The sequence below is a fragment of the Xenopus laevis genome, chromosome 2S (genome assembly GCF_017654675.1).
Source record: "Xenopus laevis strain J_2021 chromosome 2S, Xenopus_laevis_v10.1, whole genome shotgun sequence".
NCBI classification, from domain to species: domain Eukaryota; kingdom Metazoa; phylum Chordata; class Amphibia; order Anura; family Pipidae; genus Xenopus; species Xenopus laevis.
Window position 1 is genome coordinate 154,195,293 of NC_054374.1, and position 288,358 is coordinate 154,483,650.

Below are 288,358 nucleotides of genomic sequence, written 5' to 3' on the forward strand. Positions count from 1 at the left end.
GTAAGTGACAGCAGCACAGAGCATGTGCAGTGAATCAGCAGAAAAGAAGATGGGGAGCTACTGGGGCATCTTTGGAGACACAGATCTTTACTGCTAAAGGACTGTGGTTGCCTTGGGCTGGTACAGAAGCACAAAACATAATGTAAAACATTTCTAGCTACTTCTTTAGTTTCACTTTCCTTGTGCTTTAAACACTACTAGGAAAAATGCTGCAGTAGCAAATATAAAGGGGAAGAAAAGATGGAGCAGAACAAGAGACTGGGGAGTGAAATTTGGAAAGAAGTGGAGCACATGGAGAAAGAGTGAATAGCAAAGGGTAGAGACAGGCGGTTTGCAATGTGAGTGATTAGTGTGTGTGGGGAGGGGAGGGTTGCGCAGGGAGAAGTGGAGCACACAACAGATGAAGGGAAGAAAGTGGAGCAGAGACTGAGTGCGCATCAGCGGAGAGGAGCATAAAGAACCTGCATGTCAGTGGGAAGGAGAAGCGCACAGTCTGTGAGAGTCGCTAGAGTGGAGAGAGCGCTGTTTGCTCCCTGTAACGCTCACTGACCTCGTCTAGAATCCGGGGCAGCGCCGTCTGACAGTCGCACAGCGCAACTAGAGGAGACCAGTCACAGACCAATAAGGACGGGGTTCCAACTCCCCAAGAGCTTTAGGGGGAGCACAGGACAAGGAGAAGAGCTGCTGCGACTTGTTGCGCCTACTGACATTAGAGCCAGAGGGCGCAGTGCTATGACCTGCAAACTTCCTTGCGCCGCCTGCTAGAAACCTCTATAAGAACCGCCGGCGCTATGGAGGAGATAAGTCAGAGACCTGCGACTTGTTCAGGAGATGAGCCTGAGAGAAGTCCTCCTGGGACCAAGGTACAAGGGCTTCTCCCCCAGCAGAACCCAGAGCCCGAGGACGTCTCATTGGACAGCCTTGTGTACCAGAGAGCCGGACATGAGATCTCCTATCCGAAAGGGGAAGAAGGACCTTCATCTCCTGAAAACTTGGGGAATGTGCTGGACTCTATCCTGGATTCCTCCTCTCACCTCCACTCATGGACTCATTCTGCACCCCCTGGTATTCCAATATCTCCTCCTCACATGTGTCCCAAAGCTCTCAGTATCAACCCTACTCCTTCCCAGGAGGAAACCAGTCTTTGGGCTGGACCCACACTTGTAGATTCTATTCCCCTGAAAGGCAAAAACTCTTTGGAAGAGACCAAAGAACCCAACTCATCAGTGACCATGGATAGTCATGAAACTGTCACATCTATCCTTCCCATATTGCCACCAGACCTGAACCTGGACAATATGCCCATCCTGCCATTGAACCCAGCATACCTAGCAGCGAGGGCTCGCCAGATTCTGGGCATGGAAGAAGGTGGACAAAGGTCTTCTCCTGACACTTCCCAGACTTCAGTTCCATTTACAAACTTGCAGCCCAACGTGAAACAAATTTCTTATTTTAATCCTGAAATACAGCCAGATCCCAGAATTAAAAAGGAAAGTTCTATAGTCTCTCTGTATAAAGTTGCAGCCAAAGAAAGCACATTGTGTCAGGATTATGGATCGTCTCCCCGGAATCCTTCAACTCCCGATACAGATCCTTCCTTGGATTTCATTCTGTACAAAAATGAGGACTATGATTGCTTTAAGATTTCTCATGGGAACACAAATGAGGACTCAGGCTGTATTCTGCCTTCAACCTCAGCTCAAACCATCTACCAGCCCTTGAGCCTCAATGGTCACCAGTATGTTACTTTCCAACCGACACCAATGAAAGAGACCTATTTACCCCAAATCCAGCTCCCTTATGTGACATATATCAGGTAAGTTCCATCTTACTAACAATGCTTTACTTACTTGACTGATTTACTGCACAATATTTTAATAAATGTGCAATACACCACAATTGTAAGACAATATGAATGGATGAGTTCCTGTAAAGGAAAGGAAGGTCCTTCTTGGGCATAAAAAAACTTTTGATAGAAGAAGTACATGGGAATTGTATCCCTTATCTAGAAACAAGTGATGGGCGAATTTCTCCCGTTTCGCTGAAAAATGGGAGAATTTCCCGCAAAATTCGCAAAACTGCAAAAAATGCAGAAAAAATAGTGAAATCGGAAAGTTCACCAATATATCGTGAAATTCGAAAGTTTTCACACAAAAATCTTGAAATTCAAACGTTTTCCCAAAAATATTGTGCAATACGAACGCTTTCACAAAAAATCGAGCAATTTGAACGTTTTCACAAAAAATTCTAGCAATTCGAACGTTTTCAAGGAAAAATAGAGCTATCCGAACGATTTAAAAAAAAAATCTTGAAAATCGCCGCAAATTTGTGCCAGGCAAATTTATTCACCCATCTCTACTAGAAACCCTTTATCCAGAAAGCTCACAATTACAGGAAGGCTAACTCCAATTGAGTACTATGTACTTGATGGTAACTAAGCTGCATGAAACCTTATTGGTGAAAACAATACTAGTGGTCTTTTTTAATGGTTAAAGATTTTTAGTAGTCTTAAAGGAGATTTATAGGAGAAATGAAAAAATCCTAATATTGTAGACAGTTATGAATAATACATGGTGTTGGTTTCACTTTGTGCTAAAAATTTATATTATCTTTAAAAATAGCCCCTTCATTGGAGCTCCCTATAGATGTTCACTGGTCCCTGTCCATGTTCCAAATGAGGGGTGGGTGTGTCCTAACGATCCCTGCCAGAAGCACAGTAGGAGGGGACAGCCAATCACAGCCCAGCAGCCGCACAACCAAAGACAGGCTTCAGTTCCCTATCAGGTCAGCTTAGCTGCTGATTGGTTCCTGTCCTACAGTGCAGTGAGCCTCTGCCTACCCCCCACCCCCGCACAACCAGACCATTCAGGGAGCAGGAAGTGGAAGAGAAGGGAGGTGAGTCATCTATAAAAAACAAATGCTCTGTAAGGCTACAAATGTATTGTTATTGTTACTTACTCATTTTTCTATTCAGGCCTCTCCTATTCATATTCCAGTCTCTTATTCAAATGAGTGCATGGTTGTTAGGGGAATTTGGACCCTAGCAACCAGATGGCTGAAATCACAAACTGGAGATCCGCCGAATAAAAAGCTAAATAACTCAAAAACAACTAATAATATAAAATTAAAAGCAATTGCAAATTATCTCAGAATATCCCTCTCTACATCATACTAAAAGTTAACTCAAAGGTAGACAACCCCTTTAATTTGGGGCCTCTGCATTATTTTCGGCCTGCATGTTCTTGCAGTTGCAATAGAATGGAGAACCCGCAGTTTGTCATATAAAGACGTCTTATCATGTGACATCCGACCAGTTTGATTGTGATTCCCCTGGCAGTAAAGAACTTCATGCGGTTCTGGAAAGTCTACAGCTCAGGGTTCAGTAAAGTATTCCAAAGGTTGCTCATGATGAAAACTTTGAGAGTTTGTAACTAATTATTGACATTATTAGCAGTCACCTGGAATTATTAGCGATGAACAGAAACCAGGATTCGTTTCGGGATTCAGACATGATTCGGCTTTTTTCAGCAGGATTCAGCCAAATCCTTCTGCCTGGCTGAACTGAATCCGAATCCTAATTTGCATATTCAGATTAGGGATGGGGAGGGAAATCACGTGACTTTTTGTCACAAAACAAGGAAGTAAAAAATGTTTTCCCCTTCCCAACCCTAATTTGCATATGCAAATTAGGATTGGGTTGCGGTTTGGTATTTGGCCGAAACTTTCGCAGAGGATTCGGGGATTCGGCCGAATCCAAAATAGCGGATTCGGTGCATCCCTAGAAATTATACAATGTAGTTGGGTGTAGCATACCTCCCAACATTTTGGAAATAGAATGGGGACAAAAAAGATTTGGGAGCAGAACGCGGCAAAATTGGATTGACCATGCCCATTTTGTGACCACACTCCTTAATCATCATGTCCATTTTACAAAATTTGCCAGGTCATGAAAGTTTGAACACATTTCTGTGGTTTTTATAGTTTTGCTAATGACGGTGAATTGCCCTTTAAACTGCAAGTCTAAAGTTCTCCCAAGAGACCTGCTTATCTTAGATTGTTACAAAAGTATCTAAGTATCTATTCTGGGCTTTCTGCCAAAAACCAAGTTGTATCTTTTTCTGGCTTTTCAGTGCAGGAGATCAAAGAGAAAGTCGGGATGTTTCAGTCCCGATTTTGATCTGACAAAATAGGGACTGTCCCGAGTATAAACGGGACAGTTGGGAGGTATGAGTAGGACATGGATAAAATTCTGATGTTTGAGCCAAAAAGGTCCCAGAAGACCCTGGTCTACTTCTGTTAATAAGTCATTGGGCCGCCAAGTAGTATCGGCGAATCTGTAATTCCACAGAAACATCAGTGCGACACAGTTATACCATGTGATCTGCTTTGTTGAAAGGAGCGATGGGGACCCAGAGCGAGGCATCCCCTTTAGTTTTGAGATGTTGCCCCAGAAGATCTGTTTGATCTGCGGCGATGAAGCTTCGGGGTGTCACTATGGAGTCCTGACTTGTGGCAGCTGCAAGGTCTTCTTTAAAAGAGCCATAGAAGGTAAGGGGATCCTTATACAGTCCTTGTATTTCCAATGCATTGACATATATTGTCTCATGCTTCACTCATACAGAAAATACTTCATATTAAATCCAAGTTTTGCATGCATCACATTTCATACAGTCTGATCATTGAATCAAGTTATTCAAATAATTCAAATGTATATATATATATATATATATATATATATATATATATATATATATTTTATATATAAAAAGCTCTCTCTGTTTGTTTAGGATAGCAGTTGCAGTATTAGCTTGGCGTGACATCACTTCCTGCCTGAGTCTTTCCCTGTTCACTTATGGGCTCAGATTACAGCAGAGAAGGGAGGGGGAGAGAGGAGTAAACTGAGCATGCTCACGCTCGGGGCAAGGAGGTTTAAGATGAAAACAGGAAGTATGATACAGAAGCCCATGTGTACACAATAGAAGGAAAGAAATGCTGTGTTTCTTTTGAGGGTTTACTGGTTTATTTAGGTGGACCTTTCTGATAAGGCTTACTTAGTTTTAAACTTTCCTTCTCCTTTATCACGGAGTGCAGACTTGTATTGTTTTGCTGTAATCCTGTGAGAAGTGTATTCTCCCAATCTATTGTTTTACCTGTTCACCCTTATATAATGTAGTCTTCTTTACATTCAAAGTGTTACAGAAATTGGCAAAGATATTCATGCTAATATTGCCTGACCCCTTATTCTCATGGGATAAAAGGGGTCACTGACCCCATTAACCTCCTGCAGGGTCGGACTGGTGGGTGCAGGGCCACCACACCCTCTACAGGGGCTGCCGCCACCCCCTCCCCCGATCGCTCGTAAATTAAACCGTTCGGGGAAGGAGATCACAGGCTTGAGGGAGTGCTAGGAGTGATTGGTTCTGCTCTGGAGGGGCCCACTGGGTTTTTTCCCAGTGTCCCACTGACCCCGTCCGACCCTGCCCTCCTTGCTGACATTACCTACATCACTGCTTTCTCCAGGTAGATGCATCTGCTAGTGACATCACTTTAGTACTATTCTTTCGACTGGCTGGAGGTGGCACAACCATGCACGCATGTGACCTGCTTCTCCAGAGAACCGAAGCTCCTCCGCTCCCTTCAGTTTTTGAGTTAACGCACTTCATCAACATTTTCGTCAAGCATAGAATAGTAAGACCTATTAATATAGATAGTGGGTTAGCATTGCTGAAATAGAATGTACATATTTGGCTAGCAATATACTTTTTAAAATCAAGTATTTCTATAACAAGGTGAACATCCCCTTTAAAAGCCTTAAATCCTAAATAAAAGGTGTTTTTCTTTGAAGAACGGTATAAACCCTGTAAAATGACAGATCTGAAAAGCTCTTTATTCTGTAAAATGCCGTGCGTGCCAAAACCATTTCATGCACATTAGTTACCAGCGGGAGAGCTCTCCCTTCTGCCAGTTCTTTATTGATTTTATAAGAAGGTGAAAATGTTTTACAAGTGCAGTTTTATGTGCCTTTTTTACTCTTAATAACTGAGTGACATGGATTATTTAGTCAAGGCTAAGGTGCTCGTTTGTATAGGCATAGGCCCCGTTATCTGGAAATCTATTATCCAGAAAGCTCCGAATTACAGGAAGGCCATCTCCTATAATCTCCATTTTAATGAAATAATTGTTTAAATGATCAATATAATAATAATAATAATATTAGTAGTATTGTTATTATTAATAATAACAATAATAATAATAATAATGATTATGATGATAATAATCATTAACCAGTAGCTTGTACTTGATCCCAACTAAGATGCAATTGATCCTAATTGGAGGCAAACAATACTGGGTTTATTTCACGTTTAGATTATTATTTAGCAGACTTATAGGGTTATGTAATAAAAGGCACTAAGTTTGCCCAGGAGCAGTAACCCATAGCAACCAATCAGCAGGAAGCATTTACTGGTCATCTGTTTAAAAGCAACCATCTCATTGGTTGCTATGGGTTATTGCTCCTGTGCAAACTTAGTGACCTTTATTACATATAGGGGTTAAGGTATAAAGATTAAGGATCTTCGGAAAACAAAGAGCTCTGAGTGCCATCCCACCACCGATTTAGATTCTAGCCGTTGGGAAGCCAGTTCCCCGAATCTCCACGTGTTTCTCTTCCCTAAGGGATATAATAAAGCATACTTTAGAATAGGAAGAGCTGAAAAATGTCAGGCAGAATATGGGGGGAGGGGGTAGAAAAGTTGGAAGGGTTACAAAAGGGGGCGCTAGTAGACCAGTTAGATAAGGGGTGCCAGAGGCCAACATAAAAAGAAGGCAAGTAGAAGTTAATAGAAACTTCCATGAGAATAAAAGAATGGAGAAAGGAGCAAACAATGGGGAAGGAAGGAAAGACCAGCATAGGAGAGTGAGAAAATGGGTTAAAGGAGAACTAAACCCCACCCTACCATAAGCCCCCCCCCAAGTTTTCAGGCATTGCCCCCTCCCCTCTACCTCCTCACAATGTGCTTTATTGTAAAAAAAAAAAAACCCTTTTATAAAATTCTCACCTTTAAATGCAGAGAAGCGCAGCGGAGCTCCTGGTCACCATCTTCCACATCTTCATGTCATCTTTGGGTCGGGTCGTTTTTCAGTTTAATCCCCAACTGAAGGTCCAATCTTTGGCCAGGACAAGAGGTGAATGTTAAAAAGATGGGAGGGAGAGGTATGGGGAAAAATATGGTCCAACCTTTGGTCAGTCAAATATTGGCGTATAACTTATTCAGGCATATTTATAAGTTGATATAGTACAGCAAATACATATACACCCCAATTTTTACTCATTTACTCATTAACATTCCAACTGGGCTTTCAGGTGCAAATTGTCATACTTTTTACCCTATCTCCTTCATGTTGTGTCCACCTTCCATTGGTCCAAAACGTCCTGGGGGCCAGACTCACAATTTGGGAAGAACACCATGGAGGGGTGTGTGTATGGATGCTGGGTTTTTATTTGGAGCGGTTTAACTTGATGGACTTTGTCTTGTTTCAACCTGATTTAAATATGTAACTATGTAACCAGAATAGAGGGCAATGTATTTGGAATGGCATTATTTACAGTATAAGTACAGGAGTCACTGTGGTGTATGTAACAAATCAGTTGTTACTTCAAAAAGGTTTTTAATAATTTCAGAGTTGAATTTCTCAGACTCCCTAGAGAGTAGTGGATACATGACGAGCACAATGTTAATATTAAGTGATGTAAGAGGCGCGAGTCCTTGACCTTTATTCCATTCATTGAGTGTTTCTCTTCACTCCATTACTTGAAGTTAAACGTGGATTCGTTATAATCAACACCCTGAGTTCTGCAGAAAGAGAACTCTCTGTTATTTTCAAGGATAGAACCTTAGGAAAACAAATTCCTTTGAAAAAAAAAAAAATGTTTGGCCAGACTGTAATATCCCAAATGGCTGGAGGAAAAGTGTCATTCTTTAGAAGCCTCTATCACAGAGATAACTGGGCTCACAGCTTGACGGTTCCAAATGGGGTCCCACAACTTGGTCAAACCAATTATGAGGCTTATTAATGAGGACCTTTAAATGCTTTTTCAAGGTAGGGTTGTCATAACTTTGGGTGCAGATCACAAGAGGTGGTTGACTGAGCTTTTATTGTTGGTTCAAGGTGCTGGAGTGATTCCAGAAGATTCAGAAAAATGCATATGTCATCAGAGGGCAAATACAGAGGAAGCAGACCCTGGGGTTGCAGGGGGATCCAGGGGTGTAGAGGGTGCAGTAAGGTGCTGATTAATGAGAAATGGTTTGGGGCCCTAAACTTAATTTGCTGGTTGGTCTGGTAACACCTAGTTACGCCGTATGAGTTATTCCAGCTTTTATAGTACAGTTATGGGACCTGTTATCCAGAAACCCATCTACCAGAAAGCTCTAATTTACTTAAAGGTCATATCCCATAGACTGCATTTTAAGCAAATAATTGAGATTTTTGAAATAATTTTTTTTCTGTAGTGATAATACTGAAAAAATAATTATATCTTTGTTAGGTACAGGGTGCAATGTTATATGATGATAAGATTGCACCCTGTACCTAACAAAGATATAATTAATTCTTATTGAAGGCAAACCAATCCTATAGGGTTTAAGTAATGTTTAAAATATTTGGATATCCCAATTACTGAAAGTTCCCTTATCTGGAAAACACCAGGTCCCGAACCTTCTGCATAACAGGTCCTATGCCTGTAGGAATAGAAGTAGAGGTATATGGAATCATATGAATGAATACCTTGTACACATGGGGGCAGATTTATCAAGGGTCAAATTTCGAGGTGATGGGAGTTTTTTCAAACACCCATAACCTCGAAATTCTAATAAAAAAAAGACCAACTGAAATTTATTAAAAAAAATCTAATTTTGTAACTTCCGGTGAATAGGCTGTATTCGATCGAATTTGAATCAAAGTATTTTCCAAAAATGACTCCACCAAATGACTCCAAATGGGTTCTAGGAGGTGTCCCATAGACTAAAACAGCAATTCGGCAGGTTTAAGATGGCGAATAGTCGAGTCGAATTTTTAAAGAGGCAGGGCATGATAAATTTCGATTTACATTTTCGATTTCTTTTCAAATTCAAATCGAATTTGGACTATTGCCTAGGCGAAGTACACTAAAATTACCTCAAAATTCAAAGTTAAAAATTCAAATTTTCACTTTGACCCTTGATAAATCTGCCCCATGAAGTAACTATACTGCTTCCACCTACGTTTACTAGATTTTTACCCATTGACTGATTACTGTTGGAGATGCCATTGCCTTAATGTTTGAAGTTGTGTTGCATAATACTCCTATTGTTGCATTTCTCTGAATCAGAGAGGCACCGAGTTCTTTCCACTTAAATGCCGCTGGCACAGTGTTCCTGGCGCTTGGTCTCCAGCTACATTATTATAATATACAGTTGAGGGGTTCTTGCTTTGACTGAGCTTTCTCTCTAAATGTTTCATTTAATCGAATTGTTAGGGACCCACTGGAAACTCTAGTGCAGACTGTGGAGCTGAATTCCAGGGCAGGTGTGCGGGTACAGGAGACCTCTTCATGCCCTTATACTACTCCTTGTTCCACCCAGTAGCACAAACCTGAACCTAAAAATAATTTATTTGCTTTGCCTGTTCCTGTCTACAGTTATACTCTTTTCTCTCCCTCTGATTGAGCTTCTTGGATTTCTTATAAGCATTTTCTCTGTGCTTTTATCTATACTTCACTTGTTGCTTCTCCTGTACTGATCTCCCTGCATTTATCATTAATAGCAATGTCAAACTCAGTGGCACTCCAACTTGCCTGTCTGAGATCATTTGAATTACAGATAAGCCTTGGCTCTGCTCCAAACTCTGCTCTTCAGGCTGTGTGTTTATCTACTGTATGTACAGTATGTTGGTATTATCATGACCCGATACTATGTCAGACATGGTCTGGAATCGAACTCTGTCTTGTACTGTACTGCCATTAATCCACTGAGCAACCTGGGGGCTTTTGGCGTTCATGTGGGTTAGTCTTCTTGATACTTTTGTTACCTCTCCCTGCTCCACCTATTTTATTGACCTCCAGTGTTTCCAATTAATGAATTAATGAAGGGACTTTATAAACCTGCTTCCTGCAACCATGGGAGCTCGATCATTGAAGCTCTGGCCTGTTACCTTGATGAAGAGACCTGCACGGGTCTGTTTTTTAAAACCTGCACCAAATCCCTACCCACTTTCCCCAAGCCTGACCCACCTTTGCAACTCCACGAATTTTCACCCGACCTGCTCCCTGCAACGTTCGTCGCGCCGTCACTTGTCTGGAAGTGGCGTCATAGCGATGGTTTTTAACCATTAGGACACTTGGATTTTTAGCTATTTCCCCTGCATTGGCCACCTGACCCCCCCCCCCACTGCAGAGGATCGGGTACCTGTAGGGCACTCACTCATTCATAAAAATGAAAAAGGAAAGTCCCAATAATGTTGCAGGTATTTTCTCCGTGTTGCCTCTTATTTTCTATTAAAAAAATGAACATGCACTCCTGGAGCCAGCCGATGAGTTAAAAACTACGTTTATTCCATATTGCTAAAAGCTACACGTCTAGCTAGGATGCGCAGCTTTTAGCAATATGGAAGAAACTTTGTTGTTACCTCATCGGCTGGCTCCAGGAGTGCGTGTTTATTTTTCTGGTTGTGAATTTACCTCAAGCTAGGGGTTCCGGGCACGGCACCCAAACCAATCGCCAAATTTGGTGAGTGCGATACAGAGCTGATTTAATTTACGTTGCATATTTTCCATGGATTGTGTCCGAAGGTGATGGACCTGGGGTCTCTACACCCAGGTCACTACCCCCATCGGGTGAGCTGCAGTTCTACTTTATTTAGCAGCTTAAATTGCAATGCTCGGGGATTTATGGTTCCGGGCTAATATTTATTCATTGAGTTGTATGTAGTTTGGGGATTAGAGCCGGCTATACATATTTCTTAATTTGTATTAAACTGTAGGCAGTTCTACGGTGCTGAGCTGACAATAAAGTGTTCAATCACAACATTTTTCTTGCTTTTGATGTCCAAACGAATGAATTGTGGTAACATCAATAACAAATGAGCTGGGGCCTGAGTTATTCAGGGATATAGCCAATATCCTTGTAGATGGTCCTTGAGTAGTTTAGTTGCATTTGTTCATAACATGCCCCAACGCATAAAATAAAACCAAAACAAAGAAACTAACATAGTTCTTTTTATATGAGATTGTAATTTTGTTATAGTGAATATAAAGTGCAGGTTTCATTTTAAGTCACTTGGAAACACAGCAGGAAGCTTCTCCAAGTGTCTATCAACTGACCCATAAGCTCCCGAGCCACTCTAGGCAAATGCTGGTGATATAAATGGTGAGACCTTTGCAAGTGTTTGGTCACCCCACCCGTGTTTCATTGCCCTTTAATTTTTGAGTCAGTGACACCTTTGCAGAAGCTAAAGGGAAAATCATAAAAGAAAGCATAAGTCAGTATTTACCACTTGGGTATTTCAGTTGGGTTTGGGAAAAAACATAGGGAAAAATAAAAATGAAGGTACAATGGCACTTTATTTATCTTCTATAGAGCAGCTCCTGTACCGGGTAGAATATACTATATAAAATGCATGTTGGCAGTGAAACATAGTAAGTAAGGTTGAAAAAAGACACATGTCCATCGAGTTCAACCTTTGAACTTAATATAATATTTCTTCCATTTTCTAGGGCACCAAAATTATCTGTGTGCGGGTAGGAATGACTGCATTGTGGATAAGATCAGGAGGAAGAACTGTCCTTCCTGCCGTCTGAGAAAGTGTTGCCAAGCAGGAATGGCACTTGGAGGTAAGAACCTTGGGAAGAGCCAGCATTTAACAAGAGGGAGCTCAGGGCAAAGCTATAGGTTCAGGCTTGGAACTTGCAAGGAGTAAAGAGAGCAGCAATGCCACAATTGGTTGGACATATCTAGCATCAATTCTAGACTACTACCAAGTATTCTTATCTAAAGTAACATGAAATATTACTGTGGTCATTTTTATGGTTTCTTGAGGCTAAGAACTTCCTGCCGTCCGATAAAACTGACCCTATGTTGTGATCATATCAGTTTAAGCATCGTTACCGAATCTCTCTCTTGGAAATGGGAAAATACAGAGTCTACCGCCATGTTGATTTCAGAGAGGTGCCAAAAAAGGCCTTATTAGAATAATATCTGGATGTCTCAAAAAGCGGCCCTTGTGTGGATAAATCACCATGTCCCCCCTTTTACCCTGTAGAACTAATTAGTAAGGTTAATATCTAGTCATTTATAGGTGTCTGTATTGTTTCCTTTTTGTTTCCTACTTCAAATTTTATACTTCAATGGGCTTTTTGAGCTAGATTTTGTTAGTGATAGACATGTGTCTCTGCTCAGCCTGAGAAAGATGATTTGGATGGGAGCTCACTCTGGTTTGTATCAAATAGCAGATACCTTGACAAGGAAAAACGATGGCCTTGCCCAAACAATTTCAACAAACCCACTAAGTATGTCAAACATGCAGACTAAAGTTTGGTGGCCTACTGAAGATTGTCTTCATTTTCCGGTGCTATGAATTTAAATGTTGGCCTCAGACTACTAGACTTTGGCACTAGCGCTCTTTTAAAGTTTGTCTTTCACTAAACTGCTAAACATACTGTCTAAATTTCTTTTTTTTTTTATAATTTTTATTGGGTTTTAAAAAGCATAAAACATTAACATTTTAAAAGATCATGTAAAGCATGATAAGAATACATAAATGCATAAGTCATGCAGCTAACATCACAAGTAGCGATGGGCGAATTTATTCGCCAGGCGCAAATTCACCACCGGCTAATAAATTCTCAAATCGGGCACGAAAATTCACTGGCGAAAATTCACCAGCGTCAAAAAAATTGTCACCGGCGTCTAAAACGAGACGTCGGCTCCGTTACCCGTAAATTCGCCCATCACTAATCACAAGAATATGTAATCATTATATAAATATAAACCAAAATAAAACCAGATCTCTCATGGTGGAATTACCAAAACAAAATTGTTTATGATAATACAGAGCCATTAAGCTGCCCAATCAATAAAATGGTTAGACCTTTAACAACTCCAAAATTTTAGATTGATGTCTAGGGTCTATGTGATCAAAATAAAGAGACCAATCATTAGTAAACCTGAGTTTAAGTGGGTTATTTATCAAGCCCTGAATATCGGAACCTTGAATAATTTGTAGTTTTCGAAAAAATATGAATTATTCGAGATTTTAGTCCGATGGTCTAAAAACTCGGAATCCAAAACCCCGGCATCTAAAAGCTCTCGAGGTCCTGTATAAGTCAATGGGGAAGGTTCCGGTGTCTGCGCTGATGTCCTTACTGATTTCTGATGATTTCGGAGTTCGGAGCAAAAAACTTGGAGTTTTCAAAGTTTTTCCCGACCCTATTTTTTCTGTTTTTTTTCTTTATAAATAAGGTCCATTCGGGGATTTAGAATTGCTAGAAATTGGATATTAGAAATGCTGAGATAAATTTGGACCTTGATAAATAACCCCCTAAAATTAGGTTCTTTTGATCTAGTTTTTATGGCCTTTTGCCAGTAAAGTTGGTTTAATTGTGTTAAAATATCTTTCATGGAGGGGGGAAACTCTGAAATACAAAACAGAAACAGGGCCTTTTTGTTAGCCGCCATGAAGCAGAAAATTACATTTGAAATCATATTGGGGTTTACCCAATGAAAAAGAAGGCGAACCAATGTTTAAAAAGGCATAAAGAAAGGAAAGAGCTACGTTTTATTTTAAACTTAAAGCAAATAGAGTCTCTTAAATTGTGCCAAACTTTGGTAATGTGGGGACAGTTCCAGCGATAATGGAAAAGGTTAAAATGTTCCTGTTTGCATTTGGGACAATACGATAACTGCCCCAAGCCCTTATATGAATGATAAAGCTTCCCGTATCCAAGATGAATTATTGAGCTCTCCAGACCTCCGAAGGAAAACATTTATTAAATTTAACAACTGACGAAGTTAACTGGGTAGGGGCAATTTCACATAAAAGTAGTTTGACCATTTCAAAGCCGTATCTGAAAGGGGATGTTTATGGTCAGAGACAGGACCCCAAAATTTACAAGTTAAATAGTTAATATTTAAGAGCTCCAAGTTGTCACCCAAATCAGATATCCCCTATGTTTCTGAAGAGCAAACAGACACTTGAGGTCTTCATCATTACAGAGCATAGCCAGAGCTTCATCATGTGAACTCTCTTGAGCAGCCTTAACGTTAACAGTGCTTTGCAATTCCATGACCCAGTGCCAGAGATAATCATATGAAACTCTTGAATATGACTGAGGAGGCTATTTTATTACATGCAATTCAATGTGTTGTGAGTTCAGGAAAGGGAAGTTCTGCTTGGCCCTTGATTGCATTAATTACCCTGGCACTTGTTGGTGCCAAAGCAGAAGTTGGAGATCAGTAAAGTGCCTTTGATAGCAGCAGCACAAAGGGATTGGAGCCACGAAATTCTTCTGCTCGGCTTTGCAATTCACATGTGAAATATGAAGTTGCCAGTCTGTCCACGATAACGATCAAATCAAACTCCCTCTCTAAACAAACTCTATACATGGCACAGGCTGGCTGATGACCTCTAGCCACTCCCTTCCTTGGGAAGAGAACACATAAAAGTGGAATATTCCCTGGATTGTTTAATTTTCTGTGAAAAAGAGACTAATTTCTGCTCCCCCCCAGATTAAATTTTTCTAGTTTGTGCAGAAAATGTGGAATCCTCTTCCCTGTTATTCTGATATTTGCAGGAGAAATACAATAGAGGTATGGGTCCTATTATCAAGAATGCTGGGGACATGGGGTTTTCTCGATAAGATATATTTTCATATTTTGCAACTCCATACATCAAGGGGGTTCTTTACTAAACTCCTGTTGGGTTTTTCGGCGCAAAACTCAATTTTTTTTTAAACTCAAATTTTTCAAGATTTATTAAAGTTCGATGCAGCAAAAAGCCCGAATTCGAAAATCCGCCATCTCAGACGTGACGAGGCTGTGTATAAGTCAGTGGCAGAGGTCCCTATCCTATTTTGAAGTTTATATGGTCTGCGTTCGAATTAGCCTGAAAATCCGGGGTTTTCAGGGCAAAAATCCCAGGTTTTCAGGAAAAAGCCCCAAAAAATGGAGCAATTCTGGAAAAAAACAATTGTATGATTCAGGTTTTTGATGGATTTCATTGAGTTTTTACCGAACCAATTAAATTGAACTTTTTTAATAATAAATAAGGTCGAATTGTGGGGTTTTTTAGTTAAAAAATCAGAAAAATTTGGATTTTGATAATCCCTAAGTCTACTAAAAATTAATTTAAACATTTCTTAAAATTAAAACTTAAAATCAATTTAAACAGGATTATTTTGCCTCCAATAAGGATTCATTATATCTAGGTAGGATCAAGTATGCAATATAGGCAATCATTTCACCGAATAAATTCTGTTACAATTAATATTGTTAGAAGAAAATAGAGAACTAATTAGCATTCATCCCATCCCATACCAACTGGTATTCAGGCTGCACCCCACATACTACCTAATGCCCTTTGGGGGGGACCCTCAGTATGGGAACCACTACCCATGGGGCACCAACCCAGGGACACACATATAGATGCTCTTTCGCCACCGTCTTATACAAGCAAATTTCTGTGACTGTTTCAGCAGAGTTGGGAGCAGAGCCATAGCATCGCTAATTCTGCCTCTGTGTCCAACTCTAATTTATGTCTTCAATACATCTACATTCTACATAAAATATGTGGCAAAAGTGTAATTTATCATCTACCCTACAGAGCAGTGTAACCTGGAATTTAAATCATTGCACTTTTATTAAAAGTAACTGCTTGGCACCGAGTGACCATTGGCTAAGAGCCACTAATAGAGCCCATTATACAGAGAATACGTTATATAAAGGGAGAGGTTGAATGTGTTTGTATGGCACAACTGCAGGGAGGAAATCTGGAGGTAATATCTTTATTTTCCCACTGGAGCATCAAATTTTTGTTTTTTTCTCTTGGAGTCAGAGCCATCCTGAAACTCTTTGAGCTACTAGAGTTCAGCAGCCAAAGAGGCACAATCGTATGTAACATGAAGGTCCAGTATAGCATAATTTATTTTATTTTGTATTTATATCATGTGAACACATAATGACTTCTTATATTATGTTCCCCTAGAATGTGTGACGGTGTTGTCTAAGTTTGACTGGTCATAAGCCACCTATTGTTTAAAGTCTCATACCAAGAAAGCAGAAGGGGTATGGGGGGGCAGGAAAGTATGTTCCAGATCAGTGGCTCAGAAGTAACATGTTGCTCACCAACCCATTGGATGTTGCTCCCATCGGCCTAAAATCAGGTGCTTATTTTTTAATTCAAGGCTTGGAGACAAATTTAGTTGCATAAAAACCTGGTGTACTTCCAAACAGATTCTCTTGTAAGCTGCCAGTCCATATTTGGGCTGGCAATAACAAGTCACAGCCCTTATTTGGTACCACCGGGAGCTATTTGCATGCTTATGTTGCTCTCCAACTTTTTTAACATTTGAAAGTGGTTCATGGGTAAAAAGCTTGGGGACCCATGTTCTAGATTAGTGATCCCCAACTAGTGGCTCGTGAGCTACATATTGCTCTCTGACATCTTGGATGTTGCTCCCAGTGGCCTCAAAGCAGATGCTTATTTTTGAATTCCTGGCTTGAAGATAAGCTTTAGTTGCATAAAAACCATTTGTACTGCCAGATAGAGCCTCCTGGAGGCTGCCAGTCCACAGAGGGGCTAACTGATGTGGCACCCCCAGGAACTTTTTTTAATTCTTCTGTTGCTCTCCAACTTTTTTTTCCATTTGAATGTGGCTCACAGGCAAAAAAGGTGGGGACCTCTGTTCTAGATACAACATCCCTATACCTATTTGTCATTAATTATTTGTTCATAGAGCTCATAATAATAACCAATATCTTTACCCATAACGCATTCCTTTTCGGAAGTCCACTTTATTTGCAGCTGGTACTTCTCAGCTTGTAATCTTCTGCCAGATACAAAGGTAAATTCCATGCAACATGTGAGGTTAGGTAGGAGGCACACAAACTGCGCAAAGTCTTGAGATAACCTTACATTTTGTGAGATTCTACAGGCATAACCAGTGGATATAGGTAAACTAGGCTTACAGTGCTAGTGTAGATGGGCTCACCTAGACAAAAATACTTAATGGGTGGATGTCACTTTTCCACCTATCATTAGTTTCTTGGTGGTGGCCCCTCTGAAGTGGAGAACAAAGTTAAATACCCATTCCTACCTTAATTCTCTAAAGAAAGAATGTGAACATGACTGTAACTGTAACACATGAAAAACATGGAAACTATAAACGTAGACATGTGAATACTGAGCCATGTATGTATGTGTGCTATGCTCTCTATACCATGCTCTGTAAAAAAGGTAGAAGGGTTATCAAACAGCAGGTTTATGATAATAGCCATGGTCATACTCAAAATGCAGCAGGGAGTTTAGTAATTCATATCCTTTAGTTCTGGTTCATCAGTCATCATCCATATTGGGTCTTGGCAGTTAGGAAATGCTTCTCCTTTGATGAATTCCAGCCGAGGATCCATTCTGATGCATTTGCCAAATTGCCTCTGACTTGAGAGAATTGGCTCAGGACATTTCTCAGAAAGTAAAAAGAAAAAAACCCTGATGATTTTTCATCCTGAATAATGTGTTTTTGCTATACTTTATAGACAAGCTGTGGTCAGGCAGCATGATTTAGAGAAGATAACATGTTAGGGTTTCTTCTACCAGGTCAATAAGACCATTCTTCAGGATTAGATGACACATTAGAGAAGACAAGCAGCTGAATTAAGAATGCAGCCTGATTTGACTCATGTTAGAATAAATACATATCTACATCTGTCACAGTGTCTTACCTGCTAGCCATGTTGTGACCACTGGAAGAAAGGGCTAATTTATTATGTAGGTATCGTCTGACTAGATGAACTAGTACCTGAGCCCGTGCTGGAAGTGTCTGGAGGAAAAGTGTCATTGCTGAACTGTAACTAAGGGTTTATTCAATAGAAAAGGCACTTCCTTGGTACAAACATCACTGAGGCAATAGATCTGGCAATACAGTATCAGTCACGATTAAGTATTTACAAGCCCAGTAAGGTTGGATACAGGTGGGGATCCACAGTGCTTTAGGGTCATTTGCAGTGGAAGCCAAGTCCCTTTCCAGCTGTGATCCCTACACTAGGCTGTGTCTCCTGGGGGAACAGTGGAGCATGGGACTGGGCTTGCTTGTTTGCTTTAATTATGTTACCCCTCTGGGTTGTTCTATCACTTATTCTATTTTAGACTTTACATGCCACATCATCTCACAGAAGGCCACCGAGTTTTTCAATTGTTGGTCACTTTACTGTCTGCTAATTGCACTGGTTACTGTGCTGCCATGTAGTAATTATCTGTATTAATTACTAATCAGCCTTATATTGTGACATTTCTATTCTATGTGTACTGTATATTGTGAGTGGGTCCCTAAGCTCAGTAAGTGACAGCAGCACAGAGCATGTGCAGTGAATCAGCAGAAAAGGAGATGGGGAGCTACTGGGGCATCTTTGGAGACACAGATCTTTACTGCTAAAGGGCTGTGGTTGCCTGGGGCTGGTACAGAAGCCCAAAACATAATGTACAACATTTCTAGCTACTTCTTTAGTTTAAGTTTCCTTGTCCTTTAAGCCTAATGATAGAACAAGCCATTACTTCTTCTGCATACTCAGGACTGCTTGTCTGCTGGTAGTTGTCATTGCTGGTGCATGGGGGGTTCTGGGTGTGCTGACCACTGTTGGCCATGTTGTAACTACTCACAGAGGCAAGGAGGCACTTTGCACATTGCCCATATACCACTAAGCATAACATGACTCAAACCATGGGCTGTGACACCCAGAGCACGGGCTTTTGGGTGCATAGTAAAGGTCAGTACAAAGATTTGGTGTGAATGTTATTTTTATTCCAGTAAATACTCTAGAAAGCCCAGTTTGATGGTCAATAAGAGTTGTGGTGCCCTTTCAATTTCATTCTACTGGCAGGTAGTTTTTACTTTTTACCTAGTTATTTTTTGAATCAGTGTTATAAAATATATCTCTAAATATGTTATCAGGTATGAAGACTATGCCCAATTATTGGACGTCAAATCAAAACCAAAATACTCCAAATATTGATTTCCCTTACTTTAAAGGAGAACTAAAGATTAAGGAAAGAAGTAGGTAGAAATGTTGTACATTATGTTTTGTGCTTCTGTACCAGCCCAAGGCAACCACAGCCCTTTAGCAGTAAAGATCTGTGTCTCCAAAGATGCCCCAGTAGCTCCCCATCTTCTTTTCTGCTGATTCACTGCACATGCTCTGTGCTGCTGTCACTTACTGAGCTTAGGGACCCACTCACAATATACAGTACACATAGAATAGAAATGTCACAATATAAGGCTGATTAGTAATTAATACAGATAATTACTACATGGCAGCACAGAAACCAGTGCAATTAGCATCAGAATTTAATAATCAGCCCTGTAGCATCATCTTATATTACAGCCAGGGAAGCTCATTTTCTGCTGGATAATTAGTGACGAGCCCTAAGCTTAGCTTCTCAACAGCCAATCAGAGCCCACTGAGCATGTGAGTGTCACAGACACTTTCCAAGATGGTGACCCCCTGTGACAAGTTTGAAGTCCTGGATCATTGCTGCTATTGACAAGCTGAAACTTTAGCCTCATGCAATAAGTTCAGTATATAAAATATGGCATTTTAGCCATATTCATTTTTAGGGTTTAGTTCTCCTTTAACAGTTCATTATTTGGACAACTGCTAATGATGAGTTTTTTTGCTTGCTGAGTAACAGCAGTGCAGGTGAATGTTAAATGAAACATTGTATTTTGGGGAGTTGAGTCATAGCTCAGTGTTTTTCAGTTTGAATGAGAGGTGTTTATGAGTTGCTTTTAGCACAATCAGAGTTGCAGGGCAGCACGACCTCGAAGTCTTGGCTGGAATCAGAGCAGTTGCATCATTTCTTCATCGGGGCGGAGGGAGGAATGCAGATTGTGGCCAGATTGTGGGGGAAGTTATAACTGCAAAATATATCCTGGACTCTTGGCACAGGTACACCCTCGATATCATTCCAGTCCCAATGGTTTCTGATGGTAAATCGTTCCACGGTGGTTGAAGAAAAGTACATAAAGTTCAGCCTATGCACAACTTCTTCATCATGATGGTTCAGAGGAAGGATAATATAACTTAGACAGCACGGTAGCCGTCAGTGGGAGAATCACTCTTACCCCCAAAAGGCAGCTGTTTAATTCCACCAGATCAGATATAAATCAGTGGGGGTCATTTTTGATCCTGGATATTGATTTTGTTCTACAATAGTCAGCCTTTATCTGCTGTTTAAAAACCAACAACCCCAAATGGAAGGTTACAAAATAAATATTTGTGTTTTGTGAACGTGCATGGCTCAAATGCATTTGGGGCATTTCTTTTTTTTCTCTTCTATTACTTACCATTTAAGTGTTAATTAAAAATATAATTGTTTACAATTTCTTTTTTTTTTTTAAATGCTTATATTGTATATATAACTTAGGCAATCTACTGTATATAGAGTTTATATACTGTATATTCCATGCAGTAACAAAGGGTTTAATAGCTACATTTCCAAATTTATGGCAACAGTAACTGCCTATAAAGTCTGACATGTGATGTTTGTGCTGTTTTAACCTGATTTTGGGAACCTTGTATCCATATTCATTTCTGCGGAAGATTACGAGAGCAGCATTACATGTAACTGTTTCTATTTAATCTTTCTTCTTGTATCAGCTTTATTATGTGGCAGAGAGTGCTTGAAAAGCTAATCATGCTCAGGGACATTTATCTCTGCCTTTTGGAACTGGAATTGGGTCTCTAACTCAATGTTTAAGTTCAAGAACACGGGGCATATCCTTCTGGAATGTCCAACATGCGGCACCCAAGCTCTCATGCTGGGTGATGTATCTCAACTAGGGATGGGCGAATTTTTTCGCCTCGTTTTGCCAAAAAAATGACACCCATAGACTTTTATGGAGACGTGCGTCAAAAAAAAAAGACACGCGACAAAATAATTTCGCTGCGCGACAAATTTTTTTTGACGCCCATAGACTTTAATGGGCGTCTGCGACATTTTTTGGCGAAACGAAACGGGTCAAATTCGCCCATCCCTGATCTCAACAACAGTTTGAGGGTAGCAGGTTGGAGTTATATAGTAATGTAGTATTCTAGCTTGAAAAAAAGACATTTCCATCAAGTTCAAACCTGCCCAATAGCTAGTTGATCCAGAATAGGGGAACCCCCTCCATATCTCAAGTCTCTCAAATCTCTCAAATTTGGTTTGGACAGGGATTCTTTCCTGACTCCCAGAGACCAATTGGACCAGACTCTAGATCAACTTCTACTAAATGTGAATTTTAGGTGTTTTTATGTACAGGTATGGGATGCCTTATCCGGAAACCCATTATCCAGAAAGGTTTCAATTACGGAATGGCCGTCTCTCATAGACTCATATACACACACACACACACATATAGAAACTCATAGAAATTTTAACCAAATTCTCAATATTTTTAAAAAAGATTTCCTTTATAATAATAAAACAGTATCTTGTACTTGATCCCAACTAAGATATAATTAATCCTTATTGGAGAAAAAAAACAGTCTATTGGGTTTATTTAATGTTTACATGATTTTCTAGTAGACTTTAGGTATGAAGATCCAAATTATGGAAGATCCAAAACCCAGGTCCAGAGCATTCTGGATAACAGGTCCAATACCTATATCATTTATTTTCTCCCTTGTTAGAGGTTTATAACCTTCAATTAAAGCTGTCTAATATATTTACCAGTACAGACACTTCAGGGAGAAAATTCTACAAAGTCACATCTCTCTCTGTATTAAACATGAGAGAACTCTTCTAAGCACATTAGCAACGCAAATTGATTATTTGTTTTGTAGCTCAAGATATTGGCAGTTGTTAAACTGACACAATAATGAATTTAAAAAAACACCGCCACCTGCTGTTCATTCCAGCTGAGATTAAAAGTCTTGAGGTTGCTCTGCTTACAAAATCAAGCTAATGATCAGTTATTTGATGATTCCGTGGCCAGTTGTAGGCAGAGCAATATCACAATAAATAATTGGCCAGTCTGTGAAAATACATTTCTGCATTTTTCGATATTCGAAGTCGAAGGATTTTAATTCCTAGTCGAATATCGAGGGTTAATTAATAACCCTCGATATTCGACCCTTAGTGAATCAGCCCCTAAGTGTTAATTAAAAATATAATTTTTTACAATTTCTTTTTTTTTTTTTTTTTAATGCTTATATTGTATATATAACTTAGGCAATCTACTGTATATATAATATATATACTCTATATTCCATGCAGTAACAAAGGGTTTAATAGCTACATTTCCAAATTTATGGCAACAGTAACTGCCTTTAAAGTCTGACATGTGATGTTTGTGCTGTTTTAACCTGATTTTGGGAACCTTGTATCCATATTAATTTCTGCGGAAGATTACGAGATCAGCGTTACAAGTAACTGTTTCTATTTCATCTTTCTTCTTGTATCAGCTTTATTATGTGGCAGAGAGTGCTTGAAAAGCTAATCATGCTCAGGGACATTTATCTCTGCCTTTTGGAACTGGAATTGGGTCTCTAACTCAATGTTTAAGTTCAAGAACACGGGGCATATCCTTCTGGAATGTCCAACATGCGGCACCCAAGCTCTCATGCTGGGTGATGTATCTCAACTAGGGATGGGCGAATTTTTTCGCCTTGTTTCGCCGAAAAAATGACACCCATAGACTTGTATGGAGACGTGCGTCAAAAAAAAAAAGACACGCGACAAAATAATTTCGCTGCGCGACAAATTTTTTTTGATGCCCATAGACTTTAATGGGCGTCTGCTACATTTCGCCGGCGGCAAATTTTTAACGAAACGGGTCAAATTCGCCCATCCCTGATCTCAACAACAGTTTGAGGGTAGCAGGTTGGAGTTATATAGTAATGTAGTATTCTAGCTTGAAAAAAAGACATTTCCATCAAGTTCAAACCTGCCCAATAGCTAGTTGATCCAGAATAGGGGAAACCCCTCCATATCTCAAGTCTCTCAAATCTCTCAAATTTGGTTTGGACAGGGATTCTTTCCTGACTCCCAGAGACCAATTGGACCAGACTCTAGATCAACTTCTACTAAATGTGAATTTTAGGTGTTTTTATGTACAGGTATGGGATGCCTTATCCGGAAACCCGTTATCCAGAAAGGTTTCAATTACGGAATGGCCGTCTCTCATAGACTCATATACACACACACACACACATATATAGAAACTCATAGAGATTTTAACCAAATTCTCCATATTTTTAAAAAAGATTTCCTTTATAATAATAAAACAGTATCTTGTACTTGATCCCAACTAAGATATAATTAATCCTTATTGGAGAAAAAAACCAGTCTATTGGGTTTATTTAATGTTTACATGATTTTCTAGTAGACTTTAGGTATGAAGATCCAAATTATGGAAGATCCAAAACCCAGGTCCAGAGCATTCTGGATAACAGGTCCAATACCTATATCATTTATTTTCTCCCTTGTTAGAGGTTTATAACCTTCAATTAAAGCTGTCTAATATATTTACCAGTACAGACACTTCAGGGAGAAAATTCTACAAAGTCACATCTCTCTCTGTATTAAACATGAGAGAACTCTTCTAAGCACATTAGCAACGCAAATTGATTATTTGTTTTGTAGCTCAAGATATTGGCAGTTGTTAAACTGACACAATAATGAATTTAAAGAAACACCGCCACCTGCTGTTCATTCCAGCTGAGATTAAAAGTCTTGAGGTTGCTCTGCTTACAAAACCAAGCTAATGATCAGTTATTTGATGATTCCGTGGCCAGTTGTAGGCAGAGCAATATCACAATAAATACTTGGCCAGTCTGTGAAAATACATTTCTGATGTTGCTCTAAAAATCAGAAAAAGTGCCCTTGCTAAAGCTGAACTGAGCTTTAAGTTCCAGAGGATTTATTCCACCAGGACCAGTCTCTTGTGCACATTAATTTGCTTAAACATTTATGTAGCCTATCCTCTGTCACCAACTGACTTGTCCAAGCTAAGAAATTTGTGCCACTAGAAAAAGGATCCTGAAATTCTTTAAGTCCTATATCGCATTTCAAAAATAATAATTCAACATATTTGCTTTTTCAGCGTTCCCTGTAACCAGAATATTTCCATTTTTTGAATTGAGCCTCACTTTCAGACTGCAACCCATTACTAATGATACCCTTAAAACAACTTTTTTCAGATTAGTCTTTGAACATGAACCAATGACGTCCTCATTTTCTATTTTTCCTTTTTGTTTACTGCTTTACAACACGTGTAGTAATTCTCTACTAGTGTGCTCTAAAAGAAGTGCCTGTTCCTACTGATATATTTTATATATATATATATATATATATATATATATATATATATATATATATATATATATATATTATATATATATAAATATATACTGTATATAAAATAAATACATAGTTTTAAATGACAACAATTTCTGTTTGATGTTTTTAGCTGAAAATATAATGTCCCGTACACTGCAGTGCCCCATGTCAACTATAAATATGTAGACAATTATTATGATTTATCAACATCTGCCATCTTTTGAATTTCTTGCCAACAAGTATTCAGATATTTTGTTCAGTACTGGTGTAATCAAACAGTAACTTATTTCATTTCTCACTGTCAAGATATAATACATAATTAACTCCCAAGATCTGCCCAGTGGAGTATTGAGATGTACACAGAATTTTAATAGCACTTTATTTTGTGTTTCATTGTGAGATGGAGTCTTTAAAACATAGAAAAAAAGAATAATTATCTAGAAGTGATCCATTAATCAAAGCAAGAAAACATATTCATAATAATGAAAACCCAAAGAGCAACATCATAATAAGAAGTGACAAGTACCAGGTTTTATCTAATCTAAGGATTGCGCTAACAGTATACAAGTATGGGACCTGTTATCCAGAATGTTCGGGACCTGGGGTTTTCCAGATAACGGATCTTTCTGTAATTTGGATCTTTATACCTTAAATCTACTAGAAAAGCAGTTAAACATTAATTAAACCCAATACGTTGGTTCTGTTTACAATAAAGATTAATTACATCTTTGTTTGGATTAAGTACAAGGTACTGTTTTATTATTACACAGAAAAAGGAAATCATTTTAAATATTATTTGGATAAAGTGGAGTCTACGGGAGATGGCCATTCCGTAATTCGGAGCTTTCTGGATAACGGGTTTCCAGATAACGGATTCCATATCTGTAGTTTATTTTCTACATTGGTTTTTAACAATTAACCTGTGTCTTTTTATTAATGTTCCGTAAAACCCCAACCCTAAACATCATCAAATGGTTCCAAAACTGGGGATCCGTCACTTGATTTTATTATATACACTTTACCACCTGTGCAATTTGCCATGATATGTGTTGTCAGTGACAGTGGAAAATACTGCCTGATCCATTTTGATTTATAGGCAAAGGTTAAAAATGCATTAAGTACAAGTGGAGTCCAGGAAGTTTAATTACTAGAACAGAACCTTATCCGGTTTCAGCCACTAACTTGTCTGAGTTGAGCCATATGTGCCACATTTCTAACTCTTATTCAAGTACTGATTTGCTTTTTCAGAGTTCCTTGGAACCAGAATATTTACATTTCTCAAAATCGATTTCTTGTAATCAGAATATTTATATTATATTTTTAAACTGTGGATTAGTCTTGGCAAATGAAGCAATTAGTTCCCCATTTTCTATTTTCCCTTTTTATTACTGCTTTAACACACTTAGGGGCTGATTCACTAAGGGTCGAATATCGAGGGTTAATTAACCCTCGATATTCGACTGGGAATTAAAATCCTTCGACTTCGAATATCGAAGTCGAAGGATTTAGCGCAGATAGTACGATCGAAGGATTATTCCTTCGATCGAACGATTAAATCCTTCGAATCGTTCGATTCGAAGGATTTTAATCCAACGATCGAAGGAATATCCTTTGATCAAAAAAACTTAGGAAAGCCTATGGGGACCTTCCCCATAGGCTAACATTGAGTTCGGTAGGTTTTAGATGGCGAACTAGGGGGTCGAAGTTTTTTTTAAAGAGACAGTACTTCGATTATCGAATGGTCGAATAGTCGAACGATTTTTAGTTCGAATCCTTCGATTCGAAGTCAAAGTCGTAGTCGAAGGTCGAAGTAGTCCATTCGATGGTCGAAGTAGCCCAAAAAACACTTCGAAATTCGAAGTTTTTTTTACTTCGAATCCTTCACTCGAAGTTAGTGAATCGGCCCCTTAGTAGTATTTCTGTTACTAGGTTACTGCCTGCTCTGTATTCATTACCCATAAGAAAATTTGGTACAGTACCATTAGTTAGGTGCTTAATATATAGGATCAAGTGTGAAAGGGAGACTGGAAAGGGGAAATGTGAAGGGTCACTACATGCTCTGCTTTCATTTAATCTACAGAAAACTGGGCTACTAAAAAGTGCTGCATTCATAAAATTCATCAAATCATGAAAAAAATGTTTGGAACTGAATCTTGGATTTTATCTGCACTTCAATAGATGAATCTGGTGCATAGAGTCCCACCTTAATTCCCTGTTGAAATTAACCAGATGCATCAACATAAATATTAATCTTTCACCTGTATTAGATTCAATGACATTTCAAGGGGATTCAGAAATAAGAAATCTCAACCATAACCATCTTTTATATTTCTTTCCACTTTTAGGTCGCAAATTTAAAAAGTTTGGTCGCATTAAAACTGGGAGAGAAATCGATACAGTTGTTCTTCAGTCGCCACCCACTCTCTCGGTGGAATGTCAGCAGATTCTAATGAGGAGAATATCCAACCGTTCTGCTCAGGAAATCCAGTTGACCCCAGAGTTGCTCCAGATCTTGCAGAGTATCGAGCCTGAGGTTGTATACGCTGGTTATGATAATACGCAACCCGAGACCCCTAGTGCGTTGTTGAGTAGCCTCAATCAGCTTTGTGAACGACAACTCGTTTGTGTAGTAAAATGGTCCAAGTCCCTTCCTGGTAAGATATTGTTTCACCCAATAAGTAACCAATGCCTCCTTGTTGTACAATCATATTGAAACACCTCACACGTTCGTGGTGTTAGTAACTGATCTATATGTAGTAAAGATAATGCTTTTTCTTGTAGGGTTTAGAAACTTACACATTGATGACCAGATTACCCTTTTGCAATATTCTTGGATGAGCCTGATGGTATTTGCCTTGGGATGGAGGTCGTATCAACATGTCAGTGGTCAAATGCTGTATTTTGCACCAGATTTGATATTAAACGAGTAAGTACAACCCCTGTGTCCTATTACTATCCTTTCTGATCCTTGTATCTATGGCACATAAAATAGTATGTAACTGACTCTACAGCGCACCATGCATTTGTTCAACAATCATAGATCTAATGTTACATGCAGAACTTTCCATTTCCATCATAGCATAGTCCTAATGCTTAGTAATGGGCTTCTTTCCTAAAAAGCATCCAACCCATTATGAACTATTAGGGGCAGATTTATCAAAGGTCGAGGTGTATTTTCGAATGAAAGGAATTCGAATTCCGCACTATTTTTTGTGTACTTCGACTAGGGAATAGTCCAAATTCGATTCGAATTTGAAAAAAAATAGAAAATTCCAATATCCAAATTTATCATGTACTGTCTCTTTAAAAATTCAACTTCCACCATTTGCCATCTAAAACCTGTCGCATTGCTGTTTTAGCCTATGGGGGACCTCCGAGAACCTATTTGGAGTTAATTGGTGGACAAGGTTTTTTTTCGAATTTTATTCGTATGATTCGAATTCAGCCGTATACGGACCTATTCGATCAAAAACGGACCTATTCGACCAAAAAAAACTTCGACCAAAAATACTTTATCATGTACTGTCTCTTTAAAAATTTGACTTCGACCATTTGCCATCTAAAACCTGTCGAATTGCTGTTTTAGCCTATGGGGGACCTCCGAGAACCTATTTGAGTCAATTGGTGGACAAAGTTTTTTTTCTAATTTTATTCCTTCAATTCATATGATTCGAATTCAGCCGAATACGGACCTATTCGATCAAAAACGGACCTATTCGACCAAAAAAAACTTCGACTTAATTTTGGTTGGTCTTTTTGAATTCGAATTTCGAAGTTTTTTCAATTCGAAATGCGACCCTTAATATATATATGCCCCTTAGTAAGGGATCACATCCTCTAGTGGTTGACAACGTCACTTTTCGTACGATAAAGAAATCTCTCCTATGCTACTGATATAACCTTATCTTTATGGGGCATATATATTAGGGGTTGAATTTCAAATTGAAAAAACTTTGAAATTCTAAAAGACCAACGAAAATTAAGTCAAAGTTTTTTTTTTGGTCGAATAGGTCAGTTTTTGATCGAATAGGTCCGTATTCAGCTGAATTTGAATGGTACGAATCGAAGGAATAGCGCATTCGATCGAACTAGTTTCAGAGTTTTTCCCAGAAAAAACGTTGAATTTTCAAAGTTCACCAATTGACTCCAAATTCTAGGAGGTCCCCCATAGGCTATTTTTAAAGAGACAGTACATGCTAAATTTCGATATTAGAATTTTCAAATTTGAATCGAATTTAGACTGTTCCCTAGTCGAAGTACACAAAAAATAGCTCAAAATTTGAATTCTTTTCATTCGAAAGTTCACCTCGACCTTTGATAAATCGTCCCCTATGTGTCAGTGGGTGTCCTCGTCTTCCCCATTTTGTCCTTGTAAAGAGGTATTTGTTATGTCATTCATAATTGGAGGAAAGGTTCTCTCCGGAAGAATTCAGGGATGGCATTCCAAATCTAAGAAACCACACGCAAGACAAGGAAGAGATATAGTGAGGTTAGTGAGGTACAGAGGTTTGAGGAGGAATTTATAAGTTATTATGTATTGTTTTATGGAAAGCCACAGTAAGGACTTCAGCAGGGAGGGGGCTGTTCCATCTTGGATCAGAGGGGGAGAATTCTGGCAGCTAGTGATGAGCTAATCTGTCCCGTTTTGCTTTGGCGAAAAATTCACCCAGTCAATGGGCGTCAAAATTTCTTTATACGTGTAACAATTTATACACGCGCAACAAATTTTTTCTCACTCCAAATGCATTAAAGTCAATGGGCATTTTTTCTTTAGGCAACTTTTTTGTCTCAGCGACAATTTTGTCTTGGTGACTTTTTTTTACCCCATATGCATTAAAGTCAATGGGCGTCTAAAAAAATTTTTACAAATGTTTACACGTTTGACTTTTTTGTTGCGGCAAATTTTTCCGTCACCAAATGTTTTGCTGTTTTTCGCGAAAAAAATTGCAGGTAGCAAAGTATGGAATTTTGTCACAAAGCCATGCCTGATGAATAAATTTGCTCATCACTAAAGGCAGCAGAATTTAATACAGACTATAGTGGGGAGAGATGGGGGTTAGGGAGGCCAGTTAGTAGCAAGTTGCAGTAGTCTAGTCAGGATAGGATGAGAGCATGAATATCTTAGCTGTTGCTTGAGAAACAAAGGGACATATTTTGGCAATATTGCTTAAAGGAGAACTAAACCCTAAAAATAAATATGGCTAAAAATGCCATATTTTATACATTGAACTTATTGCACCAGCCTAAAGTTTCAGCTTGTCAATAGCAGCAATGATCCAGGACTTACAACTTGTCACAGGGGGTCACCATCTTGGAAAGTGTCTGTGACACTCACATGCTCAGTGGGCTCTGATTGGCTGTTGAGAAGCTAAGCTTAGGGCTCGTCACTAATTATCCAGCAGAGAATGAGCTTCCCCTGTAATATAAGCTGATGCTACAGGGCTGATTATTAAATTCTAATGCTAATTGCACTGGTTTCTGTGCTGCCATGTAGTAATTATCTGTATTAATTACTAATCAGCCTTATATTGTGACATTTCTATTCTATGTGTACTGTATATTGTGAGTGGATCCCTAAGCTCAGTAAGTGACAGCAGCACAGAGCATGTGCAGTGAATCAGCAGAAAAGAAGATGGGGAGCTACTGGGGCATCTTTGGAGACACAGATCTTTACTGCTAAAGAGCTGTGGTTGCCTTGGGCTGGTACAAAGCCCAAAGCATAATGTACAACATTTCTAGCTACTTATTTAGTTAGGCTTTAGTTCTCCTTTAAGAAGTGACGGGTATTGACAATGATGTTGACATGATTAGAGAAGAAGAGAGAGAAGTCCAAGATTCTCCCCAGACAAAGTGCCGAGTTGATCGAGGTAATGAGCATCCCATCAGATGAAGACAGTTTTGTTGTTGAAAATGTACATTTACAAATTAGATATCCGGATATGCTTAGATGTTTGGCCAGATCTTTTGAGATGGATTTCATGTCAAGTCAGAATTTAAAGAATTATGGATTCAGTGCATTCCCTATGTGTGTCCCTGTCTTAGTCAGAGATCCCTTCAAGCTCCCTTAAGGTGGCCATACATGGATAGATCCGTTCGTTTGGCGATGTCGCCAAACGAGCGGATCTCCCTCCGATATGCCCACCTTGAGGTCGGCAATATCGGATCCTAGCATTCGGTAAACGGGCGGTCGGATCGCGGGACCGCATCAACGAACAGATGCGGCCGCGATCCGACGGGATTTTCTGTCCCATCCGATTGAGATCTGGCCGACTTTCGGCCAGATCTCGATCGGGGATGCCAGTCGGGGCCCCCATACACGGGCCAATCAGCTGCCGACACAGTCTGTCAGCAGCTTTTATCGGCCTGTGTATGGCCACCTATAGTCAGAGCACCTTCTTCTTACTCCTTTATACAACGTCTATGAAATTGACCCGGGTAGTATGGTTTTCCATTGTATTCCCTTAGGCATTCATTTATTTCAGACACGGAATTGTTATAAGGAACGGTATTTAAAGCTTTAGAGAAACCTAAATGAATCCCTGTTGCAGCACAGTATCAGGTTTACAGCCAGTTCATAAATACTGGAGCAACTACGTGCCTCCTTACTGAATAATAATACCATATGAGGGCTTTTATGTGCAGTCAAATGCTGCTATTTTTACAACAGCCACAATTTTCAGGTCAACATGACCATGATTAAAAGAAACATATCACTGAAATACGAGTTGCCCTTGAACACAATTACTTCTTGTAACTTGTAACCCTGCGTGTGTAATAGTTTCCCACTTTCGCTGAAATGATGCTGTAGAACTGGGAAATATCTGCCTGTTAATGGGACGAGAAAATAAACAAAACCCATTAGGGCTCATTCATGCAAGCTGTGCAAAAGGGAATGTTTCAAATGGTTTGGACACACATTAATTTTTTTTTTCATGAAAATGACAGCATCATTGCATGTACTCACTACGCAGAATGTGGGTGGATTTTAATAGGAGCCCCCCTATAAGATATATTGGCTCTAACTGTCAATGATTATCTGACACCCAACTGCTGCATGAAGAGAGAATGAAGAGAAACAGATAATGAGAGGAATAGTGAACATAAACTTGATCATTTCAGAAAGAATGATGAATTTTTAATTGATTGTGTTTAGAAAGTTTCTTATTTCAGTATGATGAAGCTTATATTACATTTTCATTTTCGAAATAGTTCCCCTTTAAGGAATGTTCCATCCCAGTAGGGATACAGTAAATAGGGATACAGTGATCGGCCAAATACTGCACAGCTTATGAGCATTTTTTTTTCCCATTAACACAAAATTGACGAAGTCTCACCATAAATAAATATCATCTGTAGCTGTACAGCACTCTAAAGGCAAATGGTCTTAAAGGGCACCTATCACAGCCAAAATCAAACACATATTAACAATCTGACCAGTACAACTTAAACACGTTTAATCAAACTACATATATAGTTTTTTGAAAAAAACTGCAGGTTTTAAAAAATCCCTTACTTTATCAAATGGGTTCTTTCACTGAGGGAGGCCATACTGAGACTATAACAGACTATAATATGCAAATTTCAGGAGCATGCTCAGATTGTAACACTGCTTTGAGTATTCTACCCAGAATGCCTTGTTTTAGTAAACTCCTCCACTAGAAGTATCAGGAGATTACCAGCAGGGGACAAGATAGGGAAAAGTCATTATGCAAATGAAGGACACACAGTAACTTCCAGCAGGTGGCAGCACTACTGAACAGCAGCTAACACACAGGTTTGGCTGATTTGAAAATAGCTTAGAAGGGTTGATAAGCAACAAGGAATTTCAACTGAGCATGTGCAAGATTTCAGAGCTACAGTTGGCTGGGAAGATATAGGTAGGAGGAGCCAGTGAAATCCAAGATGGCTGCCTCAGCTAGAACTGCAGGGGAGATAGGGGAGATCTTGCAGAAGGAATAGTGAGCTGATCATTTACATTATACAAACAATTCTAACTGTTTGAAAAATCGGATTCCTTGAACTTTCACATAGTGTATTTACTTAGGAAATGATTTCAGTTATGATTGGTGCCCTTTAAAGGAAATACAAAGCCTAAAAACAAATTGGTGTGCCATTGCTCTTCTAGGCACCTTTGCAATTTTTTTTTCGAGTTTTCAAGATATGAGCGGCTTATAACCCGCAAATGAATTAATGAATTTAAAACAACAGCGCCACCTGCTGTTTATTTAATCTGACTGGTTTCAGCCAACGGAACATTCATTTTATGTGATAGCAACACTTATATAACGTAAATAAAGTAACAGCACTGCCTGAAGATGATTGTATCTGAAGTTGTATCTGAATTTCAGTTTGACGGTCCTGAGCTTGATGTCCTTGCTGCAGAGGCTGTTTAGGGGTTTCATGTGTTTTTGTTTGTGTCCTTTAGACAAAGAATGAAAGATTCGTCGTTCTATACCCTTTGCCTCTCCATGTGGCAGCTGCCGCAAGAGTTTATGAAGTTACAAGTTACCCACGAGGAGTTCCTGTGCATGAAGGCTTTGCTGCTGCTCAACACAAGTGAGTGAGATACGTCTGGGCATATTCACTAAAGGGCAAAAATGTGAAATTTGGTGTATTATCTCTAGAGATGAGCGAATCTGTCCCATTTTGCATTGCCTAAAAATCTGCAACTGTGAAAAAATTCATGAAACAACGAAAAATTTGCGAAAGCATTGAAATCAATAGGCATCAAATGTTTTTTAAGCGTGCGACAATTTTTCTGGCTCCAAATGCTTTAAAGTCAATGGGCATTTTATCTTATGGCGGCTTTTTTGTCCAAATGCTTTAAAGTCAATGGGCGTTTTATCCCATGGCGACTTTTTTGTCCAAATGCATTAAAGGAGAAGGAAACCCTTTCGGCGCAAAACCCCTCCCCCCCATTGGACCCCCTCCCTCCACCCCCCCCCCCGGTCTACCTCCCCCTCGGGCAAATGCCTCTAAGTTGCTACTTACCCCTCGGCGCAGGTCCTCTCCCGTGGAATTCGCAGTCGCCATCTTCTCCCTTACGGTTTCTGCAGCGGTTTGTGCAGCGCACATTTATTCGCCAGTGGTTGTATTGCCCATGTTTTTTCCTGAATGCTGAACTATTGCATTGCTGTGCCTGTCTTTCTTATGTTTGCGAATTCGCATTGCGCACAAATATTCGCAAATGGCTCACAAATGAGATGGGTGTTTGTGATTGTGCAAGTTCATTTTGCGGGAAAATAGCGTTGCCAGTAATTTAAATTCGCAATTTGTAAAAACTGTTTTGCAAATACTGTATTTTCTCTTTCTAAAACGCAGAGTATGTGCATACATATTTGCAATTTGCAATTAAAAATCGAAAAAACCCTTATGGACATTTGCCGTGCGAATAAAAATTTTCAATTCTGTTTGCCCATACTTTATAAATATAACGATGCGCAGGGCAAATAGGTTAACTGTGTGAATCATTCTGCGCTGCGTGAAGTTTATAAATGATATCCCTTGACTTCTTCTAGAACCAGTGTCGGACTGGCCCACCGGGATACCAGGAAAAGTCCCGGGGGGCCCAGGTATCAGTGGGCCCTAATGCTGCTAAACATTTGGCCTATTTCATGGCCTTTCCCTATTCTATGAGAACAAAGAGGCTAAATAGATGTAATAATAGATTATAGTATGTAAAGAAAACAAACTAGCAGAATAGAGGTTGATTGAGGAGATTAAGAATATTAGTACTGAGAGTGGGCCCCTGGTCTAAGGATTTTGGGTGGGCTCCTGGTGTCCCAGTCTGACACTGTCTAGAACAATTATAAGATTGACAGGAGGGCTCTAGGAAAGAGTTTCAATAGAAATAGAAATAATAGCAAAATACAGTGCATTATGATGTTCCTTTTAAGCATTAAGGAGCTACAAAAACTGACTGGGTATTTGACTCACAAAAGAGCAGCAGACGAAGGAGTAATAAGGACTGCGGCAGAGGTATCTACAACATAGAGAAATGGTGTAATTGGGGCACAACATGAGAACAAATAGGCCTTGTGTTATGTTTTGGTAGCAAAGTAAAGCACGCTTTCTAGCAGCAGAAATCTCCCCTTGGTCAGCAGCAATAATGTAATTTTCAAACATACGGATCCAAGCAGTAAAAGGTATGATAGGCTCACCAGGGTTTGGAAGAAAAGCTGCAGGCTGCTGCAGAGGTAGAAGAGACATCTCGTCGCCAATATGTTATGTTTTGGGTAGCAGAAGATGAGTAGAGTATAACAGTGTTTTATTAGCAGTTTCATGCAGCCATTACACAACAGTAACTTCTAACTCTATCACTCTTAAGCGAAAGTACTATGTATACACAGTATAATTCATGTGCACAGTGATACCTGCAGGCCATTTGTATAAACACCACACCTTGCAAGAAAATTGAAGCACAATTGTAGCTGTGAAATTCAGATGCAAAGCACTATCCTATGATCTGTGACAAATGGGATTCTTTTTTCTCCACTGCATATCGTAATTGATACAGTACAATAATGGGACTTGTTATACATAATGCTCGGGACCTGGGGTTTTCCAGATAAGGGGTCTTTCTGTAAAATTGATGTCCATACCTTGTCTGCTAAAAAAAAATAATTAAGCATTAATTAAAATAAAAAGTATTGTTTTGGCTCCAATATGAATGAATTATATCTTAGTTGGAATCAATTATAAGCCACTGTTTTATTATTACAAAGAAAAAGCAGGTTTTAAAATTGTAGTAATCTGATTAAAATGAAATTTATGGGAGATGGCCTTCCTGTAATTTTGAGCTTTCTGGATAACTGGTTTCCAAAGATTTGACACCTTTATAGACAAAATTTAAGGAAATTGACCATATTTCTTAACATAAATGTTCTTCTCCCCAAACTATAAATCATGTTTTTCTTCTAGTTCCTTTGGAAGGACTTAAAAGTCAGACACATTTTGATGAGATGAGGTCAAATTACATTCAAGAGCTGGCCAAGGCTATTGGCTTAAGACATAAAGGTGTGATTGCCAACTCCCAGCGTTTCTATCAACTAACCAAACTCATGGACTCCATGCATGAAGTAAGTCTAATCTCTCTTTCTTACAATCATTCCTGAAATTAGTAATGAGTTCTTCCCTTCTGTTTAACTTAGCATTGCTTTATATGTCAGTGTTAGAAATGGATGATACTATACAACACCATACTGTACTTCTCACCAGCTTTGATTAAAGACAGCAGTAAAGTTTAAAATGACTTATTTTTATTACAAAGGGACACATCATCATATAATGGCAGAGGTTGAAAAGTCAAGTCCAAACCTTTCCTCAAATTAGTTCCTTTATTAGGGGAACTCCGGGTTTCCAAACCAAAATTTGATAAAGAGGCCCACATAACACAGAAACCCCTAATATACCCATCACAGTTACCTGTTTCTTTAAAAAGTATGAATAAATGCCATTTTCTATGCTGAAATCCAGCTGTGTAACAGTTCTTCTCTTTCTGTATCATTTGAAATCCTGGCAGGGAAGAAGGGACTAAACACTGATGTTACAAATTGTAACAACTACTCCACAGCTTACAGACAGCATGCATGAACTACATAACCCACAATGCATTGCACTGTGATGTTCCTTTCCTTATTGAAATCACGTGTGCAGGGAATTGTGGGGTTTGGAGGATGCAGGCTGAGGACAGATGGCTGTGGATACAAAGTAACAGTAGTCAGCCAGCTCAGCAAAGTAGTCAGAGAGATCAGCAGGAGAGCAGGGGGCTAGGCTTAGGGAACTGTTCCAAACCATTAAAAATCATGAAAAGTCTGCATATTTTTCAATTGATGTATATTGCAAAGTTGCTTGAAATTATGTTTACTTTTCAAAAAGCTAAAGTCATGTTTTTGTGGAGTTCCTCTTTAAAGAAGAGACCAATATGGTACCCAATGACCAAGGACTAGCTAAATGTGAGTTATATCCCATGTATAGGTGCTCTAGGGACACAACCTAAATGAGAACCTTTGGCCACCAAGGTGTGAAAGGGATTTAAACACCAGGTGAGTGGAAGAGATGAAGGGAACCAGGTACATACACAAATGGTAGAGGTGTTTTCTGAAAGTTCTCTAAAGAGGTAGCCTGTAATTGTTGCTATTGAAAGTCAAGGGTGAACAGTGGACCCCAAGAGCCTCTCATGTATAACTATTGCAGAGAAATCCTTCGATCGATCTCTAAAAATCATTCGTATCGTTCAATTCGAACGATTTAATCATTTGATCTAACGATTTTTATTCGACCGCAGGATTGCCAAATTTTGTGAAATTTCGAATTCGAAGTTTTTTAATTCGAATGTTGAAATTCGAAGTTTTTTGTACTTCGAAATTCGACCCGTAGTAAATCTGCCCCTAAGTATTTTATTATATATTACTTTATATTTCACCATTACATGAAACACTACTTTAAGGGGGTTATTTATCAAAATCTAAAAAGTTCTCAATATTTTCTGAAAATTACTCTGACCAAATCCGCACTGACTTCCCCCCACACTATTTATGAATATACTTTTATGAGAATTTCTTGAGCCGGAAAAAACTTCGAAAAATCGTGAAAAAATCCAAATTGTACAAATTTTTTGAAATTGTCACCGAAAACTGCAACTTTTTTGGATTTGCCGCCCGAAAACTCCAAAATCTTTGTATGATTGAAAGAAACCCAGCACAGATCAGGATATCAATGGGATATCTGCCATTGACTTGAACTCGGCAGGTCTGAGTTGGAGTACTTTTTTATTCAATAATCCCTCAATAGTCTTGTCATGCCATGTTTTGTGTGTTTGTCATTAACATGCCTTTCATTTCTTTGAATCCACCAGCTGGTAAAGAAGCTTCACCTTTATTGTCTCAACACATTCCTGCAGTCTCGATCGCTTAGCGTGGAATTTCCTGAAATGATGTCGGAAGTGATTTCTGCCCAGTTACCCAAGATCCTAGCTGGGATGGTGAAGCCACTCGTGTTTCACAAAAAGTGAACATCATATTTCTTTCATCACCCTAAAATTATTTAATTAATATCTGTCTTGTGATAAAAATTTTCTAATGGCCATTTTTTTTGTTTTGGGCTGCAAACTGCATGTGAGAAGATGGATTTCCTATCGGCTATAATGGCTTTGGTTCCTCATTTTGATTAGCAGAAGAATTTCATTTTGTCCAAGGAATATGTGAGCCATAGACTGGTGCTCCATGAATGTGTGGGTTGCTATCATTCAAAATCTCTAAGCTAAATTATTAGGGTTCAAGCACACGGGCATATTCGGGAGATTTAGTCGCCTGGCAACTAATTGCCTCCTCTTCGGGGCCAATGCACTGGCAGTGCTTCGCTTTCTGAAGTTTCCTTGTGAGGGAACTTTGGGAGACTTCGGAAATTGAAGCGCCATGAGTGCATTGGCGCTGGCGTTTTCTCATTATAGCAGGCGGCAGGCAGTTCGGGGAGATTGTCGCCCCGAAGAAGAGGCGATAAGTCGACAGGCTACTAAATCTCCCCGAATCTGCCCGTGTGCTTGAACCCTTAGGGGGTTATTTATCAAGGTCGGAATTTATCTCAATATTTTCTGAAAAAAACTCTAGACCAAATCTGTACAGGTTTTTGGGGCTTGTTTATTAATACACTTTCCCGAACATTTTATTTGTGGGAAAAAATCGTGAAAAATCAAATTTTCACGTTTTTCAAGATTTTTTCAGATTTTTCACCCGAAAACTCAGAATTTTGCCCAAAAACTTCGGGGTATTGCCAAAAACCCAGCGCACATCACAAAATCATTGAGACTTCTCCCATTGACTTATATGCAACCTTGACTGGTCTGAGATGCCGGATTTTCTGATTCGGACTTTTCCATCCTCGGGTTATAAAAAAATTCCGAAAAATTCTTGATTTTTTAAAAGTCCAATTTTATACAACAGAAATCACAAATTTTTCGTGATTTTTGCATTCGGAGTTTAGTAAAGAACCCCCTTAGTGTTTGAGAAGTTGGAACTAATTTTTAGCTAGGCAACTTAACTAAGTAAAAAGGATATCACAGTCTACCAATATTTTTCAATTTTTGAATCTGTCTTTATCTCTTAGTAAATTTGTCTGTCAGCCATCAAATTTGGAATTTCTGGGGAAGGGGATTTATTTTACCTGGGAAAATTGTACATCATTTTTTTTCTAAAATATGTTTGTGCAATTCCAATTCTTCCTAACAAGATATAAGGGTCTAACTACAAAAAATGCTATTTTGCATAATATAGGGATTTGTATCAGAAATGTCTATTAACTTTCTTTCTTTCACTAAAATATGAAAAGTGGCGGTTGAGTCGGAATTTAGGCAGATTCCTGTTTGTGAATATGGGGAAAGTATTTTATTCCAGTTGACCACCACTTTTACTCCAAAAATGGCCTCTCACCACTTTTATGACTTCCCCCCCATAGACTTATTTTGTGGACAGTTGATGGAGCTACTTATTAAGTGCAGTTGAACTTCAGCACACTTTTTTCTTTACACTCAATCACTCATAGATATTGAAGGGTAGAGCACATTGATGTCTCTTGTGTGGGTGATAGATTTCCAAGTGTGGGTGATAGAAGTTCATGTGCTCTTCTCTTCAATTTATGAACTATGTCAACAATAGTGTTCTTCATACATTTCTGGACTGTTGATATACAATATTTTCTAAGCTTGTGTTTGAGGAGATGGAACTACTAAGCACAATTGACCTTCAGCACACCATTTAGTTCACACGTTGGTGCTGCTCAATATCAGGTTGCTCCTCGCTAATGTTAGACTATAGACATGGAAGGGAAAGGCACATGAATCCTTTGGTGATAGAAGTCCATGTTTCTTTCCCCTTCTAGGTGTGGGCAATAAAAGTCTACATCCCCTGCTCTTCAGAGTCTGAAATATGTGAATGCTATATCAATGCTTGGATAAATTGTGATTGTTTGAGATGATGGACCTTGTTGACCATCAGCACACCATTGACATACACATACTGATGTTCATCAATCCCAGGACTATAGACTATAGCCATTGAAGCCATGTTAAGGAAAGACTTAACCAAAGAACCTATTCTGAAGTTAACTCTTAGCTTACTGCTACCTTTCATACAGCAGCTAAAGGCTCAGCTCAAGATAGACTAAAAAATGTCAGAGATCTCAACATACATAGGAATGGTAGTGTTCAGAGTTCTCTAGTAGTTGTCTTGGTTTTTTGTACTGTGGCTGTATTATATTATATGACCCGTCACTGCTGTTTTATATAACCGCTCATAGAAAAGATACAATATGGCTACCTTCACGTTCACCAAAGCATTGCAGTCGTACATTAGATATGGACATTGAGCTCACAAACATAAAGCCCTAGAAAGCACTTTTCGCTCTACTGTTTTTTTTGTCGTGCAATTAAAATGATTCATTTATTTTTTTTTCCATGTATTAATTAAATAACCATGTAAATATGTCTGGAGGATTGAAGAAGATTTTATTTTTCTGTACACGGTTTCTGAGATGAAATGTTTTTCTTTGCATTTCCCAGGATGTTCTTTTTAAGTCAACAAATGTTGAAGGAGTGAAATAAATGCCGGAAAAGATTATGCTTTGATTTTGTTTCATTAATATGGTTATCATTTAGCCTTTTGCGGTTTCCTTAAAGGAAAAACAAACCCTTAATAAAAAAAACCCCTTACTCCCTACCCCTACATAGACCCCCCTCCCCCCCCAGCCTAACTGCTACACCGGCAAATGACCCTAACTCTTTACTTACCCCTCCGTGCTGATATTGTCTAGCGGAGTTCACTGGCGCTATCTTCAGCCGCTTCTGTAATCTTTGGAATGAGACCAGAGCTTCGGCAATTTTCGTGAGTTTCGGCGCATTCGCAGTTATCGCGAAACAGAAAATTGCTCCAACAGCGCATGCGCCGATTCGCGGTCTCATTCCGAAGATTACTGAAGAGAAGAAGATGGCTGCCGTGAACTCTGCTGGAAAGAATCTGCACCGAGGGGTAAGTAAAGAGTTAGGGGTAGCAGCTAGGCTGGGGGAGGAGGGAGGGGGTCTATGTAGGGTAGGATTTTTTTTTATTAAGGGTTTGTTTCTTCTTTAAGCTTTCTCCTTTTGTCATTCCTTACCCATGCTTCTCTTGTCTCTGCCCTTTTCCATCTGTTCTGTCCTTCTATCTCCAATCTTGATCTTTTTTTATCTGTACTTTTTTTTTCTTTCCTTACCTTCCACATTTTACTCCGATCAATCCCCTAATCAATCCCTCTAACTGCTTAGTTATATGGTCTCCACCTGTCTGAGGCAATGCAGTCTATTTCTCACCTATTGTATTCATAACAACTGCTTTTTGACCTCCTGCCAAATCCAAATACTTTTGGCACAACAGATCACATTCTTGTTTGTTTGATATGCAGGACACTGGTCTCACCCAATTAGGTCCAGTCTCACCTTTTCTATGTGAAGCCACCAAACCCCTGAACTGTTGAAGCCTCTCAGGGCTCAGTCCAGTAACTTTTTATGCTCATGACACACAAAACTACTTCTTTTCCTTGACCTTTGGCAGTCCATGATGTATGATTTGTCCAACTACGTCTCTGATACACCCTCTTACATACTCTCTTACTACTCTCTTAAACTGGTTAGAGGGACGGAAGACTTAAATTATGAGGGGAGACTGTCAAGGTTGGGGCTGTTTTCTCTGGAAAAAAGGCGCTTGCGAGGGGACATGATTACACTTTACAAGTACATTAGAGGACATTATAGACAAATAGCAGGGGACCTTTTTACCCATAAAGTGGATCACCGTACCAGAGGCCTCCCCTTCAGACTAGAAGAAAAGAACTTTCATTTGAAGCAACGTAGGGGGTTCTTCACAGTCAGGACAGTGAGGTTGTGGAATGCACTGCCGGGTGATGTTGTGATGCTGATTCAGTTAATGACTATAAGAGGGATTTGGATGATTTCTTGGACAGACATAATATCAAAGGCTATTGTGATACTAAACTCTATAGTAAGTATAGATATGGGTATATAGAATTTATGTGAGAGTAGGGAGGGGTGTGTGTATGGATGCTGGGTTTTCATTTGGAGGGGTTGAACTTGATGGACTTTGTCTTTTTTCAACCTGATTTAACTATGTAACTATGTAACTATGTAACTATGTTGCTATCTTACATGTAACTTGGTTCATTGGGGCAGATTTACTGAAAGACGAAGTGGCCGTCACTAGAGAAAATTCGGCAGAAATCCAATCCGCAGGGGGATCGTCAATTTACCAACAGGCATTGAGGACAATTCGCTAGCTTACAAAATTTGGCACCCTTTTGCCAGCCAATTTTTGCTGAGGCGAACGATCGTTAGTCCGCAAATTCACTAAAGTGCGAATTTTCCATTACGTTACCCCTTTCTCCAGAGTTTCCTTCTCCAGCTTACACCTGGCAAACTGATAAGATGAAGCCACATCCTCCTCGATCTTATGTCAGCGACATCATATCCTGTATGCCGATAAGATATAAAACAAAGAAAAAACACTGTTTTTTTCTTCATATTTTATAGTGGGAATATGGTTTAAAAGTTGTAACTGTTAAATATATTTTTTTAAATATTTTTTTTAACCATTTGAGGGGCATGTCACATTTGTTTTAGGGTGGGCTCATGTCTAGGACATTAGGGCTGGGACACACTGGGCGATTTGGGGAGATTTAGTCGCCTGGTGACTTTCCACGACCAATCTTCCCCGAATGCCTCCCCTCGCTCTGCACCTGGCTAAAATGAAAAATCGCCTGCGCTAATCACACGCGGTGATTCGTTTTCCGAAGTCGCCCGAAGTTTCCTCGTGAGGCAACTTCGGGCGACTTCGGAAAACGAATCGCCGTGTGTGATTAGCGCCGGCGACTTTTCATTTTATCCAGGCGCAGAGTGAGGGGAGGCATTCAGGGAGTATAGTCGCTGCGATTAGTCGCCAGGCGACTAAATCTCCCCAAATCGCCCAGTGTGTCCCTACCCTTAGAGGATCTCTTTTGTCTTTATTTTGCTTCCTTGACGTGTAATAAATGTGGCCACTTCAAGCATTTGCACCAACATCTCTAATAAAGACAAATATATGACCTATATGTACCCGCCCTATTGAAATTGACCTAAGCATAAGAGTACTAACAGTTTCGCTACGCAGAAATGAACTAGCGAAAGTTCGCTATGAAATGCTTGCGCTGCCGAAATTTACGCTAGCGAAACTTAACCAGCGATTGCCTGCTGAGATGCAACTTCACATTTTAGTGAGTTAGCGTAGTGGTAGCGAATTTGCACCTGACAAAGTGGCATATAGTGATGGGCGAATAAATTCGCCTGCCACTAATTCGCGGTGAATCTCCCACGAAAATTCACTGGCAAAAATTTGCCTGCGTCCAAAAAGTCGCTTGCGTCATAATCATTGTGCGTCAACACGATTTGGACGTCCATTAACTTTAACGCCAGCGTCGGAATTGACGCACGGGCGCGCCTCCAAAATTGGATGCTGTTGTCAATTTCAATTTTCACTATTTTTTTGCCATTTCGGCAATTTTGAGGGAAATTCACAAATCACTGGTCGCGTTGCCTTTGCAGGCATACAATTTGTCCTTTAGTGAATTTGCCCTGTATGTCTATCAACGGATGGAGCCCATTCTCTGCAACCCTCATCTTGTCTGGCTTTCCCTTTTATGTTTATCCACTGTTCAGTCAATTCAGACTCAGGTGAAAAACCTCTTGCCTTTTTCTACTCCTCTCTACTGACCTTACAGTGGCTCCCTAAACATTCTTGGATTAAGGGAATTCTGTCACACATATTTGACAATCACAAATTCTGTAAACACAAAAAGCATTCTGTAGTTACAAAAATGAATTAATCCACACAATTTATTCTGTAAATGTAAAAAAATATTTTGCAGTTGCAAAATTGATATTTTTTCACAACAACATTCCTTTTCATATTTTTAAAATACATTTTGTAATCTGTGATTGGCTGAATATAAAAGAGAACAGTGTGAAGTGGACATTGTATGAATTCATGGAGCGTGCTGACTAAACTACTTGCTGGGTCATGTCTACCACTAGGTGGGGCTAGGGTGCACTTTTAGCAATGCAAACAAATCCTTCAGCAGAGGTGTCAGGGAGCTGCTACCTGGTTAGCTACTGTTCTGTTGATAGGCTGCTGGGCTGCAGGTTGACAGGGGGAGGGAGGGGATGATATCACTCCAACTTGCAGTATAGCACAAGTCACATGGTTTTGGGGCAGCTGGGAAATGGACACCATGTCTAGCCCCATGCCAAATTTGAAAATTAAAGGGCATGTAAAGTCTAAAATAGAATAAGGCTAGAAATGCTGTATTTTGTATACTAAATATAAACATGAACTTACTGCACCACAAGCCTAATCAAACAAATAATTTACGCTTTCAAAGTTGGCTACAGGGGGTCACCATCTTGTAACTTTGTTAAACATCTTTGCAAGACTAAGACTGTGCACATGCTCAGTGAGGTCTGGGCTGCTTAGGGATCATCATAAACAAAGCTGCTTGAGTTCTGCATGGTTGGGAAGTAAGTCGGGGGCTCCCCCTGCTGTTCATAAGTATGATTGTTTCCCTGCTCAGCAGTTAGGGACCGTCTGACAATTCCTATCCACAGCAGTAAATGAAGGGAGAATTTCACTGCATACAGTCAGGTTTCTTATAAAAACAGTACACATTTTTTAATTAAAGTATATTGGAGATAGGTTTCTTTTTCATTAAAGAAAGTAAAAATTGGATTTTATTTTTTTTGCCTTTACATGCCCTTTAAATATAAAAAAAATCTATTTGCTCTTTTAAAAAACTCTGCTGGAGTAGAAAACATGTTTTCCTGGTGGGTTCAGGGCCGACCTTGAACTCCTCTTTGCGGTTGGCAGACGGCTTCCGACTTCCGGGTTCTTCTTTTACAGACGCTGCACCTCCCTTTTGTGATGTCATAGGCTGGGCGGGTCAGCGCGGGTCTATAAAAGGAACCCAGAAGTTGGGCGCGGTTGGAGGGACGGTGGGTGGTCGGCGGGCGCGGGAAATCCCGAACTGCACATCACTATTATGTTGTACACCTGTAGGATGAATGTTGGTGACAATGCTCTTCTTTGTGCTATACAGCCAGCAAAACAGGTGGAAAATGGTACTGCAACTGACAAATGCAAATGATAATGTAATCTATAGTGAAGGCAAAACAAAAGGAGACCGCATCTCAGAAACAGCTGATTTCATTTTCTTCTGATTTTTTTCCCAGAATCGCTCAATTTTTTTCGTCCATTTTCCCAATAAGCCTGAATTTTTCAGATTTTCTGGCTGATTCCAATGCAGACCACAAAAACTTCCAAATAGGATAGGGACCTCTTCCATTGACTTAAGATGCCGGATTTTCGGATTCCGACTTTTTGCAGCCTTAAGGTATAATAAATCTCCAAAAATGTAAGTTTTTTCCACTAAAAATTCATATTTTATATTAATATAACCTTGAATTTTTCGAGATTTTATCATTTGGACTTAAATAAAAAAACCCCTAAAAGTAGCGTGATGGTTTGTAGCCACATTCTCAGAGATTTTAGTCGACCTTTGCAGTTTCCTGTTCTGTGCACAAAATAAACCACTTCATGTGAAATTGCATCAAGTTGCTGCAGAACCTGTAGGCTGTGACCCTCCTGAGATGTTTTTGTGCCAAATTAAATTTTTTTAAAGAATTCACTTGGAAAACAAATGCTTTAACTCTCAATTGGAAATAAGGGCCGGATAGTGACGTTGGGGGGCAGATCGGGTGACATCAGGGGCGGGATTGATGATGTGGTGATCAGCCTCCAGTAATTCTGAGCTTTCTGGATATTGGGTTTCTGAATAACGGATCCCATACATTGTATAATACAGAATAGTAACAGCCATTGGATAATAAATACAAAATAAAATTCACAATATACAATTTTGATGATTTCCAATGACCCCTAAGCTTAGCTACTAACTAGCTGTCCAGAGCACACTGAGCATGTGCAGTGCCACTGACTCACAAAAGATGCCTAAAGAGATCTGAGATGGGGAACTGTTGTAGACAACATTGGTGGCCTGGATTATTACTGCTACCTCTGGTTAAGAACAGTACAGGTATGGGACCTGTTATCAAGAATGCTTGGGAGCTGGATTTTTTCAGATAAGGGATCTTTCTGTAATTAGAATCTCCATACATTGTCTACTAAAAAAATATTTAAACATTATATGAACCCAATAGGCTGGTTTTACCTCCAATAAAGATTAATTATATCTTACTTTGGATCAAGTACAGGTATGAGATCTATTATCCAGAAAGCTCCAAGTTACAAAATGGCCATCTCACATAGACTCCATTTTATCCAAATAATCCATTTAAAAAAAAAAAAAATATTTCCAACCAAGATATAATGATATAATGAATCCTTATTGGAAGCAGGACCAAAGTATTGAGTTTAATTAATGGTTAAGTACTTTTCTAGTAGATTTAAGGCATGAAGATCCAAATTACAGAAAGATCTGTTATCGGGAAACCCCCAGGTCCCGAGCATTCTGGATAACAGGTTTCATACCTGTACAAGGTACTGTTTTATTATTACAGAAAAAGGAAATCATTTTTAAACATTTGAATTATTTGAATAAAATGGAGTGGGAAAGCCTTCCTATAGTTCAGAGCTTTCTGGATAACGGGACACCTAGAATATGCAACTAGCCAATCTGGGCAGGAGTTTGGGCTGCTCAGTATATGGGATGACTCTGACGTGCAACTAGACATTCAGGTTTCACCTTTACTAAATAACATTCCAGTAGCAATAAAAACACGACTCCATTTTCGTATTTCTTTTGGACACTTTATTATAAGTATATTCCTTCAATCCTTGTCAAATACAGTGTCACAGCCCTCGTATGCTGCAATGAACTCTATCAATGGTGTATATACAGAGTGCAGATAAATATTCAGACAATATATACTAGCATACGTCAGATGTACCCACGCGTTTCCAGCCATCTCATGGGTTCTTTCTGTGCGTTAGTACCGATGAGGTGTTTTTGCTCATGTCCATGGGAAGATAAATAGCAAAAAGAAGAAAACCTTATCCGGTAGTTAAAGGAGAACTAGAGCCTAACTAAAGAAGTAGGTAGAAATGTTGTACATGATGTTTTGTGCTTCTGTACCAGCCCAAGGCAACCACAGCCCTTTAGCAGTAAAGATCTGTGTCTCCAAAGATGCCCCAGTAGCTCCCCATCTTCTTTTCTGCTGATTCACTGCACATGCTCTGTGCTGCTGTCACTTACTGAGCTTAGGGACCCACTCACAATATACAGTACACACAGAATAGAAATGTCACAATATAAGGCTGATTAGTAATTAATACAGATAATTACTACATGGCAGCACAGAAACCAGTGCAATTAGCATCAGAATTTAATAATCAGCAAACCTGTAGCATCAGCTTATATTACAGCCAGGGAAGCTCATTTTCTGCTGGATAATTAGTGACGAGCCCTAAGCTTAGCTTCTCAACAGCCAATCAGAGCCCACTGAGCATGTGAGTGTCACAGACACTTTCCAAGATGGTGACCCCCTGTGACAAGTTTGAAGTCCTGGATCATTGCTGCTATTGACAAGCTGAAACTTTAGCCTCGTGCAATAAATTCACTATATAAAATATGCCATTTTGAGCCACATTCATTTTTAGGGTTTAGTTGTCCTTTAAGGGGGATAGAAACCGAAAAGTCAACTATTGCCTAATGAAACAAAACGACAACTTTCCAATTAATGATTTTCAAAGTTATTCGTAAATGTAATTGTTACTGAAAGCAATATCTCTTTCCTGCATTAGGCTTTATTTTATGTTTGGGTTAACTTATCCTTTAATGCATCAGAAGATTTGATGCGCTTTCAAAGAACTAAACTTGGAGTTAAGTAACACCAAGTTTGAAATGAAATGACAGTTAATTTCGCCGTTCGCAAATTTCGTGGAAAATTCGCGAATTTTTAGGCGAAACGGGACTGTACACTACTGGACAACACACTGACCCTAGTGTGTATGAAAGTTATGGGGGCGTTAGATTGTAAGCACCACTGGGGCAGGGACTGATGGATCATCTCTGATCTATGGAATCTTTGTTGGAACCATATAAATAAAGGAGAATAAATGGCAAGTGCTGAAAATATGATGTATCTCCAGTCAGGTTGAAGATTTCTGGATAATGTGTGTGTGTGTGTCAGGCTTGAGATAGAGACTTTATTAAATAAATCATGATTCTTTTGTCTTAGAAGCTCACGGATAACTCCCAGGGATGGATACACGACTGCAATTGGCAATTAGACTTTGCACAATCCATTACTTCTTGCTGCTAATGAACTCAATTGAAAAGTGCAAGCCTTCAAAATTCCCATACAAGTCTATAATGGTCATTGTCATGTATACAGGAATGGGACCTCTTATCCAGAATGCTGGGGTTTTCCAGGTAAAGGATCTTCATACCTTAAGTCTACTAGAAAATCATATAAACATTAAATAAACCCAATAGGCTGGTTTTGCTTCCAATAAGGATTAATTATATCTTAGTTGGGATCAAGTACAAGCTACTGTTTTATTATTACAGGTATTGGACCGATTATCCGGAATCATCGGGACCTGAGGCTCTATGGATAACGGGTCTTTCCGTAATTTGGATCTTGACACCTTAATTCTACTAGAAAATCATGTAAACATTAAATAAACCCAATAGGCTGGTTTTGCTTCCAATAAGGATTAATTATATCTCAGTTGGGATCAAGTACAAGCGACGGTTTTATTGATACAAGGGAAATAATTTTTAAAAATTTGGATTATTTGGATAAAATGGCCTTTCCGTAATTCAGAGCTTTTTGGATAATGGGTTTCTGGATAATCGTGACAATGACACATGGTAGGTTCCTATGTAGCAACATTAAAGGGGACATATGCCCACCCAAACAAAGTAAAATTGCACATCGTTTCTTTCCAAGAACTTCTGCAATTTACACCAATCAGTTTATTTATTTATTTTTTTACTTTCATTCTAATTGCAGTTTTCCAGTGCCGATTCGGCACTGATTACTGATTTCGGAAACGTCCTGATGCTTCTCTGCTCGGTTCCATCGCTCCAATCTGGGCCAGAAAAGCAGCAGGGGGAGCTCCTGTTTTAAATTCATCATATTAGAAGCGTAAAACTGCTAATATCCTGAAACCTAAAAGACAGGGAGCAGGGGGGTTGTTCCTGTTACAAATCCATGATATCGGCACTGAAAAACTGCAATTAGAATGAAAGTTACTGATTTCGGAAACGTCCTGATGCTTCTCTGCTCGGTTCCATCGCTCCAATCTGGGCCAGAAAAGCAGCAGGGGGAGCTCTTGTTTTAAATTCATCATATTAGAAGCGTAAAACTGCTAATATCCTGAAACCTAAAAGATGCAACAAATGAAGAGGTATTTATTAGCTCCGCCAAGTTTTTTTTTCAAACAAACTCTATGTGCTGTTATACCTCCCAGGGAGCAGGAGGCCGACTCATTTTGAGAGCAGGTTTTGTTTCCGCCGCCCCTCTTATTATCAATCTCAAATGAAATAATTTAAACTACAAAGTGAAGGTTTTCTAACAAATTCTTGCAGCTAGAAGCTGCAATAAGCATCAACCAATCAGAAGGAGGCATTTCTAGGTCTGCTGGTTGCTATGTGTTACTGTAGATGGAGTATATTAATTAGCGCCATGGCACATTTTATTCAATGTATCGAGAAAGAGTTTTATTGACATGTATTTTCCCATCTAGTCTTGAGTCTAGAGTGAAGTCATATTTATATCTATGTACACAGTCACCAGGGCACATTTATTGACATAGGTGCAAATTTACCCAAGAGCGGTAACTAATATTTGCAATTATACTATCAAAATCAAACTAAGCTGCTGATTGGACATAAAGATCTCTTGGTGGGCCACATCCAGCCTGATGGATTCCAGTTGGGACAGCCCTGCAATGGGCTAATGCACTGGGGCAAATTTTAGCCTTGGGTAGTCCATGCGAGCCAGTATTTAAGCACCAGTATTTAGGCATACAAATTCAAGTGAGGGGATACAGGTATTAGCACTGGCCTAGCCACACGCCAGTAGTGAATCTGTCTGTGTGCCCTGACCCTTAGGGGGTTATTTATCAAAGTCCGAATTTATCTAAATTTTTTCTGCTACACAATCCGATCAAATCCGCTCAGGTTTTTTACGCTTATTTATTATTACATTTTCCTGAAAATTTGCTTTCCGGGTAAAATCCAATTTTTTCGTCCGATTTTCACGAATTTTTCCGATTTTTTCGGAATTTTCAAACGGAAACTTCGGGGTATTGCACGAAACTCAGCGCACATCATTGAGACTTCTCCCATTGACTTATATGCAACCCCGACAGGTCTGAGATGCCGGATCTTCAGATTCGGACTTTCACATCCTCAGCGTTTAATAAAGTCCGAACAATTTGTGATTTTTTAAAAGTCCGATTTTATTAAAAAAAAAACAAAATTTTTTCGTGATTTTTACAGTCGGAGTTTAGTAAATAACCCCCTTAGGGTCTTGCTAGATGAAGTTGGGGAGGGGCCTGTTCAGGGTTCTATGGTTATTCTGTAATTTCATTTAAATAGACAGGTAAAACAGAACTGCCTTAGCCAAGAGTTCTAAGTGGTGTAGTCGTCGTGCCTACAGTATATAAATCGTACCTGTGAATACCGTGCAACTCTTCCTAAGTGCCGCTCATCCAAACCCAACCGATTCTCTCCTGTTCTTTATACCATTGCCTGTTTATTAATAGCATGATTACATTCCATCGTGAGCAGAGAAGTATCTTCTGTGTCTGTATCTTTATACATTTATATATAATATGAGTCAATTAGTAGTAATATTTATATAAAACTTACAATCTGTACCACTTTATACAAGTCATGGGCTATTATACAGGCCACACCACGGTGCCCATATCTACATGTAACTGCTGCCCATACGTCTCAGTCTTTCACTTGCACAAAGTGTCCCAATGGAAGCCATAAGTCGCCGTCGGAGCTCTGCGGTTGGGTTGATCGCTATATCTGTGTCAGATAAAAATGTCGTTTTTCATAAGTCACCATGGATACCATGAAAATATGGATGCCTCGGGCATTGTTACAGGTAGACGACATAGTTTTCTGGAATTAATCCCGTTTTGCCTTCATAGGTGGCTTTCAGCCAGCCCGGCTCCACAGATCGATGAACTACAGGGAACAGGAGACAATGGATCAGAACCAATAAGCTCACATTTTCATTCATAGGAATGGGACCTGAGAAGTCTATGATTAAGTGGCTATTGGCACGAAACGCGTAAGGATATGTGTTGATCTACTTTGTGGCCTGAATAAAGTTCTCAGTGCCGTTTTCTCTTTTGATGGGACCTAAGAGGACCTGCTTGGGACCTGGGGTTTTCTGGATAATGGACCTTTATACCTCAGATCCAGTAACTATAGAGGAAACAGGCCCATGAGGTATAGGGGCCCCATGTGGCCCTAATTCATATACAGTTTCAAAAAATATTGGTAAACATAAAACATTTTGGGGCCTGAAAATGTATTTGCTGTGGGGCCCAGTATTATCTAATGATGCAACTGCTCAGATCTACTAGAAAATCGTGGAAACATGAAATAAACCCAATAGGCTGGTTTTGCTTCCAATAAGGATCAATTATATCTTAGTTGGGATCAAGTACAATCTACTGTTTTATTATTACAGAGAAAAAGGAAATCATCTTTAAAAACTTGGATTATTTGTATAACATGGAGTCTATGGGAGACAGCCTTTCCGTAATTTGGAGATTTCTGGTTAGTGGACTACATTAATGTGCCAATGTAGTTCTTGCCCAATACAAATTTTAAACCTGCCAGATAAATTTCTGATTCTCAGTCAGATTCGGCAGGCTACCAACTTGGTCTGGAGTCGCTAGTTTATATCAGCCCATGTATGGGCAGCTTTAATGCTGTATGGTTGCTAGGGTAAGTAAGCCCTAGTGACAGGGTAGCAGTTGAAGCTCCCTATCTGAGAGCTGCAAAAAGTAGGGATGCACCGAATCCACTTTTTTTGGATTTGGCCAAACCCCCGAATCCTTCTAAAAAGATTCGGCAAATACCGAACCAAAAGCTAATTTGCATATGCAAATTAGGGGTGGGAAGGGGAAAACATTTTTTTACTTGTTTTGTGACAAAAAAAATCGCGTGATTTCCCTCCCCGCCCCTAAATTGCATATGCAGATTCGGATTTGGTTTGGCTGGGCAGCAGGATTCGGTTAAATCCGACTCCTGCTGAAAAAGCCTGAATCCTGGCCGAATCCCGAACCGAATCCTGGATTCGAGTGCATCCCTAGTAGAACGAAATTTTTTTTAATAATTTAAGAACCACAATAAAAAAAAAAGACTAATTGCAAACTGTCTTAGAATACTAATGTATATGTTATACTAAAACTTGATTTTATGGTGGGCTTCCCCTTTAAGAGCTGGAGTTCAATAAGAGCCAATAGGGCGCAAGTCAGACAGACAACGGATAAAAGGACAGACTAAATTTGTCAAAGTTCCCAAAACTACCCATTTGTAAGTAGAAGAAAATGTATTTGTGGGTATTTGGGTAGACTCACCATTAGTAAACAGCGCCCCCTGGGGGAAGGAAAGCTCATGGCTGTGCTCTGCTTTGCAGGAATACATGGCTTTAGCTTGGCTGAAACAGAGACAAAACGAATGATTGCTGACTCGCAAGAACGCAAGGTTCATAAAAATAAATGCACAGTGACACATTATAGATCAATATAAGTTTATATATGTCCAGTTTTTATACCACTTACATCATAAACGTGTAACTGGAGTGTCCCCAACTGTTCAGTGCAGGAAAAACCAGCAACATCTCAATTTGCTGAAGCAGTACTGCTCATGTGACAGGAGTGATATAAAACTGAACAGGGAAGCTTCATACCCCGTCTGGGCAAAACAACAGGGCCACTCTTAGAAGAGCACAGTTACATAATCATTTGCTGTTTAGACTCCGTGATTGCATTTACTATCATGAAGCCAAAAAAAAGTTAAATTGCTCCAGGTGCTCCTCTTTATGTTTAATATAAAATGTGGTTTATTAACAAGTACACATTATTTTCCCGTTGCTGCTAAGGAATTAAAAAACCTTCCCACTTTGAGTTTAATAACAGTCACTAATAAACCCTCAGGGATAATTATGGAAATGAACGGTTAGTTCTATATTCTAGATTAGTCATTCTCTTTGATATTACTTTCCATGGGCTTTGTAAATTTGGGGCGCTTTCAGCAGAATAAAAATAATTTACTTATATATACATAAAGAAATAAAATATATATATATATATATGCCCCTGTGCATGGAGAAGCAGTGCATATTTAGAGAAAGGAAACACAAGCACCCGGGGTATTTTTGCATCAAAAAAGCAGTATATTGTGTTGCATGTAAAACCGACCTTTTTCCAAGAGGGAGCGAAACGGTGGTTTTACATGCAACACAATATACTGCTTTTTTGATGCAAAAATACCCTGGGTGCTTGTGTTTTCTTTCCTCTACATATATATATATATATATATATATATATATATATATATATATAGTCGCAGGGGGGCCCAGGGAAAAGGGGGGACCGGACTGCTTCCTCTATGGCTAACAAGAACCCCCATTCCCCAGTCACTCTCTTACCTGCGACAGGTGAAGCAGAGCATGTCGGCATGGGGCAGATAGTGGGCGGAGTCTGGGTGGGGAGTGGGTGGAGTCTGGGCAGGAAGTGGGTGGGAGGATGGGGATCGGAGTGCGCTGGGCCCCTTTGAAGATATTTTTGCAGGGGAGCCTGGCACACTCTACTTATGCCACTTTACCAGTGATCCCCAAACATCTTGGATGTTGATCCCAGTGGCCTCAAAAAAGGTGCTTATTTTTTAATTTTGTGGCTTGGAAACAAGTTTTGGTTGTATAAAAACCAGATGAACTGCTAAACAGAACCTCCTGTAGGCTGCCAGTCCACATAGGGACCTTCAAATAGCCAATCACAGCCCATAGGAATTTGTTTCATGCTTGTGTTGCTCCCCAACTCTCTTACCATTTGAATGTGGCTCACAGGTATAAAAGGTTAGGGACCCCTGGTACATACCATAGTGATGGAGGGCACCAACGGCTTGGGTGCCAAGTGGTAGTTCAGCAAGCACATCCACAGCAATAATTCAGCACTCACAAGACTTATAAATATATAAATATATATATATATATATATAGCTCCATTCTCTAAAGGAATGCTCGATGCTGATGCTGCTTTTGTAAGGTGAAGATTACTTGAGAGATTTCTTAAAGAAGAGGGGCCCATGGCAATGCAGAAAGGCTGCCCCCACTCAATAGCTTGAGTTTATTTACTTTTCTTCCCCCCATAGGGCCCCTCGGATGCTGATGACAAATGCCCTTAGCTGTCCCTGTGTCTTTAAACTTACCGGCCAGGAGCTGATTGGTTTAGGGATCCGGCGTTTTCAAACAGTTGAGCCCTTGCTGCCACTCTGTGAAACACAAATGAGCAGAATATAGATGAGAGATCACTACGACTTCATAGAACTGTACATAAAGGACCAGTAAAATCACTTTTTTTTTTAAAAAAAAATGAGTTAGTATACATGAAAGAGAAGCGCAAAGTCACCAGTCGAGCAGCAGCCAAATGTGTTTTCTGTTTTGAATCAATGTCATAAAATTGTTTTCATTTCATAAATAGGGCTCAGGGGTCTGGCACCATGTGGAATACATGTCGGCAACAGGATAAAGTGACTTTGTCTCAGGAACATTAGCATTTATTTTATTGTTCCAGCTATTCCACATCTCCTACAACAACAACATCATCATAATTCCTACTGAAATGATGCAATGCTGCCCTCTAGCTTTGCCTCAGCAGTCACTACACCTCTCTAGCAGCCCTTCTTATCACATCCCATAGGCTCCCCATTGTGTTATAATGTCACAGAGGGATCTGAAGAACTAAAAGTCTAGAGATATGTCATGATGGCAATGGGGTGACCAGGAAACACTTGTGCCGCCTTTCTCCTTCTTCCTAGAAGAACATGATGTGGGCCATAAGGTTATAGATTTATTAACTGTATTCCCTTCACTATTGTATCAACTATGGATATCATCATTTTGGAACCTGATCCTAGTGACTATGGAGTGTCCAGATGGGGGTCCTCAGTGCTACCAACTAACAACTGTTCAGTTAAGAGCAAACAGTCTAGGGATATTCTTTATGAATCGCTGGCGAGATGGCACTCTGAACAATTCATTTTCGAAGTTGCCCAAAGTTGCCTCACAAGGAAACTTTGGGCGACTTCGGAAAGCCGAAGTGATCCGAATGCCATCCTGCCATCGATTTACATTGTAGCTGACGGAGAGGCATTTATGGAAGATTAGTCGCCCGAAGAAGAGGCGATTTGTCAATGGGCGACTAATCTCCCCCAGTAGCCTTGTGTGTCACTGCCCTTAAAATTGTGTTTAACTATATGGTCTTTTTATAAAATTTCAATGTTTTTAGGCTCCCTCATAGACTAGATATAAGTTGCACATTGGAGTTGAAGGTAAAGGTGGATCATTAGGGATGGGTTTGTTTAGATTGCACATACTATGGGTTATGCACAATTTATTATTGTTTGAGAGAGGAGGTAACAGATATGCACTTTATTGCACAACATAGTGATGGAAATAAAAAAGAAATAATGTGAATTAAGGTTATAGGAACAAAAATAGTACCTGTCTATTAGGTACAATCAGGCACAAATATTGCCCTTTATAGTATGGTTGGTACTGGATTTTCGATAAAGTGTGAGTACAAACAATTGGCACAAAAATAAAGATATACTCTGGTGTTAAAAATGTGTGGGAGTTGGAAAAATAGGTTTTCTTCTTTTTTTTGTATTTTATTTATATATTCTTGTCTTGCAAGTGTATGTTTTGAAAATATGTTTTGGATTTTTTAACACAGTATAAATTTGTTTGGGAGTAGGTGTAATATGTATGTGGTCTGGGGTGGGATTTGTCTTATTATGTATGCATTTCTTTTTTTGTATGCAGAAGGGATGACAATAAATATGACTATGATAATGGGTGCTGCACCACTGCACCAAACAGGCGGGGTGTCTATCTATTATACCTGATCATGAGGCTGAAAGAAATAACTGTCAGTCTTACACTGATCCTGGCCTTTGGTAGCCATTGCTTGAACCAGTGTCCAGTCGTCTTCTCATGATTTTTGGAGGCAGCTCTGGATGAACCTTCGGAACATCCTGCAGGTCCAGGGAGGTCAAACTCTGTGATGATGGACTTCGACTTTTTATGCCAATAGCTGTAGGAAAGAGAAACACGTCATTCAAAACAATTACCAAGTTGGGTTGGGTAAGGACTGGCTTCTCTTTGGCATGTGACCTCAGCTCTAATCAGGGTCTCACTGTCCCAGCGGGAGAAATCCAGGGTGGGCCCCAGGCACCCCAGTCCAAAGCTAGCTCTAATAAATATATAAGTGCACTTCAGAAATACTGCTGCTAGCGAAGGGCTTGCAAGTGTAGGGATGTGATAATTTAGACACCCTCACATAATATTGGCAGGCAAATCCTCAGTATTATAGATGCCTAAATGGGTCCTAATGGGGACTTGTGTTTTTGCTCTGTCTATGTAAGCTCCTGTAGTTCTCATAGTGTACACTAGATGGCACTGTGCTATAGTATAAAGGTCTAGGAAACCATGTGGTCTGGGTCCATTTCTTAAGCCATTACCTAGCAGGCAGGAAGGGTATGGGTAGTGGAACCTAGGAGCTTCGGTCCTAGTAAAGTGGTTAGCTATACTCTTTCATAGATCACTCTAGGAGTGATAGACAGGTTATATAGTTGAGTAGCTCAAGGCTCCAACGAGGAGAGTAATAGGGATTAAGGGTACTAATCACCCAGAAGTAGGGACTAAGTGCATAGACTTAGGGATGGTAGAATTTCCCATAGGTTCCACTTAGGGCACAGGCTGAAAGCTGGGGTACCTTCTCAATTGCTGCTTAACTACTGCTGTAACTGTTCCCTTGCCTGCAGGGATCAAGCTGTGTTCTTTGGTGCTGTGAGTATATTGCTATCCTTTATGCTATATGTCCTATGTACTCCATTATGTTTCATCTTGTAAACAAAACTAGTTGCTGGTTAATTATAAATAACCACTGGTGCCTAGTTCTTGTGCATAAGCACATTGTCACAGTTGCACTACACCCTGCCTCCACACCGTTGCGAGGGCTTGCACTTGAGAGAAAGGTCTCATCTGTGGCACAATTATATTTGAAAGTAAGCTCATAATAGAGACGGTGCCACTCAATTTATTATTGTGCTACACCAGCAATGTAGAAAATATCTGAGAATGACTTCAAGCAATTACCAGATACATCTGGTGATACAAAATGTGATGCGTTCGTATTTCATTTTATTTCAGTCATTAATATGATTTGCTCGGAATTTTATTACAATAAAAGAGCAGAAGACTCCTTCTTTGATTGTGGGTAGTAAGGAATAAAGTAGCTGCTGAGAAACCAGCATTGGTGCCGAAAACCCTCAAGAACCCTGCCTCTCCTCCATTAAGAGTATTTGATCTCTTGTGTATAAGCAGAATGCAAATGCTGCCCAAACTCAGATAATTATTTTGTATATGAAGAACCAGATATAAAATATAAAATAAGGAGCAGAAAACAAGGTGCAGCCTTTTGTACAGTGTGTGATAAATACAGTTATTTGTTCTCTTTATTCTCCAGAAATGTGCTGACAGGTTCTCTCCTGGATTACCTCTAACTGGGGGTCATATAGGTTTAGGGTATCTCCTCTAAAGCAATTATAATCAAGAAAACATCAGCTTCCAATTCTAAATAAAATGTCATAAACAGCTTATCTACTCACATCCTATAAACCATCCGCCACCAAGCAGTGGTAAAATAGTAATATAGTTTGGACTTGTCACTCAGCATCCTTGTGTCTCTTGGTCTCTATGAACCTGTGGTGGATTAACTGCAGTTCATTGCAGCTCAATCTCATCTGATGTTCAACTCCAAGAGGCATATTAGTGCCAGACTGCAGTCACTACTCACTTTGCACGGGCAGGAGGCACTTCAATGTGCAGGTCCATCTGAGCAAGTGCAGGAGACTCCTGGTCTACAAATGACTGTATTACCCTGATTGTTCATATAAAAGTAGAATGAAAATCACACAATCTGCCACTTCTAGAACTTGCTGCCTACCCTTGCAGAATTAGCTTGGACCAACAGACTAATCTGAATAGCAGTTCACTACTTGTGCATATTTCATACCTTCAATAGAAGATAAGGATCGAAGGGAGGGTGCTGTGGAACGTTTAAGCCCCGACACTCCATAAAGATTTTTCTTGGTCAGGTCAATGGGAGGAGAGACATTTCCAGGGCTGGTGACAGAAGAAACACTCTGACAATCTGACTCAACATCTGTTTTTGTATCTTCTTTGGAACTTGACTCAGGGCTTGTAGTCCAAAGGCTAGAACCTTTCTGGCCATTCGATGAGGGTGTAGAGGTCACCCATGGAATCCCGCCGCCCTTCTTGTCCCTTTGTGGCAATGATACTGATTTTGTTGTGCTGTTTTGCTCTGAAGAATGGGAGGAAAGGGATTCAATGCTTCCCATGGGTGTGCTGGATGGGCTGCTGCTGTAGGAATCACCTGCCATAAGGAAAAACTCTCATCTTAAGACAAGAAGCAACTGTATCTAAACTCATTTATAACTTTAGGCTATTACGTATAGGGTAAGGTTTGTTTTAAACACTTATATGCTCTCCTAGATATTACCAATACTATGGCTGAATGGATCCTACACCAATATGTTTCTATATCTCTAACCTTATTATGAGCCAGAGGAGCCATGAAAAAATGTTGAACCACCAAAGACGGACAGAACCAAAAAATGTCATGGAAGGATCATCTTGACACCATGGCTGTATTTACGTCCGATGCCGCACTAGGCATCGGACCTAAACACGCCCCTACATCGTGCGCGCTGAGGTCAATTCCGCATTCTTCATCTCCCCCCCCTACCCCTCAGCTCCCACAGAGGGTGGGGACGGTTTAAAAAAATGAAAAAAATAGGAACCCCCAAAACCCGTGCCGCCCTAGGCACAGGCCTATATATAAATACACAATGGAGTCCTGTTTTGCCCAGAAGCAGTTACAGCTACTAGCAACCAATAAGGTGTTTTCTTTTAAATAGGAGACCAGTAAATTCTACCTGTTGATTGGTTGTTACAGGTTACTGCTCCTGGGCAAACATAGTGCCTTTTCATTGCATAACCCCTATGAATACTGACAGACTCAAATGTTTACACCACTACAGCAATAATAAGTATTTATGCTACTGCCCGATGTAGCGTTTCTCTTCCTTTCTCTTGCTCCGACATAAAAAATAAAATAAAATCCTAAATGTCACAAATGAGCATTTTCTGTCCAGCAAACACCAGTCATGAGAGGTTTCTACTAATGGCAATCACTGGAGTCATAAGACAAACGTTACTAATGGCATTAACTTAACACTTCAATATAATCATTAAGAAAGGTTAAGAAAAGCTGAGAAACCAATGCCACTGTATAATAAGTGCAGCCACCATAAGATAACCCCCCTCACTTACTGTCATGATCGGCCAAGCAAGGTCTATATCTTCCCTTGGGTTTTTTTGGTCCAGTCGAGAGGCAGATCGCTCTAGATCTTCTGGAACTAGATCGTGGCTGTGCCTGTGGAAGTGGGACATTGGGATCTGGTGCAGTGTGAAATATCTAATAAAGAAAAAGTAAAGAAAACGAATCTAAAGGAGAACAAATCCATTCAATCTCTAAATAATCCCCTACAAAAAGTCCTACTGGAGTGTATCTGGCTATATTGGCAGTTAGATAACAAACTGAGCATTTCCATTGCTTTCTGGAGATGTTTCTGCTTGAATTGTTAACCTTTATCTCATCTTTTAGCATCTGAAAATCTTTCCATATTGTTTGACATGAACAAGATCTGCAACAACATGACGCAACATAGAAGTATATGGGACCACTGGTGTCTCCTGTACTGGACGTACATGGAAGCAATACACTAAATAGATATTTATACATTTATTCCTTAGACTGTATGTATATAACTGTCTAACAATTATTGGGATTTTACATTATTACAAACGTTTCTATGCAATTTATCCTTATTAAGGTTATTTTTTTTGGAAGATCAAAGTATTGTTTCAGTTGACTGAAAAATAATGCCCATTTTTCACTTTAGACTAAGAATCGATGATAATGAATAGTTGGTGCTCTGGTTCCGTATTGGAAGCAATGCACAATAGGAAAGCAAATTCATTTTTCATTTCCAAATCTGTTGACAGAAAGCGAATAATCCCAATGTGCCGTTGGCCCTGTGCTAAATGCTCCCAAACCATATTTGCTGACTTGCAATTACGTTCTATTAAAGGAGCTCAAAATGCCCTTTTTTTATGTAGAGTGTCATCGTTAAGTTTGATAAATTCAACTTGCACTTGAACTTTGTTTGAAAAAGAATGTTCCTCTGATATTCGGCTAATAACTGGGTTTCCCATATGACCCATGCATCATCTGTGAAGGGCCCACCAGTTACTGGCCAACTCCCAAGTGCAAGCCAACTGCATGGAGCTGTGCATATGCCTTATGTTGAGCATCTGGTGGACCTTCTCTGTCCTGAGCAGGAGTTGATGTCATTCATCAGGAAGGATAAAGCCATCAACCTTCAATGATCCTTTTCAGAACTAAAGCTTTTTAGAGGTGGAAATGTACAGCTATGCTGTGACTAATGTATATTTGCCTTTCTTTGTCCTTTAATAGGTAAGAAGCTGTAGCATGGGATGGACATCTTTATTATCCTTGTCAAGAAACCACCAAATGTTCCTGTGGTTATGGAATAGGTACCTTTTCATAGTGCTCAATTAGAATTTCCACCACTATATTCTGGAATTTGATGTTCATCATTGCTGCTACGGTTTCTTCTTGTGCTCTCATCAAAGTTGGCCCAAAGATGACTCCAAGATTAGAGATGGTCATCAGGTTTTGTTGGCTGTGCATCGATACACTGCAGAGGAACACAAGCCCCATGTTACCTCTACCTAATACATATCACTCACAGTCAGAAATAGAAACCTGCACTAGCCCACACTAGCCCACACTCCCAAATAGGGACCCTGACCAGCTTAGCTGAGGCAATGTCAAAAGGGAATAGGGTGATGAACACAAAGGAGGCAAATATAAAGGGTAGGGTAGGAGTGTGTGAGCAATCTGCTTTGTTCAAGCCATAGGTAATAGAAGCTGCTCTTTACTTGACAAGGTGCTTGATTAAGATGTCCAGCATCTCACGGCTTTTTTCAGGCAATTTGTGGACAAGGGCATGGACGGCTTGTACCCTGTAGTTCTGATCATCTGATTCTGAAGAGAAAAACAAAAACACCTTCAACCTGTTTCTCTCCAGCTGCCATTGGGATAAAGGGATCTGTAGACCTAGAACATTTATACACAACTGGTACACTCTGATCAAGGCACACATTCATTCGTACTGGCGCAAGGGCAATATTTTCCATCACATACCAGCTCTGGCCCAATAATTTCAAATTCAAGGCCGTTTTTTCAGAATTCCATGCCTGACAGTTGCAGAACAAAAAAAATGCAAATATTCCAGGAATGCTTCTATCTACATCTTTACGTTACATTTAAGCATGTTAAATACAAACCCTAATTTTTGGGATAATGTTGCCCATCTAAATAAATAGCATTGTGACAAAGTCATGTAGAGTCAGGTTACTTTGGATCAGCTGCACTGCGGATGGTCTGCTAGTTCCACTGCCTGCTGTTGGTTGGACAGTGCTATGCCAATCCTGCTGCCCCCTCTGATATTACCATAGAGTGAGGATAAGGTGTAAGGTGGTCATAGATGCACCAATATTATCGTACGAAAGATCTTTCATATGATAATTTGTGCGTGTGTGGTGGAAGACGTGACGACCGATACATCGTAAAATTAATGCTGAACCATGAGATAGAGCTAAACAATTCTTTTTGTTTTCACCTGCATACCTGCATATCAAAAGCCTGATTTGGCTTTTAACGTTAGTAGACAAAAGATCTCTCTTACGACCAATGGGAGTGGGAATGATTGTAATTGTAACATGTATGGCCACCTTTAGGTAGTAGTTTCTTCTCAACCTTGGACAGGGTTGGGCTCAGGTTGAGAAGGAGCATGTTAGGGCAGGTGAGGGGATTAGAGATGACAGCACTTAGCTATGTTGCATAATGGGTGGGCAGCATGTGGACAGGAGTTATATATATATATATATGGGGCACATCAACACTTTGATATTAGTATAGGTTCTGATGGATGCAGCTAGCTCTCCAACACTTGAACCTCTGTTCATAACAAAATATCCTTCAAATCATTTCGTAGTGCAGCTGCAAGTTCATCCAGTTGGCAATCATTGGATCTGTCCACATACAACATACTGCAAGGTTCTCAGGAGAATGCACATGTCAAAGAACGGTCATATGGATGGTGGACCATGAAAACAATGATATGGGGTAGTAGACCACACAAAGTATGATCAGGACTATCTGATCATAAACTATCCAGCCAATCACGCAGTGCCTGGTAATATAGATCTCAAAAGATAAAGCTGCCCTGAGATGTGGGTTTTGGGTAAATAAAAGAAAGCCTTAATGTAGGAATCAATATTTACTCACTGACTGCAAGTATAAAGTCCTTGTGCAACTTGTAGGTCATCAGAGGTTCAGAAAGACATCTGGGTAAACACAAACACAGTTCATAGATTGGATTTAGCCATTTAAGGAATGGAATCTCACTGATTGCACAAAGGAAAACAGGAAAGGAACAGCAACTATGGAGAGCACCACCCACTTGCCATAACGAGGGGGTTGCATCCTATATCAGACTTGATCTTCTGCTATGAGACAAGGCAAGAACATTACACTCCTGCAATGACGGCAAATTGTTGTTCCCTTGGAGCACCAGATGTGCAACTTCAATACTGAATCTTTTCATCATGGGTAAGGCCAGTGGTGGATTAATGAGATGTTCTAGGCTACTGCTGGGTCTCTAGCATCGCCCAGGCTTTCCCGTGGCAGCCGGACAAAGGAGCTCAGGATGTGTGGGTGCCCGGCCTACAACCCCCCCCCCCTGCTATAACTGAGCCCTGAGCCTGGTGTAGGTAGGGGGATACAGAGAAAGAGAGAGAGGGGCTTCACTGACACCATAGGACAGGGACACACACACAAAAGAGAGAGAGACAGCTAAAGCAGGGGAGAGACAGACCCAGCAATAGAGAGAGAGACCCAGGCATAGAGAATAGAGAGGCTTAGGCGTAGAGAGAGAGAGAGAGAGAGAGAGAGAGAGAGAGACAAGCGTAGAGAAGAGAGAGAGACCCAGGGTTAGAGAGAAGAGAGAGACCCAGGCGTAGAGAGAGAGAGAGAGTTGGTCATTCTGTGCCTATTCAATATGGTGGTCGTGGGTATGTGGGGTATGCGGGGGTCGGCCAGGCCCCTGTGGAAAGTGTAGCCTAGGGGCCTCATGTAGAGTTAATCCGCCACTGCCTTAAAGTATGGATTTAAAAAATCTTGACAGATCCCACCTGCCCATTTCTGTTCCACGTGGATAAATCGCATCTCTGCTTTGGCCATACTCGTGAGCCACACAAATTGTACCAGTAACACACCCTGCTCACCTGAGGTAGTTCTTTAGTGCACTCGTTATGGTTTTATTATCCCACAGGTCCAAGTCAATATCCATATCTAGAGGGGCTCTTGGCGCTTAAAATGCAAAATAGAAGCAAATTATATCCCATTCAAGTATTAAAAACCTGAAATTCTTTTGTTCCTACAGGGAGGACCTTGTTATGATTCATACCAGTCCCCGCCCCAGAGGAACTTACAAGTTCTGTATCTCTCAAACACACCCAGCAGGGTCATTGTTATCTGGTGCAACATGTTCCCAAACTTTGCCCACAAGCCCATAATCTTAGCAATTAGCCCTCCCGTATTGCACCCCAAAATTTATAACTATGTTTTTAGCAGGTACAGCATGTATGTAACCAATGGCTGCCATAGTAGAATAGGAGCGAGGGAGGTTAGAGTACAACAGGTAAATGAACAAAGGAAGTTTGTTTGGGTCAAAAGCAATTAGAGGCCAAACATTTCTTAATTATACCTTTGTATTGAAATCATTTGCCTCGTTATATACTTTTAATCTGCAGCTACGAATAGACTTGTGTAGAATCTGATAAACAGAATTCAGAGGGTGACAGCTGTGAAATTACTGCGCGAATGAATGAAACAGCATTGCTGAGTAAATCAATAATGTAGAACAACATTCTATTTTCTTCTTTAAAGGAGAAGTATAATGTGGGAATGTTGGTTATGATTGGTACTTGACACATGGGTCAGGTTGTCACTCTGCTCCTTTCAAACCAGGGCTGCACCGAATCCAGGAGTTGGTTTGGGATTTGGAAGAAACCAACAACTTTTGCATCCAGATTCAAACTGATCTATATCCACGGGAGATACCTTTTGGTTGGGATTGTCCACCTGGCATATATGTACCAAATGGATTTTAATGGTACAGGTACGAGAGCCATTATCTGGAAACCCGTTATCCAGAAAGCTCCAAAGTACGGAAAGGCTGTCTCCTATAGACCCCATTTTATCTAAATAATCCAAATTTTTAAAAATGATTTAATAATTCTCTGTAATAATAAAACAGTAGCTTGTACTTGATCCCAACTAAGATATAATTAATCCTTATTGGAAGCAAAAACAGCCTATTGGGTTTATTTAATGTTTTCATGATTTTCTAGTAGACTTAAGGAATGAAGATCCCAAAAATGAAAGATACATTATCCGGAAAGCTCCAGGTCCCGAGCATTCTGGATAACAGGTCCCATACCTGTGCATATATGGCCATCTTTAATCCTGAGTGCTCTATTGTTTTATATTATATTGCTTATCAATTCACACAAATTGTATGAAATTATTAAAGGACAAGGAAAGACTTTTTTATTCAGCAGCTCCCCAGTTTACAGTTTCAGAAATCAGGTTGCTAGCATCCAAATTGCCGTAGCAACCGTGCATTGGTTTAAATAAGAGACTGGAATATGAATAGAAAGATGAGAAATAAAAAGTAACAATAACAATACATTTGTAGCCTTACAGATCATTCGTTTTTATATGGGGTCAGTGACCCCCATATGAAGGCTGAAAAGAGTCAGAAGAAGAAGGCAAATAATTACAAAACTATAATAAGTAAATAATGTAGACCAATTAAAATACTGCTTATAATCAGCCATTCTATAACATACTAAAAGTTAATTTAAAGGTGAACCGGACATGACCAGTTTCATAGGGCTGAAATGGAACCCGCCATAGAAGGGGTGACTCCCTAGGTTTTTCTGTTACTCTCTTACACAGTGATCCCCAACCAGTAGCTCATGAGTAAACATGTTGCTCTCCAACCCCTTGGATGTTGCTCCCAGTGGCCTCAAAGCAGGTGCTTATATTTTGAATTCCTGGTTTGGATAAAACCAGTTGTACTGCCAAAGAGTCTCCTATAGGCTGCAAGTCCTCATAGGGTCTACCAAATAGCCAATCACAGTCCTTATTTGGCTCCCCATGAACTATTTTCATGCTAGTGTTGCTCCCCACCTCCTTTTACTTCTGAATGTTGCTCACGGGTTCAAAAGGTTGGGGATCCCTGCACTAACATGTAAATACCGGTACAGGTCAATTTGGAAGTGAACATGCCCTCGAAGGAGACAAACGCACTTACAGAACACTGAGTTCATGAACTTCTGCACTTTCGAGTTAACACCTCCAATTCTGTAAAGTCCCAAAATAGTGATACCTGTATGGAAACAGTGTCAAAATGAAACATTTTATGTTGAAATATTGCAGCCGGGTGACAGTGACACAACAAGGTGTAAATGGGAAATAGAATGAATCAATGACTACATTTACCCCAGACCACACCAACATAAATATATACTGGACATGTGTGAATATATAGTATATCAGATGTAGAATGAAGGCAGACTGTAAAAGCTTTTACCTGTGCTATGTATTGCAGATGCATTTGTTTTTATCCACAATTTCAGGCACAATGATAGACGGATAGTTAAGGGAATTACCTACACACCATGACTTCTAAAACTCAGTTGGCCAAAGTTGACATAAAAGAGTGATTTGCATAATGCCTTATGTGAGAGCAGGGTCGGATTAGACCATTGGGGGCCCATTTGGCTCCAAACTTCCGGGGCCTGCGCATGCAAGAATGCCTGGGCGTGGGCTGCATATTTTGTTGGTGGGGGGCCAGCCGATCGGGGAGTGTGACTGGGCTGGCAGGGATCCACGAGGGCCAGGGCCCACCAGGTTTTTTCCCGGTGTCCCTCCGGCCCAGTCCGACCATGTGTGAGAGTTAAACTATCATTTTCGGTATGAAAGCAGTGCTCTGTATATGGCATGAGGCAAGTAAATACCTTCTGGTTGCAGAAGGCCATATGTTACGTGTCTTGTACGTGAAGGAATTTTTTGGCTCCTTTTAGTTCATGTCACCCTAACCAGGCTAGGTTCTCTGCTCCAAAGACAGCCCCACTTATCTCCACATATTTAAGAACCACAATGGTTATATTAAAACAACAGGATCTCTGAGAGCTCTCTGAATGTTTTTCTACCTTCATTGAATCATTCCCTCGTTTTTGTATTACATCTATGCCTTTTCATGCTTGTAATATGAGTATTTTAGCATTGAACTGGATTAAAGGAGAACTAAAGCTTAACTAAAGACATAGAGAAGAAATGTACATTATGCTTGGGCTTCTGTACCAGCCCAAGGCAACCACAGCCCTTTAGCAGTAAAGATCTGTGTCTCCAAAGATGCCCCAGTAGCTCCCCATCTTCTTTTCTGCTGATTCACTGCACATGCTCTGTGCTGTTGTCACTTACTGAGCTTAGGGACCCACTCACAATATACAGAACACATAGAATAGAAATGTCACAATATAAGGCTGATTAGTAATTAATACAGATAATTACTACATGGCAGCACAGAAACCACTGCAATTAGCATCAGAATTTAATAATCAGCCCTGTAGCATCAGCTTATATTACAGGGGAAGCTCATTTTCTGCTGGATAATTAGTGACGAGCCCTAAGCTTAGCTTCTCAACAGCTGCTCAGAGCCCACTGAGCATGTCAGTGTCACAGACACTTTCCAAGATGGTGACCCCCTGTGACAAGTTTGACATGGTTCCCTGTGATGACAAGTGAGCTTTGCTGGGAAATGACTAACATGCCAGATAAGGAATGATTTGATAACGATAATAATAAAACCCCTATGTGGCATCTTTATGGATATAATGGTCTGTTTTTCCCCCAGGCACATGTGATGTTTTACCTCGAGTCTCCACGGAGTGGATACATTTCCTCACAAAGTTGAATCCAGCTTCATTCAGAAACACTGGAATAACAAATACAATTAAATTGGTTTAATATTTGGCACTGCTCCTCATTCTGGCACAACCATTTATTAATATCCAGAACGAGCAGAGGGTTCAGTCGTGCTCCTCTGGAAACAAAACATGAATATGCTCCTGCCATCAAAATGCGGTGGTTTCTTCTATCCAGAATTAATTGCAGAAGAGAAATTCAGTGGTTATGGTGGTTGAACCCAATGAATTGCCTTCAGTCAGAGACACAATCTTTACATATACAACACAGAGAGAATGGAGAATACTTACTTTCTTCTTTCTTGCCGATTATTGCCGGAAGTGTATAAATCTGAGTGTGGAAAGCAAAACAAAGCCAGAAATTAGCTTAGAAAAAATCAAAAGAAAAATCCAAGTAAAATGAATAAAGCTATAAAGTTCTACCACTGTGTATAATATAGTAGGGATACACCGAATCCACTATTTTAGATTTGGGCAAACCCCCAATTCCTTTGCGAAAGATTTGGCCGAAAACCGAACCGAATCCATATGCAAATTAAGGGTGGGAAGGGGAAAAATTTACTTTCTTGTTTTGTGACAAAAATTCACACGATTTCCCTCCCGGCCCCTTATTTGCATCTGCAAATTAGATTTCGGATTGGCCGGGCAGAAGGATATGGCCAAAACCAAATCCTGCTGAAAAAGGCCAAATCCTGGCAGAGTCCCGAACTTAATTCTGGATTCAGGGCGTCCCTATAAAATAGTAAATAAAGTACCCCTTATTGTAAAATATAAGGATATTATAAGTCACAGAGGAGTTCCATGACTATATAAAAACACAAGGCCAAAGGCTGAACAGAGACCCAAACAAATGTTGTCCTAATACCAAGAGGCCTGAAGACTTTTACCAAAGTAAGGGTAACAGTAAAGGTAATATAGTAGGTATATCAGTAACATTAGGGCTGATCTGATGCACAAGCCCCCAAATACAGGGGATAATGCAGCAAGGCGCTAGCTCCCCCATTGTGTTGCCTAGGAAACAGCAATATAGTCATGCAGACCAAGAGTGTGGGCTCCAGGTTTATATCTGTACTTAAAGTGGACCTGTCACCTAGACATAAAAAACTGCATAATGAACGTCCTTTCCAAATTAAATATGGAACCCCAAAAAATGTTTTCATTAAAACATCCATACCTGTTATAAAGGTGTTTAAATATCTAAACTGTCAATCAAATATTACCTGCCCCGCCTCTATGCCCGTGGCATAGAGGAGGGGCAGTCAATTACTTTCACTTTCCATTCAGCACTTCCTACATGTCACAGCTCTCCTCACATTCCCCCTTCCTTTCTCAGGCTCTATAATTGTGTAGGGCACTGCACATGGACATTAGGTCCCTCATTCTGGTTCATACACAAGATTTTGGGGTGATCCACAATTTCCCTTAATAACCGTGTCCACAAAATGGCTGCTGCCTGCTTGCTGTGATTGTATAATTCCAAAACAGAAGGAAACAAAATTGAAATAATAAATACAGTGTAAGTAAAGTTTATTTTGCACAACTAACATGATAGAAAAGAATTTGAAATTATTTCTTAGGGTGACAGGTCCCCTTTAATACATGGAAGCCTAGACGTTCTAAAGAGGGAATTGGGCTATTCAACCTTTCACAATAAGGCTAATGTCCCATTTACAGGGCAAGTTGTAGACAATAGGACTTGTCATAGGTAACAAACACCTACTGGTTCTTTTCCGTCCATTGCTTCCAGCCATTGCTTGCGATTGACCTCAGACAAAGCTTGAAGAGTAATGATCCCTTGCCTGCAAAGTAGGAACAGCACAGTGTTAAGAAGAGCTGACTCATTAGGGTGTCGTTTTCTAGGGAGGGTCTGAGTCCAAATGACTGAAAATGAAAAGACCATCAGTTGTCACTTAAAAGTGCAGTTTTAATTCACTGGTCTTTTTTGATCAACGTTGGGGAGGCCAACTGATTGTGTTTATAATATAATACTTTTATATCATCGTATATCTGACTAAAATCAAGATGTGCATGTGATTTAATGTAAAGTTTGTGACCTAGAACTATTTGGACTCTATCAACTCTGTACCAATTGAAAATGTGCAAAACAACTTATTGCACGAGGCTAAAGTTTCAGCTTGTCAATAGCAGCAATGATCCAGGACTTCAAACTTGTCACAGGGGGTCACCATCTTGGAAAGTGTCTGTGACACTCACATGCTCAGTGGGCTCTAATTGGCTGTTGAGAAGCTAAACTTAGGGGTCGTCACTAATTATCCAGCAGAAAATGAACTTCCCCTGTAATATAAGCTGATGCTACAGGGCTGATTATTAAATTCTGATGCTAATTGCACTGGTTTCTGTGCTGCCATGTAGTAATTATCTGTATTAATTACTAATCAGCCTTATATTGTGACATTTCTATTCTATGTGTACTGTATATTGTGAGTGGGTCCCTAAGCTCAGTAAGTGACAGCAGCACAGAGCATGTGCAGTGAATCAGCAGAAAAGAAGATGGGGAGCTACTGGGGCATCTTTGGAGACACAGATCTTTACTGCTAAAGGGCTGTGGGTGCCTTGGGCTGGTACAGAAGCCCAAAACACAATGTACAACATTTCTAGCTACTTCTTTAGTTAAGCTTTAGTTCTCCTTTAAGGGCAGAAGTACAATCTGTTCTTGGACAAACCTCTCAATGACTTCAATGTCAAAACAGAACCGCTTGTCTATGGAATCCGTTTTCCTACGAATGCAGGTTTTCAGTTTAAACATTTCTGCAGAGTTAGAAATCAGTCCGTTCTGTTCAACAAAAGAGAGTGACAAACACATTTAGATGTAGTAATGACACTTACCCCTTGCAAATTCACAAATTCATGCTCAGAAAGGAAACAACACCACGAGTAATGAGATGGTTCCTCTGTAAAAATTAAACAATTCCTTGCCAGCCATCATTTAGACTAAACAAAATACAAATGGCATGGCAAGTTGGAGGGCAATTTGTGGACATGACTTGCTCCTGCTTGGTTTAGGGCAGGGGTCCCCAACCTTTTTTACTTGTGAGCCACATTTTTTTATCAAAGTCCGAATTTATCTCAATATTTTCTGAAAAAAAATCCAACCAAATCTGCACAGGTTTTTTGGGCTTATTTATAAATACACTTTCCCAAAACTTTTGTTTGCGGTAAAAATTTCAAAAAAATCATGATTATTTTGGATTTTTCATCCGATTTTCACGATTTTTTTTGGATTTTTCACCTGAAAACTCAGAATTTTGCCCGAAAACTTCGGGGTATTGCCAAAAACTCAGCGCACATCAAAAAATCATTGGGACTTCTCCCATTGATTTATATGCAACCTCAACAGGTCTGAGATGATGGATTTTCAGATTCAAATTCCGAAAAATTCTTGATTTTTTTTAAAAGTCCGATTTTATAAAAAAGAAATCAAGAATTTTTTGTGATTTTTGCATTCGGAGTTTAGTAAATAACTCCCTTAAATGTAAAAAAGAGTTGGAGAGCAACACAAGCATGACCATGGGGATGTCAAATAAGGGCTGTGATTGGCTATATGGACTGGTAGCCTACAGGAGGTTCTGTTTGGCAGTACACCTGGTTTTTATGCAACCAAAACTTACCTCTAAGCCTGGAATTCAAAAATAAACATCTGCTTTGAGGCCACTGGGAGCAACATCCAAGGCATTGGTGAGTGACATGTTGTTCTCAAGCTACTGGTTGGGGACCACTGGTTAAGGGGCTAAGCTGACAATCATCATAGCCTTACACTGAGCCTAAACATGTGACTTGTTCTCAGTAAGGTCAGAAAAACCTTCCCTTGAATAACAACGTGACTGTAATCAGGATAATAATTTAGTTGCGGCAAATTTTTGGCAAAGCAAATGGGTCAGATTCACTCATCCCTACTATGGGGTGATGTCTATGATCTCTTAACGGTAGTAACTCCCTTTTTACAAGTCTCTTTGCCCAAGGTTCTGACTCTGAATCCAGAGAGTTTGTGTCAAATAAACTTTGCCTTTCATACCAAGTGGTCTCCAGTTCCTGAAATTCCCCAATAGTTCCTCCAAGTGTTTTCCAGACCCTAATTACTGTATGTGTGATTATAATGTGGCTTCAATCTAAAAGGTGACAGTCAACTAAAAGGTGACAGTTTTTTTCGTATGCCAAAGGTGAAATTGCTAATTTACATATGTACATTAGAGTTTGGATTGAGTATTCATCTGACTCTTATACTGTAGTAATCATAACATTGTAAATGTGGTGCATCCTCTGGGGAAAGTTGAATAAGAAATAAATGTACTCACCACCTTTCCTCCAGATTTGGTTTCAGAGACGCTCATAGTAAATGTTTTGCTGCCTTTGTCATACGTGCAGTAGTGCCGAATCCACGTGAACCCAAGGGGCCCTAATTGAACACAGGAAAATGGAAAGATTGTTGGATTGTTAGGATGTTTGATCTTTTTGTTGAATTCTGCCCTTGAGTATTTGAGTTTTTCATTTTCTACCTATCAAGAAATGCCTCATTATCCTCATTACCCATGTATTGAACAATGAATTGCATTGATATCTTTAGCCACAATATTTCATGACAAGGGTCAACTCACTGTATGATCACTACAATTCTAAGGTCTAGACACAGCTCGTTTCCAATGGACAACCAAAGGTCTGTGTTGGCCTTCTCCTGACATGGGGTGTGGTCATTCTGGTCTCCTGACTTGGTTTATTACAGCCTCACATAGTAATTCACAAAATAAATATGTTTTTAGGTGAAGGTCTCAAACAATAAAGGGGACAGGAGAGTTTCTTTGAAATATATCAGCAATTAGGGCAAGAGAATAAGATGCTGCTATGATATGGCTTTTAAGCAAGAATGCAAAGAAAAGGTACTGGGCAAAGAAAGTGAAAGCAGCACAGGGAGGGCTACCCAAGTGTTCAGCTCCATTTATTTATTTACCCCATGATAATTGCCTGGTTTATGGAATTAGCTGCAAAACATCTGGTTCACCTTCCAGAATAAAATAAAGTATTTCACTTCCTGATACATGTCCAAACTAATGTAGGAAAACATTTCTACAGGCAAAATTGATCAGAATGGACTACCTGACCGGCTTATTAACAACAGAAATGCTTCCAGTTAGTCTCTTTGTGCCAAGATTTTTGTTTAAAACATAAACATAGAGCAACAACTGGATCCAGCTTCACACTGATTTATAGGGTCCCCACCGCCAAAAGCTGAAGACCAGAAAGATCAGGCAGAGAAAGTGCCATAATGTACAGTTTATTGTGCTCAGTCTATAGCATTTGCCATTCTGATTGGGATGTTTGGTGGAGAATGGAATTGGCAGAAGCCAGTCTTATTTAGGGAAAGGTTCTTATAAAGTGAGCAAGCAGAATACTTGTAAATGTGTACAAGTAAATGTGAACAGATGGAGAGCCGGAAAACTGGGTTTTTTATGCTATAGGATTAATGTAAATGCATGTAAATTATGTGAAAAAGATGCCAGTTCTAATCATGTAATTAAGATGTTGAAGCCTAATGAATAATTTAAAAGTTAACCATAAAAAAAAGCTTGACTTGTACATTAAAGGAGAACCAAAGCTTAACTAAAGACAGAATGATGTACATTATACTTCTATACCAGCCCAAGGCAACCATCGCCCTTTAGCATTACTGCACATGCTCTGTGCTGCTGAGCTTAGGGACCCACTCACAATATACAGTACTCATAGAATAGAAATGTCACAATATAAGGCTGATTAGTCATTAATACAGATAATTACTACATGGCAGCACAGGAACTAGTGCAATTAGCATCAGAATTTAATAATCAGCCCTGTAGCATCAGATTATATTACAGATCAAACTCATTTTCTGCTGGATAATTAGTGACGAGCCCTAAGCTTAGCTTCTCAACAGCCAATCAGAGCCCACTGAGCATGTGAGACAGACACTCCTAACAAAATCCAAGATGGGAAGCTCCTGTGACAACAGTGAAGGCCTGGATCATTACTGCTATAGAGATGATGAACTTTCAAGCGTAATATATATATCAAATATGTCTAGCCATCTTCATTTCAAGGGTTTAGTTCTCCTTTAAAGCAGTTTGATGCAGAGAGAGAGCTTATAATAGAGAAGTGTCCACATAACTATTATAGGATTCATTTATGACATCAAGTGCAGTAAAGGAGGTTACAGATAGGTTCACTGGCTCCTGATGCAATTGACCCCAGCATGTTACATAGTGAATATTGTAAAATATAAGGATGTCACCAAAGAGTTCCATGATCATATAACAGCTTGAGGCCGAGGCCTGAACCCTAAGATTTAGAAGGCAACATTGGTGGCTCTACACAAGCTGTTTGAACATTGGTGGTGAAATTTGCTTCCATTAACCTGGCTATACATGGGCTGGTAAAGGATGGCAACGCTGCAGCTTATCAACATTAGTATGGGGCAATTGGCATTACCTGCCTTTGTCCAGGTGTCTATTAGTATAACTATAACAAATACCAGCATGGAAGGGTCTTTCTTACAGTGAGATCTGTGAAAATGTGGAATTGTCTCCCTGAATCAGTGGTACAGGCTGATACATTAGATAGCTTTAAGAAGGGGGTGGATGGTGTTTAGCAAGTGAGGGAATACAGGGTTATGGGAGATAGCTCATAGTACAAGTTGATCCAGGGACTGGTCCCGTTGCCATTTTGGAGTCAGGAAGGAATTTTTCCCCCTCTGAGGCAAATGGGAGAGCCTTCAGATGGGTTTTTTGCCTTCCTCTGGATCAACTGTCAGTTAGGCAGGTTATATATAGATTTAAAAGGTTGAACTTGATGGACGTGCGTTTTTTTTTTCAACCTAACTTACTATGTAAATAGCCTCAGACTGTATTCATCTCCAGCCAACATTACACCTTTGGGCATCTAGTGCTCTCCCAGCATCTACCGAAACAAGAGCCACAGAACATGTTGGGTAAGGTGCCTTTTTTTCATCCCAAATTAACTATGTAAAAAATTATGTCTCTGACAAGGGTTACAAAATGGGCTTCCACTGGACAAACCCAAAATATGAAATGAAAATGAAGGGTAATTCAAGAAAATCTAATAGTTACATTTTGCTGTCAAGTGGAATAAACCTCCTATTTAAGTAAAACTGTTCCCTGGGTTTGACTGATGGAAAATTGCATAGAGGTAATAGAATAAAACTGGAAGGAATACAAATGGAGGAGGATAGAGTTTTGGGTCAGGAATCTCTGACCTTTCTCTAAGCAGATCCACCAGCCGTTTAGCGGAAGGAATAAACAGACACAAATCAAACTCCATTCAACCTCCAGACAATATGATGTGCAAATTCGCTAGACGTGTGCTCATCGAAAAGGAACAAGGTAACGGTCCCAGGCATGACTGTAATTGTTCTCATGCCTTGCAGGGATATTTATTCCAAGTATTATTTATCAGAAGTCTGGGGGGGAGCATTTTATTTCTTGGAATTCATTTTCTGGGTCACAAGCGACATGACCGCATCAATCAGATCATGAAAAGAATATTTTGAGATTGAGAGTAAATATCTACATACAATAGATCTAGAATTAAATAAAGATAACAGTTATATTAAACAGCAATTGTATTCATTATTTTAACCAAGGGGATCAAAGTGCCACCCCCAAGGGTCAGGTCGTCACAGACCCATGGAGTTCCTTTCCCAAACTTAGAACCTTCAGAACCTGAAACAGCTGGACAGAACAGTATGAAGGATACAATCCATAAAACAGCAACAGCTGGGATAATGGCCCTAAGAACTGGTGCGTCTTTATGTGTGTTCAATTTTTTATTTACCTGCTGTGGTTATGATAGAGGATAAATAGCCGTATTCACCTTTTTTATTCCTTGTGTGCTAATTGCCTGAGGCCATGAGATACCATGGGAGAAAGACACTTTTGGAAACCCAATGGGGATTAATTTAATTTGAGTTACTACAGCGCTTTCTAGAAGGTAGTCACGCAGGAGAGGGAGTGATGACTTTATAATGATCATTTAAGGGCTACATCCATGAGTAAGTTATATCGACCCAGGCTTGAAAACATATAAGCAGCATTTTTAAATGATATATATAGAAAGATAATCCAAATATTGGGCAGATAAATAGAAATTGTGAGTAATTCCAACATGAATAAGGCTCCTTACTTCTAGTTTTCTAACTTCCTGCATTCCTTCCATATACAACACCAGTGTTTCCAATGGAACAGCAGATGGAGAAATCTTACCTAGACATTTAGCTCGCATGCCTTTCCATGTCCCACCAAGTTGCTCCATTTAACTGACCATTATCTCACTTATTTGCATGGATTTGAAGGTTCTAACTTAAGGTGGCCATACACGGATAGATCCGCTCGTTTGGCGATGTCGCCAAACGAGCGGATCTCCCTCCGATATGCCCACCTTGAGGTGGGCAATATCGGGCTGATCCGATCGTGGGCCCTAGGGCCCAACGATCGGATCCTAGCGTTCGCCAAACGGGCGGTCGGATCGCGGGACCGCATCAACTAACAGATGCGGCTGCGATCCGACGGGATTTTTAATCCCATCCGATCGAGATCTGGCCGACTTTCGGCCAGATCTCGATCGGGGAAGCCCGTCGGGGGCCCCCATACACGGGCCAATAAGCTGCCGACACGGTCTGTCGGCAGCTTTTATCGGCCCGTGTATGGCCACCTTTACTCTGCTGTCTCTTTGTCAATGTAACTGAATGTGTCTCAGTGAGACATGGGTTTTTACTATTGAGTGTTGTTCTTAGATCTACCAGGCAGTTGTTATCTTGTGTTAGGGAGCTGCTATCTGGTTACCTTCCCATTGTTCTTTTGAAAAGGGAAAAGGGAGGGGGGTGATATCACTCCAACTTGCAGTACAGCAGTAAAGATTGATTGAGGTTTATCAGAGCACAAGTCACATGACTTGGGGCAGCTGGGAAATTGACAATATGTCTAGCCCCATGTCAGATTTCAAAATTGAATATAAAAAAATCTGTCTGAAATTAAATGGATTTCAGTGCAGAATTCTGCTGGAGCAGCACTATTAACTGATTCATTTTGAAATTTTTTTTTTTCCCATGACAGTATCCCTTTAATAATTTTTAAATGATTTTTTTTTAGTAGCCTAGGTATGGAGATCCAAATTATGGAATGATCCCTTATCCGGAAAACCCCAGGTCTGGAGCATTCTAGATAACTTGTCCCATACCTGTATCAATGGTCGGAAGTCATGTTACTGAGTACAGGTATAGGACCTGTTATCCAGAATGCTTGAGACCTGGGGTTTCCGGATAACAGATCTTACCGTTATTTGGATCTTCCTACCTTAAGTCTACTAGAAATCATGTAAACATTAAATAAACTCAAAAGGCTGGTTTTGTTTCCAATAAGGATTAATTATATCTTAGTTGGGATCAAGTACAAGCTACTGTTTTATTATTACAGAGAAAAAGGAAATTATTTAAAAAAAAATAGGATTATTTATTTATAATGGAGTCTACGGGAGATGGCCTTTCCATAATTTGGGGCATTATGGATAACGGGTTTCCAGATAAAGGATCACATACCTGTACTAGTCCAGTTTTTATTGTTCTAGACCTCACCTATCAATCCTTCAGAGTCCTGGCCGTCATGTTCCTGCTTCAATCTAAACTAAAAACTTTGTTCTGTTGCTGCCCAACCCCTCACTTACCACAGGCCCCTGTACTATTTTGATCATTTGTAAAGAACATCAATCCTCTACGCTGTAAAACGAAGAATCTCACCAATAATAATAATCTATTATAATCTCAATAGTTTTAAAACAGAACAACGTCTTGGCCAGCGCATGGGCAGAGCAAAGGAGACGTTCTTTTCTCCAGTCTGGTGGGACAGATAATATTCTCTTGGGATTAGACAGTTCTCCGAGTATATTTATAAACTATAGATGATAATCTGTTATTAAATGATGAGTTCTACATAAGATTTAGTGCTGCTTTATACTGCAGAGGTTAAATCTGGTGACAACAGACTCAGACTAATAATATCTAAGACACTGTATGGAGGACCAAAAATTTTATTATAAAGACAAAAAGAACAATGAGGAGAAACAGAATGCAGAAAGCTGAGGGACAAAAGAACAGAGAACATAAAAAGACATCAAATAAAAGAAAACATAGCATAATACTTGCAAGACTCACTTTTCTCCTGTACGTACAGATAACCTTCCATTGTCCATTGACTCGGTGGTCTGTAATCTTGGTCTGCAGATTTCATCCTCTGCATTAACTGCTCCATCTCCTGCCGAGTGCTTTCAAAGTTATTCCGCGTCTAAGAAAGAAATGTATTATCTCGTCATAGCAGAACTCTGCTGGTTTCATTACGTATAGAGCTCTGAGCAAGAGACCATCCACGCAAGGTGGCTGGATTCCGAGATAATTATATAGAGTAGAAAGAACATCGCATCTCAGGTACTTTCCCTGCTTGTTTCATAAGAGGCCTCTCTTATTCTTAAAGGGGAACTAATACGGAAATGAAAATTTAATATAAGCTTCATCATACTGAAATAGATAACTTTCTAAATACAATCAATTAAAAATTCGGTACTGTTTCTAAAATAATCAAGTTTATGTTCACTATCCCTCTCTCAGCATCTGTTTCTCTTCATTCTGTCTTCATTCAGCAGTTGGGTGTCAGATATTCATTGACAATTAGATCCAATATATCTTATAAGGGGGGTCCTTTTGCCTAGAAGATGTATTAGAGCTCACTATATAAAATCACCAAACATCATGTCTCTCTACATGCAGAATTTGTGCAAAAGGCAGTTATTTTGTAGATTGTGTTTGTACTGAAATCAGTTATTTGAGTGAGCTCTAATACATCTGCTAGGAAAAGAAGCCCCCCTATAAGATATATTGGATCTGTCAATCCAGTAGTGGACAGTTAATGCAAGTGGACTGAACAATCTCGATAATGTTTCACCATTAATCTGAGTGGCTCTTCTTCAGTGTAATGTTGGAGAAGACTTAAACATGTTTCACCACTCATTCATAAGGTTTCTTCAGAATATTCTTGAAGAAGTCTTGCCAGTGAAGGTTTTCAGTCATCCAGGTTTGATATACACTTATCCAGTAGGGGGCAGTCTTAGGCAAGTGGACTGAACAATCTCAATAATGTTTCACCACTCATTTGAGTGGCTTCTTTAGCGTAATATTGAAGAAGCCTTGAAGAAGAAATGTGTCACCAGTCATTCATACAGTTTCTTCAGAATATTTTTGAAGAAGTCTAGAAAACACACAACTTAACTATGGCTTCTTCAGAGTATTCTTGAATAAGTATTGAAGATACTTCAATACTCAACCAAGAGCCTTGTTCAGAGAATCCTTGAAGAAGTTTTAAAAACATTTCACCACTCAAGAGGTTTTTTTTCAGACTTCCCCACTCGTCCAAGCGGCTTCTCCAAGGTGATCTTAAAATATTTTACCACTTTCTCCAGTGGCTTCATCAAAGAAGGCTTGAAGAAGGCATAAACTTTCACCATTTACCCAAGTGATTTCTTCAAAGTACTCTTTAGTGTAAGCTTTAAGGAGTCTTAAAAATATTTCACCACCATTTAAAATGGGTTGTTTTGGCATATTGTTGATTTCATTTCTCTGAGTGCCTCTTTAAGAAGCAAAAAAAAACCCACTCAAGCAGTATCTTCAGTGTAATACTGAAAGAGTATTGATAACATTCCCCTACTCAGTACTTCTTTAGAGTATTCTTGAAGAAGTCTCGAAAATTCTTTGTCACTCAGTTTTTCCAGATATATCCTGAGGCTCCTTCATGGTTTTCTTGAAATGGCTTCAGCACTCATCCAAGTGACAACCCAGAGCATTCTTGAGGTCTTGAAAATGTGGAACCACTCACCTGCGTGCCTTCTTTAGGGTTTTCTTAAAGATTAGTGATGGGCGAATTTTTTCACCAGCCATGGATTTTTTTTGCGCAACTGCGCCCAAACACAGCAGAAACAGCATCTTCAGCATAATCATGATGAAGTCTTGAAAAAAATATATCCACTGAACTGAGAGTATTCTTGGAGAAGTCTTGAGAACATGTCTCCAATCTTTTTCATAATATTTTTGTCATGAAAACGTTTCACCACTCATTCAAGCATGTTCTCCAAAGTTCTCTTTTCTTGTTTAACTACACACTAGAGCAGCATCTTCAGGTTAATCTTGAAGAAATCCTGAAACCATTTCACCACTCAATACTTCTTCAAAGCATTGTTAAAGAAGTTTTACCAGTTGTCCGAGTAGTTTTTTTTTTTTTTTAATGTTTTCTTGAAAATGCTTCTCCACTCATCCAAGCAGCTGTGTATTCTTGAAGACATCTTGAAAATGCTACACCACTCATCGGAGAGGCTTCATTAGATGCTTGGATGAGAGGTGAAACATCTTAAGACATGCTGAGTAATCTTGAAAACACTGGTGCCGCACTGGTGAGTGGTACTTTGTGAGTGGTACTTGAGTGGTACTTCATGATCGCTCAGCAAATCTCACCTCTGATGAAGCCGCTTGGACAAATGGTGAAATATTTTTAAGATTATTCAGCAAGTCCACATGCTTTTTTCACTTGGCCCTTCTAGATACCTGTAGGCTCATTTTGCAGAAAAAAGAAAATTCTATCAAGGCTCATGGGTCGATGATCACCTTGAGTTGAGCACATAGATGGATACATTAGTCAGAGATCTGTTCATTTCCCAAGGTTGAAAAGGATGTTAAGATGTATAGCCAGCCTTGCAGGTTCAATATTTAATACAACACTGCAACTTTACACTTTATCTATGACCGACCTTGGTGCTATGATCCCCTGCCAAATAGCCGCAAAGATTGTTGCCAAAGAGGCCTCATGAATTATCAAGGGGCCTAAAAATGGCAACTAGGGATGCACCAAATCCAGGATTCGGCCAGGATTCAGCCTTTTTCAGCAGGACTCAGATTCGGCTGAATCCTTCTGCCAGGCTGAACCGAATCCAAATCCTAATCTGCATATGCAAATTAAGGGTGGGATGGGAAATCGCGTGACTTTTTATCCCAAAACAAGGAAGTAAAATATGCTTTCCCCTTCCCACCCCTAATTTGCATATGCAAATTAGGATTCAGTTCAGTATTCGGCCGCATCTTTCCTGAAGGATTCGGGAGTTCGGCCGAATCCAAAATAGAGGATTCAATACATTCCTGATGGCAACTAATTAAAAGTATGTCACAAAGCACAATTATAATATACAGTTGATCTTTAAAAGGCTGCTTTCATTAATCTAAGAACCAGTAATGAATATCTCACCAGCTTTCAGGTTCGGTGGCTGCTGGATGCCTATTACCAATGCCCACAGAATAAAACCTTCTCTAAATCACTGCCTGCAAAGTTAAAAAAACCCTCCTATAAGCCCCCAGGAAGATCTGGAGATTTTATTTACGTCTGACATTTATTTCCTTAAGAAGCATTAAACTGCATCTGTTTGATTCAAAGGAGGAATTCTGGAGCGTCAGTTTATCATACTAAAAATCAATTATTCATGAGGCCCCAGTAATAAGCAGGGATTGGGCTTACGTTCTGTAAATTGAACTGCAGCTGCTCCTTGTACGGCGTAAATTCTCGAGCCAGCTCGTATCCCTCATGGTAAAAGGTAAAGAGGCCTTGGAGGAACGCCAGGAGCTGCAAAGGTAATACAGAAAGAGCCGTGAATATTAAAATCCATAAATATTGTACCGTATCCCAAAGATTTAGCACTGGTAAGCGGCTGCTGCCAATTAGATTAGAGGCTGCTGCGGGGGTTCTATATTAAAGGAGAAGATAAGTCTGCTTGCACCCAAGTGATTGTATTGACTCCTATCAGCAGAAAACTGCACCGGACAGTAGTTTTTCTATCGAGCACCATGGAGAGATCTTCTTCCGGCTTCTTCTTTCTTCAAATTTCCGGGGGCAAGTGCATGCGAAGTAGAACGAAATAGCCGACTTTTTAGTTAAAGTTCGGCTTTTCATTCTACTGCGCATGAGCAGCCGCGCACAGAAAAGTGGTGCTCACTGGAATAACCCCGGGCCGGTTATGCCGATAGGAGCACCAGTCTGGGGTTTCAGGTAAGTCAATACAATTACTTGGGGGTGCCTAACATTTGGCACCCCCCAAATGCAAACAGACTTTTCTTCTCCTTTAAGGAAAAGTAACATTAAATAGATATTTAACATTACAACAGGCTAGGGGTCTTTTGATTCCAAATCTCCCTATTCCATACATTAAGCTGGAAAGGTTGGTTCAGCATTTTAGCACCTTTCTCAGCCTGGCTGGGCAGATAGGGACCCAACTGAGCACAGGGTGATACACCTATAAATAGTTGACTATGGAAGGATTGCTAGGAAGGAATAAATACATATTTGAGAACAGGTTAAGACTACTGAAACAATTTAATTTGCCTTAGCTTTTGCAGAAGCGGGAACCTATCCCTTTCCCTGTTTCCCAAACAAACACTGTAGCAATCAGTCCTGGGATCTAAAAAAACAACATAAGTTAACCAGAATGCTCGGGGGCCTGGGGTTTTCTGGATAAGGGATCTTTCCGTAATTTGGATCTTCATACGGATCTACTAGAAAATCATGTAAACATGAAATAAACCCAATCAGCTGGTTGTGCTTCCAATAAGGATTAATTATATCTTAGTTGGGATCAAGTACAAGTTACTGTTTTATTATTACAGAGGAAAAGGAAATCATTTTTGAAAATGTCAATTATTTGTTAAAAATGGAGTCTGTGGATAACGGCTTCGCGGATAACGGACCCCATACCTGGAATCTTGTTAACTGTAGGATAAAGCCTATCGACTTACATGTAAAGATAAACTTGCAAAACGGGCAACTTTCTACTGTTAAAAGGGGATCATGGAATCCAATTCTAAACAGAGACACAGACCCATTTTTCGGTTTCTGATCCCTGTTCTGGACCTTCACATTTTTTCCCTGAATAAAAAGGAATTGGTATGTAATATAACAGACAGCCACAAGATGGCAGAAAACTGCAACACAAAGAGTTGGCTCTCAAATGAGAAGATAAATCCAGTTCGATCATTCAAATAAAGCAAATGTTATTATCCTTTACTGTTTCCCAATAGAAAAGATAAAGCAGGGGGGTCTTAACTTCTCGTCTACTCTGAGTTAAACTGAGTCTACTAATAGGACTAGCAATTGGGTGACAGTTGATCTATTAAGGCAACTCCATTCAATGTCCCTGTTGAACACTCTGAGTGTCTCACACTGACTAATGTGACAAATGCAGAAAAGATCTAGTTATCCCCTGAAAGTTCTCACCAAGATTGAATTTATCCACCGAGGTTAATCTGAGTCCCATGGCTGGAGAAAGCATGAGGTCTCCTTAGCCCAAAGAAACTCAAACAAGTTTTGAGCCTTTTAGGCAAATAAACCCTTATGAGTCCAGCAGGGAAAATTATGGAGATGAGTGGGACCCCATAGCACATATAATAAAACAGCTCCTCTAGCGGCTGTATACTAACATTAATACTGCAGTTCAGGTACAATATTCTGATATTACATGTGATTGGCTGTTACTTATCCCTTGGGGCAAATTCACTAACCTCCGAAAATTCTAATCGAAGGTTTCGCTCACATCAACGCACTTCGCCAGGCGAAAATTCGCCAGGACAACGCTAATTCACTAAAATCCAAAGTTGCGTCCAGGGTGCCGAACGATGGCGAAGTTGCGCTAGCGTTCATTCGTCAAGCAAAGCGAAGTTGCGCTAGCGTTGGCTAATTTGCATATGGCGGGAAGTTACATTTCAATGGACGTATATGTTGCAGCAAATACATTTCATTACACAAGCCTGGGAAACCTTAATAAAAGAAAATAGAGTTGTTATATTGCCCTACACATGAGCCCAGTGTATAGTTTATGTGCCATATGTAAGGAAATGTAGGGGGGAAGCCGGTTACCCAAAAAAAAATTTACGATCTTTTGCAGCAAATTTTTTTGGAGGAACTCCTATCTACTCTATTGCACTTCACCTGGTCTGAGGTGGCAAAGGCAAGTCTGGTGCAAGAGGTAACGTTCAGTAAAATCCGCATCTTAGTGAGTTTGTGTAGTTACGTCCATACGCCAGAGCGCAAATTCGCCTGGCGTTAGAGTGTGAAGTAGCGCTAGAGTCTATCTCCCTCGCTAGCAAAGTTACACCAGCGCCCTTTAGTAATTCGGCGAAATCCTGAAATGACATCACGCTGGTGAATTTTTACCAGCGTTAGTCACTTCGCCCTTTAGTAAATTTGCCCCTAAGTCTCTGTTCCTAAGCACCTAGAGCAGGCAGTAACCCTTCCAACACTTTCCCATGTTCTCTGCCCTTATATATTAGGCAACTCTCTAGCCCTGTCAGTCTCTTCTTCTGTACCGGAAATAAACGGATACAAATCAGGAACTATCTAGCACTGCCTGTTTCTGAGAGCAGGTGGTAACCCTTCTAACACTTTCCTCTTGCCTTGAAGGTGATCAAAACCTTCAAGAATGAGCTGATGTGACCCTCCCAGTGGATCCGATAAGGAAAGTAAATAGTAGACTTCTCCTGTATCCACTTACAGCCCAGGTAGTTACACAATGACTAATGGCTTTGGCAGTTCTATTTGGAATCGGAAAAGCTGGGTGCCTCACTGGGTTTCTACCACTAGCGGGTGCTGCATGACTATTTTGAAGAGCGTCTCCCTCTAATATTCATGGTTTGTACCAGTTCAGACACTTATTAAAGGGAATACACATTGCAGGGCCATCACTTTCATAAATTCCATGTAGACAATTAAGACCAGAAACCAGAGCTCATGTTCTAGTGTCCCAAACACACGTGCACAAGGGTGAGCCCTAAAACGACAGCGTAAAGGGGAACTCTGCCTAAATGTTTTTTTTTTTGCATAACGAAAGAAAATATCATTCTAATCAAATTCATAAATTTTTTTTCACTGATTTTCATGTTAAATTCTTACAATTGTCTCCTCTGCTTTCCCTGACACATGCCACTAAAACATCGTATCGGTAAGTCATAGCTCCTCCACCAGGAAAGACTCCAATTCCCACAATGCCTTGCATGTTCTGTAGTCAGGACCAGGTTAGCCAATAACCAATAAGAGCACTAGAACCTTTTAAGGGTCAGGACAACCTGTAGCCAATCAGAGTATTAGAACATGCTTTGACCAGCCTATGAACAAACATCAAATAGCTCCCTTATCCATTACCTGGAGCAACCCATTAGCACCCAATAAAGTAATTGTTGCTCCCATGCTATAATCCTAATCCCCTTTAGAGTCACCCCCCAGGTGCTGCACATATGGATAGAGTTCATACAGTGGCTAGAGAAGAATGTACCAAATCCAGGGTGAACTGCTACTCTGACTCCTGAATCTGTGACTGGGAAAGACCCAGCAATGGAATATCTCTGGGGCAACAGACTGGCAGATACTAATGATGTGTGTTACTCCTGGATGGGGTGTGAAGGATGAAATGACAATAAACTGAGCATATTAAATACAGAACAGAACCATCATGTGGGAAATGGGGTGCTTGACATCCTGCAGTGTCACATATATACTTCATATGACCCAACATGCTACACGCCTTACTATAAGGAGGTGGTCATGGCTGTTAAAGGAGAACTAAAGCCTAACTAAAGAAGTAACAAACACATCAACTTCATCTCCCACCCAAACACATCTGCTCCATTTCACCAGCTAATTTCACCCCACGCTTGCCAAATAAATCATCCTCTGGATCTGTCTCCACTTCAGACACCACTGTCTCTACATAACCCCCAGTACATGCATAACATATTTTCAGTGCTGTATTGTGGAGTATCATAGTGACTCCTGTATTGTGGAGTATCATAGTGACTCCTGTATTGTGGAGTATCATAGTGACTCCTGTATTGTGGAGTATCATAGTGACTCCTGTATTGTGGAGTATCATAGTGACTCCTGTATTGTGGAGTATCATAGTGACTCCCATAGGAGATCCTGTTCCTGAGTTTCACCTCAACTGGCCTTCTGGTGTTTGATTTTGGCCCATTGTCCCCCCCTCTCTGTCTCTCCTGAAGTCCCTCTGGCCCTACCCATGTCTCGACATTGACCATGTACACTTTATTAACCCCTTTGTAACATTTTTTCTCAGTTCTTCTCTGTCTAGTCAGTCCTAGTCATGTGATCAGAGCCAGGGTTCTGGCGGTTCATCCTCACCATAACATTAGCCGTCAATGTTGCGGTGCTCCAGCTGTTGCTGAGTAATGAATCCCAGCACCCCCCCATCCTCCCTTTCCAATCAACAGCTGGAGAGACGCTGCTCAGAGGTCCCAGCTCTGTAGTCTTGTGATGTTACTCATCTTTATAGGAGAAGCCACGAGACATAATAGAGCAGAATATTAAGTATGAGCATCATCATCACGGTGGTGAGTCAGCACAGCTTGTAGCTCAGATACTTCCCATCACTAACCGTAAATCATTGGAGACCAGGGCAGCCTGTCAGCCAAGGTTCCATCCCATCATCTCAATGAGCCACTTCACATGAGGTTTAACCTCATAAACAATACAACCAGCCATCACTTCTACAGAATCAGCTGAAAGAGGTTCATGGAAGGATACAGAGATACTTTTACTGCTGTAAGGCTGGGGGTAAGCCGGGTCATTTCAAGCCTATAGTGTGAACTCTATTATCTGCTTGGAACACAGGTCATTTAGCCTTGGGAAACAATAAAGTTCATTCCGTAGGCTGCTCTATGTCTGACCTGCACCCGCAGAACTCTGAGTAAATAACAGAAATAGACTTCTTCTGCCCATGGTGTTAAATGATTTATTCCCTTTTGCTTATTTGATTGACTGGCTAACTTTGCTTATTTGCCTGAAAATTGGAGGTTACTATGGCAACTGCAATTTTGACCCTTGCATTGCCCGGTTACGTGCCCAGCGCCCGGTAGTATAAGTAACTACTGAAATCCACACACAGACAAAAGCTGCTAAAAGTCGGAATAAGCAGGACTGCTTTACATTGAAGACAAATGATTCACCCTATTAAAGGACAAGGAAAGTTAAACTAAAGAAGTAGCTAGAAATGTTGTACATTATTTTGTGCTTCTGTACCAGCCCAAGGCAACCACAGCCATTTAGCAGTAAAGATCTGTGTCTCCAAAGATGCCCCAGTAGCTCCCCATCTTCTTTTCTGCTGATTCACTGCACATGCTCTGTGCTGCTGTCACTTACTGAGCTCAGGGACCCACTCACAATATACAGTACACATAGAATAGAAATGTCACAATATAAGACTGATTAGTAATTAATACAGATAATTACTACATGGCAGCACAGAAACCAGTGCAATTAGCACCAGAATTTAATAATCAGCCCTGTAGCATCAGCTTATATTACAGGGGAAGCTCATTTTCTGCTGGATAATTAGTGACAAGCCCTAAGCAAATAATGCAAAAAAAAAAAAAAATGTATGTAAACTTGTTCAGGAGTGATCCTCTGTGTACTATTGCAATTTACTTTAATTATGAATCATTAGTGATGCGAGATATAGCACTTTTAGACTGCTATTACCAGACTCCTGTCTCACCAGCTCACCTGGAGTGTCAGCTCTTCTATGTATTTCCTGTATAGTCAGTTAAATCTGACTTTCAGGGAGAGCTGTTGAGCCAAAGGTTTGGTATTAGCAGTCAAAAACTGCTGTCTCAGACACCACAAAAATTGAAAAGCAATGTAAACTGCTCCGGGTCTAGTTTATTTGGGTTTAGGTGCTCTTTAATGCTATATACCAGGGATGTACATACAACCAGCCACTTTCCCTTTTCCTATACAGGTTGAGGGTTACAGTTCAGCAAAGCGATAGGCATAGGAATAAAACTTTGCTGCATGCTGTTATTTTCTAACTCAATTACAAGCAAAATCCATGTTTCAGTTAAATGATGTATTAGTAGTTAGCCAGTGCCATAAGGCTAATTGCCAGAATGTTCGCTTGTGCGTCCAATTACACCACTTAATACCTTCTTGCATAAAATACAAACATAACACAATTTCCCTGAAAGAAAGTCGTTTATCGGTGCAGACTTGACTCATAAAAGATCTCTGGAAAAAGCCGAGATGCATATTAATATACAATGTGGCAAGATTACAATCTGTCGGTAGGACACAGGATTAAGAAAAGCTAATGGAGTCCCAACTGCCATCTAATTAAATGCCATTCAATGGACGGTGCAACATACGTGATACCGAAACGGATCCCTTACAATTAGGTACAATTAATGTCATTATTATACAGCTCTGCTGGATGACAGAACGGGATAATGGAATTTAATTGACTATTCTTGTGTAAAAATACATGTGCAGGAATGGGACCTGTTATCCAGACCCCTTATCCAAATAAGGGGTCTTTTCTGTAATTTGGATCTCCATACTTTAAGTCTACTAGAAAAACATATAAACATGAAATAATCCCAATGAGATGTTTTTGCTTCCAATAAGGATTAATTCTATCTAAGTTGGGATCAAGTACAAGTTACTGTTTTATTATTACAGAGAAAAAGGAAAACTATTTTAACAATTTGGATGATTTGGATAAAATGGAGTCTATGGGAGATGGCCTTTCCATAATTTGGAACTTTCTGGATAACGTATTTCCGGATAATGTATCCTATACATTTGGGGATAAATTGCAATGAAAACAAAATTTTAAAATATAAAAGTATGTAGTAGAGTCCTGCCCCGGGCAGAATACCTGCTGCGTGGCTGGAAAAGTCCCCAATTCCCTGATTGTGCGGGTAAGATGCAGTGATCCCTCCTACCCACCCCTGTGGTTATTGGCAAGTTTTTCCCTTACCCCACTGGCTCCAGAGTGACATCACTTCCTGTGCACAATGATGTCACTTCTGGTTTTGTTGGAAAGAGGAAAGAGTCAGAAATGGAAGGCAAATAACTCAGAAACTACAAAAGATAAAAAATGAAGACCAAATGAAAAGTTGCTAAAAATAGGTCAGTCTATAGCATACTAAAAGTTAACCAAAAGGTGAAGCATCCCTTTCACTAGTTGTGGTTCGGGTTAGGGTTGCCACCTGTTTGGTTTTTACCCGAGGCCTGTTCGGGTCTGAACCTTTTGTTCGAGTTACAACCTTATGAAACCTGAACAATAATCTGGCCAATACTGTACATGAAAAGCAATTAAGTACTTAGATACTCACCTTTCTTATTACAGATACAAAAAAAAAAAGCAAATCAATTAAAAATAAGAATGTTTTTTTTCTAAATTAGCATTGCTGTATTTCAGAGCTTTCTGGATAACTGATTTCTGTATACATACATGCAATTAAAGGATTGGGCTTAATCATCAAGCAGAGTATAGATAGAGATAGGGTTGCCACCTGTGTGGTTTTGAACTGGCCATCAACACTTTAAAACATTGCGAAAACTGGATAAAAATCCAGCCAGTAGCATCTAAGTGATGCAATATCCTTGTCCTGGTGTCATAGCTCCACCAACATAATTGTGGCCACCTATGATGTCATCATGCCTGTTCCTTCATCATTGCCTCACCCCCAATGTTATCTGCCCCGCCCCCGTGTTCGGGTTTAGCCATCAGCAAAGGTGGCAACCCTATTTGGGTTTCTGGTTCTCGGTAGGAGGTAGTGATGTGCTGGTCGGGATTTCCCAGACGCGCACCCGACCCTAACCCGCCCTCCCTTGGCCCACGCCCGTTCCTTTTATAGACCTGCACCGACCCGCCCATGGCGTCACAAAAGGGGCGGGGCAAGCAGGCGCAGCGTCTATAAAAGACGAACCTGGAACTTGGAAGCTGGCATTTGACGGTGGCGGGCGGGGGAGCAGGAGAAGAGCTCAACCCACACCCGCCACCTACAAGGAAGAGTGTGAGGCCGGAGTGAGAGGGGGTTGACTAACATGGAGGAATCAGCAATCAAGAATGGAAAACTGGCAGTATTTATCCATAATAAGGTTAGGGGCTGCTTACAACCACAGAGACAGACATAAGTGAGAATGGTATGTTTATGTAAAGCATCACCTGGGGTCTAGTTCATACTTACAGGCTCAACAAACTCAAACTTCTTCTTTTCCTGAACCTCTTGAACTTTGAATATATATTCCAGCGACGCATCTGAGAAGTTCTGATGATCCCTGTCTATCAGCGTATCGGCCTGTATAGAAATGTGCAGTAGAACCTTCAATAAACATATCATTATACTCTGTATAAAGACACACCTTCAGTCAAGAGAGGCATTGATATACATATATGGGACCTGTTATCCAGAATACTCAGGACCTGGGGTTTTCTGGATAAGAGGTTTTTCGCTAATTTGGATCTCCGTATCTTAATTCCACTAACAGATCATCTAAACATTATTTAAACCCAATAGGATTGTTTTGCCTTAGGAAAAGGAAATCGTTAAAAAAAAAAAATTATTGCCTTAATTATTATTTGGATTATTAATGGATTATTTGGATAAACTAGAGTCTATCAGAGTAAATTGGCGCTTTCTGGATAATGGGTTTCCGGATAATGAATCCCATAGCTATATAAGGCCAGTTGCTGCCAAGCCTTTTGTATAAATGATAAGTATAAGACTTACTGGTTTGAAACGCGTTAAACTGTATTCTGCTTCAAATGAAAAAAAAAAAACACTGATATTTTAAATTTAGATGTACTTTATATTCTTATAATAACCCACATTAAAACAACCAAATGTAATTCCTCTGTATTTATTCACGGCGGTGGTATATTTATTATATCACATGGTGCAGGCAGTCTACAAGCTGTATCATAAACACGTCAGAGACTGAGAAACATCTGCCATGTGATTTATATCTAATGGAACACCGAGTGGACTGCGGTGTATTTTATAGGTTCCATTTCCAGCGAATCTTCACATTATCTAAACAAAGCTTTACAAGGTGTCACTTCAAAAGCGGCTGCACTGAAAAGCAGGTCCCCCCCCCCAGATCTGGACTGCACTTGGCTCTCTCTCTCTCTAAAGCAAATGCCTGATTTGCATCAAGGGGAGGGCAGCTATAGGTTTGTTCAGTCGGTGGCTGCTATATACAATGATAAGGAGAAGCAGCTGAAAAATGAGAAAGAGATTGGAAAAATTCATATACGTGTTTTCAGTGTAACTGGATGTGTTAAAATGTGGTACTTTTTCAGCTGTATCAGGGGGTGGGGATATGCCAATAAAGGGGTTTCTATACATGCCATACTGATTATTGTGTATATACTGTATATATTGAGCTGTGCTAGGGGTCGACTTTATATCGGGAAGTCTACACAAAGTCGACATGATAATCTGGTAATAATGTGTGAAGATTTCACCTTAAACACATTTGAAAAGTGGGCTTTGTGTTAGCAGTTGCCTTTTGAGCCATCTCTTAGAAGTGTGGTGTGGTGAAGGCTGATATATTTGGGTAGGAGGTATTTGGAGGCCAATGTATTTGGGTAGGAGGGATTTGGAGGCCAATGTATTTGGGGAGGAGGGATTTGGAGGCCAATGTATTTGGGGAGGAGGGATTCGGAGGCCAATGTATTTGGGTAGGAGGGATTTGGAGGCCAATGTAGTTGGGTAGGAGGGATTTGGAGGCCAATGTATTTGGGGAGGAGGAATTTGGAGGTGGATGTATTTGGGTAGGAGGGATTTGGAGGCCAATGTATTTGAGTAGGAGGGATTTGGAGGCCAATGTATTTGGGTAGGAGGGATTTGGAGGTCAATTTATTTGGGGTGGAGGTATTCAGAGGTGGATGTATTTGGGTAGGAGGGATTTGGAGGCCAATGTATTTGGGTAGGAGGGATTTGGAGGCCAATGTATTTGGGTAGGAGAAATGTGAAGGCTGATGTATTTGGGTAGGAGGGATTTGGAGGTGGATGCATTTGGTTAGGAGGGATTTGGAGATCAATGTATTTGGGAAGGAGGGATTTGGAGGTGGATGTATATGGGTAGGAGGGATTTGGAGGCCAATGTATTTGGGAAGAGGGATTTGGAGGCCAATGTATTTCGGTAGGAGGGATTTGGAATCCAATATATCTGTGTAGGAAAGATTTGGAGGCCAATGTATCTGGGTAGGAGGGATTAGGAGGCCAATGTATTTGATTGGGAGGGATTTGGAAGCCAATGTATTTGTGTAGGAGAAATGTGAAGGCTGATGTATTTGGGTAGGAGGAATTTGGAGGCCAATGTATTTAGGTAGGAGGGATTTGGAAGCCAGTGTATCTGTGTAGGAAAGATTTGGAAGTCAATTTACTTGGGTAGGAGGGATTTTACACAGCTGTATCTGTGTAGGAAATATTTGTAGGTCAATGTATTTGGGTAGGAGGGATTAGGAGAACAATGTATTTGGGTAGGAGGGATTTAGAGGCCAATGTATTTGGGTAGGAGGGATTTGGAGGCCAATGTATTTGGGTAGGAAGGATTTGGGAGTTTGAAAAGAGACTCCTCAATGAACTTTTAACTAGAAATTCCTTATTCTGACTACTATCCCATTTTTCCTATGAAAGACAGAGATAATGATGGTCTAGGAAGGCAGTACCATAAGATAGACATGGACAGGCCCGGATTTGTGAAAAGACCAAAAAAGGCCCGGGCCTAGGGCGGCAGAATTTTATTGGGGCCGCCCAACCACACCTGCATTGGTTTGGAAGCACTGGGGATTTGCAGGATATACAACACTTTTTAAAATTTCCTGTGCACCAATCCCCAGTACTCTGGGCTCCATGCTAAAAATTTGCACAAGTGCACATAGGGAGTGTATGGGAAAATGTACAACGGTGGGCCTAGGGGCACCTGCTATATAAGTACGGCCAGGCCCAGACTGGCAATCTGTGGGTTCTGGCAAATGCCAGAGGGGCTTGCTGTAAGTTGCCATAGACAGTCACTATTTATTGGGCTGGTGGAGGGCTGCTTGTGCCTCTGTGTACTTGGAATGCCAGGGCCTATTGTGAATCCCAGTCTGGACCTGAATCCGGCCCTGGACATGGGCACTGTCCCTTGATCATGTTGTCTAAGAAGTCGGCTGCATCTACTTTGGCCTTTTTATATCGGCTGAGAGAAAGAAGTAGCAGCATCTGTTAGGTAGAAGCTTCAGGCAACCCTATGGTCGACTTGTTTCAGATACATCGTGGAGGATTTCTTTATTACCCTTTGTTGCGGTTGTGCATGTGGGTGCTGATCCTACTAGCCATGAGCAAACTGAACATTGATACAAACACTGGTGACTACCGACCTTTCTACAACTCAGAAGGCAGCAATCAATCCATACACCGGCAAGTCTGACCTTTTCTACACGACACCGGAAGCAGCACACCAAATGTTAATCAATTGTACATTGTATGGTTTAGAGGCAAGTCTGTATGTGAGCAGATCTCTTATCTTAAGGGGATCTCAGGCTGGAACAAAGCCTGTTCTTGCTCTATGGAGCTTTCCTTGTCAGACATAATATATTGTAGCTCTTAACAGTATCAGGAATGGATATACACTACACTGTACATGTTACATGTTTTTCAGAAGGCAGCTTGATCAAGACATGCTAATAGTAACAGTATTTGAATTATTTAACATTTTGTTCCGCATATTTCCAGTCTTGCGTGTAAACTTTTATCCGGTCATTAGGGAACCAATTACCCTTACTGTCGGCCAGTGGTCTGAATCACTGTGCAAGATGAATAGGAAAGAGGCTGAGTAGAAAGTAGATATTAAATACTACTACATATACAGTAGCCACATGAGTCATTTTCTTTCTGGATGCTGCAGGGGTCAGTGACCCAAGGAACAAGATATATATTTTTTTAACATTTCAAGCTGGAGGGAGACAGAATAGATAAAAAACAATGATGACCAACTGCAAACTGTTTCAAAATTTCACCATCTACATCACAATGCATGGGGCTGCTGCAATAACCTATTCTCTAGATCAGGGATCCCCATGTTTTTTTTAACCTAGAGCCACATTCAGATGTAAAAAGAGATGGGGAGCAGCACAAGCATCAAAAAATATTCTTGGGGTGCAAAATCTGTGCTATTTGGTAGTCCCTATGTGGACTGGAAGCATACAGGAGGCTCTGTTTAGCAGTACACCTGGTTTTTATGCAACCAAAACTTTCCCCCAAACCAGAAATTAAAAAATAAGCACCTGCTTTGAGGCCACTGGGAGCAACATCCAAGAGGTTGGGGAGCAACATTGGATGTTGTCCATGAACCACTGGTTGGAGACCACTGCTCTAGTGGAATAGTGTAGTCAACCACCACAGTGAACATGCATTTTTTTTAAGCAATGGTGAAAGTTGGGCATGTCCACATGGCTTTGCTAAAGTGAAAGTCCTATATCCAATATTCAGAAACTGCACTGATTAATGTCGGATATTACAGTCATTCTCAAAGGACACTATTATGGAACACAGGACCTTTGGCGTAATTGTTCATCCATCACAACGCTATACAAAGCACCTATCATTTACAAGCTCATCGCCAGAAGCAGAAAGGAAAGATTTTAAAAACTCACCTCCTGTAGAAGAGATTCTTTCTTCTTTGAAGACAAGTTCAAGTGCTTCTCAAGAATAGAGTAATATTTCTCGCTCTCCTTATCAAACTTCTTCTTTCCTTCCTAGGGGGGCAAAACAGAACCATCTAAATCTTTTATGCCACCGTATTCTGGCAGAAACAAGACAGCGCAATATGCAAAAAATTTCAGTTTGCCCAGTTTTGGCTTTACAATATCTTTGTGTTTTTATTACATTCTCCCTATCAGGATGCTTAGCAGTTGCTATAAGTGACTGTAGCGTCTTCTTTGGTGACCTTGGTCAAGCAGAGTGCCCAATAAATGCTGCATTATCAGTAAAAACACCTTGGCTCTATAAATAAATGAGGCCCATAATCTCTGATATGCTGACCTGTATAACAGCACTTGGTCTGCCGCCACAGCACTACTTTGTAACTTCATATATATATATTTCAGAGTAAGGGGGTACATTATGACTCATTCTGTATCTTTGGTGTCCAGAAGAGTCCAGGAGAGCCCCAAGATGGACATCCCTGCTTAGGTACACAGTCCTTTAGTCACCCTCATATAAACCTGTATTTAATGTGGCTTCCTTCATCCTATTAAGCTAATACATTTTTCATTCAGAGAGTAAAGTTGGGCCCCGTAAGCCTTTAGTTTGCATATGGTTGTAGCATATAACAACAAATCCAAATAGGTAAATAAATAAGGCTATTGGTCAGAAATGGATGGGAAAAAGGGAAAGTAAACCTGACATTAAATGGATATGTGTGACTTAGATAACAGTACCAGTAGAACAGTCATTGGCTTCAAACAGTGGCTGCCACCTGGAAAAAGGCAATGGATGACTTCATTCCATGGTGCTTCCTATTAGGAAAATGTGCTATCATGCAGAACATTCCTGAAATCCTTTGTCTTTTAATATGTAATAACCAACTGGAGGCCTCCCTTCCTTCTTGTGTAGGCTGAGCACAGACCAAGGGGCACTTCCAGGGTACATTACTTCTAGTTTAGGTCATTCAAATTTACTTGTTGTTTAAACTTCCCCTTTCTCCTATTTTAGTTTGTGTCAGGGTGAAGCCTCCCCATTGGCTTTTATGAAAATGCAGGGTATAATTGCTTACACATTTGAATGCTGGGGGTTGCTGGGAGTTCTATTCCAAAAGCATCTGGAATGCTGCAGGCAGAGCTGTCTTTAGTTGTAGCAAGGCCAGGCAAAAAAAAAACCCCAACAACTCCTATCATCCCAAGACTCTAGTTTTACCATCTTGACCTGCTCTTGATATCTTGCTCTACTGTTGCCATCTAGCCCTGCTGTGGCCATATTTCACTGCTGCTTTCATCTTGCCCTACAGTCACCAACATTGTCTACTATTGCCATCTTGCCCTGATTTTGCCATCTTACACCACTGCTTTCATCTTGCCCTAGCCTATTGTCACAATCTAGCCATTTTACACTACTGCTGTCACCTTGCCCTACTGTCACCAACTTACCCTACTGTGCCCATCTTGCCTTGGTCTTGCCTTTTGTAAGAAGGGCAGGAAGGTGTACCATAAGTCACCAGACAGTAGACAATAAATTTTTTATTCCAACTGTTTATTGTTCCATAGCACACTGGGCATACCAAAATCCAATCATACGTTTATGTTTAAAGGGCATGTAAAGGCAAAAAAAAATAATCGAATTTTTACTTTCTTTAATGAAAAATAAACCTATCTTCAATATACTTCAATTAAAAAATGTATACCGTTTTTATAAGAAACCTGACTGTATGCAGTGAAATTCTCCCTTCATTTACTGCTGTGGATAGGAATTGTCAGACGGTCCCTAACTGCTGAGCAGGGAAACAATCATACTTATGAACAGCAGGGGGAGCCCCCGCCTTACTTCCCAACCATGCAGAACTCAAGCAGCTTTGTTTGTTTCCCTGTAGAGCAGTCGGCGACTGTGTAGAGATTTGTATTGGATATTAGTTTTGCCTTTACATCCCCTTTCCAGTTTCCAACTCCAGCTGCAGGGATAAAGATCATGGAGCCAGATTTAAACAGATAAACTGGGATTCTATTTGGAGGATTATTTTGCTGCAGCCACTTGTTAAGCAGCCCAGACCACACTGAGCATGTGCGCAGTCTTGGTCTTGCAGATGTTTAACAAAGTTACAAGATGGTGACCCCCTGTGGCGAACTTTGAAAGCATAAATCATTTGTTTGATTAGGCTTGTGGTCCAGTAAGTGTTTATGTTTAGTATACAAAATACAGCATTACTAGCCTTATTCTATTTTAGACTTTATTTCCCATTAAAGGCCTTGAATGAGGTTACAATTTATAGTAACACTTTCACACCTACAGTAGCTTCCATGCTGTCAGGTCACACATTTTCTCGTTTCCAACTCACCAATTGGGATCACCATCCCTACCTGTTCTCAGCAAATTGACACTCCAAATTGTTATCTCTACACGTATGGTGGGCTGACAATCCAGACTGATATCCATGTATTTTAATATTTCCAAGTGGAAAATCAAAAGATTTTACACCACATCCCGAATCCACTTTGGCACACCCACTTACTCCCATACTCTTCCATCTAAATCCCCACTCTTTTGGGACATGTGAATTTTAACTGAGTTAATAGGTACTAATAACAGGTATATCATTTGAACACATGGATCTCCAGGTTTTACAGCACAGCTTTGTACATATTAGTCAGCAGTGATTGGTGGGGAATTCAGGGTAGTTTGTGATATTGCACTGGAAATTGCTAGTGAGAAGTTTGATCACAAGTGGAATTATTATCGGTTGTATCCAAGTGCACAAGCTGTACAGAATGGCTTCTCAAAAACAAAATATTCAGAATATAGACAAGCTGCACAAACTGATGGTACAACACACTGAATTTCTGTATATAGTTTCCAGAAAGGCTCCGGCACCTGCTCTTTCAATTTCAACCATAAAATCTGTTTACTATTAGAAGAAGTAGGCAAGTTGCGGCCCTTGTGCATTCCTTTGCACAGATCTGCTCTGTTCATCATATTGAAAGCTTAGGCTTTTCTTTCTTCTCCCTTGAAATCCAATCTCTGCTAAACCTTCTGAGACTTTCCATGTCGCATATTAATCATCACAAAGGCACTTGGAGGAAACCATTTAAGCACTTGGTTACTTGTCTCTGAAAATGTGGATCTTCTATTATTTCTGGCATATTTGTCACAGCTCTAAATACATTGTGACAATACCTGGAAATAGTAAGAGGATTTCAAAGAGAGAGTCTGCTGTAAGCCTTGGGGCAGACCTGTACCTACACACGCTTATTAATCAGACAGCAGCCATACAAAGGAGGCATTTAGTGTTTATAGCCAAGACTGTGAACATGGCTCAGCAGCAGAGCAAAGAGGGAATTTACTCTGGGTCCCAATGGTAAAGTTGTCTATGCACGTCTGTTGTCTATTCATATGCAAATATTCAGTATTCTTACCCAAACTGGCAGCCTTTCAAAGCATGGACAACTGGACTAAAACAATTGACTTGCTCTCTGTCTAATTAGGGCCCTGTGCAACATCTGATTGGTTGCTATGGGTTACTAAATCCAGGCAAATTCTGCTCATTTTATCATATAACCCTATGGATACCCGTGTTCCAACTGCCACTCTGAAACTGTCACATTTGCTAAGAAGGACATGAGCTTCCTTCCTTCTCCCAAGTCTAGAAAGATGTCTAGTCACTGACTCCAAAAATAAAGGGTCATGGTCAATTTAGACCTTTATGAGTTCATGAAAGAAGCTCAGACTGTTAGCTCACTGGGGCAGAGATTATGTATAATATCTCTATAATATCTCTAAATTGACAGGGAGTGAGGCTATTTTTCCAAGTATTGCAGCCTTTTCGTTTAACCTTTACTTTTAATTAACATGCTGCCCTTCCTTTAACTTCTCATTTACTCATGTACAAACTGATTAATTACTGTTTATTTTGTGATTAGCATTGGCATTTCCTTGACGTTTTGCTTTGCACTTTGTAAAGATATCCAGTTACCTAAAATTACAAAGCAGAAGACATTAAAGTAAAAATAAACCTTAAATATGATTAAGAACCCAAAATGGACTAATTCCATTAGAAATCTCAAATGGTTAAGTCAGAACTAGTGGGCTGTAATACTTATTCATATTTTCCTTCTGTATGCTATTATTTCCTGCTTGGGGGCTGACCCCAGCTAATGTTCATAAATGGAGCCATATTGGCTGGCACAGATAGGGACATCCATGCTACTAACAGAAAGACTACCAGTCATGGGAAGGGCTTCCATCTACTGGAGAAAGAATAAAGATTGCAACAACTGAGAATTTTTGTTCTGTGGAAATAATGTGGGCCGGCACATTTTATCTGAAAGGCTTCCAATTTTTGAAAGCATTATTAATGGAAATTTAGAAAGTAGAAAAAGTCCCTGTACTGTAAATACAGTAAGTGTTTGCCATACATTTCTTCATAACTAGCTACTAGGCAAACATTCGTGTAATAATAAGGACAGGAAATTAGCATCTACCCCATATCACAACATTCAGGTTGGGGACCCATTCCCAGGAGCAGTGGCTAGGGTGGCCAAGCTTGAAGGACATTTAGGCTGATTTTTGTGGAGAATGTCTATTTGCTCTTCTAGATCCAGCTGGAAGCTAAATGATCATTGAGGGTGATATTTGTAGGTCACCACTTATTCTTGGAACTTTGCCTGAATTACTGATAAAGTAGAATTTTATATGTCTGTAACCTTGAGATGACTGATGGGGGTTGGCCATAATTCTCCATACTGTGGATGGGAACAAAACACATCACATAGTTACTGAGAGGGGCATCATCCCAGTTTCATATAATTAAACAAATCTGAGTCCTAAACTCCTGGCATAGTTACATTAAGGTCCACTGTAAAAGATACAACAGTAGGCTGACCATAGGTTGAAACAACCCAATATGTAAAACATTGAATTATTAAAGTATGGACAAAAAGGTCAAAGTAGATTAAGCCCACTTGATTTGATTTGAACTTCACCTCTGTTTCCCTTTCATCTACTGTAAATGGTTACCAGGGTTAAGGGGCACATGGAAAAAAAATCCTTAAGAGCCTTGATGGAGCAAGAGTAACATGGGATTGTGGCCTACGCAGAGATGAGCTCATCCATGTTACCAACTGTGGGCCAGACACTGTGCTGACCAAATAAGGCAACTTCTGCTCATTCCTGAAATCCTTTTTACCATTCCACTCACTTAATAGTTTCTGGTATTTGAGCAATAATTGCAGCATTCACTCGGTTCGCTTCAAACCGGAATATCAGGAATCACAACAGCAAAATAAATATTTAGAAGACATGGACAGATCTCTGATTTTTATTTGTTTTCTTTAAGAACCATGTAACCTTCAAACGAGCATTATGGATGGAGGCAACTTTATTGCTGCATCTGGCACACATGTGCACAACTAAAATTTCACAGGGTGGTGTAAAATATGCAAACTTTCCACTGTTGTGAGATGCCTTCAACAGTTATTAGCAGAGAAACTTATCACCTAAAAACATTCTCATAAGCTATAAGTCCTGTTTTCTATCTGAGTCATAGAAGTTCCTTGTACATTGTACGAGGAGCAACAGTCTTATATTGTTCTTCCTGGCAGTTTTACCAATGCTGGAAGCAAGCATGAACTTTAGGGAAGGGAGGTGAACTAAAGTACGGTCAATTAGTGAACATGTCCTATCGGAAGTGGACACCAACATCCACCACTTCTGTAGTCCAAAGATTGGGCCTGTCATGGCAAAATTTGGAGAAATAATTGGACTTTAGTTATAAATAGCGGATAGTTTTCCTTAACTTGAAACATTTTATGGAATGGCGATGGGAACGTACAAACTCCACTACTACTGACAAACTTGTGGGATAAGCTTAAAGAAGATAACTGGAGATTCCTTGGTCACTTTTTGAACATGTCCTATCAGAAGTGGACACCTAACATACGCTACTTTTGTAGTCCAAAGATTGGGCCTGTCATGGCAAAATTTGGAGATATGATTGGACTTTAGTTATAAATAGAGGATAGTTTTCCTTAACTTGATTTTATAAAACGGCCATGGGAACGTACTAACTCCACTACTACGGACAAGCTTGTGGGATAAGCTTAAAGAAGATAACTGGAGATTCCGTGGTCACTTGGTGAACATGTCCTATCAGAAGTGGACACCTAACATCCGCTACTTTTGCAGTCCAAAGATTGGGCCTGTCATGGCAAGATTTGGAGATATGATTGGACTTTAGTTATAAATAGAGGATAATTTGTCACTTTGTGAACATGTCCTACTAGAGGAGAACAGACTCACTTATGCTCAAAAGCATGGTGTATCAGAACTACAAGTTTTGTAGTCCACTAATTGAGCCTGTAATGGCAACATTTGGATATATGATTGCCTTTAGTTATAACTAGAGTATAGTTGTCTTTACCTAGATGAACTGTTTTATGGAACATCCATGGAGATGTACTAACTCCACTTCTTCTGACAAGCGCATGTGATAAGCTAAAAGATGATACCTGGGAAAGTGACTAGGCCAAGCAAGCATGACAATAATCAAAGTACTCTTTAGAGCTCTTTCACTTTGTGATTACAAGAGCAGCCAGGCACAAAAAATAAACACTTTATTCTGAAAAGAACGTCCCATTATAAGCTGAATTATTTATGAGCTTTTGTTTGCTTGTACCAGATATTAATTTATTGAGAACAAATAATTCCTCATAAGATTATTTACAGAAGGAAAGTGATGTGTAATTCTCAGGGCATCATGATGTGACAATTTAGGGGGGACTCTTTTTGGCACTAAGCTGCCTTAGCTTGGTTTTAAGACGGTAAACCTCTAAGGCATTTTAAATGAAAAATAAACATGAGGCAAGAGAAAAAAATATTCAACATTGTTTTGTGATGCCACATTGGTTATCTGATATATTTCCATGAACCAGGAACAACACAACTTGTAAAATATTATAATACCTATAAGCCCCCTTGATTCTATGATTTCTGGTTTCACTTTGATCTATGTCATGTCACGTGAAATTCAACCCTTTAAAGGAATTGTTCAGTGTAAAAATAAAAACTGGGTAAATAGATACGTATAAAGGCTGGAGTAACTGGATGTCTAACATAATAGCCAGAACATTACTTCCTGCTTTGAAGCTCTCTTGGTTTCTATTGATTGGTTTCCAGGCAGTAACCAATCAGAGACTTGAGAGGGGCCACATGGGTCATAACTGTTTGCTTTTGAATATGACCTGCAGGCTAAGGATCAATTGCAAACTCACTGAACAGTTATGTTCCATGTGGGTTCCCTTTAGGGTTGCTAACTTTTCAGGAAAAAAAATACTGGCCTTCCTATATAATCACAAACAAGGTAAGGAAGCACCACCCATCAATTGAGAAAACCAGTAGATGGTGTGCACGGTTAAAGAGATAAGTAAATAAAGAAAAGAAAAAGTTGACCCTTGAAGTTGCACCACCCCATCATAGAGCCCGATGACTATGGGAACAATATTAAAACCCAACTTTTACTAATAACAAATAAAATCATGAGTCCAGAAGAACATTTAAAATAAAGTTAGGAACAGGGAGACAAGGAACCTAGATTAGATAAAGCGATAAATGCAAACCATGGGTTGAATATAAGGCTGATACGTCAAGTCTGTAGTGAGCCAGTACAGTCTGTAGTAAACAACTACAATAATAACGTGGTATAGGGCAAAAGGACAAATATCATGTGGCCTATAAAAGGTATAGGTAACCTATTCAATTGCCACCCATTGTCTCCCTGTTCCTAACTTTATTTTAAATGTTCTCCTGGACTCATGATTTTATTTAAAGGGATCCTGTCATCGGAAAACATGTTTTTTTCAAAACGCATCAGTTAATAGTGCTACTCCAACAGAATTCTGTACTGAAATCCATTTCTCAAAAGAGCAAACAGATTTTATTTATATTCAATTTTGAAATCTGACATGGGGCTAGACATTTTGTCAATTTCCCAGCTGCCCCCAATCATGTGAGTTGTGCCTGTACTTAAGGAGAGAAATGCTTTCTGGCAGGCTGCTGTTTTTCCTTCTCAATGTAACTGAATGTGTCTCAGTGAGACATGGGTTTTTACTATTGAGTGTTTTTTCTTAGATCTACCAGGCAGCTGTTATCTTGTGTTAGGGAGCCCTTATCTGGTTACCTTCCCATTGTTCTTTTGTTTGGCTGCTGGGGGGGGGAAGGGAGGGGGGTGATATCACTCCAACTTGCAGTACAGCAGTAAAGAGTGATTGAAGTTTATCAGAGCACAAGTCACATGACATGGGGCAGCTGGGAAATTGACAAAATGTCTAGTCCCATGTCAGATTTCAAAATTGAATATAAAAAAATCTGTTTGCTCTTTTGAGAAATGGATTTCAGTGCAGAATTCTGCTTGAGCAGCACTATTAACTGATTCATTTTGAAAAAAATTTTTTTCCCATGACAGTATCCCTTTAAGTTATTAGTAAAAGTTAAGTTTTAATATTGTTCCCTGAGTCATCGGGCTCTATGATGGGGTAGTGCAACTTCAAGGGTTAAGTTTTTCTTTTCTTTATTTACTTCCTATATATTTTCTTTTTTCCCTGTTAATAACATTGTGATCCACCATCATTTTTACCGGCAAGGCGGTAAAATACCAGCCAGGTGGCAACCCTAGTTCCCTTAAAGTCGCTGAATAACTCAGAGTTAGAGAGCTGAAAAGCAGGAAGTTGTGTTCTGTTCTGTTACACATCCAGTCATTCCAGCCTTTATAGATTACATTTTTGGCTAACTAACTATATTGAAAACATTTTTTATTTTGCACAGCCTATCTATTCACCCAGTTTTATTTTTATGCTGAACTGTTCCTTTAAAAAAAAAATCCCAAAATAACGCCAAATTTACCAAAGGAGCCTTATAAAACAAGAGAATATGAGTGGACTAAATGAGCAGACCATTCCTTCTCCTTCTTATCTTCTGCCTCCTGTATTATCTCCTTTATATACACAATTTGCCTCTTCGTAGAAACTAATAGGCTCCTTTATCAAAACCACCTTCCCTGTGGGTATCTGATACAAGCTGTCTGGAGATGATAAATGTCCATTTAATTAGTTTTACACGGTCTGAAAAGCAGGGTATGTGTGGTCTTGATAATAGGCCATAGGAAAACACAGGATACCGTGCAGTGTTTAAGGAATACTGTCATTTATATTACAAATAAACCAATGTTATTGCCTGCTATTAGCATGGGACTGTATAGTAATGTGCATGAAACATTCAAACTTAGGTATTGAAGTTACATGAACTTTCCTATGGGTGGTAATCCACAGCAACTAATCAACAGTTTGCTTTTACTGGTCTACAATAACAATACATATAAATGTATAATTATAGTTAATATTTTATTTATACTTAATTATAAGTATAAATATTTGGTTATTATTTGGAAAATCCATATAATCTTTTATCACCAGGATTTTTGTTTTGCTTTCTCCTTTACTACCTTCACTTTTATCATGCAAGTGTTGTAAAAAAAGAAACAATTAGCTCAATATAAACAAGCCCCTCCCTTTTTTTAAGATGTTGGCTGGGTCTCAGGCTTACAGATAAGGGGGAGTTCATTATACTGTAGGGATTTGCACTTCTTTGCCCAGGCTAATTGCTTAAGCACTACCTTCTAAAATACAACCACACAAGTAACAACCCAATTCAGTCAGTGCAGCCCTGCATTCATTTAGCAAATGAAATGTGAAATATAGATCCCTGTAATTAAATTATTTTCCTCTGAGATTAACAGGAAAACAGGTTATACAGCAAAGTGTAGTATGGCAACGTGATAACGGAGATTAACTTTTCATAAAACACTTTACTTTAGTGAGATGAGAAAAGACTTCCATTATCAATTAAATCTAGGGCCCATAATAACTGCATTATAATAATGAGTGATATAGCCCAATAGAGATTTAACCAACTAAACGAGAGTCTACTAAACCAAGGCCAGTGATAGGTTAAAGGGGTTACTCACTTTTAAATTAACTTCTAGTATGATGTTGAGAGCAATATTCTACGACAATCTGCAGTCGCAATTTTATTTTGTATTACTAGTGGTTTTTAAGTTTTATAGCTTTTTATTCAGCAGCTCTCCATTTTGAGGAATCTGGTTGCTAGAGTCACAATTACCCTAGCAACCATGCATTGATTTGAATAAGAAACTGCAATATCAATAGGAGAAGGCTTGAATAGAAATATGAGTAATAATAAGTAGCAATAACAATTTTTGAGCCTTACAGAGCATTTGTTTTTTTTTAGATGGGGGTCAGTGACCCCCATCCCCATTTGAAAATTGGAAAGAATCAGAATAAGAAGGCAAATAATTCAAAAAACTATAAAAAATAAATAAAAAATAAAGACCAATTGAAAAGTTGCTTAAAAGGTAAAAGGTAACCTGAAGGTGAACCCACACCTTTAATCTTTCTTTAGAAATATTTATATAGGTATTAATTATCTAACACCATTGCAAATGTCAGTGGCTGCTCAGAGAATAGTCATACATTATTCATTATTTAATAGTGTTTCTGAATCACTCACACACCCACTTCTCTGTGCACCAATAGCACACACCTCCAAAAAAGTAAAAGCAATAACCATTACTAACCAATCAGCAAATAGCTTTTATTGGTATAGAGCAGCTAGAATAATGAAATCAAAATTCTTATTTGTTGGGTAATTGTACCTTTGACAGTTAATGAGTTCAACTGATTAGTTTCCTTTGTATATAGGGTTGGTTTAGGGCAGGCGTCAAGGGCCTAGAACTTTAGAGGGGGTTTTATATCTCAGTATCACCAGTTATATACATTAGAGTTTGTGTACCCTTTAAATGACTTACTTTGGCTGCACCTATCTGTTCCTTCCGAAACTTTTCAAGTGGCAATATTAGAACATCGTTGGCATTCTGGATCTGAAAAAGTATAAAAGAAAATTGGATTAACGGAGGCATTTTGTAAGACATTAGGAATGACAAACCGTCATCTTTGGTGCTGCCACCAACAGTAAAACAGTAAAAAGGCTACTTGATGTCAATGTTATTAACAGCAAAGAAGATAAAATTGATATGAAATATTTGATATTTGAAATATTTGATAAATGATATTTATTGGTTCATTTTTGATGGACACTGAGGAGCAGTCTATACAGGGTCTGACTGGGCCGTTGGGAAACTGGGAAAAACAATGGCGTAACTATAGAGGAAGCAGACCCCACAGTCACAGGGGGGGGGGCAGGGAACAGGAAGGCCTAGACTGTGAGGTCTGCTTCCTCTATAGCTAATAAAAAAAAAACCACCTCCCCAGCCGCTCCCTTACCTGCGGAGAGGAAGGTGGAGGCAAGTTGGGGCGGGAGTGGGCAGAGTTGGGGCGGGGAATGGGTAGGACAGGATGTGGGCAGGAGTATGGGGATCAGAGTGCGCCGGACCCCTCTGAAGATTTTTTTTCAGGGGGACCAGACTGTGGGGTCTACTTCCTCTATAGCTAATAGAAACCCCCCTCCTCCACAGCAACTCTCTTACCTGCGTCGAGGGAGGGGGATGCAAGTCGGGGTGGAGTTGGCCAGGGAGGGGGCGGGAAGTGGGAGGGAGGATGGGGATTGGAGTACAATGTGCCCCTCTGAAGATTTATTTCCTGGGGGGCCTGGCGCATTCTAGTTACACCACTGGGGAAAAATGTTCAGACTCAGGCCCACACTCCTGCACAGCCCCATGGCAAATTTGGACTAAGGAGGCCATACTGACGCTTTGTGGTCTGCACATGCTCACTGGGGGGTTGCGTAAAATAAGGGGTGCCCTGGAGATTGTGAGACCCCCGGTAGGCCTATGCTGCCCCAGTCTGATGCTGACGCTATGAATACTCATCCCTTTAGAAAAGGCAGTCCATCCAGGATTTGAGACTGGGCTGAAATCCACCACTTTTAGCAGGATTTGGCTAAATCCTCAAAAATGTATACTAAATATAACTTTAAAACTCTAAATACCTTTTTGTTCACATATAATTACAGTTTTACATACTTCTCTGCAAATTAGGTTTTGGCTTAGGCCCATGGGACCCATAAGATTTTTTCCCACCCATGATGCCTGCCTTTGGCCGTTGGTAACCATGACAGGCAGCTCAGTTGGTGACATTCTTTTATACACTAGCAGAAATACACCAGTGGAGAAAATTCTATGCGTGCCGTGAGTCTTACGTACTGTATTTGGCTAAATCTTTTATGAAGGATAGTATGTTTTGGGTGAATCTAAAAATTATGGATTTATTGTATGGCATTTATAAAGCTCATACTCCAAAAAGTTGTCAAGTTAATGTAGTATGAACAGAACAAATACAAAAAAAATTACCGTTGAGCTCCGATTTTAATTAGAATTAACAATTGCTTAAATTGCAGCTTCGGCAGCTACTTAGCTAAAGCCAGAATCCCTTGACAGCCATTTTTTAAGCTCAGTATGCGGTTCTATTGATAAGTGAGAGTAAAATACACTAGAAGCGCTTCTGGATGTCTCATGGTATTCTCCACAGACAATGCCTGGACACATATTATTTTTTTCTGTTGGACCCGATACTAATGAACTTGAAAAAGGGGCACCGACCTTTATCTTCCCCTACTTGAACTAGAAAGCAAAGACAATTTCCATGGGAAATGTGAGGAGAAAAGGCAAATAGATTAAGTAAAGGGCAGGAGGATAGTGAGTGGCCTCCCGTTCTGTTTATATTGTTTAGAGCTGTAAATCCAGCACTGGAATCCTCAGTAGAAGCAAAGACAAGAGCTCACAGGAAATCACATCTGGAACTGAAAAACAGAGCCACTTATGTATGGATGTCAGGGAATGGAGCCAATCATACATAGATGGCAGCTAATGTCGGGGAATGGAGTCAACTATACATAAATGGCAGATTATGTTGGGGAACATACACAGATGGCAGCTAATGTTGGGGGATGAAGTCAACGATACATAGATGGCAGCTTATGTTGGGGGAATGGGGCCAATCATACATATCTGGCAGCTAATGTCGGGGAATGGAGTCAACTATACACAGATGGCAGCAAATTTTGGGGATTGGAGTCAATCATACACAGATGACATCTTATGTTGGGGAATGGAGTCAATCATACACAGATGACAGCTTATGTTGGGGAATGGAGCCAATCATACATAGATGGCAGCTTATGTTGGGGGATGAAGTCAACTATACATAGATGGCAGCTTATGTTGGGGGAATGGAGCCAATCATACATAGATGGAAGCTAATGTTGAGAAATGGAGTCAACTATACACAGATTGCAGCTATTGTTGGGGAATGGAATCAATCATACATAGATGGTAGCTAATGTTGGGGAATGGAGCTAATCATACATAGATGGCAGCTAATGTTGGGGGATGAAGTCAACTATACATAGATGGCAGCTTATGTTGGGGGAATGGAGCCAATCATACATAGATGGAAACTAATGTTGAGAAATGGAGTCAACTATACACAGATTGCAGCTATTGTTGGGGAATGGAATCAATCATACATAGATGGTAGCTAATGTTGGGGAATGGAGCTAATCATACATAGATGGCAGCTAATGTTGGGGGATGAAGTCAACTATACATAGATGGCAGCTTATGTTGGGGGAATGGAGCCGATCATACATAGATGGAAACTAATGTTGAGAAATGGAGTCAACTATACACAGATTGCAGCTATTGTTGGGGAATGGAATCAATCATACATAGATGGTAGCTAATGTTGGGGAATGGAGCTAATCATACATAGATGGCAGCTAATGTTGGAGAATGGAGCTAATCATACATAGATGGTAGCTATGTTGGGGAATACAGTCAAGTATACACAGATAGCAGCTAATGTTAGGGAATAGAGTCAATTATACAAACAGTAGAAGGCAGCTAATGTTGGGGAATGGAGCCAATCATACATAGATGGCAGCTAATTTCGGGGAATAGACCCAATCATACTTAGATGGCAACTAATGTCAGAGAGAGGAACCAATCTTACATAAAGAGCAGCTAATGACAGTTAATAGATCCAATTATAAATGTATAAAAGCTAATGACAGGGAACAAATACATACTTCCTAGATGGCAGCTAACGAGATGGAGGGGAGCTAGTTATATACAGATGGCAGTTAATATATGAAGTTTATCCAACTAAACATAGAGTGGAGCCAATCCTATATACATATCAGCTAACTGATGGCAGCTAATGCCAGGGAGAACAACTAATCATACATAAATAGCAGCTTATGTCAGGGACCCATTCATACATTGATGACAGCTAACAGAATTCAGCTGAGATGGTCATACAAAGATGGCATCGAATGGCAGGGAGCAGAGCCAATCATACAAGGTAGCTAATATTAAGGAATGGAGCCTACATACAAACAGGGCAAGTAACTGCAGGCAGCTAAGCGAATCGTGTATAGATGGAAGCTACTGGAAGGGAATGGAGCCATCCATATACAGATGGCAGTTAATGACAGGAAGTGGAGCCAGTCATACACAGATGGCAGTTAATGACAGGAAGTGGAGCCACTCATACAGAGATGGCAGTAAATGGCAGGGAGAAACACTCACAGTTGATGGCAGTTAATGCAGGCAGTAGAGACAATCATTCCCATAAAAGTTTGCAGAATCCAAACCCAGTGGTTCCCATACTATCCCCCCATACTTTTCTGCTGCTTCTTTCTAAAAAGATACAGCTTCTTCTAAGCACTGAGATCTACAGAACCAGGCCAGTGCCTCATTCAGCCCATGAAAGCAATTGTTGGGGATATTTTGCAATAGGCCACACATTCTCTCATTGGGAAGCGCACTTTAGATAACAGTCACGCATAAAGAGAGTTAAAGAGACGACCTTTCAAGGCAACACTTGTGTGGGAAAGATCAGCTCAGGGAACAAGATGTTCTAATGTTTATAACATCTACAAATCACAGTGTTTAGATTTGGATCCAATCGCTGCCCATTGGAACACGTTAAGCCTTCATCTTTTCCTTAAAGGCCCTACTCTAAAATAAAACTTTTTATACTCTCACAAATATATCACCTGGAGAGGTATATCATATCTTCTGGTCAGCGAAACCAAAATAATAAAAGGGCCACAAGCCTCTCACTGACAAGGGCACGTGCCAACTCTCCAGCTGGGAAAAATATTTCCAATGTTCCAGGTTATATTTAACTTTGCAATAAACAGATTTTCATCTGAACTCAATCAAGCGCAATGGGAGAAGACACAAATGCCGCAAAAGTCACATGGAATAAAAAGATATAAATAAGAGAGGGGACTTTTTTTTTATCTTTTACTGAAAAAAATCCTTAAAGGGATACTGTCATGGGAAAAAAAATTTTTTTCAACATGAATCAGTTAATAGTGCTGCTCCAGCAGAATTCTGCACTGAAATCCATTTCTCAAAAGAGCAAACAGATTTTTTTATATTCAATTTTGAAATCTGACATGGGGCTAGACATTTTGTCAATTTCCCAGCAGCCCCCAGTCATGTGACTTGTCCTCTGATACACTTCAATCACTCTTTACTGCTGTACTGCAAGTCAGAGTGATATCACCCCCCCTCCCTTTTCCCTTCCAGCAGCCAAACAAAAGAACAATGGGAAGGTAACCAGATAGCAGCTCCCTAACACAAGATAACAGCTGCCTGGTAGATCTAAGAACAGCACTCAATAGTAAAAACCCATGTCCCACTGAGACACATTCAGTTACATTGAGAAGGAAAAACAGCAGCCTGCCAGAAAGCATTTCTCTCCTAAAGTGCAGGCACAAGTCACATGACCAGGGGCAGCTGGGAAATTGACAAAATGTCTAGCCCCATGTCAGATTTCAAAATTGAATATAAAAAAATCTGTTTGGTCTTTTGAGAAATGGATTTCAGTGCAGAATTCTGCTGGAGCTGCACTATTAACTGATTCATTTTGGGAAAAAATTTTTTTCCCGTGACAGTATCCCTTTAATTTACTGGCCAAAGCACCACAATAACAATATTGCATGTTGTATGAAATGTAGTATTCATAATATTATAGTTGTTCCCATTATGGATGATGGTTTTAAAAATAATAGGGTTTTTTTCATCTGTTTTAAGTCATTTGCTTCTTTGAAGCTTGTCCTACAAGCATGGCAGGCTCAATTATTTAGTAGTCGGTCATAGAAGAGAAGGAGAAAACCCCCTCCGTCCTGAGACTCCAGCCAATGGAAACCACAGGTAATATGACAAGGAACAGAGCCTGAAACAATGATACTAATGGACCACGTTAAATCAAACTTAAGTCTAAAGTGAGCCTGTCCAAGGGTTTCCCAAAGAAAAGACAATACTAATTAATAACTACTGTCTTGACTGTTGGCGTTTTAGATCCATAGTGATTATGGGCATTTTGGCCATTCCCTAACCCTACCTTTTGCTCCACTGATATGGGAATATTGGAATCTTTGCATTTTAAAATGAGGTTGGTAAATAAGGGATTCAGGTGCAAATTACTGCCGGAGACAAGACATTTTACTGCTGGAAACAGGGTTAGTCCAAGCCAACGGGTGCCATAGGCAAACCTGCCAGAGGAGAGGAAGAGTAGCAGAGGGGAGCGAACACAGATTAGGGTTAAGACCCTTAAACAAGTACCTGCCCAGCATCCCCCTATCATTGCACCCTGGGCAGGTACCTCTTCTGGCCCTGGCTGGAAACTGGGGGATAGGGGCTTATATTAGGGAAACTACATAAAATACAGGGTTGACATGTCTTTAGTATAGGTTTCAGAACACAACAATGGAGTCACACTCTCAAATCAAGGAGCTGATTTAATAACATAGGTGCTAAATGGCACCAGTGCAAGTTACCCATAACAATGTACCACCTACGTAACGGTGGCCATTGACGTTTCAATTACAATCTTTCCTGGAAAAGATCTTTCTAAGAAAGATTGTTTGTTTCAATACACGCGCATAGAGCTGAATTGTCAGATATATAGATAGAAACAATAGAATTCTACTTGTATCTGATGATTCGGCACTAACAGTGGCCGATGTTCAGGTGCCTTCAAAAACTGGCTGATAAAAATTTTCCAGCCAGCCTGATAGACAAGCTGATCGATAGCCAAGTCTTCTGCCGATATCGTACGTCCATTTTTTTTTTAAGCCGGCGAATTTTTGCGGCGATTTCGTTAGGGATGCACCGAATCCACTATTTTGTATTCGGCCGAACCCCTGAACCCTTCATGAAGAATTCGGCCGAATACCGAACCGAATCCGAATTTGCATATGCAAATTAGGGGTGGGAAGGGGAAACATTTACTTCCTTGTTTTGTGACAAAAAGTCCTGTGATTTCCCTCCCCGCCTCTAATTTGCATATGCAAATTAAGATTTGGATTCGGTTCTGCCGGACAGAAGGATTCGGCTGAATCCTGCTGAAAAAGGCCGAATCCTGGCCGAATCCCGAACCGAATCCTGGATTCGGTGCATCCCTAGATTTTGTGAATTTATTCACAGGCGGCGAATCTCGGGAATTCGCCGCAAATTCGCACCTGGTGAATGAATTCACCCATCACTAATGTTTAGTGCTGCTCGCTATTTGAAATCATTCACTTATATTACATCGCTAAGCAAAGGTTAGCGTTAACACCTGTTCTGGAGTTTCGTTAAATATTTTACCTGAAATTTTATTGCATCCGCTGCAAACGTTTGCAAAAGTTATTTGGTTACAAACTTTGGAAGGAAGTCGATGAGGTCTGTAATCAGTCAAAAAGAACACAAACAAGGTAGCTAATATCCACAATGGTCTTTGTGAACATATTACATTCCCCCTTAAAAGTCACTCGGCTTACGAATAACATGAATGAAGCAGGATATATGATCTTGCATTTTCTCCAGCTCCAAATAAATCACATATTGGGCACAACTCCACCCAAACATTGGGACAGTGCCATATTTTCCACATTGCAATGTTCCAATAATCCAACTAACAGGAGTTCGATTTATTGCAATATATGTTTTGGTCATTTGGGGGATTTTTTTTTTTTTGGCATGTGGAATTGTTTGGGGGCATAAAACAAAGAATCTATTTTTATAAAGATTTCCTAATGGAATGAGTGAGAAAGTCAGAATCAACATCCCTGCCTGTGGTTTTAATAAGTAACAAGGGGAATTTCTGAATGTGCCAATAGACCCCAGTTGCCAAGCTGTGAATTCTCTGCCCCCGTCAACTCAGAGAGATGCCTTATGCCCCTCAAATCAACGAGCTTTGTTAGCAAATAATCCAGCATAGAAGGCCCAGGTGCCATTTTTATGTTTTCAAGATTATTTCACCACTTGTGCATATTAAGATATTTTTCAGGCTTCTTCTTCAAAATTGGGCTTAAGGCTAAAGATCCCAGAGTAGCTTTTATTTACACAATTCATAAAAACCCATACGAATTGTCCAAATTCACTAAAACAGCAGCCCAGACTTAAATGATTTTACTATCATGCCTATTACTTGAAGTGCTTGAAATGCCTACCATCATTTTTTATATTCAATCAATTTCAGCTAATTCTTTGTGTGCCACTCACAGTCATCTCTGTGTGGGCAGGATACACTCTTAGTTACTTATTCTATAGGTATATAAGTCTCATTACTAATGGAATCTGTCTGGACAAGATACATCATTGGTTACTTCTATAGGTCTAGAATGGTGATGTGTGATCTAGGCCCATAAACCACAGGTTAGGGGCCCCTAACAACAATTTCCAAATGCTAACAAACACCCGAACAAATCTTACCAGACTCATGTCCCCCAGGGTACAGAGTAGGGCAGGCAGAGTATTCCACAAACACAAGGAGCACAGGGCAGGCAGAGTATGACACACACAGGGAGCATAGGGCAGGCTGAATATGACACACACAGGACGCATAGGGCAGGCAGAGTATGGCATACATAGGGAACATAGGGCAGGCAGAGTATGGCACACACATGGAACATAGGGCAGGCAGAGTATGACACACACAGGGAACATAGGGCAGGCAGAGTATGGCACACCCCCTAATTACCATGTTTGTTTTACAAAATTTGGCAGGTTATGAAAGTTTGAAAATATTTCTCCTTATCTAAACTTGTGTTTTTTTGTCTCAAAATTGTTACAAAGTATCGTATTTGCACCTGTTAGCTGTTCTGGGCTCTCTGCTAAAAGCCAATTAAGTGAGAAACTTTGTTTCTTTTTCTGGCTGTTCAGTGCAGAGAAAAGAGAGACTTTCCAGTACAAATGAGCTGTCAAAAGAGGGACTGTCCCTCCGAAAAAGGGACAGGTGGGAGGTATGCACACAGGGAACATAGGGCAGGCAGAGTATGACACACACACAGGGAGTATAGGGCAGGTAGACTAGGGCACACACAGGGAGCATAGGGTAAGCAGAGTATGGCATACTCAAGGAGCATAGGGCAGGCAGCGTATGGCACACAAACACCCCTACCTCTGTCTCCACCCACCTAGAGGCCCCCCACCCCAGCCAGAACCCCCGTCCAGGACCCCACTTTTACCTAGTCTTTATTGTTGAACATAAGGGATTTGCACAAAACCTCCCTTTCTGTCCAATACACCTGTAATCTATCCCAGTGCTATTACCGATAATTATTAAATGTAGTCAGTACTCATGCCAGGTCCCCACATACATTAAACTCTGCTTGAATTTTAGCTAAATATTGGCGACAATCACATGATTTCTTAATGTCTTCTCGAACCACAATTACGCAGCTGCTGAGGGGATCCCAATAAAGTGCCTGAGATTTCACAAGAGGAGGAAATGGGTTCCAAAATCTCTGTCTTGTGATATAAAAGCATTCCTGCCTGTGAATGATTTATGGGAAATACTCAATGGCACTTTATTTGAACCACTTAAAAAATATCAAAAGGCCAAAGACATGGGCTATAGAATACAGTAGTCAGATAACAGAACAGTCCAATTGTGGGATATCGGAAGATCTCTTGCAAAAACTTGTCAGGGCTGCCTAATTCTCAGTCCTGTTATCTTAGTGCTGTTTGACTTTCAGGTGTTATAAAGTGACTTAATCTGAAAAGATTAACTCTAAAGGCTATAGACGTTACAATTACAATCTTTCCTGGAATGGATGTTTCCAAGAAAGATCATTTGTTTCCATACACAGGTGTAGAGCTGCATAGCATATACAGATATACAATTAGAAACAATAGGATTCTACCTGTATCTGAAGATAGTTTGAATGCCTTCAAAGGCCCCTGATCGATGAGCCAACCGATAACCAATAAGCTGATGCTACAGGGCTGATTATTAAATTCTGATGCTAATTGCACTGGTTTCTGTGCTGCCATGTAGTAATTATCTGTATTAATTACTAATCAGCCTTATATTGTGACATTTCTATTCTATGTGTACTGTATATTGTCAGTGGGTCCCTAAGCTCAGTAAGTGACAGCAGCACAGAGCATGTGCAGTGAATCAGCAGAAAAAAGATGGGGAGCTACTGGGGCATCTTTGGAGACACAGATCTTTACTGCTAAAGGGCTGTAGTTGCCTTGGGCTGGTACAGAAGCACAAAACATAATGTACAGCATTTCTATCCTACGTCTTTATTTAAGCTTTAGTTCTCCTTTAAAGGGATTGTTCACCTTCCAACACTTTTTTTCAGTTCAGCTTGTTTCAGATAGTTTACCAGAATTAAATACTTTTTCCAATTACTTTCTATTTTGTATGTGTCACTGTTTTTCTTTTATTGAAGTGTAAAGTGTAATTTTTCACCTTCTGAAGCATTTCTGGGGGGGTCGCCGACCCTGTAAAATGTTCTAAATTATTTTTGTCCATGCTGAGCAAAATCCCTGAGTTTCATTAAAGGCAGCTGTTAGAATTGATACAGTTGCTAATACTCCAGAGATGATGCTGAAAAATGTATGAAGTAAATGTTGCAAAATTGTAACAGTGTAGAGTCTGCACTAGTGATGTGCGGTTTACCCGCGGGTCAGGCGGGTTCGGGCCGACTCCTGCACCAAATCTTCTAGTCACGGGCGGGTCCGAGTTGACCTCTTCTCCTGCTCTCCCCACCCGCGATCTAGCACTTCCGGCTTCTAAATTCATAGACTCATGCCGCCCCTGGGCATGATTCTATGAATAGGGGGGCAATGTCGAGCCGGGATGGATGCGCATTGGGGCGGGTTAGGGTCGGGTGCGGGTCGAGAATTTCTCGACCCGCACATCATTAGTCTGCACCTGAATTACTGAGCTGCCAGACTGAAACACCAGAGGCAGGGACATTAAACGTTAAAGGGGAACTCCAGGTTCCAAAACAAAATTTGATAAAGAGGCCCACATAACACAGAAACCCTGATATACCCATCACAGTTACCTGTTTCTTCAAAAAGTATGAATAAATTACATTTCTTTGCTGAAATCCAGCTGTTTAACAGTTCTTCTCTTTCTGTATCATTTGAAATCCTGGCAGGGAAGGAGGGACTAAACACTGATGTTACAAATTGTAACAACTTCTCCACAGCTTACAGACAACATGCAGGAACTACATAACCCACAATGCATTGCACTTTGATGTTCCTTTCCTTATTGAAATCACGTGTGCAGGGAATTGTGGGGTTTGGAGGATGCAGGCTGAGGACAGATGGCTGTTGATACATAGTAACAGTAGTCAGCCAGCTCAGCAAAGTAGTCAGAGAGATCAGCAGGAGAGCAGGGGGCTAGGCTTAGGGAACTGTCAGAAACCATTAAAATCATGAAAAGTCTGTATATTTTTTAATTGATGTATATTTCAAAGTTGCTTGAAATTAGGTTTACTTTTTAAAAAGCTAAAGTTATGTTTCTGTGGAGTTTCCCTTTAAACTTGGATTTTAATTGGAAAAAGTCTTTATTTCTGGTAAACCATCTAAAGCCAACTGAACTCAAAAAAGGAACCCCTTTAAGATTTTCCATTCAATTAAACTGTATCATCTGTAGCTTATATATTACATACACCAGGTACAATAAAATCAACCTTTTAAGTCATACAGTTTTTACGGCAGGGGATTCGTTCCAACACTGATAAATTAAAATATTATCTTTGGTGTCCAGTGGACGGAACTGCCATGACTCTCCCAGCTTATTCTGCTCAGTAGCGTAACTAGAGTGAGCCCTGCAAAAAAAATCTTCAGAGGGGCCCAGCGCACTCTGATCCCCATCCTCCCGCCCACTTCCCGTCACAACTCCACCCCACCAATACCCAGCCCCACCCACGCCCTGTCCCCACCCAACTCCACCCACTCCCGCCCGACTTGTGTCCCCTTCATAGCCACAGGTAAGAGAGCAGCTGGAGAGGAGGGTTTTTTTATTTATTAGCTATAGAGGCCCCCTGCGATTGCGGAGTCTGCTTCCTCTATATTCCGCCACTGATTCTGCTACTTTGCAGTATGAGATAATTGTTGTTACTTTGCCAATGGCCAAATGAGCTGTGAGTCTTGCAGGAAGGAAGCAGGAAATATTAATTCAGGGGGAACTTGAATGAGAGCGGAGCATTATATACCCCGTTCTATTCCCTTCCTGTCATGCTAAAAGATGTATGTGTTTAATAGATGCCGGCTGACTGTACGGGAGCCCATTTAGGCAACGAGACAGCCTATACGTGTGCCACAGTATCTTCAGAAAGTCACGCTCCTTAGAGACTTCCCTGCAATAAATGTTTCAGATGCTTTTTATTTCATTTGTAATTTTAGAGGGGAAAAGAAGCCATTCTCAGGTTCAGTTAAACGTCCCGAGAGGGGCCGTGTAATGCAGGGCTGCAAGTAGACACAAATCTAGCGGCTGTCAAGTTAGGCTTGGAGAGCCGCCATTCACACAGGCTTTTTGTACTTATCCAACGAGGAAGCACAGATGGAAGTTGTGCCACGACGCAGAATTCATACTTAGCGGTAAATGTATTATGCAGTGCATAAAAACGTCAGAATAATCCATCCGGGCATCGCCATGTAAAAAAAACAAAACGGCGTAAAAATTGTTTAATGTTTTTACGTGCTTTTTCTTTGAGCAACTTCCGCCGGAACGTACTTAACAAAGGTTGTAAAATAACGGCTGAAAATCTGCGTTCACATGGCGTAAAATAAAACACACCTTAAATAATTCACCATTCATTTTACACAGCTTTCTACATTGTTTTTTTTTTTAGTAAAATTTCGTTTTATACAGAATAATCAATAGGCCCCTTAAATGCGTTCTTCTTCTGACTCTTTCCAGTTTTCAAATGGGGGTCACTGACCCCATCTAAAAAAAACAAATGATCTGTAAAGCTGTCCATAGACGTGCAGCTTTAGCTTCATATCGGACGAACGATCGTTCTGTGCCTGACTGACACTAACCATTCCGATCAAATAAAGTAGTAAAAGAACAGATCAGACGATGTTCTGCCCCTGACACCAATCGTATGAAAGTTACATGCAGACATATTATCGGTAGCCAACAGAAATTTTCTAACCTGTCAACTGAACGACCGATCACCATCTCACGAAAAATGTCGGAAACATCGTATGAAACGGAAATTCGTACGGTCGAATCGTTGCGTCTATGGCCAGCTTAAGGCGTCTGTTATACTTTTTATTAATCGTCTTTCTATTTAGGCCTTTCCTATTCATATTCCAGTCTCGTATTCTAATCAGTGCATGGTTGCTAGGGTAATTTGTGCCCTAGCAACCAGATATTGCCTCAGAATATCACTCTCTGCATCATACTAAAAGTTAATTTAAAGGTGACCAACCACTTTGAAGGTTTATTTTAATAACAAAAATGCATATTGGCCAGTGATGGGCGAATTTGTCCCACTGCACTTCACCAAATAATTAGCGAATTTCCTGCAAAATTCACGAAGCAGTGAAAAATTACCGAAACGAAAATTTTGACACTTACGTCAATTTTGACACTGGCGTTAAAGTCACTTGGGCATCCGAATAATGTTGATATGCGACTTTTTTGACGCAAGCGACATTTTCAATGCGAGTCCAAAATATTTTGAAGCAAATTTTCGCGAATTTATTTGCTGGTGGCAAATCACGGAAAATTCACTTCGAATTTGCGTCTGCCGAATTAATTGCCCATCACTAATATTGGCCATAATACCTACCAATGTGAAAACTTCCTTGGCAGAATAGTCAAGACCATTTACTTTGCCTTGGGTATTGTTGCCCAAAATAATATCTAAGCATTTCATTGGTGGGCACAGGCCTACCTGCCATTAGGCAAAGAGCATTCAGGATACCCTTATCCCCAGAACTGTGGGACACAAACCTAGGGACACACAATATAGATAAGGCTTACATTATAAATACTAAGACAAACAATAAATGGCAGTTATATATTACTTATTACACATTAATATGGAGGCACCCTGTATATAACCTTTATATTTGCTCCTTGTCCTATATAAACGTGTTGCCACCCAATAAATACAATATATATATATATATATATATATATATCTTCAATCCAGACCTTGCTGGCCCCCCAACACGTAGGCTTTAAATCAGCTCACACCATGAATAAAATGCTGCCTAAATCCACCGCCCCATATGACAAATCAGCAGCACTTTTGTGGCCTTTAATCCATAAATAATTGCTCAATAGATTTCACATATCGGCCTTTCAGCCAGCGGAGCAGCATTTGCAATTGATTTCTCCCCATCACCTTTTTTTAAAAAAACAGTTCCCATGGTTTTTACATCTGGCTCCGACTCGCTGCCTGCGAAATTAGGCAAAATAAGTTCCATATGCTGCTCCTCGCTATCTGTCTTCCTGTCCAAGCCGAGCCGGGGTAAAAAAGCACCGGGGCCAGATTTCCACGCTGTGCAGATGTCAGCGGCGTATTATACAGCAAACTGCTGCCTAGGAACAAGATCATCCAGGCCTGTTTAAAGGAAAACTTTACCCCCAAATTGAATATTTTAATAGTTAAAAAAATTTGAATTTTTCTATTTTTGCCAATCGGACTTTAATTAATATCCCCCAAAGTAGAATCCTGTGTGGGTTCATTTTTTGGAACCCATACCCGACCTGCAAAGTGCTGTCATTGTAAACCGGAAGTGACATCATCGGAAGTAGTTGTGATCAGAAAAAAGGAGTAAAAATTGATACTGAGAAGACCCGCGGCCCGACCCATGACCCGCAAATCTACAGAACCGCTGACCCATGTCTATACTCACACCCGGAAATTCTACCCGCAACCCGCATTGTACCGCAGGTTTTTGCGGGTAACCCGCGGGGTACCCGACCCGCTGCAGGAGCCTACCCCAAAGTGTTACATCACCATAAAAACCCATTGCTAGAGATAAGATGAGGCGCTTCCATCTCTGTGCTGCTGAAAGCTGAACATCTGGAATATACAACGGCTCTTTGAGTTCCTCTGCACCAGACACTGGGGCTCATTTATAAACACTGGGCAAATTTGGACCTGGGCAGTAACCCATAGCAACCAATCAGTGATTAGCTTTTTTTTAAACCATATACAGGTTGAGCACTGAAAGCAATCATCGGATAGGTTGCCGTGGGTTACTGCCTAGGTCCAAATTTGCCCACTGTTCATAAATGAGCCCCAATATCTCTTAGTGCAGCAGCAGTGACATCAACTCAGCTTGGGTGATCACCCAGTGTTAGAGCCCACCCAAAATGAAATGTATAAAACTAGACAAAAAAAGACAAAAAAATCAAATATAGCCACTGAAGGGACCAGTGCAGGCTCAGCATCTGACCTTGGAAACAAGTCATGCAGTCAGGGACCTTTCATCCTCTTCATTAGACAAGAACTAAAGGATTAGGATCGGCACGGGGAGCAGACACCCCATTGTAGCGTCATGCATCGCACAGATGGCCATGTAAACACCATAGGGAACAATTAATATAACGGGTTAGTCCCAATCACTTGTTTCATTTGTTTATTCGCAAACCAACAACTTCTTTGAGAAGGTTTACTAGTTCAGCAGTTCTCAGCACTCCACACTGTCCAGTGACATCACTATGCAATGATGACATCACCATTACATTAACTTTTAGTATGATGTAGAGAGTCATATTCGAAGACAATTTGCAATTGATTTTCATTTTTTTATTAGTTGTGTTTTTTTAGTTATTTAGCTTTTTATTTGGTAGCTCTCCAGTTTGCAATTTCAGCAAGCTGGTTGCTAAGCTTCAAACTACCATAGCAACCACACATTGATCTGAATAAGAGACTGAAATATGAATAGGACAGGGGCTTGAACAAAAAGAGAAGTAATAAAAGTAGAATAACTATAAGTTTGTAGCCTTATAGAGATTTTGTTTATTTAGATGGGGTCAGTGACCCCATTTGAAAGCTGGAAAGAGTCAGAAGAAGATGGCAAATAATTAAAAAACTATTTTTATAAAATGAAGGCCAAATGAAAAGTTGCTTTAAATTAGCCATTCTCTAACATACTAAAAGCTAACTTAAAGGTGAAGCACCAGTAATGCAAACATGACCACTATGCAGGGGCGCTCCACCAATGAGGCGAGTTGAGACACTCGCCTCAGGCGGCAGCGCCCCCATGGTTGCCAGGGGCGGCAAAAATGCTGCTCCTGGTAACTAAGAGCCGAATCTCCGGTTTTCAAACCGGAAATTTGGCTCTTCTTGTGCAGAGAGCGCTATTGCGCTCTCTGCACTATGCATCGCGGACCGCCCCTGCCCTCTCCGGCGCTGTAAAGGTTAGTGCCGTGGGGAGGGGGGGCGAAAGAAGGCCGCTTCAGGTGGCAAAATAGCAAGAATCGCCCCTGCCACTATGGGTGCTATCATTATAACTGTCCTGTTTGTCATGGAACAGTCCCGATTTTGACAGCTCAACCCGCAGTCCCGGATTGTTATTGAAAAATCCCGATTTTTTTCTCTCCTGCACTGAACGGCCAGAAAAAGATATAAAGTTCCTAAAACTTAATTGGCTTTTGACAGAGAGCTCAGAATAGTGGCAGGTGCACTCAGATACATTTGTAGCAATTTAAGATAAGCAAAGAAACAATTGTAACTATTTAAGATAAACGGGTCACTTGGGGAAACTGTGACTTGCAGCTTAATGGGGTTGTTCACCTTTGAATTAACTTTTAGTATGATGTAGAGAGTCATATTCTGAGACAATTTGCCTTTGGCTTTCATTTTTTATTATTTATGGTTTTTGAGTTATTTAGCTTTTTGAGTTATTTATTTTGCTTTGGCCCAAATGACCCTAGCAACCATGCATTGATTTGAACAAGAGACTGGAATATGAATAGGAGAGGCCTGAATAAAAAGATGAGGAATAAAAAGTAGTAATAACAATACATTTGTAGCCTTACAGAGCATTTGTTGTTTAAATGGGGTCAGTGACCCCCATTTGAAAGCTGGACATTGTCAGAAGAAGGCAATTAATTCAAAAACTATAAAAAATGAAGACCAACTGAAAAGTTGCTTTGAACTGGCCATTTTATAACATACTAAAAGTCAGTGTCGGACTGGCCCGGCACCTCGTGGGCCCCCCTGGGCTAGACCCCCTCTCCCGATATCTAAATTTTGGGGGAAAAACAAGTTTTCGGTGCTGCGCATGCGCACTGAGCGGCGCCCTCACACAGTAACGCCAAGCTTGGAGCATCACAGTAGGGGGTCGGAGGGGGGCCTGGACCAGAAGTCCCGGTGGGCCCCGGGCCCCCAGCCCGACCCTGCTAAAAGTTAACTTGAAGGTAAACCCATCCCTTAAAAAGGCAATTCCCCTTCATAAGCAAAACTGTAATAACACATAAAAAACACAGAAATGTGCTTAAACAGTGCTTCCAGTGCTCAGCCTGTATATGGTATAAGAAAGCTAATCACTGATTGGTTGCTATGGGTTACTGCCCAGGTCCAAATTTGCCCACTGTTCAGAAATGAGCCCCACTGTCTGGTGCAGAGATAATTAGCAGGTGTGGCCATAAAATGTTTTTGTCCCTCTTAAACGGTTCCGTAGGAATTGAAAACGAGTCGATTGAACAGCAGCCAATAAAAACAGGAGAAAGCGGAAGCCTTGCCATCATCATTGTACGTTCCAGCATGTGCGGCTGCACAGAATTACACAGAGATTCAGGCCATTTCTCTCCCGTGTGTCTGGGGGATCAGAAAGCTCTGCATCGCTGTTTAATATCTGTTCATTCCAGGGTCGGACTGGAGCCTTGGGGGACCACGGCGGATACAAAACAAAGGGCCCTTGCGGCAGTCCCCAGGGGCCCTGTCACGATCTCTAAACTCCAGGCTCGCATGCGCGGAAAATGCTGGGGGAACAGGTCTGGAGTAGCGGAGGCCCTTGAGGGCCGGGGCCCTCCGGATATTTTCCCAATATCCCACCGGCCCAGTCCAACCCTGGTTCAGTCTGATCTCCAACAAACACATCAGCACTGGGCCCTGGCAACACCCAGCCTGTGGCCCCACATCTGTTTTGTACGTTTGATGTGGTTTAAAAACAGCAGGGTTGCTGGCGTGATGCAGTTATCTATAGTGTTCAGGGGCCTAACTACTGAGGAAGCAGACCCTGCGGCAGCAGGGGGGCCCAGGTGATATAGGGGGCTCCATGAGGCCCTAAATAATGAGCAATTTCAACATATATTGGTAAAACAGGACAACCTTTGGCTATGCTGGGGCCCCTAAAATTAATTAGCTGTGGGGCCCAGTAACATCTAGTTACGCCACTGATAGCGTTACTGTAGAGGGGATCTCCGTCCAAAAACTTTTTTTTGCATAATGAAAGAAAATATCATTCTTCCCATTGTACACAAATTCAACATTAAGGGGCATATTTATCAAGGGTCGAATTTCGAATTGAAAAAATTTGAAATTCGAATTCAAAAAGACCAACTGAAATCTAATAGGTCCGTATTCGGGCGAATTTGAATCGTACGAATCGAAGTAATAGCGCATTCGATCGAATTCGATCGATCCCAAGAAAGACTTTGATTTTTCAAAGTCCACCAATTGACTCCAAATAGGTTCTATGAGGTCCCCCATAGTCTAAAACAGCAATACGGCAGGTTTTAGATGGCGATTGGTCGAAGTTGAATTTTTAAAGAGACAGTACATGATAAATTTCGATATTCTCATTTTTTAATTTTTTACAAATTCTAATCGAATTTGGACTATTCCCTAGTCGAAGTACACAAAAAATAGCTCAAAATTCACATTTTTTTCGCGTCTGTTTATCCCAATCCTTTTTTTCTGCTTCTGAATCTTGATAAGATGTAGCAGAATCAATTTTTCTACCAGGACTTCGATCAGCTGGCATCTGCTACATTGTTTCGGGAGTCTGAACCAGATTTGTTCATACTAGACACAGTGGGGGTCATTTAGCAACACTGGGCAGCAAGTTTGGACGTGCCGGCGTCCAATTCGGCGCGCCTCGTTTTTGCGCACTGGGTTCGGCGGCCCAATGCGGGAGTGTCCGCGGCCCGGAGGTTGGGGACCCCTGCACCAACAGATATAAATAATGAATCATGTAAACAGTATCCTATCAGGGCCACCCTGCAGGGCTGGGGGGTTGGTTTCTTCCAAAGGTTTAGGGTTAAAATTAAAGGGGGTTAGGGGGTCTGTGAGTGCAGCAGTAAATAATTTAAATGGTTAAATTGTTCACACGTCCAGTTACATCCTGAGGGTCTGTAACAATCACCCTATGGATTCCTGCTGGTATGAAACACACAGGGCAAGTCTTGTAAGAATATTATAACACACTAGGGGGGCTATGGGTGTGTATAGGGAAGGTTATAGCCAGACAATGGAATCTTATTCAAGACTGAAGCTGAGCTGTTATCAGGAGATAGGCAGGGAGATCATTCTACCACTGCTTCTTAACCTTGGGCCACCAGATGTTGCTGAACTACAACACTCAGAATTCTTCAGACAAGGACCTCTGAAATAAGCAAAAGGATAGAGCCGCTCCAAAATCACCCCTCGCAGGTGTTCCTCCCCCACTTGATGCCACTCCAGAACCGGGTGCTCAGCCACCAGCGCCTCAGCTGTGCCTTGGTAATAGAGAAACAAACAGGCGGCACTCCGGATGAAATAAATAAGAAATTTATTCCAGCATGAGGTGGATCCACATTGCCTTACACGTTTTGGGAAAGAGCTTAAGGGAACACTTTCCCGAAACGCGTAAGGCAATGTGGATCCACCTCATGTTGGAATAAACTCCTTATTTATTTCATCCGGAGTGCCGCCTGTTTGTTTCTCTATGACCTCTGAAACAAGGCTGAAAGACTAAATTATCAATGCAAGTCTTCAATCCTGTTTTCCTCTAAACAACAGCGAAAGGAAGCAGAGAAGCAGACCACACAGGAAGCTGCCATAGCGCAGCACTGCTGGAGGAAATGTGAAGTCTCATTTATGTACAAAGGACAAGTGGGGAGGAACTGACACCTTTGTGCCCTGTCAGCACAATCACTGATCAGCGGATAAGAGGTGAAGCTTATTGTTCTGTTGTAAGTGTCTTTAACTAAAGCCTAACTTAGGCTAGGGCCACACGGCGCGATTTTGCCGCGATTCTGCGCTGGGCGAGTTGCGAGTTGCGAGTCGCTGCGGTTTTTAAGCCGAAATAGCTTTGTTAACTTTGGCGCTGGCGTCAATGCAAATCGCGGCGAAATCGCTGCGCTAATTCACACGCGGCGATTCGTTTTCTATTGTCGCCCGAAGTTGCCTCGCTGGGCGTTTCCGGGCGACAGTAGAAAAAGAATCGCCGCGTGTGAATTAGCGCAGCGATTTCGCCGCGATTTGCATTGACGCCAGCGCCAAAGTTAACAAAGCTATTTCGGCTTAAAAACCGCAGCGACTCGTAACTCGCAACTCGCCCAGCGCAGAATCGCGGCAAAATCGCGCCGTGTGGCCCTAGCCTAAAGAAGTAGCTAGAAATCTTGTACATTATGTTTTGTGCTTCTGTACCAGCCCAAGGCAACCACAGCCCTTTAGCAGTAAAGATCTGTGTCTCCAAAGATGCCCCAGTAGCTCCCCATCTTCTTTTCTGCTGATTCACTGCACATGCTCTGAGCTGCTGTCACTTACTGAGCTTAGAGACCCACTCACAATATACAGTACACATAGAATAGAAATATCACAATATAAGGCTGATTAGTAATTAATACAGATAATTACTACATGGCAGCACAGAAACCAGTGCAATTAGCATCAGAATTTAATAATCAGCAAACCTGTAGCATCAGCTTATATTACAGGGGAAGCTCATTTTCTGCTGGATAATTAGTGACGAGCCCTAAGCTTAGCTTCTCAACAGCCAATCAGAGCCCACTGAGCATGTGAGTGTCACAGACACTTTCCAAGATGGTGACCCCCTGTGACAAGTTTGAAGTCCTGGATCATTGCTGCTATTGACAAGCTCAAACTTTAGCCTCGTGCAATAAGTTCATTATAGGAAATATGACATTTTTAGCCACATTCATTTTTATGGTTTAAGCATCCGGACAAAGCATCCGGACAAAGAGTTAAAGGGGAAACTAAAATACAAACTGTGTGAATACTAAAATAGTAATTTGTAACAAAAGTTAAGTGCCCATAAATCAACAGTACCAAAAAATCAGATAAATTCACTTACCAGCCTCCTTCTTTCTTCTTCCACTGTTATCAGCAGGCGGGCAAATTCCTTCAGTGACTGAGCTACAGGGAGCAAACACAGGGCTGTCAGTATTCTCTTTCAAAGAAAATGAACAGTGTTTTGTATCGGCAGCTTTGTCACCTGCAGTTCCGCTTCTCACCGGCGTTGACAGGAGACAAAAACGGTTTAAAAAGGGAACGACAGAACAGGCTGTGATACGTGAAGCTTTCCAGACAAAACAAAGGGAATCATTTGTGAACAAAGCATCTCCCCAAAAATAACTGCCCCCCGTTAAAAGAACAGTAACACCAAAAAATAAAAGCGTTTTAAAGTAATTCAATAATAATGTACTGTTGCTATGCATTGGTAAAAATTATGTGTTTGCTTTAGAAAGACTACTATAGTTTATGTAAATAGGCTGTTGTCTAGCCATGGGGGCAGCCATTGAAGCACAGGATACACAGTAGATAACAGATAAGTACTACTATAGTTTATATAAACAAGCTGCTGTGTAGCCACGGGGGCAGCCATTCAAGCACAGGATACACAGTAGATAACAGATAAGTACTACTATAGTTTATATAAACAAGCTGCTGTGTAGTCATGGGGACAGCCATTCAAGCACAGGATACACAGTAGATAACAGATAAGTACTACTATAGTTTATAATAACAAGCTGCTGCGTAGCCATGGGGGCAGCCATTCAAGCTGGAAAAGGAAAAAAGGCACAGGCTACGTAGCAGATAACGGATAAGCTCTGTAATAGAATACATTGGGATTCTACAGATTGCATCTGTTAGGTAAATGGTGCTTTGAATGGCTGCCTTCATCGCTTGTTTATTTAAACTATAGTAGTGTTTCTGAAGCAAAAACACCAGTTCTACCACAGCAGGGAAACTGTACAATATATGTACAATACATGTTAATTACTTTAAAGCACTTTCATTTTTTTGGTGTTACTATTCCTTTAAGGAACTAGTCCCAATAAGCTTAAAAGGGGTTGTTCACTTTAAAATTATATGTAGAGAGTTGTATTCTAATACAATATGCAATTGCCGTTTTTTTTTCTTATTCAAAACGTGTTTATTGAAATAGAATTGTTGACATAAAAGCATTTGTTACATGTATCACATTGCACCAATAAACATTATTTCAATAATTGCAATAATTCTTGACGTTATACACTTCAAGATAAAGAAATAAAATGCAAGAAAAATAAAAAATAAGGCAAGGCAATATGTCCATATAAAATAACTTAAAATATACATACAGTTAAACTCTCAGGCTGCAGCATGTCAATGGGCACTTGTATCTCCTTTATTTTCTATAAATTGCATCCACAATAACAATGTGGCCGCAAATTTCTCATGAGTATTATTTATATATGCTTTCAACTAGTGATGGGCGAATTTGCGGCATTTCGCTGAAAATTTGCGAATTTGCGTTTTTGGCGACAATTTTTTTTGACGCCGGTGAACTTTCGCCAGCGAATTTTCACGCCTGTTTCGCGAATTTATTCGCCGGCGCTGAATCGCGCAAATTCGCCCATCACTACTTTCAACTCTTCCATTCGGTAAATCTCACTCACCACTTTATACTACTCCTCTCTAGTAGGTGGCTTTGGGCTCCTCCAATGTATTGGGATTAGTGACTTTGCTGCCATCAGTAGCTGTACCAATAATTTTGTCCTTGAAGTGTAAGACCCAATCTGATGCAGCTGCAGTAGGGCCGACGGGGATTTGGGTAGTTGAACTCCAGTTATACTTTTACAATCTGACAATATATGTAACCAAAAGGAGTTCAACACCGAACAATTAAGCCAAATATGTGATAGAGTTCCCCTTTCCATCCTACACCTCCAGCATAAATTGTCTGGAACCAGACCCATTTGTTTCAGCCTCACAGGATGGAGTTTTTTTTATTTGTGTTATTTTTAAGTATTCGGATTATTGTTCAACTCTCCAATTTTAGCACCTATCAGGTTGCTGGGGTCCATATTATCCTAGCAACCAGGCAGTGGTTTGAATGAGAGACTGGAATATGAATAGGAGTGGGCCTGACTTGAAAGAGAAGTAATAAAAAAACAATATTTTTTTTTTTTTACCCCAATTTGAAAGCTGGAATGGGTTGGAAGAAGAAGAAAGAAAATGTTTTTTCTTTTTTAAAAAAAAAAAGTAAAGATCAATTGAAAAGTTGGGTCAGAAAAAGGATATTTTTTTTTCAAAAACTAAAGACCAATTGAAAAGGTGCTAAGAATTGGCCATTCTATAACATACTAAAAGGTGAACTACCCCTTTAACTATCATAGCTAAATATCAGGCACCTATCCGCCTCCCCCCACTCAAGCATGACCATATCTTTTAAGGAAAACGATACCCCAAAATAAATACTTCAGCAACAGATAAGATTAAGTGTCATATTAAAGAATCTTATCAAACTGGAATATATATTTAAGTAAATATTGCCCTTTTACATCTCTTGCCTTGAGCCACCATTTTGTGACGGTCTGTGTGCTGCCTCAGAGATCACCTGATCAGAAATACTACAACTCTAACTGTAACAGGAAGAGATCACCTGACCAGAAATACTGCAGCTCTATCTGTAACAAGAACAGATCACCTGACCAGAAATACTGCAGCTCTATCTGTAACAAGAAGAGATCACCTGACCAGAAATACTGCATCTCTAACTGTAACAGGAAGAGATCAGCTGACCAGAAATACTGCAGCTCTATCTGTAACAAGAACAGATCACCTGACCAGAAATACTGCAGCTCTATATGTAACAAGAAGAGATCACCTGACCAGAAATACTGCATCTCTAACTGTAACAGGAAGAGATCAGCTGACCAGAAATACTGCATCTCTAACTGTAACAGGAAGAGATCAGCTGACCAGAAATACTGCAGCTCTATCAGTAACAGGAAGAAGCGTGGAAGCAAAAGACACAACTCTGTCTGTTAATTGGCTCATGTGACCTAACTTGTATAGTTTGTTTCATATGTTTGTGTGCACCGTGAATCATACGATCCCAGGGGGCGGCCCTTATTTTTTAAAATGGCAGTTTTCTGTTTATGATTACCCAATGGCACATACTACTAAAAAAGTATATTATTATGAAAATGGTTTATTTACATGAATCAGGGTTTTACACATGAGCTGTTTTATGTAATATCTTACATTGTTTCAGGGGTATAGTTTTCCTTTAAATGTTTCTTGCAGATGAAATGCCCAGGAAACCTGCATGAAATTAAATAGTTTCCACCTTCCATTTTAATTTTTTTCTGGAATTTCTTGGGATCCTGTTCTGCTGCCCTCCCGACCCAACTGCTAACTGGTGACCTAAACAAAATATAGGTGCAGCCCATAGATAAGCCAATAAGAGCATGAAGGGACATGGGGGAGAGAGCTGGCACTGGTATTGAATGGACTTGGCACAGAAACGTTCCACATTACATGTGTAGAACAATACAGGCTTATGGGTGGGGGTGACTGACTGGTTCCAGTTATACTTTACCGAGCTGAAGTTTGGAATATTTGATGGAGAACAAAGCAAGATCGAATCCGAGCCAATTTGATTAGGCTCCAGGACTAATTTGCCTGGCTAAATGTAAAACAAATGTAAAAATGTTAAACTGCAGAAGAAAAACAAAGATGTGATTTATTCTCCAATATCAAAGTATTCTGTAACCTTTTAAAAAAAAGTCTTAAAAAAAAACAAAGCTGGCAAAATTACTTTCCCCAACACATTTACTAAAGGGGGAATAGTGGGGTTTTTTTTGGCAAAAATTTCTCAAAACCAAAATTTACAACATCGCCTAGTTACTAAATGGCTTCGCTAGTGAAAAACCTCAGCGTTAGAGATCTTTCGTGTCGTTTCACTTGCGCGAAAAATCGTTAATCTGCTTAACTGATTAAAAGTGTAGACTTTCCAATACGTTACTCTTTCGCCAAAGTCTACTGCGTCTGGTTCTACCTGGCGAATTGTTAAGATGACACGACATCCTCAACATTACTATGTCAGTGACATCATATCCTGTATTCAAAAAAAAAGTAAAAAAAAGATGGTGTTTTTAAATATTTTAATGAGGGATTATAACAAGTTAAATATATGTTATTTATATTTTTTTTTAACCATTTGAAGCTCATGCCAAATTTGTTTTATGGTGGGCTCATGTCTAGGACAATAGAGGATCTCTTTTGTCTTTATTTTGCTTCCTTGGACATTTACAATAATAAGGGGCAGATTTATCGGTCGAGATGAATTTTCGAATTCAAAAAATTAGAATTTTGAGTAAATTTTTTCGATTAGGAAATAGTCCAAATTTGATTTGAATTTGAAAAAACATTAGAAAATTTGAATATCGAAATGTATCATGTACTATCTCTTTGAAAATTCAACTACGACCATTCGCCATCTAAAACCTGCCGAATTGCTGTTTTAGCCTATGGGGGGACCTCCTAGAACCTATTTGGAGTCAATTGGTGAAAAATCAAAGTTTTTTTTGGGAATCATACGATTCGAATTCAGCCGAATACGGACCTATTAGATCGAAAAGGGACCTATTCGACCAAAAAAAAACTTTGCCTTGAATATGCGTAGTCGTAGCAAAAAAGTTTTTTTACCATACAATCCAAATTTTTAGTGGGGAAAAAAAAAACATGTGATTCGGGATTTATTATACCCCAATGATGGAAAAAGTCAGAATCTGAAAATCTGGCATCTCAGACCTGCCGAGGTTGTATATAAGTCAATGGGAGAAGTCCCAAAGATAAACCCGATCTCTGCAGGGTTTCGTGCAATAATCCAGAGATTTTGTGTGTTTTTTAGGTAAAAATCCAAAAAAAACCTTAGTTTTCAGGCATCAAATCTGAATTATAATGTTTCATGAAGTCTTTTCCTGTACAGGAACTTTTCAGGAAAATGTACTGATAAATAAGGGGAAATAACCCATGCGGATTTGGTCGGAGTAGATGTCAATAATGACATATTTTCGGATTTTGAGAAATAACCCCCCAAGTGTCTATGGGCAAAACACCATGTAAATAAGGGTCATTTACAACTGATAGTGAACTACTGAGGGTGCGGGAGGTGCGCCTGCACCCCCACTGAGCCTGCAGGGATGATACAATGGAAAGGTCTTTTTCCACACAGGCCAGCTCAGTGCAAGTCAGAAGGGGGTGCAGGGAAACAGTTGAACTGCACCAGTCCCCCCAAGATTAGGTACATAACTAGCAGCCACAGACTTTTTCCCGCAGTCAGTTGGACATAAACCCCATTCATTAAAGGTATAAATGTAAGGGTATGAAGCCATGATCTACAATATATTTGTATTTAATTACCTGTACTAGTCACTTCAGTCAGTAGGTGGCAGCAAAGGAAATGGAATAAGTACAATGCTGTGTATAGTAATGAAAGTTTATATTCATTCACCTCTCAAAACGTGAATAAGGCTAATTTAGGGGAGTGATCCGAACCCCACAAGTGTGCTAGTAAACTGTAATTACAGGTTTGGGGTTGTATGAACAAGTTCGATTAATGCATCACAGATTATCTAAGGAGGTGGAGTCCTGAGAGGAACAGGAAGTGATGTGAGACTCCCTTCTGCAGCACCTAAGGACAGTTTTGCAGTGAATGATCCAGGGTTTCCTGTCTGTGTGGTTTTGGCCGTGGAAAGACCTGTGGATCCAGAAGGAAGCATGGAAAGCTTGCTTAAAGCACCCAAGGAACTGTAAGCGCAGCCTTGCTGCATCATAGTGCATACCAGTGACATTTTGTATATTTCAGTACATTGCTAGAGACATACTTCGCTGGGCTTGGAACTGCATACAGGGAAGCCTCGTGTAAAGAGAAGGACACATTACCTGTGGATTACAAATAGTATTGCGCAATACTTAAGGGTGCACCCCAAAGACAAAGACCTGGAAGGAACATTTAGGGGCAGCCAGGCTGCTTCGCGGACTGTGGGGGAATATTTAGCAGGAGCTAGTTTTAGGTTAGGCAGTATTACTGTTATTGTGTGATTTATACCTTGTTATCTGACTGTTTATACATGCCCAGCTATTTATCGTTTAATATTGTTCAGTAAACTTCACTGTTGGGTAAGAACCGTTGTCTGTGTCTGTGTGGCATCGTGTACCCTCTGAATCTGTGAGCCCACCCCTCGCTCCCGCTTTCAGTTGGCGCTGCGAGCAGGGTACATTGATCGCCATGCAGAACCCAGCCGGTCATGAGGCCGCTCCTGCCATAGCCCCCATTGCCCCTCCTGCCGTGGGAGTAGCTCAGACCATGTGTTTGCCCGCAGGAGCAATACTGAACCAGCTAGTACGGTTTGACGGCCAGAACATGCTGCTAGAAGACTGGGCCACTTACCTTAAAAGTACCCTTAGGTTGTACAATTTGACTCCTGATCTGCAATCCGATGTGGCGCTGAACGCCCTGGAAGGGGATGCGAGACGCACTGTAATGCTACGCCCAGAGGAGGAGAGGAAGACTCTGGAGGCCATACTCTCAATTCTTGAGCCTATCTACGGAGAAACGGCCGGTACTGGCAGCCTTAGGTCTCGCTTATTCACTCGCTTCCAGCTTGAAGATGAGACTATCCCCCAGTTTGCGAATGCTCTTCAAGAAATATGGGCACACATACAGAGAAGAGAGGGCAATGGCGCTAATGTTCTTGGAACTGGAGACCAAATCCTTCGGGACCAGTTTGTTCTGGGATTGCGCAGTCCCCCCCTCCGCCAGATCCTCAGGGAACGTATCCTGGTGGATGCTACGCTGCAATTTCACAAGGTACAGGCTGAAGCGGTGGCCAGAGACAAGGAGGAGGCCTATGGGGCTTACACCGTGAGGATGCAGGCTGTAAGAAGTCCAAGAACTCTTTCTGAGGAAGGGGAGCTGCAAGAGACTGTGAAGGCACTCAGTGCATCCCTGGGAGAAATCCAGAAGCAGTTGGCACAGTTGCAAGTTTCAGCAATGGCCCCAGTCCAGCCGGATTACTGGCAGAGGAGTGCCGCCCCAATGGGTCCCCCTCGATATCCCGTGGCTACAGAGGCCAGAGTGAGAAGTTCCCCCAGGCACTGGGCTGACCGGACACCACCTGAAGAGGCGCAGTCGTGGGGCCCTCCCAGGAACCGGAGAACTATGGGCCCACAGTGTTGGGTTTGTCAAGAAAGAGGACATACCTCCCATCAATGCCCGCAAAGGGGCCTACATCCAGAACAGCCGCCGTTAAACGGGAATCCCTCGCGGTAGTGGGGCACACCGCGGGGGAAGCCAGGTGCCAAGCTATTCCTAATGACCCCCGGGACCTGGTTGCCGAAAGCCCCTACCTAACAGTGCAAATTGAAGAACAGATGGTGGGATGTCTTATAGACACAGGGTCAGAAGTTACCACCATGCCAGTGGAGTTCTTCGAAAGCACTTCGGACACATGTTGAAACCTGACAAGGGTACTGTGATTAAGCTGACGGCGGTAAATCAGACTGCTATACCAGTGTTCGGAGTGGCTTGGATGCGGATGAAGCTATGTGGACAGGATGTCGGCAGGAAGGGAGTGGTACTGGTAGAAAATCCGGCTCGGTGTGGAGCTCCCGTGGTATTGGGGATGAATGTCCTGAGAGGGCTAGATCAGCTCCTGTTTACAAAGGAGGGACCGGGCTACTGGAAGAAAACGACTTCCCACAAGCCTACCCAGAGGGTATTCCAGAGGCTGATCCGGACCTGCGGTATCTGCAAAAGCACCCCTGAAGATAAGCCAGTGGGAGCAGTGTATGCCCCATATGGAAGAGCCTGTATCGTACCCCCACGACAGGAAAAGATTATACGAATGCCTGTCGGAGGCTGGCGGAAATTGAATGGGATAGGAGTGCTAGTAGAGCCACTGGGTGTGTCAGAAGCTGGACGGAGCCCAGTGATTGCCAGAACCATTGTGACAGTAATGGACGGTCATGTGGTAGTCCGGTGTGTCAACATACACGACCATGAAGTTACCTTTCATGCTGGAGAGAAAGTGGCTGAGCTACATGTTCTGCAAGGAGTACCACTCACAGGAAGACAATTCGCCCTACGGTCAGTTGAAAATGATATCTGGACCCTGGCAGTGGACCAGAACTCAGTGGAAGAGCCCACGCCTGAATGGAATGGCAGGCGGATCTTGGAGAAAATGAAGATCGACGCCGACCAATTCACCGCCAACCAGTTGGAGAAGATCGAAGCTGTAGTATGGGAGTTTCAATCCACTTTTTCCCGGTGTGAAGAGGACTTTGGCTGTACCACAGTTATAGAACATGAAATACTGACTGGGGATACTCCTCCAATTCGAGAAAGGTACCGGCAGATTCCGCCCACTCTCTACCAAGAGGTGAAGACAATGCTGTCTCAGATGTTAGATAGTGGAGTAGTCAAAGAGAGCCAGAGTCCATGGGCGGCGCCAGTGGTCTTGGTGCGGAAGAAGGATGGGTCCTTGAGGTTTTGCGTGGACTATAGAAAGTTAAACGCTGCCACAGTAAAGGACGCTTTCCCCCTGCCAAGGATTGAAGAGTCCCTGACGGCACTACAGAGGGCCAAGTATTTCTCAACCTTGGACTTGGCAAGTGGCTACTGGCAAGTACCTATGGCAGAAAAGGATAGACAGAAGACAGCCTTTATCTTACCTATGGGGTTGTATGAGTTCAACAGAATGCCTTTTGGACTAACAAATGCTCCGGGTACATTTCAACGCCTAATGGAACACTGCCTGGGTGAACTGAACTTTGAGTCAATTCTGATCTACCTGGATGACATAATAGTCCATGCTCCGACGTTTGAAGAACATTTGAGAAGATTGCGGCAAGTGTTAAGTAGACTCCGTGCCCATGGTCTCAAGATCAAACCGAGGAAGTGTCATCTCTTTCAAACAAGATTAGAGTATCTGGGACACGTTGTATCAGCTGAGGGAGTTTGTCCTGCAGAGAGCAAGATAGAGGCAGTGAGTAAGTGGCCACAGCCTAAGACACTTCGAGAAGTGAAGGCGTTTCTTGGACTGGCTGGATATTATCGAAGATTTATAAAAGGCTTCGCAAAGATCGCCGGACCACTACACGAGCTCTTGAGAGGGACCGCCCAGGGTCCGAAGACACGACCCATATCGTGGGGGTTGTCGCAGCAGCAGGCTTTTGATGAGTTGAAGAGAGCCCTGATCAGTGCCCCCATCCTGGCATATGCTCAGTATGACAAACCATTTATGCTCTACACAGATGGAAGTCTGCATGGATTAGGAGCGGTGCTGGCCCAAGAACAAGACGGGCAAGAACGAGTCATTGCATATGCTAGTCGCTCCCTACGGGACTCTGAGCGCAATCCGGAAAATTACAGCTCCTTCAAACTCGAGCTGTTGGCGTTGGTCTGGGCAATGACTGAAAAGTTCTCGGGGTATCTCACTGGAGCAAAGGTCCTAGTAAGGACAGACAATAACCCCTTGGCTCACCTGCAGAATGCAAAGCTGGGCGCCTTAGAACAGAGATGGGTGGCAAGGCTGGCAAAGTTTGATTATACCATCAAGTACCGTGCCGGTAAGGAGAACGCAAATGCAGATGCCCTGTCCAGAGTCACCTGGGAAGCCCCAACAGATGAGGTGGATGAAGAAGATGAAGGGACTGAGACACCCGATCTGGGCCGAGTGCCACGGCAGCCACCCCTAGCAAGCTCAAGTGGGGTGGCTACCCATAACACGGTGTTGCTGGGAAAGACAGAGGAAGAATGGGCTCAGGTGCAAGATGATGATCTTGAATTAAAGAAGATCAAACATTGGGTGAAGACAGGGATATGGCCCAAAATGGAAGAGCGAAGTCGCTTGTCCTCAGATGGATGGAAGCTGTTGCAACAGTGGGATCGGCTGCAAATCCGAAATAGAATAATGTACCGGAAAGTGTTTCTACCTACTGATCTTGAGGAAAGGTGGCAGATGGTGATACCCAGTAACCTGGCTCATAAAGTGGCCCTCGAAGGACATGAGAAGGGTGCCCACTTTGGCGTGGAGAAGACATACAAGTGGGTACAGAGATTAGTGTACTGTCCACAGTTGGAGCAGATTGTCCGTGAAGTATGTCAGAAGTGCCGAGCATGTGAGCTGGCGAAACCTCCTGAACAGAGGGCACCAAGTCAAGTTATTAAGACATCGGCTCCACTGGAAATCTTAATGATTGATTATATCTTGATTGGTCAGTCAGTGAGTGGACACCAATATTGCCTTGTGATGACTGATCACTTTACAAAGTTCGCTGTGGCGGTACCCACCCTTGACCAGACGGCAGGGTCAGCTGCCCGTGCAGTGTGTCAACACTTCATACAGGTGTATGGATGTCCGAAGCGGATTCATTCCGACCAAGGAGCTTGCTTCCAAGGGAAGTTAATGGAGCAGCTATGCCGGTTGTATGGGATGGAGAAGTCAAGGACGACGCCATATCACCCACAGGGAAATGGAGCCTGTGAAAGGTTCAACAGAACGCTTCTACAGATGCTTCGCACTCTGGAGAAAGAAAAGAAGCTGCGCTGGCCCGAGTATTTGCCTGAACTACTATGGGCATACAATAATCGTGTTCATAACACTACCGGCTATACTCCACATATGCTACTGTTTGGTCGCCCAGGACAGGAAGTTGCCGAAATGAATCTGGGTCCACTGTCGGAAGAGTCCCCTAGGACAGTTGACTCATGGGTGCAGGAGCACCAGGACAAACTGAGAACTGTATATCGGCTGGTCAATGAGAAGTTGCAACAACTAACCCTAGGGATCACCAACCTGTGCAGACTGCACCCTTGACGCCGGGTGACCGAGTATTGGTGCGTGCTAAACGGCCCACAGATAAATTGGATGACCGCTGGGAAGCACAACCATATATTGTAAAGAGGCAGGTGTATCCGGAAGGCCCAGTCAACGACTTGCAAAAGGAAAACTCTAATGGACCGATTCGAAGATTACATCGCAACATGCTCAGGCCCTGTCTCTCAGAGAGTTGCCCCACGACAGACAATTCTGGAGATGTTCAGCAGCGACCTTCGAAACCTCCAAGAGATGTAGGATGGTGTGTAATTACTACATTTCCTTCACAAACTAGTGAATCACCCGCTCCCAATGGGGCGGCAGCGGAGGTTACCCCTGAGAATGCTCTACCACCCCGGGAGGAGCCGGGCCTTATTCCTACACCAAGTACAGAAAACTTAGGCTTACGCAGGTCGGAGCGCTCCACGTCAGGTATTCCCCCTCAGCGCTATGCAGCAGATGAGTTTATTTGGTGAAGCTGTCGGGACGCCAATGTTTTAGTGGGGTGGCATGTAAGGGTATGAAGCCATGTTCTACAATATATTTGTATTTAATTACCTGTACTAGTCACTTCAGTCAGTAGGTGGCAGCAAAGGAAATGGAATAAGTACAATGCTGTGTATAGTAATGAAAGTTTATATTCATTCACCTCTCAAAACGTGAATAAGGCTAATTTAGGGGAGTGATCCGAACCCCACAAGTGTGCTAGTAAACTGTAATTACAGGTTTGGGGTTGTATGAACAAGTTCGATTAATGCATCACAGATTATCTAAGGAGGTGGAGTCCTGAGAGGAACAGGAAGTGATGTGAGACTCCCTTCTGCAGCACCTAAGGACAGTTTTGCAGTGAATGATCCAGGGTTTCCTGTCTGTGTGGTTTTGGCCGTGGAAAGACCTGTGGATCCAGAAGGAAGCATGGAAAGCTTGCTTAAAGCACCCAAGGAACTGTAAGCGCAGCCTTGCTGCATCATAGTGCATACCAGTGACATTTTGTATATTTCAGTACATTGCTAGAGACATACTTCGCTGGGCTTGGAACTGCATACAGGGAAGCCTCGTGTAAAGAGAAGGACACATTACCTGTGGATTACAAATAGTATTGCGCAATACTTAAGGGTGCACCCCAAAGACAAAGACCGGGAAGGAACATTTAGGGGCAGCCAGGCTGCTTCGCGGACTGTGGGGGAATATTTAGCAGGAGCTAGTTTTAGGTTAGGCAGTATTACTGTTATTGTGTGATTTATACCTTGTTATCTGACTGTTTATACATGCCCAGCTATTTATCGTTTATTATTGTTCAGTAAACTTCACTGTTGGGTAAGAACCGTTGTCTGTGTCTGTGTGGCATCGTGTACCCTCTGAATCTGTGAGCCCACCCCTCGCTCCCGCTTTCATAAACACGCCTGAGATTGCACGTGGCCCCCTTTGGTATTCCCTGCCTCCTACTCCGTATTGAGAAAAGTTGCAAAAATCAACCTGCCTGCCCCAATTGCTGCGTCACAGTTATGCCAATCGAATAGGGTAAACATATCACTTAAATGGTGGAAGCGGAAGCGGGAGTGCAATTACCGTCATTTTAATGCAGCAGCCTCAATTACACCAGGTGCAATCTCCCGGTGATTGCAACAGTGCTGGAATTCTGGGGGAAATACTGCATTATAGGAAAAAACCTGCTCTTAAATTGCTCTTCAGGGCTCTTACAGACGAGCGTTTGAAGCTGCATTCCGTTTTTATGCGTTCAACCGCAAGGCAGCGCAGGAGTAGACGCATTCAGTTTTTTTCAATGGGGCTGTACTCACACAGGCGCATGTAGGCGCCGAACGCAGGAAATATACAGCATGTTGCGGCTCAACCTGCGTTCGTCGCCTACATGCGCCTGTGTGAGTACAGCCCCATTGAAAAAAACTGCGCTCCCCTGCGGCTGAACGCATAAAAACGGAATGCAGCTTCAAACGCTCGTCTGTAAGAGCCCTAAAATTGACCACTATAGTGTATCTTGGGCATATGTTGTTTGGGCCGCAGTATTATTGCAAGTAGAGAAAATGTTATTCTAAGCAACTTTCACATAAAGAAATGAACAGTCGCACACCCTTGATCAGATTAGCCTGGTGCACAATATTAGAGGATCCGGCAACCTCACAATCAGTATACGAAGAAGATATCGGCACACAAGGCATTCGAGTTGCAGGGAGTACCCAACTTGTTTATTGTGCGGAATGCAATATTTCGGGGACACACCCCTTGGTAAAGCATGCTTGACCAAGGGGTGTGTTCTGAAACATTGATTTCCGCAAAATAAACAAGAAGGTACTCCCTGCAACTTGATGCCTTGTGTGCCGATATCCATACCTCCCAACATTTTGAAAATAAAAAGAGGGACAAAAAAGTTGCTGAGCTATGCACCACGCCCATTTATGTAACCACACCCCCTAATTACCATGTTCATTTGTCAGGTTATGAAAGTTTGAGCATATTTCGGTGTTTTTTTTTCCGTTATTACAGTTTTGCTAATGATGGTGAATTGCCCTTTAAACGACAAGTAACATCAAATCTTTTTATAAAAAAATTTGTTAGTGTAGAACGAAAAAAAAAAAAACCACAAAGACATATTAAACTTTTAAATCGCTAAGTCTTTATTAAGAAATAAATTACCGAAACTCTGCTTGTGCTCCCCTTCAGAAAAGGTGATCAGCTGATCCATTGTGCGGCGCTTGATTTCTCCTCCCTGCTTTCCTTATAGGAGATACCCAGGGAGGAGAAATCAAGCGCCGCATGATGGATCGTCACCGTTTCTCCTTTTCTGAAGAGGAGCGGAAGTGGAGTTTCAGTAAGTTATTTCTTAATAAAGACTTAGCGATTTAAAAGTTTAAAATGTCTTCGTGGTTTTTTTTTTCGTTCTACACTAACAAATATTTTAATTAAAAAAATTGATGTTACTGGTCTTTTAAGCTGTGAGTCTATCATTTCCCAATGGACCTGTTATCTTATATTGTTACAATTACTTATTTCCTTATCTCAAAATTGTTACAAAAGTATCTTATCTTCTGCTGTGGCTGTTCTAGGCTCTCTGTCAAAAGCAAATTAAGTTAGAAACTTTGTTTCTTTTTCTTGCTGTTCAGAGAAGAGAAAAATTTGACTTTCCAGTAGAGTCCTGTGCGGGTCCATTTTTTGGGACCCGAACCCGACCCGTACCCGCAAACTGCAATCCGCATTCTTACCCGCTTGGACCCGCTACCCGACCCTACCCACAAGTACCTTATCCGCAACCCGGACCCGCAACTCGCTGACCATCAAGAATCAGGAAGTGCTGTCATTGTAAACCGGAAGTGACATCATTGGAAGTAGACGTGATCAGGAAAAAAAGGAGTAAAACAGGAAGTGCTGTCATTGTAAACCGGAAACGACGTCATCGGAAGTAGACGTGACCAGAAGAAAGGAGTGAATATCGATATTGAGAAGCCCCGCGGCCCGACCTGCAACCCGCAAACCCGCAGAACCGCAGGTATACCCGCACCTGGAACTTCTAAACGCAGGGTACCGCGTGTTTTTGCGGGTAACCCGTGGGTACCCGACCCGCTGCAGGACTCTACTTTCCAGTACAAATGAGGGACTGCGGGTTGAGCTGTCAAAAGAGGGACTGTCCCTCTAAAAGCGGGACAGTTGGGAGGTATGCGATATCTTCTTCGAATTCTAAGCAACTTTCCCATATGAACATTTCCAAGTATTAAAGTGGTTTTAAAGTTGTTTGTAAATTGCAACGGAAAACAGTGTTTGTAAGTCCATTTCTGCACTGCTGCTTCCGACTTTTGGAAACGGTGTAGCAGAAGCCAGTTGTCCTGTAGCCAAGGCTTCAAATAACTGTCAGGGAAAATGTTTAACAAACCGGGAAACAACGTTAGTCTTCCACAAACCTGTTGAAAAGTTGGTTGACATCACCTAAAATCTCTCAAGATCTCGGAGCTTTCGGAAGCACTTCTCTCCCATGTTATAGCACCAAGAGTATAATTGGAGGGTGGTGCTATTTGGGGACACATATTAGCCCTTGTCTAACCACATCACAGCCAGTATTTTATGCTGACACTGAGCAAGTGAGACGGGGAGTCTGAGGTTCAGGAAGAGAAACACATGAAACATTTCTTGCGGTTGAACATAGAATGTTGGTATAGGAAGCGGGAGGCCCGATACTCGCAGCTAATTAAATGCGACAATGGCATTTATCATGGTTACCCAGGAATGCAGGTCTCAAGTGTAGCGTCAATGCTAAATGGAGGCGAGTCTCTATTCCAAGGGGTGGTTCCGCCTTTAAGTATGTTATAGAAGGGCCATTCTAAGCAACTCATCAATTTTCATTATTTATATATATATATATATATATATATATATATATATATATATATATATATATATATATATATATATATATATATATATATATTTTAATTATTTGGCTTTTTCTTCTGACTTTTTCCAGCTTTCAAATGGGGGTCACTGACCCCATCTATAAAACAAATGCGCTGTAAGGCTACAAATGTATTGTTATTGCTGCTTTTTTAGTAGGGATGCACCGAATCTGCTCTTTTGGATTCGGCCGAACCCCCAAATTCTTTGCGAAAGATTCTAACCGAATCCAAATTTGAATATGCAAATTAGGGGTGGAAACATGTTTTTACTTCCCTGATTTCCCTCCCTGCTCCTAATTTGCATATGCAAATTAAGATACAGATTTGGTTCGGCCGTATCTGAATCCTGCTGAAAAAGGCGGAATCCTGGATTCGGTGCCTACCTACTTTTTTTTTTGTAAACTCTTTTTATTATTTTCAAGGAACAGGGGGTAGGGTACAGAAAAAAGAAGGGGAGGTTGAGGATCTTTCCATTTACCTGGAATAACGGCTTTTGCCGCTTGTAATAGATGCAGGGTAAGGGGGTCAAGAGCTGCCTTTTTATTGTCATTTGAAATATTCAACATGATTAAAGCAGGGTCATCTATTGAAATCTTTGTTCCTGACACTCTATAAATATTGCTTAGAACCTCCTTCCAATAGATTTTTGTTATGGGGCACGTCAGCCGTATGTGAGTATGCGAACCTGCCTCACTACTTTTTAGTAATCATCTCTTTATTCAGGCCTCTCCTATTCATAGTCAAATCAGTGCATGGTTGCTATGAACATTTGGACCCTAGCAACAGGATTACTGAAACTGCAAACTGGGGAGCTGCTGAATAAAAAGCTAAATAACTCAAAAACCACAAATAATAAAACATTAAAATCCATTTCAAATTATCTTAGAATATCACTCTCTATGCCATTCTAAAAATAATTACTAACTTTCAGTATGTTAGACAATGGCCAATTCTAAGCAACTTTTCAATAGTTTGTCTTTATTTATTTTTTATCGTTTTTAAAACATTTACCTTTTTCCTGTGACTCTTTCCAGCTTTCAATTGGGGGTCACTGACCACATCTAAAAACAAATGCTCTGTAATGCTACATACATATTGTTATTGCTACCTTTTATTACTCATCTTTCTATTCAGGCCTCTCCTAGTCATATTCAGGTCTCTTATTCAAATCAGTGCATTGTTGCTAGGGTATTTTGGACCCTGGCAATCACATGGCTGAAATTGAAAAACTGGAGAGCTGCTGAATAAAAAGCTAAATAACTCAAAAAACGCAAATAATTAAAAATGAAAACCAATTGCAAATTGTCTCTACATCATGCTAAAAGTAATAAAAAAATAGGGATGGGCGAATTTGACCCATTTAGTTTCGGCAAAAATTTGCCGCAGGCAAAATGTCGCCGACGCCCGTTAAAGTATATGGCTGTCAAAAAATTTTAGTCGTGTGGCAAATTTTTTTTTTAGGACAACGCCATACACGTCTATGGACGTCATTTCTGCGGCGAAACAAGGTGAAAAAATTCGCCCATCCCTACTTAAAAAAGAAAAAAAAGTGACGAAATGTATGAAGAATGCCTGGCCCATATGGTTTAATACTAAACTATACATTCAAAAGGATTAATCGCCATTCTGTAAAGCAGCCAACTGCTGGCTGGGAGCAGAACCAGAGTGTATACCTGTTATGTAACAGAGTTTTATATACAGCCATTAGTTTCTCTTTAAATACAGTCAATGTTGTGTGAATTCCCTCTAGTTGTGTAAGATTTATGGCTAAACCGGCTCCAGCAATGGGAATCTGACCACACACACATACAAATTACTGAGCGATACACAGGGCCCATGGGCTCTTGTTAGAGAAACAAATTTGCTGCTATTTTAATACTCATATTCCGAGCAGAACCCTGTAGTACATGTTGCTGTAGATACAGGGAAGACGATGAGCCTTCAGCAACTCTAGGCGCTGGATTGGTTTTTGGGACAGTGGAAAGGCTGTTGGGGGTCCCTCCTACCAGGGTCGGACTGAGGTCCAGGGCCCCCTCTGGCCCCCCTACTGTGAAGGGCATACTTGCCCAGGCCGCACATCACGCATGCTCAAACATCGCTCAGTGCAAATGGCGCTGCAATGTGCTGAAAAAATGGTTTTTTTTTGGAAAAACTGAATGTCAGGAGAGGGGGTCTGGCCCACTAGGGTCGGGGCAAACCGGGTTTTTTTCCGGTGGCTCGCCGGACCAGTCCGACACTGCCTTCTACTCAGGGCCTCCATTAGAAATCACGGAGCCTCATGCAACAAAATGTGGCTACACAGTGTGTAATGTGCAATAAAGGCTGAAATCATCCAATTTTTTTGCACTTTGCACACCGTGTTCTGCTCTAGCACAATGGCTGCAGGTGCCTGCACACTATTTCGGAATACAAACACCTGTGACTTGAAAAGGCTGCTGCACTATGGGCTGGATGGGGAGATCCAGTAGCTGGACTGCAACTCCCAGCAGACTTTGTTACTGTAGATCAGAGGTCCCCAAGCAGAGGCTCGTGAGTAACATGTTGCTCTCCAACCCCTTGGATGTTGCTCCCCATGGCCACAAAGCAGGTGCTTATTTTTAAATTCCTGGCTTGGAGGCAAGTTTTGGTGCATAAAAACCAGGTGTACTGCCAAAATGAGCCTCTTGTATGCTGCCAGTCCACATAGGGGCTACCAAATGGCCAATTGCAGCCCCTATTTAGCATCTGCAGGCAGGCCTGGATTTGTGGCAAGGCCACAAAGACCTGAATACAGGGCGGCAAACTTTTAGGGGTGGCATGCCGTCCGTCCGATTGCTGAGGAGCACCAGTGCTCCGGCATGCCCCAGCACCAGTTCGGCGGCGGGCCCCAGGACCGTGTAATCGCGCCGCCGACAGGCACTAGGACCGCATGGCCTAGGGGAGCCCGCAATACAAATCCGGCCCAGCCCGCAGGAACAATTTTCATGCTTGCGTTGCTCCCCAACTCCTTTTACATCTGAATGTTGCTCACTGGTAAAAAAAGGTTGGGGATCCCTGCTGTAGATGATGGAGGAGAAGAGGCCAGAAAGTTGCGGAGAGGGGATAAAACCCCTTAAAACTAAGACAGATTGATGGAAATAATGGGAATGTAATGGAACAGAAATAAGGACAGCCCTGGCTTTGTAAATGGAATATAATAGCCCCTTTGTTATTAACGGCTGCCTTCTTCTCATGGGGTCTGGTCCCGCAGCCTCATTTGAACCGGTCTGTCACTTCTAGTACAAGTTGGGCTTTCTGAGCCGGCACATCATTTCCCCGAGCTGAGAGATAATGTCACGCTTATTAGCTCTGCCTGTCTCCAGTCTTTGTCTGCAATGAAATAAATGGCAATGTGGGTCCCTTCAGCTGAATTCTCTGCTGGGGGCTGGGAGTTGTAGTTTTAAAAAAAACCTCAAGTTGCACAACCCTGCTCAGCCTAATACATAAATGGCACTATTATATTTCCCCTTTTTACATATTACCACTTTGTGCTGGGGAGTAAGGGCAGAGACACACAGATTTGGGGAGATTAGTCGCCCGGCGACAAATCTCCTCTTCTTCGGGGTGACAAATCTCCCCAAACTGCCTTCCCTGCACTCCCGCCGGCTAGAATAATAATTGCAGGCGGGATGGCACTCGGAGAACTCCGTTTTCCGAAGTCGTCTGAAGTGGCGCTCTGAATGCCATCCTGACAGCGATTTTCATTCTAGCCAGCGGGAAGGCAGTTAGGGGAGATTAGTCGCCCCCAAGAAGAGATTTGTCACCGGGCGACTGTTACTGAATACGTTGATAACAAAATAACGTATATCTTCTATCCCGTACTGAATTTCCATACATCCATGACTTTGCTAGCTAATCATGTTTAGGCCTCCAAGTGATACAGGTATGATGCCTATTATCTAGAATGCTTAGGACCTGGGGTTTTCCGGATAATGGATCTTTCTGTAATTTGGATCTTCGTAGCTTAAGTCTACTAAAAAATCATATAAACATAAAATAAACCCAATAGGCTGGTTTTGCCTCCAACAAGGATTAATTATATCTTAGTTGGGATCAAGTACAAGCTACTGTTTTATTATTACACAGAAAAAGGAATCATTTTTATATGAGGGATCCATTATCTGGAAACCCGTTATCCAGAAAGTGCCAAATTGCGGAAAAGCCATCTCCTATAGAGTTTTTATATAAGGGATCCATTATCTGGAAACCTGTTATCCAAAGAGCTCCAAATTACGGAAAGCCCATCTCCTATAGACCCCATTATAATCAAATAAGCCAAATTTTCATAAATCATTTTATTTGTAATAATAAAACAGTACCTTGCACTTGATCCAAACTAATCTTTATTGGAAGCAAAACCAGCCTATTGGGTTTATTTACTGTTTACATGGTTTCCTAGTTAAATTAAGGCACGGAGATCCAAATTACAGAAAGATCTGTTATCTGGAAAACCCCAGCATTCAGGTCCAATACCTGTATTTGAATTATTTGATTAAAAGCGAGTCTATAGGGAGATGGCTTTTCTGTAATTTCTGGGGGGGGGGGGAAAGGGTTTCCGGATAACAGATTTCATACCTCTATAAACAAATACAGTTTGTGACCACTGTGAAGATGAACTAGAATTTCACCCATAAAGCTGATCGGTGATAATACGTCTACTTCTCCTTTAAAAACAGGCAAAGACCACTTAATAATTTTACATTTCCCCCCCTATCTTGAGGAAGTGGAAAGACGATGTAAACTCATTAATTCATCAAGCTCCAGAGAAATGTCTGACTATCTGTTACATTATTTTATGTTAGAAGAAAGGAACATGATCTGTCAGGATCTATCTATCAAGTCACTGTCTGTATTAAGACTCACCTAACGCAGATATTACACTGACTCTACTCATATTCTGCCCAATGTAATAAGGGGAGCACATGGAAATTGCAGAATGGATCTCATTATTCAGCGGCATTTTAATGTTTTGCACAGGTAATAACAGGGCTAACGGGAGGTTTTTGCAGGGATGATCCCTAATGTGATTTACTGCGTGGTATGTTCCTTTGGTGAAGCAGTTAATGGATTCAGCCTTTTATTCATTTGGGCTTATAGGAACAGTAACACCGAAAAATAAAAGTGTTTCAAAAGAATGACACTATAATGTAGTGTTGCCCTGCACTGGTACAGGTATGGGACCTGATATCCAGAATGCTCGGGACCTGTGGTTTTTCCAGATAACAGATCTTTCTGTAATTTGGATCTTCACACTTTGGGGCAAATTTACTAAAGGGCGAAGTGACTAACGTTAGCGAAAATTCGCCAGCGTGACGTAATTTTGGTACTACGCCGATTTACTAACGGACGCTGGAGTAACTTCGCTATCGAAGGAGATAGACTCTAGCTCTACTTCGCAATCTTACGCCAGGCGAAGTTTCGCTCTGGCGATTGGACGTTACTTCGCAAATTCACTAAGATGCGGATTTTCCTGAACGTTACCTGTTCCGTCAGACTTGCCTCCGCCAGTTCAGACCAGGCAAAGTGCAATGGAATGTATAGGGCTTCTTCAATTTTTTCAAGTCCCAAAAAACGCTGGTGTATTTTGTTTTTTTCAGGGTGATACACTGCAAAAGTCCGTAAAATTGGGTACCCGGGCTCCCCCCTACATTTCCTACCATATGGCACATAAACTGTACACTGGGCTCATGTGTAGGGCAATATAACAACTTTATTTTATTTTATTAAGGTTCCCTGGGCTTGTGTAGTGTAATGTATTTGCTGCAACATATACGTCCATTCAACTTCCCGCCGTATGCAAATTAGCCAATGCTAGCGCAACTTCGCTTCACTTGGCGCAGTAACGCTAGCACAACTTCGCCGGACTTCGGCGCCCTGGACACAACTTCGGATTTTATTGAATTAGTGTTATCCTGGCAAAGTATTGTGATGTGAGCGAAGCCGTCGTTGGCGAATTTACAGAGGTTAGTTTGCCCCTTTAAGTCTACTAGAAAATCATTTAAACATTAAATAAACCCAAAAACCTGGTTTTGCTTCCAATAAGGATTAATTATATCTTAAATTGGGATTAAGTACAAGATTGTGTTTTATTACTACAGGGAAAAAGGAAATAGTTTTAAAAAATTTGGATTATTTGGATAAAATGGAGTCTATGGGAGAAGGCCATTCCATAATTTGGAGCTTTCTGGATAACAGGTTTCCGGATAACAGATCCAATACCTGTACAACTGGTGTGTTTGCTTCAGAAACGAAACACAAATATAGTTTATATAAACAAGCTGCTGTGTAGCCATGGGGGCAGCCATTCAAGCACAGGATTCACGGTAGATAACAGATAAGTACTACTATAGTTTATATAAACAAGCTGCTGTGTAGCCATGGGGGCAGCCATTCAAGCACAGGATACACAGTAGTTATAAAAGATAAGTTCTGAAGAATCCCATTGTATACTACAGAGCTTATCTGTTTTGTATCCTGTGCCTTTTCTCCTTTATCAGCTTTTAGTATGTTATAAAATTAATAATTCTAAGCAACCTTTCAATTGGCCTTCATTTTTTCTTAGTTATAGCTTTTGAATTATTTGCCTTCTTCTTCTGACACTTTCCCTCATTCAAATGGGAAGGGGGGGGGGGGTCACTGACCCCATCTAAAAAAACAAATGCTTGGAAAGGCTACAAATGTATTGTTACTGCTGCTTTTTATTTTGTAATTGCAGCAATCTGGTTGCTAGGGTCCAAATCACCCTGGCAACTATGCAGTGATTTGAAAAGAGATTGAAATATGAATATGAAAACAGGTAATAAAAAGCAGTAATAATACGTTTGTAGCCTTACAGAGAGTTTTTTAGATGGCGTCAGTGACCCCAATTTGAAAGCTGGAAATAGTCAGAAGAAAAAGGCAAATAATTAATAAAACTATTAAAATAAATAATTGAGTCCAATTGAAAATTTACTTAGAATTTTATAATATTAAAAGTTAATTTAAAGATGAATCCCCTTCACTGCTAAACAGACCCATAACCCACCCCATTGCTATGAATCAGCTGCAGATGACTGAGCCTTTTTTAACCTGTGCAAAATGCAATCATTTAGCAAATGGCCAAAAATATTTACTGTGCCTCGTACCCTCAAAATCTGATGAGCTCAGAAAAGCCCTAAAGAGGCAAAACACTTCTGAGTCAGTCCTTGAACTGCCACATCTTGCGTCATTTATTATTATTATTATTATTTCCCATGGCCTCAGTCTTGATTGATTTGGATCTTATTAACCAAGTTGCAGCCAATCACAGTTGAACCTTGGTCTTTATGTCATCACTGGAAGGGGCAAATAATAAAAAAGGGAGGCATTTCATTTCTAGGGGTCAAGTAAGTGAATTGGACACACAAGGGGGGGGCAATATTAAGGGAAATAATGCTAAATATCAGTTGAGGTGTGTAGGTTTGTTAGCCTTAGTTTTACCTCTTATTTCAATGTAAAAATATATAAATGTGACTATAAGGTACAAATAGCATTTATATAAAAAAAACACCTTTATCAATAATAGATGGTGCCTGTGTTTAAAGGGGCTCTTAACTCTACAAATGCCACTGTTATTGCATTTACTCCTGTTTATTAACAGCTGCCCCTGCTGCAAGTGCCGAGTGCTAAGGGTGCAAATTACACCTTATAGTGATCACTGAGGTTGTATTTACAGGAGGGGCAACTTAAGCTGATCTCAGAGGCTGCAGCCCTCTCCTTACTCGCCTGCCACATACACAGGGCTGCCACCCTATTGAATACAGTGCTACCAAATGCAGGCATCACTGTATTCATGGGGGCGGATCAGGGCTGGAACTATGGATTGGCAGAAGAGTTACATGCCTCGGGCGCAGCAGTGGGGAGGCACCAGCCACGTACCCCTATTCCGGTCCTTCGTCCCACCACTGCATGATCCTAAAAGGGATACTGTCATGGGAAAACAATTTTTTTTCAAAATGAATCAGTTAATAGTGCTGCTTCAGCAGAATTCTGCACTGAAATCCATTTCTCAAAAGAGCAAACAGATATTTTTTATATTCAATTTTTAAATCTGACATGGGACTAGACATATTGTCAATTTCCCAGCTGCCCCAAGTCATGTGACTTGTGCTCTGATAAACTTCAATTACTCTTTACTGCTGTACTGCAAGTTGGAGTGATAACACCCCCTCCCTCCCCCCCCCAGCAGCCTAACAAAAGAACAATGGGAAGGTAACCAGATAACAGCTCCCTAACACAAGATAACAGCTGCCTGGTAGATCTAAGAACAACACTCAATAGTAAAAACCCATGTCCCACTGAGACACATTCAGTTACATTGAGAAGGAAAAACAGCAGCCTGCCAGAAAGCATTTCTCTCCTAAAGAGCAGGCACAAGTCACATGACCAGGGGCAGCTGGGAAATTGACAATATGTCTAGCCCCATGTCAGATTTCAAAATTGAATATAAAAAAATCTGTTTGCTTTTTTGAGAAATGTCAGATTTCAGTGCAGAAGTCTGCTGGAGCAGCACTATTAACTGATGCGTTTTGGGAAAAAAAACATGTTTTCCGATGACAGGATCCCTTTAAAGGAATTGTTCAATGTAAAAATAAAAACTTGGTAAATACATAGTAACATAGTAAGTTAGGTTGAAAAAAGACACACGTCCATCAAGTTCAAATAAATAGTACCGAATATACTCGAGTATAAGCCGAGTTTTTCAGCCCCCAAAATATGCTGAAAAACTCTACCTCGGCTTATACTCGGGTCAAGCGCAAAAACGGTCACCAGCATCTAAGAATAGTCGCCGGCGCCTAAGAATAGTCGCCGGCGCCTAAGAATAGTCTCCAAGAATATTTGCCCGCGTCTAAGAATGGTCGCCGGCATCCAAAAAACGAGACGCCGGCACCTCCAATGGGAGCAGAAACCCTCAATTTTTTGATTGAAACTTACCAGAAGCTGCTGCATTTCTCACCCTAGGCTTATACTCGAGTCAATAAGCTTTCCCAGTTTTTGGAGGTAAAATTAGGTACCTCGGCTTATACTCGGGACGGCTTATACTCGAGTATATACGGTAGATCAAAATTGTTTCTAATATAGTTAGTTATACATCCAGTCACTCCAGCCTTTATACATTACATTTTTGGCTAACTAACTATTTTAGAAACATTTTTTTATTTTGCACATCTATTTACCCAGTTTTTATTTTCACACTGAACTGTTCCTTTAATTCAGCGCACACATATCGACCACTTGTGAGTATGTTCATGCACAATCCCATGTGGGGGAGTGGTTGGGTGAAGAGGCAGGCCAGGTCACCTGGCAGATTGGGGTCTCATTTTTCACAGATTCCATAAAATCAGAAGCTCATTACTTACCAATATTGATTTCATCATCCGTTTCTGCATCCCCAATACATTCAAACTGGAAGTCTTGCAGCGAATGGGAGAACTTCTGCACGGCCATAGACAAATCTAAGAGAGATACAAATAAGGGTCCTGATTAGTGCATGTCAGTCATTGGGGCAAATTTTCTAAAAGGCAAAGTGACTAACGCGGGTGAAACTTCGCCAGCGTGACATCATTTTGGTACTTTGCGGATTTACTGACGGTCACCGCCGTAACTTCGCTAGCGAAGAAGACAGACTCTAGCTCTACTTCGCTCCCTAACGCCTGCCAAATTTTCGCTTTGGTGAACGGACGTAATTACGAAAATTCACTAAGATGCAGATTTTACTGAACGTTACCTCTTGCGTCAGACTTGCCTTCGCCACCTCAGACAAGGTGAAGTGCAATAGAGTAGATAGGACTTCCTCAAAATTTGGTTAAAAATTTTTCTAAGTCCCAAAAAATGTTGGCATCTTTTCATTTTTCAGGGTGATGGGCTAAAAAATAGCGTAACTTTTTTTGGGGTACCCAGCTTCCCCCCTACATTTCCTAACATATGGCACATAAACTATATACTGGGCTCATGTGTAGGGCAATATAACAACTTTATTTTATTTAGGTTTCCTGGGCTTGTGTAATGTAATGTATTTGCTGCAACATATATGTCCATTGAAATGTAACTTTCCGCCGTACGCAAATTAGCCAACGCTAGCGCAACTTCGCTTTGCTTGGCACAGAAACGCTAGCGCATCTTTGCTAAGGTTCGGTGCCCTGGACTCAACTTCGGATTTTAGTGAATTAGCGTTGTCCTGGCAAATCTACGCCTGACGAAGTATTGCGATGTGAGCGAAGCCGTCGCTGGCGAATTTTCGGAGATTAGTGAATTTGCCTCATAGAGACATCTCAAGCTTTCTGCCACTGCTTTATGTAGGGGGGGTCATAATAGGGGTGACTGCGTTGATCTTAGAACGTGGTGGGGGTCTGGAAAGCAGCAGCTGTAGGTATAGCAGCCAATGGTGATAACAGATACAACAAGGTGGCATTTCTGGCTTGTAGCTTAGCGGTCCTCAGTTCAATTCCAGGCAGGACACTATCTGAAAAGAGTGTTTACAACAAGGGTGTCCTCTGGGTAATCCAGTTTCCACCCACCCTATAAAATTTATAAGCCTTACCAAGCAACAAAAGATTTCTAAATGTATTTTAGTGCTTGTTCAGAAGCTCGTCTTCTTTTTTAAGCCTCGATCTTGGACTGGGAGTTTAATCAAATGCAGTTACGGCTGAGAGGCACATGGAGTTTAGCAGCAACAGGGGGGATTTCTCAGGGTGGGTTCCCTGCAGTTTCCTAGCTTGAAACTCGTAATTAACAGGAATCCATATAACATTTATTTAAAGGAAATATCGGTGAAAGTGTATTGTTTCTCAGCGAGACAGCAAACTTCATACACCCACGTGCCGAGTAAGAACAAGCTTATTTTCCACTGGTAGCCTCAAGAGCTCACAGAATGAATCCCTGTGTTTCCTTATATTAGCTGCTTGCGAGTTCCCCATCGTTTACCATCAACCGAGAGGTAACAAACGGTGAAATGTTTTGTTCATTTATTTGGCAATATTTTATTCTGCTGTGTCTAGAGCAGAAAATATACTAATGGCCCATGTACAACTCACTTATTGGTTTTCTTTTTTCATTATTTGTCCATTCATATTCTTCTTATTCATATTGCTTTTAGAGGATCCAAATGTAAGAAGACTATGGGGGTTATTTATCAAGGTCCAAATTTATCTCAGTATTTCTAAGTTAGAAATCCGAGCAACTCCAAATTCCCGAATGGACCTTATTTACAAAGAAAAAAGCCCGGAAAAATAGGGTCGGGCAAACTTTGGAGCTTTCCCCGGAGATTTTTTCGGAGTTATTTGAGCAGAAACCCCGAAATCATCGGATATCAGTACGGACATCGGCGCAGACGCTGGGACCTTCCCCATTGACTTATACAGGACCTCGAGAGCATTTCGATGCCGAGGTTTCGGATTCGGAGTTTTTAGACCATCGCATAAATCTCAAAAAATTCATAGTTTTTTTCTCTCAGAAAACTACGAAGTATTCGAGGTTCGGATGTTCGGATCGTGATAAATAACCCCCTATATGTCGCCCTGAAGAGGTAAATATATATTTCTTCATTACTAATTGACTGCTATTAAATAAGGTCACATTTTGCCCATGTATCTCCCTCCCACGGGCCTGCCTGCTTATACATCTATAATACACAAAAGCCATGAATATCTTGTAAATTATATCCTTATAAGCGGTGAGTTCTGATGTCATCAGTTATAAACGGTGAGTTCTGATGTCATTTCAGTCACATGACTCATGAATTCATGAATTTGTGTATTATAATAAATAAAGTACTCCCTGTTGCAAAATATGAGGATATTAGAAGTTACCTCAGAGTTCCATGACCTGTATAAAAACACTCGACCTTCGGCCTCGTGTTTTTATATGGTCATGAAACTCCTCGGTAACTTATAATATCCTTATATTTTACAAGAGGGGGTACTTTATTCACTATATAAATTGAATCTGGATGGGGACTGGTTAGTTCAACAGGCTTTGGGAGAGTAATTTTATTTATGGAAAACACTGGGAACAATCAGGGGCATAATAGGTGTGGCTGTTGTATCGGGGGCATAAATGGATGGGAGGGTTGACTGGCGGATCAGGGGTGTAACCAGTAGGGATGGGCGAATTTTTTTCTTGTTTCGCCGCAAAAATGGCGCCCATAGATTTGTATGGCATCATGCTTCAAAACGAAAAAAGAAAAGACGCGTGTCCAAAAAATTTCTCCGTGCGTCAAATTTTTTTGGATGCCCCATAGACTTTAATGGGCGTCGGCGACATTTTGTCGGTGTCGAATTTTTGGCGAAACTAAACGGGTCAAATTCGCCCATCCCTAGTAACCAGGAGAACCAGGGGTGAATGAAAGGGGTTGACTAAATCTACTTTTATGTACAATGCTGGTATATTAAAGTAGGCCAGTAAAATAGCAGCTAGGAGGCAAACCTACCCCCAACTCTTCCATATTTTTCAGCTTGTCATTGGATTTAAGGACTATTCTGCAAAAAGGAACAGCAAGGAATGGTAAATCTTGTGTGCAGGGGCGCTTCGCCAATGAGGCGAGTTGAGGCTCTCGTCTCAGGCGGCAGCGCCCCACTTAGTACCAGGGGCGGCAAAAATGCCGCCCCTGGTACTTAAAGAGGCGGATTTCTGGTTTTCTGGCGGAGGGGCCAGGATCGCCCCAGCTTGTGTGTATAAATGATAACTTCATCCCATACAAAATCAGAGAAGGACTTCAAAGGTTAAATGTAGGTCTTTGGGAAAAAAAGAGTCTCCCTCTCCCGTTTCTTTGCGTCTTCAGCACATCATATATAAAATATAGCTTGTCATAAAGGAAAAAGATTTACACAAGTGCGCTATTAACTTTCCAATCTCCATGTACTTCTCCATAAAAAATGAAACACTTTCCCCGAGCCGTCCCCGTGCCAAGGCGACATCTGGTTCTGATGAGAAATGATTGATTTTAATAACTTATCTAAAAGACATTTCTAAATGTATCCTGAGGTTGGAGCCCAGGAGCCAAGAGAAACCCGCGGTGAAACTCAACCTATGAAATTACTAATAACACATCAGTCCAATAAAGCCGCGCTGAAATGGACACTTTAGCCTTTCTTCCTCACTTTCCATTTCCGTATGTGCAAACAGAAATAAATACAGGCCTAAGAAATATATATCCATACAGATACCGGATTCGTTATCCAGAAAGCTCCGAATTATGGAAAAGCTGTCTCCCAAAGAATCCATTCTATCCAAATACTCCAAATTTTAAAAAAGTATTTCATTTTTCTCTGTAATAATAAAACAGTACCTTGTACTTGATCCCAACTAAGATATAATTAATCCTTATTGGAAGCAAAACGAGCCTATTGGGTTTATTTAATGTTTATATGATTTTCTAGTAGATTTAAAGTATGAAGATACAAACTATGGAAAGATCAGTTATCCGGAAAACCCCAGGTCCCGAGCATTCTGAATAACAGATATATATATATATATATATATATATATATATATATATATATATATATATATATATATATATATATATATATATATATATATATATATGTATATATATATATATATATATATATATATATATATAGGTAATAGAGTCAAGCACTTTTTTTTCACCAAAGACCATGGAGTGCGGTTTCATTTTGTTATTTGCATACCTGTTTATGACCAGCACTCAGGCATTTACTTTTGGTTTAATATATATATATATATATATATATATATATATATACACACACAGGTATGGGACCCGTTATCCAGAATGCGAAATTAATTTAAACATTAAATAAACCCAATAGGCTGGTTCTGCTTCCAATAAGGATTAATTATATCTCAGTTGGGATCAAGTACAAGCTACTGTTTTATTATTACAGAGAAAAAGGAAATCATTTTTTTAAATTTGGATTATTTGGATAAAATGGAGTCTATGGGAGACAGCCATTCCGTAATTCGGAGCTTTCTGGATATCAGGTTTCCGGATAAGGGATCCTATACCTGTATATATAGACTTTCTCATTAATTGCTACCACTAAGAACTCCATCATCAAAGCCTCAATCATTCACTAACTAAATGACTAAATCACATCACATTCAGCTATGGAACATTTCTTAAATCTGTTCATTCGTCACTCATAGTGCCACCCAAATTCTAATTAAGTCCCATTCTAGGTCATGTCTTCAATACCACAACTCTGTTAATTGGCTGTTCTCATCACTTCACTTCAGCCTATAATTAATGTCTCCTGCACCATACCAGCTGCTCATCTTCATCCCCCACTGCTGCCTATTCCTACACACATTTAGGGGGTTATTTATCAAGGTCCAATTTATCTCAGTATTTCTAATATCTAACTCCGAATTCCCGAATGGACCTTAGTTATGAAGAAAAAAGCCCCAAAAAAATAGCGTCGGGCAAAACTCTGAAAACTTCGGAGCTTTCCTTTTTTTCCGTTTTTTTGCTCCGAATCCCCGAAATCAAAATCAGCGCAGACACTGGGACCTTCCCCATTGACTTATACAGGATCTCAGGTTTACTTATCCAGGACCTCGAGAGCTTTTAGATGCCGAGGTTTTTGGATTCAGAGTTTTTAGACCATCGGACTTTAATAAATCTCGAATAATTTGTAGTCTTTTTTTTTTTTGCTCCGAATTATTCAAGGTTCAAATATTCGGACCTTGATAAATTACCCCCTTAAGGTGTAAAAGTAAAAGTATACTATTGTATAAAAATTCCATTAACTCAGTACCTTATTTTATTTATCAAACTGTTTCATTTGACCCACCTGTATTTAGTGCCAGAGTTGCAGTTTTCATAAAATTGCATTATGCAATTTTGCTGGATGTTATTTAAATTTGCTTAACATTCTGAAATGAATACTGGAAACGGTCTTGCACTGATAGCCAGTAAAGCTTAAACCATGAGTCTAGGATCCATAAAGTGGTCCCCATTTGCAGTGTTGGACTGGGATGCCAGGGGCTCACCAGAAAACCTTAGACCTTCGGCCCACTGGAAAACTTTAGACTGTGGGACCACTTTTCAAACTATTATTCCTCCTCTCCTTTCTGCTCGTTTGGTGATGAGGTGGGCAATATCGGGCTGATCCGATCGTGGGCCCTAGGGCCCAACGATCAGATCCTAACAAATGGTAATGGGCAGTCGGATCGCGGGACCGCATCAAAGAACAGATGCGGCCGCGATCCGACCGGATTTTTAGCCCCATCCGATCGAGGAAGCTGTCGGAGGGCCCCATACACGGGCCAATAAGCTGCCGACTCGGTCTATCTGATGCTTTTATCTGCCCGTGTATGGCCACCTTCAGTCTTGTATTACATATGTCTACTTACTATATTCTTCCATTATTAAGCATTTTTCCCCCATAAAGAAGTAGGGAATGACCATGAAATAGGCTAAATGGTTAGAAGCAAGAGGGCCCACTGGGAGTTTTCATGGTATCCCGTTGGGCCAGTCCGACACTGGACCAGGGGCCCACTCTCAGTACTATTATTCTTCCTCTCCTCACGCAACCACTATTCTACTAGTCTCTTTTCTTTACATACTATAATCTGTTTTACCATCTATTTAGCCACTCTGTTCTCATTGAAATAGGGAATGACCATGAAATAGGCCAAATGTTTAGCAGCATAAGGGTCCACTCACACCTGGGCCCACCGGAACTTTTCCTGATTTCCCAGTGGGCCAGTCCGACACTGCCCATTTGGTTTAGGGTGAAAGATCTTCCTACACTGATCAGAATGATTTAAAACGGAGTGCACAGTTAATTCTAAACTGAATACGGATTCCTATGAGTAAACTAGCTCTGCTTTGATGTTGTGCAATTGGCTTCATGGCCACATCACATCTTTGTCTGTTTCCCTGGCAGTCATTGACAAGGAACATGCTCAATACTAGACTATCTGCGCCTGGCCTCCATTGGACATGCTCTTGGTTGGTGACTGCTGCCAGGGAGATTTCTGCAAAAAATACTTATCCAGATGTATTTCGCCCTATCCCCATTTAGCGTTCTTGCTTGCTGCCTGCGTGTGCGTGTTTGGTACATATTCTCCTTAGCATATGTGTACCAATTTACTTTGTATTAATAAAACATACTCAAGGCTTTCATGGAAAATGTCATGTTATTGTGAACCACCACGGTCGGAGTATATAAAGACTCTGGGATTTGGAATTCACAACAGCGGGTGGCCTACTAGATTGATATAACTGCTTTAAAAGGGGAACATTGTTAAGACATGAGTCCTTCCCATGTGCATTCTGCTTATTGAATTTCAGTGTGTGGGACGAGTACTGAACATCTTATACCTGAAGACAGGTAATTTGATACATCTCTCAAAAGAATGAAGTCCATGGTTATGCCGTATCACTGGGAAGGTGGCTGGAGGGTTTGCTACGAGCGAACAAAAAACTCATGTTTCTTGAGGGGCCTCATTGGCTATTTGAAAAGGCCTATATTAAATAGATGTGAAATCCAATTATAATACAGGTATAGGATGTGTTATCCAGAAACCAGTTATTCAGACGGGGGACGGCAATAGATTTTACAGAATAAACATTTTTAGAATGTATTTCCCTTTTCTCTGTAATAATAAGACAGAACCTTGTACATACCTCCCAACTTTTCAGAAATGGAAAAAAGGAGCAGAGTGTGGCGAAAACTTTTTGACAACGCCAATTTTTTTGTGGCCACACCCCCTAATTACCATGTCCATTTAACAGAATTTGGCAGGTTATGAAAGTTTGAACACATTGCTGTGGTTTTTATGCGTTATTACAGTTTGCTAATGAAGGAGAATTGCCCTTAAAGCTGCAAATCACAGTTTACCCAAGAGACCTGCTTATCTTAAAATGTTACAATTGTTTCTTTGCTTTTCTTAAATTGTTACAAAAGTATCTAAGTCCACCTGCCACGTATTCTGGGCTCTCTGCCAAAAGCCAATTGCGTTTTCAAAACTTTGTATCTTTTTCTGGCTGTTCAGTGCAGGAGATCAAAGAGAAAGTCGGTAACAATCCTGGACTGCCGGTTGAGCTGTCAAAACCGGGACTGTCCTGCGAAAAATGGGACAGTTGGGAGGTATGCTTGTTTATGATCCCAACTAAGATATAATTAATCCTTATTGGAAGCAAAGCAATCCTATTAGGTTTTTTTAATGTCTACATGATTTTTAGTAGACGTAAGGTATGGATATCTAACTTATGGAAAGACCCCTTATCTGGAAAACCCCAGAGTATTCTGGATAACAGGTCCCATACCTGTATCGGGTAAACTCACCAATATATGTAGGGGTCTGGGTGCACATGCCCCAGACCAATGCTTTAGGGGAGGTTACCAAGATATTCATTACAAAATTGGCAGGAAGGAACAGAACTGGACCATCACAACAAATATGTAAAATAGGTTTAATTAAAGAGAAAGCATCTCATAAACATGCCTATCTGAAAAAGCATTAGTTCTGTAGATTGTATTATTAAAGGTGAAGTAAAGCTACCGAGGCAGTTTATCGCCAACAGATTAATGACTATAGTGCACACTAGAACACTATATTTATTCTGTAAAATGCTTCACCATACCGGAGTAAACAGCTCTAGATGCTCTCTCTGCTTGTGTAGGATAGCAGTTGCCATATTAGCTTGGTGTGACATCACTTTCTACCTGAGCCTCCCTGCTCACTCATAGCTCTGGGCTACCATTACACCAGGGATGGGAGGAGACAGGGGGAAAAGGGAGGGGGAGAGGAGCAAACTGAGCATGCTCAAGCACTAGCCCTGGAGGTTTATGCTGAAAACAGGAAGTCTGATACAGAAGCCCATGTGTACACAATACAAGGGCAGCAAGTGTTTCTTTTAGGTCTCACAGCATCACTTTGAGGGTTGTATTTGGGATGTATTTATATAGACCTTTCTGATAAAGCTTAATTATTTTAAGAGCAGAGACACATGCTGCTATTTTGGGGGATTAGTCGCCCAGCAAGAAATAGTTTCTTCTTCGGGCAGCGAATCTCCCGAACTGCCTTCCTGTCAGCTAGAATGTAAATCGTCGGCGGGGTGGCACTCAGAACGATTCGGCTTTCCGAAGTCGCCTGAAGTTTCCTCGTCAGCCAACTTTTGGCGACTTTGAAATACGTAGCTTTCCAGGTGCCATCCCGCCAGCGATTTACATTCTGGCCAGCGGGAAGGCAGTTCAGGGGTATTAGTTGCCCGAAGTAGAAGCGATTTGTCGCTGGGCGACTAATCTCCCGAAATAGCAACGTGTGTCTCTGCCCTAAGCCTTTCCTTCTCCTTTAATATTTGGTCTTTTATGAGAGCAACAAGTGCACCCTGATTATTGGTCATAATGTCAAACTTGGAGGTTAAAATCAGGAGTGGGAAAACCTAACATGAGACATCATCCAGCCAGAATCAATGGAGAGTTACCAATAGGAGGAAGAGAACATGCACTCAAACTGGTTATTCAATCTGTTGTTTTGATCAGCGTCCAAGAAAAGCATACACATATATATATATATACTGAACCGTTCACGGTCTGGAAACTATTACAGTCTGCTAAAATACAGATGAAAAATTATACACCAGAGCTACAAAAACATTAAGAACCCACGTAGTCGTAAGTGTAAGGCCATTAGTCAGTTTACCGCTAAGTCAATTTTTTTTAAATCGCTGCCTGAAAAGAACAAAGTGATGGCTAATCACTATAATTTCGCTAAATCCCTGCTCAGTGCATGTGATCTATTCATACTGACCAACCTCAACTGGTTTCTGCCTTCTCCTTAAGTCAGCAAATAATATGTTCTATAATAGAAAATATGACTTTTTATCCTTTAGTTATATAGCGACAATATATTCCACAGTTATTTACAATGATTTTAAAGAGTTCATTACAATCTCTGGCCCAGTGGAGCTTTTAGTCTTTTCATTTGCTCATAACCAGAAGCCCTGCCTGTCTTGCTTTATGTCAGGAAGCCTAGATTTAATATAAACTATCTTTTTAAATCAGTGGACCTCTGTCCAATATGCACATCCAAATTAGGTTGACTGGATGAACTTGTCCCTACTCAATCAATAGCACATTGAGGTCTGTGTAGACCCCCTTGAGAGAAGACCCCATCTCTACATCATGGTCCTACCCCAACATACAGTCCAGCAATTCGACTGAATATCTGTCTGACCCCTCACCACATTTTAAGAGACGCAGTCATTCTAGACTCATAAACTGGCAAATAACCTGTGAACTTGATGATTGGGCAGGCACTTTTGTCCCACTTGTCTGTCAAGGTTTATTTATATTTATTTCATTGTTGGCCAAGGAGATCTTTGTTTATTTTGCTATGAAAACACAAGATATAAGAAGCACAAAAAGTTACTCAACTGTCAACAGTCAAATATAAACTGGGTCATTGACTGCAACTGTCATTTTTTCTTTTGTCAATTTTTCTGCCCTTTTGCTGTTTTATCTGATTGTTCCACCTGACACTTAACAAAGGGATAGTTTCATCACAGAATCCTCCCCCCCCTCATTCTTAAAATAAGACCATGAAAAATTTATAGAAACATTACATTTCCTATCATTTCTTTTTTCTTTTGTTATGCTTATGAGTAAAGAATCAGATTTGGCTATCCAAAAAAAGGTACCGCTGCTCAAACTGAGATCCAAGATTCAAACTCTGACCCACGTTCTGTTGGCAGGCAAACAATACGTTCCTCCCCCAGACACAAGGAGAAAGACTTGTCTGAAGAAATAATAACGATAACAAAGACCTACATCAGGCAGCAGATTTCTAAATAGCAGATGTCCAGAGTATAAATAATAGCCAAATGTGGCTGGAATTCTGAACCGCTGTGATCTCCCCAACCCAATTCCCTGTGCATCTGTAGAGCATGGGGGTGATATGCTGGAAAAAGCTGAGCTTACAGTGAAGGCCTCCTATAATTTATGTGAGGTTACTGCCTTCCACATAGAGAAGAACAGTATCAAAAAAGAAAGGAAAGAATGTTGGGAACTGAATTAATCTATTTTGCAGGCCTTTCATTAAAAAAAAGTATATCAATTGTTGAATTAATTTTAGAATCCAAAGGAGGAAAAGTGCCTCATTCCATTATCAAAACCATGTGTGGGTGCACCTCTCAACTCCCAGGAATTTGTAGGCACTGATTGGATACCAAGATGTTCCAGGCCTCCTTTTCTGAATGCTCCTTTGCCCATTTACCTGAGGACACACTAACTAAATTAAAGCCATGAGACAAATGCACCAAGAGAGTACAAGGGGCCACACACACATTATTACCTCCTTCCTATTGTTCAGATCAAAAAGTATGAATGATTGAACCTTAAGGGCAGAGATACACGGTCATATTAGAGGAGTTTAGTTGCCCGGCAACAAATCTCCTCTTCTTCCATGGAGCTCTTCATTTTCCAAAGTCGTCTATTGAAGTTTCCTCGTGAGGCAACTTTGGGCGACTTCGGAAATCTAATCGCTCCGAGTGCCATTCCGCCGGCGATTTACATTCTAGCCAGCGGGAAGGCAGTTCCAGTTGAGGCTGGAGGCCTACACGCTGTGCTGAAGTCTTCTTCAGTCATAAGACTTGCAAAACACAGTGGTAGGGAATAGCTGGTCGATAGATGAAAGATATTAAACATGTTATAATGTACTTATTTAATAGTGTTTTATTACCATACTGTTGTACACTTAATCAGTGGCAAAGCTTCAATCGATGTCTGGTGCCTAACTGATGTATCCAAGTCCATGTTCCTACACAAACACCAAAATTCAACTGTACTGCCACCGAAGTACCACACCAAATGGCAGGTTTATTTGTCGTAGAATACAGGATTTCTCATTCCCTATAGCTGCCAGCATTCTTATGCCATACACCAAAGGAATCAACCCTGCTCTGCCTTCCACAGCACATTCTGGATCATTTTTCATAATTTAAGAGTAAAATCAGTTTTACTTCTCATTATTTTTTCTGCACTAAGGTCCTACATTGAGTTCTTCCATTGAGTTCTCATGTTTCCATTTATATTCTACAAACATAGAGGCAGATTAATTGACCATGACTGATCAGAATCGGACTGGTGAGCTCGAGGCCCACCGGGTCTTCAGTCTCAGGGCCCCCCACCACTGTGCTCTGCTGCACATGCTACACATTGTGTTCTTTGGGCCCAGGGACCATCTTCAAGCCATTTGCAGCAAGAAAAGGAACCACCGGGTGCGGATCTGAGCCGACGGGGCCCACGAGAGCGAGGGGCCCACCGGGTTTTTTTCTGACTCTGTGTCTGATAAGGCCTTACATTGTAAGATGCACTGGGACTGATGGGACATGGGACTGCCCACATTGTTCACCTGTTCACACCTTATTCAAAATGCTAAATGCTTGTGTGTGCCATTCTCCGCTTGCCCAGTGCTGCTTGTGTGTGCCATTCTCTGTTTGCCCTACGCTACCTGTGGGATGTAAGTCTGTTAGGGGTTTGTTCTTGGGGTTTGTTAGTATTTGGAAATTGATGTTAAGGGCCCCTGATGTGTTTACTCATGTGTTGGGGGGTTGTTGTATTATCCACAGGGGAGGATGAGGCATATGGATTTAAGGGTATGTTTTTAACATGATTTAAATTTTTCACATACGAGTGATGAGGGATTTCCCTGCAGTGAGCACCAACCATTTGGTTTTTTGGTGTGCTACCACCGTTAATGTGGATATGATCTTAAAAGTTCTTGGTAACATGGGTGTGGTTTACAGTGGGTGTGGTTTAAAGGTGGGAGTGGCCAAAACAGACTTCCATTATCGGCCCTCCACCACATAGGCCAGTAAAATTTTGGCCCTTGGTACCACAGAAGTTGGACAGCACTGATCTAGAAACATGTGCTTTCTCCATGCCGTTGCACGAGTTTTTTCCTGGGTACTCCAGTTTCCTCCGACACTCCAAAAACATATAAACATCCACAGTGCAACAAGGACTGAGCAAATAAGCAAGAACTAAATTCAAAACCTCAGTCAACTACAGGCAAGCAACACTTACAATTCAATCCGAAATGATGAAGACTGCCTCAAGCAAACAGTTGCAGAGGTCACAGGGAGGGTTAGCAGTGACAAGAGCGCCATGATCCATAGGAGCTACAGTTCAGCACTATGAATTTCCCTCACTTATGTCTTTTCTTTGGCTTGTTTATTAGGTTCAACGTATGGGCTGTGTCTATTAATGCGGTGCCTCCATAAACTCCTTTGAAGTGAGACTTAAGGTGGCCATAGACGCAAAGATCCTATCGTACAAATCGAGGATTCGTACGATTTTTGGACCATGTGTGGAGAGTCCCGACATTTTTCGTCCAGGTTTCGGACAGGTTTGATTTTGTCCCGACCAATCTCGCAATCCCGCCCATTGCGCTCTCATCGTAATCTGATCGTTCGTCCATGGGGCCGAACGTTCAGATTACCCCCGTTAGTGGAATATCGGGGAAAGATCGGCTTGTTTGGTGATGTCGCCAAACGAGCGTATCTTTTCGTCTATGGCCACCTTTAACAATAACTTAACACAGTGCCATGCTTTCATTTGGTGACGTTACCCTTTAAATCTGCTTGCCAGTCATCTCGGCCAATCCAGCATATCCGAAAACCCAAAATACTAATAAAGAGAATTATTTTCCCCTGATCAGTTCCATTTTTTTGTTAACTTTATTACTGCCTGAAACAAACTGGCAGGCACATGCAGCCCCCATCAAGGGTATCCAGCCGAGCGTTCCCAAACACGGGCAGCTGTTCCGTGTGCCGCACTCAATTTCATTTTAAGTAGAACACGCCACAGTGGGACGGCTGTGCCCACCGAGCAGATTGTGAGTGCAAATCCACTTATCTGATTAAAGTGATAAATTCTGAGGATGGGAATGGGATGAATGACAAAGAGCCATAAGGATACGGGGGCTGCAGCAATATTTCATCTGTTTTTCCCTTTCAAACCCCCTACTGGCAAACACCCCTTTGCAATGGAACAGGGGGCAGCAGAGGTTGCTGACAGTTGTAGTCCAATGATATCTGGAGAGCTCCAGGTTGGGCATCCCTGATACATACATGTACAGCATATAGCAATAACACAATAGATGAATTTCATTATTTTATACTTTTTATAATGTGCCCCCCCCCTGGTGCTTAGGGGCCACATAAAACCATTCCTGCTTTTCTTGCACAGTACAAGGGTATTGCCATGACAAAGGGGAACTACTTTGAGAAACGGCAACGTAAGGCATGCGGTAGCTCCCTATGGACAAATACAAACTGGCAATTTGGAGCTTTCTGTCTGCCATCCGCATGGTTTTATGCTCAGCAGGTGTGCAGCAAATGCTTGCAGTTGCCTCCATATATTAATATATAGTCCATATAGAGGCAATTATGCCCATTTTACACACACCAAGCAGGAAATCACAGAAAACACTAGAAAATACCCTGCGTACCACAGGCCTGCATTCATTAAGGAAAAAAACAGGACACCTCTATCAATGTTAAATCTGGCCATGAAGTATACCCATAAAGCTCATTGTTTCAGACAGTAATGTTAATGCTAAGGACCTCTTATTCCCTAAATACAGAATATTATGCAAGAAGATGGAGTACAATCTCTATACTACATATCAGTTCTACCCAGGTGGAGGCCTGGCCAAATACAGCCTTTCAAATGAGTGGAGGTTGCAGAAAGGGCAGCAGGTTGCCAAATCCTGCTTGAAGCCCAGGTGTAATATTTATATTACTTTATATACAAGTATGGGATGCGTTATCCAGAAACCCGTTATCAAGATAGACTCCATTTTATCCAAATAATCCAAATTTTATAAAAAATATTTCCTTTTTCTCTGTAGTAATAATAAAACAGTAACTTGTACTTGATCCCAACTAAGATATCATTAATCCTTATTGGAAGCAAGACCAGCATATGGGTTTATTTAAAGGACAAGGAAAGGCAAAAAAATACAATCCCATTTTAACTTTCTTTAATGAAAAATAAACTTATCTCCAATATACTTTAATTAAAAAATGTGTACCGTTTTTATAAGAAACCTGACTGTATGCAGTGAAATTCTCCCTTCATTTACTGCTGTGGATAGGAATCGTCAGGCGGTCCCTAACTGCTGAGCAGGGAAACAATTATACTTATGAACAGCAGGGGGAGCCCCCGCCTTACTTCCCAGCCATGCAGAACTCAAGCAGCTTTGTTTATGACCATCCCTAAGCAGCCCAGACCACACTGAGCATGTGCACAGTCTTAGTCTTGTAAAGATGTTTAACAAAGTTACAAGATGACAGCCCCTGTGGCCAACTTTGAAAGCATAAATCATTTGTTTGATTCGGCTTGTGGTGCAGTCAGTTCATGTTTATGTTTAGTATACAAAATACAGCATTTCAAGCCTTATTCTATTTTAGACTTTCCTTGTCCTTTAATGTTTAAAGGATTTTCTAGTAGACTTAAGGTATGAAGATCGAAATTACAGAAAGATCCGTTAACTGGAAACCCCGGGTCCCGAGATTTCTAGATAACAGGTTCCATACCAGTAATACAAATGGGTAAATGTATTTGGAGGGGACATGATGTATCTGCGTGGCACAACTCTTGTTGGACCGGTTGTTATGTTACGTAAGCATAAGGGAGCTGGTACAGCTCAGAAGAAATCAGGAGAAACAGGTATAGGTATCCGTTATCCTGAAGCCTGTTATCCAAAAAGCTCAGATTTATGGAAAGGCCACCTCCATCTTTAAAAAATTAGTTTCTTTTCTTCTGTAATAATAAAATAGTACCTTGTATTTGATCCAAACTGTTGGAAGCAAAATCAGCTTATTGGGCATATTTTCTAGTAGACTTAAGGTATGAAGACCCACATTAAAGAAAGATCCATTATACGGAAACCCACAGGTCCTGAGCATTCTGGATAAAAGGCCCAATACCTGTATCAGCAATGGGTGTGACTCCAGCACCTTGTTTATTATAACATATCAGAGTACCTTCAACCAGGTCTATGATATTCAATAACAGCACATTTATATTTAGTTGCTCCTTAAAGGGACTGTTCACCTTTATATTACCAATGATATTCTAAGACATTCTTTTTTGTTCTTTGTTTTTTATGGTTTTGTTTAGGGATGCAGCGAATCCACTATTTTGGATTCGGTCGAACTCCTTCGTGAAAAATTCAGCCGACTACCGAACCGAATGTGAATCCTAATTTGAATATGCAAATCGTCCGAATTTGAATCCTGCTGAAGAAGCCCGAATCCTGGCCGAAATCCCGTACCAATTCCAGGATTCGTTGCATCCCTAGTTTTGTTCAGCAGCTCTGCAGTTTGGTATTTCAGCAGCTATCTAGTTGCTAGAGACCAAGCAGTGGTTTGAAACTAGTATATGAATAGGAGAGGGCCTAATTAGAAAAAAAAATAATGAAAAAGTAAAAACAAAACAATAAAATTGTAGCCACACAGAACAATATTTTTTTGGATGCTGGGGTCAGTGACCCCCATTTGAAAGCTGTGAAGAGTAAAGCTGGTCATAGATGTTGAGATTTTTAACATCCGATCGTCATCGTGAGACCACGATTATTTCGGAACTATCGTATGATCGTACAAATTGTCCATCAACTAAAAAGACCAATTTGGCAAGAAAACAATGGGGAGCTGCCTGCTTGGCCCTGCAAACATAGATAGATTGCAATGGGACCGACAAAGACTTTTTAACCTGGCCGATCAATTTCCTGACAGATGTCGGCCGAAAAATCGTAAAATGTTCGATCGTTCGAATCCCACTAACCGCACGATAATTTCAAAGGATTGGTCGGACTTCGCTAAAATCGGTCGTTCGGCAAGAGAAATCTTTGACTCTATGGGGACCTTTAGAAGTAAAATACAAGTAATTAAAATACTATTAAAAAAAAATTATGAAAACCAATTGCTAGGAATATGCTTTTCTACAACATATTAAAAATGTAACTGAAAGAACGGCCCCCCTAAATACAAGTTGTCTTTTATTGAGCACTGGAGCTGAAATTCAGTTGCCACGTTTTGTATCATTTCCTAAACCCTCTTTGTCCTTGACCTCAAATATTAATAATATTTCTAAGTTCAGCTAGGTCGTGAGTAGCTTCCTAATAACCCCAAATACCTGTGGAGCCTTCTCCTAACTTTCGACCCAGGCCAATGAGATGCCCTTCCTCTTAGCGGCCATCACTTCTTGGAACGCACCTCTCCAGAGAACCATATTGCTGTTTCCTGCATTGGATTCCCCTCTCTCTCTCTCTCTCTCTCTCTATTAAGCCAAAATCCTGGAAGCTCCATGTAGTGTGCACGGTTCCTTACTTTATACAGTAGCTCACATTCCCTGGGGGTACGAGCAGTTGAATCCTTGGCTTTCATTCTTGTACTATACCCCATTTGTTATTCATTATGTATATCCTCTCTTCTGCTTAGACAGTGCCACTAACTTTACCACTTTCCTGAGCCATTCTGATTGAATTCCTGCCCCCTAGAGAGATTTAAATCATGGATATCAAACTCATGTCACTGCTGCAAACCACAAATCCCAGGTTCCTTAGCTAACCAGCAACTAATGGACAATGCTGGAGTCTGTGCATCAGAGGAGAGGGGGCTGGACACATTTTGTCCAAATAAAACATATTTATTTGTTCCTAAAAGCAATGATTTATTTGGAAAATAATGCGCATATTATACAGACAGAAAGGGTTTCTATTGTTTACACCTACTAAACTTTCCCATGCGTTAAAAGGAATAGATGCCTGCTTTCTGCAGAAGGGGTTTATATTTACATGCCTAAAACAATATACAGTACAGTCCTAAGTTATTATACATGTCCTCCCTACTTTCTATAAAATTTCCTTCCAATAAAGTAGGGAAATTTAATTTAATGGTCCACTGAGCCAGGAACTTCTATTCCTATTCCTATTATTAAAGAAGAAAAAGGAAATATTTTTAAAAAAATTGTTTTAATTAAAAGCGAGTCTACGGGAGATGGTTTCCTGTGATTCGGAACTTTTTACATGGATCCCATACCTGTATAATAAATAAACTGCAATGGAACAGTCGCCAGTCTAGGCAGATTTGTGTTTTGTAAACCCTCAAAATTAACGAATGTAAAATTACCCTTCTGAGCAGTTTTGCAAATATTTTTTTTTTTCTGGTTTTCAAGATATTATTGGTTTTTAAGATGAATTTGAAACAATAGTGCCACCTGCTGTTCACTTTGCACAGACAAAGCTGGCAGAAATATAAGTGGGAGAAAGAAAATCATGTGCTGTTTTCTTTCCCAAGGGAGGACTTCAAAACGGTGTACATTCTGGGAAAACATAAAATCTGGAGGGAAAAAAAGACGCCATTTTCCTCTACGGGACCAACAAAAAACCAGCATCAATTTTGGGAAAATGTAAAATCTGGGTACATAAAATTGGGGTGTTTAGAAGAGCCCTCTGAGCAATTTTACATTGATTTGTTTTGAAGAATCCCTGAAGATATTGAACAAGCTTAACATTATAGTATGCAGGACTGAAACTAGGGGAAGGCATGTGTCTAGGGCACAAAGATGAGAGGGTCCTGGGCACATTTCCCTTCTGTCTGCCAACCCCTGGTTTGGCTTACTTTATGTCCGGTTGAGGGAGTGGTGGGATTTGCACTTGATGGTGAGCAGCGGGTGAAAGGGATGTGGTGAGCCCATTGTTCAGCGGCACACCCTGCTTGTCACCTCACTGGGGGTGATTGAGTGCAGGGACTTGCTTTGGGGACCCTTGTCATTTTGCCTGCCACAAATTTAGTACTTTTAGCTATGTTTCCCCCCAAAAGGGCCCCTGTAATGCTGGGGCTAAGGCAAATGCAGGGCCGAATTTACATAGTGGGCGCCCCTAGGCCCGATGTCGTTCATCGTCCCCTCCTTTTTATTTTCATCATCGGGACCGGAGCAATGGGGATTGGCGCACTGAAAATGAAAAAAAACTATTGTATCTCCTGTGTTTCTGAACCAATGTGGGTGTGCAGCACATTTATATTTAGTTGCTCCTTAAAGGGACTGTTCACCTTTAGATTGGGTGCATCCTTAGTTTTGTTCAGCAGCTCTGCAGTTTGGTATTTCAGCAGCAATCTAGTTGCTAAGGACTGGGCAGTGGTTTGAACCAGAGAAACTAAAATATGAATAGGAAAGGGCCTTATTAGAGAGCGAAATAACGAAAAAGTAAAAACAAAACAATAAAATTGCAGCCACACATAATATTTTTTTGGGCTGCTGGGGTCAATGACCCCCATTTGAAAGCTGTAAAGAGTAAGAAGAAAAATACAAGTAATTAAAATACTGAAAAAAAATAATGAGAACCGTAACTCAAAGAACTTTAAAGTGGACCCGTCACCCAGACATAAAATTCTGTATAATAAAAGTCCTTTTTAAATTAAATATGAAATCCAATTTCTTTTTTTTATTAAAGCATTCATAGCTGTTGTAAACGCATTTAAAAATATCAGCTGTCAATCAAATATTGTCTGCCCCTCCTCTATGCCAGTGGCATAGAGGCGGCGCAGACAATTACTTTCACTTTCCATTCAGCACTTACTAGATGTCACTGCTCTCCCCACATTCCCCCAGCTCTCTTAACGATTTAATTGTGTAACCAGGGCATGGGGATGGACATTGGGTCCCTGTCCCCTGGTGCACAAACAAGATTCTGAGATGATAAAAGGCTTCTCTTAATAACAAGTTCCACAAAATGGCTCCTTCCTAGTTGCTATAATTATGAATTCCCAGACTGATGGAAACAATATTCAAATAATTTATACAGTGTAATTAAAGTTCATTTTGCTTGACTAACATGATAAAAAAGGATTTGGAATAATTTTGTTTGGGTGACGGGTCCCCTTTAAAAAACCGACCCCTTAAATACAAGCTGTCTTTTATTGAGCACTGGAGCTGAAATTCAGTTCCCGTCCCCATCTTTTTATTTGCTCAAATTTTCATCATCGGGACCGGAGCGATAAGCGCACTGAAAATTTAAAAAAACGATTGTATCTCCTGTGTTTCTGAACCAACGTGGGTGCGGTTGGGCAACATTCCGCCGTAAAAGTCCTGCTGCCCTAGGCCTTGGTGTCCACAAATCCGGACCTGGGCAAATGCCCTCTCTAATATACTCTAAAACAGCCTTCCATAACAATATAAATCAGTTGATTCCTTACTAATACAGGGCTCTGCTCTACTGCAAACAATATCACATGTGAAAAAATATAACAATCTCTTGTCCAAAGTGGCGCCTCCCTTCCGTGCCAGCTGGAAACAACCCACAACACTTAGCCGGCATTTTATCGCCGCTGCAAGTAGAGCCCAGAGTGCTATAAACCTGATGGAAAATGCATCAATAATACATCTAAATATGGATAGTGGTAGATAAAGAGAAAGATAGATCGATATTGATATTTTAAAATCAGGTTATATGAAAGAGCCGGTAGAAGCTGATCTGTTATTGCCCGGGCACATTTTATGGTTCTTATACCCCAATAATAAAGGACAGTAGCTTTCTTCCGGTTTGTGAAGACTTGGAAATCTATGTAATGCCCTGGGGACACAAAGCCTCCCAGGGTGGGATCATATTACTGTCCCCGCAGCGGCACTGGGTTGAGGGAATGCGAGGAATGAGAATTGTTATCAATAGATTTCCAAGCTCAAAATCCTTGGAGCAACACCAGAGCAAAGGGTCATGGGAAACAGAAGCTTTGTTAACTCTTCTTTTTGGCACAAGTTCACTAGCATTCGGGGAGCGAATAAACTTTTCCTTAGCTGTAAAGTGGGAGTAAAAAAAAATAATTGCATGTCAAAGTTAAAGGGAAGTGAACCTTCCGGTTAAAAGGAATCACCACCCACAAGCCTTCATTCTGAGCAACTTTGCAGTGTTCATCCATTAAAAGTTTGCACTGGTTATTTGTAAATGCAATCGCTATTGAAAGCAGCATCTGTCGGCTTGTTTCAATTCCCTGCACTGTTGCTTCTGGCTTTAAAAAAAAGAATGGTAGCAGATGCCAGCTGACAGGGATGAGAAGTGACTTTGGCAACTTTTTTTCAAGAGTCAAAACCAGCAGTGCAGAGAAGTCAAAGAGTCAAGACAGATAAAACTAGATGTCAATTGACGTTTCCCTTTGGAAATACAGGTACTGGACCCATTATCAAGAATGCTCAGGGGACCTGGGGTTTTCTCGAATAAGGGATGTTTCCGTAATTTGGAACTCCATACATTAATTCTACTTATAAATAATTTAGACATTAAACCAACTAGGATTGTTTTGCCTCTAATGAGGATTAATTATATCTTTTTAAAAAAAAAAAAAAAAAGGTTTATATGCCATATAGGCATCCGAGGGCCTCCACTTTAAAGCTGTTGCCCTCAAGTGCCTATATGACAAATACTCCCCTGGTAACAAGCATATTCACTATGACCAATTTTAACGGGAACCAATTAACCTGCATGTATGCTTTTGGAGTTTGGGAGGAAACTGGAGTAACCTGAGGAAACCCATAAAGACACAAAGCGAATATACAAACTGAAATCAAGCATAAAAGTGGCCATACACATAGAGAAGTGGGAGATATCGGGATCTGATCGTGGGCCCTAGGGCCCAATGATCGGATCATACAGGCGAGCAGATTGCGAGACAGTATCAACATGCCTGATCCACTGCCCGATCAACATCTGGCCGACTCTCGGACAGATATCGATCGGGGAAGCCCATTGGAGGGCCCCACACATGGGCCAATAAACTGCCTAAGGGCCAATAAACACCTTAAAGGTGGCCATATATGGACAGATTAAAGATGCCAATATCTGTCCTTTAGGGTCAGGGCACACACTCAGATTCGGGGAGATTAGTTGCCCGGCGACAAATCTCCTCTTCTTCAGGGCGACTAATATCCCCGAACTGCCTCCTGCCGGCTAGAATGTAAATCGCTAGCCGGATGGCACTCGAACGCTTCGTTTTCCAAAGTCGCCCGAAGTTTCCTCGTGAGGCAACGTCTGATGACTTCAGAAAACGAAGCGCTCGAGTGCCATCCCGCTGGTGATTTACATTGTAGCCAGCCAGAGGCAGGTCGGGGAGATTAGTCACCCCAAAGTAGAGGAGATATGTCGCCGGGCGACTCATCTCCCCGAATCTGAGCGTGTGCCCTGACCCATAGAGAGATTTAGCAGCTCATCTGCTCATGTATGGGGGCTTCCAATGAGTCTTCCTGATCAGGCCAAAAATCGTTGGGGCAGGTTTGATTTTTTTCTGAGATTAAGGGCTGCATTGACTAGTTGATGAAGTCCTACGACCTGTCGGGCCCATTTCCTTTGCTGAAATCTGATCGCTTGGCCCTAGGGCCGAACAATCGGATTAACCCGATATCGCCCTTCCTTTGGTGGGTGTATTGGGTTGGGTTGCCAAACGAGCGGATCTAATAATGTCTGGCCACCTTAAGACCCCATATGGAATCAGCTTGTCTACTTTGCACCTTGTGAATTTACATGTGCTAGTGGGGAGGCAAGCATGAACAAAAAGACTACAACCGAAAGATTTAAAGAAAGTACAGTGTTTAAGCAAAAAATTAAAACCCCTGGTTAGAATCGAACCCAAGAACCCAGCTTCAAGACTCACTGCTGTGTGGCCCAAGGGGTTAAACATCAAATCCTGGTTTGTCTAATCTACAGGACATGGAAGCAAATGCCTTTGGATCCAAAAATTCTGGGGTCAAAAGGAAAAAAAAAAATCACACAAATTTCATGTGTCAAAATTCATTAAAAAATAAAAAACAGACTTGTAAAAAGTCCACAAAAGTCCAGTGAAGGTTAAAGAATTAGAACTATTTTGAGAAGTAATTGCCGGCTTGTTCGTCAATTGATCGTCTGTAATTGTGTTCCCCCCGGAGCGGCAGTCACTTGTCTGTCTGTTTCTATAGAACACGCAGAGATAACGGAATTCATTTGGGTTCTCTTAAAGGAACTTGTAATTCAGCAGTTCAGTTTGTCGTCTGAAAAGCGACTGCTGTTTCCTTTGAAGACTCTGAACTGTCTGTCGTCACAATGCAGCAACCGCAACGCGACTAACACCTTTTCCTGCGCAGTCCCAACATCAAAGAGATGCGTGAAGGCTGTGTACTTTATATTAGTGCCAAAAACAATAACGTAACGTTTAGTTGGGACGTTTAAGGAAATTAAAATGTCATTCTAGGCAACTTTTTACTATGCACTCATTTAAAAAAATTCTCTGGTGTTAAAATTGTGTGTTTTCGGGGTAGAGATTCCCTTTAGATTTTGTGACTTCTGAGCTTTCATAGCAAAGTATATTCAAATAGTAAAGCCCCCGCCCCTCTCAAAGCAGCAGTTCAGGAATGCTTTATGGCTGAGATTCCAGGTATCTTTCTACCTTGTAGCAGAACATGTCCAGGTGCTAATCAATCTACTATTCAGATTACTGCAGAATTCTGCACTAAATAAATTACACAAGTGCCTGCATCTCAGTTTAAAGGGAATATCAACCCCAAAAATCATTTTTGCCTAATAAAAGAAAAGATAATGCTAGGCAACTTTGCTATATACATACATGTTTCAAAGGTGTTTGTATATGTATTGCTATTGAAATCCGTGTTTGTCTGTCCGTTTCTATTCGCTTCCCTGACTGTTGATACAATGTAAAATAAACAATGTAAAACCAGTCTTTGTTGAGGGAACTCAGACTTTTGTAACATTGTTTAAAAAGTAACAACCAGGAGTTAAGCAAATGCTGCTTTCAATAACAATTGCTTTACAAATAACATCAAAAGCACTGAAAATGTTTAATAAATGTATCTTGGAAAGTTGCTTAGAATATTTTTTTATTTTGGGTTTTACTTGCCCTTTTATGTACATTAAAGAGATTGTTTCCCTTTGAGTTAACTTTTAGTATGATGTAGAGATTGATATTCTGAGACAATTTGCAATTGGCTTTCATTTTTTGTTATTTGAGGATTTTGAGTTATTTGGCTTTTTATTCAGCAGCTCTCCAGTTTGCAATGTCAGCAATCCGGTTGTTAAATTAAAGTTGCTGCAGCTTTCCTGTTTGAAATTTCAGTAATCTGGTTGCTAGGATCCAAGTTAATCTAGCAACCATTAATTACTTTGAATAAGAGACTGGGCAAAGAATAGGAGAGGACTTGCATGGAAAGATGAGTAATAAAAAGTTGCAATAACTAGGGATGCACCGAATCCAGGATTCAGCCTTTTTCAGCAGGATTCGGATTCCGAATGCCGAATCCTTCTGCCTGGCCGAACCAAATCCTAATTTGCATATGTAAATTAGGGGTGGGGAAACACGTGACTTTTTGTCACAAAACAAGGAAGTAAAAGATGTTTTCTCCTTCCCACATACATATGCATATATGCAAATTAAGGGTGAATCTTTCGCAAAGGGTTCGGGGGTTCGGATGAATCCAAAAAAGTGGATTCGGTGCATCCCTAGCAATAACAATAAATCTGTAGACTAACAGACCCTTTGTTTGAAGAATGGGGTTGAAAGCTGGAAAGAGACGGAGGCAAATCATTCAAAAACCAAAAAAAAGAAAGAAAAAAAAGAAACAATTAAGGTCAGTTTAAAGGTTGCTTGGAATTACCCATTCTATAACATACTCAAAGGTGAACTACCTCTTTAAAAGGGATCCTGTCATTGGAAAACATGTTTTTTTCAAAACACATCAGTTAATAGTGCTACTCCAGCAGAATTCTGCACTGAAGTCCATTTCTCAAAAGAGCAAACAGATTTTTTTATATTCAATTTTGAAATCTGACATGGGGCTAGACATTTTGTCAATTTCCCAGCTGCCCCTGGTCATGTGACTTGTGCCTGCACTTTAGGAGAGAAATGCTTTCTGGCAGGCTGCAGTTTTTCCTTCTCAATGTAACTGAATGTGTCTCAGTGGGACATGGGTTTTTACTATTGAGTGTTGTTCTTAGATCTACCAGGCAGCTGTTATCTTGTGTTAGGGAGCTGTTATCTGGTTACCTTCCCATTGTTCTTTTGTTTGGCTGCTGGGGGGGGGGAAGGGAGGGGGTGATATCACTCCAACTTGCAGTACAGCAGTAAAGAGTGATCACATGACTTGGGGCAGCTGGGAAATTGACAATATGTCTAGCCCCTGTCGGATTTCAAAATTGAATATAAAAAAATCTGTTTGCTCTTTTGAGAAATGGATTTCAGTGCAGAATTCTGCTGGATCAGCACTATTAACCGATTCATTTTGAATGAATGTTCCCATGACAGTATCCCTTTAAAGGTGTGGTGTGTGTAACTTCAAAAAGCACGAGTCCTATTCTGTACATGGGGAATGGCAATGGGCACACTGTAAATTGGCTAATGTATAAGTGCTCATGTGCTCATGCCCTACTAGGTTTAAATAGCCGAAAGTGGCTGGAGTCAGGAAGGAATTTTCCCCTCTGAGGCAAATTGGTGAGGCTTCAGATGGGTTTTTTGCCTTCCTCTGGATCAGTTAGGCAGGTTATATAAAGACTTAAAAGGTTGAGCTTGGATGTGAGTCTTATTTCAACCTAACTTACTACTATGTTACTATGAGAATATTTATCTCAGTAACCAATAACATATATATAACATACCAATATTACAAGTGGTAGCATAGCAATCATAATCCACACACACACTAGGCATTATTATTACATGCCCCCATGGTTCCAATCTAAGTGTGAGAATCTAAACTGCTGACCCCAAGAGTGGGTAGGGTTTCAGCTGGACACTATGTTGGATGTGTGCTACGAATGCTACAACAGCTGTTGTTGAACTAGATTTAGCAGGAAGTTGCAGTTGGAGGGTGTCAACTTCCCCTTAAAGGGCAACTAAAGTCTAAAATAGTTGTCAGAAGAAGTAAATGACGGGGGAATTTCACTGCATACAGTCAGGTTCATTATAAAAACGGTACACATTTATTAATTCAAGTATATTGGAGATAGGTTTCTTTTTCATTAAAGAAAGTAAAAATGTGATTTTATTTTTTTGCCTTTACATGCCCTTTAAAATGGGGGCTCCCATGCCTTACTTAGAGAAAAAAAGCAACAATGTAATTATCATAATGTTAAACTCAAGCACATATGAAGTTGCTTAGGGAAAAGAATTCCGGGACAAGGAATTGGGCTGCTTATCTGATTGATTGGGCAAATTCTAAACATGTGCAGCGCCAGTCAGTCATAAAATGGGAAAAGAACTGGGGGGAGGAGGCCGAGTAAGAAAATAAATGGAAAGTAAAAAAATATGTAAAAATGTAGTGGCAAGTTGGTCATCACTACAATGGATGGAATTTGCACCTCATAGTGAATCATGTAGAGTAGAACTGCCACTCTAACTCCAGGGTGCACCATCAAATCAAGTACAGGTATGGGACCTATTATCCAGAACGCTCGGGACCTGGGGTTTTCCGGATAAGGGATCTTTCTGTGATTTGGATCTTCATAACTTACGTCTACTAGAAAATCATGTAAACATTAAATAAACCCAATAGGCTGGTTTTGCAGAAGGATCAATACAAAGCCAGTTTCAAATATTTTGCCCCCAGAATAAATGGCAGGGTAAATTCAGTGCCAATTTCATGTCTAACACCTCCATTCTGTTTGTTGTAGGAATTAAAATGGTGTTGGTCATTAAAATCCACCCCAAGGGGGTATATTTACTAAACTGCGAAAATTTGCCAGCGACGGCTTTGCAGCCATAGCAACACTTCCGCCAGACGAAAATTCGCTCAGACAACGCTAATTTACTACAATGTGAAGTTGCTTCCAGGGCGGCGAACACTGGCGAATTTTCTATATCGTTACTTTGTCATTCAAATCGATGATGCACTAGCGTTCAATTAAGCCTAGCGCACCTTCGTTAGAGGTCTTCATATGGTGGGAAATTTAAAGTTGAATGGACGTATGTGTTGTAGGGACGCACCGAATCCAGGATTCGTTTCGGGATTTGACCAGTATTCGGCCTTTTTAAGCAGGATTCGGATTCCGCCGAATCCTTCTGCCTGGCTGAACTGAATCCGAATCCTAATTTGCATATGTAAATTAGGGGTGGGGAGAGAAATCACATGACTTTTTGTCACAAAACAAGGAAGTAAAAAATGTTTTCCCTTTCCCACCACTAATTTGCATATGCAAATTAGGGTTCAGATTCAGTTCGGTATTCGGCCAAATCTTTCGCAAAGGATTTGGGGGTTCGGCCGAATCCAAAAAAGTGGATTTGGTGCATCCGTAATACAGTATGTTGCAGCAAATACATTACATTACACATGTCCAAGGGACCTTAAAGGAGAAGGAAACCTAGTTGGCGCAAAAACCCTCCCCCCTCCCGTGTGTTGCCCACCCTCCCTCCTCCCCCCTGGCCTACCCATCCCACTGGGCAAATGCCCCTAACTTGTTACTTACCCTTCTGCGCAGGTCCAGTCTACGGAGTTCACCGACGACATCTTCTTCCACGCGATCTTCTTCCTGCTTTGACCGGCGCATGCGCAGTAGGAGCATTTCGCCGGCACGATCTACTGCGCATGCGCCAAAAGTACTTCGTGACTTTTGGCGAAATGCTCCTACTGTGCATGCGCCAAAACGCCCTTCACAGCAGGAAGAAGATCGCGTGGAAGAAGATGTCGTCTGTGAACTCCGTGGACTGGACCTGCGCAGAAGGGTAAGTAACAAGTTAGGGGCATTTGCCCAGCGGGATGGGTAGGCCAGGGGGGAGGAGGGAGGGTGGGCAACACACGGGAGGGGGGGAGGGTTTTTGCGCCAACTAGGTTTCCTTCCCCTTTAATAAAGACAATATAGTTGTTATATTGCCCTACACATGAGCCCACTGTACGGTTTGCGTTCTATATGTTGGAAAATGTATGGGGGAACTCGGTTGCCCAAAAAAATTCTTAAGGACTTTTGCAGGCTAACACTCTGAAAAAAGGAAAAGTTCTTTGGGACTTAGAAACTTTTACAGTAAAAATATGATGTAAGTAACAGAACAATGAGGAAGATCTATGCACTCCATTGCACTTCTCCTGGTCTGAGCTGGCAAAGACAAGTCTGGCGAAAGATGTAACGTTCAGTAAAATCCGCATCTTTGTGAATTTGGAAAGTAACGTCCATTCGCCAGAGTGAAAATTCGACTGACAATAGAGTGCGAATGACCGCTAGTGTCTGTCTCTTTCGCTAGCGAAGTTACGCCTGCGCCCGTTACTAAATCTGCGAAGTGCCTGAAAGTGGTAATGCTGGCGAATTGTTGCCAGCGTTAGTCACTTCGCCCTTTAGTAAATCTGCCCCTTAAGCCCCAGGGTGTCTGCACAAATAACATGTTTTGCTGCACAAATAATGGAAGAAATCAAAGCTATCTGGTCACCAGCATCACACCCAAGTGTACCAGCAGGCCTCTGAATGTCAACATGAAGAATGAACAGAATTGGGACTGAGGAATAAAGATAAGCAAAACACAACGATCATAAAAACTCAGCTTCGCTATCAGTCTGTTTTCTTTTTATGTTTTCATTTCTGGAAACGGCGGAGAAATTCATCTTTCCAATACGCTCAGTTAATGAGAGTGGGAAAAAAAAATGCACATTTACTGGAAGTATAAAAAACGGATTCCAAAAAGAGGGTTAAACTGAGTGCAGCCGAATACAAAGAATAAAGAATATTTTGTGTCATTCCATATCTTGCACAACGTAAGTGCTAAATTGCACCAATGTGGCTGCCAGCGACTTTTATTTTCTAACTTGTAGGAGACTGATCGGAAAGGGAAACTTTTAGTATGAAGTAGGGAGTGATATTACAAGACGATTTGCAAATGGTTTTCATTTTGTATTGATTGTGGTTTTTGAGATATTTAGCTTTTTATTAAGCAGCTCTCCAGTTTACAATTTTAGCAGTCTGGTTGCTAGTGTCCAAATTACCTTAGCAACTATGCATTGATATTAATAAGAGGCTGAGATATAATTAGGAGAGGGTCTGAATAGAAAGATGAGTAATTAAATACATTTGTAGCCTTACAGAGCATTTTTTTTTTTAGATGGGGTCAGTGACCCCCATTTGAAAGCTAGAAGGTGTCAGGAGCAGAAGGCAAATAATTAAAAAACTATAAAAAAAAAAGACCAATTGAAAAGTTTCTTTGCATTAGCCATTCAATAACATACTAAAAGTTAACATAAAGGTGAACCACCCCTTTAATATAATAGGCAATGTGCAGGTTAAACTGCAATTCCCAGCTTCTGTTGACCTCCGGTCTCATTTTAAAGGGAGTCTGTCATGATTTTTATGATGTAGTTTTTATTTCTAAATTACGCAAATAATTCACTCTACAATATAAAATGTCATTCCTGAACCAGCAAGTGTATTTTTTTTAGTTGTAATATTGGTGTGTAGGTGCATCTCAGGTCATTTTGCCTGGTCATGTGCTTTCAGAAAGAGCCAGCACTTTGGGATGGAACTGCTTTCTGACAGGCTGTTGTTTCTCCTACTCAATGTAACTGAATGTGTCGCAGTGGGACCTGGATTTTACTATTGAGTGTTGTTCTTATATCTACCAGGCAGCTGTTATCTTGTGTTAGGGAGCTGCTATCTGGTTACCTTCCCATTGTTCTTTTGTTAGGCTGGGGGGGGGGGGGTGTCTGTGATGATATCACTCCAATTTGCAGTACAGCAGTAAAAAGTGACTAAAGTTTATCAGAGCACAAGTCACATGACTGGGGGCAGCTGGGGAAACTGACAATATATCTAGCCCCATGTCCGATTTCAAAATTAAATATAAAAAAATCCGTTTGCTCTTTTGAGAAATGGATTTCAGTGCAGGATTCTGCTGGAGCAGCACTATTAACTGATGTGTTTTGGAAAAAAAAAACATTTTTTCCCATGACAGTATCCCTTGAAGCCAAACGGCTTCCACTTATAGAACTACATCTTCAACAGCAATAAAGGTGACATCAGGGGACCTGCCTGCTTAATCCAATCATTTCATATTAAAGGAACAGCAGCTAAAGTACAGGTACAATTCCTAAAAATTCATTACAAAGTGTTGCTTTACCGCAGCCTCTATAATCATCCATTTTTTTTTTTTACATGAGCTCATGTTCTATTCTCTTTCACAGGTTACAGGTTCATATCTGTAGTATTTATGCTTTTTAAAAGTTGAGGGTTTTGTTGTCCTGCCTTAGCTAAGGTTCCTTATTCCTTCCATTCATATGGATAAATCAGTTAACAGACATCATCAAGCCACAGTGCAGCATATTTACAGCATTTAGTTAATGAGTCCGTGTCTTGCCTCCTTTAGGGTCCTGAGTTTGAGTCTAACCTGGGGTCTGTGCACACATTTGCTAAATGACTCCTATTCGGTTATAACTTACAGTTTGGCTCACAAAGTGCAGTAGTTTTTGTTTATCTGCTATATAAGAAGCCCAAGAGGCCATTTAACATATGCATTGCAGCTGGGAAACCTCTCTTCAAGCAAGAAGGACATAAAGCAGATATTCCTTCATAGGCTACAACAATAAACAGAGTGCGGCAGGAAATTTTTATTTTGCCTTCTAGAAATTCATGTTTTAAGGTATTCCTAAAAATGTCTCCCCTTGAGATGAAATGGGGGGGGGGAGGGGGGGGACAAAGAACCTTATTCTGCAAACAAAGGTAAAAGCTTGTTATTCTATCCAATCACTGCTGGTTATGACTATTGAAACAATGTTACACTACCCAGCTCTGCCCCAGCCAGACATGTTATTTACAAATTGCAGGACAGGGTAAAAAGTAGAGTCCCGCAGCGGTACCATGCGGGTTGCGGGTAGAAGTTCCGGGTGTGTGTATTACTCCTTTTTTCGATCACGCCTACTTCCGAAGATGTCACTTCCAGTTAACAATGACAGCACTTCCGGTTTTACTCCTTTTTTCCCGATCACGGCTACTTCCAGTGATGTCACTTCCTGTTTACAATGACAGCACTTCCTGATTCTTGATGGGCAGCGGGTCGCGGGTCCGGGTTGCGGATAAGGTACTTGCAGGTCTGGTCGGGTAGCGGGTCCAAGCGGGTAAGAATGCAGGTTGTGGGTCCGGGTTGCAGATTGCTGGTTGCGGGTACGGGTTACAAAATATGGACCCACGCAGGACTCTAGTACAAAGTGCATAACATATGAACAGCGATGTCAGGGAAGAAGCAATGGTATAACCAGACGGGGCAATGATGCAAAGGGGCAGGGCATGTGCTTGGTTCAGAATGAGAGCAAAAAAGCAGTTCTGATTCAGCAAATATTAGGGCAGATCAGGGCTTAAAGGGGCTGTTCACCTTTAGGGTTAGGCCACACTGGGCGTTTTGGGGAGATTTGGTCCCGTGGCAACTTATCGCTTCGTCTTTGCGGTGACCAATCTCCCCAAACGCCTACCCTCACTCTGCGCCGGCTAAAATGAAAAAAATGCTGACATTAATCACACGCGGCGATTCATTTTCCAAAGTCGCCCGAAGTTGACGAGGCGAGATTGGTCGCCGCAAAGACGAGGTGATTAGTCGCCAGGCGACCAAATCTCCCCAAAACACCCAGTGTGGCCTTACCCTTAAATAACTTTCAGTATGATGTAGAGAGTGATATTCTAATTCAATTTGCAATTGGTCTTTATTGTTTATTATTTGTAGTTTTTGAGTTATTCAGCTATTATTAAAACATTTTTATTTAGCTTTTATTTAGTTTGCAATTTGCTAGTGTCCGAATTACCTCAGCGACCATGCATTGATACGGATAAGAGACTGGAATATAAATAGGAGAGCCCTGAATAGAAAGATGAGTAATAAAAAGTAGCAATAACAATACATTTGTAGCATTTGTTTTTAGGTTTTTAGGTCAGTGACCCCCATTTGAAAGCTGGAAACAGTGAGAAGAAGGCAAATAATTAAAAAACTATAAAGAAAAAAAAGAAAGCCAGTTGAAAAGTTATTTTGAATTAGTCATTCTATAACAGTTAACTTAAAGGTAAATCATCCCTTTAAATTGGCAGGCAAGAGGCGGAACTAGAAATGTTACACATTTACTGGTAAAGTTAGTCAGTAAATATGTTACAGGGCAACCCTTTTGAAATAAAACTTTTATTTATACTCAGCCTCTTTTGATCCACATTATCTTGTACCTTATCTGCTTGTCTCTTGCAGATCCCCTCGTAAATGACATTGACACCTCACACATAGATTGATATTCCTGTTTGTTGGTCATTTGACCTATGAGCTGAATGTTGTATATATAACAGCGAACACCACCACTTCAGTGTAACCAGCTTGAAAAAGGAACTAAAATGTTCTGAGAGCTTGCTATGATTATATTAGTTAGCCAATAAAGGTATCACCTTTATACCACATTAACTGCCAAATTCTTTGCTGGTACATTTGGGGGAAGACCCTAACATAAACATGTGTCTGATCCATATATACAGTGCTACCAAAGCATATTCATAAGTGAATGGAGGCATGTAGGCTAGAGTTCTGCAGCGGGTTACCCGCAAAAACCTGCGGTACCCTGTGGGTTCCGGGTAGAAGTTCCGGATGCGGGCACAGATGCAGGTCGGCGGTTCTGCGGGTTTGCGGGTCTTCTCAATAGTGATTTTTACTCCTTTACTGATCATGTCTACTTCCAATGATGTCATTTCTGGTTTACAATGACAGCACTTACTGTTTAACTCCCTTTTTTCTGACCATACCCACTTCCGATGATGTCACTTCCAGTTTACAATGACAGCACTTCCTGTTTTACTCCCTTTTTTCTGATCGTGCCTACTTCCAATGATGTCACTTCCGGTTTACAATGACAGCACTTCCTGTTTAACTCCTTTTTTCTGACCATACCCACTTCCGATGATGTCACTTCTGGTTTACAATGACGGCACTTCCTGTTGTACTCCTTTTTTTCTGATCATGCCTACTTCCAATGATATCACTTCCAGTTTACAATGACAGCACTTCCTGTTTTACTCCTTTTTTTACACAGGTCATGGAACTCCGAGGTAACTTCTAATATCCTCATATTTTGCAACCAGGGGTACTTTATTTATTATAATGAACACGGTTTCAGTGAGTCATGTGACAGAAATGACATCAGAACTCACCGTTTATAACTGATGACATCAGAACTCACCATTTATACGGATATAATTTGAAATATATTCAAGGCTTTTGTGTATTATAATGATAATAAAAGGAATGTTTACTCAGTGGTTCCCAGACACCTGTATGTCTCGTTCATAGTGCAGAAAATCCAAACCAGGTTCCATTTCCAGGGGATTGCACCTAATACCTTCCCAGTTGCACAACTTGCAAAAGTCTTGTGTAAACACAGCGCCACTTAATGCATTTGCTTTGTGACAATGCACAGACTGGGATGGGTGCCAGTATTCTGTCTGCTAAGCGAGCTATAGAGGAGTTTATAATGCTCAGGACACACAATCGCTGCCGTTGTTCCGCGTATATTGAGCCCTTCCAAGAATAAGGCTTTATGTTAACTGTGAATGCTATTTAGGGATCCTCTGCCACGTTATCCAGAGCTTTCATTTCAATAAACCCCCATGTCTGCCAATATCTGAATAAACCGTAACGCTCTTAAAGGAAAACTTTACCCCCCAAAATGAATACTTAAGCAACAGATAGTTTATATCATATTACGTGGCATATGAAAGCTACTCTGGGTAGCGAAACGGCTGTTGAGAAGTGAAGACGCCTATAGGAGAAGGGGTCCCTCTCTGATCCTGTGAACAGACGTTTCCCAGTTACAGTCTCTCCCCAGGTGTGGACTGAGTGAATTTGAGAGATATGCTGCTCACTGGATGCAATTAGATGGAGGACTTAAAGGGATACTGTCATGGGAAAACATGTTTTTTTCAAAAAGCATCAGAGCTGCTTCTGCACTGAAATCCATTTTTCAAAAGAGCAAACAGATTTTGTTATATTCATTTTTGAAATCTGACATGGGGCTAGACATATTGTCAATTTCCCAGCTGCCCCCAGTCATGTGACTTGTGCCCAGATAAACTTCAATCACTCTTTACTGTTGTACTTACTGCAAGTTGGAATGATTTCACCCCCTCTCTTTCCCGCCCAGCAGCCTAACAACAGAACAATGGGAAGGTAACCAGATAGCAGCTCCCTAACACAAGATAACAGCTGCCTGGTAGATCTAAGAACAGCACTCAATAGTAAAAGCCAAGTCCCACTGAGACTGATTCAGTTACATTAAGTAGGAGAAATAACAGCCTGCCAGAAAGTAGTTCCATTTTAAAGTGCAGGCACAAGTCACATGACTGGGGCAGCTGGGAAACTGACAATATGTCTAGCCCTATGTCAGATTTCAAAATTAAACATAAAAAAATCTGTTTGCTCTTTTGAGAAATGGATTTCAGTGCAGAATTCTGCGGGAGCAGCACTATTAACTGATGCATTTTGGAAAAAAACATGTTTTCCCATGACAGTATCCCTTTAACAGAAGCCATAGCTGAGTATGCCGACTATATGTTTGAGGAAACAAGTTCAATTACAATGGCTCCATACACAATCAGTCTGCAGCCGATGCATCTCTCCTTGAAAACCTTATAAATAGGAGTGAGAATATTTTGTGGCTATTATACTAACTTTTTGGTGGACTTTTCAGTTCAACACAACCAATCATAGTCATTGTGAGAACATTATTATTTTGTAATACAATTGTTTGTGTCACAGATGGGAGGGCCCCTCCTTTTACAGGAGTTTTAGGGTTTTTAATTTGTTTTTAATTACATTTGTTGGCATGGTTGATCCATAAATATCGCCATTTTAACTATATTCATTATCAATTAAGTAGAGTATCACATGGCTTTCTGGGGATTAAGTCCTACTGTGTTTTTTTTATGTTTATATTACAGTCATTTAAGTAGTGACACCCTTGATTATATCCAATTATATCTCAGCTATTATTGCTCAGTCACATGAAGCAGGTTTTTACATATGAGCTGTTTTTGCAATATCATTTTATAGAGACCTACATAACTCAAACCTTCATATCTGTATTGATTTGATTTCACCCCTGAATTAAAAGGGGAACTCTACCCAAAGAGTTGCTGCATAGGTAAAAAAAAGTATCATTTTAAGCAATTTCTGATAAACACGCATTATTCCTTTGCAATGGTTTTAAAGTTATTTGTAAATATCTAGTATAGGTAAATCTAAAACAACTGGACTTTATGAGTAATCAATACCATGACCTGGATGCATGAAAATCTTCATAGTCATATGTTATTCGTAAATGTAATTGCTACAGAAAACAGAATCTGCATGGAGTTTCCCTTTGATAAAATTGAATTTTAGGCTATTCCCAATTTGCCCAGTTATTCCCCTGATCCTCCCCATATCCAGGACTTTCACATAAGCCTCTACCCATTAGGAAGTCCATGAGCCACAGCTTTTTGGGAGTTCCCCATGCTGCTCATAGAGTACTTTAACTCATAATTAACACACTTTCCAACTTTTTTTTTTATTATGGACTAAGGCCCTTTTGCTCGCTGGAATACCACACTGTCTGTAGTGCACCATGATCCAATGGGATGATGAGGTTCCACCAGGAGTCCTACTGCAGCCTTGCACGGCCCCATTTGAAGGATGTAAGATCCATGCAGTAGTGATCAGTGTCAGACTGGGAGGTCAGGGCCCACCTGAACTGCCACATCAGGGGACTGCAAAGACCCCCCAGATGGCCCCCACCCAGCTGCTACCCCTCGCCAGCATGTACCTACTTGCTACTTTGGGCAACTGGGGAGGTCAGGGAGCCAGTCACTCAAGCAGCTGTGGGATCGGGTCAGGGCTGGTGCCCACCAAATTTTTTCCTGGCATCCCACCAGCCCCATGTGACCCTGGTAATGATATGTAGGCGAGCCCTAAACCTGCAGGACCCTCGACTAGGGTGGATTTGGTCGACAACCACACACTATTTATGGGTTGCAGGTGGGTGCAGGCCGATTTCAGCCTTTAAGTGACAACTACAAAAACAACTACAAAAACATCATCATCATCAACCCACTCAAGTTCTCAAGTTCTTCATCAGTCATTCTCTCTGCATATTTACTAAGTCAACAGACCCGAACCTCGGGACACTGCTTTGTAGTTAAGTGACCAAGCAAGGAATGGAATGTAGATATGTCAAACACAGACGCCCAAGTACAAAGGTGAGTTTGCCCGGCCTCAGTCCAAAGCCGTGAAGTTTCCCTGTAAAGATCAATGAGTCACATCCAGAGACACAGGGAAAACAGGACTTGGCCTCCCAGGTCTCACTAAGATGGAGCTGGCACAGAGCTCAGATACTCAGAATGGGGAATAAAAGGAAGATATTAAATTCTAGAACCACTCCCCTACCTCAGTCACGCCTTATACAACAACATTTCCATTGTTGCACCAACGTCTGTTATTGTCCCAGATGTAATTAGTAGTATGCACAGTATGAAACTAGTAAATGTGCCCCGTACACGAGCAGATGAGAGGTGCAGTGTGGGATCACGGATACAGTTTGTAGAAGTGCGGCTGCAGTTAAAGGGGTTGTTCACCTTTAAATTAACTTTTAGTATGATGTAGAGAGGGATATTCTGAGACAATTTGCACTTGGTTTTCATTTTTTATTATTTGTGGACTTTGAATTTTCACTTCGACCCTTGATAAATCTGCCCCTAAAAGTTAAGGTAAAGGCAAACTGCCCCATGACTGTTGTCAGGAGACCAAAGGGACTGAACCTCAGTACATAGTGGATTTTTGGGTGAAGGGCTATGAGTTGTCCTTGTAAAGTCTGTCAGATCACCACAGAGTTGTTAGTTAAGGCTTAACATGAAAATCATTTTTGGATTCTTGAAAATCAACTTGGGGCCACATGAAAATACAGCACTCAACATTAAACTCAAGGCACCCAAAGTGGTCATGATGACTGCAGAGCCTCAGGGTGGTGAAATGATGAGGAGGCTACTATGGAATAATACCACCAAGTCTAAGGGTAATATATTAAGGTCTAGTAACCCATAGCAACCAATCACATGTGTGCTTTAATGCAGCAGAACAGCAAACTGTGCCTTCGGTGGTTGGAGACCTGTTGTAAATGTTTTGCCTGTACTTCGATTGTAAGATTTTGATGTCCTGGGTTAATTTCTGAATAATGTGATAAATCTACTGCAATTCACTTCTACTGCGCTGGTGGAGCTGGCCCTTCGTTGACCTGGCAAGGTCCCTTAGTAACAGCACATTTGGTTAACGGATAGGCACTCACACTATTATGTGTGAGGAGCTTGTCCCTTAGGGACCTAATCCAGGATTTGGTTCGGGATTCGGCCTTTTTCAGCAGGATTCGGCCAAGTCCTTCTGCCCGGCCAAACCGAATCCTAATTTGCATATGCAAATTAGGGGCGGTGAGGGAAATCGCATGACTTTTTGTCACAAAACAAGGAAGTAAAAAATGTTGTACCCTTTCCACCCCCAATTTGCATATGGGATTCGGTATTCGGACAAATCTCGCGAAAGGATTCAGGGATTCGGTGCATCCCTACCCCTTTTATTATGTCACCAACAGTATCAACGTTTCGGGGGGTAACACCCTCCCTTCATCAGGATACAGACTCAAGTGCACAATCACCTTTATACCCAAAGTCCTGCCTCTTCACCCATAATTCCATACATCAAGTGCAACCTATTAAACCGATGCAACTTCCAAAAAGTCCAGCAAATGTAGTGTAAAGTCCTAGAAAATCTTTCCATAATTTGAAAAAAACATGTTTTAAACATATGATAGAAAATGTTGTAAAACATGCAAAAGAAAAGGTGGTTACATCTAATAGATCTGCCCCAGAAAAGCCATTTAATATTCATCCAAAGCCAACGAAGAAGTCACAAGAGTCAACTATAGCGTCCGTTGCTTAGGCAGGTCTATTGTGACCCTAGTGTCTGGCTGATTATACTTCAGATGTAGAGCGCCATATTCACAAAATGCACATAACTGCCCCTAAGGAGTTAAAAAAAGGCTAAACAGCCAGGTAATATTTACAGGATAGAAGAAAAACAAAATGAGCTTCTCTACCACTGTTTTTGTTTTGTCCGTAAAAGTAGAAACCACTTATGGAGATGTATAATTAAAAAGGGATTAAAAGGAAATTAGGAGGATAAACATCTTCTGTCGCTGCAGATTCCAAATCGACATTATTGCTGTGGTGAGTAATATTTATGAAGCCGAGTGTGAGGGAAGGGAAGAAGGAGGCTCCCAGCATATACTATAAGAAAGCTCGTTGTGATAGCAATTAAAAGCAGCCAATCACCAGCATAATAGAGAAGCTATACGATTGCAGAAGGCAACTAAAAGTTCAGAGGTCCAAATGTTCTCAAAGATGTTTCCCAAATATATCTATGCACTAGAACAGTGTACAAGTTAGCTCTCTCAATGTCCATGAGACCTCTATACTGACCCTCCGCTGGGCCTGCTGCCTGCATTATTAAAGGAAAACTATAACCCCCTGAACAATGCAGGTCTTTATAAAAAGATACTGCATAAAACAGCTCATGTGTCATTGGGTAATCCTAAATAGAAAATTACCATTAAAAAAATAAGGGCCGCCCCCTGGGATCGTAGGATTCACGGTGCACACAAACAAACCATACATGTTAGGTCACATGAGCCAATTAACAGACAGAGTTGTGTCTTTTGCTTCCACACTTCTTACTGTTAGGGTGAGGGCACACACAAAGATTCGGGGAGATTTAGTCGCCCGCAGACAAATCGCCTCTTCTTCGGGCAACTAATATCTCTGAAAAGCCTTCCTGATGGCTAGGATCTAAATCGCCGACGGGGTAGCACTCGGAGTACAAAGTTTTCCAAACTTGCCCGATGAGGAAACCACCGACGATTTACATTCTAGCCAGCAGAAGACTTTTCGGCGAGATTAGTTGCCCGAAGAAGAGGCGATTATTCACTGGCGAATAAATCCCCCCCCGAATCTTCCCATGTGTCTCTGCCCTTACAGTTTCAGTTGTGGTATTTTTTTGGTCAGGTGATCATAACATGGGGGTTCAAGGGAAAGGATGTAAAAGGGGCATATTTACTTAAATATATATTCCAGTTTGGTAAGATTCTTTAACATGCCACTGAATTTGGTATAAACTATCTGTTCATTTTGGGGGTAATGTTTTTCTTTAAAGAGCACCTATTGGGGAAAAAATATTATCACCAATTAAAAAGCAAAAATTGCCCCCGTCAGCATGCGTGTGCCCCAACATGGCCACTAATACAGGGAGCTCCCTCTGGGTGCGAGTGGCCTAGTGCTGGTGGAGGGCAATATTTAAAGAAAAAAAACTAGTTACCCCCAATCGGAGTGTGGACTCTATTAGCCAGCACCTTTGGTTGGGGATATTATTTATGCCCAACAGGTGTCCTTTATGCATACCTCCCAACATTTTGGAAATATAAAGAGGGACAAAAAAAGTTGCCGCGGGTATTATCAAAATATTTCTGACTACGCCCATTTTTTATAGCCACACCCCCAAATTACCATGTTCATTTGGCAGGTTATGAAAGTCTGAACATATTTCTGGGTTTTTTTTCCAGTTATTACAGTTTTGCTAATGAAGGTGAATTGCCATTTAGGGTAAGGGCATACTGGGCAATTTGGGGAGATTTAGTCGCCTGGCAACTAATCGCCGTGAATTTGCGGCGACCAATCTCCCCGAATGCTTTTGCGCTGTCTCTGCCTCTGCGCTGGCTAAAATTAAAAATCGCCGGTGCTAATCACACGCAGTGATTCGTTTTCTGAATTCGTCCCGAAGTTGCCTCACGAGGAAACTAAAGGAAAGAGAACCAGAACACTGCCTCTGCTCTCATTTGGCCGGCCCACATCCATGCCTTCTTTGCCTTCTTTGAACTTGCCGTTGTACACTGGCTTTCAACTCTTTTGGCACGGACTCACAGAGGGGGCAATTATAATAGAAGGACTTGCTGCTGTACATGGACACTGCTATATCAGCTCAATGCACTGCCAATGTTATAGGCACAATATTCTTTCCAGCTGCAAATATTCTTCACAATAAAGGCATAGGAAACCAGACCAGATAAAGATTTATGGATGTAATCAGTGGTAATGTTGATATTCTCAGATAATTGATTGGTTATTGATATTTCATAGCCATTTTCTTCATCGTTTGGGAGAACACTGTTAGAAAAAATGATGATTAAACAATCAGGACTCAGGGCCATAACATTAAAATTGCTTTCAGCTCAATTCGGTAACTGATATAAATAATCTTTCTGTGTTTTATTGGGCTGATAGGCCATTCACCATGTGAGTGTTAAGCTTTGCAAATGATATTAAAGGCTTATGGCTCAGCAAACGTGTCACTGCAGGTACATAGCTATTTAAACACAAATCAAAACTGATGCCTGGGACATTAAAACACAATTTATACTTATTGCTGATATTAACCTCTGGGAAGGGAGTGTGACTGTGGGATAGCAGGTATAGTAGGGAGAGATGGTGCCTATAGTAACAGTGGGATAATAGTCTCTGGGAGTGTGACTGTGGGATAGCAAGTATAGTAGTGAGAGATGGTGTCTATAGTAACAGTGGATAATAGTCTCTGGGAAGGGAGTGTGACTGTGGGATAGCAGGTATAGTAGGGAGAGATGGTGCCTATAGTAACAGTGGATAATAGTCTCTGGGAAGGGAGCGTGACTGTGGGATAGCAGGTATAGTAGGGAGAGATGGTGCCTATAGTAACAGTGGATAATAGTCTCTGGGAAGGGAGTGTGACTGTGGGATAGCAGGTATAGTAGGGAGAGATGGTGCCTTTAGTAACAGTGGATAATAGTCTCTGGGAAGGGAGTGTGACTGTGTGATAGCAGGTATAGTAGGGAGAGATGGTGCCTATAGTAACAGTGAGATAATAGTCAATGGGAAGGGAGTGTGGCTGTGGGATAGCAGGTATAGTAGGGAGAGATGGTGCCTATAGTAACAGTGGATAATAGTCTCTGGGAAGGGTGGCTGTGAGATAGCAGGTATAGTAGGGAGAGATGGTGCCTATAGTAACAGTGGGATAATAGTCTCTGGGAAGGGAGTGTGACTGTGGGATAGCAGGTATAGTAGGGAGAGATGGTGTCTATAGTAACAGTGGATAATAGTCTCTGGGGAGGGAGTGTGACTGTGGGATAGCAGGTATAGTAGGGAGAGATGGTGCCTATAGTAACAGTGGATAATAGTCTCTGGGAAGGGAGTGTGACTGTGTGATAGCAGGTATAGTAGGGAGAGATGGTGCCTATAGTAACAGTGAGATAATAGTCAATGGGAAGGGAGTGTGACTGTGGGATAGCAGGTATAGTAGGGAGAGATGGTGCCTATAGTAACAGTGGGATAATAGTCTCTGGTGAGGGAGTGTGACTGTGGGATAGCCGGTATAGTAGGGAGAGATGGTGCCTATAGTAACAGTGGATAATAGTCTCTGGGAAGGGAGTGTGACTGTGGGATAGCAGGTATAGTAGGGAGAGATGGTGCCTATAATAACAGTGGATAATAGTCTCTGGGAATGGACTGTGGATGTGGGATAGCAGGTATAGTAGGGAGAGATGGTGCCTATAGTAACAGTGGATAATAGTCTCTGGGAAGGGAGTGTGACTGTGGGATAGCAGGTATAGTAGGGAGAGATGGTGCCTATAGTAACAGTGGGATAATAGTCTCTGGGGAGGGAGTGTGACTGTGGGATAGCAGGTATAGTAGGGAGAGATGGTGCCTAGAGTAACAGTGGATAATAGTCTCTGGGAAGGGAGTGTGACTGTGTGATAGCAGGTATAGTAGGGAGAGATGGTGCCTATAGTAACAGTGAGATAATAGTCAATGGGAAGGGAGTGTGGGTGTGGGATAGCAGGTATAGTAGGGAGAGATGGTGCCTATAGTAACAGTGGGATAATAGTCTCTGGGGAGGGAGTGTGACTGTGGGATAGCCGGTATAGTAGGGAGAGATGGTGCCTATAGTAACAGTGGATAATAGTCTCTGGGAAGGGAGTGTGACTGTGGGATAGCAGGTATAGTAGGGAGAGATGGTGCCTATAGTAACAGTGCGATAATAGTCTCTGGGGAGGGAGTGTGACTGTGGGATAGCAGGTATAGTAGGGAGAGATGGTGCCTATAGTAACAGTGGGATAATAGTCTCTGGGGAGGGAGTGTGACTGTGGGATAGCAGGTATAGTAGGGAGAGATGGTGCCTATAGTAACAGTGGATAATAGTCTCTGGGAAGGGAGTGTGACTGTGTGATAGCAGGTATAGTAGGGAGAGATGGTGCCTATAGTAACAGTGAGATAATAGTCAATGGGAAGGGAGTGTGGCTGTGGGATAGCAGGTATAGTAGGGAGAGATGGTGCCTATAGTAACAGTGAGATAATAGTCAATGGGAAGGGAGTGTGGGTATGGGATAGCAGGTATAGTAGGGAGAGATGGTGCCTATAGTAACAGTGGGATAATAGTCTCTGGGGAGGGAGTGTGACTGTGGGATAGCCGGTATAGTAGGGAGAGATGGTGCCTATAGTAACAGTGGATAATAGTCTCTGGGAAGGGAGTGTGACTGTGGGATAGCAGGTATAGTAGGGAGAGATGGTGCCTATAGTAACAGTGGATAATAGTCTCTGGGAATGGACTGTGGATGTGGGATAGCAGATATAGTAGGGAGAGATGGTGCCTATAGTAACAGTGAGATAATAGTCTCTGGGAAGGGAGTGTGACTGTGGGATAGCAGGTATAGTAGGGAGAGATGGTGCCTATAGTAACAGTGGGATAATAGTCTCTGGGGAGGGAGTGTGACTGTGGGATAGCAGGTATAGTAGGGAGAGATGGTGCCTATAGTAACAGTGGGATAATAGTCTCTGGGGAGGGAGTGTGACTGTGGGATAGCAGGTATAGTAGGGAGAGATGGTGCCTATAGTAACAGTGGGATAATAGTCTCTGGGGAGGGAGTGTGACTGTGGGATAGCAGGTATAGTAGGGAGAGATGGTGCCTATAGTAACAGTGGGATAATAGTCTCTGGGGAGGGAGTGTGACTGTGGGATAGCAGGTATAGTAGGGAGAGATGGTGTCTATAGTAACAGTGGATAATAGTCTCTGGGAAGGGAGTGTGACTGTGGGATAGCAGGTATAGTAGGGAGAGATGGTGTCTATAGTAACAGTGGATAATAGTCTCTGGGAAGGGAGTGTGACTGTGGGATAGCAGGTATAGTAGGGAGAGATGGTGCCTATAGTAACAGTGGGATAATAGTCTCTGGGGAGGGAGTGTGACTGTGGTATAGCAGGTATAGTAGGGAGAGATGGTGCCTATAGTAACAGTGGGATAATAGTCTCTGGGGAGGGAGTGTGACTGTGGTATAGCAGGTATAGTAGAGTGAGTTGGTTGCATTCAGGGTTACGTTGGTTCACTGGGGCTGGGTCCCATCTCACTGCTCACCCATTACCTGCAGCCATTCTTTTTGGCCTACAATGCCACACATAAGAAGGTTGGCATAAAGAGAGTGTTGGATGTCTTTTAGGAGCATGCGGGCAGCTGAGTTCAGATACTGTTCCATACAGTATACCAAGAATTTATTTTCCCACTTTTCTGATTATTCCCTGGAGACCATTATGACAGCAGCCGCTTTTAACTACAATTTTCCAAAGATCACATTGGGGAATGAAGCATCGGAACACAGAGGTGGGGCAGAATAATAAGCTGTATGAGATAGAACACACACCTATTGTTATTTTCCGGTGCAAAATCCAAACAAAAAGGGACTTCCATAAAGTACAATGTACACAAAGGTGCAAAAAGAATTTCTACCACGGCAATCAGCTTTTGTATTAAAAGGCTTTGCAACAAGGAATATAAATCTGCTGCCTAACCCCCTTGTAAAATGGTACAAATATTTGCTGTGTTTTGTAAGTGCATTCTTTTCCCATTCCCAGATGACAATTTGCTATTGGTCTTCATTTTTTAATTTTTGAGTTTGCTAACCTTATTGTTCAGCTGCTCTCTAGTTGGGAATTTCCGCAGTGATCTGGTTGCTAGGGTTTGATTTAACCTAGCAACCAGGCACTGGATTGAATGAGAGATTGATAAATGAAAAGAAGAGAGCATGAATATAAAAATTAGTATTAAATAGTTTCGATAACAATAAAACTGTTGCCTCAAAATGCAGTAGGTTTATGGCTAGAGGGGTCAGCAACCCCCATCTGAAAGCTTGAAAGAGTTAAGAAAGGCAATTAATTCAAGAGTAATAAAATAAAACTTGCTGAAAAAATGACATAACAACTCAACGGCTATTTTATAAGATAGTAATAAAAGGCACAAAGTAGGCCCAGGTGCAATAACCCAGAGCAACCAACTAGTTATTTGCTTTTAAACTGCTGGTTGGTTGCTATGGGTGAGTAGACCTGTAGCAAAGTTTTTACCTATTATAACCACTTATGCGAACAAACAAAAGCATACCTCCCAACAGTCCCGTTTTTTGCAGGACAGTCCCGATTTTGACAGCTCAGCCCACTGTCCCGGATTGTTACTATAATGTCTCGACGTTCTCTTTGATCTCCTGCACTGAACAGCCAGAAAAACTTCAGAATACCTGGCAGGTGCACTTAGATACTTTCCTAATAATTTAAGATAAGCAAAGAAACAATAATAACAATTTAAGATAAGCAGGTCTCTTGGGGAAACAACTCAACAGCTATTTTATAAGATAGTCTTGGTCACTACCAACTAGTTACTTGCTTTTAAACTGCTGACTGGTTGCTATGGGTGAGTAGACCTGTAGCAAAGTTTGTACCCCTTATGAGAATAAACAAAAGAGAGGGCATTAACAAAAAGAGAATAAAAGGAGCAGAATCGGAATGGGTTGTGTGAGGCCCACTATCCCAGGGGCAGCAGCGATCAGGTCTGGGTCAGTGAGGCCCATCGGGTTTTTTCCCAGTGACCCGCTGGCCCAGTCTGACCCTAAACGGGAGCACGCAAGGCATTGTGGGCAATTGATTCTTGGCTGGAGGAGAGATGATTTCTAATACATTGTAGCTGTAGTCAGGCAGACTGAGAAGGGAACGGCAAAGAATAAATACATTCAACTGCAAGTTCCATTTATAAATAATGTTGACCTGATTGAACATTTTAAATGAATTTATACTGGAAAATCGCTTCGAATGACTTTTTCTTTAACTACGCAAAAAAAACAACTATATATATATATATATATATATATATATATATATATATATATATATATATATTTTTTTTTTTTTCTTTCCAGTCATTGGGAAAAACGTCCAAAGCTTCCTTCCCCTGAGCATTAATGTAAATTGCAGGTAAAGCATTAATGTAAAACTCTCGAGGCAACTACTATGTGAAGCACAAGCGACGCATATGTTTTCCCACCGGCGAGTGACATTAATGCCGATGGGAAGGGAAATTCTGATGTTATGGCACCTGCAATGGTGGAGAGTAAGTGCCTGTCCCATGTGCTTGTACCTTTAAGGTAAACAGAACATTGACTGTAAGGGGGTTATTTATCTAAGTCCGAATTTATCTCAATATTTTCTGCTACAAATTCCGATCAAATCCACTCTGGTTTTTTATGCTTATTTATAATTACATTTTCCCGAAAATTAGCTTTTCAGGTAAAATCCGATTTTCACGTTTCTTTTGGATTTTTTCATCCGTCTTTCACGATTTTTCATGCTCCTGTTTAGGGTCGGACTGGGCCAGAGGGACACTGGGAAAAAACCCGGTGGGCCCCACTGACTCAGACCTGATCGCTGCTGCCCTCTGCTGTCGCTCCCACCAATTCTCTCCTTCCCCCTATTGCGGCAAAACGAAGTATAAGGTGCATACGTGGAGGCTGACAGGGCTGGGGGCCCCTGTGATAGTGGCCCCGGTGGGCCTCACACAACCCATTCTGATCCTGCTCCTTTTATTCTCTTTTTGTTAATGCCCTCTCTTCTGTTTGTTCTCATAAGGGGTACAAACTTTGCTACAGGTCTACTCACCGGAAAACTCCAAAAACTTCGGGGTATTGCACGAAACCCAGCGCATATCAAAAAAATTATTGGGACTTCTACCATTGACTTATATGCAACCTCGACAGGTCTGAGATGCCGGATTTTCAGATTCGGACTTTTCCATCCACAGGGTTTAATAAATTCCGAAAAATTCATGATTATTAAAAAATCCGATTTTATAAAAAAAATTTTTTAGTTATTTTTGCAGTGGGAGTTTAGTAAGTAACCCCCTAAGAGAAATAAAGCGCTAGCAGTTTGGATTCCCTTTTTTCCCACCGTATGCCAGACACTGTTTACAAAAGCCCAATGCAAGAGCGAAGGGCCTCATAAGCGGCAGCCAGCGAGGAGAAGAAACGTACTGGATTCCCACCGTTCTGCTTCACCAGCAAACACGTCTTCTCCCCCCTTAGGAACACACTTGATTTTTACACATTGCCCTAAAGCTAAACATCTTGTCATGCACACTTGCATGTAGCAAAGCCATGTGACTTGTCTGCCCGAACTTGATATGAGACAAAGATATTCCTTCCATTCTACCATAATAATGTCTGTGATCTCTGTCTCTTTAACGCATGATGTGGAAGTTCTACCTGGGGATCTTCAATGATGAGGACCTGAATACAGAGGACCCCATTATTACAATTAATAGGAACGTCCAAGCTATGGAGATCCAGATTTTGTTAATAGAATATCATCATCATTTATTTATATAGCGCTAGCAGTTTACATGGCACTTTACATTCATTTAGAACATACAGGGGTCTTACAATACTTTAACAGACAAGGGTTACAGGATAAAAACAAGATCTGAGAGCCCGGTTCATAAGAGCTTACAGTCGAAAGGGGTTCGGGAACGTTTGAAACATAAGAAAGAGGATAACTAGTTGATTTCAGATGACTCAAGATGCATTAAATTCTGCTTCTTTAAAGGAGAAGGAAAGGCTAAAATTAAGTAAGCTTTATTAGAAAGGTTTATATAAATACATCAGTAAACCCTCAAAGTAATGTTGCTCTGAGTCCTCTGTCAAAAGAAACACCACATTTCTTTCCTTCTATTGTTTATACATGGGCTTCTGTATCCGACTTCCTGTTTTCAGCTTAAACCTCCAGGGCTAGGGCTTGAGCATGCTCAGTTTGCTCCTCTCCCCCTCCTTCCTCCCCTCCCTGCTGTAATCTGAGCCCAGAGCTATGCGCGAGGCAAGAAGTGATGTCACACCAAGCCAATATGGCACTTGCTATCCTAAAAAAACAGAATACTTCAAGAGCTGTTTACTCAGGTATGGTAAAGCATTCTGCAGAATAAATATAGTATTATAGCATGCACAATTGTATCTAATCTATTGCCAATAAACTGCTTCAGTAGCTTTCCTTCTCCTTTAAACTGGTGGCTCAATAGGGAGTGTTTGAAGGTTTGGGAGGAAGAGGAGAGTCATTAGCTCCTGCCAGGGATTCTCAGAGACTGAAAGAAACTCTAGGGAAATCTCGCAATCAGTGGTCTAAATACCAGGTGTACAATTGAACACAGACCTACAGGAGACAAGCTCTGCACCCCGGCCCATGTGACCCTAGTTACACCCACGCTTGCAGTCGGGAATGGGATGAGAGGATCTGAGAGGTGAAGGTCAGAAGAAGAGCGCAGGTTGCATGACAGAATGCAGCTTGATCTCAGAACTGAGATATAAAAAAGGATTTTTATTGTGATGGGTCTTGAATGTGAGCCAGTGAAGGGAAATGCATAGGGGACTGGCTGCTGTGGAGCAATGAGATGAACGAGTACAACAGCAGCAGAACTGATTAATTGTGAAAGGGGATATATTGGAACACATTTTTGAAAACAAATGAATGCACTATTATCCCACTGTTACTATAGGCACCATCTCTCCCTATTATACCTGCTATCCCACAGTCACACTCCCTTCCTAGAGACTATTATCCACTGTTACTATAGGCACCATCTCTCCCTACTATACCTGCTATCCCACAGTCACATTCCCTTCCCAGAGACTATTATCCCACTATTACTATAGGCATCATCTCTCCCTACTATACCTGCTATCCCACAGTCACACTCCCTTCCCAGAGACTATTATCCACTGTTACTATAGGCACCATCTCTCCCTACTATACCTGCTATCCCACAGTCACACTCCCTTCCCAGAGACTATTATCCCACTATTACTATAGGTACCATCTCTCCCTACTATACCTGCTATCCCACAGTCACACTCCCTTCCCAGAGACTATTATCCACTGTTACTATAGGCACCATCTCTCCCTACTATACCTGCTATCCCACAGTCACACTCCCTTCCCAGAGACTATTATCCACTGTTACTATAGACACCATCTCTCCCTACTATACCTGCTATCCCACAGTCACACTCCCTTCCCAGAGACTATTATCCCACTGTTACTATAGGCACCATCTCTCCCTACTATACCTGCTATCTCACAGTCACACTCCCTTCCCAGAGACTATTATCCCACTGTTACTATAGACACCATCTCTCCCTACTATACCTGCTATCCCACAGTCACACTCCCTTCCCAGAGACTATTATCCCACTATTACTATAGGCACCATCTCTCCCTACTATACCTGTTATCCCACAGTCACACTCCCTTCCCAGAGATTATTATCCCACTGTTACTATAGGCACCATCTCTCCCTACTATACCTGCTATCCCACAGTCACACTCCCTTCCCAGAGACTATTATCCCACTGTTACTATAGGCACCATCTCTCTCTACTATACCGGCTATCCCACAGTCACAGTCCCTCCCCAGAGTCTACTAAAGCATATTGGGAAAGTGACTCAGTCAAGCCACCCTGCTAGTTAAAGACTAAATTGTTTGCTAGGTTATTAGAGCGTAGGACATATATTATCCCTGTGTGTCCCTGTGTGTGCACCAAGCAATGCAAACAGAGTGTATGCTCCTAGCAGAACCAGTAATTCAGAGACTGAGCACAGTTCCCTCCCTGGGACGCCTGCATTCCACAATTGCATTGAGAGGGGTGGAGTGGCCTCTGGGAGAATGGAGGTGCCAATAAGGCAGTGCTAGAAGGATTGATGTAGCTGAAGTAAACAAACCAAAAAACAGAGATAGGGGTTGGAAAGGAGACTTACATGGGACCTGTTTTACGTAACATTTTAATTGGTCTTTATTATTTATTCATTATCATGTTTTTATATCTTGTACCTCGGGGGCTTAGGTGAGATGGAATTTCAGTACACTGTAACAAGTATATAGTTGCATTGACAATAAAGTCTAGAATATTGAATTCTGAAGACACGTGCAGGGCCGTTAAAGTTGTCTGTACTCTATGGCACAATTTGATTGGACAGGAGTTCTTAGAAGCTATGGCTTTAATTAGCAGTAGGGTTGCCACCTTTCAACTGGACTGTATTAGGAAGGGCTGTCCGGGTGAAACCTTCCTATCCGGATTTCCAGATGAGGAAATCCAGGCAGGACATTGAAAATAATGACATGGCCATCAGTCAATCGCTGATCTCCATGTAACCATTCCTGCCCCCATCACCAGTCCTGTCCCCAACGTCACCAGTCCCACCCCCAACGTCACCGGTTCTGCCCCCGCCTACGTTATCCACCTCCCTGCCCATTTTCCGGCCCTAGAAAAGGGGACCACCCTAATTAGCAGCCAGTGTATGGGGTCAAAATAATAGCTTGCATGGCTGACCCCTGATTGGTAATTAATTAATGAGTCGAAAAACTCATCGTCCAATGGCATTTGGGCATTAATGGGGTCCTCTACCAACAGGTCTACAGAGGCTCCTATTGGACAGAGGGCCTAATTAGATCCTAGGTTCCTCTACAAGTAGTTAAGAATGATGGAGCACTAACTGGATACCTAATAAATCGATGAACATGTCGGTCTTATGCAGAATTTTGGCCATTTGGGTGAGGTGGACAATAGATATATCCATCAAAACTGAGTCTAGTTATAGACCAGTAGCTACAATGAGTCAAGCCAACAGTATGCTGGAAGGTGTTAAGCAAAGTTCAGGGTTCGATTTCCCTGGCTCAGACAGAAATAAGTTAAGAAACTATAACGCACATTAGCCCTAATGATCATTGAATTAAGAGTAGCCAAATATGTGGCAAACCAAGCATTTCCAGTAGAACTGTACTTGAGAAGCGCCGCTCTGTGGAATAACAGCAGGTCGTTTTCTAAGCAAACGCTGCCTACGAAAAGTCACAACTGACAGTTATTTGTAAGAGCATGCTGTAATAATTACATGTAAGGAATACAGAGCATTTGTAACTCTCTGAGGTAATCGTGCAGAAAAGCACATTTAAGAATAACAATCGTTTCTCCCAGCCAGCTGAAAAATTCTGCAAATAAACAACAGACCGGGGCACGCATAAGTACAGTTGCTGTATCAGGAAACGGTTATACCGTATATACAGATATAGACATACAGGTATGGGATCCATTATCCGGAAACCTTTTATCCAGAAAGCTCAGAATTACCGGAAGGCCGTCTTAGACCATAGACTCCATTTTATCCCGAATAATCCAAATTTTTAAAAATGATTTTATTTTTCTCTGTAATAATAAAATAACATTGCACTTGATCCAACCTAAGATATAATGAATCCTTGTTGAAGACAGTGGCGTAACTATAGAGGAAGCAGACCCCCGCAGTCGTAGGGGGTCTCAGGGAGAAGGGGGGTGGACTATAGCTAACAAGAAACCCGCTCGCATCCCCAGCCTCTCTCTTACCTGCGGCGGGGAAGCAGAGCGCAAGTCAGCATAGGGGGTCGGGGAGTGGCGGAGTCAGGGTGAGAAGCGAGCAGAGGCGGGAGGAGTGTGCTGGGCCCTTCTGAAGATTTTTTTGCAGGAGGGGCACAGCGCACTCCAGTTACAATCTTAGTGGGTTTAATTCATGCTCTAATCTTATTTCAGTATGGTATGAAGATCCAATTTACGGAAATATCCATTATACAGAAACCCCAGGCGTCAATCATTCAGGTCCCATCCCTGTATTTAAAGTATTGTAGCATGGCCAATACATTAACTTGTTAAATGAAATATATTATTTGCATAAGAGAACAAATTAGCTCAACTATTTTGTAAACTGCCCCTTTCACTAGCAAATCTCAAACAATTGAGATTGTATTCAAATGGCAACTATACACTTTAACTACACACTTCTCTTTGTACAGGCAATTAAAACTATACAAATGTGTAACCAGTATGTGCAATATTTTAAATCTGTTAAATGAGTTTACCGCTATGCACGGTGGGCCCGGATGCACACGCCCCAGAGGGAGCACACACCAGGAGACATTAAAGGAGGCTGGCACAAGTCTGGACCCACACAGTAGTAAGATCGGAGTCAGATTGTAAGAGGTTAAAAAGCTTACATTTTATTATCCATAATTAAGAACCAAGGCCTGACGAGTTTCATGTCTACCATGGACACTTAGTCATAGGCTGAACAATGACAATACATACAGGATATTTAAAAGAAAGATAGCCAATGGGAAACAAGTAGGCGGTGCTACCCGATGTGTTGCTCAAAGATGACATTCAAATCCTAGGATTCAATAGACACACCCCCCAAGGCCAAAACAATACATAGGTTAACTTAATTACAGAATACATAATACAAAGTACAAAGTAAATCTATTAATAATAGGGAAAAAGAAAAGAGGGAAAAATGGACTGACTATTATACATAGCAGGAAACGTCAAAATTTAGACCTAGGGGTTGCCTTGTGCCTAAGTAAAAAATCCATTTGGTCTCTATTTTTAATAACTCAAAATAAATATTCCCATCCCTTATATAGGGAACTACTCAATCTATAGGGAGGAGCATAGGGAGGAGATTGGGTGGAGTCCGAGGCAGGGATAGGCGGAGTCAGGGTAGAAAGTGGGCAGAAGCGGGAAGTGGGCGGGAGGATGGGGATCGGAGTGCGCTGGGCCCCTCTTAAGATTTTAGCATTGGGACTTTTTATCCAAAATGCTGGACCAGGAGTTTTCCAGATAATGGGTCTTTCCATAATTTGGATCTTCATACCTTAAGTCTACTAAAAAAAATAATTTAAACATTATATAAACCCAATAGGATTGTTTTGCTTCCATTAAGGATTAATTATATCTTAGTTGGGATCAAGTACAAGCTACTGTTTTATTATTACAGAGAAAAGGGTATTCATTTAAAAAAAATTTAATTATGTGAATTATGTGGGGATGACCTTCCCTTTATTTGGAACATTCTGGATAACAGGTTTCTGAATAACAGATCCCATACCTGTACAGGCAATTAACAACTAAGCTGAGCTTTCTTTGAGAGTTCCATTTACATCTTTGTTTAAAATAGTTGTTCACCTTGAAATTAACTTTTAGTATTATGTATATAGAGTGATATTCTGATATAATCTGCAACTGGTTTGAATTTCACTCTTTACTGCTGTACTGCAAGTAGGAGTGATATCACCCCTCCCCCCAGCAGCCTAACAACAGAACAATGGGAAGGTAACCAGACCTAAAACAAGATAAGAGCTGCCTGGTAGATCTAAGAACAGCACTCAATAGTAAAATCCAGGTCCCACTGAGACACATTCAGTTACATTGAGTAGGAGAAACAACAACCTGCCAGAAAGCAGTTCCATCCTAAAGTGCTGGCTCTTTCTGAAAGCACATGACCAGGCAAAATGACCTGAGATGCACCTACACACCAATATTACAACTAAAAAAATACACTTGCTGGTTCAGGAATGAAATTTTATATTTTAGATTTCCGTCGGATGCAACAGAAATAAGGTAAGTAATGCTAGTGTCGGATCGTGTCGCAATTGTTGATGCGACACGACTGTCGGATCGAATCTGCCGAATCGTCGGTGGAACCCTGCCCTAAGGGCCAAAAAAGTTGATTGGGAAGATGAGCATTCCCTTTAAGATGGCAAAAAGTTGTTGGGGCAATTGTTATTAACAGAACACTGCAAACAAAACCAGAGCACATTAAGAGGCAGAGACACACGTGGAGATTAGTTGTCTGGCGACAAATCACCTCTTCTTCGGGCGACTAATCTCCCCAAACTGCCCCCTGGAATCGTGAGGCAAGTTCGGAAAACTAAGCACTCCAATTGCCATCCCGCCGGCGATTTAGATTCTAGTGGGAGGCAGATTAGTCGGCTAAAGAAGAGGCGATTTGTCGCTGGGCGATTAAATCTCCCCGAAATTTTCTCGTCTGTCTCTGCCCTTACAGTACTATGTATCATTGTATGCACACTTGCAACAGAAGGCAGTGCTGTTCCTGCTCATGCCAGTAACCACAATAGGGTTATGAAAAATTAGCGCATTCTTTTGGGTTTACTATTAGTTCAAAAATAATAAATCTTAGTTTGACAGCAAAACTCAACGTAGAAATTAGGGAAACAATTGGCGGTATTTTTCCTAAAATTAAATGGAATTGTTCTGAAGAAAAACAGTTTTACCACTTGGGACTTGTGTCCTTTCTCTTTGCAAGTGAAATAATATCCTCAACCTCATTTAAAAGCTGATTCCACGCGGGCGGCAGTTTGTGGATTTAATCAACTTGTTGCTACACGTTGCATTTCTCAGGCGAGAGTTGAAGAGACGGACAGGTTAGAAATCAGCATTCCTGATTGCTGTGTTTGTAAAGAAATCTTATGTTGCAAAAAAAAATCTTTAACTTTTATTTTTTCTTGTCTTCTTTGTGGATATTAAACAGATGTGGTTTCCATATATCTGTACAAGTAGTTTACATATATATGGAGCCCTGCCCTTAGACATGAGCACTTGTACCTGATCTTGGGACAACATGGTATTAAACCAGTCCAAGCCCTCTATTCTCTGGGTTGGTGCCCACTGGACATGAGAACGAAGTCCCTACCTCCAGTTTTAAACTGACCCCAACCCCTACAAAGGCCCCACACCCAAAGCACATCTTCTTTCTCTAAAAGGTCCCTGGGCCCCCCATACTGGCACTGAATATGCAGAGTTGTGCAGTGGAGCTGGCCATGTCATGCCATATCCAGTTACTATCTCCTGGGCAGAGGTCATCCATCTGGACCATGCACAGAAGCAGATTGGAAGAACATGCTCCTGGCTGGAGATCAGTTTCCAGTGGCCACAAACTAGATGGGACATGGCCAGAGATTGATCCCATCAACCCTGCTGCACATCTCTGCAGATACAATGGCAGTGCTTGCAGCCCATGGACATTTCTGGGAAGGCACGAGGACCTTTATGGAGATGGTATCAAGTTTACTTACAATGCTATGCTGGGTCCCTCAAACAGCTGCTGTGGCTAAAACAAGATGTCCACTCTGTCAACAAACTTCTTCTGGAGTGAGAGGCTCTGAAGAGCAGGGTCTCCCCCCAACTCCAATCAAACTGAGGGTCTGCAAGTGAAGGTTAGTTGATGTTGAGACAAGCCAAGAGCATGCTGTTAGAAGGTAAACAACTTGATTAAGCTATTTGGGATGCCTTTTGCAGCAGATGTTTAGGATTGACCTCAGCTTCATTTGCAGTCCCATCCTTGCCTGAGTTTTCAGCAGAACATTGATTATGCCACAATAACCTCATATTTACTCTCATGCTTACAACAGCGTCTCATTAGCAGTTTAAACAAATCACTTTCCTTAAATTAAAATGACTTTTGTATAATAATGCATGGATTTTATTTGAACAGAAACTGGCTTGGCAGGGAACAAAAGTGGAAAGTCCTTTCATGTCAAGTATCAGGACGTACCACCTATGTAGCTGCAGGGAGTGGAAATTCATATTTCAACTTTCCTATTAAAAACATTTTGTAATTGGCTTGAACATAATTTTGTTTTAGTGTAGCAGAGACACCGAGTGGTTATCATTAATGACAACGCACGAACAATATAATGTGGCTGAAGTTGTGAACCCTACATCTCAACATCAACGTTCTCACCTATGTGCACAAAAAAAATATTTTGTGTGCACATTTTAAACTTGTGTGCAGTTTTTAATAAATGTGATCTCAGGTCAGAATTAATACAAAATATTTGTTGTTGGCCTCAAAATTTGTGTGTGCATGCACAAGTCTGTAGAGTACAATATCAGTGCACTGATGTGACCTTTATCCAACAAGAGCTTCCTGCTGATAAACATGCTGATATGCCTGATATTGGTCAGTCACATTGTCAGAAAGGCCCTCTACAAACTGCCAACTCACTCTGGAGGGGCAAATGCATGTTCATGGTATATGCAGAATCAAATCTACTTCAATCTACTAAATTTTGTCCCAGATGTCTCTGCTACACCAAAGCCACAGTCCATTGCTTTTAATTTATCTCCGTTCTACTATAGGCACCATCTCTCCCTACTATATCTGCTATCCCACGGTCACACTCCCTTCCCAGAGACTATTATCCACTGTTACTATAGGCACCATCTCTCCCTACTATACCTGCTATCCCACAGTCACACTCCCTTCCCAGAGACTATTATCCACTGTTACTATAGACACCATCTCTCTATACTATACCTGCTATCCCACAGTCACACTCCCTTCCCAGAGACTATTATCCACTGTTACTATAGACACCATCTCTCCCTACTATACCTGCTATCCCACAGTCACACTCCATTCCCAGAGACTATTATCCCACTGTTACTATAGACACCATCTCTCCCTACTATACCTGTTATCCCACAGTCACACTCCCTTCCCAGAGACTATTATCCACTGTTACTATAGGTACCATCTCTCCCTACTATACCTGCTATCCCACAGTCACCAGACTCTAACTGGATATAGTCTCTACCAAGTATCCAAAAGAATGTTCCCAAGGACAGCAGGCTTAGAGAATCGATTGTTACTAAGTGCAGCCACGACATCTGTGCTTTTTGTTTGCTTTTCTAGTTATAGCAGACAGTGCCCAGTAAATGAAGCCTTCTTTTCTGTATGTAACTCGAGCCCCACTATAACTTTAACCCAATTACTGTATAATTTGACAAACAATGGCCAGCTTTGCAGCCAATGAAAACAGTGTCATTTTTTATTTCCTTTATTTTACTTTTCCGGGAAAAATAAACAAGAATTCAACTATTCCTTCAACCACAATCCATGTTTGATTACAGCGCATACAATTCTGCACCAGATTAAATGAGCGGCCAATGACTTGAGATCGGACAGAAATTGATTTAACTTTATTGTTCTTATTATGTTGGGTTGTTGTAAAATTAAAAAGAATTAAAGTTTGCAATCTTTAAAAAGGACATACAAGGGAGGATGCACCCAATCTTTGGCTGACCAAGCTAATTAGGCGGAAGGGAAACTGGGATGACAGTCGGCAGTTTGTATGGGCCCTTGCATGGCCAATGAGATATTGGTCAGGAAGGTCATTCGTTTGGCCTCATGAATAGGCCAATGAACTGCTGGTTCAGGAGTGAAAGTCAATGGGGACCAAATTAAAGGGAAGCCATTTATGGAACTTCAGACTGCAACCCTCCAGCTGTTGTTGTTGAACTACAACTACAAGATTCCACAACAGCCTTCTCTAGAACATGTTTCCTGGAAAAGCATTCCCTTTAAATGGAATGAAAAGTGATCAAGATCATTTTTAGTCACCTAGTGGGACTTATTACTATTAACAGTGAAAAGTTGCAATAGTGCCATAGACCACCACAACCAATCGGCAACAGGCTTTTAATGTAATGTCTTGCTGATTTTGAGTGTTGTGGGCCACATTATGGTTATGACAAATTGTATGTGTGCTTCATATTTTGTCTCAAGAACATCAGAATCTATACCAAAACAGTTCTTAAGGGGTGCTTAGGTTACACACTAGGAAGTATTTCTTGGAAAAATAGATCATTGTGGTCAATAGTGGAGAGACAAAACAACCAAGTTCCATTGCTTTAAGGTTGAAGACAGACAGATGATTTTCCTGGGGAGCTGAAACTACTCTATAAATCCGAGAAACTGCTTGTCATTGCCCCCCCCCCCACCACCATGGCTGCAGCCAGATTGGTCAGAACAGGAATTCAGCAACACTGCCATTAATGTCATTAGCCAACAGTGGATACTGGCAAAATGAATAGGGAATTCCTCTTATTCAACATGGTGGGTGAAGTCTTTCATCTCAACATGCCAGTTAAGCATACACTGTAAGATACACTTGATTAGCGAGGTCACCAGCCAACCAAATCTTTGGCCTGATTTGGCAATCGTTGTGCTGGGTTAAATTGGGATAATCGAATTGTTTGGGAGTGGGGTCAACGACTGGATCTTGGTGGGGGCCTAGAGAAACACACTGGAAGAGGTCCACATCAATGCCAATGTGGTCTTTGCCTTAAATTAATTTCTCACCCGCAGATTACCAGCCAGATGATCCAGCCGATGGGGAGGGCCACATACACTATTTTCAGGAGTTGGAAATACATGTCTGGACTCTTTAAAGGGAAAAAAATAATTTTTTTTTCAAAATGCATCCTTTCCCAAAATTATATTTAATTTTGAAATCTGACATGGGGCTAGCCATATTGCCAGTTTCCCAGCTGCCCCCAGTCATGTGACTTGTGCTCTGATAAACTTCAGTCACTCTTTACTGCAAGTTGGAGTGATATCACCCCCCCCCAGCAGCCTAACAACAGAACAATGGGGATGTAACCAGATAGCAGCTCCCTAACACAAGACAACAGCTGCCCGGTAGATATAAGAACAACACTCAATAGTAAAATCCAGGTCCCACTGTGACATATTCAGTTACATTGAGTAGGAGAAACAACAACCTGCCAGAAAGCAGTTCCATCCTAAAGTGCTGGCTCTTTCTGAAAGCACATGACCAGGCAAAATGGCCTGAGATGCACCTACACACCAATATTACAACTAAAAAAATACACTTGCTGGTTCAGGAATGAAATTTTATATTGTAGGGTGAATTATTTGCAGTGTAAACAGTGTAATTTAGAAATAAAAACTACATTATAAAAATCATGACAAAATTCGTTTAAGGATCAAACAGAAAGCTTGCTGCCCACATTCATAAGCAACCTGACTTCTTAGCCCAAACTAAGGGTTCAAAGAGCTTTTCTACCAATAATGTGATGCCCAGAAGTCAGCACTAGGGGATGACATACATATGATTTGTAAAACCCTGTCAGCATCCATTAAGCTCGTTATCATACATTCTTAATTGGCTTCTCAGTTAACGTCACGATTCAGTCTGTTTCTTCCATCTGGAATGTCACAATGAACTCTTCCTATTCTTTTTTTTCTTCCTACTTCCCTACAAGCTGCCCCGTCCTTCTCGCTCTCTCTCTCTCTGAAATTGCTAATTGAACCATTTATCCTCTTTTGGTGCCTCTTGGGTGTTGCATTCCCACCACTGCCGACCCATTGCAAATGCCACCGCAAGGAGCAGAAAATTATCCTCTCTCTGCTCCCCCCCCCTTCCCCGAAACGATCTCTCCTGGTTTTGGATTGTTCTGCTGTCCCTTGTGCCTCACAATGTTCCTTTTGGTTGGGTTTTTATTAACTTGATACAATGAGCACCAATGTTGTTACGGGGAAAGTTTATTTCTACAGCTCCAACATAATCAGCAGTTCCGTGCGCTACACCGGGGAGAATAAACATGTTGCCAAACAGAAACAAACAATGGCACAAACAGGAATGCACTAGGACACTCTACACTCTCTAATTCCGGTTTAGAGATATAATGTAATTTGATGATGCTGTTTATGCCTTAGTATCCGGTGAAATTCATGGATATAGATCATTCAATTTATGGGTGTACAGGTATGGGACCTGTTATCCAGAATGCTCTGGACCTGTGGTTTTCCAGATAATGGATCTTTCTGTAATTTGGATCTCCATACCTTAAGTCTACTAGAAAATCATGTAAACATTAAAGGGATACTGTCATCGGAAAACATGTTTTTTTCAAAACACATCAGTTAATAGTGCTACTCAAGCAGAATTCTGCACTGAAATCCATTTCTCAAAAGAGCAAACAGATTTTTTTATATTCAATTTTGAATTCTGACATGGGGCTAGACATTTTGTCAATTTCCCAGCTGCCCCAAGTCATGTGACTTACTGTGAGTATGGGACCTATTATCCAGAATGCTCGGGACCTGGAGTTTTCCAGATAACCAATCTTTTCGTAATTTGGATCTTTATGCCCTAAGTCTACTAGAAAATCATGTAAACATTAAATAAACCCAATAGGCTGGTTTTGCCTCCAATAAGGATTAATTATATCTTAGTTGGGATCAAGTACAAGATACTGTTTTATTATTACAGAGAAAAAGGAAATCAGTTTTTAAAATTTGGATTATTTGAGTCTATGAGAGACATCCGTTCTGTAATTTAGAACTTTCTGGATAACGGGTTTCCGGATAAAGGAGGTACAAGACAGTAATAGATGATTTGCCGCAGTGATCCATTTAAAAAGACCCATAGAAGTAGAGTAGAAAACTGCACATGGCTCTTACCAGCCCAGCCAACGGGAAGAAAGTCGAGTTGATTCAAGCAGTGTCGGGCTGGCCCACTGGGATACCAGGAAAAGTCCCGGTGGGCCCAAGTGTCAGTGGACCCTCTTGCTTTTAATTATTTGGAGTATATCATGGTCATTCTCTATTTCTTTATGGTAAAAAAGAGGCTCAATAATGGAAGACAAAAGTATAGTAAGTAGATATGAAAGACTAGGAGAATAAAGAGGTTGACTGAGGAGAGGAGGAATAATAATTTGGAAAGTGGGCCCACTAAGGTTTTCTGGTCGGCCCCTGGCATCCCAGTCTGACACTGGATCCAAGACTTATTAGACTATCCCTACCCATTGCCGCCTTCCAAAATTCAAAAAAGTGCCAAAGGCCCAATACTATACTTGGCAATAGAGTGGTTGTAGCCCAAACCTGCTTCCAAGCTGCCGGCACAGCAATTACAGGGATTACAATAAACACTTACAGCCAAGAGAAAGTGCCCCCAGGAAAAGTTTATTTGCACATCAGTAATAACTACTAAGCATCAAGAACAAGAACGACAGAGGTACATTGAAATATATTTTATATCAGTCCCCACAGTCAACTGCAGAGAGTTGCAGCTCAGCACTGCAGAACATATCCGGCTGAATTGATATCCATACGTTAAATCTGCTTAAAGGTAAAAATGTATTTAATGCAATAGGATTGTTTTCCCTTCAGTAAGGATTAATTCTATTTTAGTTGGACTCTAGTACAAAGTAATGTTCTATTATTACAAAGAAAAGGCAAGAGCCTATGCGAGATGACCTTCCTGTAATTCTAAGCTTTCTGGCTAACATGTTTCTGGATAACGGATCCAATACCTGTAATAACAATCTTCAGCTGAAACTGAGTTTTTGGACCAGACCAAAGATTCTGAGCAGCCTTTCCAGTGCCCTACACTATAGAGTGGGCCTCAGACAGCAGTAGAGCATGAGCCAACTTAGAGAGCCGGTGGAACTGATGTGCATGACTATTCCTTCCCACTCCTGCCCCCAGGGGCCACACAAGCCAGCCATGCCTATACATTCTTTGTTTGTATGTGTCTGACCCCCGCTACAGCCCCTGTACTGACTGGCTGCTACTATTCCGGCTGCATTCCAGATCTGTAAGGGATACTTGGCCACTTCCTGGCTTCCCAGTGTGCATGCCTTCAGGTGGGGGTTAATGCACAGAAATAGTCAATACAAATATCAGTCTTTCTATATTGACTTCCCCCTCCTTCTTTTTTGTTTTACCCAAGTATCACTGGGCTGGCTACCAGGTGAGCCTTGTACCTGTACCTTTAAGGGACTCCATTGTGCATGGTCATTATAGAAACCCTCTTGACTGTACATACAACTGTAATCAGATTAGAGTTGGTATTGGATCCCTTAGGGCTAGGGCCACACGGGAAGATTTCAGTGAGATTAGTCGCCTGGCGACTAATCGCGCGTCTAATCTCCCTGAATGGCTTGCTGGTATCTCGCACCCGCTAGCGCTAAAGTCGCCTGCGATTAGTCGCCTCAAAGACGCGGCGATTAGTCGCCAGGCGACCAATCTCCCTGAATCTTCCCGTGTGGCCCTAGCCTTACCTGGAAACCCATTATTCAGAAAGCTCCAAATTACAGGATGGCTATCTCCCATAGACTCCATTTTAATCCAATAATTAACATTTTAAAAATATTTTTCAACTGCAATACAATACACTGATACTAACTAAACTGCACAAATTCATATTGGTGGCAAAACAATCCTATCAGTTTTATTTAATGCTTACATTTGTTTAAGTAGAACTAAGGTATGGTGATCCATATTATGGAAAGATCCCTAATACGGAAACCCCCAGGTCCCAAGCATTCTGTATAATAGATCCTATACCTCTATTTCATAAGGACATGAAATAGACTATTTCATAGTTATTCCTGTGATTGACACCAAGGGGGTTATTTATCAATGTCCGAATCTATCTCAATATTTTCTGAAAAAAACTCATTTCAGTTTATTGGGTTTATTTATTAATTCACTTTCCTGAAAATTTTGTTTGAGGGAAAAAATCTGAAAAAATCATGAAAAATCCGAATTTTGCCCGAAAACTCAGAAAACTTCAGGGTATTGTAAAAAACTCATTGGGACTTCTCCCATTGACTTATATGCAACCTCGACAAGTCTGAGATGCCGGATTTTCAGATTCTGACTTTTCCATCCTCAGGGTTTAATAAATTCTGAAAAATTCGTGATTTTTGCATTCGGTTTAGTAAATAACCCCTTTATTGTTGCCAATTTATATACTAGATCAGGGATCCCCAACCATTTTTAACCTGTGAGCCACATTCAATTGTAAAAGCCGGAGAGCAACATAACTATGCGAAAGTTCTTGGAGGTGCCAAATATGAGCTGGGATTGGCTGTTTGGTAGCCCCTATGTGGATTAGCAGACTACAGGGGTTGGAGCGCAACATGTTGCTTGCGAGCCGATGGCATTGTCCTAGATCCTTCCATACGTCCATCACACCAAATAGGAAGGAAAGCAATTATACTGTAACTATAATCTTGTATTATACTGTATACTATAATAATAACTGCTTGGCATTTAAACATAGGATGGTACATTACTATAATGATATACTGTATATACTATACTATATATACTATAATGATTTTCTGCTTTGAGCTTGTGCACAAATAGAAATTTTGGAAGATTTACCATCTCCAAATAACCCCCATGACTAACCAGGGCACATGCAAAGAGACCACCAAAAGGGTCATTAACTGATTTCAGGGAAGGGTGCAAAGTGTTAAAAACAGGTGAAGGTCACCATGTTTTAAGCACTTTGCGCCCTGCCCCGCTGTCAGCACCTCTGGGGGCAGTTACTTACCCAGCATTAATAAAGCACAACCTGAATTCCTTTTCCCAACCACTACCTTGCACCACAGCAGGCACTCAAGTTAAAGAGCATCGGCAGGCAGTAAGGACAGGGCTCTAACACTCAAACCCTGGTCATTGTAACCCAGCAGAAGATTTCCATCAATCCAACAAGCAAGCCTTCCAGCTAAAAGACGCAGCCATTTTGCCATCCAGATCCAACATGGCCAACCATTTCTCCCATTAGTTGTTTTTTGCGTTCCACTAAAGGCTTTATTGGTCACTCCTGCAAACTGATATCATAGGCATAAAAGGAAGGTCATTTGGCGGTTTAGTTGTCCTTTATTTACAGGGTCACTTATACCATGCAATTTCCCGGGGAATTGTCTATACTAGAAGGGAAAGCCTAAGCTGGCAATGATTTATGTTATCACTTTGCACAGACTATGAGGAATACTAGTGAGTTATTACTACTATGGAGAGTGCCATTTACATTCAGCTGACCACACCCCCTAAGATGGGATGCTTAGCCACAGCAGCGCTAGGCAACACCCCCTTCTGGATTCTGTATAAATAAAGGATAATAATAATAAAATATACTTTGGGATCTTATGATTTCCATTAGATAAATCCATATGAACCATTAAAAAATAACACTATAGTGGCCCTTTAAAACCAATACGTTCCAATTCCAGGGAAATCTGGAATTGTTCCCCGAGATCCAAAAGCAGCGACCCAATTAGCAATGAATCAGTATTCCCGGCAGTGACGGCTGTTAGCAAATCTCTCCCCAATGAAATCGGACCTGTGACAATAAACTGAATCTCAGAGCGACGCCTGCATTCAGCTGCAACTCCCAGCTTCCTTAATGGAAAATGTATACATCTAATCCCATTATTTCTAGTAATTATAAACAGGAAAGTACTTTCCCAAACCATCTTGAGAGGGGGCAGCCGGACGGTCTGAGAACCAACCAACACACGGAGAATTTCCTATTTCCCAAATCCTTTGATGCGAGTGATTCCACAGAACCCCATGAATCTAGTGCCATGGACGCCTTCTTTCCCACTGTTAATTACGCTGCCAATGAGCTGGAGAACTGACATATCCACCCACAGATTCTTCTGCTGATTTTTTTCCCCAGCATCCTGCTTTTAAGGCTGAACTACACAACTCAGCACGGCTCAATCAGCTGTTCATACAGAGGGATGCAGGGAGTTGCAGTTCTGGAACATATGCAGGGTGCTAGTGTATAGGGCTGCCGTACAGCATCACATATACAGTTGATTTATTCAGTGTGTTGCCCAGGGACATGAACGTTTGCACCACAGCACCCACGACACCCACAGCTGATCTAGACTGGCAAGAGGGTGCCACTGCCAAGTCACCAGCACGGCTCTTCTTAGAAACATGTACCAAGTTTTATGCCGCAGGCTTTAGAGTTGTCTTTTAATATTACTGTTGGTTTGCACTTGAGAAGGCAATTCTCGCTTCCTACCATTACCCCTTCCTCTTCTGGACGGTTGCTCCTGTCTTCCTAGTGTAAGGCCCTGTGCATTAACATTTGTCCCAGCTCACAAAATTGCACCATCCAATAAGAAAACGGCTTTGAAGCCAGCATCTGATTGGTTGCTGCGGGTTACCGAACTGGTACAAAGTTGTTAATACGAATGTAAATTGTTTCCTGAGAGAGAGTGTACAGGGTTTCTAGTACGAAAGCTCATTATGACTCAACTGGGTGAAAACTGTACAAAAATCAATACATCAATGGTTCTGTTGGGGCATGAAATACATTTAAAGGAGAACTAAAGCTTAACTTAAGAAGGAGCTAGAAATGTTGTACATTATGTTTTGTGCTTCTGTACCAGCCCAAGGCAACCACAGCCCTTTAGCAGTAAAGATCTGTGTCTCCAAAGATGCCCCAGTAGCTCCCCATCTTCTTTTCTGCTGATTCACTGCACATGCTCTGAGCTGCTGTCACTTACTGAGCTTAGGGACCCACTCACAATATACAGTACACATAGAATAGAAATGTCACAATATACGGCTGATTAGTAATTAATACAGATAATTACTACATGGCAGCACAGAAACCAGTGCAATTAGCATCAGAATTTAATAATCAGCAAACCTGTAGCATCAGCTTATATTACAGGGGAAGCTCATTTTCTGCTGGATAATTAGTGACGAGCCCTAAGCTTAGCTTCTCAACAGCCAATCAGAGCCCACTGAGCATGTGAGTGTCACAGACACTTTCCAAGATGGTGACCCCCTTTGACAAGTTTGAAGTCCTGGATCATTGCTGCTATTGACAAGCTGAAACTTTAGGCTGGTGCAATAAGTTCACTATATAAAATATGCCATTTTTAGGATTAAGTTCTCCTGCTTATTTCTACATGTTTCTATGGGTGAGGGGGATTGGGTGGCCACCTGGTATTCTACCATTCTGGTCACTGACACGGGATGTTAGCCTTATTAAAAGGGAATAAACCTTATCAGTGAGAAATAAGATGTTGCCAATGTCGGGCAGCTTGGGATACACAGCAGTAGTCAGTTTAATATGCCCTTTAAAAGGTTTGTTAAGCTTTTGAAGAACTTTTTGTATGAGGTAGAGAGTCAGTGTCAGACTGGGGGCCCCCCACCCAGGGTCCGAGTTGCCCGGTGGGACACTGGGAAAACAATGGTGGAGCCCGCCGGCCCAGATCTGTACCCACATCCGCAATACAAAGGCTTCTTAATGCCAGAAAAGCATTATGCGATGGTGCATGCGCACACACTCGGAGCTCCAGCGCATGCGTAAATACTAGGGATGCACCGATTCCAGGATTCGGTTCGGGATTTGGCTTTTTTCAGCAGGATTCGGATTCGGCCGAATCCTTCTGCCCAGCCGAACCGAATACGAATCATAATTTGCATATGCAAATTAGGGACGGGAATGGAAATTGCGTGACTTTTTGTCAGAAAACAAGGAAGTAAAATTTTTCCCCCTTCCCACCCCTAATTTGCATATGGATTCGGTTCAGTATTCGGCTGAATCTTTTGCGAAGGATTCTGGGGTTCAGCCGAATCCAAAATAGTGGATTCATTGCATCCCTAGTAAATACGCACTGCGTAGGAGCAGCATTAGGTGGTCGGAAGGGGACCCTGGGGCAGCAGTCTCGGTGGGCCTGGGGACCTCCAGTCCGACCCTGCCCCCATCGCAAGTGCCACCAACCCCCCCACACAGCGCAACCACCGCCAGCCACCAATAACATATTTGTAGCCTTTACAGAACATTTGTTTTTTTAGATGGGGTCAGTGACCCCAGTTTGAAAGCTGGAAATAATCTGAAGGGAATTGTCCAAATTCATTTCAAATTCAAATAATTGAGCATTCGAATATCGAAATTTATCATGTACTGTCTCTTTAAAAAATGTACTTTTTGAAAAAAAAAAGTTTTTTTGGGGGGGGGAAAACTTCTAATTGAATTCAATCGAATGGGCTATTCCTTCGATTTGTACGATTTGAATTTGGCGAATACGGACCTATTTGATCGAAAATGGACCTATTCGACCAAAAAAAAACTTACCTTAGGGGCATATTAATCAAGGATCGAAATCCGACCATCGATCGAAGTAGAATCGTACGATCGAACGATTTAAAATCCTTCGAAGGATTTTTAAAAAAAAAAATGTTGACATCTCAAAACTTGCCCAAAACCTTCAGATCAGTTCTATGAGGTCCCCCATAGGCTAAACAGCAATTCGGCAGGTTAAGGTGGCGAAGTCTCGAAGTCGAACTTTTTTAAAGAGACAGTACTTCAATTTTCAAAGTCGAACTTTTTTAGTCGAATTTAGGCCTAATCGATATTCGAAGTGTCCAAAAAATAGTTCGAAATTAAAAGTTTTTAACTTCGAAAATTCACTTTGACCCTTAGTAAATCTGCCCTTAAGGGTAGGGGCACACGGCGCGATTTCGCCGCGATTCTGCGCGAGTTGTCGCTGCGTTTTTTAAGCCGAAATAGCTTTGCTAACTTTGGCGCTGGCGTCAATGCAAATCGCGGCGAAATCGCTGCGCTAATTCACACGCGGCGATTCGTTTTCTATTGTCGTCCGAAGTTGCCTCGCAATAACAACTAAAGGAATACTAAGAGCCTGATTTTCCTCCATGTACAAGAAGATAAAGTAGTAGTTGGTGTGTGTGTGGCCCCTCAGCAGGGCCCAGAGAAGTGACAACCCCATAGACAAGATGTGCCAGACCCAGGGACTGCCCAGTGATTTCATGTGTCCCTTGTTGTCTCATACATAGAATTACACGCGTGCGATTTTACTCACTTCTGAGCGATGCGATCAGCATGTTCCCGTCCTTGATCAGCTCCTTAATGAACTTATTGGTCCGATCCAACTCGATCTCGTGGCATTTCAGCCTCTCCCGAAAGTCTGGGCTGTCCAGGTAAGAATCGCTGAACTCCAGGGTCGGCAGCCCCATTGTAAATCCTCTGAGAGACCCGCGACGACTCTACACACCGGCGGCGACGCAGAATGAGCGGATAAAATCGCAGGCGGCGTCAGTCTCCCATAGTCATGATGAGCCGGGAATGAGCTGGGTGCTTGGGAGCTGTGTCACCCACAGGCATGGCTGAGACACTGAGACTGCCACCCGCGACTCCCCTCCCTGCTGCGACTGTGTGCGATTCTCTGCGTCTGCTGCAAGGTCACAGCAAGGTCACATTCCTACAGATTAAACCCTCGCCCCAGTGCAGCCCCTTTGTCCGACCACCCGCCTGGGGAAGACTCTGAGCAATCTGCGCCCACCTCTAGGGGAAACTTCCCACTGACAGACTGGGAACAAAACTTGCAGCAAATTAAAGTAAAAGAAAAAAAAGAAAAAGAAACATTGTAAATGATTAAGGGGAAAGTGGAGACGTTGCATATAGACTGCCACCTGCAGGGCATCCGGGGAAGCGCAACTGTCTCTTTATTATGTCACAGCTCAAACTACAGTCTCTTTGCTATTGGTCCTTTTTTTATTATTTTTTTTTCGTTGAACTTTATTCTGCTACAGTTTGCAACTCAATCTGCTTGCCCGGTATCACTAGCAACAGGTCTGGACTGAGAATGAAAATAGGCCCTGGCACTTCAACTACACAAAGGGGCAGATTTATCAAGCTTGGAGGTGAATTTTCGAAATTAAAAACTTTCGACTTTCAAGCTATTTTTTGTGTACTTCAACGAGGGAGTAGTCCAAATTTGATTCGAATTTGAAAAAAACTTCAAAATTCGAATATCGGAATGTATCATGTACTGTCTATTTAAAACTCTGCCGTCTAAAACCTGCGGAAGTGCTGTTATAGCCTATAGGGGACCTCCGAGAACCTATTTGGAGTCAAATGGTGGACTTTGAAAAATCTTAAGTTTTTTAGGGGAAAAACTTTGAATTGAATTTAATCACTAATAACAGCTCATGGCAGAAGCACAAGGTTTTAGAAGCATTTTAGGGATAGAGGGTGCTTGCTTTTACAAAATAGAGGGTTACCCTCTTAACACCCTATTTATACTAAACTTGAGCATGGTGCTTGGATTTTGATTGGCAGAAATAGTGAGAAAATTGCATAGAATTGTTGGACAGGTCATCTCACAACAGAGACAACTTGGTGCAGCAAGTGGCAATACTCTGCACACTTTAAGGTCAGAGACAAACACTGCAATTGGGGGAGATTAGTCGCCCGGCGACAAATCTCCTCTTCTTTGGGGCGACTAATCTCCCAGAACTGCCTCGCTGACTAGAATGAAATTCACCGGCAGGATGGCACTCGGAGCACTTTGTTTTCCGAAGTGGCCCGAAGTTGGCTCACAAGGAACGATCTGAGTGCCATCCCGCCACCGATTTACATTCTACCCAACGGGAAGGCAGAGGAGACAGTTCAGGGAGATTAGTCACCCCGAAGAAGAGGAGATTTGTCGCTGGGCGACTAATATCTCCGAATTGCAGCGTGTGTCTCTGCCCTTATAGTTCCTTAGTAGTGATGGGTGAGTTTATTCGACAGGTGCGAATTTGCGGCGTCAAAGGTTTTTAGACACTGGCGACGGTTCTGACGCCATCGCCAATATGGATAAACCGACGATAAACGGACGCCCATTGACTTGTCGCCCGCGTCACTGTTTCGCAAAATTCGTTGCGAAATGGGACAAATTTGCCCATCACTATTCCCCAGATCTGCTTCACCTGATACAGACCTTTAGATACTTGGCGGTGAAGGCCGTAGACTCGAATAAATATATGCCCGGCCCTTTTTTCACACCAGGGAAACATTCTTATCACTATACAGGTGTAAAAAATCGGAGCGCATGCTTAGAAAGTGCACAGAACTCTTCTCTGCAGTGAGAGGGGAATGAATTTAATAAACTTACTAAAAGGAGGGCAGATTTAATGATTAATGAATGGTGACAATTTGTCTAGACTGAGTAATTGCTCCCTAGCAGTAACCTATTTGTGCCAACTATTAGCAGCAAAGGCAGGAATTCAAGGGTAAGTGAGATAGAGGAGATAAACAATGCAGCACCTCTCCATTGCCACCGGCTACTCAGCACTGAAGGGAACCTTTCAAACAGACATTACACCTTTATAAGTCTACACATAATCAAATAGAATAGAGAAAGGCATACATATAAAGCATCTTTCTTTTGCTGTTATCACAGGCTCCACTAGATGTTGGAACATTGTTGGCGGGCACTAGTGTTGGACAACTGAGGTGAGGGCAGTGGCGTAACTAGATATTACTGGGCCCCACAGCAAATAATTTTTCAGGCCCCCAAAATGTTTTGGGGTTGACTTGTTTCTCCAATATTTATTGAAATTTTATATGAATTAGGGCCTCGTGGGGGCTCTATACCTCCTGGGCCCCCCTGCAGCCGCAGGGTCTGCTTCCTCTATAGTTACGCCCCTGGGTGAGGGCTTTGCACAGGCCTGTCAACTTCTTCCTCTACTGAAAACCTATTTAATATAGAGTATATTTCATGCATGGGGCATTATGGTCCTGATACGGGAAAGGTTAGGTAGAAAGAGACATTTTACTGTATTAAGACTGGTTTCCCTCATGTCTGACACTTATATTTATATTGCTGTGCAATTTTACTTCCAAATTTGACATGTGATATTCAACTTATTGAATGTTTATGTAAGATCCTCATGCTTTCGACATTCCTATTGTCTTATTGGGAATGTTTTCCACTTTTTCTTGTGTAAACATTTCCTTTATTTGATTATGTCAAAGGCAACCCTTCTAAAATTAAAAAAATAACTTTGATTATAAACCATTTTTTGTATAGATATCGTTTGTACTTTGATGCCAACTGATGTTTTTCCCTCCCCCTGTTTTCTATTCGTATTTGGGTCTTTAAATACTGACATCACATGTAACGAGTTAAAGCTTATGACCTAGGGGCACAATAACTAAGGGTCGAAGTGAATTTTCAAATTTAAAAACTTCGAATTTCGAACAAATTTTTGGGTACTTTGACCATTGAATAGGCCTAAATTCGACTTCGACTTCGATTTGAAGTAAAAAAGTTCAACTTTGAAAATCGATGTACTGTCTCTTTAAAGAAGTTCGACTTCGACACTTCGCCACCTTAAACCTGCCGAATTGCTATGTTAGCCTATGGGGACCTCCTAGAACCTATAGCCAACACTTGGCTTAGTTTTTAGAAGTCAAAGTAAAATCGTTCGATCGTTTGATTAAATCATTCGAATCGTTTGATTCGAAGGATTTCATCGTGCGATCGAATGATTTGACTTCGACCGAATATGGCCAAATTCAATAAAAAAAACTTTGACTTCGAATATCGAAGTAATGTAATTCGATGGTCGAATTTCGACCCTTGATAAATCTGCCCCACCGTGTTAGATGCACACGAAACGCGTAAAGCTTAACATGGTTGTCTAAATAAAGATTTTTTCTACTTTTTAACTGCTACTCTTGGTCTGATCTGCAAGTGCCCTATACCTTTTATTGCTTCTATACAGGAAGAGCAGAATCTCCAAGGATATTATCACATGTTTGAGTTTTAAAGGGTTGGTTCACCTTTAAGTTAACTTTAAGCATGTTATAGAATGGCTAATTCTAAGCAACTCTTCCATTGGTCTTCATTTTTTCTTTTTTTTATAGTTCCCTTCGTCTTCTGATTCTTTCCAGCTTTTAAATGGGGGTCACTGACCCCTTTTAAAAACAAATGCTCTGTAAGGCTACACATCTATAGTTACTGCTACTTTTTATTACTCATCTTTCTATTCAGGCCTCTTCTATTCATATTCCAGTCTCTTATTCAAATCAGTGCATGGTTGCTAATTTAATTTGGATCCTAGCAACTGGATTGGTGAAATTGCAAACTGGGGAGCTGCTGAATAAAAGGCTAAATAACTCCAAATAATAAAAAATGAAAACCAATTGCAAACTCTATATAATACTAAAATTAATTTAAAGGTGAACAACCACTTGAATGTATCATTTCAATGGATTTGAATACACTTTGTAGTCTCTGCAGCAGGAACAAAGTCAGATCCTGCTTGTGGTGAGTGAGGGGCAGACAGTTTCTACCTGCGGGGTCAGCAAGGACTGGGGTCGTAGAGTAGTTCAGTATAGATGGATAAGATAGAAACAGCAGGGCAGGATGGTTGCAAAAACACTTCATGATGACCCAACCTGCCAGTTACCCAGGATATAATCACTCAAATATTTTTCACAAAAAACAGCAATTTTGGAAATGCTGAAAGGAGACCACCTCGATGAAGTGCTGTGAGCCAAACCAAGTGTGATGCTTCCAAAAAACGTGGGTGTGAGTAAAGCAGCGAGTGTTTTTTTTTTCCCCCAATCGCAGATGACACAACTTTTGGCAATCACCATTCCACTTACAGATGTTGCGTTCTACACTTGGAAATTAAAAGAAGTGCACTGTGGCTTCTGCGTGGCGTCCAGCTGTAATCTGTCATTTGTGCTTGCGGAACAAACTCAGATATGGTGAACCCAAATAAAGATGGGAGGTGGGGAACGGTCAAAAGGAAATTGTTCCTGTCAAAGGCATGAAATCTTGCCCCCTAGTTTACTTAGTTTGACACCCATTGACACCATGTCAGTTATCAGGACTAGAGATGGGTGAATCTTTCCCATTTCGCTTCGCCAAAAAATTTGCGAAACGGTGAAAAAGTCAATGGGCGTCAAAACTATTTTGACACGCAACAATTTTGGCACGAGAGACAATTTTTATACTAGCGAATATTTGTTCCAAATGCATTAAAGTCAATGGGCATCCGAATAATTTTGAAATGCGACAATTTTTATATGCGCAACAGTTTTTACACATGCGACTCTTTTGTCCGAATGCATTAAAGTCAATGGGCGTCTGCGATAATTTTGACAAGCGGCAAATTTTCCCACTGCGAATTTTCACGGCAGTTTCGCGAAAACATTTGCCATCGACAAATTCCGGAAATTCAACACGAATCCATGCCTGGCTTATAAATTCGCCCGTCACTAATCAGGACTTCATTTGTGCATTTCAGTAGGCAAAATAAAAGGAGCTACAGTACATGCTCAAGTACCTTTGCACATGAACTTCCACTAGTGACAGAAATATGAGCACCCTCATCTGACAGTTTTTGGTTCTTTTAAACAAGCGTCCCAGTGTTGCCCATAAACACTGTGCCCCATTTCTCTTACATGGATTGACTAGTGGGCCTCTCTCTTTGGATACAGCCAACTGGAGATTTCCATGTAGGCCTTAACCAGAAATACATTTGAGTCAGAACCACAATATGGGGCTCCGCTGTAGCTCAATCGGGAAAGTACAGAAGGTTCAATGTAACAGGGCTTAAAGGAGAAGGAAAGCTACCGAAGCAGTATATTGCCAATAATTAGCCACAATAGTGCAAGCTATAAGACTATATTTATTCTGCAGAATGCTTTACCATACCTGAGTAAACAGCTCTAGAAGCTCTTTCTGTATGTTTAGGATAGCAGCTCCCATATTAGCTTGGTGTGATGTCACTTCCTGCCTGAGTCCCTCCCTGCTCGCTCATAGCTCTGGGCTCAGATTATCAGGGAGGGGAGGGAGGGAGTGAGGGAGGGAGGGAGAGAGGGGGAGAAAGGGAGGGGGAGGGGAGCAAACTGAGCATGCTCAAGCCCTAGCCCTGGAGTTTTATGCTGAAAACAGGAAGTCTGATACAGAAGTCCATGTGTACACAATAGAAGGAAAGAAATTTGGAGTTTGGTTTGACAGAGGACTCAGAGCAGCATTACTTTGAGGGTTTACTGGTGTATTTATATAGACCTTTCTGATAATGCTTGCTTAATTCTCCTTTAACCAGTATCATTATTGGGGCAGTGCTAAAGTGTGGTCTAGTAGTAAGTCCCTGGAAATAAATTACAATGAAGAATATAAAATGAGGCTGGGCAACAGAGTGGGTAACATTTGTTAGGCAGGCAGTCTTTGAGGCAGTTTGTCTCCTTCAGCAACAAACTGTCTGATGTAGGTCAGAAACGGCCCCCCGGCCGAGTAGAACAAGACTAGATAGAGATCTGAGATACAGTGGGGCTAGTTAGCATGGGTGGTACCCTTCTGAGGAAGTTAAGGTGGCCATACGCTATAAGATCCGCTCGTTTGGCAAGGTTGCCAAACGAGCGTATCTTAACCCGATATGCCCACTAATGGCTGGGCAATATCGGATGAATCCGAACATTCGGCCCTGTGGCCAAACAATCGGATTACAATAATACGAATGGGCTCCGACTGGTTGCAGGACCGCATCAACTAGCTGATACGGTCCTGGACCGGGCGAAAAATTAAACTTGACCGATCGATATCTGGCCAATTTTTGGCCTGATATCGATCGGGAGGACACGTCGGGAGCCCCCACACATGGGCAGATAAGTTGCCGAATCGGTCTAAAGGACCGACATCGGCAGCTTTAATCTGCCCGTGTATGGCCACCTATAGTAGGAGTAAGTACCCCACCAGTTAGGAAAGCAGCAATGCAGAGCAGCCAGTAACCTTAGGAAGTGCTAACTAAAGGAGCCCTTATTGGTGCCAAAAGTTTAAGTCATACTAATGAGAACTGGCATTACTGCTTACGTATATAAAAGTAAACTCTGTATCTGCAAAATAAAAATAAATAAAAAATAAAGCTTTTTTGTACAGTGGCAAGGGTAAACAACAAACAACAGTAAGCTGCTTTGGTGCTAGAACCTGATCATGAACACATTACAACAGAACTGTTGAACAGTGAACAGTTAGTAGATTGTCTGATGACACAGATAAAGGCGTGGAGTGGAGTACAAGGCTCTCACAACAGTTGCCCATTGGGATCTAGAATCTATTGTTAGGCAGTTGAGACCTGGTGTAACTCTGTTCTGTTCTCCCCTGTAGAACCCTCAAGTGTTCTACTAACTACCCTACAACTGACTTTCCCTCCAAGAGTAAGCTATAATAGTCTACTACTGATTCTTCTGTCACGTATGGTAAACCCAAACCCCAGGGGAGTGATTAATTTCTAGGTGTGCTCTTCTGCCTATAACAGTCACCTTTGGCTTTGGACCTGGCCTTCAGCTATTTGGGTGCTAGGACTTCCAGTACTCTCACTGGGGCAGGCAAGGGAGCCAAATGTATACTCTGGGAAGGAGCCGTTAAGGAAGGAGTTAGACATAGGCAGACAGACCAGGTTAGAACCAGAGAACCAGAAGCAGAATTGTGGCTCAAACAATTGCAGGAAACAATGCATCTAGGATCAAGGACACTTGACCTATAATGGACAGTGGTGTAGAGTATAATATATATCATGGGAATAATCATGGTAAGAGCCCAAATAAACAAATGGACCCACTGATATTCTTATGATAGAAAATAATTTAAATGCTGTAAGATGACTGCCCCTAACCCGATCTTTTTATACTTAATTTGGGTCCCGAAGAAAAAGGTTAAAACCATTTTGATTTCAAACATATTTGGAATAATGTCAGAATTTGTTGTAACATCTCAGCCATCATAGAATGACCCCTACCCTCTGGTTTTCTGAAACTCCCAATTTCTCTGTTTGCTTGCCATTAACGCTGTCCTACACGCCCTCGTTCTCTCCAGTGCTGATTACTAGATCGATCTACAACGAATCCTGCAACTGTAATCAATTCCTGCTCTTCTCTACTCGCAACTGATCATGACCTTCAACAAAAATACGGTCTGTGTGTTGTGACTCATTATTTCCTGGAGCGTGAAACAAGGATCAGTGTCTAGTGCAGTGTGAATCTTCAGCCGGGAGATAAAAGGCAGAATATGTCTCATACTTTATTTCTGGTGAGAGGTTAAGACACCATTTATAGACAAAAAGTGCTCTCCCCAGTCCAAACAGATGAACAGTGATGGGTAACAGGTTTAATGGCCAGTAAAATATTTCTTACTGCCTCCCTGATGCTTGGGAAGGATTCTAGGTTATCAGTGATTTACAGTGATTTTATACTGGGTTTTAATGGAACAATTTAGTGGCTATTAGAAAACTCTGATGAGAATTTGCCCTCTCTCAGATGGAAGTAATCTAAGTATCTTTTTATAATATGGGTGTGCTTTCATTTTGCCTCTTTCTATAGCAACATTTAAGATCCCATCCTAAGGTCAGTGACCAAGTGACTGAGATCTGACAGTTTAATAAAGTCAATAATAGTGCCACACTTACACTAAAACGCTTGCTGAAGTGTCGGGGGCACAGCTGTGTTCCTCTCTGCAAAGGTATGTAAGCTTTGCTAGTGGCACGAATAAATATTTGATTCATCTATCGGAGTGCTGCTGGATTTACTTGTTATATTGTGAGATCTGACAGTTAGGGTGGCACCAGACCTTAATTCAGCCCTGTGCTCTCCTTGTAGTTACACCACTGCTTGTTCCAGGGTTGGACTGAACTGGCAGGACACCGAGGAAAAACCTGATGGGCCTGGCCCTCATGGGCCCTACCAGGGCCGGAACTAGGGGTAGGCAGAGTAGGCACGTGCCTAGGGCGCAAAGCTGGGGGGGGGCCAGGCACGTACCGCCTCTGTCACCTACCTCTAGTCCGGTTCCCTTCTCTGCCCGACTATCTGTGGTATTTTTTCGCTTGTGCGCATGCGCAAGAACTCTAATCAGCGCATGCGCACGCGAGCGGCAATTCACGCATGCGCACGCTAAGCCGGCACTGCGACTGCCCGGCTTGCCTAGGGCGTTTGGGCCCTACCGACCCAAACTCGCTCCAGTTGTGCTGTCCCCTGACCTCCCCCCCCGGGCCCCAACTAGTGTTGCTACCCGGCCGGTATTTTACCGGCCTAGCCGGTAAAACACCAGCCAAGGCCGGGGGGCGTCACGGTCCCGCTCCCTTTATCGTCACAGTCCCGCCCTTTTAACCCCGCCCCCTACACCTGCCGGTAAAGATTATTTTAAAAGGTGGCAACCCTAGCCCCAACTGCTCTGGCAAAAAGTGAAAACCAGGCACAAGACAAGGGACAAGCTAAGGAGAGGGGGTCGGGTGGGGTTGTGGTGGTGGGTGGACCTCAATGGCTAGGGAGGGGGCCAGGGGATTGTGGGTGGCCCCTAAGGCAGCAAACAGGCCCAGATTTGTTGCAAGGCCACAAAGGACCAGGCCTATGGCAGCAAAACTTTAGGGGTGGCATGCTTCCCAGCTCCATTCTAAGAAGCATACAAGCATGTACTTGCTTGGGGGCTCTCACTAGTAAGGATGGACAGGTGGGTGCCAGGACCCTGTGGCCTAGGGCAGGCCAAATTGGCAACTGGCAGCAACACCAGTGGGCCCTGCACCCCCAGTCCAATGCTGGCTTATTCTCTATGAAAGGAGGGAAGAAAAAAAGTACAAATTGCAAGGAATCTCTTATTTAACACCCCCCCCCCAAAAAACATCAATAAACTAATACTGGGCTATCACCTACATGATTATTATTAGAATGTTACCCTATTTCATGCTGATTTAGCAGTTTGCAGTGTTGTTTTGCAGCTCTTGGGCCTTGAGTGCAGTTCAGGTCAGTTGTATGCTGGGTTTCTGTGACTCCTCCAGTTTCTGCTCACAACCTCGAAACAAACAGGTTAATTTGTTCCTGACTCTATGACCTTGGAGTGTTTGTTATGGGAATGTGATTGTAAGCTCCGCTGTGGCAGGGATGGACAAGAATGATAAACAATTAGGGGCATATTTATGAAAGAAAACTTCGAATTCAAAAAGACCAACCGAATGGTGTTCGAAGTTTTTTGGGGTCGAAGTGGGCCTATTTGAATCGTAAGATTCAAAGTAGAGCTACTTTGATCTACTTCGATTCGAAGTTTTTTTAACTTCGACCTTTGATCTCCCAAACTCCCCCAATTGCCTCCATACAGGTTCTAGGAGGTCCCCCATAGCACTTTGGCAGCTTTTAGGTGGCGAATGGTCGAAGTCGAAGTCGAAGTTTTAAAGAGACAGTACTTCAAAAATATTTGTCTTTCGAATTTGAAGTTTTTTTCAACTTCGAATCGAAGTTGGACTATTGGATGGTCAAAGTACCCAGAAATTACTTTGAAATTCAAAGTTTTTAACTTTGGACCTTCACTTCGACCTTTGATAAATCTGCCCCTTAATGTAGAGAACCGAGTTACACACTGGCACTTTATACATAAATAAAAGATGGTACAAGGAAGTACGGCCTTTCCCCTTATGTAAAAAAGTTGTTTATTTGTCAGTGTCAAGCTGACACCTATTGGCTGTCAATGGGCGATTGATGGTTATTCTTTGCTGTCACTCCGATAAGCCAACGAGACGATAGAACGAGACAGAATAATTTGCTCCCATTATTCACTATTTAAATAATATACATTGGTGGAATGTATTTTTTTTTTTCTTAATACCAACTTGTAAAACCTCATGCATTCATTCCCTTTAAAGGAGAAGGAAAGGTTAAAACTAAGTAAGCTTTATCAGAAAGGTCTATGTGAATACACTAGTAAACCTCTCCTCTCTCAAAAGAAACACAGCATTTCTTTCCTTCTATTGTGTACACATGTATCAGACTTCCTGTTTTCAGCTTAAACCTCCAGGGCACGGGCTTGAGCATGCTCAGTTTGCTCCTCTTCCCCTCCCTCCTCCCTTCCCTGCTGTAATCCAAGCTCAGAGCTATGAGGGAGCAGGTAGAAACTCAGGCAAATATGCAAATGTAAACAAGCTAATATGGCAGCTACTATCCTAAACAAAGAAAGACAGTGTCTTGAGCCAATTACTACAGTATGGAAAAGCAATCTTAAAAATAAAAATGGTGTTCTAGCTTGTGGCTAATTTATTGGAAATAAACTGCCTTGGTAGCTTTCCGTCTCAATTAAATCATTCCACAGCTGCCACAAGTCACATATTTTCTATTTGGTGTAAAGGTACAATATCAAATCAGCACCAGGCAGTGGCTGTAGAGAGTCTGTAGCAGATGGGATCCAGAAAGCACCATAACTATAAATTCCTTTTTAATTTAAAACTTGAATCTAGAATATTTTCTAGGCCTGTAGATTCCAAGGGCTTTTATGTACAGGGTGATGGGAAACATTGCTACAGGCCAGGCAATCAAACATTGGAGGGGGACAGGGGTATAGATGATGTACCCCCACATCAGATCCAATTGATGGAATGGTGTTGATCCTTTTAAAGGTACTGTATAGACAACTTTAATGAATGCTTGGGCATCTAGATTGGGTGCGTAGTTACACAAGAGAAGCTGTTTCCTAGGTCCTATGTGAAAATATTCTGCTGACAGTTGAGTGACTGGCCAGTAGATGTCACTATTATATTTTATAAAAGGGTAAAGTTTTTCTATACCCCAGGGATTTAGTTGGCCAGCTAGGCTGGGTCCTTTTTCCTAGAGGGTAGGGGGAGTTCCCCTAGGATTGCCACCTTTCTGGTTTTGACCCAGACAGCCCGGTATTTTAAAGGCAATATCCAAGATTGGATCACTGTATACCTCAAAAAACACCGATTACTGAGGGGGAAAAACAGTAAATACAAATAATATAGTGTAGTATTTCATAAAATATATATTTAGTTTGTGCTTAGTCAGCTAAAAAATATCCTCCATAAGTGTAAAAATAGTATCAGATGGTGATTTTAGTAAGTGAATAAGAAAATTGCAAAAAAATTACAAAATGGAAAAAAATAAAAAAGGAAAATTACTAAAAATTAAAAAATGAGAATAAAAGTGACAAAATAGGATCCACACTTCACAGTGTTGCCAAAGGCTTGGACATAAAAAAAGTTACATGTGCTGAAGCGCTTTTACAACTTTAATAAATATTTAAAATGCACTCACAGACGTTCTTGGTAAAACCGCATATAAAATCTGCATAAAAGTCTCTATTTGCTGCTCCCGGTCTTTCGTCGTCTTTTACCGTCCACTGTGGATGTTTATGACACACTTCCACAGCTCCCAAAATTGGTAACCCTACCTACCGCCTCCTTGAAGGGTTGCCCGGGTCAAAACTTTTGCAAACTTGAAAAACTGGGCAGGATTCCCCATGATTGACAAGATGATCGACAAACCACCGATCAGCATGTCATAGCCCAGCCCCCCAATGTCAGGGTCCAGCCCCGTACCCTCCACCAGTTCCCTGGAGGTTATGAAAAGGGATGCCCACATGAGTCCTGTCTCTATCCAGTGCACCCATTGGAAGTGGGGTGTTGCTGCTAGGGCCCGAGGTGGAGGTAGGCCTCAGTATAGGAGTAAGTGAGTGTCAGGTAAACTGTAATAAGTTACTATAGGAGTGACAGATAAGTTCAGTAAAGTTAGCGAGCAGCCAAGGCTCCAACGAGGAGTTTAGTAGCACCCTGTTAGGGGTTAGCACCCTGTGGTGACAAGGCCGCCAGGTTAGGGACTCAAGTGGTTAGGTTCAGGGATAGAGAGATACTTGGAGTGCAAGACCATCAATGAGATTCACCTTCAATGGGGATTGTGCACCAAAGGCAGCTCACAAAGCTTACTAGCAAAGGATCAGACAGTATCCATGAGTAATGCAATTGTGTGTAAATGACCTGCTGCCACTACTTGCTGCATGGAGTGTACCATCTGAGCATCCTGAATATGTGGCTGACTATTGAGAAGTGTACCATCATTTCAATAAATATTCTGCTGTTTTAAAGAACCACTGGGGCCCAAAGTTTATTTGAACAAGAGTGAATACTGTGTGCTTATACCCGAGTGTTAATCCCTTCCTCCATACCATACGTGGGGCCCCACCTGAGGCAGTGCAGTTTCTTAAGAAAGAGCCGCTTGAGGCGACTCCTGTAATGCCGCAGCAATGCTAGTACGGAGAAAAAAAATGTAAATTCGGCTCGTAAGGCATCAGGAGCGGTTTTTTGCCAACCCTGGAAAACTATCTGGTGCTACCACCTGAGGCGAGTTACTCAACTCGTTTCATTGGCGGAGCACCCTTGACCTGAGCATAAAGAGTCTACTTACAGTATATCATGCCTACCGGTAGTTGCTGGGAGTTGGACCCCTTGCCCAGGTATCGAAACTGTGGATAGTAACCCAAGGGAAGGTTTAGGAAGACCCTGACCCATCCACCTGTTACATTTCATATAAACTATTTTCACTGTAAGTATTCATTTTGGGGGTATAGTTTTCCTTTCAACCCAATAGGCTGGTTTCGCTTCCAATAAGGATTAATTATAATTTAAAGTGGCTATACATTCGCAGATTAAAGCTGCCGATATCGGTCCTTTACAGTGATTCTGCATCTTATCTGCCCATGTGTGGGGGCTCCCAACAGATCCTCCCGATCGATATCAGGACAAAAATCGGCCAGATATTGATCGGTCAAGTTTGATTTTTTTGTAAGATCCATGACCGCATCGGCTAGTTGATGTGGTCCTGCGACCCATCGGAGCCCATTCATAGTATTGCAATCCGATCGTTCGACCCCCAGGGCCAAACGTTTGGATTCATCCGATATCGCCCAGCCGTAAGGAGGCATATCTGGTTAAGATACGCTAGTTTGGCGACCTTGACAAACGAGCGGATCTTATAGTGTATGGCCGCCTTAACTTGGGATTAATACAAGCTACTGTTTTATTATTACAGAGAAAAAGGACACTATTTTTAATAATTAGAATTATTTGCTCATAATGGAGTCTATGGAAATGGCCTTCCTGTTATTTGGAATAATTTGGTTTCAATATAACGGATGCCATACCTGTAGTACTATATAAAAAGGTATACATATATATCAACACATACAAGCTCCATTCATACTGCCTATACCCAATGGTCTCTCCGTATCACATATTTATTTATGTATTCTGACAGCATGTGACAGGCGTTGGGTTAAATTCCCAAGACCCCAGAGAACATGCTGTAAGTGAGTGCTAGACTTTAAAGCGCTGTGATTGGTTGGCCTGGTCCCTGGCTGTATATTGCTTCCACAGAGCATGCAATCATTTTATCTGCCTGCGAGTGCCACACAGATATGTCTTGGATTATGAGCCCTTCCCTTCCTCCTCCCCCTATGCGCTATTCCCAGGAATGCAGATGGATTGGAGTCTGTAGGGAATAGGACCACAGGGACAGGAAATTCTGAAAGTATTTCCACTCCTATAGTCTGGCTGGGCCAGATGGCAATAAATGTACTTTCTCATATTATTTCATGGGAGAAGGAGACTGGTATTGCTCCTAACTTTACATTGGAAGCCTATGTACTGCAGAGAAAGTTATGATATCGAATATCCCTGGGTGATCCCGCTGCAGCCACCGAGTCCTGTTTCAATTGAAAATCACAACAGAATGGGATATTTCCACAACCTTAAAATATCTGAGCGGTGCAGAGAAATCTAAATAATGCAATGCACGCTCTGTAAGGACTCGAAAAACAAAGCAAAAGACAGATGTGACGATCACCATCTGGTCTGGGTGCATATTGAACAAATTATTCACAAGGTCCCTGCTGGAAATGGAGTCAAAAAATAGAAAAACAGAAGAACTAGCATTATTCTTTTATTTCCAGATGAGATATTAGGAGGGTTAATTATCAAAATCTGAATTTTTCTGATAATTTTATTTAAGAAAGTCAGAGCAAAGAAGAATCCACGATTTTGACCTTATTTATTATTTATATAAGTACGATTTTATTGTACTCGATAAAACCGAGTGAAAATCCGAATCGTACATTTTTTCGGATTTTCTTTTCCCGAATCTCTTGACTTTCGGAGTTGTGCCTGAAAAGACAGAAATAATCATATTTTTGGGCTAATACCAGCGTAGACCACAGAAACTTCCAAATAGGATAGGGAACTATGCCAACCAAAATAGGGTTATATAAATTATTGCGACACCTTCAAGCACTTCTTAAAAGTGAAGTCAACCTGTACTGAGAAAAAAACCCTCCCCTGTGTAGGCCCTCCTCCCCCCGGCCTACCTGCCCCCCGGGCAAATGTCCCTCACTTGTTACTCACCCCTCTGCGTATTTGGAGGCATTTGCGGGTACGAAGCTACTGCACATGCGCTCAAAAATCACAGTTTACAATATTTTTTTCAGAAACTTTGTGACTTTCGGCGCATGCGCAGAAGATCCTTACCGGTAAATGCCTCGTACTGCGCATTCACCAAAAAACGCTGGTCAAAGCAGGAAGAAGAGCGCTTGGGAGAAGATGGCGTCCGTGAACTCCACAGCAGAGGAGAGGGGGGGGGGTGAGGGGTAAGTACCTTGTACCCTATACCGATTTACCGTATTGTGGATTATGAAACTAATTTGTATAAGGCTGTAGATGAAAACAGGTTTCCAAAAGGTTTCCAAAGGGATTTGTTGGGGCATCTCCCGCTCCCTCTTTTTTCCCCGCTGTGAATGCCCCCCAAAATAATTGGATTGATCTCACCAGATCCTTTGTTCCAGTTTTTCATTGAAGGCACAGCCGGGCATAAACTTTTAGTGATAACCAGCCTGTTCACAATTTCTCCACTTTGCAGGTAACTTTTTCCCGAAGATCCAAGATGGCGCATGGTTCACTTCAGCGCGTGCGTTCCCTGTCCTGTTTGACGGCAGCGCCTGACGCCGAGTGTCATGACATCACAAAGAGGTGCCAAATTCGAATCTTGCCTCCAAAACATCCCAGTCCTCCATTTTGTGAGTGCCCAAGTTGGTTCTAGTTTTACTGTTCCTGCAGAAGCATTTATTTTTGACTTTGAATTCCTGGCTTTGATTTCTACCTGACCCTAGACTACGATTTCTGCTGCCTGCCTTGAACCCTTGTCCTGACTTCGACTAAGTCTTCTCCTTATTCCTGCCGGTACCTCGCTTACGGACTTCTTACGCACTTTCTTGTTGGCTTCCGAAAGTGCATCGTGAACACCGGAACCCACACGGTCCACCTGTGTGCTCAAAGATACTATCGCTGAACAAGGTTCCTGATCATTACAAATTGTCCATGACAGTGAAAACCTCTTCTATGGGTCCTCACTGTCATGGCCTCCTCATAAAGGCCTCCCATCCTTCTCATTTGGGAGAGGAAAAATACTTAGGGGCAGATGTATCAATGGTCGAATTTCGAGGGGTTAAATCCCTCGAAATTCGACTGGGGAATAGAATCGAATAGGCAATTCGGGCGAATTTACGCGCTGGCGAATAGTCGAATTGGCGAATATTCGCCAGGCGAAAAGGCGCCCGATCGAATATTCGCTCGAAGGATTTTCGTTCGATCGAATGCCTTTTTATTCAATCAAAAACTTGGAAAACAAGTCTATGGGACTTTCCCATAGGCTTTTAAAGCAATTCAGTAGGTTTTAGGTGCCGAAGTAGGCAGTCAAAGTATTTTTAAAAGAGACAGTACTTCGATTATCAAATGGGCGAATATTCGCAGCGTTTTTGCGCTTGATCCAGTACTTCGACTATCGAATGGCGAATAGTCGCAGCGTTTTTGCGCTCGATCTATTCGAATCATTCTACTCGAATTTACGCCAATACGATAGTCGAGGAGCACAAAAAACCACTCGAAATTCGAAGTTTTTTAATTCGAATCCTTTACTCGAGCTTGATTAATCGGCCCCTTATTGTAGACAAGGTGCAGAATCAAAGAACAAAAATTGGATTTTTAAAGAGTGGAACATTTTTATTCAGTCTAATGTACTGATCTTCTTCGGCGCTAGAGATAAAGGTTAAGTAGTTTAGCTGGCTCATTCCGTGGGCCCAAGAAACAGTGCACAATTTTAACACATGCATTTGATTAAATGTAATCTAATTCTATTTGCCAGGAATATTTGCTATCAGGCTTTCTGGCACCGCTTGCTCCTAGAGATTGAATAACTTATACTGTCGATTATATTTTATAGGATGTCTAAATTTGTTATGACTTCGATAAACACAGAGGAAATATTCACCGTCACCATCACAGGGCTGTAATGTCATTTTGCCGGCACAGTATTTCTGAACTCGGGAAAGATTTTTAAATTACCGCAAGTTATAATACCTTGTAAAATATTCCTTTGTCATTTCGGAGCGGGGTGATCGAGGAAGGCGGAGTGAAAGAGACGGCAAATTGTTATTATACAAGTTTTTATGTTGTTGAGGGGGAGGAAGAGCAGGTGTAGGACTCATTGCTAGTGATGGGTAAATCTAACTCGTTTCTCCAAAAATTCCCAAAATGCGAAAATTTGCCAAAAAGTCTATGGGTGTCAATTTTCTTTTGTCGTGTGACAATCATTTTTTTCACCCATTGGAGTCTATGGGTGTAATTTTTGCAGTGAAACTCGGCGCAAAATTTTGATCATCATTTCCAAAAAACATGCAAACTTGCACCTATGTTATGTAGAATGGTTTCCTATTACTTTGACTTAGGGACCGATTCACTAACTTCGAGTGAAGGATTCGAAGTAAAAAAACTTCGAATTTCGAAGTGTTTTTTGGGCTACTTCGACCATCGAATGGGCTACTTCGACCTTCGACTACGACTTCGAATCGAAGGATTCGAACTAAAAATCGTTCGACTATTCGACCATTCGATAGTCGAAGTCCTGTCTCTTTAAGAAAAAACGTCGACCCCCTAGTTCGCCATCTAAAAGTTACCGAACTCAATGTTAGCCTATGGGGAAGGTCCCCATAGGCTTTCCTAAGTTTTTTTGATCGAAGGATATTCCTTCGATCGTTTGATTCGAAGGATTTTATCGTTCGATCGAAGGAATAATCCTTCGATCGTTCGATCGCACTATTTGCGCTAAAATCCTTTGACTTCGACATTCGAAGTCGAAGGATTTTAATTCCCAGTCGAATATCGAGGGTCAATTAACCCTCGATATTCGACCCTTTGTGAATCGGCCCCTTAGAGTTGGTGCAAATTGTGGCACCCAAAGGCCCAAGGGAGCACAGTCCAGTCTCGTACCCCTTTTTCTTGCATGACATTTTAGCATACAAGTAATTTATACAGCAAATAGTCAATGAAACATGCAGACATTTATTAGTGCAAAATCACCTCAGCAAATAATATAAAAAAAATGTGAAAATCAATATAAATAAAATATAATTGCACCATAACATAACACAAGTTGTCACTCCTGGCGCGTTTCGTGCCATTGGGAGCTTCATCAGAGGAGGTGTGGCTTATATACCTACATATTTATCCCCATACATGTTCTGGGCTTTGCTATTCATATATTTATATTATGGCCATATCCCAGGGCAACTAAATTACTCAGATTGTTTATTATAAAGCCATGTATAAATGAATTACTTTCCTCAATGCCATCAAAGGAATTGAGGTACATTTAAATACATGTTCGAGGGTTCACTATTTTATTCTTTGCATTCTACTCATATCTCAGGGGGATTAGATATACCATATGAACTGCTTATTCTTCTGCGCATCCCTAGTGTTTCTGAACCAATGTTGCCCCGAAGAAGAGAAGATTTATCGTTGGGCGACTTAATCTCCCCGAATCTGAGTATGTGTCTCAGCCCTTACAGCAGCCATTATAGGTGCACAGATTACGCTGGGATTAAATGACTTGTCCAGGGTCACAAGGAATTTAATCCAGCGTCTCTAGCATGTGATCCAACATCAAAGGCTGATCAATTAACATCTAGGCCAAGATTAAAAATGAAAAGTTGCTAAGAATAGGTAATTCTACAGCACAGTTAAAGCTAACCTAAAATTGAACTACCTCTTTAAGTTACAAAGTGAAACATGTAAAGGGCAAAGGGTTCCACCGAAGAACATGTTCTACATTACAGGTAGGGTGGACACCTTTCCGGATTTCACCAGGACAGCCCGGTTTTTGTAAGAGCTGCCCAGGTGAAAGGTGCCTGTCTGAATTTCCAAATTAGAAAATCCAGACATTGAAGTGAATGACATGGAGATCAGCCAATTGCTGATTGCCATGTCATCAGTCCCGCCCCACATCATTCGTCCTACCCCCTAGGTCACCACCCTGCCCTGACATCATTCGGTCCCGCCCCTGATGTCATCCGTTCAGCCCCGACATCACTGGCCCGCCCTTTGCCCCTTTTCCCCAAAGAAAAAAGGTGACAACCCTAATTACAGACGAATGATAATAAACATGAATTTTTTTTTGTACTGTTTAAATGAAAAGAAACCAAAAAATGTACAGCACAAAGGATTAATGAAAGTGTCTGTGAATGCTTTATGGAATTTAGCAGCAGGGCCCACCAGAAATCAAATTAGATTAATTTGCACTGAAATATATTCTATGTAAATGGTTTCCTGGGATGAAAGTGGGAATTAATGGGGGGCTATAAAGCAGCTCTGAAAATAAAATGCCAGCGCTAATTATTGTCGTGGCTCTCATAAACAGGTAACAGGATTAAACATTGCTGAAGGCCCTGGTTTATTGTGGAACAGTTTTAGCCTGGCCTTTCTCTACATTTAAGCTGAAAAGTATCAAAATGAAATATCATCCGGGATAAGACGTTAATCATTGATGGAAACAGGTAGGAGCTCAACAACTGAACGGTGGAAGTTTAACGAGGGAAAGGTCACCTCCTTAATCTTTATTTCAGCTCTGGCAGCAGAAGTTCTTTTTTCATTTAGTATAAGAGGTTTTTTTTTTCCCTGGGGAAACTTTGTAAAAGCTTTGCCATTTCTTAAATAGCAGCCTCTCCCATCATCCTGACCAATGGACTCTTTGTCATGAACAGTTGGGCCACAATAGAGTATCACTTAATGGAGCAGATACCAAGGAGGAGATATCCGACATCAGCATCGTCATCATTTATTTATATAGCGCCGACAAGCTACGCAGTGCTGTAAAGTTTTGAACTGGACAGCTCCTTAAAGAACTGGGATGTCCCATTCAAAACCGCATGAGTGGCAACCTATCTCTATCTATAGTGGGTGTGAGAAGTCCTATTCTTTCATTAAAGGTATGGGATCTATTCAGGGCTGGGCCAAGGAATATTGGCACCCTAGGCAAGGGCTTCAACCGGTGCCCCACCCAGTCCTGCATTACCATATCCCTCCTTATCATTCATATTGCCCCCTGTACCTGTGCCAGCACCTATCATATTGCCTCCACTTGTACCTGTGCCAACGGCAGTCGATCCGTCAGATTGCCCTCAAGCCCCCAATTTGTACCTGTACCAGCATAAGACAAAATATCTATCATATTGTTACCCCTAATCTGTACCTGTGACAGCAGCAGCCACAAAATCCATTAAATTAACCCAATAGGCTGGTTTTGCTTCCAAAAAGGATTAATTATCTCTTAGTTTGGATCAAGTACAAGGCTGGCGCCTACTGTGCCGATCCCTAGTTCCGGCCCTGGATCTATTTCATAGAAATCTGTTATCCTGAAAGTTCTGAAATACAGCAATGCTAATTGAAAAAAAAACATTTCAGATTTTTTAATGATTTGCTTTTTCTTTCTGTAATAATAATGTACTTGATGATAACTGAGCCATGTAGATACAACAAATATCAGGGTGAGTATATTATCCCTATTGGGCAAAAAAACAGGAGAACTTTCAAAGATTCAATTCCAATTGCTTATTGCAATTATGACAGCAGCAAAAAAAAACATAGCGTGTGCTTGGAAAACGAAACAATTATCTATTGAAATTACTAAACAAAAAATAGATTGGATAATGTCTAGTAATGACTAGTATTCTTTCAGACTCACATAGCAGGTTTTTGAAAACGTGGACCCCATGGCTGGAATATCGATATGGGACTGATGGTCGTCTAGAATTACTCAGCATTTAAGTTTTAGGGTCATGAGATCTTTCCCAATCAAGTTTGTGAACCAATAGGACTATAGTTAGGTTTGTCTTTTTATTTTCAAATTAAAAGGTTTAAACTTCTTCAAAAGTATATAGTACACAGGATTAGTCGTTATAAGGTGTAATTAAGAAATCGAATATAAATGTCTGTGAATTGGGCTTTTCCCATTTTTGTTTGGAAAGACAAAATGTACATGAACACTTAATCTTGAATTTGTCACTGGAATATATAACTTTTACTTAACTATATTGTCTTCATTGATTGCTGATGGCTGCCTGTGTATTTGTTCTTTTTTTCTTCTTTGTGAAATACAAATAAAAATGATTGAAATATAAATGTTTTTTATTGTACATTTTTGCACACATTATCAGTGTAGGCAGAATTTTTGTGCCCCCCCAAACTTTGTATAAATTGTGTTAGCATCTATATGGGCGACAGGTAGTAGCGATGTGAACATTATTTTATATGCTCTCCATTTGTACTCTATTCAGAAATAAAGTATATGTTGGCAGAAAGAGGAAAGTATCAAGTATGGGGTTTACTTGTGCCCATCGCAGTATAGATTACAATTATGCTTCAAGCACAAAGGTGCTGCAATTGTGCTAAAACATGACAGATAGTGAAGGGCGAATTTATTCTCCAGGCGCAAATTCGTGGTGAATTCCTGCGATTCGGCGCTGGAAAATAAATTCATAAAACCACAGCGAAAATTAGCCAGCGTAAAAAAGAATGGCGCCGTTTCGCAAATTTTTTGCTGAAGCAAACACCCCAAATTCGCCAATCGCTAATGACAGAGTTCTCATATTTGCTTCAAACAATTACTGACCTTATAGTTTATATAGTTCTCTATTAATATTCAAGAAATATTAACAAAATAGATAATTTTTAGCTGCCAGTTGGCTCCCTACTGTAACATACCTCCTGTCCCATTTTTTTGCTGGGTTTCTTACTGAAATGTCCCGAATGAAAAGAAACAAAGTTTCTAAAACTCAACTGGCTTTTGGCAGAGAGCCCAACATACATGGCAGGTGTACTTAGATACATTTGTAACAGTTTAAAATAAGCAAAGAAACAATTGCAACAATTTAAGATAAACAGGTCTCTTGGGGAAACTGTGAATTGCAGCTTAAAGGGCAATTTCACCTTCATTAGCAAAACTGTAATAACCCATAAAAACCAAAGAAATGTGTTCAAACTTACATAGCCTGCCAAAATTTCTAAAATGAACATGGTAATAATGGGGTGTGGCCACAAAAACGGACGTGGTAAAAAAAACATGAACGTGGCAAATCTTTTTGTGCTTCTTTTTATTTCCAAAATGTTAGGAGGTATGTCCTGTAAGACCCAGCCCAGCAACATGAGGACACTGCTCCATTATATCCATTTGATGCGATGAAAAGGGAAATCCCAATGATTAATTGAGAAAGGCATGAAGAGATGATCTGGGTATCAGTAAGGTATAAGTGCTGCAAATGGTGCAAATTACAGCCCTTTGTAAATGCAATAAAAGCTTTGCACCTCGGTGACCATTGATTTTATTTTTCCCATTATTTATGTGCTGCAAAATCTACTTTTGGTCAATTGGAGATTGCTGTCGATGCAGCAGGAAAGGCTTGTTGAAGTACAGGTATGGGACCTGTTATCCAGAACCTGGGGTGTTTCTGATAATGGATCTTACTGTAATTTGGATCTTCATACCTTTAGTCTCCTAAAAAAAAATCATGTAAACATTAAATTAACCCAATAGGCTGGTTTTGCTTCCAATACAAATTAAAGGAGAACTCCGGCTTCCAAACCAAAATGTGATAAAGAGGCCCACATAACACAGAAACCCCTAATATACCCATACCTCCCAACTGTCCCGTTTTTAGAGGGACAGTCCCTATTTTGACAGCTCAACCTGCAGTCCCTCGTTTGTACTGGAAAGTCCTGTTTTTCTCTGCAATGAACAACCAGAAAAAGAAACAAAGTTTCTAACTTAATTGGCTTTTGGCTGCCCAGAACAGCCAGAGCAGCTGATAAGATACTTTTGTAACAATTTCTAGATAAGCAAATAAGTAATTGTAACAATATAAGGTAACAGGTCCTTTGGGAAAAGTTAGACTCACAGCTTAAAGGGCAATTCACCTTCATTAGCAAAACTGTAATAAATGAAAAAAAAACACAGAAAAATGTCCAAACTTTCAACACCTGCCAAATTTTGGAAAATGGACATGGTAATTAGGGGGTGTGGCCAAAAAAGGCATAGGAAATAGTGATCAGATGTGTTTCTATTCTCTCATCTCTCATTCCCATCCAATCTATCCCTTCTCCCTTCTGTTTGTTCTACTGAATGGGAGTTTGGCTGTGTTGCCCACTTTCTGCACGGAAGTATTTGTTTGGGTAGCCGGATTTCTGTTAATAATTCAGAGAAGTGAAGACTGCGCTTAGTCCAAAACGATAGGAATAAGAGCTGCACCAAAGTTCAATCTGTGGATCCACTTATCCACATATGATTCAGTAAAACGAAGAAAGAAACGGAAGGTGCGCTGGAGATACCTATAGAAAAAGGGGAGACAAAGCCTATATAGTGTAGTATCCTACACTAGGATACTACACTATATAGGCTGAGGATTATACTTCCTCAGGGGCTGATTTCCCATGTTGCCTCACAGGGGTATTTTTATCCCTTCCGTGGGCAGTTCCCTTAATTAAAAATGCAAATTACATTTATTAAATCGATTTAATAAATGTAATTTGCATTTTTAATTAAGGGAACTGCCCACGGAAGGGATAAAAATACCCCTGTGAGGCAACATGGGAAATCAGCCCCTGAGGAAGTATAATCATATACGAAACGCGTTGGGCCTTGTACTGTGTTTTATATTACCTATTATTGGATTTAATAAAAACTTGAAAGGCAAAAAATAGTGCCGTAGAATTTCTATTTAAATAAATCCCCTTTAACTATCCTGTGGAGAAGTAGACGGCATCGCTAAAAGCACTCCTATGAAGATTGAAGACCGCGTGGTGGAGGAGAACGCCGACATTTGAATTTGCGGGACATATCGGATCAGCGCCGACGGGAGGAGATTACATCCCTACCAACGCAAGGAAATCTGGCCGCGACCCGACACAGACCCACACAAGTGCCGCCCAGCCGACTTAGAAGTGGTGGAACTGAACACGATCGAGTCAGCGCATTTAAAGTTATATCTCCATATAACTGAGGTAAGCGCAATACTGCTTGACAGCTATATTGTAATTAGCGTTACCACACTATTTGGCACCCCCATCCAACAGGCACACGACTGACCAGATACATCAACCGCTAACTGACATCTGACTACTGGCAGATGCGATCAGCATTCTTTTGCGAAATGACATCCTTTTGAATGTGAGTAGAACCAATCGTCCAATATCGTCTAGAGTGCATAGAGGATACTACACTATATAGGCTTTGTCTCCCCTTTTTCTATAGGTATCTCCAGCGCACCTTCCGTTTCTTTCTTCGTTTTACTGGATTTCTGTTAATGATGCAGACAGCAGTGAGTGTAGGATTTCACAGACTTGGCATCTCCTTTCAACAAACATATATTAAGAGATATGGCCCTTACAAAACCCCCTTGAAGGCTGCCAAATGTTTCAGTCCGCTCTGATGTTGTTGGAGAAGTTATGTAGCTCAGCACACAATAAATATGGTGCCAGGCACAGGGCCGGGGAGAGAAGAAGCCTTTGTTGGAGGAACATTTAATGAAAGGAGAACATGGAGAGAAAGAGCAACATTGAAACAGCAGATGAAGGACATTCGGTGGCTGATTGGACACAATCAGAGTATTTCTTGCTCAGAAAGTAACTTTAAAGCTGTTTGAGCCTCAACTTTAAATAAAGTGCATTATGCACAAAGGCTCAGTTTAGAAAGATTTTAATAGCAAATTAAATTGCAAACCCTCTAATTAAAATTATGTGGCGCCTTTAACGAAGAAATAGCAGTTGCTTTTTTTTAAACCTGGTTATTGCCGTGTTGCTAAGAAACTGTCAAGAAAATGGCAACACGTTATGGGGGGAATGTTTCAAGAATTGCTTTTTAGTTTACAGTGTTCCGGGGTTGTTTTCTACCCGTATCAATGTTACTGACAGCACTGGGACTAGTTACTAGTTAGGGACTTACCTCTGAACTGTGGAGCTCTTCTGGGGATTTGGGTGCGGTGGCTAATGAGTGTCAGTGTTTGGGGTCAGTGGAGGAGATTCATCAGACCATACTAGAACTACTGTAGGTCAGAAGAAATAATGATGATGATATAAAATAATAAATGAAAACCAGACATCTCTGAAATAAGAATGTCTACATTCATCTTGTAATGTGGGTGACTTAATTTTCATATTCAAATAACAATCATATATTTTTGCTAAATAAATATATATATATCTATATATATATATATATATATATATCTATATATATATATCTATATATATATAATATATATATATATATATATATATATATATATATATATATATATATATATATATATATATATATATATATATATATATATATATATATACTACAAGGAGAATAACTATAACTATGCCTGCTATCCCACAGTCACACTCCTTTCCCAGAGACTATTATCCCACTGTTACTATAGGCACCATCTCTCCCTACTATACCTGCTATCCCACAGTCACACTCCCTTCCCAGAGACTATTATCCACTGTTACTATAGACACCATCTCTCCCTACTATACCTGCTATCCCACAGTCACACTCCCTTCCCAGAGACTATTATCCACTGTTACTATAGGCATCATCTCTCCCTACTATACCTGCTAACCCACAGTCACACTCCCTTCCCAGAGACTATTATCCCACTGTTACTATAGGCACCATCTCTCCTTACTATACCTGCTATCCCACAGTCACACTCCCTTCCCAGAGACTATTATCCCACTGTTACTATAGACACCATCTCTCCCTACTATACCTGCTATCCCACAGTCACACTCCCTTCCCAGAGACTATTATCCACTGTTACTATAGACACCATCTCTCCCTACTATACCTGCTATCCCACAGTCACACTCCCTTCCCAGAGACTATTATCCCACTGTTACTATAGACACCATCTCTCCCTACTATACCTGCTATCCCACAGTCACACTCCCTTCCCAGAGACTATTATCCCACTGTTACTATAGGCACCATCTCTCTCTACTATACCTGCTATCCCACAGTCACACTCCCTTCCCAGAGACTATTATCCACTGTTACTATAGACACAATCTCTCCTTACTATACCTGCTATCCCACAGTCACACTCCCTTCCCAGAGACTATTATCCCACTGTTACTATAGACACCATCTCTCCCTACTATACCTGCTATCCCACAGTCACACTTCCTTCCCAGAGACTATTATCCACTGTTACTATAGGCACCATCTCTCCCTACTATACCTGCTATCCCACAATCACACTCCCTTCCCAGAGACTATTATCCACTGTTACTATAGGCACCATCTCTCCCTACTATACCTGCTATCCCACAATCACACTCCCTTCCCAGAGACTATTATCCACTGTTACTATAGACACCATCTCTCCCTACTATACCTGCTATCCCACAGTCACACTCCTTTCCCAGAGACTATTATCCCACTGTTACTATAGGCACCATCTCTCCCTACTATACCTGCTATCCCACAGTCACACTCCCTTCCCAGAGACTATTATCCACTGTTACTATAGACACCATCTCTCCCTACTATACCTGCTATCCCACAGTCACACTCCCTTCCCAGAGACTATTATCCACTGTTACTATAGGCATCATCTCTCCCTACTATACCTGCTAACCCACAGTCACACTCCCTTCCCAGAGACTATTATCCCACTGTTACTATAGGCACCATCTCTCCTTACTATACCTGCTATCCCACAGTCACACTCCCTTCCCAGAGACTATTATCCCACTGTTACTATAGACACCATCTCTCCCTACTATACCTGCTATCCCACAGTCACACTCCCTTCCCAGAGACTATTATCCACTGTTACTATAGACACCATCTCTCCCTACTATACCTGCTATCCCACAGTCACACTCCCTTCCCAGAGACTATTATCCCACTGTTACTATAGACACCATCTCTCCCTACTATACCTGCTATCCCACAGTCACACTCCCTTCCCAGAGACTATTATACCACTGTTACTATAGGCACCATCTCTCTCTACTATACCTGCTATCCCACAGTCACACTCCCTTCCCAGAGACTATTATCCACTGTTACTATAGACACAATCTCTCCTTACTATACCTGCTATCCCACAGTCACACTCCCTTCCCAGAGACTATTATCCCACTGTTACTATAGACACCATCTCTCCCTACTATACCTGCTATCCCACAGTCACACTTCCTTCCCAGAGACTATTATCCACTGTTACTATAGGCACCATCTCTCCCTACTATACCTGCTATCCCACAATCACACTCCCTTCCCAGAGACTATTATCCACTGTTACTATAGGCACCATCTCTCCCTACTATACCTGCTATCCCACAATCACACTCCCTTCCCAGAGACTATTATCCACTGTTACTATAGACACCATCTCTCCCTACTATACCTACTATCCCACAGTCACACTCCCTTCCCAAAGACTATTATCCACTGTTACTATAGACACCATCTTTCCCTACATCTGTAGATGGTTAATCTGTGGTTAATCTCACACAAGAATATCCAGCTCCAGCATACACAAGTTTATGGTGTCGCCTCTTAGGGGTTCTTCATTACATTGGGCCTAATCACTTGGTTTTGGCAGGTGATCACATAGGGATACAAATCACACACACGATTTCTTCATGATGAAACACACAACTGCTCATACAAGCTGCCCCACCACTATCTTACACTATTAGAGTGTTCTAAAACAGAGGCTAGTCTATAGTAAGGGTCCCTCTCCCTGATTTCCACTAAGGTGTTCTCCTTATTTCAGGGCACTTCTTTACTGTGGCCTTTTACTTCTGCCTTCTATTAAGGCTCTCCACTATCTTCCATTTTTCTCTGTTATCCAACCTTCAAATAAGCACAGGCCTGGAATACCCGACCTTTTACACTAGATAATGGCCAACAATTCTCCAGGGCCAACTGGTGATGTATAAAAATGTTAGAATTTGACTGCCCCTCCCTGTTTATTATACCTGGTGCAGCCTTTGATGATAAGTATTTATGATCTGGCCCCTAAGGCTAGGGCCACACAATATAGATCTCAGCCATTGCCTTATTGCCATTCCTTATACAAATAATTATACATGCTGCAGGGCTGTCATTCCCTATACTGAGAATGGATACTGAATAAACACACTCTCATCATGGCAACAAAACCCACTGCATTTTACTCTACAACTTATTTGAAATCAACTGAACTCAGTGACCGTTATGTAACTTGCTGATATAACTGCCCTGCCTTCAGCTGCACGTGTGATGTCATAATGCTCTGAGTCTTTGTGATGTCATAATGGAAAAAACGTCACTGTGATGTCATAATGGAAAAAGTCAAGCTGTACTGCTGCAGCCTGAGATTTCTCATTCTTGATCAGGCGACTGAGGTGAGTAGATCTCTGTATATTTGGGAGAAAATATTATTAAAAATAATCATTTTATACTGGTACCATGTGGTATTACAGACTGCTAGTGGTGCTGTGAATATTTTAGAATCTTTGAAATTATAGAGCATTTTATTTTGAACCCTATTCGGGGCCTGGGTTTTTTTTTCAAAAGGGATCTTTCTGTAATTTGGATCTCCATGTCTTAAATCTACTATATAATGATTTAAACATAAATTAAACCCAATTGGGTTGTTTTGCCTCCAATAAGGATTAATTATATCTTAGTTGTGATTCAGTAAAATGTGTTGTTTTCTCTTTATAAATAAAAGAGAAATCATTAATAAATTGAAGCATTTGATTAAAATGGAGTCTATGGGAAGGTGACATCCCATAATTTGGAGCTTTAAGGAAAAGGGCTGTTGGGTAAATTGGCAACACACATTACAAAGAGCGCCATAGCTCAAAACATGTAGGGGCATATTTATCAAGGGTCGGATTTCGAGGTTATGGGAGTTTTTAAAAACTCCCATCAACTTCCATAACTGTGAAATTCGAAAAAAAAAACGACCAATCAAAATTTATTAAAAAAATCATTTTTTTTATATTCAGGTGAATAGGATCGGCCTGCAAACTCGAATCAAATTCAATTCGAGTTTTTTTTTTTAAAAAAAACGTGATTTCCAAAAGTCCACCGAATTACTCCAAATTAGTTGTAGGAGGTCCCAAATAAGCGAAATCACCAATTCAGCAGGTTTTAGATGGTGAATAGTCAAATTTGAATTCTTAAAGAGACAGTACATGATAATTTTTGAAAGTCAAATTTTTAAATTTTTTTTTTAAACTTGAATCGAATTTGGACTATTCCATAGTCAAATGACACCAAGGGGCCCATTTACTTAGCTTCAGTGAAGGAATAGAGGAAAAATAGTTCGAATTTTGAATGTTTTTTTTTGGCTACTTCGACCATCAAATGGGCTACTTCGACCTTCGACTTCGACCTTCGACTTTGAATCGAACGATTCAAACTAAAAATCGTTCGACTATTTGACCATTCGATAGTCGAAGTACTGTCTCTTTAAGAAAAAACTTCGACCCCCTAGTTCGCCACCTAAAAGCTACCGAAGTCAATGTTAGCCTATGGGGAAGGTCCCCATAGGCTTCCTAAGCATTTTTTGGTCGATGAGAAATCGTTTGATCGATGGATTAAAATCCTTCGAATCGAAGGAATAGCGCTAAATCCTTCGACTTCGATAATTAACCCTCAATATTCGACCCTAAGTAAATTTGCCCCTAAAATAAGCTTGAAATTCGAATTTAAAAATTGAATTTCCAATTTGACCCTTGATAAATCTGCCCAGTAGTGTGTTAAACAACAATTTTGAGCAGTGAATCCTGCTGGAGTGCATTATTATTGTATACAATATTATTTCAGGATAACTAAAGTGTTTCTTTTTGTCTCTACAGAGAGAATATTTTGAGATTAGAAAATAAACAAAACTACAAACAATAATCAGAGAAGAACAAAACATCAAAACAATCAGAAAACAACAGAACTTTAAAACAACGATCAGAGAACAACTAAATATCAAAAAGATCAGAAAACAACAGAACAGAAAAAACAACAAAAGAACAAAATGTTGAAAATATTGCGCAAATGCTTTTGCTTTCGCAAGGTAAGGACGTGGCTCTTTCTACTGTAACAGGACATTTCATTTAGTGAGTAACTTGATGGAGGGAGAAACTTGTCCTCAGACTCTGTTACTGGATCATCTCTGAACATTTGTTCTGTTTGTGACCCACTGACAGTTGCTGATAGTGAACATGATGGGACAGATTGCTCACAGCTCACACTCACTGGGCCTCAATATATCTGTGTATTGTGCTACAGTCACTAGTGCACTTTCCATTCATATGTCTGTATGATTTGGCTTTAGTACAGGGGATACACTATGTTATACTTGCTTTTGTACCAAATTCTTAATTATATCATTAGGTACCAAATACAGATTTCTGACCCTAAATCCAAATCCTTATTTCCATATTTAGATTGCTAATAAGTCCAACTTGGGGAGGCACATAATTTCTGAGTTTTTTAAACTCCCTTAAATTCGAATGTACTTGGGGGGGGTATGTATGAAAAAAAACAAATATCTAAATTTTGGACAAATGTTACTGACTCAAAAACTCTAATTGAATTCGAATCGAAATTGACTAAACTCGATTCGAGTTTGGAGTCAGGAAGGCTTAACACTTCTCCAAATTGGTCACTGGATCTCTCCCATTGACTTATAAATTAATTCGTCAGGTTTTAGGTGGCGAATAGTCAGATTCAAATTCTTAAAGGGCCAGACTATGATCAATCTCAAAAATCAAACTAGAATTTTTGAAAAAACTCGAATTGAGTTTGGATAATTCCCTAGTCAAATTTGACAGTTTTGACCATAAAAAAAATTAAAAAATTTTAATTTTAATTTCGACCCTTAATAAATATACCCCCAAGGGTTTAGATAAGTGGACCAACTAAATGTTACTGTGCCCCCAAATTTGATTTAGGGCCCCCAAAATATCCAGAGGTTGTCCGGTTTTACCAATATATATTGAAATTGCTCATTAAGTAGGGCCTCATGGGGGGTCCCCTATACCTCCTGGGCCCCCCTGCAGCCGCAGAGTCTGCTTCCTCTGTAATTATGCCCCTGGTTTGGATTCTGTTTCACCCATTCCAAAAACATAATTGATGTTTGATTTAAACATTTTTTTTTAATTTTTAACAGCATTATCCTGCCTCTCTTTCTCTTTCTCTATTATCTCTCTCTCGTCACTTTCTCTTTCTTTCTCTCTCTCTTTATCTCATCTTTCTCATCTCTCTCCTCCTCTCTCTCTCTCTCTCTCGCTCTCTCTCTCTTTATATATATATATTCAGGTGTTCTATAGTTGGATTTATATCATTTATTTGAATTATAGTTTTCCTATTTTGTGATAAAACCTTTTTTTTTCTCTTTATTAGAAAAAAACAGATAAGAACATCAAAAAATCTGTCGTGGTAAGTATCCTAACTATTAATACCTTGATGAAGCTGCACCATATACATCGCTTATTCAGTACTTTCTGGTCCAAAAGAAAACTAAAGAATATAGTGGAATTAGCCAATTCATTGACATCCCCCCATTATTTCTCATTTAGATAATAATTATTTGTCCATCACTTTATAACCATGGGACCTTCCTTATTTTTAAACTATTTAATATTGACATTAAGGGGCAGATTTATCAAAGGTCGAGGTGAATTTTCGAATGAAAAAAATTCGATTTTAAGCTATTTTTTGACTAGGGAATAGTCCAAATTCGATTTGAATTTGAAAGAAATTGAAAAAATCTACTGTCTCTTTAAAAATTCTGCTTTGACCATTCACCGTCTAAAACCTGCCGAATTGCTCATTTAGCCAATGGGGGACCTCCTAGAACCTATTTGGAGTCAATTGGTGGAATTCGAACAAATGCGCTTTTACTTCGATTCATACGATTTGAATTCGGTCAAATATGGACCTATTCGATCTTTTTGAATTCAAATTTAGAAGTTTTTTTATAATTCGAAATTTCACTCTTCATAAATATGCCCCTTAGCTACAGGATTATCCATTACCAGCTCCATAAATGAAACATTTCATGGACTTTAGTAAAACACCACCCCTTGACCTTTGCATTATTATCAGAATAAATCCTTATTCTGACCCTGCATTTATTTAACTATTATTATTATGACATATTTACACATATTAGTTATATCTAATCAAAAGCATATTTTTCCAAGACTAACAATACTCCTTTAGTGATAACTAACAATAAATCATAGGCCTTTAATTATATAAAGTAACATCACCTTTTTGTGTCTCAACCAGGAGGAAGCCATTGAGGAACCCCACGAGATTATCTGCCTGGTAAGCAATAAAGGAGCTGGTATCAAACAGTCCTAATATTTTAGCTTTCCTTAAATGTTGTGTTGATTACTATTATTATTATCATTACCAAAGTTCCTTTTTATTTGGCAGTGGTTAGATTAGATTCCTTCTGTTTTAGCCTTTCCCTCCCAACCAAGTTCTAAACCTTTTCTAGGGGGTTCTTTGATTTTCGTGAAGTTTAGGGGATTTGCTTTATAAAAACAAACATTTTAGATTTAGTATTATCAGTAGTTGATCACAAACTTTATCCCTCTTAGGAGGAAAAACCAGAGCAGAAGCTGGAGCTGGCCACTACTAACTGCCAGGTAAGCATAAGAAAGGGAGATAGTGGAGAATAAAAAAATCTCTTATTTTTTGCAAGATTTTTAGTTTGGCTTCTTTACAATAGCGATAATACAATATTTTTCTTTCCCTTTTTAACCAGGAGACTCCAGAAACTCCCGATATTAACACCTGTCAGGTAAGAAGAAAGGATATGAAGAAAATACCAAAAAAATATTAAGGGGATATTAAACTCAGATTCATCTTGGGGTGGCAATTAGTAAGGAACCACCACCTGTAGATGTGCAGGAGAAGCCTGGAGCAACCTCATCTTCAAGCTGGTGGTAGCTCTATGGTTCCCCAAGTGACCACTGTGAATTCTGATAACAAGCTGGAATTGTAGGAAATAAAAAACTCTACATTCAAATTAAAAAAAAACATGATCAATTAATTATAAACACACAATGCATTGACATTACCTCACTTGTTTGTATATAAACTTTATATCAGAATATTTTTTATTGATCTGAACTGATACAATTCATTTTTTCCCCAAAACCAGGAGAAACTTGCCGAAGACCTCCCTCAGGTAAGCAGAAATGGCCAGAACTAAATCCACACATACAATACAATTCTTTGTTGTGGTACAATGCAATATACAAGTTCTCTTTCCTATTGGGAAAACATTCCCAAACTGTTTGTTATTTTGAGCTGTAAAATCTTTATTATTTTATCTTATCCAGGAGGAACAACCAACCGTGCAGGAACAGAGTGCTGATAGCAGCACCTGCCAGGTAAGAATAAAATGACCAATGAATGACAAAGATTTATTTTTATAATAATATCCGATGACTTGAGTTGATCTAAAATAAAAAAATTTCTGTTAAACAGGAAACCGTCGAAAGAAATGTAGAGCCTCATCTCGACGTGTGTGAGGTAACCAACAAAGAATTGTTCAGTGGTCCCTATGTATGTCTTTAGGCTACATGGTTCATGAATATTCTCTTTAAAGGGTCATAATAATAATATTTACTGAAACTTGCAGTTGCCCATACCAACCAATCAGCCTCTGTTTTTTAATCTTCTACCTTGTAAAAACTAGAAATGAATATTTACAGGTTGTGTTGACTCTTACTATTAATTGACATAGTTATATTGTCCCCGACAGACCTCTTACTATTATTCCAATCATTACCAATCAATCATTGTTATTAACTGATAGTTACTGGGTTGGATTCCTTTGGTCTGGATTCCTTAGTCTGTTGTATCTGGCAATACCATCTTCCAAGTAATAACAGAATAATTATAAATAAAACACCCATCCCTAAATATTACAAATATATTATTTACACTTCTTCTCTAAAAAGCTGAACTGATTTAATAACTTGACTTTTTATCTCTTAACCAGGAACCACCAGAAACTCCTGACAATACCAACACCAATTGCCAGGTAAGTAGTAAAGAAACATAACATTGTTTGATTTTGTGAAGTTTAGTGCATTTTACTAGTGATGGGCGAATTTATTCGCCAGGCGCGAATTCGCGGCGAATTTGCGCGATTCGCCGCCAGCGAATAAATTCGCGAAACTCCCGCGAAAATTCGCAGAAAAAAATTCGCCGGCGTCAAAAATTTTTTTCGAAAAACGGGCGCCGGCGTCAAAAACGGGCGCCGGCGTCGGAAAAACGGGCGCCGGCGTCAAAAACGGGCGCCGGCGTCAAAAACGAGACGCCGGCGCCGTTTCGCGAATTTCGCCCATCACTACATTTTACCAAAATCATTTTAGATATTGAACTATAGCATTATAGCAAGTTGCTCATTTAACTTTATCCTTCTTAGGAGAAAGAACCAGAGCAAAAACTGGAGACGTGCATACTGGAGACGTGCATGAACAACTGCCAGGTAAGCCTAAGAAAAGGAATAGGGGCAAATTGATTCACTCTATATTTTATGCAAGATTGTATTTTAGCTTCTTTAAAACATAATACAATGTGCCTCATCTTTTTCTTCTCCTCTCTTAACCAGGAGACTCCAGAACCACCTGAAGCTAATGTGGCTCAACATCAAATTACAGAAGAATACCCGGTAAGCAGCTGTAGAACTGTATTTTGGAACACTAAACAGCACAAAAGCTCAAGGGGCATATCTATCAAGGGTCGAATTTGAAAAACTTAGAAATTTGAATTCAAAAAGACCAACCAAAATTAAGTCAAAGGTTTTTTTTGGCCGAATATGTCTGTTTTCGATTGAATAGGTCCGTATTCAGCCAAATTTGAATCCTATGAGTGGAAGTAATAGTGCATTCGATCGAATTCGAATCAAAGTTTTTTCCTAAAATAACTTTAGATTTTTCAAAGTCCACCAATTGACTCCAAAAGGTTCTAGGAAGTTCCCTACAGGCTAATACAGCAATTCCGAAGGTTTTAGATGGTGATTGGTCAAAGTTGAATTAATTTGATATTCAAATGTTCAAATTTTTTTCAAATTCGGACTACTCACTAGTTGAGGTACACAGAAATAGCTTGAAATTAGATTTTTTTAAATTCGAAAATTCACTTCGAACTTTGATAAATCTGCCACTTAGTTGTTTGAATTAAAAATTCCAACCCTAAGGGCGTTATTTATCAAAGTCCGAATTTATATCAATATTTTCTGCTGCAAACTCCGATCAAATCTGCTCAGGTTTTCTACTCTTTTTTATTATTGCATTTTAACCAAAATTTGCTTTGCGGGAAAAAAAAAATCAGATTTTCACGATTTTTTGGGGATTTTTCTATACAATTTAAATGATTTTCTTTTTTGGAATTTTCACCCAAAAACTCCGAAAACTTTGGGTTATTGCACGAATTCCAGTACACATCAAAAAAATCATTGGGACGTCTCCCATTGAATTATATGCAACCTCGACAGGTCTGAGATTCCAGATTTTCAGATTCTGACTTTTCCATCCTCGGGGTTTAATAAATTCTGAAAAATTTGTGATTTTTTTTAAAACTCAGATTTTCTAAAAAAGAAAGAATTGTTCAGTGGTCCCAATGTGTTTAAAATAATCAAGTATTTCTTTAGGCTACATGGTTCATGAATATTCTCTTTAAAGGGTCATAATAATAATATTTACTGAAACTTGCAGTTGCCCATACCCACCAATCAGCCTCTGTTTTTTTAATCTTCAACCTTGTAAAAACTAGAAATGAATATTAACAGGTTGTGTTGACTCTTACTATTAATTGACATAGTAATATTGTTCCCGACAGACCTCTTACTATTATTCCAATCATTACCAATCAATCATTTTTATTAACTGATGGTTACTGGGTTGGATTTCTTTGGTCTGGGCTCCCTTAGTCTGTTGTTTCTTGCAATACCATCTTCCAAGTAATTACAGAATAATTACAAATAAAACACCCATCCCTAAATATTACAAATATATTATTTACACTTCTCTAAAAAGCTGAGCTGATTTGATAACTTGACTTTTTATCTCTTAACCAGGAACCACCAGAAACTCCTGACAATACCAACACCAATTGCCAGGTAATTAGTAAAGAAACATAACATTGTTTGATTTTGTGAAGTTTAGTGCATTTTACCAAAATCATTTTAGATATTGAACTAAAACATTATAGCAAGTTGCTCATTTAACTTTATTCTTCTTAGGAGAAAGAACCAGAGCAAAAACTGGAGACGTGCATTCTGGAGACGTGCATGAACAACTGCCAGGTAAGCCTAAGAAAAGGAATAGGGGCGAATTGATTCACCCTATATTTTATGCAAGATTGTATTTTATTTTTTTTAAAACATAATACAATGTGCCTCATCTTTTTCTTCTCCTCTCTTAACCAGGAAACTCCAGAACCACCTGAAGCTAATGTGGCTCAACATCAAGTTACAGAAGAATACCAGGTAAGCAGCTGTAGAACTGTATTTTGGAACACTAAACAGCACAAAAGCTCAAGGGGCATATCTATCAAGGGTCGAATTTGAAAAACTTAGAAATTTGAATTTAAAAAGACCAACCAAAATTCAAAGTCAAAGGTTTTTTTTTGGCCGAATACGTCTGTTTTCGATCGAATAGGTCCATATTCAGCCAAATTTGAATCCTATGAGTTTCAAATCAAATTTGGACTATTTCCTAGTTGAGGTACACAAAAATAGCTTGAAATTTGATTTTTTTAAATTCAAAAATTCACCTCAAACTTTGATAAATCTGCCACTAGTTGTTTGAATTAAAAATTCCAACCCAAAGTCCGAATTTATCTCAATATTTTCTGCTGCAAACTCTGATCAAATCTGCTCAGGTTTTTTACTCTTTTTTATTTTTAAGTTTTCCCCAAAATTTGCTTTGCGGGGGGAAAAAATCGGATTTTCTCTATTTTTTGGGATTTTTCCATACGATTTAAATGATTTTCTTTTTTTTTGAATTTTCACCCAAATACTCCGGAAACTTTGGGGTATTGCACGAAATCCAGCACACATCAAAAAATCATTGGGACTTCTCCCATTGACTTATATGCAACCTCGACAGGTCTGAGAAGCCAGATTTTCAGATTCTGACCTTTCCATCCTTGGGGTTTAATAAATTCTGAAAAATTCATGATTTTTTTAAAAGTCCGATTTTCTAAAAAACAAAATCAAGAATTATTTTGTGATTTTTGCATTCAGAGTTTAGTAAATAACCCACTAAGTCTTCTCCCGAATACACCAATTCCCAGTTCCCCCTATACTTCCTGTGCTTCTCTCATTTGACCAATGTATTTTGTGAAGTTTAGTGCATTTTACCAAAATCATTTTAGTTATTAAACTATAGCATTATAGCAAGTTGCTCATTTAACTTTATCCTTCTTAGGAGAAAGAACCAGAGCAAAAACTGGAGACGTGCATTCTGGAGACGTGCATGAACAACTGCCAGGTAAGCCTAAGAAAAGGAATAGGGGCAAATTGATTCACCCTATATTTTATGCAAGATTGTATTTTAGCTTCTTTAAAACATAATACAATGTGCCTCATCTTTTTCTTCTCCTCTCTTAACCAGGAAACTCCAGAACCACCTGAAGCTAATGTGGCTCAACATCAAATTACAGATGAATACCCGGTAAGCAGCTGTAGAACTGTATTTTGGAACACTAAACAGCACAAAAGCCCAAGGGGCATATCTATCAAGGGTCAGATTTGAAAAAATTAGAAATTTGAATTCAAAAAGACCAACCAAAATTAAGTCAAAGGTTTTTTTTGGCCGAATACGTCTGTTTTCGATCGAATAGGTCCATATTCGGCCAAATTTGAATCCCATGAGTTTCAAATCAAATTTGGACTATTCCCTAGTTGAGGTACACAAAAATAGCTTAAAATTAGATTTTTTCAAATTCACCTCAAACTTTGATAAATCTGCCACTAGTTGTTTGAATTAAAAATTCTAACCCAAAGTCCGAATTTATCTCAATATTTTCTGCTGCAAACTCTGATCAAATCTGCTCAGGTTTTTTACTCTTTTTTATTATTAAGTTTTCCCCAAAATTTGCTTTGCAGGGGGAAAAAATCAGATTTTCTCTATTTTTTGGGATTTTTCCATACGATTTAAATGATTTTCTTTTTTTGGAAATTTCACCAAAATACTCCGGAAACTTTGGGGTATTGCACGAAATCCAGCACACATCAAAAAATCATTGGGACTTCTCCCATTGACTTATATGCAACCTCGACAGGTCTGAGATGCCAGATTTTCAGATTCTGACCTTTCCATCCTTGGGGTTTAATAAATTCTGAAAAATTCATGATTTTTTTAAAAGTCCGATTTTCTAAAAAACAAAATCAAGAATTATTTTGTGATTTTTGCATTTAGAGTTTAGTAAATAACCCACTAAGCCTTCTCCCGAATACACCAATTCCCAGTTCCCCCTATACTTCCTGTGCTTCTCTAATTTGACCAATGGATTTTGTGAAGTTTAGTGCATTTTACCAAAATCATTTTAGTTATTGAACTATAGCATTATAGCAAGTTGATCATTTAACTTTATCCTTCTTAGGAGAAAGAACCAGAGCAAAAACTGGAGACGTGCATTCTGGAGACGTGCATGAACAACTGCCAGGTAAGCCTAAGAAAAGGAATAGGGGCAAATTGATTCACCCTATATTTTATGCAAGATTGTATTTTAGCTTCTTTAAAACATAATACAATGTGCCTCATCTTTTTCTTCTCCTCTCTTAACCAGGAAACTCCAGAACCACCTGAAGCTAATGTGGCTCAACATCAAATTACAGATGAATACCCGGTAAGCAGCTGTAGAACTGTATTTTGGAACACTAAACAGCACAAAAGCCCAAGGGGCATATCTATCAAGGGTCAGATTTGAAAAACTTAGAAATTTAAATTCAAAAAGACCAACCAAAATTAAGTCAAAGGTTTTTTTTGGCCGAATACGTCTGTTTTCGATCGAATAGGTCTGTATTCGGCCAAATTTGAATCCCATGAGTTTCAAATCAAATTTGGACTATTCCCTAGTTGAGGTACACAAAAATAGCTTGAAATTTGATTTTTTTTAAATTCAAAAATTCAACTCAAACTTTGAAAAATCTGCCACTAGTTGTTTGAATTAAAAGTCCGAATTGATCTCAATATTTTCTGCTGCAAACTCTGATCAAATCTGCTCAGGTTTTTTACTCTTTTTTATTATTAAGTTTTCCCCAAAATTTGCTTTACGGGGGAAAAAAATCTGATTTTCTAAATTTTTTGGGATTTTTCAATACAATTTAAATGTTTTTTTTTTTTTTGGAATTTTCACCCAAATACTCTGAAAACTTTGGGGTATTGCACGAAATCCAGCGCACATCAAAAAATCATTGGGACTTCTCCCATTGACTTATATGCAACCTCGACAGGTCTGAGATGCCAGATTTTCAGATTCTGACCTTTCCATCCTTGGGGTTTAATAAATTCTGAAAAATTCATGATTTTTGTAAAAGTCCGATTTTCTAAAAAACAAAATCCAGAATTTTTTTGTGATTTTTGCATTCAGAGTTTAGTAAATAACCCACTAAGCCTTCTCCCGAATACACCAATTCCCAGTTCCCCCTATACTTCCTGTGCATTTCTCATTTGACCAATGGTATTGTATTTGTCATGTTTTTAATACAATGTTTTTTGTTTTAGAACCCCAGGAGATATCTACAGCTCTTAGATCCGGGTTGCGAGGACAACTATGGGATGAACTATAATGTAAGATATGTTAAAATTGCACATTTTATGTCATGGATTTGGGTGATTCTGTTTATTCTACTGATTGGTTGTACCCTCTAGAGTTTTATCCCTTCTGTGTTTTCCAATATACCTTCCCATATGCACACAGTGCATGTGTTTTCTTTCCCATAATGTTTCTTTTTCTGCTTTTGTTGCAGGGATGGCACCGTAAAGAGCAGAAAGAAGTGGTCATCACCATAGTCAAGGATATTGAGGTAACATGTCTTGATACGATACCTTTAATCAGATACTAATAAGCCTTTTGTTACACATATATTATGATTGTTTATTAGAAGGAGAACTTGCTGACCAAATATTGGCATGTTCTCATTTCTGCACCAGTCAGTGTAATATCCTGACCCCTATTAATTATGTAATTATAAAAATAAGTCAAGTACTGTATGAGATTGAAGAAGTAAAATAATAGAGTCAATCATATTATGCAAGTCTTATGTAGGGGATAAGATTTTATTATTCAGAATTACACGTTAGGTTGGGGTATTTGAAATGGTAATTTTATCCATTGTATTAACTTTACTTCTTTTGATTGAAACTAGAACAAAAAAAGAATCCTACAAGAACTTGACATCCTTCAAGCCATAAAGGGAAACAAGAATGTGATTGGCTTTTACGGGGCATTTTATCACCCTGCCTCTGTGAAAATGCCAGAACGTGAAGGACTGTGGGTAAGAAAGCGTTTATACAGATATGTTACACCTTTATGCACCAACATCCAATCAACAACTCTAATACAAGCTAGCATTTTGGATGCAAATATGATTCATTTTGGTAAAAAAGGGTCTGGTGCATGTGGACCACTTTGTTCTCAGTTGTACCAGATATTGTATTTACATCCAGAATGCTTGTGTAGCCTATTTCTGACTTACACCCTTTCCCCAGACATCACAATAACATTGTAGGCCACACAAATCTTATGTATCAATCATTCTCTGTTTGTGTTCTAGATTTCTATGGAGCGTTGGTCTGGTGTAACCGTGCAAGATCTTATCAAAACCAGACGCTCCCTGTCAGAGGACTGGATTGCCTATATCTGCAGGGAGGTGCTACAGGTATGTCTCATGTGAATCTCTTCAATAGGATAAATCTAATTGATTAAAGAGCATGAGCATTTATACTTTTTCTTTATTCATTTCCCAGGGCCTGTGTCATCTGCATAAACAGGAGGTCATCCATCACGACCTGAGGCCCCAGAATATAATAGTGACATCATCCGCTGATGTAAAGATTAGTAAGTGACGCTTGGAATCTGAACAAAGGGATAGTATCTTCTATCTCTATGGTGTATATTGGTGGGTCACATTAATAAATGAACATTAACATAAAATTCTCGCTTTTTTCCTATAATTTCAGCCGACTTCAGCTCTGCCACCATGGGGACAAGCAGTGTTAGTACTTCTGGGACTATACCATACATGGCCCCAGAAGTACTCAGCAACATTAGCACCAAGACCATCCGCTACAACTCTAAGGTATTGTGATGTCTTCTCTCTCGCTTTATATGTAACGTCACTCACTTCACATGCCCCTCTCATAACAGTGAATCGAAAGCTGTAAAGTGGCTTCTGTGATGTTTGATGGGGAATCTGAAGTGAAGGAGAGAAATGCAGTCTAACTGCAGGGCACAGGGATATTAGAAACCAACTACATTTGACTCTTTATGGGGTTTTCCAACTCCTTGAGACACACTCAGTCTGGGGTCTTTGGGGTCACTCTTTAGACATGACAATAACCTCACTTCACTCCTTGAAATGTTTTATATCAGTACAAAGGTCATGCTTTTCATTATACAGAGAAACCTTAATTTTATACCCCCTTATTTAATGTTTATATATTTTTGTTGTGACCCCACCAGTATAAAATATCTCATAAATCCCCTTGAGTTTATACGTTTACACCATTTTTTCTGGTCCCCTGAAACACAAAAGATATGGGTTCTGCTATATTTTGATATTGTTCATGCCAAATAGAATCACTGTCAGGGTGTGGATAGATACATAGCAAAAATCTCTGAATTATCTGTAATTGGATTTCTTCATGTGGCCTGTGTATATTCTTGTCTAATTGCCTTTTTCCCAAAATTTTTATATTTAGGCTGATATATGGTCATTGGGAATATCAGCGCTGGAAATGGCAGAAGGATATTATCGTAAGTAAACCCCAGTATGTGTGGATTATAGTGCAGTGTTTGTGGAAAGGTTAGAGGGCATTTATATGTATTATTAAATATAAAAAACTAAGGGGCTGGTTTATGAAAATTTTAATTTAATTTAATGTCAAGTTTCCAATCCCGGAACACAATTGAGTTCATTTGAGTTTTTAAAAGATTTGAGAAAGCTTGAATTTTAAATTTGTTTAAATTGCCCCCCAAATGTTGTGATTGTCAGTTATCATGTCCTGATTTTGTATTTTCTTACATCCTAGCATTCAGCAGATTTCCTGAGAATAAGCTGATGAAGAGGGTTATGCACGGTCCCGCACCAACATTATTATGGGACAAATGGTGAGTTATTTGTACTGAATCAGGAAAAGAGAGTGAGAAGGAGAGGTGGGGAAATGAAAAATAATTTGAGGAGAGGGTGGGGATTGACAGGGGGTAAAGGGGTGTGTTAATGAGAAAGAGAGTCAAGAAAACTTGGGAATTGGGGTGAAGTAAGGATGGGGGATGGATAAATGGGAAAGAAGTAAGGGTTTAGTGTAATATGTGTAGCTCATGAATGCTCAGATGCAGAATCTCATGCTTACCTTGAGATCTTTGGGTTATTACCTGTAGCCAATACAAGTCAGGCCAAGACATTGGCAAAGCATTCTGGTCAAAGGTAATAAGGGAAGGGGCTCATCCTCTATTGTATGCTTGAATAGCGTCTGTCTGCCTCCGCTGTGATTGGGTACATCACAAGTTTAACTAAGGACTGTCAGTAAAATAGAGGCTTATGGGGGATACAGGGCACATGGCTGTGCTGTTTTATTCACAGTCTTTTACACGTGTGAGCTCTGCAAATGTAGTTATTATATAACCTGAACAATTATCATTTTGCCTCTGTTTTCTATTTTTCCAGGAGTGACAACTTTCGTGCATTTATCAGAGAAATCCTCCAAAAGAATGTAGCGTGGAGACCCTCTGCAGAGCAGCTACTGTCACACCCCTTCATATCAAATATCCCGAATGAGAGGGGTGTGACTGATTCCATCAAGTGGTACCTGCATTAAGGTAAGAGGACTGCTCATTTCTCAATATAATTATCATCAGTTATTTATAAAGCACCGACAAGATATGCAGTAATTTAATTCACATGATGTATAGACTATATCCATCTACTGCTCTTATTCATACAATATTCTCGGCCTTTCCTACATATACTATAATTCTATAACTAAAGCCGCCCATAATAAAGGCTGAGATTGTATAAGGGCAGAGGTCACTGAACTAGGCCAAATCTATGAGAGAAACAAACATGATGAGATGGGAGAAATTTTTATTATGTTGTAGTAGTTGCAGTTGACCTTTAAATTAACAGCAAAGGGAATGGGATATAAAACATGCAGCACATTTAAAAAAAATAGAACAAATTAAAGTATTGTACAAACAGCTTCTCCATGACTAACACTGAGCAATCTTTCCTTAGGAATGAAGAACTGAAGAAATAGCAGCCATCGGGGGAGGGACGGGGGCACAATTGTGGGGCCCTAATATCATCTTTGGGCCCTTCAGAAAAACTTGGTCCCGATGGCGGCTTTAGAAAGATTGACAACATCAGTTTAAGAAGATTTAACATCAATATGATATTTTAAATTATTCAATAAACATCTTAAAATTACATTGACCTCTATTGTGTTTTTTTAATAGGGAGACATCCGTAATAACCTCCTGTTGGCTCATATTCATCTTCCTTTAAATATTAGTTCTAATGGCTCTTTAGGGAAGAGGGCATAAAACCAACATCTACCTGGACAGAATTCCATAAAATGTTACTGTGTATTTTGTCTTATCTATCGATCTGGTCCTGCTGGTAATTCCCATGTTCTCTTTAGGTGGCCATAGACGCAAAGATCCGCTCGTTTGGCGACATCGCCAAATGAGCGGATATTTCCCTGGTATACCATTAACGAGCATGGATATATCGGGGGTAATCTGAACTTTCTGCCGTATGGCCGAACGATCCGATTACAATGTGCAATGGGCTCCGGCGAGATCGGTCGGGTCAAAATCAAACCTGTCCGATCGACCGATCTCCGCCGGACGAAAGATGTCCTCACTCTCCACACACGATCCGAAAATCGTACGAATCCTCGATTCGTACGATAGGATCTGTGCGTCTATGGCCAGCCTTAGGGGCCGATTCACAAAGGGTCAAATATCGAGGGTTAATTAACCCTCGATATTCGGCTGGGAATTAAAATCCTTCGAATTTCGAAGTAGAAAGATTTTAGCGCAAATAGTGCAATCGAACGATCTAAGGATTATTCCTTCGATCGAACGATAAAATCCTTCGAATCTAACGATTCTAAGGATTTTAATCCAACGATCGAAGGAATATCCTTCGATCAAAAAAACTTAGGAAAGCCTATGGGGACCTTCCCCATAGGCTAACATTGAGTTCGGTAGCTTTTAGATGGCGAACTAGGGGGTCGAAGTTTTTTCTTAAAGAGACAGTACTTCGACTATTGAATGGTTGAATGGTCGAACGATTTTTAGTTTGAATAGTTTGATTCGAAGTCGTAGTTGTAGTCGAAGGTCGTAGTAGCCCATTCGATGGTCGAAGTAGCCCAAAAAACACTTCGAAATTCGACGTTTTTTTACTTTGAATCCTTCACTCGAAGTTAGTGAATCGGCCCCCTAGTGTTCTCTTGGTAGTTTCCCATCAATATCTATTCTTGCAGCAAACAAAGTGTCACTAATACCATTATTAAAATGGTGGTTCACCTTTGAGTTAACTTTTAAAATGTATAGAATGGCTAATTTTAAGCAACTTCTCAATTGCCCTTCATGTTTTCTTTTAACAGTTTTTCTAAATTATTTGCCTTCTTCTTTTGACTCTTTCCAGCTTTCAGATGGGGGTCACTGACCTCCATCTAAAAAACAAATTCTCTGTAAGGCTTCAAATGTATTGTCATTCCTACTTTTATTACTCATCTTTCTATTCAGATCGGGACCACTACTATTACTTACTTACTCACACCCATGCACCATTTTTAGTGTAATTTCGACCCTAGCCACCAGATTGCTGAAACTGCAAACAGGAAAGCTGTTATAATTCTACAAAATGAAAACCAATTTCAAATTGACTCGGAATATCACTCTTTACATCATAATAAAAGTAAAGGTGAACAAGCGCTTTAATGCTGCACACATGTTAAATGTCTGCAATATTGTATTCCTTCTAGAGCTCTAAAAGAGGTGTCATTCCAACATAGATCGTAATAATAGTTAAAATAAATTCTCATAGTAACATAATAGACGAGGTTAAATAAAAAGTGGCCATCACATTCAGTTTTTGCTCTGCCTTACAGAAGGCACAGACAGTGGCTCTTCAATTTCACTTTAATTAGCCTTGGAGTGTTCCTGCAACAGCCCTTGCACACGACGGACACAGGATAGAAGGGAACCAAATTATTGAGATCATACAGTAAATTGGCAAGGTACATCATTATATTATTATTATATATCAGCTCCATTAGCTCCATTAGGGGTCTTCTATTGGGGAATGGCTGAAAAGTCAGCATATGGGTGCTTTACACTGTCACCTAGCATAGATAGAGATAAAGATCCAGACAGGAGTTGCCCTGTGTATAATCAATCTCTGACTGGGCTCCTAAATGTTTTTTTATGTTGATGCTGATAATCTGTGACATTTTCGTTACACCGTTTTGTGCATTTTAATTCTCTTTTTATGTTCAGCACCTCACTAGCAATTAAACTAGCTTGGTTGCTAAGTGACCTGTGAATGACAGTTTGGAGAAGAAGTAGAAGAGGAAGAGATCATAAACGTAACGAATGAAAAGAATCAATATAATAAAAATCTAGCTTTCTAGTATCTCTTCTGATATGCCTACTCTGAGTTGGGCAATATCAGGCTGAGCTGATTGTGGGCCTTTGGGCCCTACAATCGGATCACAACAAGGAGAATAGGTACCAATGTGGTCCTTGATCCCATGGGATTTTTAAATTTGCCTTATCGAATCTGCCCAATTTTCGACCAGATATCAATTTAGGGAAGTCTGTCGGAGGGCCCCATACACTGCCCAATAAGCTATTCACTTAATCTGTTGGCAGCTTATATCGGCTCATGTATGGGGACATTTACGGCCCCCTGAAGTTGGCCATAGATGTACAGATTACCTGCAATATTGGACGAAGGATCGGACGTCCCCATCTTCCGATCTGCCATGTGGCCATAGACAAAGAGATTTGCTTGTTTGGCGAAGTCGCCAACCGAGCGGATATCTCCCTGATATGCCCACATTGAATTGGGTAATATTGGGTTGATCCAAATGATCGGATCATATTGCATCCGATACGGGTGGTTGGATCGCAGGACCACAGAAATGCACAGATTCAGCTGCGATTCAATGGGAATTTTTTCAACCAGCGCAATCTAGATCAGGCCAACTTTCGGTCAGCTATCAATTGGGAAAGCCCATCGGATGGCCCCACACATGGGCCAATAAGCTGCCGACTTGGTCTGTTTAAATAAACAGATCAGCCGATGTTCTGACCTGACAGCAATCGTACGAATGTTTATGTCAGACAAAGCTGGTGACAGTCTCCCACTGAAAGTCGTCAGATCAACAATAAATGCAGAGATATTATCAGTAGCCGACAGAAATTTTCTAACCTGTCCGATCGACTGAACGACCGATCGCCATGGCACGAAAATTGTCAGGACACTCCTCATGCGGCCCGAAAATCATACGAATTGGAGATTAGTATGATCAAATCTTCGCGTCTATGGCCAACTTTAGGACTGCAGATCACCACAGCTAGGGAATATGATATGTTTTTATAGTTAACTTAAGTAGCAATGTAGATAAACAAGGGCTTGAGAGAGGGTTATGGTTGTCCTTATGCCTAGGGTGGTGCCACATTTACAGGAGCTGTTCAACTTCTAAACACTTTTTCAGTTCTGCTCTTTTTAGATTGTTCACCAGAAATAAAGCCTTTTATTCACTTTATTTTTTGAAAACATTTCCAAAATTGAAATTTTCATCTTCCTGTCTCTGTTTCAGGTGCCAATTCTGAACTGTTACAATTCGCTACATGAGTTGATCCATTTCTCAGCAGCATCTGGGGAATATTAGCAACTATTGTATCAATTCTAACAGCTGCCATTAAAGAGGTTGTTCACCTTTAAATTACCTTTTAGTATGATTCAAAGAGTGATATTCTGAGACAATTTGCAGTTGGCTTTAATTTTTTTTAATTTGTTTGTTTTGAGTTATTTAGCTTTTTATTCAGCAGCTCTCCAGTTTGCATTTCAGCCATCTGGTTGCTAGAGTTGAAATTAACCATGCACTGATTTGAAGAGACAGGAAAATTTGAAAAGGACTTTTATTATACAGCTTTTTCTGTCTGGGTGACAGGTCCACTTTAATGCCAACAGTAACTATAAAACTTCCCAGAACCCTGTCTGCCCTAGTGCCCCTAGCTTGTGAATGATGCACATTGGAGGGCGTTTAAAGGAATTGTTCAGTATAAAAATAAAAATTGGGTAACTAAATAGGCTGTGCAAAATAAAAAATTAGTTAGCCAAAAATGTAATGTATAAAAGCTGGAGTGACTGGATGTGTAACATAAATAGCCAGAACACTACTTCCTGCTTTTCAGCTCTCTTGGTTTCCACTGATTGGTTACCAGGCAGCAACCAATCAGAGACTTCAGGGGGGGGCACATGGGTCATAACTGTTGCTTTTGAATCTGAACTGAATGCTGAGGATCAATTGCAAACTCACTGAACAGTTATGTCCCATGTGGCCCCCTTATAGTCACTGACTAACTCAGAGTTAGAGAGCTGAAAAGCAGGAAGTAATGTTCTGGCTATTATGTTAGACATCCAGTCACTCCAGCCTTTATATATTACAGTTTTGGCTAACTAACTATATTATAAATTATTTTATTTTGCACAACAAATAGAAAACACATTCACGGTGCAATGGACACGGTCATCCATCTTTCATTTCCGATTCTTTTGCCATTGTATTTGACAGGGAACTCAGTTAAGATGTATTCTCACACTTGCAATGTTATCTGTCACATCAGCAGACAAAACACTGTCCGGCAACATCAAGTATATAGTTCATTGTCTGAATTACATCTCTGTGTCGTGTTCTAAGTTTAGCTGTACTTTCTTGTAACACAATAGAGTGGGGAAATATACCCTTTACAAGCAGACTTTTAGGGGGTTATTTACTAAAAATCCTAATGTATCTCATGTTTTATTAAAAAAAAAATACACAACCATACTCCCATGCTCGATTTGACCTTATTTATTAATAAAATAACCCAAATGAATCGGATTGTGGAAAAACTTGACAAAATCGAGCTAAAACCCAAATCGCTCTAATTTTTGGGATTTTTTCTTGATTTTGAGTTTTTGTCCAAAAACCCAGATTTTCAGCCTGAAACCCAGCGCAGACCACGAAAACGTAGATGCCTCTCCCATTGACTGGACCTCGACAGGTCTGAGATGGCATATTTTTGGATTCAGGTTTTTGCAGCATCAGGCTATAATAAATTTCCAAAAATCTAAGGGTTTATTCCCATGAAAAATTCAAGTTTTTAGGAATAAGAAGTACTTGCCCCAAACAATATTTTTATCTATCTCCCCTTCTTACTAGTGTCAAAGACCTATGTATCCAATAAACTCCAGTTACATAACCCCACCCCATCTATTCATTTGTATTACTCTTCACCTACATTTAAACTATTAACAGCTGGAAAAGATTATTTTCAGCATTGGGGCCCTTTAGGTCCATAGTTTGGTCAACACTTCTCTAGTTTCTCTATGAAGCAAGGGATACATAATTAGATATTGCCCCATCAAGTACAAAAGCAGATGTAGGTGCAGTGCTTGAAGTCATGGCAGGGGACCCAGTGAACAAGTTTTGGGCAGTGCCAGAACTAGACTCTACATTGAGATACTCAAGGAATATAGCATTTTAGAGATTTTCTGATCATAAAATAGTGCCAATGAAGAATATACCTCGTACCTAGTGATATCAACCAGATGGCATGTGTAGGTGGTGCTTCTTAGTCAACTTGAGGACATGTCTCATAACTGCTGATGTTGGAACTGGGCATAATTACTGCTCTAACATGCTTTGGGAATCCAACACTCTGTTCCTAATATAGGGGACAGATGAATAATAACTTAATTTATCCTGCACTTTGCTAAAGTTTGGTCCCTAAAGGTCCTCTTAGTTTATGGAGGGAATAATTATCCTCTTCCTGGGTCAAAGCAAGACCCCTAGCTTTCCTGAGTTTGGCCACTAGGTGGTAGAGTGCTATAATAAGCCATTCAGTTCTAAAGTTTTTTTGCCAGAGTCCTCCCCAAGGGAAGAGAGTGCATGTGGAACCCCATCCTAGAATAGGATTCAGTAAGTATTAGTTAGCCCCTGACATTGGTCTTTCTAGGAGAGACAGTAAGGTGCAGGGCTACTTAGATGAGCAGGTTTTGGCACCACCAAAAAGTTTTAGATCCCCATTGGCATTGTTGCCTAGAAAGGGAGCCAATGTGAAGGTTTTAGGGACTAGATCGTTTCTTGCCTGGGATTCCCTTTAAAGAGGAGTCCCCCGAGGAAGAAGAGAAACTCTGGACGGACTGGATTATATTCCTTTTATGTGATCTTTATTGAAGGAAATGCTCTGTTCATGGCACTACTTGTGAGTATGTACTGACTATTAAATGATTATGCCCTGTGTTGTCTCTAATATCTCCTTTGTGGATCATTCTAAAAAAACAGTTCTGGTTAATGTTATAAGAACCACTGGTACCCATCAGTGGCGTAACTAGATATTACTGGGCCCCACCCCAAAATGTTTAGAGGTTGACCAATATTTATTGAAATTGTATATGAATTAGGGCCTCATGGGGCCCCTATACCTCCTGGGCCCCCCTGCAGCCGCAGGGTCTGCTTCCTCTATAGTTACACCCCTGGTACCCATTCTGCAGTTTACATGGCTTTTTTTTAAATGCATTAGCGTCATTAGGCGTTTTTCTCCATGTGTTTTCCGTACCAAATACACTGGAGTTAATGGGCTTTTTCCTGTGTGAAAAAAAAACAGCTTTTTTCCAAATCTGTATCAGAGGCAAATGGAATACAATCAATTTGAATTACATAATTAGAGGTCCATTTACAGTTACAGTTCATAGTCTACCTTAATTCTGTGTCATATTTTTAAGTTTAATGTTATTCATAGTAAACTAGTAAACTAGTAAACTACATAGTAAGTTTAATGTTATTCATAGTAAACTACCGAATAGTAGAATTACAAAGAGGATTAGCAGAGCAGGAGATTCACTGGGATGTTCTTTAAAAGAAGGTAATCTGCTGATTTGTGCTGCTTTTTATGTTTGTCACCATAAGCGTCTCCATCTGCGGGCATGGAAATAATACACTTTAATTAGAGAGAGTGTACAGAGGGAGCACACACTGCCACATGTTCAGCTCCGGGAGCCATTACACAGCTCTCCGTCCAAAACAAGAAATTCTATTAAGTTAATTAGGCTCTCTTATCCATGCGAATAATCTTATCATATCCGATACATTCACAGATCAGATTTAATGGCGGAGAAAGCATAAGAGAATGCTGTACAGTAAGGTTTTATTTTTAAACAGCAGGTAAAGAATTAAAAAAACCTATGTAGGGTATTAATGATTCTGAATTATACAGATTTTTTTTGATCAATACAGTGATAAAAGCTTTAGACTCAACATTTAACCAATTTAGAAGATACAACTAACCTAATGAGTAAGTGATCAGGAATCCATAGTTCATAAATCCATAATACTATCCCAAACGTGGTGGGTGGATACCTTGGGCATTTACCATATTGTTGCTGATATTATGACCTTGGGAATGTACTGTAGGTGGGTTTGTAAAGTGGTAGTTTACCTTGAGTAATCTTTTAATATGATTAGAATTATAGTGGACCTGTGGGGTTACCTCTTCCCTACTGATCAGAAAGTCCTTGATTGATAACCTATGCCCTGCGGGAGGGAATTATTCTTTAGTAGGCCTAGGTTAGCTTATTAGTTACTGGTTTCCTAGTCTATAAAAGGGGAGGAAACATGTGATCAGTCTCTTTCTGGTCTCCACCATAACAAGAGGTGGATCTGCCAGAGGGCCTGAGGTTTAGGAGCTTGTACTCTTTGATAACCATTCCAAAGTAACATAGGCAGTGTTGGACTGGCCCGTTGGGACAGCGGGAAAAAACCTGGTGGGCCCCAACCATCATGGGCCCCCGCCTGGCCAGACCCTTTCTTGCAAAGACCCCTCTCTATGAAAATTTTTTGTTTGTCGGCGAATCGCCATCAGCGCATGCGTGCAGAGCAGTGCCACCAGCGAGAGCAGATAGACGCGTCGGAGTAGGGGGCCGGATGAAGGCCACTGGACAGCTGTCCCGTGGGCCCCGGCCCCCCAGTCCAACCCTGAACATAGGGGTATAGGGAACTTGTGAATGAGCTTGGCAAGTGACAGACTACTATCTTGTCATGAATGGGCTAGTTATTCAGAGCAGTCCTGTGCTCCACCAAAGAGAAGCAATGGAGTTCCTCACCCAAAACACTCCTTAATGTAGGGACCACAGCTGAGTGGGTTCCACTGCAGGTGATCCTAAAGCACCGTGCTGTCTTCAACTTGGGTGTGTGAATAGTATTATACTGCCTGATATTGACTCAATTAATTGATTGCCACAACCATTAAAGTGATACTGATTATTCAAAATATTAATGCACATAAAAAGTTGCCTATAGGTCATGTTGATAATTTTCACGAATAGTTCTGCTTTTGTAGGGACTTGAAGTTCCTAAACCTGACTGTTTTGCCAACCTGACTGTCCCTGCTTATCCTGTCAGTTAGAGTTTGTAATGCTAACAGACTGCTGAAGCTCAAATATGGCAGCCCCCTCATAAAGGAACATGGGGGATCAGATGGGTAATGTAAAAGCATCTGTAAATACTTTTATGGCAAAATGATAAAGTAGATAGCATGCAAAGACAATATTACGATAGATGTAAAAAAAGGTTTAATTTCTGGTGTCAGTATCACTAAGAAGGATCTTTTCAGGTCAATACACTTCCAACATTTCTTTTATTCTTTATACTGTCACTGCAAAAAAAATTGCTCATTCTTTAAAGGGCATGTTATTTAAAAAAAAAAATCCATTTTTGCTTTATTAAATGAAAAAGTAGCCTATCTCCAATATACTTTAAAGGGGTTGTTCACCTTCAAACAACTAGTTGTTATCAGATAGATCACCAGAAATAACGACTTTTTCCAATGACTTTCTATTTTCTATGTGTCACGGTTTTTCTAATATTGAAGTATAAAGTGTCATTTCTCTCCTTCTAAAGCAGCTCTGGGAGGGGGGGTCGCCGATCCTGTAAACTGTTCTAAATTGATACATTTAGTTGATACATTTCTAATCTTTGTCCCTGCTGAGCAGAATCTCTGGGTTTCATTACAGGCAGCTGTTAGACTTGATACAATTGTTGCTAATACTCCAGAGATGCTGCTGAGAAATGTATCAACTAAATGTTGCAAAATTGTAACAGTTCAGAGTCTGCACCTGAATTACTGAGCTGTCAGACTCAAACACCAGAGACACGAACATTCAACTTTAAACGTAGATTTTGGAAAAAACGTAAAAAATAAATAATGGAAAGTAATTGGAAAAAGTCATTATTTCTAGGGAACAATCTAAAAACAACTAAATTGAAAAAAGTGTTTGGAAGGTGAACAACCCCTTTAATTAAAAAATGTGTACATTTTTTTAAGAAACCAGACTGTATGCAGTGAAATTCTCCCTTCATTTACTGCTGTGGATAGGAATTGTCAGACTGTCCCTAACTGCTCTGCAGGGAAACAATTATACTTATGTACAGCAGGGGGAGCCCCCACCTTACTTCCCAGCCATGCAGAACTCAAGCAGCTTTGTTTGTTTCTCTGTAGAGCAGTCGGCGACTGTGTAGAGATTTGTATTGGATTTTATTTTTGCCTTTATATCCCCTTTACTGTTTACAACTCCAGCTGCAAGGACAAAGATCATGGAGCCAGATTTAAACAGATAAACTGGGATTCTATTTGGAGAATTATTTTGCTGCAGCCACAGATTCTGCAGAGTTGGAGAACGTTTGTATTAAACAATACAAAAACTATAAAATCCACATTAGATTACATGACAACACAGGACCCAGTGCAGTCTGTATATTCTGATTATTAATCAGTCTTGCTGTATCGGCTTCTGGCAGATATTATTTGACTTGTGCTGTTTTGATCATTTATGACGATCCCTAAGCAGCCCAGAGCACACTGAGCATGTGCACAGTCTTGGTCTTGCAAAGATGTATAACAAAGTTACAAGATGGTGACTTTGACAGCATAAATCATTTGTTTGATTAGGCTTGTGGTGCAGTAAGTTCATGTTCATGTTTAGTATACAAAATACAGCATTTCTAGCCTTATTCTATTTTAGACTTTACTTTCCCTTTAACATATGAACAAGAAAGCTCCCATGCAGAATCTACAGTGCTGGATTTCAATGCCGCTTGCCCAAAGGCTGCCCCAGTACAGTCCCATCTCTTCTCCCCTTCTCTCCCCAGGATCATGCGCAAGTCCCTTAATCACCAGAAAGTCAACTAGAGGCCATTTGCTCTGTAGTGATGTTTTGCCACTATATACAATGAGCATATATATATATATATATATATATATATATATATATATATATATATATATATATATATATATATATATATACACATATATATATATATACACATATATATATATATATATATATATATATATATATATATATATATATATATATATATATATCTCACTATCCATACTTTAAGACATAGGAGAGGCCTTGCCAATAGCAAGACATGTTAACCTTGATGAAGCTCTTACAGAGAAAGGGATTAATACGAAACAGAATGACTTTTCCACATAACACAATTATTTGCTTGACTTGCTCAAGAATAAGCAAGTAGTCTGACAAGGATTAGAACAAGTAATTTCTATGGTGTGTTTATATCAAATTGACAGGCCTAAAGTGACTGAAAATAGAGACTTTGTTTTTCCAGTGTTCTGTAATGGAATTTTGACAAGTATTGACGATTAGAATGACCAGTTACCAAGGCATTAGAAGCAATTGGTTTCTTTTATTCCCCTTTTTTTAAGGTCAAATGGAATATTCAGGATTTATCATGTGTGCCGCCATTGCGTCCACACAAACCCACACATTTGTAAGTACTCATCTTGACAAACTTTAAATAAATAAAGTTTGCTGGGATTCAAGAATTTTCAGTGTTTGGTATCGATATGATTCTTTAGGCGCAAGTCTGCCAATGCTTATTGATGCAGCCCTCGCAGGGATTAGAGTCTGTTGGGCCTATCAGGATTCCATGGAATCAGTGGCGTAACCATAGATGAAGCAGACCCTGCAGTCGCAGGGGAGGCCCAGGAAAAGGGGGGTCTGCTTCCTCTATAGCCAACAAGAACCCCCTTCCTTTCATAGCCGCTCTCTTACCTGCGGTGGGGAAACTGATGGAGTTGGCACAGGGTGCATAGTGGGCGGAGTCTGGATGGGGTATGGGTGGAGTCTTTGCAGGGAGTGGGCCTGAGTCCGGATGTGAAGTGGGCGGGAGGATGGGGATCCGAGTGTGCTGGGCCCTTCTGAAGATTTTTTTGCAGGGGGGCCCGGCGCACTCTAGTTATGCCACTGCATGGAATTAGTATTGTGCGGGTTGATACAAAACCTACAGTGGTTGGGAGGTTTCAGAATGGAATTTGACATAACATTGTGGGTTCGGGTTGGGTACGGGTCAGACTCGGAAGTACAATCCTCTTCCTCTCCTGAAGATTCTCTGTTTTGGAAACGGAGTAGTGCACAGATGTAGTGTACAGGCCCAGAAGACATTGATGTGGATCGGGTGCGGGTCCTACAATGGCAACACTTTTCAGGTTAGGATCGGGTGTGGGTTAAGGTTTTGTGGTCTAGGTTCAGGTGCTGGTGGAGATTTTCCTGACCAGTACATCATTACAGGAAATATCCCGGTGGGCCCCTCTGTATGAAGAATCCCAAGAGTTCCATAATGTCTACCATAGAGCTGTGTAATCATTTTATATATAATGCTACACAGAGTGGATTCTAGTAGGGATGAAAAATTTTTTGCGCCGTGTTTCGCCTCATAAATGACTCCCATGGACTTCAATGGGTGAAAAAAATTTTGCGTGACAAAAATTTGACACCCATAGACTTTAATGCATTTTGCCGGTTTTTGGCGTAGCAAAACAGGTCTGAATTGTCCATCACAAGACTGTAGGTGTCAGGTCCTTTGGTGGTTCTTAGGATGCCCAGTCTGATACTGCCTGGAATTATTGCCACCATCAGGGTGGTGGTAGCTCCAGCGTTGTCCTCAGGCACAGGTATATTAGAAGGCCACAAATGCCTGGGCCTGGGATTCTATGGGAGACATGAGGCCCAGCCACATCTGTATTCGTTTTGAATCACTGGGGACTCACAGGAGTTGTGATTTTGAATTTTTCTGCACACCAATCCCTAGTGCTCCCAACCCAACACAGGAAATTTTCACATGAGCACGTGTGAAGGGAAGTAGATGTGGTGGTGGATCTAGGGAACAGCACTTTTGCTTTATGTAGATAAACATCAGGTATAATCCGAGGACATTTTTTACAGTCCAAACAAGTGACCTTTCTTATTCGCTGTCTCCGTCTGGGCTCGGAGGGAATGCAATGACCCAGATGCAACACACATTAGCTCTATAGATTGTGTTTTTGCTGCATCAGTGGATCCGAAACTCAGAATATTCACAAACCAACTGCCAATTCTAACAGCAACAAAAAATGTGCAACTGCAGAAAGTTTTAATACTTGGCTTTTCAGAACATAAATAGCAGGAATAGGAATATTGGGATGAAAAAAAAGAACATGAATAATGATGGGCGAATTTGTCCCGTTCGTGAAATGTTAATTCTGCGTCAGTTTCGATGCCTGCGTCAATTCTAACGCTCGTGTCAATTTTGAAGTTGACGTTGAAGTCAATTGGTGTCCGAATAATGTTGATGCATGACGGTTTTGACGCGAGCGATTTTACCGACGTGCATCCAAAAATTTTTGAACGCATCCAGCAGTGTCGTGGCAGTTTAGTGAATGTATTAGGCCGGCGGCGAAACAAGGAAGTTCGATGCGAAGTCGCACCTGGCAAAATGTATTCGCCCATCACTAAACATAAATGATGAATACTGATGGGCGAATTTATTTCTCCAGGCGCGGATTCGTGGTGAATTCATGCGAATTCGCCACGGCGAATAAATTCGTGAAACCGCCGTGACAATTTGGCGACGTCAAAAAAAATGGACGCCGACGCTGGCGGATTTTCGCGGGCGTCCAAAAATTGGACGTCGCCTAATGATGAACAAAATCCTTAAAACTGGAAGCATTAACCAACGACATCCCCATAGAAACCGAGGTCTGCTGTGAGTTCCATCATTAGATAATGGATTTATGAATTAGGAACATTTTTCTTAAATATTTTATTTGGGTATGTTAATGCCCTTTTTTATTTCTCGGTGCCAGCAATTTAGTTTCCTCATCGCTGGAGATTATAATTGAGCTCCATGTTTTATTCATGGCTGCCATTAAAGGGAGGCAAATCATTTCCGAAAAGGTTAAAAGAATGATTTTTAGGGGCGTAATAGGAACAATTAGAAAGACGTATTAACGGAGTAACTTGCTGAGTGACAGAATAACAAACAGGGACGGCTATTCAGCATTTGTTCCATCTCCCCCTGTCTCTCTCTCTCTCTGTAGTAAACTAAAACAAGAGAGTTTATTGGCAGAAGGGTAGCCTTGATCTTATCTTAATATTGTGTTTGCCCCCATTAACAGCTTGTTAGCCTGGATAAGTTCATTATAAAGTCCCACACAAGCATGATGTGTATGTCAGCGCCCCTTAGGCATCAACAGTCTCAGCAAGCAGAAAATCATTTGTAATCGAGGGGGAAAAACATTGGGAACTGTAGTTGCTTAGCAATATTATTGGCATAAATTGGTAACTAATAATCCCTATTTTTGGAATTGTATGCCGCAATATAGAATAAAATACAATGCATTTGAATTGAGCATTGGCCATAGTAGCATCAAAACATATAAACGCTGGTTTTGCAAGGGTTACTGTCGCTCTGCTTTTATTTACCCTATGGCTATACTGATTTTAACCGATTGCTAGCACTTCCTAATCAGAAAGCAGAACTTGTTTGAAGATGCATATTATTAAAGGAAATCCAACCCCTTAAAACAAATAAATGTAAAATTGCACAGAGTGTTTGCAATTAATATACATTTTTTTCAAGATATTTGCAGTTTTTAAACTGCTCATATAATGACTTTGAAACAGCCCCGCCTGCTTCAGCTAACTTGCTACAGTTGGCTGAAAATGTATTTAGTAAGAACAGGAATCGTCTTTATTTTTGCTCTGCTTTAAACTGACCAGAGAAACGTCAGATGCAGTGGTTCAATTATAGAGGTGGCAGACCCTGCGGCTGTGGGGCCAGCTGAGGAAGAGGAGGGTCAGCTTCCCCTATAGTAGTAGAAATCCACCGTTCTCCTAAAAGCAGCTGAAGCTGATGGGGAGACGGGAACACAATCATGGGATGGGGTGTAGCGTACAAGCTGAACCTCTCCGCAGATTTTTTTGCAGGGGGCCTGGCGAGCAGTAGTTACGCCACTAGTCAGACTTCACTGCATTTTTTAAGCAGAGCAACAACACAAAGATGTTGCTTTTTTCACAAAATTAATTTTCAGCCAGTTGACCAAAATGAACAGCAGGCAATTATTAAAATCATTATATTAGCAGTTTAAATACTTCTAATATCTCACAAAAACAAGCAATGACAATTGCAAATGTACTTAGAAAAGCACTGAGAACTTTTATATTAACTTATTTTAATGGTTTACATTTCCTTTAACATGAAATATACAAGTATTAGATGACTCTTCTCTGCTCACTAACTTCATTTTCTAAGCAAAGCAACATCACAAGATTAGAGAGGGGGTCATTTACTTTTCCCCAGGGTGCAAATACTAGAGCACTAAGGGGTACAAGGGGAGGGGGAGGCATCGGCACTCTGTTCTGGATATAAAATAGCTTTTGGATCTGCACGTCTGACAGCAGGATTAACATTGGTAATTGTGAAACATTATTATTTGTGCATGTATTCATTTATGCAACACTTGTTCTTGGAAATGTGCCGTGCATCAGGGTATTCCACTCTTTGCCAAAATGTGTTTGTTGTAAACTAATATCTAAAACTGTCTTGAGATAGAAAGATAAACAGAGACAGGCTTGGCGTTGGCTGTGCTACTGCCAAAAGGGATTCTGTACAAAGAAGCACCTTCGCTGCATATAAAATGCTTTATTCTGGCACAGAAACAGCAGCACCGCTCTCAGCAGCCCCAGTTAAGGATGGGGAATGGCAAACTCTGCCTCAGCCATCCTGGCACACATACAGGTTCCTGAATCCCTTGATAGAAGGCAGGGAATACGGAGAGCTGTAGTTCTACAAAACGTTGCCTTGCTTATTCCCTGGCTTATAATGTCCAATCCTTACAAACAAATTTAAAAACAAGCTCATCTGAAACTTGTATACTATTGTATAGGCAAGAATTGCAACATGCCTTCTTTTTTTTGTTATTGTGATTTTGTTCCCGAATTATCTAACATTCAGGGGCCTATTCACCGCAAGGCAAGTTTAGAACTATTACTTAAGTGCCACTTCACCATAGGTGGCAAATAGATGCCCCAGTAAATTTTATAGCAAAATTCAGTTCTTTTTATACAGAGAACACAATGGTGCCCTTTCCCCCTTCTCCCCTATTGTCTACATGAAAGCAAATGGGGGGGTATCAACCCCAGAACTGGAAGACAAAGACTTGCATTCCCGCTATGAATACGGTGCTGCCAGCCTTTGTGTACAGGTATGAGACCTGTTATCCAGAATGCTCGGGACCTGGGGTTTTCCGGATACAGGAGCTTTCAGTAATTTGGATCTCCATACATTAAGTCTACTAGAAAATCATGAAAACATTAAATAAACCCAATAGGCTGGTTTTGCCTCCAATAATTCATATACTGTAACCTCCGCACACCTGTTGTTCACTCTCCCTGCTTATGGTGGTGCCGGACTTCCGTAGACCCGGCAAGGTCCCTTAGCAACGGTGAAAAAATAAACCGGATCCGCACACATGCAATTTTTTAGCAGTCAGGGATAATCTCCTTTTATTGTGCCACCGACAAGGTCAATGTTTTGGGGGGGGTTTGGGGGGGTTAACCCACCCTGATGGGGGTTAACCCACCCTTCATCAGGAGGTTAACCCCCCGAAACGTTGATCTTGTTGGTGGCACAATAAAAGGGGATATTCCCCAACTGCTAAAAAATTTAGTGTATGTGGATCTGGTTACTTCTTTTCACTGTTTGCCTTTACTTCTTAGTTGAGATCAAGTGCAAGATATTGTTTTATTATTACAGAGAAAAAGGTAATCATTTTTAAAAATTTGGATTATTTGGATAAAATGGAGTCTATGGGAGACAGCCTTTCCGTAATTCGGAACTTTAATGGATCCCATACCTGTATAGGCAGCTCCCATACTGCCCCCTACTGGCCACCTAAATTGTGTATCATATAGACAGGCAGTGTCGAAATGGAGGGGCTCACCCAAATACCTTAGACCAGGGGCCAACCAAAAAACCTTAGACCAGGGGCCCACTCTCTGTACTATATTCTTCCTCTCCTCACTCAACCTCCAGTCCTAGTCTCTTTTGTTTACATACCATAATCTATTATTCCATCTATTTAGGCTCTTTGTTCTCATAGAATGGCCATGAAATAAGCCAACATTGAGCAGCATGAGGGCCCACTGACACCTGGGCCCACCGGGAGTTTTCCTGGTATGCCCGTGGGCCAGTCCGACACTGTAGACAGGACAGTTTGGGAGCAGCACAGGTGGGTGTAGGCTACTAAGGAGACTGTCCTTAAGGTCAGGCCTAGACTGGGATGCAAAATAGGCCAATACATAAAAGGCCCAAACAGCCCTCTACCAGTCTGTAGAAATTTACTGCAGCCCCTCTGGCATTTGCCAGATATGACAGATTGCCAGTCCGGGTCTGCTTAAGGTTGCCATCTTTCAATTGCTGAAATTCTGGGCAGTACTGGGTTAGGTGATGTCAGGAGTGGGTCAGCAAAGTCAGGTGACAAATACTGCTGTGACTCAAGGTCGTGATTGGCTGACCACCATGTCATTCATTGCAGAGTCCTGTCCAAATTTTTCGAGTTGGGAGGACATTTGAAGGAAAAGACAATGTATGGAAAATAATACTATTGTAGAGGAAATTTTGGAGGTAAAGGCAGAGAAAATCTCTATCACAAATACAGGGCCCAGTTCCAGGCCAGTTATGAAGAGAAGGGAAGAATGTCTATTTTCTCTCCTACACACACTGGAAAGCCCAATGAAGGTCAATTAGATATTAGGGGTGAAACGTTACTTGCTGCCCTATTTGTTGGAATATGGCTGTAAGACTGATACGCTGACATGATCTTATATCTCTGACCTTGTATGAGCTAAGGGGGGCCCCGACCAAAGGCTGGACCTCCAAAGGGAACTATAAAAGTCAGACAACTGCTAAAGGGAAAAGGAGACAAGTGTAAGACAATTACATTTAAAATAATGGGGATAAGCCAAAATGGGTTTGATTAAATGAGCGGAGTAAAGTCGAAACATGAAAAGAAAACACTCATGCAATGCCATTTCAGCCGGCCAAGATCTGCACTATTTGGAAGGGCTGAAATTGTTGCCCCACTCCCAATACTATGCCCCCTACTTTATACACAGAGAGAGAGAGAAGATATATGCTGCATTATTAGGGTTGCCACCTTTTCTGGAAAAAATACAGACCTTCCTATATATTTATCTTTTTCCCTATTAATAACATTGGGATCAGCCATCATTTTTACCAAACAGGCCGGTAACATACCGGCCAGGTGGCAACTCTATGCATAATGTTTAAGTCACAACTGATCTCACATTCACTTGGGAAAAGAGTTTGACTAATAAAACATGATTTTGAATCATTTTTTTGGGGTGACGGGTCCCATTTAAGCACAGCTTGGAATACGAAGAAACATGTTATTTTCTTTACGTGCCGCTAGATGGCGCATGCCTATAACAAACTGTTCTCATAAATGGTATCAAGCGGTTTATTGCAAATTCCTGGCCAGCTGTAAGAAATATGCAATACAACACCTTGTACTTGACAGGGTTGTTAAACATTTGTACTACATGCTTTTTGCCCAGTTCTTTATGAGGAATATACGTATTATAACATTTTGTTTTATTGTTCGGCTCCACTGGCTACTGAAGCATTGCAGGGAGTCTCTCGTGGGGGCTGTGAGGCTCTATAACACTGCTTTGCTCATGAGCTGGAAAACAAGTGACACAGTCTGGTACCCCCCCTGTCTCCGCTAACTATTTCTGTAGCTCTTGTTTCCCATTGTGCTTAATTTCTGAATAGGCTGGGCTACTTTATTAACTCCCTACTTCTTAACCGTGGCTCTCTAGATCCCATTCTTGACTATAACTCCCAGTCTTCATATAACCAAGGGTTAAACCATGCTGGGAGGAGATGCAGTATCATCTGGGGCCCAAGTTGAAGAAGTGGGGCTCTAAGTTACTACTTGGTTTCTTAACCTCTTTCTCAAAACCTTATGATATTGCGAGGGGGGGATTGAATAGAGAGCTGTGACAATCCTGATATTGACAGCTCAGCCGCATATAGAGCTGCGACAGTTCCGATATTGACAGACCAATTTCTCTTTTATCTCCTGCACTGATGAGCAGAGAAAGATACAACGTTTCTGACACTTAATTAAATAAGAGACTTTTTGAAAGAGAGGCCAGAATACTCAGCAGCTGCACTTAGATACATTCGTAACAATTTAAGATAAGATAAAAAAACAATTGTAACTAATAAGATAAGTAGTGATGGACAAATCTCTCCCGCTTCGCCGAAAAATTTGCGAATTTCTCGCAAAATTCGTAAAACGGTGAAGAATTCGCGAAAAACCGTGAAACCGGAAAGTTCACGAAAAAATCGTGAAATTCTAACGTTTTCACACACAATTTGTGAAATCCGAATGTTTTCGCGAAAAAATCGAGCAATTCGAAAGTTTTCACAAAAAAAATCAAGCAGTTTGAATGTTTTCACAAAAAAATCGAGCAATTCGAACCTTTCACGAAAAAATCGAGCATTTCTAACGTTTCCACAAAAAAATTGGAAATTAAAGCCGGCGAATTTTCACCGGCGAATTTTCGTGGGAGATTTGCGAATTTATTTGCGACGTCAAAACATGGAAATTCTCCGCAAATTCCTGCCAGACGAATTTATTCGCCCATCACTAAAGATAAGCTGGTCTCTTGGGAGAACTGAAACTCACAGCTAACGGAAAAGCAAACCCTAAAGTTAAAAAACCCCTTTCCTACATAGATCCCCTCCGTCCTTCCCCCCCAGCCTAAGTGTTCCCCCGGGCAAATGCCCCTAAGTCTATTGCCAAAAACCCAGCGCACATCACAAAATCATTGAGACTTCTCCCATTGACTTATTTGCAACCTCGACAGCTCTGAGATGCCGGATTTTCTGATTCAGACTTTTCCACGATTTTTTAAAAGTCAGATTTTATATAACCAAAATCATGAATTTTTCATGATTTTTGCATTCGGAGTTTAGTAAACAACCCCTTAGGCTGGGGGGAGGAGGGAGGGGGGTCTATGTAGGGTAGGGGGGTAGGGATTTTTTTAACTTTTGAGTTTGCTTCTCCTTTAAAGAGCAATTTCACCATGGTTAGCAAAACTCATAACACATGGCCCTAGAACTCCCAGAAATGTGTTCAAAACCTTCATAACGGTAATTAGGGGGTGTGGCCAGAAAATAGGCGTGGCAAAAAATGGCCAAACTAAGCGAGGCAGATCTTTTTGTCCCTCTTTGCATTTTTTCAAATGTTAGGAGGTATTTTTTTTATCTAAAATTGTCTGAAGCAGAAAGAAATGACTCTGTGATAAGAGAGACTATAGAGACCCAGCTCTATACTGAAGTACCCCAATAACAGTATGGCAGATCAGTTTCATAATAAACACAACCACGAGGCAGAATAATTCAGACATATTTTACTGGACATAAAGAAAAAACATCTACCTATGTTGCACTACACATTGTGATCACATTAGTGGTGGAGCTTTCTACAGTGCAGCGGGTGCAGCAAATCCTTGGTTTGCATTACTCTCCAGGCTGAGATCCGTATGGTGTGGTCCGAGCCTAAGGGCTCTTACTGACGAGCGGTTGAAGCTGCGCTCCCCTGCGTTCCGTTTTTCTGCGTTCAGCCGCAGGGGACACATTAAGTTTTTTCCAATGGGGCTGTACGCACACAGGTGCGTGTAGGCGCCGAACGCAGGTTGAGACGCAACATGCTGCATTTTTCCTGCGTTCAGCGCTTACACGCGCCTGTGTGAGTACAGCCCCATTGGAAAAAACATAATGTGTCTATTCCTGCGCTCCCCTGCGGCTGAACGCAGAAAAACGGAACGCAGGGGAGCGCAGCTTCAACCGCTCGTCAGTAAGAGCCCTAAGGTTCTTTCTGAAACCCCATGTAATGCTCTGACACTGCAGAGAGGTATTTAGGAGGTAATAGGTAAGGGTGGTCTTGAAGCCATTAGAAAAGCAAGGTTTAATAAAGATTAATCTTACAGAACAGGTGCAAACAAGAATACAGTCAGTAATTAGTGATGGGCACGAATTTGCGGCGTCAATTTTCGGTTTTCACGATTTTTTTGTGAAAAGGTTCGAATTGCTCGATTTTTTCAGTGAAAAGGTTCGAATTGCTCGATTTTTAAGTGAAAACTTTCAAATTGCTCGATTTTTTTGTGAAAACGTTCGAATTGTTAGATTTTTTGTTATAAACGTTTGAATTGCTCTATTTTAGTGAAAACCTTTGAATTGCTTGATTTTATCGTGAAAACGTTCGAATTACTCTAATTTTTAGTGAAACGTTCCAATTGCTTGATTTTTTTGTGAAAACGTTCGAGTTGCACTATTTTTTCTTGAAGACGTTCGAATTTCAGGTTTTTTTCGTGACAACTTCAGAATTTCACGTTTTTTTCATGAACTTTATGATTTTCTGCAAATTTTTTGCCGTTTCGCAAATTTTTAAGGAAATTCAAGATTTTTTCCGGCGAAGCAAAACAGGTAAATTCGCCCTTCACTATCAGTAATCAGGAAAACATCAATCAGGAATCATAGTCTGAAACAGGCCATGTCAGAACAGAGGAATCGCAGCAGTTGGAATGAACACGGGTCGTAGTCAGAAATGGGCAAGGTCAATACCAGGAAATCCAAGAAGGTAGGGATCCGGACACAGGAACACCGGAATTAGGAACAAGGAGCTTGGAACGCAGGAGCTTGGAACACAGGATCTAGAAACGCAGGAGCTTAGAATGTACGAGCTTGGAATGCAGGAGTTTGGAACGCAGGAGCTAGGATGGCAAGTCTTGTAGGGAATACACACTGACCAAGCACCAAGCAAGCTGGGATTATAAAGGGGACATACATGGAAATGGCAAACACATGTAATGTAATGGAGGAGACCAGGGAGGAAACAGACTGGGAACAGGCAGGGACATATGATAACAGCTCAGGACCAGCCCCAGGAGCCTCCAGTAGATCATATGCTAAATGCATGTGTCTTAGCACTGCACACACACAAGAGTTCAAGTCCTTTTTGCCCTGCCTTCTACCACCTGCCCAGTTCAATAAACACGCATTATACTGTCCCTTCCTAAACAGCAACAGCCTGATTCTACTGCCATGCACCGTCCATTATTTATGCAGAGCCAGGGTCGGACTGGACCTTGGGGGCCCCCTGCGCATGCGCGAACAGTGGCGCGCGGTGCCGCAATTACTTTTTGTGTGGGGCAGGCAGATCGTGAGAGGGGGTCTGGGCCAGCAGGGGCTCATTGGGTTTTTTCCCAGTGTCCCGTCGGCCCAGTCCAACCCCGTACAGAACATAAATCACCCTTAGCCAAGAACCCAGTTGAGAGTTTTCAGTCCCATTGACTTACAATAAGTCTGCCACAACATCCTTACCCTTTATTTCCCCCATTTCAACACATTTTTATTTGAATATAAAAATATTGAGTGAAAAGAGACTGCTTGTTTTATGTTAATGAGACCAGTGGTGATTAAAGACACCAAGTTGTTTAAACCAAATTAAAATGTTGCCTTATCCCCGGTGCAAAATGTCAGGCTCCACATGATCCACTTCCCCGGTCATTTCTTTTTGTTCTTCCCATGGAACACGGTAGCTTTGGGCACCATCATCACAAGTTAATTCCCAGCTCCATTTTTTTAATTGGCATGATTATAGCTGGCTGATATCAGACACGCTCAAACAATTTCTGCACAGCGAGAAGTAACACGAGGGGGAAAAAAAAAGATGAATCGCGAGGAAAGGCTTATTCTCTTCTCTCGGAAAGCCATTAGGCGCGCAGGATGAAAACAGGAGCAGGTTGTTTACTGACTGTATAAATGTGCGAGGGAGGCGTGAATGAGATGCCAATCTGTACCAGTACTCACCACTTTGGAATGATGAAAGTGTTCCTTCCAACCCAAGTCCCACTTTTATTTTAGAGGAACTTGATAAAACCTGCTTTGTGGGCAGCCACCATAGAAAGCTTTCTCCTTTGTACAGATAACAAAGAGTCACTTGGAATGAATGCCACTTGATTGTAAGCTTGAAGCAATTGCCTTGAATTCACTGGTTTTTATCAGCGAGCAATTTACAAGAATGGAATCCTAGGCCCGGAATTGACAGCGATGAAGATAATTAATTCCCGTGATGACACAGGGAACGGCAGCGAGCTTGGAATTTAGCCAAGTTGCACGCTGGGATAGAGTCACCATTAATATTTCAGTATCTCCACAGCTTCATGATAGACATTTTTAGAAGCCGGCTTGGATTTGTGGGAAGCCAAAAAGGGAAAGCAAACATATTGAAAATAAACCTGTTGTGAGAATGAGAAGTGTATGCTCAAACCATCCCAACTTCTGTCAGGGATGGTATCCAATAAACGGAGTATCCATTTGGTTCAGCTGCTGTTTAAGTCCCTCATTAATTTAAAGTTTAGGGTACATTTTTTGCAGTGGGGGCCCATGGGCCCTAATAACAGTGGCTAGGGTAGTTTTTAAGTACAGGGCTCTTTTAACCCAATGATCAGCCAAGCACCAAACACCTCAACACTCTGGGTGCTGGCAGTGAGCAGGAAGTTGGGAGTGCCAGGGTCTACCAGGATTTTTCCTGGTTGCACCTTCAGCTCTACGCTCCCTTTTGTGCCAGAGTGCAGCTGTATCCCACATACAAGTGCTCTGTAAGATCTTGTTTAAAGCCAATGGGCCCTAAGGACAATTCCTAGGGTAGTCTTTAAGTACCTGGATCTGTTGCACCCAATGTCAATGGCACCCACTGGGGGCAATCATGCCAAGGGCCCATCACCTCAGCTGTGAAGGCTGCCACCGTGGGTTGTACCCTCATCTCTACACTCTGTATTTTCTGTCCAGTGCAGCTGTACCCTAGATGCAAGCAATCTGTAACAACCTGCTTATAGCCAATGGGCCCTAAGAACAATGCCTAGGGTAGTCTTTCAGTACAGGGGTCTGTTGCACCCAGTGTCAGAGGACCATAATCCCAAAGGGTCCATCAGTTCAGCTGTGGAGGCCCCAACCCTGGGTGCAGCAAAGTTCAGGCTGGCAGTCTGGAGGGCCAGGGTCCACTGGGATTTCTCCTGATGTCCCTCCATTGCATTGACCTTGGTTGCACCCTCAGCTCTACCCTCTGTCTTGTGTGTCCAGTGGAGAAAGGAGCAGAGAGCAGCTGTACCCCAGATTTAGTAAGTGCTAAATGGCAAAATATTGTGCCCCTTAGTGTTCTAGTGCTTCTCTCTGGAGCTTTAACAAACAAGCCCAATTGTCATTTAATATATTGAAATAGACAAATATTGGGCATGTGCTGATTTGTGTGGCTGAATTTTTGGGGCATCGCACCCCTTGTTTTATAACTGAATAAATGTTTAGGGGTGAGCACAACCTCTGTTGCTATTATATTACACAGGTTCGGTAGTTTTTTTCTTAGGGTAGTCACGGTCCAGTGATCAATCCAAAATCCTATAGAACCTCATGCTTGGGCAGCAGAAGCTTGATCCACTAGCTACATATATTTACATGCTACAAAGGAGCAAGAAATGTTGTAAGTATTTGGTTAATGGAGAGTGTTTGAGTTTGATATGCTGAGTGTTTCCCTGTTGCTGAAAAACAGTGGCGACATAAAGGACAAGTTGCATGAGCCTTGCCAATACTGAACACAGTTCTGGGGTTCATTTATTAACACAGGGTAAATATTCTCCTGGGCAGTAACCTATGACAACCAATCAAATGTTTGCTTTCATTGTTCAACCTGCAGCTGCCTGTAAAAAGCCACTAACTGATTGGTTGTTATGGGTTACTGCCCAGGAGCAAATCTGCCCAGTTTTTATAAATGGGCCCCAGAAAGGTGTTGCTATACAAACACCAGGGTCGGACTGGAGCATTGGGGGCCCACTGGGGGGCTGCAAAATGAAGGGCCCTGCTGGCAGTTCCTGGGGCCCCCTCCCAACCTCCAAATTCCTGCTGTGCGCATGAGGCCGCACGAATGCAAAAGACGGACAGCCTGGATTTTGGAAGGGCAGCCCTGTCTGGATTTCCAAATTAGGAAATCTGGACAGGACATTAAAGGAGAAGGAAAGGTTAAAACTAAGTAAGCCTTATCAGAAAGGTCCATCTAAATATACCAGTAAACCCTCAAAGTAATGCTGCTCTGAGTCCCCTGTCAAAAGAAACACTGCATTTCTTTCCTTCTATTGTGTACACTTGGGCTTCTGAATCAGACTTCCTGCCTTCAGGTTAAACCCCATTGCCCTGGGCAAGAGCATGCTCAGTTTGCTCCTCTCCCCCCCCCCCTCCCTTCTCTACTGTAATCTGAGCCCAGAGCAGGGAGAGACTCAGGCAGGAAGTGATGTCACACCACGTTAATACTGCAGCTCCTATTCTAAACAAACAGAGAGTTTCTAGAGCTTTTTACTCAGGTATGGTAAAACATTCTACAGAATAAATATAGCATTCTAGCTTGCACTATTGCAGCTAATCTATTGGCAATAAAATGCCTCTGTAGCTTTCCTTCTCCTTTAAAGTGAATGAAGAATTAAAGAAAGGAAGAGAAAAGGGTGTCCCATGTCATTGCACCTTCCCTCTATTTTAACCTGAGATCCCAACGTGGTAGGAATAAAACGTAACTTTTACTTTTAACTGCCCCTAAAATAAATAGCAACCAAAATATATGTATCTGAAAAGCAAGGTTAGGCAAGGTAGCTGATTAGACACAAAGTCAGCAGCTAGTGACGGTATAGAAAAGTTGAGATTATGGTGTGGGTTTTTAACCACAGTAATAACTGTTACCCAACACCATTCTCAACTGCAGTAAATGCTGGTGAAACTCAGTGCATGAGCGGAATGGGTGGTATTTGGGGTTGTGTAGGCACATAGGTAGCAAGCCCAGTGTGATTGCCGTTTAACACAAGTGCCACAACCAGCACCTTACGTTTGAGATGCCTATACGTCCAGGTTATGGACTAAACTTCAAAGGAAGGGTGGGCGCGAGGAAGCGGGCTACGCTCTTGATACCGGAAGGTCACTTCCGCCTCCTATTACTTTGTAACCTCTCTCTGGCTGATACAAGGGGCAATGTGAGTGCAAAGGGCGGTGTGGGAGGAAGCAGTCAATCCGAATCATTATAATTTGACAACTCCACCTCGCAATAACCTCACTCACTTGTCGCCTATGTTGGCCATTTGTATATAACTATAGGCATCTCAAGTGTAAGGTGCTGGTTGTGGCACTTGTGTTAAACAGCAATCACACTGGGCTTGCTACCTATGTGCCTACACAACCCCAAATACCACCCATTCCGCTCATGCACTGAGTTTCACCAGCAATTACTGCAGTTGAGAATGGTGTTGGGTAACAGTTGTTACTGTGGTTAAAAACCCACACCATAATCTCAACTTTTGTATACCGTCACTAGCTGCTGACTTCATGTCTAATCAGCTACCTTGCCTAACCTTGCTTTTAGGATACATATATTTTGGTTGATATTTATTTTAGGCAGTTAAAAGTAAAAGTTAAGTTTTATTTCTACCACGTTGGGATCTCAGGTTAAAATAGTGGGAAGGTGCAATGACAGGACACACTTTTCTCTTCCTTTCTTTAATTCCTCATATTATGTGACCCTGCACACCACTAATTTGGTTACATATCTCGATCAATGGATGGTGCTACCTACTACCTTCTTGACATTAAAGTGAATGACATGGCGATCAGCCAATCGCTGATCGTCAAGTCATCAGTCCTGCCCCTGACGTCACCCAACCCGCCTCCCTACTTCGCCTGCCCTGCCCCCGACATCACTGGGCCACCCCTACATCCCCGCCCTCCTACATCAACAGCCTGCCCCCTGCCCGTTTTCACAAAAAAAAGGTGGCAACCCTAGCAACAGCTGATTGGCCGATCGAGGGAACAGGTCATGGAAGAACATGAGCAAACACCTGGCAAACACCATTGTAATAAAGGAGTTTCAGTACCTGTATCACAAAATCTTTTGGTCATTCTAACATAAAGATTAACTGAGGAGCTGCACTGACCATGGCACTTGCTTAAAACCGAAGCATTGTGGAACAATTATTCGCCAACAATACAGCGGAGGTGAGCTATAATATGTTCTGTATGATTTATTGTGTTACCTGCTAATTTTCTCTCTCCCTCCCTCCATTCATCTGCTAATTACTACAACACAATACTGATCCCATAGCAGAGCCACGGGCAGCATTATAAACAGAACAAGCTACTGAAGGTGTCTATCTCTCATTACTAATCACTACAGCCTGACATCCACTCTACTCATATTGGGGGATTTCTTGAATTACATCTCAGTTTCATCTTAAATTATAAATGTAGAAATCGGGGATCTTTTTTCAAAGATTGTTTTTGTTTGCATTAATCAATCCCCAGATAATGGATCTTTCTGTAATTTGGATCTTCATACCTTAAGTCTACTAGAAAATCATGTAAACATTAAATAAACCCAATAGGCTGGTTTTGCCACCAATCAGGAATAATTAAATCTTAGTTGGGATCAAGTACAAGGTGCTGTTTTATTATGACAGAGAAAAAGGAAATAATTTTAAAAAATTTAGATTATTGAATAAATTGGTGTCTATGGGAGACAGCTTTTCAGTAATTCTGAGCTTTCTGGATAACAGGTTTTCTGGATAACGAATCCTATACCTGTATATGTTTATATAGAAAAAGGAAATACTTTTTAAAAATGTCAATTATTTGGATAAATTGGAGTCTATGGGAGACGGCTGTTCTGTAATTTGCAGCTTCTAGAAAATAGATCCCATACCTGTACTTATCTTTCTATTAAGGCCTCTCGCATTCATATTTTAGCCTCTCATTCAAATCACTACCTGGTTGTTAGAGTAAAGTGGACCCTAGCAACCAGATCACTGCTGAAATTCCAAACTGGAGAGGTGCTGAACAAAAAGCAAAATAATTTAAAAAAAAAAACCCCACAAACAATATAAAATGAAAACCAAATGCAAATAGTCTTAGAACATGAATGCCTACATCATGCCAACAGTTCATGTAAAAGCAAACCAGCCCTTTGATTTTCACTTGGCTGAAACTAACAATAGGTGGCGCTGTTGTTTCAAATTATATTAGTTTAACAACTGCAAATGTCTTGAAAACTAGAAAAAAATTTCCAAAGTGCTTATAGCACTGAGAACTTCTACAATAATTTGTTATAAGGGGTTACATTTCCTTTAAAGGCTACTTCTGAAAAGGAAACTGGCATTTTGTGGCTTGGTGTAAAGGTGGCGCTAATGAATTGCTGCTAAGCCAAACTTTTTACATTTCCCGCAGATACACTGTAATCGATGTTTGCAACAGGCGTTTAGCAATTATTTTCTAAAATTGGATTTTCTCCATCTCTAGAGGAAAAAAACACCAATGTCACAAATAAAGGCTCTGATTTTGCCTATAAATTTTAATAGCAAAATCCTTGGCATTTGCCTTGGTTTTTACGGTCCTAGATCTGTATGATTCATTCTCTTTTCTAGTGGAGCAAAATACAGATTTGCCTGCATCTGTCATCCATTCGCCGATTAGCAGATTGGCTAATGAAGAGCGGATGACAAAAAAAAATGTAAATTTAGGACGTTGACATTTTGCTTTCATTCATAAAGCAGCCATAGTGATCCCGCTGCCAAAGTGTCACTGTTTCAGCTTTTCTTCCTAATTGATAGAAAGGCAGTCACATCACAATTATGATTAGAATGCAATGTTCTTTCAGCTGGGATCTTCTTGTGCTGGAGTATCATATCAATATCAAATAAGCTCGGCGTATACGCCTGCCAAAAAAATGTATCTCGGATTAAACTCGCAAATCAAACTTGCTTAGTTACACGCGTTTCATGCAGAGGGAAATACAAACCAAAGTGTGAGGCTCTACTTGGATACAAGAATTACAGCCTTTGTACAGGAGTGTGCCAGACAGCAATATTTGCAGG

At 40.8% G+C, this 288,358-nt stretch overlaps 3 protein-coding genes across 3 annotated transcripts; 2 read left to right on the top strand and 1 right to left on the bottom strand.

The window, feature by feature from the left end:
- Positions 1 to 219: 219 nt before the first annotated feature.
- On the top strand, positions 220 to 38,293 carry LOC108710000 (progesterone receptor). The gene is made up of 8 exons (XM_018250341.2): positions 220 to 1,816; positions 4,397 to 4,548; positions 11,750 to 11,866; positions 26,910 to 27,218; positions 27,346 to 27,490; positions 32,990 to 33,120; positions 35,485 to 35,642; positions 37,421 to 38,293. The coding sequence occupies exons 1-8, from the start codon at positions 792 to 794 to the stop codon at positions 37,574 to 37,576; spliced, it is 2,193 nt and encodes a 730-aa protein (XP_018105830.1). The 5' UTR covers positions 220 to 791; the 3' UTR covers positions 37,577 to 38,293.
- An 11,676-nt stretch (positions 38,294 to 49,969) lies between these two features.
- On the bottom strand, positions 49,970 to 216,932 carry arhgap42.S (Rho GTPase activating protein 42 S homeolog). The gene is made up of 24 exons (XM_018250342.2): positions 216,371 to 216,932; positions 150,030 to 150,125; positions 125,434 to 125,495; positions 104,704 to 104,775; positions 93,776 to 93,877; positions 89,319 to 89,429; positions 80,809 to 80,913; positions 77,415 to 77,544; positions 71,518 to 71,618; positions 69,889 to 69,998; positions 68,925 to 69,003; positions 67,496 to 67,535; positions 67,153 to 67,215; positions 65,530 to 65,604; positions 63,434 to 63,518; positions 62,436 to 62,494; positions 61,025 to 61,130; positions 60,621 to 60,780; positions 59,330 to 59,474; positions 57,990 to 58,370; positions 55,853 to 56,006; positions 54,121 to 54,183; positions 52,269 to 52,348; positions 49,970 to 50,862 (listed from the first exon to the last, which is right to left on the bottom strand). Exons 1-24 carry the CDS (start codon positions 216,522 to 216,524, stop codon positions 50,774 to 50,776), a joined length of 2,622 nt encoding a protein of 873 aa, XP_018105831.1. The 5' UTR covers positions 216,525 to 216,932; the 3' UTR covers positions 49,970 to 50,773.
- A 40,601-nt stretch (positions 216,933 to 257,533) lies between these two features.
- LOC108709029 (serine/threonine-protein kinase cst-1) lies at positions 257,534 to 258,856 on the top strand. Its single transcript, XM_041583280.1, has 3 exons — positions 257,534 to 257,821; positions 258,444 to 258,498; positions 258,774 to 258,856. The coding sequence occupies exons 1-3, from the start codon at positions 257,723 to 257,725 to the stop codon at positions 258,854 to 258,856; spliced, it is 237 nt and encodes a 78-aa protein (XP_041439214.1). The 5' UTR covers positions 257,534 to 257,722.
- The last annotated feature ends 29,502 nt before the right edge of the window (positions 258,857 to 288,358 follow it).

Bases quoted from the DNA above. Each gene is read 5' to 3' on its own strand.
- LOC108709029 (XM_041583280.1), top strand. From the start codon at position 257,723: ATGGGGACAAGCAGTGTTAGTACTTCTGGGACTATACCATACATGGCC. The intron at 257,822-258,443 runs GTATTGTGATGT...TTTTATATTTAG, and splicing joins CCATCCGCTACAACTCTAAG to GCTGATATATGGTCATTGGG. The intron at 258,499-258,773 runs GTAAGTAAACCC...CTTACATCCTAG, and splicing joins AATGGCAGAAGGATATTATC to CATTCAGCAGATTTCCTGAG.
- LOC108710000 (XM_018250341.2), top strand. From the start codon at position 792: ATGGAGGAGATAAGTCAGAGACCTGCGACTTGTTCAGGAGATGAGCCT. The intron at 27,491-32,989 runs GTAAGTACAACC...TGTGTCCTTTAG, and splicing joins CCAGATTTGATATTAAACGA to ACAAAGAATGAAAGATTCGT. The intron at 35,643-37,420 runs GTAAGTCTAATC...TGAATCCACCAG, and splicing joins TCATGGACTCCATGCATGAA to CTGGTAAAGAAGCTTCACCT.
- arhgap42.S (XM_018250342.2), bottom strand. From the start codon at position 216,524: ATGGGGCTGCCGACCCTGGAGTTCAGCGATTCTTACCTGGACAGCCCA. The intron at 93,878-104,703 runs GTAAGTCATTTA...TTGCCCCCCTAG, and splicing joins AACAGATAGGTGCAGCCAAA to GAAGGAAAGAAGAAGTTTGA. The intron at 67,216-67,495 runs GTAAGTATTCTC...TTGTTATTCCAG, and splicing joins AATCGGCAAGAAAGAAGAAA to TGTTTCTGAATGAAGCTGGA.